This window comes from Pinus tabuliformis, chromosome 1_2 (genome assembly GCF_031772625.1).
Source record: "Pinus tabuliformis cultivar Carrire ecotype Pingquan chromosome 1_2, CPIR1, whole genome shotgun sequence".
Classification (NCBI taxonomy): Eukaryota; Viridiplantae; Streptophyta; class Pinopsida; order Pinales; family Pinaceae; genus Pinus; species Pinus tabuliformis.
In genome coordinates, this window is record NC_142298.1 from 541,096,701 (window position 1) to 541,385,058 (window position 288,358).

Below are 288,358 nucleotides of genomic sequence, written 5' to 3' on the forward strand. Positions count from 1 at the left end.
TGTACTTCCTGTTCTATTACCCCGTTCAAGAATATCGTCTTGACATCCATCTGATGAATCTCCCACCCCATTTGTGCTGCAAGAGATATCACGGTTCTAATAGAAGTATACCTGGCTACTGGGGCGAAAGTTTCTTCGTAGTCTATCATTTCCTTCTGAGCCTTACCCCATTAGCCACAAACCTGGCTTTGTATTTCTCCACACTATCGTCTGCAACATATTTGACCTTGTAGATCCATCTCGAACCTACCACTGATCTGTCATGAGGCCTAGGTACCACTTCCCAGACATCATTGGCCATGATAGAGTTGTATTCCTCCACCATAGCATCTACCCATACTTGATGTTGAACAACCTCCTAAAAACTAGAAAGGTTCCCCACTTGAGCTAGTAAGGCCTGGTATCTGCCTGGCTGTCTTCGCTCCCTTTTATTATTCTTAGGTGCACTAATGAAATCCTCTGCATCCGGTAGCATCTGTCGGAGTTCCTGGCTCGTTCTTCCACTGGTAGCAGGCACATCTATCAGCTCTTCCTCTTCCTGAGATTCCTCCTATTTTGAAGCTTTGTCTTTAGGAGAATTTCTGGTACTAGTTTCCGCTGGTCGAAGTGGTTTGACCAACGGCTCGTCTTTCGATTACTCCTCGGAAGGCATTTCTCGAGATTTCCTGAAAGCTCTGTCCTCCATGAACTTTATATCCTGCCGAACTACTACCTTCCTACTCCCTAGAAGATAGACTCTATATGTCTTAGCATTCTCGCTATATCCCACAAAATATCCTTTCTCAGCAGTTTGATCTAATTTCTTTCTCTTTTCTTCGGGTATACGGCAATATGATAAACTCTCAAATACCCTGAAATGACTGACTTCAGGTGTCTTCCCTATGAAGACCTTCTCCAAAGTGATTTTTCCCAATGCTCTATGTGGAGACCTGTTTTGGACATAAACTGTCGTGTTGCATGCTTCTGCCCACAGAAATTTAAGCATATGCTGATCATACAGCATTGCCCCAGCTACTTCACAATAGTCTTGTTTTTCCTTTCTACTACTTCATTCTGCTCCAAATTGTAGGGAGTTGTCCACTCTCTCCTGATGCCTTCCTTACCGCAAAAATCAGTGAAGTCCTTATCAACATACTCTCCACCATTGTCTGAGCGCAACACTTTTATCTTCTTTCCTGTCAGATTCTCCACTAGAGCCTTGAACTCTTTGAATCGACCAAAAACTTCATCCTTGGTTTTCATAAAGTAGATCCAAGTCTTTCTGGAATGGTCATCGATGAAGGTGACAAAGTATTCAGCACCACTAAGAGCTTTTGTGGACATCGGTCTGCAGATATCTGAGTGTATCAATCCTAACACACTCTTAGCCCTATTGTTACTTTTGGAAAATGCTACTTTGGCATTACCCAGAGCGCACCCTCTGCATACTATTAAATTTTCTAAGTCTATCCGTTAGAAAATTAATCTGTATTCTGCTGGTTTTTTCTTCTACTTGTAAATTCTGAACAAGTTATTTAAAAAATCTAAATACCAAAATAAACACAATACAATTGCAACATCTATAGATCATTAATTGAAAGAAAAAAAAGCACACAAGTGACATTGCTATTTTTGGACAAATGTCCCCGGAAAAACCCAATGCAAGAAAACCGGTGCAGCTATTTTGAGGGTTTATTATTATGCAGTATTTCCTTGAGTACAACTGGGTGCCTAACTGGCTCACCTGACAAAGAAAAATACACTTCGGAAATACCTCTATATTCGGAAACAGGTATTCAGAAAACACGTCCCACGAAACCCTCTCTGGCACAATTGAAGCTCAGTGTTGGCTCTTTTGGCCTCTGCGTCATCCCCAGGACCCTCTACGTCAGCCCTCTAAGGCACTGCGCAGCCTCCAGGACCCTCTGCATCACTCCAGCGGCCTCTGCGTGGATGACGCAGTCCCTCTGGCCTCTGCGCTCTCTCTGTTAGGCTCTGCATGGCCTGAACTGGCTGCGACTCTTGCTCTCCCTGCTTCTGCGCTAGTCTCTCAGTATTGTCTCTGCCTCTCTGTCCAATACTCACTGCCCCTCACTGCTGATCACTGATTTGCTTTTGGTTAGCAACCCCGCACTAGCAAAATGAATGATTGATCACTCTGGTGTGTTCTCCGACTGACTCTCAAGCCTCTTCTTATACTTTTCTCGTTGGTCCTTCAACGGTCGAGATTACATCTCTAATCAATGGCTAAGATTATATTTGGCTTGATCCATGTCTTTTGGAACCTTCTAACCCATTTTTATATTAATACCCATTAATATTTTATGTTTCCTAAGTTTAGACTTAGGAACTCCATTAAAAATATTAATTATTTTAATATCTCCAAAACCGGGTACAATCTGTCCAAACCGTTTCTGGGTCATGGAGATCCCATGTGTTGTAACCTCTCTACCAATTTTCATGGCTAGAGCACATCTAATGCTACCCCAAATCAACACATACATCATCTCGTTCGATACTTAGTTCAGGAACTCCTTACACTGTTTTCTTGAGAATTCTCAGAGCCCCATGATATAAGTGTCCCATCCTCCTGTGCCATAGTTCATTCAAATATTTGTCTCCATTACTTCCTATCAGTGCCATTGGTGGTTCTAGTTGCAATTTGTACAATCTGTTACTTCTGATTCCAATTTGGGCCTTCTTTTTACGACTCGAGTGTTTGACATATACTTCCTCCTTGATGAAGAAAATGTCATAGCCCTTGTTTTGAAGTTGAGATATGAAGAGTAAGTTCATCCCCAATCCTGGCACATGCAACACATTGGTTGCTCGAAACCGCTCTCCTGCTTCGATTTGAAAGACCACAATACCTCTTCTTACTGTAGTACACTTTGCCTTATTTCCCATTGTAAAGTTTTGTAGATGTTCTATGCTAAGAGCAATTTCACTTTTCTCACAGCAATCATACAAGTAGATAAGCAAAATGCAGATAGAACATATAAGCAGATCTTACAGAAGACAAATCAGAAACAAGAAAAATGTATGTGTTTGTTTCGGCGGTCAACAGGATGCTTCAACTAGCAAAGTCTCCTTTGGTCAGCCAGCCCAGCATGTGTCACAACAACCCTCCAACCAGTAGATGAGTCAACCCAAGTCAGTTCTACAAAAGTCAACGCTGTCCTGAAAAGTCAACGCAGGGGCAGCAAGCTAAAAGTCAACGCAGCAGCAAAACGGTCAACCCTTTGACCTCGATTTTTGTGCCAGGTAGTATGGCCTTCAAAAATCGAACCTCCCACAAGTTTTCAGCTTGTTTGGACCAAGCGTTGACCAAAGTCAACGCTGGTCAAACTTGTGCGAAACCCTAGTAGCAGAAACCCTAGCAGCAGAAAAATCCTCTTCGTCCTTCCCACGTGTGGCTGAAATTCGTCCTCCAGGTAGCTCGTACTTTTAAGGATGAGAGAGGAAGATGTGAGTTGTGTTGTGATCAAATTCTCTCCAACTTTTCCTATATATATATATCCATCAATGAGGGTGTGTGACACATCTGTTGGGCATGTGAGCCTACATTACAAAACTGGCTGACCTTTGCACATATAATTTATTAAGAATAATAAATTCAAAATATAAGTTCTGCTCATTGGATTAAGACTATTTTTATATGGATTTTACACCTCTCAGAAAGAGGAATCCAACAAAAATATTAGCCTCTTAATCTGAGCATCAGAACATGGAGTTTGGACCTAGTTGTCCAAATTTAACACTCCCTCTCAACTAGGGAGAACTCCATCTATTAGTGCAATTAACATCGTGAGTCATCCCGCCGAAACTTGCTTTGCTGGCTTCTTTATTTCAGAACAGAAGTGGGTCAGTCACAAAGACATCATTCCCCGACTGACATAATCAGTCCAGAGGTCCCAGACCTCACAAATCTTGATCCCAGATCAAGTGGTTGGACCATGCCATCCTAGATAGAGAGTACAGCAATCTCTGATGCGTCCATCAGTCTTTGCTAATAGTCTCTAGCTTTTCCACACCTCATTGGCCAAATGAGAGGTACTTCCCATGAGCCCTGAACTCAATGGGTAGGATGCATACGGGGCACAGATTAAATGAGTGGCGAACTAGCGCAATAATCACAAGGGTGGGGCAGAAGCATTATGAGTGTTTATAGCTCCGAGAAGCTATCCCCAAAGCCCCCCAGAGCTCCCAGAGCTCATTGTCCAACAGGACCCACATCATAGGGTCTTTCCACGACACCAAGACTCTCACGGAAGGTTAGGAACTTGACCTTCCCCAGGGGCTTAGTGAGAATATCCGCGACCTGCTCATCAGTTCCTATATGATCGAGCCTTACGGCGCCTCGCTGTACCATATCCCGGATAAAGTGGTACCTGATATCAATATGCTTGGATCGGTCGTGGAACACAGGATTCTCAGTCATACGAATCCCACTCTGATTATCACAGAGTATTACAGTGGTATCTAGCACATGTTGGAACAGCTCACTAAAGAGCTTCCTCAACCAAACTGCTTCACAACAGGCCATACTAGCAGCAATGTATTCGGCCTCCGCGGTGCTCAAAGCCACCGACTTCTGCTTCCTGCTCATCCATGAGATCGAAGCAGAGCCAAGATTGAAACAGCATCCAGATGTGCTCTTACGATCCACCACACTGCCAGCCCAATCGGCATCAGTATATCCCCGGAGTATCACACTCCCGGCAGTGTATCTCAGCCCATGGTTTATCGTGCCCCGAAGATATCTCAAAAGATTCTTGGCACCAACCCAGTGAAAATGATGAGGCTCAACCATCTGTTGACTCAAAGTATTCACTGCAAAACATATGTCCGGACGGGTGTTCACTAAGAACATCAAAGCTCCTATGAGTTGACGATACTCAGTAGGATTGGCCAAGATAGGCCCTGTAGCGCTGCCACTCAACTTCTTAAAGTTGAGTTCCATTGGTGTCGACACGGACTTACAGTCCACCATCCCAAATCTTTCCAGAAGCTTCACAATATACTTTCCTTAAGAAAGGAAAATCTCTCCAGGTCTCTGCCAGACCTCCAGGCCTAGGAAATAGTGCATCAATCCTAGGTCTTTCATCTCGAACTCAGCAGCAAGCTCCCTCTTACATTGATGAATGAGAGGGTCATCACCTGTCAGGAAGAGGTCGTCCACATACAGCACTAGAATGAGAGGCTTTCCTTCCTCAACCTTAAAGTAAAGGTTTGGATCAGCATTGCTTCGAGTGAAGCCCAGCTTCATCAAGTAACTATCCATCCTCTCATACCAAGCTCTGGGTGCTTGCTTTAACCCATAGAGGGCTTTCTTCAACCTGCAGACATAAGTGTCTCGATCTTGAACTTCAAATCCCAGAGGTTGTTCTACATACACCTCTTCCTTTATTGCACCATGCAGAAAAGCAGTCTTAACATCCATCTGATGAAGACTCCATCCTTGCGTAGCAGCAAGGGCTATGATGGATCGGATGGTGGTATATCGAGCCACAGGTGCAAATATATCATCATAGTCAATTCCTTCCTTTTGAGAGAAGCCACGGGCAACAAATCTTGCCTTAAACTTTTCAGCACTCCCATCAGATCCATGTTTAATCTTGTAGAGCCATTTAGCGGTGACAACAGATTTGTCCTTCGGTCTCGGGACCACATCCCAGACATCATTCTTCATAATAGCCTCATATTCTTCATGCATAGCATCCTTCCAGACTTGATGCTTGATGGCTTCTTCAAAAGATCCAGGTTCAGATTGTATAATAGTACTCATGGCAGCTAGATACCCTTGGTATCTACACGGCTTCTTGCTTTCTCGGAATGTTCCCCTTGGGGCATCATGACCCTCAGCATCTTCGAGGGTGTCCCTGAGCCATGATGGCCTCTTTCCTAGAGAAGGGGAAGGATCAATAGGGTCCATTGGCTCTTCAACATCAGGCATAGTCTCATCCTGGGGTTCTTCCAGATTTCCAGGTCTTTCTTCATGGTTTTCTTCAGATCTAGGAAGATCTACTACTTTCTTCAGGGAAGCATCTTCGTCAAAAGTGACATCATGGCTTATCTCTACTTCCCTTTGACCAGGTACATAGACTCTATATGCCTTAGAAGTCTCACTATAGCCCACAAACATTCCTTTCTTCCCAGTATCATCCAGCTTACTTCTCTTTTCTTTCGGCACATGAAAATAGACAGGACATCCAAAAATTCTAAAATGTGAGACATCAGGTTTCTTACCAGAGAAAACCTCTTCGGGAGTTTTGGAGTCCAAAGCGGAATGAGGGCATCGGTTTTGAATGTACACAGCAGTATTTGCAGCTTCTCCCCACAGAAACTTTGGAAGACCCTGGTCACATAGCATGGCACGGGCAGCTTCCACAATAGTCCTATTCTTGCGTTCAGTAACACCATTCTGCTCAGGAGTATATGCAGTGGTAGTCTCCCTCTTAATGCCAGCTTCTCTGCAAAAGTCTTTGAACTCATTTGACTCATATTCAGTGCCATTGTCAGTCCTCAAAATCTTGATCTTCTTTCCGGTCATATTTTCCACCAAGGCTTTGAAGGTACGGAACCACATGAAAGCCTCATCCTTCTTCTTCAAGAAGTATATCCAGGTATTGCGAGAGAAGTCATCAGTAAATGTCATATAGTAAGAACATCCCCCCAAGGATGTTATAGGCAACATACCGGAAAGATCAGAATGGACCAGTTGCAATATCTCAGATGTCTTTGTGACACTTGAGGGGAAAGGTCCCCTTGTATGTTTTCCTTCAGCACAACCCTTACATACACCTTTATGATTATTTCCAAAATCAGGCATCCCTGTCACCACCTTCCTTGCTTCGGGAAGAGCCTTGTAATGAAGGTGTCCAAATCTTCGGTGCCATAGTTCGGTTTGACGGATAGTATCACAAGTCATAGCTCCCAACGGACTCCCTCCAACCTGGTAGAGTGTACCAACTCTAAAACCAATTGAGATAGCTTCCTTGAAGCTCTTCTTCCACATGAGTACCTTTCCATCAGAGAAAGTTACATTGAATCCTTTGTCTTCCATGGCAGATACAGACACAAGGTTCTTCTTCAATTTGGGTACATAGAGTACATCTTGTAGATGGAGGACTTGTCCTTGAGACAAGTGGAGGGTCACAGTCCCGGTCCCTTTCACAGGATAAGTGGCATTATCCCCAAGGGTAATTTCTAGATTAGTATCCCTTTCAACCATGTCAGAAAGTGCTTCCTTGAATCCGGTGATGTGTCTTGAGGCACCACTATCGATTAGCCAGACATCCATAGTGTCGGGCGGAGATGCAGCTGAGAGAGTAGATATTAGAATATACTCATTTCTTTTATCAACAACATTAGACTCCTCATACCTGGTATTTCTGGTCCTTTTAGAAGGTGGATGGTTTCCTTCAAAGTGAGCCTTCCTCTTTCCTTTGGATTTGTCATTTCTTTGATTCCCATTCCTTCGGTTGTTGTTGTTGTCGTCACTATCGGGAGAATTCTTCTGGAAGGGGCATTCTCTAGCATAGTGTCCAGTCCTATGGCAGGTGAAACATTTTCCCTTCTTCTTTTGAGTCTTAGTCCTTCCTTTGTCCTTGGAACCACCAGAGTTCTTCTTTCGGGAATGAGCAACATAGGCAGCATTTCTTTCATTATCAAATTCCTTCATCCTTGTTTCTTCTTGCATACATCTAGACAGAAGCTCATCAAAGTTAGGGATGGTATTATTGTTGAGAATGGTAGTTGTGAATCCTTGCCATTCATATGGAAGTCCTCCAAGTGCGGTGAGAACCATCTCACGATCAGCTATTGTCTCCCCAATAGCTAGCAGATTGTTCCTGGTTTCGGTCAACTTCATAAAGAAAGTTTGAATAGACTCGTCTCGGCCCTTCTTCATATTCTTCAACTTGTTCTTGAGGAATAGCACTTGGTTCACATTGTTTACTCGGAACATAAGTATCAGTTTGTCATACATCTCCTTGGATGTGCCTAGTTCAGATATGTAGGCAACCAGACTCTTATTTATGGATTCCCTGATCAGCAGTTTTGCTCTGATTTCTCCCTTCTTATACTTGTGTTTAACAGCAGCAGAGGCATTTGATGGAGGTTCTTGAATCTTCCCTGTCACATGATCTAGGAGATCATGATCTTCTAATTTGAGATCTAATAACATCTTCCAGGCATGGAAGTCATCACTTCCAGTCAGCTTGTCATTCTCCCTGAATTCAAGCTTAGAGGAATCCATTTCCTTCGATGATGATTGCTATAGATAGAGTTTGTCTTCACCTCAGCTCCGATACCATGTAAAGTTTTGTAGATGTTCTATGCTAAGAGCAATTTCACTTTTCTCACAGCAATCATACAAGTAGATAAGCAAAATGCAGATAGAACATATAAGCAGATCTTACAGAAGACAAATCAGAAACAAGAAAAATGTATGTGTTTGTTTCGGCGGTCAACAGGATGCTTCAACCAGCAAAGTCTCCTTTGGTCAGCCAGCCCAGCATGTGTCACAACAACCCTCCAACCAGTAGATGAGTCAACCCAAGTCAGTTCTACAAAAGTCAACGCTGTCCTGAAAAGTCAACGCAGGGGCAGCAAGCTAAAATTCAACGCAGCAGCAAAACGGTCAACCCTTTGACCTCGATTTTTGTGCCAGGTAGTATGGCCTTCAAAAATCGAACCTCCCACAAGTTTTCAGCTTGTTTGGACCAAGCGTTGACCAAAGTCAACGCTGGTCAAACTTCTGCGAAACCCTAGCAGCAGAAAAATCCTCTTCGTCCTTCCCACGTGTGGCTGAAATTCGTCCTCCAGGTAGCTCGTACTTTTAAGGATGAGAGAGGAAGATGTGAGTTGTGTTGTGATCAAATTCTCTCCAACTTTTCCTATATATATATATCCATCAATGAGGGTGTGTGACACATCTGTTGGGCATGTGAGCCTACATTACAAAACTGGCTGACCTTTGCACATATAATTTATTAAGAATAATAAATTCAAAATATAAGTTCTGCTCATTGGATTAAGACTATTTTTATATGGATTTTACACCTCTCAGAAAGAGGAATCCAACAAAAATATTAGCCTCTTAATCTGAGCATCAGAACATGGAGTTTGGACCTAGTTGTCCAAATTTAACACCCATGGTGATCCGAAAATTCATTCTTTCTTCCTGATAATCTGAAAAACATTCTCGGATTCCTGTCATATGCCAAGAAGCTCCATTGTCTATATACTAAACCTCAGAGGAGGCAGAGCTTGCTAAGCAAGCGACTTCTTCCAATCTTGAAGCTAACATAGAATAATCATAATTCATGTCCCTTGTGCATGCTTCTAGAAATATGCGTGAGCCACCTTGAGTGGATGCCTCTCCATCATGCTCTTGACCCATGGTTGATTTCCCTCTCCTGTTGCCGGATCTCTCCTATGATACCATGTGAAAATTTCTAAACTGAAATTCTACTGCAGCAACTGATTTATTTCACCTACTTATTATTCACAATAAGTTATTTACAAAATCCCTTCAACAAATATTAAAATAAATTCTACTGTAGTTATCACAATTACCCAGAGAAAAATACATGCACAAGAACCAATCACATCAACACAATTGTTTTTGGACAATTATCCCTGGAAAAATCCAATGTTGGAAAATCGATGCAGCAGATGAGGGCTTTATTAATATTCAGTAGCAATTGCTTTTACAAGGAATGATTTTACAGAGAAACTAAAAGAAAATAGCTAAGACTTTCCCTTTGAGACTTTCTAACACCTTGGAGACCCTGCTCCCACTCCTGCGTCATTTTGCGTGGCTCATCGTGGCTTTAAGTGGCTCTGCATCCCTCTGCATCAGCTTGCGTGAGGGTTGCGTCTCTCTCTGCGTTGTCTCCCACTGTCCCTGTGTCACATGCTCCTTAGTCATTGCGTGCTGCTGATGCCCTCCTCTTCCTCCACCCTACGACTCTCGCTCTGAAATCGATCTCCTTTACTTGAGAATCAATTTTCCTAGAGATATTGAATATCTGCCAGTGTGTCCCAAAATAATCCTCAAGTATTCTCTTATACATGTTGACGAATCAACGGTCGAGATTAAGTCCCTAATCAATGGCTAAGATTAAAACAGACTTGATCCTCGTCTTTTAGAAGCTTCTCACACTTATCTTTATTAATACCCATTAATATTTTTATTTTCCTAAGTTTAGACTTAGGAACCCTTTAAAAATATTAATTATTTCAATAACTCCTCATCCGAGTGCAATTTATCAAAACGATTTCTAGGTCTTATAAATCTCATGTGCCTTAGCCTCTCCTCCAAATTTCAAGCCTAGACCACATCCGATGCTACCAAAAATCAACAATTTGAATTCTCAAATGTCATGATTCGTGAATCATAATAGGTATTCAAGCAATTATGGTTTTTAATTTATTGAAACATTGGCATTTGCAGGTTGTTGAGACTTGTTTTGCTTCATCATAGTCTTAACAAGGCTTATACAGGTGAAAGAAGCATTACAATCAATGGTATGCAGTTCTCTTTAGAACCAATGGAGGCAATCCCAATATGAAAGAGCAGAACCAATGAAAAGATTGGTTGTTGATGATGAATGGTGGGATAGGGTGAAGTACCTCTTGGCATTTACTAAACCAATTGTGGATTTGTTCTGCATATTTGACACATATGTCTAATTTGGGAGAGGTGTATGAGGGCATTGATTCCACGATAGAGAAGATAAAGGTGGTTATAAATGCCAAGGAGAAGGACTCAGATGAAGCCTTTTACAGAGAAGTACAAGATATATTGACCAAAAGGTGGAACAAGATGACCACCCCATTGCACCTTTTGGCATATGCAGTGAATCCAAAATATTATTCTGCAGAGTTGTTAGTGATCCAAAAATAACTACACCAAAACAAAGACCCAAAAGTTTCACAAGAATTTTAACAAGCTTTTAGAAAGCTTTTTGTAGATTCTAAATTGGGATTCGAAATCGTTCAAAGTTTGCTCACTTTGTGGGGGCAGAGTGTTTTGATGTTGATATTGATTGTATGCAGGACAAGACCAAATTAAGTCCAATTGGAACTACCATGGTGGGGAACTCCCACATATCCAAAAATTGGCCATCAAGATCTTCTCACAAGTTGCTAATCCCTCTTCAACAGAAAAAAATTGGAGTACATATGGCTTCATCCATTCGGTGAAGCAAAACAGATTGGGCTCCAAGAAGGTTGAGGAACTAGTGTATGTTCATTCAAACCTTCGCCCTCTGTCACACAAGAGTGACAAATACAAATTTGGGGCCACCAAACTATGGGATGTAGAACTAGAGTTTCCTGACTTGCATATGACATTAAATGTCAGGTATCATACGAATTTTTTTTATGAGAAAGCACCAATAGTTGGATCTTCAAGTAGACATGGCAGCAATGCTCCCATTCTTGGAGAGGATGTGGTTCTTAGTGACATGAATGAAGACATGTGTGATGATATGTAAATGTCATTTATGATGTTGTTTTAAACTTTTGAACAATGAACATTGAATACCATAATATGCCTTATGAATTATGAATAATGATAGTAGACTATCAGTCATAGTTCATTTTGTACTTTGTACTATCTAATGTGCATTATTAATTTTGGTGATGATGTTGTAACTTGTCATGTTGATGATTGAAATTTGAAACGCAAACTTGATGATATTTTGAATCATGAATATTATAATAATCATTAATGATGATGACAATGTTTATGTTGAATTGATGATGATGATAGATGATAATTGATTATGTATTTTTATATATAGAATCTAGATTCTAAGAGATGATTGGTAATATGAAATTCTTATTTTGCTTTCTTTATATGTGTGTGTCTGTGTGTCATTTCCTTGCCATATCGTATCCAAATATTTTGAAAATTTGCTGTATCTGTTTCAAACCCCATATCCATATTTGTTCTTGTATCTGTTTCAATGCAACTTAGGCCTAAACCTGAGCCCAAATCTTGTAACTTTACCTCTTTCACATTGCCTTGCTTTCTACTTGAAAATATTAAAAAATATACAGGTGCTTGGACTATGACTTAAAAATTCTTATGTTGAATCTCTTGCCTAATGAAGGTTAATAGATGACATCAAAACTTGGTTCTTATGAGTGATTCAGAAGAATAAAACTCACTGTTAGGCTAAGTTTAAATGTAATAATGAATAGTAATGGTCTTCGTTTTGTTAGCCTAACATAGATGTAAGTTCCTATTAATCTTAGAAAGGGACTCTCAGAGATATAGCATATGCTTACATGGAGGAACACATATAGAGATTAATATTGGCTTCGAATGCAAGCCAAAAGTTGGTTAAATCACACAAGCTTTTGTTTTGCATTTTCCAATCCAAGCACTTCCCAAATATCAGCTTCTTGTTATTAACACTGATATAACTATGAATGCAACCAAACCATATATCTTCCTTATCAACTTAGGAATCAGACACATCAATCCCAAGCAATTATTTGAAAATCTTGAGATTAAATCTATTAATATAAATGTAACTACCAAGCAATTTAATAAAGAATGAATAGCCTATACGCTTGTCAGTGCAAGCCTCAACATATATATACCTGACCAGTTTTCTGTATCCTTACTTGGCTCTAGCTACTACACTTCAATTTCAATTGGCGGAACACTGATTCAGATGTGCGCTCTAATTTTATGATACAAAGATTGATCCCAAATCAGGACCTTTCTGTTTCCTTGAGAATAATGTGTGTGGATTTGCACTTAATTTTAGCAATCATAAAGTATAAAGCGAGCTATTGTATCTAACCCAGCTTCCTTGTAGTAAGCTGCAAGTTGATCCTGGATGTCATGCCAGGATCCATCAAGAGAAGCTAAATCCATCAAAAATGCAGCCTGGTCAAGAGCCACCTGTGGAGTTTCATTAGACAGAGGAATCAGCAGCTCAGTTACAACATTTATGATGTGCATGAAATCCGGTTATACACAAAATCCATCTACCTGAGCAGGTGCCTTCCCCTTTTGAATATCCTCACGCCTTCCCTCATCTGTAACTCTTTCTCTCATGTATTCAATTTGTTCGTCTCCCCAGCCTGCAATTTTAGCAACTTCCTGCATACAGCCTTCAAAATCTTGTTAACTCTAATTGGTCTGCAGGGAAGGAGTCCACTTCTAAAGAACCTATTTTAAATAATGTACCTCATATCTGCAGCCTATTGTCCACCACGGTAATTTTAATGCTACTTTGGCAGCATCCTTAGCTTCAAGCTTACGACCAATTCTGCCATATAAAGTGTAGAATTATCACCATAGGAACATGATTATCTCTCTCTATATATATGTCTGTGTGTGCGCATGTGTGTGAGAGAGAGAGAGAGATGATTAAATGATTAAAAAGAATCTCAAAGTCGAATCCTATGGTATTCAAGCAATATTTGGCTGTGAATGATAGTGATAAACAAGTGCTCAGCCCTATTCTACTTACTTCAGAAAAAGCTCTGCATTAAACACGAATGGCCGACCAAATCCAGGAAAGTGCTTCCTATTCACGTACAACTCTCCTGTCACCAATGCAGAAACCTTCATACATAAACCATAAAAAGTTTTAACGGTTAATTTTGAAATATAATCTTATCCACAATCAACAAAATTAAAGTCTATTCATGTTTACCTGGTCGCCTCTTTCCAAATGACCCAATGCAATACGCTCAAATACATCTGGAAACAATGCAACCTGGAATAAAGCACATCATGTTTGAATTAAGTTTCTGAGATCTCATTGTAAAACATGAAGTTTACATAATGCTATCATAATAGCAGTCATGATCAAAGTTCAAGAAGTCTCCACACCATAACCCATAATTTAGGTCAAGTAACAAAAGCAAAAGGTCTATATGTTTTCAGAATTGAAGTAAAACAGAAGTTAGTGAGAGTCACTGTTCACATGTTATTCAAAGAGTAAGCATCACAATTAAAGTTAAGCTGGGATATTGTAAAGTTTTTAATGCCAAACCAGAGTGTTTTGGTGGGCCTTACTACAGAAAATATTGTGAAAATGTTATGATCCTCAAAGGTGCAATGATAAATGGATGTGCTCATACAATTTTAGACTCATAAAATGACCATTCATGGATTGGGGTAGACAGGCATTTATATAAAGGCACTCAAATCTCCATACATCTTTTAGACCCTTGACAATGTTATGGATTGGCACGATACTGGACAGGAATGAAACATGTTATGTTGCAGCCAATGCTATCAGAACTGGACCAGAACTGACAGAACCAGCCGATCCGACCAATTCCGAGGCCATATAGGTCTGATTGAGGGTTCCAAACCAGAAATGGCTGGTTCTGTATAGTTGTGGCTAGGAACTACTAAAAATCAAATTCAAAAAATAATAAATTGTTACCCACCAAAAGTAGGTAACCCATAGGAAAAAAAATTCTTCTCTTGACAGCCAACCAGCAGTCATATGATGATCCATAGATAGTTTTACTTCAGAGCTCTCCACCTATGCTACACGTAGTGCTCTCTCCCATCTAGCATACTTCTTGAAGGAAGGGGTCTGCTGAAAAATGTAACTAGTGTCGGTCTTCATAATTGTATTTGCCAAAAGAAAATTTATTGTAAAAGAAAAATATTATTGAAGAATGGGCTTCATGCTTTTTCATTTATTTTCTAGGTCATAGCCTCCATTGAAGGCTTATAGGTTTTGTCAAGAGTCAAAAAGAGCCATTGTCATATTTATTAGACCCTTCTTGGGCTTTTGTATCATGTAAAAAAAAAAAATTTTGAGTCAAAACTGTCATTTGTCACCTCCACACCAAGTCGGCCGTGTCCTCATGAAGTCGGCTTGTATTAGGGCTATTTGACCCAGTAGAAAGAGTATATATAGAAAGGCAGCTCGACTCATTTGGAGCACACACTCAACAAGTTCGATCTACAAGAAAAAGAGGTAGAAAAGAAGAGTGAAGTTGAGGAGAAAGAAGGAAGAAGTTGGGGAAGACAAGAACCGAGTTTTTGGGCATCTCTCTCTCACACGTGCAAAGTTACTGGACTGAAGTTGGGGCCAAAATTTCTGAATCAACTACAGGTCCAAAATTCTGAAGCTGGGGGCTGAAATTCTGGATTGAAGTTGCATCTGAGAAGCTGACACTTGAAGACTTTGGCAGGGATCATCTATTGGAAGGAAGGGATGACTTGGTGATTAGAGGAGGTCTTTGTCTAGGTCTAAAGGGTCTTGGATTATCTCATCTTGATTTGAATCTACTAGTGGAAGAATTGGACTGGGTTTTCCCCTTGGAGGGGTTTTGACTTGCCTGAGTGCCTATATATTGCGTCTCTTGTTCTTGTGGCCTTCATATACATTTAATTTGGTAATTGCTTGATGAAAGATAATATAACATAGAAGTAAAAGAAGCCAACATAAACCACAAGTAATTATCAAAGAGGAATCAAACCCTAATTCCTATAAGCATTGATTTCTCAATAGGGTCATCTATCAAAAATCTGCACTGACCAATTTTGTAATCATGTGCTTTCATTTAATGTTAAGGACATACTAATGTGGATCACAGGTCAATTTGGATGATTGATTGCCCTTGATTGTATCCTTGTTTCCACACTTCACTTGGGAGGTTATACTTTGCCCCGATTCTAGTGTGACCTCCCTTGCGACCCTTTCTTCCAGTATTCAGGAGGGGCAAGAATAGGAGGCATTGATTGATATAGCATGCCCAAGGTAACCCATACTTATCACTTTCCGTTTGTCCCTTATTTTCATTTCCATTCTTTGGGTTGATTGTCATTGATCATTGGGAAAGGCATCCTTTATCCACATCTCTAAGTCAAGGCTTGCAAACTTTGCCCTAAGAGGTTGATGCAGCTGAAAAAAAGATAAAAGCATATGTCAAGGCTTGCAAACTTTGCCCTAAGAGGTCGACGCAGCTGAAAAAAAGATAAAAGCATATGAAGCCACAAAGGAAAAGAAAAAAACGAAAAATGCAAAAGATGAATGGGACAAAACATAAGCACATGAGCAAAAGCCTAGCATGAGCTCTACCCCCTTCATTAGCCATCACCCAATCCCAAAGCATTCATGCTCTAACTAAATAAATGAATTTATGAATGTCAAAACCACAATGAACAATAAATTGCTACAACTTCAAGGGGTATTGGAAAAGCATAAAAGCAAGCTAGTTACCCAAGCTATACAAGAAAGAAAAGTAAAAGGCATACCATACAGGTGGAAAATTGTTAATTTTAGGTATATTCTATGCTAGAGCAATTTATTTCAATTTTCACAGTTAGCTCAATATCTTTTCCAGATTAGCAATCACATTAGCATTAAAGTAAACTACAAATAGAACATCAATATAAATCGCAAATGACAAGACAAGACAAGAGGACACAAGATGTGGCACCAGCCAATGACAAACCCCAATGTGGGGAAACCCTTGCTCAATTCTTCTTTTATGTTCTTCAATAGTTTAGCAGAGAAAGAGAGAGAGATAGTACATTTACAACAGAAGTCAACACTTTGACTTTCTATATCTATATGAGATCAGTTGAAGACATGTTGCTTCAACTGATTCTCCAAGGTGACTCCTTCACCTATCATAGTGTTGCATCTTGTCCACTTGTTGCACCTCTACGTACTGCACCATGCTGCACTAATCATGACCATGCTATGCACTTCATGTTGCTGCTCCTGTCACTGAGCTGCTCCAATCATTGAGCTGTTCTTTATCACGGATCTGTACCCAGTGTTGTACTCATTGCTGATCTGCACTCAATGTCTGCTATGTTGCATTTTATTATGGTTGCACCTGTCACTTGTTGTTACATCATGCAGCAATAAGTATATCAGCCTTAGCTGCTTGCTATGGCTTGCAGCCTAGCAAAGCAGCTAGGCTATAGTTCCTGATTCCTTCCAGCAGACCTTTAAGCCATTGCTGCCACATGTTATTGCTGCTGTCCCATTGTACCATAGCTGCCACATGTTATTGCAGCTGTCCCATTACTAGCACATTACAGCTCCTATGTGACAGTGTATAGAATCTCCTTATCAATGAAGAGACCTCTCCAATTAAACAAGCCAAAGCACAAGTTACCATACTTTGCACTTCTGTTTATGGGCAGTGTTTTGGTCACTGGTTAGGGCTCCCTCTGTAACCTACAGCAATCCAAGTCATGCCCAAAACAGACCTTTAATTTGTGCGGCCTCCTCTTCTTTTCAAGTTATGTGACCTCGCTGTTTGAGGAGGCACCTACAGCTCTTTGATTGATCCTCAAAACAGCACCTACAGGCCTGCAGCCTAGTCACAACGGAACAGTTCCTTACTCAGCCTGTTTTAGGAGGAATCCCTGCATTTACTAACCCAGAATAGTCCCTTACTATTGCAGCCCTCCAGCATGGTGCTTCAACCCTCCTTCGAGCACTTGGTTACCTGAAAATGTCCCTTCAAACTCGCTGGCCTGTTTTCCTAACTGCAGCTAGGGCACCCTTCTTAGGACTGTGGCTAGCTTTTGTCTCCTTTTCTTTGTCCCAAGCACAGTCTCCTTCGCATCAATTGTAGACCGAATGTGAGCCTTCTTCTTGCTGCGTGTAGACTTCTCCATGACAGCTTCTAGGGCTTCTTCCATGTAGGAATTTACAGGGTAAGTTCCACAGAAAGAATACCAAAAGGACACCGCTCACAACCAGATCTCAAATCAATACACCAGTATTTTTGACGTGGTTAAAACCCTCAGAGTGCAAGGAGGGAAACAGTCCACGGCCTGTCCCAACGTGGGTACTACAGGCAATTTATTAATCAAAGAATGAAAATTTACATAAGCTTCTCTCATGCACGGATTACCCGAACAATGACCCTCCATGCGCTTTAAATAGAACTCATGGACCAATCGGGTGTCAAGCCACGGATCAAGTGTCGGTAATACCGAGGTGAGAGTGAACCGTCGGATCACTACATATCGTGACCGTCGGATTGTAAGTTACAAAATGTACAACGGTAAAGAAACACACTTTACCTAACTCTAACCTAACTCTATACTAGACCAAGTTGAACTTAACTATATCCTATGTGTCGGAATATCCTAACATCCCCCCTTAAGAACAACTTGGGATAGGATTGAAGGATTTACAAATATGACACAATAGGAGAAGGAAGGAGGCACTAGAGCCTATCCCCCCTTAGTGACAACTTCCTGAACTCCAAGCATATATCGAAGTTTAGTGAACTTCGCCTCTGTGAGAGCCTTTGTGAAGATGTCTGCAACCTGATCATCTGTTGGACAATATTGCACTTCAAGAACATGGTCATGAATGAGCTTTCTGATGAAGTGCATGTGTAGTTCAATGTGTTTGCTGCGCTGATGCTGGACTGGATCTTTGCATAGCTGAATGGCACTTTGATTATCACACCAAAGTGTGGTTGAATGCTGCTGCTCAAAGCCAAACTCTGATAGGATCTGACGAAGCCACAAGGCTTCCTTACTAGCTTCCACGGCACCACGATACTCTGCTTCTGCTGACGAAAGAGAAATGGCAGCCTGTTTCTTACAAGCCCATGTAATAGGTCCTGAACCAAGAGTGAAGACATAACCGGCAGTAGACTTCCGATCATCAGGGTCACCAGCCCAATCAGAATCAGTGAAACCAACTAACAGAGGAGCTGCTTTGGCACTGTAATGAATCCCAAACTGTACTGTACCTCGAACATAACGAAGTATTCTTTTAGCTGCTTTCCAATGACTTTCACGGGGGTTTTGCATAAAACGAGCAACAAGGCCAACAGCAAAGGAAAGATCAGGACGAGTATGGGTTAAATACAAGAGTTTTCCGACAAGTTGACGGTATAAGGTAGCATCAACTTCAGGAGAAGTACAAGAGACTGAAAGTTTGACTCCAGACTGAAAGGGAGAAGGGGCTGGCTTACAGTCTTCCATGTGAAAATGACGAAGAATATCACAAGCATACTTGGACTGGGAAAGGAAAATACCCTCTTGGGATTGCAAGACTTGAAGACCGAGAAAATAGTGTAAGTGTCCTAAGTCTGTCATTTCAAATTTCTTTTTAAGGCTGGACTTCACATGGTTTATAAGGTTGGGATCACTACCAGTAAGAATAAGATCATCAACATAAAGAACAAGGATGATAAGAGAGTTGCCCACTTTCTTGGTGTAGACAGTATTGTCAGAATGACACCTAGAAAAGCCAGATTCTAAAAGAAAGCTATCCATTTTGGCATACCAAGCCCGAGGAGCTTGCTTGAGGCCATAAAGGGATTTCTTAAGTCGACAAACAAGGCTGGAGTCTGTTTGTATGAAGCCAATGGGTTGTTCCATATAGATTTCTTCCTGCAAGTCCCCATGCAAGAAGGCAGATTTAACATCCATCTGATGGACTTCCCATTTTAAAGAGGCAGCAAGGGAAAGAACAAGGCGGATAGAGTTCATTTTGGCAACAGGAGAAAAGGTTTCAGTGTAGTCAATGCCTTCAACCTGTGAAAAGCCCTTAGCAACGAGACGAGCTTTATGTTTATCAACTTTCCCATCTGGTCCATACTTGGTTCTGTAAACCCATTTACATCTAACAAGTTTGCGTCCCTTTGGTAGAGGAACAAGATCCCATGTATCATTTGTCATCAATGAATGATATTCTTCATTCATAGCTGCTTCCCAATGTGGATGGCCTGAAGCTTCTGCAAAAGTGTCAGGATCATGATTTACTGGAGCTTGAGCCAGTAAAGAAGAGGCTCTTTCAAACTGAGAACGTGTACGTCGCTGATCTGTAGGATCACCGGCAAGATCACCTGCTGCATCCCGAGTAGCACGGACCCATCTAGTTGAGGATCCTGAGAAGGTGGGGGAGGATTATCATCCTCGCTTTCATCATCTGAAGAAGAAATGTTTTCAAAGATAGAAGAGATAGGAAGAGGTGGCACATCCGCCGGACTAGGCTCGCAGGCCGATTTATTTTCATCAAATTTTACATCTCTTCTAATGATAACATTTTTGGACTTAAATGGAATAAGTCTATAACCTTTTACATCTTCAGAATATCCAACAAAAGTACATTTCTCACTCTTAGGTTCTAAAGCTTTATGCTTTTCATCTGGAATATGGGCCCATGCTTCACTTCCAAACACACGAAAGTGACTTACATCTGGTTTAATGGAACTCCAAGCTTCTTCTGGAGTGATATTCTCTAGAACCTTAGTAGGAGTGCGATTGATTATATAATTTGCACAATTAATTGCTTCGGCCCAAAAACTAAGACTGAGTCCTTTAGATTGCAGCATACAATTAGCCATTTCCTTTAAGGTGCGATTTTTCCTTTCAGCTACACCATTTTGTTGTGGAGTGTATGGAACAGTATGTTGCATTTGAATTCCATTTTCGGTGCAAAAGTTGATGAATGTGTTTTTAACATATTCTCCACCATTATCAGTTCTTAGCTTAAGAATTTGATGTCCAGATTGTTTTTCAACAAATGCTTTGAAGGCCAAAAAAGTGGTAAATACTTCGCTCTTGAGTTTTAAGAAGTATACCCAAGTGCGTCTGGAGAAATCATCAATGAAAGTTAAGAAGTACTTGCAGCCAGAGAATGAAGCAACAGGAAGAGGACCACATAAATCACTGTGCACAAGCTGTAAAGGGGCTGAGGCGTGCCAAGAGGCACGTTTGTCAAAACTGTCCCGATGATGTTTTCCGAGTACACATCCGGAACAAACACCATCTCTGCAAGATACCATAGGAAGACCTGTCACCATATTTTCTTTACATAGATGCTGAAGGGAGCGATAGTTTAAGTGACCAAATCGCTCATGCCAAAGTTTGCTCACTTCATCATTATGAGCAACAAATACTGAGGGAAGATTGGATGACCCAAAGTTGTGAAACTTATACAACCTTTTGGAATCATCAGCAAGACCAGTAGCTAGAATCTGTTTAGGATCTTTTAGATCCTTGATTACAACATCATGAGGTGAAAATTCAACAATTTTACCTTCACCTGAATGAGTTATCTGATAGACAGATAGAAGGTTGCAGGATAAGGTTGGAACACATAATACATCATTAAACTGACCATTGTCTAGATGAACAGTTCCAGTCCCTACAACATTAAGAGATCTATCATCACCAATATATATATTTTTGGTGTTACAATCATTTAAAGAAGAAAACATGGCTTGGTTTTTGGCCATGTGACAAGAGGCTCCAGAATCAATGAGCCACTCATGAGAATGAGAAGAAGAAGAAGATACATTTAATGCATAACCAGACTGAGATGATTGACAATGACATGCAGAAAGTGCCATTCCGGAAGTTGAAGTTGAAGTAGGCTCCACATGGATGTTATGTTTCTTCATTGCGGCTTCCAAGGCTTCCATCTTCTTAAAGCATTTAGATTCTAAGTGGCCATCTCGATTACAAAAGTTACAATGTCTATCAGTCTTCTTCCATTTGTTTTTATTGGTCTTATCATTTTGCTGAAATGATCTTTCATTTTGAGGCTGAAATGGTTTAGGACCATTCTTTTGAGGATATGACTTCTTAGGATTCTTTGAATTTGGTTGCTGCTGGGCGGCTAACGCTTTCGTGGAAGAGTTTCCAAGATTAAGAAGACCAAGGTGTAAGAGTTTTTCTTGTTCTCTTATTAAGGAATCACAAAAGGAGTCAAAGGAAGGGGCTTGTAGTCTTGTCCTTGACAAATGAAAGCTTCCCTTGTAGAATGGAAAGTGGAAACAAATACAGAGTAGGCTGGTCCCAACTTAGTAAGGATGGAATAAATAAGGTTACCATCTTCTTTCTTAACTTTAACACCTTCCAGAGATATCTAAGGTTCTTGAATTTGGACAAGAAATCTTCAATGCAAGAAAAATTATTAGGATCCAAAGTAAGCAGCTCATTTTCAAGTTGATGGGCTCTAATTTCATTTTTAATCCCAAAAACTTTAGCAAGTTTTTCTAATGCTTCATGAGGAGTCTCAAGTTCTGCAATGTGGAATCTAAGATCAGGAGAAATAGACATCCCTATCAAACCACGTGCTTGATCTTGTCTATTTTCCCATTTTGCCGCCTTGTCTTCATCTTTTGGTTTCTTCTCTTGGTCTGTGGCTATTCTGAAGAGACCTTTACTTCTAAGTAAATCTTCCATGTAGGCTACCCATTGGAAGTAGTTAGTGCTGTCAAGAATGACTTGGCATGGACTTTCCATTTTAAAAAAAACTGAAGCTGAAGATGCTGAAAGTAAGTGTTCCAATGGATAGATCTCGAAAAAATAGGCGGTTTTAAAAAAAACGGCTCTGAAAAAGGCTTCCGGATGAAGAAGTTATGGCTTTTTGAAAAATAATTGTTGAAGTTGCCGGCAAAGTGCGCGAATGTGCGGGAATGAAAAAATCCGCCCCCACAAAATGGAGACTTGAACCCAAGACCTCTACTCTCTTAAAATAGCTTTGAACCAATTGATCTATACAAAAAATTTGAGAGAGAGAGAGAGAGAGAGGGGGGGGGCCTCGGTTTGCGTGCTTGCCTTGAGAAAGCTCTTTTTCCCTACAAAACACAAAACACAAAACCCAACACGAATATGCAAAGAAAAACGAACCTTGCGGCTCGAAGTTAGCTTTAGCCAAAAAACTAGAAATTTAAAAAAAAATCTCAAAGTTAGCTTTAGCCGAAAAACTAAATATTTTTCTCAATGTTTCTGATTTTCCGAGATCACACTAAGGTGCAGGGAAAAGAGCATACGCATGAGAAAAATCCTTCCTTTCTGTTTCTGATTTGCCCAGATCGCACAGAGTCGCAGGGCAAAGAGCATACGCAGAAATGAAAGGTATAGATCCGGTTAAAAAAAAAGGCTAAATAAACTGAGACCGAAATAAGCAGAGAGAAAATAACAGTAAACTGCAAAAAAAAACACTGTATACCTCCCGATCTGAAAAATGACGCAGCTAGGGCTATCGGAAACCTTTTCGCGTGAAACGAAAGGGGTTCCTCACTGGAACAGATGCTCCGAACGCAACAGAGCAGTCCTCTCGGCCCGAAAGCAGTCAGAAACAGCAGATCTAGGAAACGACAGCCGCATGCAGTTCTACCGGCTTCAGATTTGGATCACCAACGGACGCGGCCCTCAAATAGCTCTGATACCATGTAGGAATTTACAGGGTAAGTTCCACAGAAAGAATACCAAAAGGACACCGCTCACAACCAGATCTCAAATCAATACACCAGTATTTTTGACGTGGTTAAAACCCTCAGAGTGCAAGGAGGGAAACAGTCCACGGCCTGTCCCAACGTGGGTACTACAGGCAATTTATTAATCAAAGAATGAAAATTTACATAAGCTTCTCTCATGCACGGATTACCCGAACAATGACCCTCCATGCGCTTTAAATAGAACTCATGGACCAATCGGGTGTCAAGCCACGGATCAAGTGTCGGTAATACCGAGGTGAGAGTGAACTGTCGGATCACTACATATCGTGACCGTCGGATTGTAAGTTACAAAATGTACAACGGTAAAGAAACACACTTTACCTAACTCTAACCTAACTCTATACTAGACCAAGTTGAACTTAACTATATCCTATGTGTCGGAATATCCTAACATTCCATAGCTGCATTTAGATCTAGGGCATCATTCTTACATAGGCCAGCATATACTCTTAGTGTCTCTCCTTCACCAAAACCCAAAGACATGGAGAGGAGGAGATCACATGAAGAGTATGTATGAGTGTATCAAATGACTTCAGGTCCTCTTCTATTTATACTAAAACGTAGAGATTGAATAGACGTGACTGTTGGGCTTTTGAGCCTGCATAAATTGTTGTCCGACTTGACAATTTGTCTTATAACACAAATAAATTCATAACTCCATGAATACTTATCGGAATCAGATGATCTTTAGATCAATCCTACACCTCTCGATGAGAGGGATCCAAGAAAAATATCAGCGACCATAAATAGGATAACCCACATGGATTTTGGCCCTAGTTGCCAATTTTAACACCCCCTCTCAACTAGGGAGAACTCCATCCGCTGATCCATATGTCCAACTGTACTATCTCTGCCATTAGTGCCCTGCACTGCTCTACTCAGCGCTGCCCTGCTCAGCTCTGCTCAACTCAGCTCTGCTCAGGTCAGCTCTGCTCAGCTCTTCTTTGCTCAACATTGCTCTACTCGACTCTGCTCAGCTCTGCTCTTCTTAGCTCTGCTCAGCTCAGCTCTGCTGAACCATGAAGAAGAAGAGTTGATCGAGAATGTCTCACACCATTCTCCACTGACCCAAAGTCAGTGTCAGAGTTTGTACCACTGGTCCCAGACCAGTCCTCTACTGACCCGAAGTCAATTTCTGAGTATGTACCACTCTCACTGGTCCCAGACCAATACCATTGATCCCAGATCAATGTAGGTCATCCTAACATAGGGAGTACGGTAGATACAACGATGCATCCATCGGTACTACTATGGTCCCTATCCTCATTTCCCTGCTCATTGATCAGATGAGAGGTACTTCCCATGAGTCCCAGACTGCATGGGTAGGATGCCTCGACAGGAGAACTAATCATCCTGTCCACAGGAGAACGAATCATCCTGTCCAGTGGATGCCACGAAGAACTAATCATCCTGGTCTACAGGAGAACGAATCATCCTGTTCCACAATCGCCACGGAGAACAAATCATCCTAGCCCACAGGAGAACTAATCATCCTGTTCCACAATTGCCACGGAGAATGAATCATCTTGGCCCACAAGAGAACTAATCATCCTGTTCCACAATTGCCACGGAGAACGAATCATCTTGGCCCACAAGAGAACTAATCATCCTGTTCCACAATCGCCACGGAGAACGAATCATCTTAGCCCACAGGAGAACTAATCATCCTGTTCAGCGCGCACCACCAGGGGAGGGTGAGTCACCCTGTGGTTGTATGTTGTTCCAGTAAGAACCCCAAGCCCCCAGAGCTCAATTTATGCAACATGCAGGACACTTTTACAAGGGTCTCTCGACAACTCCAAGTCGTTCGGGAAAATCACAGATTTGATCTTTCCCCAGGGCTTTGACAAAGTGTAGCGACCTGTACATCATCTCAATGTGATGGAGCCGCCTTGCTCATTGACTTACCATATCCTAGATAAGGCAGTATCTGATGTCTATCTGCTAGAACAATCATTGAATATGGGATTCCTTAATAACAGAATCACAGTGGTATTCATCATGTGTACAAACAACTCACTTAAGAGCTTCTGCAATGCAGCTTCACACGAGATCATACTCGTAGCTATGTATTCGGTCTCGGCGGTGCTTATAGCAACTGATTTCTGCTTCCTGCTCATCCATGATATCGAAGTAGAATCCAAAGAGAACCAGCATTGAGAAGTGTTGTAGTGATCCTCCACACTGCCTGCCCACTCAGCATTCAAATAATCATGCAGTTTCATATTTCCGACAGTGTATTACAATCCATGAGATTGTGCCCCGAAGATATCTCAGAAGATTCTTGGCACCAATCCGGTGAGGCTCAACCAAATATGAGCTCACCATGCTAACTGCAAAACATATGTCCGGACAGAAGTTCACCAAGAACATCAACGTAAATGAGTTTATGAAACTCAGAGGCATTTCCCAAATCTGGTCCGACATCACTACCATATAACTTCTGAAAGTTAATATCCTCAAGGTAGTCACAGGCTTGTTGTTTATCATTCCACATTCAATATCCAACTCCCTCTTGCTTCTGCAAATGAGAGGGTCTACACCTATCAGAAATAAGCCGTCCTCATAAGGTGCCGGTATGAGAGGTGTATCATCCACAACCTTCAGGTAATGGTTTGGATCGGTTTCACTCCTAGTGAATCTCAACTTCATCAGACAGCTATCAATCCTCTCATACTACACCCGGGGTGTTTTTGCTTCATGCCATAGAGGGCTTTCTTCCACCTGTATACATGAGATTCCTAATCATCAATCTCAAATCCCTTGGGTTGTTTCAAACCTGTGGACCTGCTACATGAGGGGAATGGTCCCCTTGTAAGATTTTCCTTCGGTACATCTCAAACATGTACTTTCATGCTCCTTTTGAATTCAGGCATCCTTGTCACCATCTAACTCACAGACCTTCAGTGCTATGTGTCAATGGACATGGTCCCCAGTGGACTTCCTGCAACTTGATACAACCCTGAACTCAAAAACATCTTTGAAAATTCTATTTTCAAACACGTACCTTTCCATCGATGACTGCCACCCTGAAACCTTTGACTTCCATTGCTAAAATGGACACCAGGTTCTTCTTGCGATCAGGTACATAAAAGAGATTATGTAAATGAATTGAGTTACTTTACACCCCTTCTGGGATAGGTGGCATTAGCTCCAAGTATAATCCCACAACTGTTCCCATCTCTACCAAATTAGAGAGTGCACCCATCTATCCGATGAAGTGCCTTGAAGCACTACAATCAATAAGCCAGATTCCCAAAGAATCTGAAGGAGAGGGCCAATACAAGATAACGCTTCTTTATCTTATCAGAAACAACATTTGATTCTTCATACCTGGGGTTCCTTGCTTTCTTTGAAGAGTCAACCATTTCCTTGATGACCTGCATTACCTGTCATTCCTTTGATCATTGAAGATGTCCCTGGAATGATTGTTATCTTCATCAAGAGATGTGTCTCTGCCATTCGGACACTCCTTCGCATAATGGCCGAACTTATTGCAACCAAGGCATCCGCCTTTCCTTCCACCCTTAGATCCGAACTTCCCAATGAAGTGATCTTTAGGTAGGCCATCAGAAACTTCCGCTGCGCCATTCTGATAATATTCTCTACTTCGACTTCACCCTCGGTGAATTTGAAGAGGGATGAGGAATCCACTGATCCTTTTGTCCTTTCCCAACTATCTTCGGTGATTGCTCTTTCACTCTTGCTTGGGCATTGTCTTCACCTCAGCTCTGATACCATGTTAATTTTAGGTATGTTCTATGCTAGAGCAATTTATTTCAATTTTCATAGTTAGCTCAATATCTTTTCCAGATTAGCAATCACATCAGCGTTAAAGTAAACTGCAGATAGAACATAAATATAAATCGCAGAAGACAAGACAAGACAAGAGGACACAAGATGTGGCGCCAGCCAAGGACAAACCCCAATGTGGGGAAACCCTTGATCAATTCTTCTTTTATGTTCTTCAATAGTTTAGCAGAGAAAGAGAGAGAGATAGTACATTTACGACAGAAGTCAACACTTTGACTTTCTATATTTATATGAGATCAGTTGAAGACATGTTGCTTCAACTGATTCTCCAAGGTGACTCCTTCACCTATCATAGTGCTGCAGCTTGTCCACTTGCTATACCTCTACGCACTGCACCATGCTGCACTAATCATGACCATGCTATACACTTCATGTTGCTGCTCCTGTCACTGAGCTGCTCCAATCATTGAGCTGTTCTTTATCACGGATCTGTACCCAGTGTTGAACTCATTGCTGATCTGCACTCAATGTCTGCTATGTTGCATTTTATTATGGTTGCACCTGTCACTTGTTGTTACATCATGCAGCAATAAGTATATCAGCCTTAGCTGCTTGCTATGGCTTGCAGCCTAGCAAAGCAGCTAGGCTATAGTTGCTGATTCCTTCTAGCAGACCTTTAAGCCATTGCTGCCACATGTTATTGCTGCTGTCCCATTGTACCATAGCTGCCACATGTTATTGCAGCTGTCCCATTACTAGCACATTGCAGCTCCTATGTGACAGTGTATAGAATCTCCTTATCAATGAAGAGACCTCTCCAATTAAACAAGTCAAAGTAGAAGTTACCATACTTTGCACTTCTGTTTATGGGCAGTGTTTTGGTCACTAGTTAGGGCTCCCTCTGTAACCTACAGCAATCCAAGTCATGCCCAAAACACACCTTTAATTTGTGCAGCCTCCTCTTCTTTTCAAGTTATGTGACCTCGCTGTTTGAGGAGGCACCTACAGCTCTTTGATTGATCCTCAAAACAGCACCTACAGGCCTGCGGCCTAGTCACAACAGAACAGTCCCTTACTCGGCCTGTTTTAGGAGGAATCCCTGCGTTTACTAACCCAGAATAGTCCCTTACTATTGCGGCCCTCCAGCATGGTGCTTCGGCCCTCCTTCCAGCACTTGGTTACCTGAAAACGTCCCTTCAAACTCGCTGGCCTGTTTTCCTAACTGCGGCTAGGGCACCCTTCTTAGGACTGCGGCTAGCTTTTGTCTCCTTTTCTTTGTCCCAAGCACAGTCTCCTTCGCATCAATTGTAGACCGAATGTGAGCCTTCTTCTTGCTGCGTATAGACTTCTCCATGACAGCTTCTAGGGCTTCTTCCATAGCTGCGTTTAGATCTAGGGCATCATTCTTACATAGGCCAGCATATACTCTTAGTGTCTCTCCTTCACCAAAACCCAAAGACGTGGAGAGGAGGAGATCACATGAAGAGTATGTATGAGTGTGTCAAATGACTTCAATTCCTTTTCTATTTATACTAAAACGTAGAGGTTGAATAGACATGATTGTTGGGCTTCTGAGCCTACATAAGTCGCTGGCCGACTTGACAATTTGTCTTATAACACAAATAAATTCATAACTCCATGAATACTTATCGGAATCGGATGATCTTTAGATCAATCCTACACCTCTCGATGAGAGGGATCCAAGAAAAATATCAGCTGCCATAAATAAGATGACCCACATGGAGTTTGGCCCTAGTTGCCAATTTTAACAAAAATGTAGGCCAAAGAAGGGGTAACTCATGCCTCCATGATTGCTCCCTCTTATCATCATTATACTTAAGATGTTGGACCTCCTTCAACTGGTACCATGGCTATGGCATCATCCTTGAAGTCTTTCCCATTCCATAAGCACATTTATCACATGCATATATGGATTGATAAACTTACCCAGGAACTATCTCTCCCCTTGGGGCTAGAAACACCTAATAGGGTTAATTGCATAATCATCCCTAACACATGGGTGGTAACTTGCTTACAAATCATCAGCTAGAAAAGAGATTTGAAGGCAAAGTTTGTGTGAAGTATTTTTGTGCCCCTAACATTGAATAGGGTCCACTATGATACTTGAATGGTTTCTTTACCTAAATATATTGACCTCACTCAATATTCAAGGTATGTTTCAAGTTTTTTAATTGCAAATACATTGGATTTCCCTTGGGAAATGACTTGACAACCTTTCAAGCACCTTGAGGAGGACATCTAGCCTAGCTATGAGAGCCCTGGTTGATCGCCTACATCTTGTGTCACTTGTCTCTTTATGGTTTATGCATTGGTAGTTGTTTGATGAAGAACAATACTATAATAACATAGGTAAAATAAGATCCTAATCTAAGAAGTAAAAAGCATTCACAAGCAGTTATCTAACATAGAGAAATCACCTAATTGATATGCCCTAGATTTCTCAACATACAACACCAACATTGCCCCTCTAGAGATCAAAATTAGGCCTTGAGGAGCCCCACATGGATGTATGACCTCCTTTTGCACCCCCAGATGTTGAAACACTAAGCTAAGAACCTAGGGTGTTAGTTTGATTGATGATGTACCCCAAAGGACCCAAGCACCCCCAAGATGGCCTTATACTTGTTTGATGGATGTTGCCTTGTTTCATAGCTGAAATGAGGATGTAGATCACTTGAGACACTTTAGGAGGGTTGGCATACTTCCTTTTGAGGCGAACATTTTTCCCTAGGGATGCCATGTCATTCATACATTCCCTAGGAGGGTGACATATGTTTTATTGAGGATGACATATTGGATGAAAAGGTGTTACTTGGAGATGCACCCATTCACTTTGATGATGTCGCTTGGAGGGAGGAGCTCCCTTGGACACATTTTGTGACTTTGCTTGATGGAGATGTCCATTTATGGAGGATGGCATCATCTTGTAGAGCATTTTCTTCTCCCACATGTATTGAGAATTTATGGCATTTTATTATGATTTATCATTTTATAAAGCTATCTTTAGGTCAACTTGTGACCTATTAGCCTTGTTGAATGCTTTAAGCAAACTTCTAGGGCTATTTCATGGTAAATTAAGGAAAATTGAATTGGCTACCCTCATATAAATAGAGGGAATTGGTTACCCTCATATAAATAGAGGGAATTGGTTACCCTTTGGATCATCACAAACACTCATTTTTCTTCTCTTGAGAGAGTGCACACTAGTATTTTCTTCTCTTCCTTTGGATGCAATGGCTGAGTGACAATTGTCTTGGGGAGGATATTTATTGCATGGAGAGGATATCTCATGGATTGATGAAATTATTCTTGCTTGAATGGTGTAGGTTTAATGCTATTTTCTTCCATTTTGCATGTAATTTCTAACGTTAGGGTTTATCATGTGCCATATTAAAAAGTGAAAAATCTTTTATGAACTCTTGTTTCTATATGTTTATGCAAAAGTTGTAATTCAAAAATCCATCAAAGGAACTTGTTTTCATGCCTCCTCGACCTTGAATCTCCTATGAAGAAAGTCACTAGGGTTTCTAAGAGAACCAAATTTGTCTTCCACCCTTCTTCATCCAAGGTCATCCTATCTTGACCTTGCCCTATTTGAACCCATTGCCCAATTGGATGAAGGCACTAGTCTTGTTGAGTAGATCCACATAAATTTCCTTCTTTTCTTCATTTCATAGTAGTTAGGGCTAAGGTTTGGTCTAAATCTACATTTAATAGCAAGCTTATATCTATATGTTATTATCCTTTAGGTAGGAATTGCATTTATTAATATTTGAAAAGAAAAATCTCTCATTTATTGCGTGCTTTACCATTAAATTTAGGTTTGATGTCGAGGTTTATGTTGTTGTTTTATGCATTTTCTGCCATTAAAAACTTATTGTTGACCTTTCTCTTGTTTTCCTCCTTAATACCCTTCAAGCCTTTGTTGATCTTATCCTTATAGGTTATTTCTTGGTTTTGATCTTATCCTTATAGGCTATTTCTTTGTTGTTACATGGTTTTGCATGTTGTAAATATGTGCATCATTGAAACCCTAACTTATAACAGCCATTTCATGGTTTATTGGGGTTGGTGGGAAGTGTACTCGAACATTTGTCAATCTTATCTTGGCCTCCAAGGCATTGCTGGTACCTTCTTTTGTAACCATTAAGCTCGTATCACCCTCAAACCTTCCTATATTTAAGATATTTCTAGGTGATATTGTATGCAAGATCCTTAGAATATCGTTTGTCTTAATAACCCTATGTCACCTATCCTCTAAGCCTTGCCAGGGAAGCCTCCATTGTGTGGATAACATCCGACTGCAAAACAACAGAAGAGAAGCCACTGAGATGACAGTGGTGGTTGATCTTTTTGCTACCATAAGATCTAGGTTGCCTAGTGAAGCTTTGCATTAGGCTGCTAGAATTTGTGGTCACAATAATAAAAGTGAAAACAGAAAACCTAATCCTAGTAAATAATTCTTAAATTAGATGGATGGAAAGCTAACATTATATCGTTTTACTTTAATTTTTAACATTACCATTAATTGGTTCAAGACATTTGAGAGTGGTTCCAAACTTATAGGATTTCGTATCGAGAAAGTAGAATCTTCGATACCATTCAAAATTTAGTAGAATTTATAGTTTTCAAAATTTCAAGATTGGCAGAACTACAATGTTTCCATACGATTCTATCATGTCTGAGGGTATGGAACTAGCATTTAATCAAAAGCACTAAACCCTTTATGTACCTCAAAGTTGGTTGCATTGATTGCTAAGCTCCTATGTCATGACCATAGTAAAAATGTACCCTTCACTCAAGCAAAATCATTGATTAGGCATGTTAAGCTGTTTCTATCATATTTTAATGCTTAGAGGGTGATATTGATGATGGGGACCCTAATACAGATAATGATTATGATGATATGTAGTTATTTATTGCAGCATGTTTTTTTCATACTCTAGAGGCCATTTAAAGCCTCTTTGTTGACAAATTTTGGTCCATAGATAGGTTTCAATCGGGGTTATTTTGGTTATATCCACCCTTGCTAAATACATGAGAAACTTTGTATATTTGTGAATAATGGTTTGCATTCATGTAAGTGCACAAATAATGGTTTGCATTCATGTAATTGCACACACACACACACACACACACACATATATATATATTCAAAATTTGAATATTTTATGTATTTTTTGGTTGACTAGTATTGTGGTCTAGTTTTTCTCCAATTCAGATTTTTGGGGTCGACCGATTTGATGACCAGTCTAGTTCTAATCACATTGGTTGCAGCTTGAGACTTGTTGTTAACCAAATATGCAAAAGGATTATTTTATTCTAGGGTGCACAATTCTGGAGAGTTATGGAGGTGCCATGAATTACCCTTGATCCATCTTGCATGCTCGTTTTAGCACATTTTACACATGTGCAGGCATACAATACACATACAGAAATCTAGGCTTGAGAAGGATCCAATTTGGTTGATGGCACATTTCTCAAGGCAACTGTCACATATATGGAGTTATTATTCACCTTTTGGAAAGGAGCACTAGACTTGATGAGGTGCCTATGGGGTGATACACATTGTTTGAGGTGTTGATTTGGGGTAGCATCGAATGTGCTCTAGCCATGAAAATTGATGGAGAGGCTAAAGCACATGAGATCTCCAAGACCCAGAAATGGTTTGGCCAGGTCATACCCGATTTGGGAGATATTAAAAATAATTAATATTTTTAATGGTGTTCCTAAGTCTAAACTTGGGAAAAATAAAATATTAATGGGTATTAATATAAAACTAGGTTAGAAGGTTCCAAAAGTCATGGATCAAACCAAATTTAATCTTAGTCGTTGATTAGAGATTTAATTTCGGTCGTTGAAAGACCAACAGGAAAATTATAAGAAGAGGCTTGAATGTCAGTTGGATAACACATTGAGGGAGACCAGTCAGTTCGATTTCTGGAGCAAGGTTAGCCGAGAAATTCGAACTAGTGGTCTGGAGAGCAGCAAGAGGCAGCGAGTACGGAATAGAGAGTCGGTAGCAACACCAGAAGACCAACGCAGAGGTTGGAGAGGCGGACGCAAAGGCAACAGACTGCGCAGTCACTTGAGGGCTTGCGTGGATGACGCAAAGAGGCCCAGTGTTGATATAGAGAGGCCTAGTGTTGACGTAGATGGTCTGGGAGCTGCATAGAGGCCAGCAAGCCTGACGTTGAGATTGAGAGAAGTGTCGAAGAATTTTTCTCTGTGGGATAAGACAATATGGTACCCAGTTGTACTGAAGAATTGCTGAATAATAAAATCCTCCTCTCCTCCACCGGTTTTCCCACATTGGGTTTTTCCGGGGACAATTGTCCAAAATATCTGCGTTGATGTGTAGATTCTTGTGCATGTGTTTGTTTTTGTATTATGGTGTGATATCTGCAACAAAATTTATTTTAATGTTTACTAAAGGGTTTTTCATAAATAACTTATTGAGAAATAAGTAGGTAAAATAAATCAGTTGTTGCAGTGGTAGAATTTTCACATGGTATCGGAGCAAGTAATTAGAGACAAGAAGGGAAAATAAATTATGGGTCGAGATCATGATATAAAGGCATCTATGTCAGGAGACTCGCACAGATTTTCAGAAAATTGCACAAGAGACAGTAATTTCGATTTCTCTATGTTGGCTTCCAGGTTGGAAGAAGAAGTGGCTTGTGTGACTAGCTCTGCATCATCAGAGGTATGGTATATAGACAGTGGAGCCTCTTGGCATATGACGGGAATCCGGGAATGTTTCTCAGATTATCAGGAGGAGAGGATGAACTTTCATATCACCATGGGGGACAAAGCAAAGTGTACTCCATTAGGGAGGGGTACCATAGTTTTTCAAACAGAAACGGGAGAGCGGTTCCATGCTACCAATGTGTTGCATGTACCAGGATTGGGAATGAACTTACTTTCCGTGTCGCAACTTCAAGGCAAAGGCTATGACATTTTTTTCATCAAGGAGAAAGTATACGTCAAACACCTGAGCTAAAAAAAGAAAGTGTTGATCGGGATCAAATGTAACAGGTTGTACAAACTACAACTAGAATCACCAATGGCACTAATAGGCAGTCATGGAGACAAGGATTTGAATGAACTATGGCACAGAAGAATGGGACATTTGCACCATGGGGCTCTGAGAATTCTCAGGAACACTGTAACAGGAGTTCTGAATCTTAGTACAGAACGAGATGATGTATGTAGAGGATGTGCTCTGGGAAAGTATGCTAAAGCAGCATTTCCTAGAAGTAAAAACAGGGCCAAGAGTGTACTAGGATTGATACACTCAGATATCTGCGGACCTATGTCCACTAAAGCTCTTAGTGGTGCTGAGTACTTCCTTACCTTCATTGATGATCACTCAAGGAAAACTTGGATTTATTTTCTGAAAACCAAGGACGAGGTTTTCTATCGATTCAAAGAGTTCAAGGCTCTGGTGGAGAATCTGACTAGGAAGAAAATAAAAGTTTTGCATTCAGATAATGGTGGAGAGTATGTCGATAAGGACTTCACTGATTTTTGCGCTAAGGAGGGCATCAGAAGAGAGTGGACAACTCCTTACAATCCGGAGCAGAATGGAGTAGCAGAAAGGAAGAACAGGACTATCGTAGAAGTAGTTAGGGCCATGATGTATGATCAGGATATGCCAAAATTCTTGTGGGCAGAAGCATGCAACACGGCAATCTATGTTCAGAATAGAACTCCTCATTGGGCATTGGGCAAGATTACTCCAGAGAAAGTCTTCACAGGGAAAACGCCTTAAGTTAGTCATTTCAAGATATTTAGGAACTTAGCATATTGTCGCATACCCGAGGAAAAGAGGAAGAAGTTGGATCAAACTGCAGAGAAAGGATATCTAGTGGTATATAGAGAGAATGCTAAGGTATACAGAATCTATCTTCTAGGGAGCAAGAAGGTAGTAGTTCAACGAGATGTGAAGTTCATGGGGGATGGGGCTTTCAGAAAATCTCGAGAAATGCCTTCTGAGGAGCAATCAAAAGAGGAGCCGTTGGTCAAACCTCTTCAACCAACGGAAGTAAAGAATTCTTCCTCGGATCAGGAAGAATCACAAGAGGAGGAGGAGTTAACAGAAGCACCTACTGGCAGAGAAAGAACAAGCAGGGACATCGTCAGATTCAGCGAGATGTCGAGGATTTCATCGGTGCACCAAGGAACAATAAGAGGGAGCAAAAACAACCAGATAGATATCAGGCATTAGTAGCTCAGGATGGGGAGCCTGCCAATTTTCAGGAGGCTTCTCAACATCAGGTTTGGTTGGATGCGATGGTAGAGGAGTACAACTCCATAATGGTGAACGATGTCTAGGAGGTAGTCCTAAGGCCTCAAGACAGATCAGTGGTAGGTTCGAGATGGATCTACAAGATTAAATATGCTGCAGATGACAGTGTTGAGAAATACAAAGCCAGGTTTGTGGCTAAAGGGTATGCTCTGAAGGAAGGAATTGACCATGAAGAGACTTTCGCCCCGGTAGCCAGGTATACATCTATTAGAACCGTGATATCTCTTGTAGCACAGATGGGGTGGGAGATTCATCATATGGATGTCAAAACGACATTTCTGAATGGGGTGATAGAAGAAGAGGTATGTATTGAACAACCAGAGGGCTTTGAGACACATGAGAAGAAGTCTCATGTATGCAGACTGAAGAAATCCTTGTATGGGTTGAAACAGACACCTAGAGCATGGTATGGTTGAATCGATGGCTACTTGCAGAAGATGGGATTTGTCAAGAGTGATGCAGATCCAAATTTCTACTATCTGGTTGTAGAGAATGAGCCTCTAATCTTAGTATTATACGTGGATGATCGCTTCCTGACAGGATCATCCAGGCTCATCGGGGACTGCAAGAAGAATCTAGCCACAGAATTTGACATTAAGGATCTGGGATGAATGCATTATTTCCTAGGGTTGGAAGTTTGGCAGCAAAAGGGGGAGATCTTCTTTGGGCAAGGGATGTTGATTTGGGGTAGCATCGGATGTGCTCTAGCCACGAAAATTGGTGGAGAGGCGAAAGCACATGAGATCTCCAATACCTAGAAATGGTGTGGGCAGATTCTAAACAGTTTGGGAGATATTAAAATAATTAATATTTTTAATGGAGTCCCTAAGTCTAATCTTAGGGAAAATAAAATATTAATGTGAATTAATATAAAATTGTGTTAGAAGAGTCCAAAAGTCATGTATCAAGCCAAAGTTAATCTTAGTCGTTGATTAGGGACTTAATCTCGGCCGTTGAATTGTCAACGAAAAAAGTATAAGAGGAGGCTTGAGGGTCAATTGGAGAACACACTGAGTTGATCAAGATTTCGATTTTCTGGGGCAGGGTTTGCTGAGAAAGTCGAAAGAGTGATCAGAATTGCAGCAGAGGGATAGTGAATACAGAAGCAGAGAGGCAGAGATAGTACCAGGAGGATCAGCACAGAAGCCAGGAGAGAGGGACACAGAGCCAGCCAGAGGTTCACGCAGAGCCAGCCAGGGCTCACGCAGAGGCAGCCAGGAGCTGCACAGTGCCTCAGAGAGCCAACGTGGGTGACGCAGAGGCTCTAAGGGTTGATGTAGTGCCTCCATAGGCTGACGCAGGGCAAGGCAGGGTGACATTGGGCAGACGCTGGGCCAGAAAGGGCTAACGCAATCCCTAGAGGCTGATGTTGGGGTTTTCGTGGGGCAGATTGGAGCTGGGAGCTGTCGGAGTGTTTATCTGAGGTTTCAGCCGGAATATCTTCTTCCAAGTAGAGAGGTAATACTGCTGAGATTATTCTCTGTTGGGTGTGTCGGTTTTGGCAACCAGATTGTATTCAGAAACTACATAATAATAAAACCCTCATATAGCTGCACCAATTTTTCTGTGTTGGATTTTTCCGAGGACATTGGTCCAAAAAAAACGTTGTCACTTGTGTGCTTGTTTTGTTTCCTTCAGTTGATGATCTGTAATGTGTTGAGCATGTACTTGAATTTATTTTCAGTATTTACATGGTAAATAACTTGTTAATTAATCAGAACAAGTAGGTAGAAATAAATCACAAAAGTACATGAGGGTTTCTAACGGGTTAGACTTAGAAATTCCAACATGGTATTAGAGCGTGGTTGCAAATCACAGGAGAATTGAGGGCATCAGCCGAGCAAAGTAGCAGCAGCAGAAACAGTTGTCCCGAGTGACAGAAGTTGTTCCTAGCGGAGAAGCAGCAAGGAAGGGATGAGGCAATGCCTGCGTCATCAAGTTTGAGCCGAGAGGAGGATCAACGTAGTGTCAGAAAGGAGCATACCTGACCTACGCAATGCCCGGTCATCCTTCTTAGTCAGCAAGGATTGACGCATGTGGCCAGGAGGTGCGGATTGTGGTGGTGCCAGGATTCCGCAAAGCCTAGAAGCTCTAACCTTCAGTTTGCTTAGGCATAGGAGGTTGTGGGTAAGTTGCGGAGTGAAGCTGGTGGGGTACTGTGGTCAGAACAGTACCTAACAGGGAAAGCCCAAGGAGGAGGGAGTTGTTGCAGAGGATTTCTAGCCAAGAAATCTGGATCAGTGGTGCAGCTGAACTAACGATAAGAGTGGGGGCATCTCGACATTGGCCGAGGGGTTTCCAAGAGGGAAATTGAGGGTCAAAGGGAGTCACACCAAGAACTTCCAGGAGGGAAGTAGAGTTGCAGCGAAATGGTAGTGAACGGGGTAAGAGACCAGGACAGACTGGACAGAGCCTCAAACTTCATAGTCTTGAAGGCCAGAATCTTGTCCGTTCTAGACAGAAATCGTCTCAAGCACTTCGCCTTGAAGATGATAGCGATCCTAGTTGACCTAGCTGAGAATGATAAGTACGAGGAGGCAATGGCGAGGGCCAAGAGCATCATCCTTGACGTGGTCAAGGACCATGTAGTACCACATACTGCCGAAAAGTACACGACAAATGCAATGTGGGAGGCCCTAACAAAATTGTATCAGCATACTTTCGTGCAGAGGAAAAGATGGGGATGATAAAGAATCCATTTCAGTATCAGAAATGGGGGTGATGTTGCAGTGCAATAGCAGTCAGCAGTAGCACAATGCAACATGGCGAGAAGAGATTGTAGCGCAAATGCAGTGTTGGGAAAAAGGACCAATAGTAGCACGGATGCAGAAGGAGTTGCAGTGCAGATGCAGTGTTGGGAGAAAGGACTAGCAGCAGCACAGATGTAGAGGGAGTTGTCGTACGGATGCAGTTGTGGCTGTGGTAGGGCCATGGGCAGCAGTACAAGATGCAGCAGTGCAGAGGATGTTGGGCAGGGAGGCCTAGCATCAACACAAGTACCGGTGCCGCATAATCGGAGTGATGCTCAGTAAGGAGTATTACTAGAGCACAGTCCTCGCTAAGAGGGAGTGTTGATTTTGGGTAGCATCGGATGTGCTCTAGCCATGAAAATTGATGGAGAGGCTAAAGCACATGAGATCTCCAAGACCTAGAAATGGTTTAGACAAATTGTACTCAATTTGGGAGATATTAAAATACTTAAATATTTTTAATGGAGTTAGACTTAGGAAAAAGAAAATATTAATGGGTATTAATATAAAACTGGGTTAGAAGGTTCCAAAAGTTATGGATCAAGCCAAATCTAATCTTAGCCATTGATTAGAGATTTAATCTCAGCCGTTGAAGGACCAATAGGAAAATTATAAGAAGAGGCTTGAGGGTCAGTTGGATAACACACTGAGGGAGACCAGTCAGTTCAATTTCTGAAACGGGGTTAGCTGAGAAATTTGAACTAGTGGTCTGGAGAGCAACAAGAGGCAGCGGGTACAGAACAGAGAGTCGGGAACAGCACCAGAAGACCAGCGCAGAGGTTGGAGAGGCAGACGCAGAGGCAGCAGACTGCGCAGTCACTAGAGGGCCTGTGTGGGTGATGCAGAGAGGCCCAGTGCTGACGTAGAGAGGCAAGAGCTGACACAGAGGGTCTGGGAGCTGCGCAGAGGCCAGCAAGCCTGACGCTGAGACTAAGAGAAGTGCTGGAGAATTTTTCTCTATTGGGTAAGCCAGTTTGGCACCCAGTTGTACTGAAGAATTGCTAAATAATAAAATCCTCCTCTGTTGCACCGGTTTTCCCACATTGGGTTTTTCCGGGGACAATTGTCCAAAATATTTGTGTTGATGTGTTGATTATTGTGCATGTGTTTGTTTCTGACATCTGTATTATGGTGTGATATCTGCAACTGAATTTATTTTGATGTTCACTGAAGGGGTTTTCATAAATAACCTATTGAGAAATAAGTAGGTAAAATAAATCAATTGTTGCAGTGATAGAATTTTCACATGAGGTAGGTTGTTACACATTTAGAGGTGTTTTTTCCTGGTAGCATCGGATGTGCTCTAAGCCTCAAAAGTTGCAGGGAGGCTAGGACACATGTATTTCAGAATACACAAAAATCGTTTTGGGAAATTCCACCCAGAGACAGTTTTAATAAAATAATTAATTATTTTTAATGGATGCCTATGTCTAAACTTCGGAAATTAAAATAATTAAAGGGCATTAATAAAACTGGGTGTGAATCTTCTTGAAGAAGATGGAGATCGAGTCAATATGATCTGAGCCATTGATTAGAATTTAATCTAGGTTGTTGATTACTCAACGAGAAGATTATAAGGACTTCGATGGGCATTTGGAAGACACATCAAGTGAGAGATCAGAGATCGATTTCTCAAGAGAGCAGCGCAGCAATTGCCAGAGAGGTCATCGAGGAGATTTCTTGTAGTGAGGGGCAGTGATAGTTTTCCAGTTGGAGAGTTTCCTGATCCATTGCAGAGGAGGCAGAGAGAGATCCAGAAGAGGCAATGTAGAGCCACGCTTTGGCAACGCAGAGCCCAAGAGGAGATTCGAAATTCGCTGGAGAGTCGAGTTCTAGAGCCAGTTGTCGGGGTGTGAGACCGAAAGAGCAGAATTGAAGTTCCAGAGGCAAATCGAATAGCAAGAAGGGTGACGTAGAGCCTAATAGTTGTGATGCTAAACTGCGTAGGCTGATGCAGAGGCAGTGTGGGGCTTGCCACCCAGAGCTTGGATCAGTATTAAATCTCCAGTTATAGTGTGAGGTATTTCTCACTAATTTCTATGCCAATTAGATTCTCTATATCAGATAGCCAGTAAGGCATCCAAAGATTGTATTCAGAAACTACTGCATAATAATACAAACCCTCAGTTGTTGCACCAATTTTCCCGCATTGGGTTTTTCCAGGGACATTTGTCCAAAAACAACGATGTCACTTGTGTGCATGTTATTTCTTCTTGCTCAATTCTTGTTTCTACATATAATTTAATTAGTGAAGGCTGCAGTTGTATTTACTTTGATATTTACAATGTAACACAGTAAATAACTTGCATGAATTAACAAGTAGGAGAAGTAATATCAGTTTGTTGCAGTAGGGGATTTAGGTCTCCAAATTTTCACATGGTATCGGAGCACAAATGAAGCAAGAGAGCATACCAGAAGAGCCCAGTGTTGAAGAGAAGGAGGGAGATCGAAGTGTTGTGTAGGTAGCAAATCGAATCCCCAAAGGGATTGGGCAGTCCAAGCCAGGAAGGCAAGATTCTCGAGGAAAATCTCTCCCTGAGTGAGTTGACAGAGAGGTAAGATTTCAAGTTCGTGATTTTTCAGTGGCAAAGGGAGCAGCGTTGAGCAGTCTTTAGGTGGGACAGTTTTCTGCAGCAATTGTTGGGGCGAAAAAAATGTCAGAAGAACGAAGAAGACACTTTGTGAGGGAATTTCTTCCTCAGTGAATTTTGAGCCAAGGAATTATATTTCTCAGTTGTTGAGCAGCAGTAGCGAGGAGCATATCTACTAAATCCAGCAGGGAGTGCGTAGGCCAACCTAGTAGCTACACAGAGGAGAGAGGGAGCAATTCGACTTTTTGTTGGCAAAGATGGCAGCTAATGGGCTGAGAGATCAAGATCGATTGGACGGAGCATCCAACTATGTGATCTGGAAGGCTAGGATCTCCTGCCTTCTAGATGAGCATGATCTCAAAGCCTATGTCGATAGTGTGGTAGCTGAACCTGTCGATGCAGATCCGCTCAAGAAGTACAAGGCTGAGATGGCGAAGGCCAAGCAGTTGATCCTCGACAGAGTGAGGGATCACATTGTATGTCACATTGTTGGCAAGAGATGGCCAAAGAAATGTGGGATGCCTTGGTTACGTTGTATCAACGATCTTCCGAGCAGCAGAAGATGTACTTGGAGGAGAAAATGAGATCCGCAGAAGGGGGAACACATTGATCCATTCCTATCGAAGCTTCAGGAAGTCCGAGATCAGTTGGCAACTATAGGATCATCACCTCAGCCTATAGAGATGGTGAGGTTGGCCCTGAATTCAGTCTCAGAAGAATGGCAAGTATTTGTCCAAAGTATCCTGGCAGAGAGAAATTGTTGGATTGGGAAGGGATGTGGGCCGCTCTTCAACAAGAAGAGATGAGGCGAGACTTAGTCAAGTGCAAACTTGATGGTAGCAACAGCAGTGGGACGAAGCCCAAGGAGGAGGAGGAGAATGCAACCCTTGCATCAAAGGGCAGGAGGAGCAGTGGAGGCGGAAGAAGGATGTCTCGAAGATCAAATGTTTCCGGTGTGGTGAATTTGGTCACTATGCTACACAGTGTCCTCTCAAGAAGAAGAACAAAGATGAGAAACATGATCCGCAGGTTGCAACTGCAAAGATCGAGGAGGAGGAGTTTGCCATGATTGCCCAGATACCTCCAAGGGAGAGGTGGGGTGATCTAGTACTGTAGTTCGAAAGAACTACAGATGGGCAGGATCCTTGAGGAGTCCACCTCTTGGATCAAGACCTTGCTACGGGAGCCCATAGTCAGCAGTAGCAGGATGGACCAGTGTCAGGTGGTGCAGTCAGGTGCCAGAGTGACAAATGTAGTGGCTAGTAGCAATCAGATACTGAGCAGCGCAGAGCTAGTGTTGGCAGCAGTGCAATTGGCACAAAGCAGAGTCAGCAGCAACGTAGAGACTTCAGTGATAGCACAGAGGCTAGCAACAGTTAGAACTTGGACAACGGATGCATCATACTGAACACAGTTGGTTCGGTATTTTGGATGGTTTTCCATTGCAGTTGTTGCAGAAGGCAGCAGCAGGAGTTGGAGCAGAGTTGCAGTGTGTTGTCGCGCAGATTGACACGACAACGCTCAGACTGGGGGCTGTCACTCTGATCCCCGATCCCTCCGTTTAAGCCTGTCTCCTGCGGCAAAGGGGGGTAGTCCCTGTGAGATGATGAGACCAACTGTCGACTAGTTGGTTGGGAGACACGAGATACGATATAAAAAGCACTCGATGGATTTGATTAATTTAGCAGACCAGTGCCTTAAGAGATTGTGGTTAAAACGATTACTTGTTAAATGATATAAAAATATGGACCATGAACAGTAATCATATATCATCAGCTAAATCACAATGCTCTTAGAATGACCAAAACGGTATCCAGTAATTGAGAATTTAGAAAAGATGAATGCTTTAAAACACCATGAGAACCATTAACCAGATATCAATTTCGCATCTCGGCTTGAAAATTTTAGATCTCAGCATGAAAGATATAACATGATGATTCCCGAAAATAACTGGATCTAAAAAAAGAAAATTTTCAATTTTTTTTTTTTTTTTTTAAGTCTAAAAATTTAAAAGTTAAAATCTATTCTAAAACTAAACCTAAATTAATTAAATAAAATCTTTTTTACTATTTTATATATATATATATATATATATATATATATATATATATTATATTTTTATAAAAAATAAAACAAAAATTAAAATCTAATTAAGTTAAATCTAAAACATTAAAATCTAAAAAAATAAAATCAACTTAACAAAGCCTAAGTCCATTTATTTTATATTTTTATTTTTCATATAAACAAAAACTAAATTAAAACCCAAATAAGATAAAACCTAAACTAAACTAAAAATTAAATTAAAATCTAACTATATTAAAAATAAAACTAAGCCTAAAAAACTAATTAAAACATAAACATTTTTTGTTTTATTTTTTATGAATCTATATTTTAAACTAACACACATAACCTACGCTAACCTATGAAAACTCATTAACATATCATTCCATGCCTAAAGAAGTAAAATCGAAACTATGATAAAACCTAAACCTAAAGAACTGAGGAAACAGAAAAGAAAAACGTGAAACGCAAATGGCTGAGCGTAAATACGATGAGTAATGCGATGGCAAATGAAGGACGTTGTAATGGCGTAAATCGAAATTGGGTAAACACATACGCAAACGCGATCACAAAAACAAAAACGCAAGACTCAATAATTGAATGCGTCCGATGCACAGTCGACAGCGGTCAAAATAAATCGATTTGAAATTCGCTGAAGACACAGAAATTACCTGGAGACAATCGACGCAGTGATCTGAGAAAGACTCGAATCGATCTTACCTGAGCTCACGCCAGAACTCGTGAATGCAGCCAAAAATCTTACAGCGATCCCTGCGGCGGAGTGAGAAACAGTTTACGCAGTCACGCCTTCACCCAAAATAGAAATCGGGACCTTAAATATTTGAATTTAAGTGCAGGTTGCTGGTGCTGTCGGCGGCTTGAGATCGATTTTAGAATAATCTTTCATACGTTTGGTGCATGGCCGCAAATGATAACCCACCGCACATAATCCAGGACCACAAGACTGATGCAAATCGATCTATTACTCCCACGCAAAATGCCCGCATATGCTTTACTGAAGACTCCTTCATGCTGGACGCAAAAGAAAACTCGTTTTCCTTGTTCACGAATGCACTTCGACGGACAGGCATACAGGCTTGATTTATAGCTTCCAAAAATGCTCAGTACAGCACACAAAATGTCTGCTGGCGTTTGCTGAATAAATGAACTGATTCACGTGAAACTTTGCTTGCTATCGTTTTGCATGGAGGAGTGCTATGATCCGGGCAAGTCTGATCTCTTTCTGAAAATCCTAAAAAAAAATTACTCCTGATGAAAAACAAACCTGTACAAGAAAAAACAGAACCCTAATGAGAACTGTGTAAAGCAAAATATGAAACCCTAGATCAGCTAATTTAATGTACAGATTCGGCCCCTTAACAGCGAGATTCAGCAGTAGGCATAGAAATATTTTAAAGAAATAAAGATTTTCAGATTTTCACTGTGAAGAACTTCAGAAAATCTCTCATGCAACTTAGAAAAATAAACCGAATGATGGACCCAGGATCAAATCCCACTGGGCTCAACAAAAAATGCTTGCGGGAGTTGGCTGGTTCAGCCGAGAACTTCCTCGAACGCCCACAAAATTCCTTCAGAAAATGTTTTCTGCACAGCTCAAAACAATCGTCAATAAAGAGGGAAAAAATGCTGCTAGATCTCAAACAGTAATGGAGATACCTGCCATTACTTCAGAAACCCTAACAGCACTCAAACCCTAGCAAGTGGACAAGATACCTGTGTCCACACTACTCTACAAAAAGCTATTATTAATGGCTGAAAAGAAAATATGCAGAAAATTAAACAATCTCACAGCATTTCCAGAGAGTAACACCAGCAAAGATATGGACCCCAAAGTCTTCTTTTATTAACCAGAAACAGATTTACAAGAGAGCTTCTTCAGTATCAGACTCACAGATCGAATGATCTGAAATGACCCCTAGCACCCTATTTAAAGGAAATGATCCCAACGGCTAGTTCGAGTGATCCATGTAGAAATGATCTCGACCGTTGATGAGGATCAAGACATCTCTTGATCTCATCCGTCGATTTATTCACTTAAAATATTATTATTTTATTAGTTAGGGTTTTTTCTTTATATTTTTTTTTATTTTTTTATTATTTTTTATTTATTTCATTTTTTATTTTATTATTTTATTATTTTTATTCATTTTTTAATTTCTTAATTTATTTTAAAATGGATCATCGAACTAAGCCTTCGGAAACATCACCTAGGACCTAGGACTTAGGACTCATGAGGGGATTTAAAACATTTCTCGACCCTCAGGACACATTATATCATGACTTTTACAATTTACATCTTAAGGGAAAAAACCCCTTTAACATAGACCCTCACAAATCACCCAGTTCTGCGACACAACTATAATCTAGCAGATCAACACACTAGGATTCTCCTAAAATTCCAATGACAAAATCCATCCCGGCTTTGGGGTCAGGTTTGAAGGAAAACTCTGTCGATCCATGGATCAGTGAGACGAAAAACCTTCCGGGACGTAGATTACCATTAGAAAGTTAGGTCCACCTAGGCAATTCACATACACGACTCAAGTCTGCTAAGATTATTTACAATTCATACATGCAGACTGGGTTTACAATCAAAATGATCAAGTTGCTGATGACTGCTAGATGGCACGGACACGCTGGTCAGGTGCTGCCCCTTTCTTGCAAAGAAAAAGGGGGTGTACTGCATGGGTAGTTGACCGGTAGAGGTCAAAATCTGGCTCTACTTGGGGACACGTTGCTGCTTGCAGGAATGTGAGAATCCAGAATCTGCATCCATACAACACAAAAATAAGTAGCGTCCATCCAAAAATCAGCATATACATTAAGCACAGAAAAGAAAAAAAAGTTCTTCATTTATTAACTATCTAAAGCAGAAATGAAAATGCGAAAAAACAAAGAGTAGGGTTAGAAATACGATACAAAAGATGCCCCATGGCATCATATGTGTTCAATAAAGTGCATACTGAGCATTTGCCTGCTTTCAGGCAAATCTGTTCGCTGTTTGTCGGATGTGCCATGTCCAATTTTGCATATGGTAGGACGTTTTCCTATCCAAAAATCAAGCTGCTCGCGGCCGTCTGATGAGTCAAATCTTCTTCTTATTTTCTTTCTCTTGCGCTTTTTCTTTCTGGCAAGTCGAATTACTGATGACCTGGAACTTTCTGTTTCGAAACTATCAGATGAAATGTGTAAGATATGCATGCTAAGTCTTTTTGTGTCTTGCATCTGATTTTTATCGTTTTTAAGCTTATTTGGATCATCTTCAATTAACCACCTAATGACCTCCTCATAATAAGATGGAACTTGTTGCGGCAAATGAGAAGGCTCTTGGTTTCTCTTATCATCTGACCATTGTTGAATCTTTTGAACTTGTATTCTAATGGCATCCATCTGACTAGAGCATTCATTCCTTATAGCACTGATTTGTATGGCATGGTGTTCTTGCATGTGTTTTATTACTTTATCATTCTTTTCCTTTATGTCCATCAAGCAATGCTGCATGAAATTTATTTCTTCTTTATGATTCGCTTGCATGTCAGCCAACTGATTGTTATGATTGAACGTCATAGAGTCAATTTCCCTATCATGATCAGCTTTCATGGTCACCATATTTTCCTCTAAGACTAACATCTTGCTTTGCATGCTTCTAATTTTTGTTTCATATTTAATTTTCATGGCCTCAATTTCCTTAGCATGCTGATTTTGTGTGACCTCCAACTCCCTATTACGTTTTTCCAGGTGGGTGCATAAAGTTTTAACATCATTGATAAGACTAGTTTGATTGTTTTCCATATTTCTTACCAGCATCATTAGATCTTGTATAATTTGCTTTTGTTCTTCCCTTTCACTATTATTTGTCCCTGATTTTCCACTATGATGATCTGCAATATTCCCGGTTGATGACACATTCTGATCTTGAAAACTTTCTTCAACAGCTGGATTTTTTACAAGATTACTTTCTTTCGTTTGCACAATTTTAGAGGTAGAAGGCAAGCTGTTTGGACTATCATATCTATCTTTAAAAGCATTGAGAATGTCTTGTAAAGAAGTGAAAAAATCATTAGGAAAATCATTAAACCAATTCAAGGCATCACCCTCTAAAGAACGGACAAATAAACGCATCTTGAAATCTTCATGATTATATTGAGGAAATCTACAATATAAGATCATTACACAAGTAAACATGTTTAAATGCTGTCTAACAGTGACCGAATCACCACCCGAGAACTTAAATAATTTAGAAATGGCCTCTTTCGGAAGATCATGGAGATTATCAGTAAAATGACATGGTTTACATGAATAATCCATGATGAACAGTAAGGGATCAAATGGATGATAGAAAGAGATTTCTGCTCAAGAAAATTAAGAGATGAAAGAAGTGGAGTCGCCACTTGAACAATGAATCTAATTCTAGGATCCAAAAAGTAACCACAAGCAGATATGAGGAAAGCTTCTTGTCTGGAAAAAATGAGAAAGTGGAGTCGCCACCCAAACAAGAAACAAACCCAAGAGGTGCTACTGATATGGGATGAAAAGATGCCAAAAATATTGAATCTGCCAGCTCAACTGAGAGATGAGAAGATGAATGTCGATGAAACTCCAGGAACAGAAAAACTCTGTCCCCGGCAACGGCGCCAAAAAATGTTGGCGTTGCCGGGCCAGATGAAAAGATAAAAATGAGAAGGAAGATTGTCGTTGAAACGCCGAGAAAACAATTTCCCCGGCAACGGCGCCAAAAAATGTTGTCGCGCGGATTGACACGACAACGCTCAGACCGGGGGCTGTCACTCTGATCCCCGATCCCTCCGTTTAAGCCTGTCTCCCGCGGCTAAGGGGGGTAGTCCCTGTGAGATGATGAGACCAACTGTCGACCAGTTGGTTGGGAGACACGAGATACGATATAAAAAGCACTCGATGGATTTGATTAATTTAGCAGACCAGTGCCTTAAGAGATTGTGGTTAAAACGATTACTTGTTAAATGATATAAAAATATGGACCATGAACAGTAATCATCTATCATCAGCTAAATCACAATGCTCTTAGAATGACCAAAACGATATCCAGCAATTGAGAATTTAGAAAAGATGAATGCTTTAAAACACCATGAGAACCATTAACCAGATATCAATTTCGCATCTCGGCTTGAAAATTTTAGATCTCAGCATGAAAGATATAACATGATGATTCCCGAAAATAACTGGATCTAAAAAAAGAAAATTTTAAATTTATTTTTTTTTTTTTAAGTCTAAAAATTTAAAATTTAAAATCTATTCTAAAACTAAACCTAAATTAATTAAATAAAATCTTTTTTACTATTTTATATATATATATATTTTTATAAAAAATAAAACAAAAATTAAAATCTAATTAAGTTAAATCTAAAACATTAAAATCTAAAAAAATAAAATCAACTTAACAAAGCCTAAGTCCATTTATTTTATATTTTTATTTTTCATATAAACAAAAACTAAATTAAAACCCAAATAAGATAAAACCTAAACTAAAATAAAAATTAAATTAAAATCTAAACTATATTAAAAATAAAACTAAGCCTAAAAACTAATTAAAACATAAACATTTTTTGTTTTATTTTTTATGAATCTATATTTTAAACTAACACACATAACCTACGCTAACCTATGAAAACTCATTAACATATCATTCCACGCCTAAAGAAGTAAAATCGAAACTATGATAAAACCCTAAACCTAAAGAACTGAGGAAACAGAAAAGAAAAACGTGAAACGCAAATGGCTGAGCGTAAATACGATGAGTAATGCGATGGCAAATGAAGGACGCTGTAATGGCGTAAATCGAAATTGGGTAAACACATACGCAAACGCGATCACAACAACAAAAACGCAAGACTCAATAACTGAATGCGTCCGATGCACAGTCGACAGCGGTCAAAATAAATCGATTTGAAATTCGCTGAAGACGCAGAAATTACCTGGAGACAATCGACGCAGTGATCTGAGAAAGACTCGAATCGATCTTACCTGAGCTCACGCCAGAACTCGTGAATGCAGCCAAAAATCTTACAGCGATCCCTGCGGCGGAGTGGGAAACAGTTTACGCAATCACACCTTCACCCAAAATAGAAACCGGGACCTTAAATATTTGAATTTAAGTGCAGGTTGTTGGTGCTGTCAGTGGCTTGAGATCGATTTTAGAATAATCTTTCATACGTTTGGTGCATGGCCGCAAATGATAACCCACCGCACATAATCCAGGACCACAAGACTGATGCAAATCGATCTATTACTCCCACGCAAAATGCCCGCATATGCTTTACTGAAGACTCCTTCACGCTGGACGCAAAAGAAAACTCGTTTTCCTTGTTCACGAATGCACTTCGACGGACAGGCATACAGGCTTGATTTATAGCTTCCAAAAATGCTCAGTACAGCACACAAAATGTCTGCTGGCGTTTGCTGAATAAATGAACTGATTCACGTGAAACTTTGCTTGCTATCGTTTTGCATGGAGGAGTGCTATGATCCGGGCAAGTCTGATCTCTTTCTGAAAATCCTAAAAAAAAATTACTCCTGATGAAAAACAAACCTGTACAAGAAAAAACAGAACCCTAATGAGAACTGTGTAAAGCAAAATATGAAACCCTAGATCAGCTAATTTAATGTACAGATTTGGCCCCTTAACAGCCAGATTCAGCAGTAGGCACAGAGATATTTTAAAGAAATAAAGATTTTCAGATTTTCACTGTGAAGAACTTCAGAAAATCTCTCATGCAACTTAGAAAAATAAACAGAATGATGGACCCAGGATCAAATCCAACTGGGCTCAACAAAAAATGCTTGCGGGAGTTGGCTGGTTCAGCCGAGAACTTCCCCGAACGCCCACAAAATTCCTTCAGAAAATGTTTTCTGCACAGCTCAAAACAACCGTCAATAAAGAGGGCAAAAATGCTGCTAGATCTCAAACAGTAATGGAGATACCTGCCATTACTTCAGAAACCCTAACAGCACTCAAACCCTAGCAAGTGGACAAGATACCTGTGCCCACACTACTCTACAAAAAGCTATTATTAATGACTGAAAACAAAATATGCAAAAAATTAAACAATCTCACAGCATTTCCAGAGAGTAACACCAGCAAAGATATGGACCCCAAAGTCTTCTTTTATTAACCAGAAACAGATTTACAAGAGAGCTTCTTCAGTATCAGACTCACAGATCGAATGATCTAAAATGACCCCTAGCACCCTATTTAAAGGAAATGATCCCAACGGCTAGTTCGAGTGATCCATGTAGAAATGATCTCGACCGTTGATGAGGATCAATACATCTCTTGATCTCATCCGTCGATTTATTCACTTAAAATATTATTATTTTATTAGTTAGGGTTTTTGCTTTATATTTTTTTTTATTTTTTTTTTATTTCATTTTTTATTTTATTATTTTATTATTTTTATTCATTTTTTAATTTCTTAATTTATTTTAAAATGGATCATCGAACTAAGCCTTCGGAAACATAACCTAGGACCTAGGACTTAGGACTCATGAGGGGATTTAAAACATTTCTCGACCCTCAGGACACATTACATCATGACTTTTACAATTTACATCTTAAGGGAGAAAACCCCTTTAACATAGACCCTCACAAATCACCCAGTTCTGCGACACAACTATAATCTAACAGATCAACACACTAGGATTCTCCTAAAATTCCAATGACAAAATCCATTCCGGCTTTGGGGTCAGGTTTGAAGGAAAACTCTGCCGATCCATGGATCGGTGAGACGAAAAACCTTCCGGGACGTAGATTACCATTAGAAAGTTAGGTCCACCTAGGCAATTCACATACACGACTCAAGTCTACTAAGATTATTTACAATTCATACATGCAGACTGGATTTACAATCAAAATGATCAAGTTGCTGATGACTGCTGGATGGCACGGACACGCTGGTCAGGTGCTGCCCCTTTCTTGCAAAGAAAAAGGGGCTGTACTGCATGGGTAGTTGACCGGTAGAGGTCAACACAGTGCAAATGCAGTTGGAAACAGCATGCAGAGTCAGTAACAGCACAGATGTAGCATTTGTGTAGTGGTTGGTGGGCAGTGATGTCAGACATCAGTAACGCAGCAGGAGATGTTACAGAGTCAGGTGATGCTTCAGCGGGTTGCATTACTAGAGCACATTCTTCGCTAAGAGGGAGTGTTGATTTCTGATAGCATCAGGTGTGCTCTTAGCCTCAAAATTTGCGGGGGGGCTAGGACACATGTATTCCAGAATACCCAGAAATCGTTTTGGGAAATTCCACCCAGGGATAGTTTTATTAAAATAATTAATTATTTTTAATGGATGCTTAAGTCTAAACTTAGGAAATTAAAATAATTAAAGGGTATTGATAAAATTGGGTATGAATCTTCTAGAAGAAGACGGAGATCAAGTCAATATGATCTGCGCCATTGATTAGAATTTAATCTGGGTCGTTGATTACTCAATGAGAAGATTATAAGGACTTCAATGGGCATTTAGAAGACACATCAAGTGAGAGATCAGATATTGTTTTCTCAAGAGAGCAATGCAGTTGTTGCCAGAGAGGTCATCGAGGAGATTTCTTGCAGTGAGGGGCAGGGATAGTTTTCCGGTTGGAGAGTTTCCTGATCCGGGGATACATTGCAAAGGAGGCAGAGAGAGATCCAGAAGAGGCAACGCAGAGCCACGCTAGGCAGTGTAGAGCCACGCTAAGGTAGCGCAGAGCCTGAGAGGAGATTCAAAATTTGTTGGAGAGTCGAGTTCTAGAGCCAGAAGTCGGGGTGTGAGACCAAAAGGGCAGAGAGTCGAAGTTCCAGAGGCAAATCAACCAGCAAGAAGGGTGACGCAAAGCCTAGTAGTTGTGACGCTGAACTGCACAGACTGACGCAAAGGCAGTGTGGGGCTTGCCATCCAGAGCCTAGATCAATATTGAATCTCCAGTGATAATGTGAGGTATTTCTCACTAATTTCTCTGCCAGTCAGATTCTCTGTATCAGATAGCTAGTAAGGCATCCAAAAATTGTATTCAGAAACTACTGCATAATAATGTGAAAATTCTATCACTGCAGCAACTGATTTACTTATCCTACTTATTTCATCATAAGTTATTCATGAAATCACTTCAACAAACATTAAAATAAATACTGCTGCAGATATCACACTGTAATACAGAAACAAACAAATGCACACATTGACATAGTTATTTTGGACTAATGTCCTAGGAAAAACCCAATGTGGGAAAACCGGTGCAACAAGGGAGGATTTTATTATTCAGCAATTTTCTAGTACAACAGGGTGCCAAACTGGCTTACCCACAAATAGACAAATTTCCAACAGTTCTTCTGATCCAACGTAGGCCCTACTGACCTCTGCGTCAGCCTAAAACCCTTTGCGTCAGCCTCAAACCCTCTGCGTCAACTTGAAACCCTTTGCGTCAGCCTACTGAGGCTCTGCACAACCTCTCTAGTCTTCTGCGTCACTCCTGCAGCCTCTGCGTGGATGACACAGGCTTTTCTGGCTCTGCACAGTTTCTGTTGCCTTTGCATGGCTTCCTCTGGCTCTGCTTCTACCTCTGCGCTGATCTCCCATCTCTCTGTTCCATACTTGCTGCCTCTTGACTACTCTCCAGACCACTAGTTCAATTTCTCAACAAACCCTACTCCAGAAATTGAACTGACTGGTCCCCCTCAGTGTGTTCTCCAAGTGCCCCTCAAGCCTCCTCTTATACTTTTCCTGTTGACATCTCAATGGCCGAGATTAAGTCCCTAATCAACGGCTAAGATTAGATCTGGCTTGATCCATGTCTTTTGTACCATTCTAACACAGATTCATATTAATACACAATAATATTTTATTTTCCCTAAGTTTAGACTCAGGGACTCCATTAAAATTATTAATTATTTTAATATTTCCTGATCTATTTAGAATTTGCCCAAACCCTTTCTGTGTTTTGGAGATCTTATGTGCCCCAACCTCTCCACCAAATTTCGTCGCTAGAGCACATTTGATGCTACCCCAAATCAACACTCCCTCTTAGCGAGGATTGTGCTCTAGCAATACTCCTCACTGAGTATTACTTTGATCATCTGCCATCGGCACCTGTGCTGATGCTAGGCCTTCCTGCCCAACATCCTCTGCACTGCTGCCCATGACTCTACTACTGCCATTGTTGCATCTGTACGACAGCTCCCTCTGCATCTGTGCTACTGCTGGTCCTTTCTCCCAGCGCTGCATCCGCACTGCAACTCCCTCTGCGTCTATGCTGCTAACACACTACTTCTGAAAGCAGTTCTTTACCACCCCCATCTTTTCCCTAAAGTAATCAAATTTTGACTTTCCAAGAGCCTTGGTGAGGACATCTGCCACTTGTTCCCCTATAGGAGTGTAGCTCAACTGTACAGCTCCTCGTTGGACACAATCTCTGACAAAGTGACACCGGATATCAATATGCTTCGACCTATCATGGAATACTGGATTCTCAGAGAGTTTTATACAACTTTAATTATCACACATGATCCTGGTCATCTCCATATTTCTTCTGAATAGGTTTACCAACAGTTTTCTAAGCCATATGGCTTCACACGAAGTTGTGCTTGCTGCCATATATTCAGCCTCAGATGAGCTCAGAGCCACAGACTTCTGTTTCCTACTGCACCAAGGGGTCATTCCTGATCCAATGTTGAAATAGTACCCAAAAGTACTTTCCAATCCACTGAACTTCCTGCCCAATTTGCATCAGTAAATCCACTAAACCTGATATCCTTCCCCTTGTTGTACAAGAGCCCATAATCAATTGTTCCCTGTAAATACCTGAGAACGTGCTTGGCTATTGCCCAGTGAGGCCTCTTTCGTTCCACAATGAATTGACTGAGGGTGTTGACAGCATAGCAAATATTTGGCTTGGTATTGACTAGATACATCAGGGACCCTATGAGCTATTGGTATAGGGTGGGATCGACATCCTTGTCTTCTGATGCATCAATCTTCTTCCAGTTGGTGATCATTGGCATAGCCATAGGTCTACAGTCTCCCATCCCAAACCTTTTCAGGATTTCTGTAGCATACCTTCCTTGCCCAAGGAAGATTTCTCCTTTCTGCTGCCAAACTTCCAACCCTAGGAAATAGTGCATTCGTCCCAGATCCTTCATATCGAACTCTGTGGCTAGATTCTTCTTGCAGTCTTCAATGAGTCTAGATGATCCTGTCAGGAAGAGATCATCCACATATAATACTAAGATAAGTGGCTCGCTCTCTACGACCAAATAGTAGAGATTCGGATCCGCGTCACTCTTGACAAACCCCATCTTCTGCAAGTAGCCATCTATTCGACCATACCATGCTCTTGGTGCCTGCTTCAGCCCATACAAGGCTTTCTTTAGTCTGCATACATGAGACTTCTTCTCATGAGTTTCAAAGCCCTCTGGTTGTTCAATGTATACTTCTTCTATTACCCCGTTCAGAAATGCCGTCTTGACATCTATCTGATGGATCTCCCATCCCACCTGGGTTGCAAGAGATATCACGGTCCTGATAGATGTATACCTGGCTACCGGGGTGAAGGTTTCCTCATAGTCAAACCCTTCCTTTTGAGCATACCCCTTAGCCACAAACCTGGCCTTGTATTTTTCAATACTGTCGTTCACAGCATATTTGATCTTGTAGATCCATCTTGAACCTACCATAGATCTGTCTTGAGGCCTTGACACCACCTCCCAAACATCGTTTACCAGTATGGAGTTATACTCCTCCACCATTGCATCTATCCAGACCTGATGCCACGCTGCCTCCTTGAAGTTGGCAGGCTCTCCATCTTGAGCTACTAACATCTGATACCTATCTGGTTGTTTTCGCTCCCTTTTACTATTCCTTCGCTCTCCGATGAAGTTCTTTGCATCACGCAGAATCTGACGAAGTTCCCTTCTGGTTCTTCCTCTACCAACAAGTTCTTTTGTTCACTCCTCTTCCTCATCCTAGGAATCTTCCTGATCTGAGGAAGGATTCTTCACTTCCGTTGGTTAAAGAGGCATGACCAACGGATCCTCTTTCGACTGCTCCTTGGAAGGCATTTCGCGAGATCTTCTGAAAGCTCTATCCTCCATGAACTTTACATCTCGTCATACTACTACCTTCCTGCTCCCTGGAAGATAGATCATGTATGCCTTAGCGTTCTCGCTATATCCTGCCAGATACCCCTTTTCTGTAGTCTGATCAAGCTTCTTCCTCTTTTCTTCGGGTATGCGACAATATGCCAAACTCCCAAATATCCTGAAATGACTGACTTCAGGTGTCTTCCCAGTGAAGACTTTCTCTGGAGTAATCTTGCCTAATGCCCGATGAGGAGTCCTGTTCTGAACGTAGACAGTTGTGTTTCATGCTTCTGCCCACAAGAATTTTGCCATATCCTGATCATACAGCATGGCCCTAGCTGCCTCTATAATAGTCCTATTTTTCCTTTCTGCCACTCCATTCTGCTCTGGATTGTAGGGAGTTGTCCACTCTCTTTTGATGCCCTCCTTAGCGCAATAATCGGTGAATTCCTTATCGACATACTCTCCACCATTATCTGAGCGTAAGACTTTTATTTTCTTACCTGTCAGATTCTCCACTAGAGCCTTGAACTCCTTGAATCAACAGAAAACCTCATCCTTGGTTTTCAGAAAATAGATCCAAGTTTTCCTCGAGTGGTCATCAATGAAGTAAGGAAATACTCGGCACCGTTGAGAGCTTTGACAGACATAGATCCGCAGATATCTGAGTGTGTCAATCCTAGTACACTCTTGGCCCTGTGTTTGCTCCTAGGAAATGTTGCCTTCGCATACTTTCGTAGAGCGCATCCCCTACAAACATCATCTCGTTCCGTACTCAGATATGGAACTCTTATTACAGTGCTCCTGAGAATTCTCAGATCTCCATGGTGCAAGTGACCCATCCTTCTATGCCATAGTTCATTCAGGTCTTTGTCCCCATGACTGCCTATTAGTGCCACTGGAGATTCTAGTTGTAGTTTATACAACCGATTACTTTTGATCTCGATCTGCACTTTCTTTTTCCAGCTTGGGTGTTTTACGTATACCTTTTCCTTGATGAAGTAGACGTCATAGCCCTTTCCTTGTAGTTGTGACACAGAAAGTAAGTTCATCCCCAATCCCGGTACATGCAGTACATTTCTGGCACGGAACCGCTCTCTCGATTCTGTTTGAAAAACTATGGTAGCCTTTCCTACTGGAGTACACTTTGCCTTGTTCCCCATGGTGATCTGAAAGTTCATCTTCTCTTCTCGATATTCTAAGAAACACTCCCTAGTTCCCATCATATGCCACGAGGCTCCACTGTCTATATACCATACTTCTGATGATGCAGCACTAGTCATGCACGCCACTTCTTCTTCCAACCTGGAAGCCAACATAGAGAAATCGAAATCTCTCTCTTGTGCAATCTTCTGAAAATCCACGAGAGTTCCCTGAGGTGGATGCCTCTGCATCATGGTCTCAACCCATAACTGAGTTTCCCTTTCTGTCTCTGATTACTTGCTCTGATACCATGTGAAAATTCTATCACTATAGCAACTGATTTACTTATCCTACTTATTTCATCATAAGCTATTCATGAAATTACTTCAACAAACATTAAAATAAATACTACTGCAGATATCACACTATAATATAGAAACAAACATATGCACACATTGACACAATTATTTTGGACTAATGTCCCCAGAAAAACCCAATGTGGGAAAACCGGTGCAGCAAAGGAGGATTTTATTATTCAGCAATTTTCTAGTACAACAGGGTTCCAAACTGGCTTACCCACAGATAGACAAATTTCCAGCAGTTCTTCTGATCCAACGTAGCCCCTACTGACCTCTGCGTCGGCCTAAAACCCTCTGTGTCAGCCTCAAACCCTCTGCGTCAGCCTGAAACCCTTTGTGTCAGCCTACTGAGGCTCTACGCAGCTTCTCTGGTCTTCTGTGTCACTCCTGCAGCCTCTGCATGGATAACGCAGGCCCTTCTGGCTCTGCACAGTCTCTACTGCCTCTGCATGGCTTCCTCTGGCTCTGCTTCTGCCTCTTCTGCCTCTGTGCTGATCTCTCGTCTCTCTATTCTGTACTTGCTTCCTCCTGACTGCTCTCCAGACCACTGGTTCAATTTCTCAGCAAACCTTGCTCCAGAAATTGAACTGACTAGTCTCCCTCAGTGTGTTCTCCAAGTGCCCCTCAAGCCTCCTCTTATACTTTTCCTGTTGACATCTCAACAGCCGAGATTAAGTCCCTAATCAATGGCTAAGATTAAATCTTGCTTGATCCATGTCTTTTGGACCATTCTAACACAGATTCATATTAATATACATTAATATTTTATTTTCCCTAAGTTTAGACTTAGGGACTCCATTAAAAATATTAATTATTTTAATATTTCCTGATCTATTTAGAATCTGCCCAAACCCTTTCTGGGTATTGGAGATCTTATGTGCCCCAACCTCTCCACCAAATTTCGTGGCTAGAGCACATTCGATGCTACCCCAAATCAACAAATAATACAAACCCTCAGCTATTGCATCAGTTTTCCCGAATTGGGTTTTTCTGGGGACATTTGTCCAAAAACAACTGTGTCACTTGTGTGTGTGTTATTTCTTCCTGCTCAGTTCTTGTTTCCGCATATAATTAGTGAAGGCTGCAGTCGTATTTACTTAGATATTTATAGTGTAACACAGTAAATTACTTGCATGAATTAACAAGTAGGAGAACCAATATCAGTTTGTTGCAGTAGGGGATTTGGGTCTCCAAATTTTCACAAGAGGAATATCTAGTTAGGGGATATCCCAAGACCACTTTTTACACTTTAGTCAAAGCAACAATACTAAGGAGGATAGTACTTATCTTAGGAGGTTAACAAGTAGTAGGATGGACCCTTTCAAACCTATAACCAATCAAAGACAACCTAGAAGGAGAGTACCTCTTTCTAAAATAAGATTTTAAGTAGAGGGTAGTTGAAAACTAAAGCTTTAAAAGGAGACCTAATGCTATTCGCAAGAGGAGGATTCAAGACGTGAATAATATCCCCAAAATATCAAATATTTTGTTGATCATTGCTAGAAAAGGGTTTTTATGACAAGTTGAAGGCATTCATTTATCATTGTTATTAGAACTAAATCAAAACCAATTAAACTAGCCAATCAAACCAATTTTGGGGGTTTCCTAGTGGAATTGGTCCTTCAAACCAAAGATGATCGATTTTGGTCTGAACCAATCAAAACCAATTGATTCAAGCCAAAATCAGTCAACATTGATCTGGTTGACCAATTTTGTACCAATGCACTGCCTTCACCAAAGTAAACAAAAATTTAGATGACTATGTAGTTTGGTTCTACTTTGTGGGATAGTGCCCCATTGCTTCGCTCTCAAAGTGTGTTCAAAGGGGAAGCAACACTAAATTGCATGTCTAAATCACTCTCCCCTAGGTGATTATATTGGCAGCACATTCCTAGGGGGTTTTAAGGAACTCCTTTCCCCCTTGAGGGGAGCACTGCCCTTGAGTGCTTTTAGAGCCAAATAGTACACTCCTTAAGCACTCCGTGTTAGAAACTCGGAAAGGCGGAAAGATTTTCTTATGTTGATAATTACTTGTGATATTCTTATAGTTTTATTATCTTCTCTTTATGTTCTTCTTTTACCTTAGTTTCATCAAGAAATAATTAAAACAAAACATGAAGATCAACGACACCAGATGTAAACACTCAGTCAGGGCTAAAACCCCTCTCTAGGGGAAAACCCAGCCAAACTCTTCCACTAATCAAATTGAGATAGACCAAGACCTTAGATCTAACCAAAAGACCTTCCTCCTCCACCAAATCAGTGTTCCAATACGATTCAACAAACTTGAGTAGTCTCTTCTTGTCCAAAAGCTACAGCCCAGCAACAACCCAGAATTTCAGCGCCTAACTATTAGAAAATCAAAAAGGCAAAAAGATTTTCTCTTGTTGATAATTACTTGTGATTTTCTTGAATTATTATTATTTTTTCTTGTGTTCTTCTTTTATCTTAGTTCATCAAGCAATTACCAAAACCAAAAAATGAAGATCAAGGACACCAGATGTAGGTACACAACCAAGGCAAAACCCCTATATAGGGGAAAACCCAGTCAAGAACTCTTCCTTCAGTAATTCAAATGAGATAGACCAAGACCCTAGACTAACAAACCTTCCTCCTCCACCAAGTCATCCTTCCAATAAGATACTGCAACCTTCAATAGTCTCTTCTTGTCCAGCAGCTACAACCCAGCATCAACCCAGAAATTTCGGCCCCAACTTCACCAGCAGCTTCAGAATTTCGGCCTTCCCAGCAACTACAGAATTTTGGCCCCTCTAGCAACTTCACACATGTGGGAAAGAGAGAAAATTTCGACTTCTTATGTTTGTGAGATACCTCCTTCTCCTTTGCTATCCTTCTTCTTCTTCTTCCTTGAAATTCACAATTTTTCTGGCCCCAGAAGTTGCAGATCAAACTTGTTGTGAGTGAGTGACAAATGAGGTCAAGTTGTTGCCTTTATATAGTGATTCTGCTACCCAGTTTTGGCTAACTTGTCCAGTTTGAGGCTGACTTGGTGGAGGAGGCCTAATTGACCTATTTTACAATAAAATAAATTTCTTCTTTGACAAATAAATCCCAAGAAGGGTTCTTTACAATATGACATGGACAAGGACACTTGACATAAACCCTAGAAGCCTTCAATGGAGGCTTTGACCTAAAAACAATTGACCCAAGCACAAAACTCATGCTTTAATAAGTCAATTTATTTAATAATAAAATTTCCTTTTCTTTCTTTTGATAAATACATTTTATTATGACCCAAGCACAATTATGAAGACCAACACTAGTTACATTCTTCAACACTCCCTATTAACTAGGGAGTTATTCATAATTACCTTTATCTATAGAGGTACATGGAAGATCCCCAAAATGAACTATGAATGTTCTAGCACACTCAATGTTGCGGACTAGATTCTTGATCAGGGTAATCTATACGGGCAGCACTAAGATGGACTAAAGCTTTCAACCAGTCTAGATACCATCAGGCTTACTAACTAACCATCAATCCATGAATCTAGGTTTGTATCCAAGGTCAGATCTCCAAGACCAACGCCAACCTCCCTCTTCGGGATCTAGACATCAGTGTAATGCCCTTGTTTCGAATTACAGCAAACATATGAATACTCATAAAATTTGAAAACAATAATGCATAAAACTGTAATCTGCACCTACCTGAACTGCTAACTGATTTCCGATTCTGCTACTGAACTGGCGATCCCGCTGTTGGTGATGCCGTGGCTGTTTTGTCCCAATTTCGAGATGGCCAATACCACCCAACCAGACAGAGCAACCTGGTTGCTCAATCCAGAAAAGCTCTCCACAGAGGCTCTCTGTCCCTCCGTGCCCAGAACTCAGATCACTTAAAGCTCTTCCACTGATAAGTCCCTTCTCCTGGTTTCCTGCTGATGAATCTATACTTCTCTGGTTTTTCCCCCCCCCCCCCGACTTCAGGTTCAGGCCTCCACTATTTATTCCCTGGCCTGGCGGTGGCCGCCCTCCCACTTGCAGCCACCGCCTCCCACGCATTGATGGCTCTCTGATCTTTCTTACTGTCCTCGGCGCTCTGTAATAAATATTTAGCTGGTTCCACCCACTTTATTAATGAACTGGTATACATATATAGATTCTTTTTAGGGTAGTTGATATTTACGATCATAACATTTCCTGTATATGTTATAACATTTTTATAACTGATACTTTTTATAACGTTTTCACTATAATGCTATAAAGTTTTATGTGATATACTTTATAACCTTTAAATTATATATGATATAAAGTTAAGTAATATATTTCATAACATTTAAATTATATATGATATAAAGTTAATTAATATATTTCATAACATTTAAATTATATATGATATAAAGTTAATTAATATATTTCATAACATTTAAATTATATATGATATAAAGTTAATTAATATATTTTATAAATTCATATTATAAGGTCTAACCATATACTTTATAAAATTTAATACATAGATATATATTTATAAAGTTTAAGGTCTAAAATTTTATTAATGGGTTGTTACATACATTCCCCCTTCTGAAAACTTCGTCCCGAAATTAGAGCTTTTAGGTTCAAGGATTTAATGGACACGACCTTTTCTATCCAGGTCCCCAAGCTATTCAAACTCATCCTATCCTCCCTAATCTCTTCTGCTCCCATCCTATCCGTCCTCTACTAGAGTATGCCATGGCGTCAATCTTACTGACCTAACCATTCATAACACGAAGGTAACAGCGTCGGCTATACCGACCTGATTCCCAGTAGGCATCCGGCAGTCATCATCACACGTCTAAGGGAGCGTGACTCGCACAGTCCTCCCATGACTCCAGGGTTCGGAGGATAAACGGTGGGTAACACCTCCACCCCTCCAGTAAAATTAGGGCTACTACCCTATCATAGAATCACTTTGAGCTTTAACTGATCTGAGGTTCTGTCATCACGTGGCCATCTCGAAAATTGGATCAATTATCTGCAATCATAGTCTATCTGCCTGTTTATCTACAATCTTACACTTACCCATGTATTTGTAAAATGTGCATCAGTATATTCGAAATAACTTATGTATTATTTACATATGATACTACAACATAACATAACTTTGTCATTTTCTATGCATGTATTCTGACTTTTCTTTAGGATGTATTCACTTCATATCTTCCATTTCAGTTGCTCATCTTTGACATGCATAAATAAAACAGATTTATATTGTTTTCAATTTCTACCAGAAGTAAAATCATTTAACGGCCTTAACTTTACTTCAACATTTATAATTTTAGTAAAATAATCACATATATTGTTTTGGTATCCATGTACCAGCAGGAATTTAAACACATATCATTTTGGTATCCACGTACCAGCAGGAATTTAAACATATATTATGCCACAAAGTTTCATGTTTATCACTAATCATTCAAATGTTTTTGGGTCTCTGACAGTGGTGAAGTAAATATACTAAACATAGTGTAAAGTTCTTCAAAATGGACATAAACTAGGGTATCTCTGACATATGTCTTCTGTATTCTCCCAAGTTGCTGATCCAGGACTATACTTGTCCCACTGGACCTTAACTTGGTCCACCAGGCGGTTCCTCAGCTGTCGAACTCTACGTTCCAGTATACGTAACGGTTCGACCGTTACGACTCCCTCGTCCGATACCTGCAATTCTTTCCACTGGATGTTATGAGATAGATCAGCTACATAATGTCTTAATACAGAAACATGAAATACATTATGAATTCTATGCAGGTGAGGTGGCAGGGCAAGACGATAGGCCACAGGTCCAACTCTTTCCACGACTTTAAACGGTCCTATAAATCGGGGTGACAGCTTTGTCCCTTTTCCGAATCGAATAGTACTTTTATTTGGCTTGATGCGGACGAAGACCTGGTCCCCCACTTCATACCTCCTATCAGATCGGTGAGCATCAGCATAACTCTTTTGTCTATCCTGTGCTTCCTTTAATCGCTGTCTAATCTGTCTGACCTGCGCTTCCATTTCATGGATTAATTCTGGTCCTATTATCACTCGATCTTCTAACCTGTCCCAACTTAACGGTGTTCTGCACGGTCTGCCATATAAAGCTTCAAATGGAGGCATCCCAATCGAACTGTGGTAACTGTTGTTGTATGCGAATTCAACCAAGGGTAAATACTTTTCCCAGTGGAATTGCTGATCCATTACATACATTCGCAACATGTCTTCAAGTACTTGATTTACTCTTTCAGTTTGCCCATCAGTCTCAGGATGGTAAGCTGTGCTTAAATTTAGCTGAGTACCTAAGGCTGTCTGCATGCACGTCCAGAATCTGGAAGTGAATCGCGAATCTCTATCGGATATAATCTTCTTAGGTACTCCATGAAATCTGATAATTTCGTTTATGAATACTCGAGCCACGTCAGCAACATCATAAGTATCTCTTACCGAAATAAAATGGGCGCTTTTTGTTAATTTATCCACCACTACCAGAATGGTATTGTGTCTTTGAGAAGTAAGAGGTAGTCCAGTGATGAAATCCATAGAAATGGTCTCCCATTTAGACATAGGAATGTCGTGGGGTTGTAAGAGGCCCGCTGGGTGACAATGATCTGCCTTTACTTGCTGACATTCCATACATTTTGCAACAAATTGAGCGATATCACGCTTCATGCCTGCCCAAAAGAAGAGTTTCTTGGTATCCGCATACATTTTCCCTACTCCAGGATGAGCACAATATACTGCTTTGTGAGCTTCCCTAAGGATGGTATCTCGGAGATCTTTATCATCAGGAATGTACATCCTTCCATGGAATCGTAAGATCCCATCGCTTTCTAATTCATAACCCTCAAACTTAGATTCTTTTGCTTTAATTCCCTCGAGACTTGCCCTCACCTTTAAATACCAGCTGTCTTTTATAAGACGATCCAGTACTCGTTGTCTTAAGTCCACTTTAATGGGTATGAGAGAAAATATCCGGGGTCTCCTGCTTAAGGCATCGGCTACTACATTTTCTTTTCCCTTAATATATGATATTCCGAAGTCATATTCACTTAGGAATTCACTCCATCGCCTTTGCCTGGCATTTAAGTCTCTTTGGGTGAACAAATATTGTAGACTTTGATGGTCGCTTTTAAGTGTAAAATTTCGTCCCACCAGATAGTGTCTCCAGATCTTTCAAGCTAGCATTACAGCGGCCAATTCCAAATCGTGAGTAGCATAGAGTTCTTCATGAGGTTTTAGCTTTCTGGAAGCATAAGCTATCACTCCCTTATCCTGCATCAATACTGCACCCAGCCCTTGCTTGGATGCATCAGTACATACTGTAAAGTCCTTGCCCATATCAGGGACTCTTAGGATTGGTGCACTGGTGAGTAGTCTTTTAAGTTCAGAGAATGCTTTATTACATTCCTCGGTCCACTCATACTTAACACCTTTACGCTGAAGGGTTGTGATTGGCTTCGCGATTTTGGAGAATCCCTCCACAAATCTCCAGTAATAACCTGCTAAGCCCATAAAGCTTCGTATCTCATGTGCATTTTTCGGTATTGGCCATTCCATGATCGCTTTTACCTTCTCAGGATCTACTGAAATCCCTTCACCTGATATGATGTGACCCAAATAATGAATCTTTTCCTGAAAGAAGGAACACTTGGACAGTTTTCCATATAACTGACGTTCTCTAAGGCAGGACAATACTAACCGCAAATGCTCTTTATGCTCTTCTTCATTCTTGGAATAGATGAGAATATCATCTAAAAAGACTTGTACAAATTTATCAAGATACTGACGGAAAACACTGTTCATAAGATTCATGAATACGGCTGGCGCATTTGTTAACCCAAATGGTACCACAGTAAATTCATAGTGCCCAAAACGTGTCCGGAATGCTCTCTTAGAGATATCACTTTCAGAAATCCTTAGCTGATGATACCCTGATCGAAGATCAATTTTTGAAAAGACTGAAGCTCCTTTCATTTGATCGAAAAGATCATCGATCCGCGGCATAGGGTATTGATTCTTTACTGTAGCTCGATTCAAGTCCCGATAGTCTATGCATAATCTTAAGGATCCATCTTTCTTCTTCACAAAAATTACAGGAGCGCCCCAAGGTGAGGTACTGGGCCGAATAAGCCCTATATCGAGTAGTTCCTTCAACTGGATTTGCAATTCCTGAAGTTCTGGAGCTGTCATTCTATAAGGCGTTTTAGAGATCGGTTGGGTACCTGGCTTTAATTCAATAGTGAGATCCAATTCTCTTACCGGGGGTAATCCAGGTAGTTCCTTTGGAAATACATCCGAGCACTCGGCTAACACCGGATATTGTTCTAAGGATGGTCCCTTTTCCTGGCTTACTTCATGAATTGCATAAGCCTGACAACCCTTTCTTAAACAACGCTTCACCTGCATTGCCGAAATGTAGCGCAAAGAAATTTCTCTCTTGATTCCTTGAATTTGGATTACTTCTCCCTCATCATTTAGGCCCAAAATCCTTTTTCCATAACAATCTACCCACGCTTGGTAAGCTTCCAGCCAGTCCATACCTATGATAAGATCATACGTCCCTAGGGCTGTGACATAGACTTTTAGTTTAGTCGAACAGACCCCTAGGTCAATTTTGCATTGATCCACACTCAAGCCCACGGTTTGGAGTTCTCCTGAGGCCATTTCCACTTGGTGGAAATCATTTTGTCTACGAGCTGCCAACCCACATTTGTTTAATGCATATGACGAAATGAAACTATCTGTGGCACCAGTATCAAATAAGATTTTGAGTTTCACACCATTGATAATACCTGAAGATTCCACTACAGTGGATTGATGGGCTGCTTGGTCGTGGTTGACTACTGCATGAATTCTATGATTACTTCGCTTGGCTGATACCGGCTCCCTCCCAGTGCTTTGCAATATGTCCGATGACGCTTCTGGGCAGTTACGCTGGAAATGCGGCCCCCCACATCCCCAACAATTGAGCTGCGCTAATCCTCTTGAATTGAGGTGTGAGTTTCTAGAGAACGAGCCGCGTCCTCCCATGTTGGTTCCTCTCGCACCCCTTCCTCTACCGGTAGTCCCTCGCGATGCCCATGGTCTGGTGTTGGACGATTCCGCAGCTATAGTGTTTACAGCCATGGGAACTCTTGTCCCCATACTTGGGGTAAACCTGTTACCGTAAGGTGGCCTCGAGCTACCTCCTCTGAAAAAGTTCTGGGGAGCCTTCCCTGGAAGTCCTGATTGTAAAGGCCCTGCTGGCCCTATATCCTTTTTGATTCCAAGGTGTTCTTCTGCATAACGGCTACATTCGACTGCCTCGGCTACCGATGATGGTTTCCACATACTTACCAAGGCTCTGATGCGAGGGTTTAACCCAAATATGAAGCGTTCAGCTTGACGTTCATCAGAGTCTAAGTAGGGAATGTATTTTACTAGCTCCATAAACCTTATTTCGTACTCTTCCACCGTTTTACTTCCCTGAATTAGTGTATGAAAGGCTCTGGCTTGCTGCTGTTGAAAGTATGGAGGTAAATACTTCGCGCGGAACCTTTCCTCAAACAGATCCCAAGGAACGTTGTCTGATGTAAGGTGTAGCTGCTTTTCCAGGTTTCCCCACCAAATCAGGGCACTTTCCTTTAGTTGAAACACGGCAATTTTTGTTTTTGCTGAAGGCGAATATTCTCTTAACCTAAAGCACCGGTTCATCCCTTCCAACCATGCCTCAGCGCGTTCACCAGCTCGACCTCTCGAAAATTCTGGGAGTCTAATTTTCTGAAGCTCTCTAGAGATGTCTTCTCTCGATCCTCTGGGCTCCAAATTATGTGGTTCCGTTGAACTGGTGGCTACATGCTGAAATTCCTCTTTGTTTTTAGCCTTAGATGATTCCTTTAATGTCTCCAATAAGGCCTCCAAAGAGTTCATTATCACAGTCAACTCTGGCGTTGGAGCGTTTGATGTTGACGGTTGCCTTGGCGGTGACGAGGGTGAGGGGGATGGCGATGGCGACGGTGGCGGCATTAATGGTGATGATGCTGCCTGGTCACGTCGTCGTCGCTCATACGTCTTTACCATAGTAATGGTCCCTGAACACAAATAAAATGTATATATATATAAAATAAAATAAAAATTTGAGGCGGATAACCGAATTTTAACACACCAATTTCTTTGCAACTTCACATTTAAAAATGGGTATAGTTTTGCTATTTTTACCCGCTAGGCGGATCTTACTGGTACCGAGGTAAAGGAGGGTGGTCACGCGACCTCCTTGTCCTAATGCAGGGTTTTCTAAAAATGAATAATGCAGAAGTGTATGGTTATTAGCCCCTAAGGTAAGACATCCAAAGTTTATTTACCTAATAACATCCCCAAAACGAAAATGTTAGCTTTTTCGTTTACAATGTACATCGGTAACATAACTGTCATACCTCAACCTGACTATAACATTTAAGGGGGTCATCTGTATCCATACCCCGAATAAATTACAAGGATATGGATTAAATCTTTAGCTTGAATGATTACCAGCATTGACAACTTTGGCAATAAATTGCAAGCAGTTTGCTATTGGTTCTAACATGTTGGTGCCTCCACTGATTGGAGCATGTATTAGCTAATTTGAAATTCCAAAAGTCAGAAGTAATCAACTCAGAAGTAGTTCTCCCTTCAGGTGATGGAAGTGTGCTAACTTATTGGTTTCCTGCCATGACAAAAACCTAAGGGCAGAATGTCACACCCTTATACAGGTGAGCACTGATTTTAATGCTTGCACAGATCAACACTACAGTTGCTCTGGGCAGAGGAATTTGAGGCACTTTTATAGCACATTAAAATATATATTATTTCACAACAGTTTGATATATTAATATTGAACACCTAATGTGTGATATGAGCTGGCCACGGATTAAAACATGAACCACTATTATAACATATAGTTTTTATCTTTTCTGAGAATAAAATGTACTGATGCATGCTTACATTAATGGCTACCATTATGCATACTCAATTTAATTGCTAAACTTAATTTATTTAAGTATATGGCATTCATCCAGAATGATAACCGTCTATTTTAAGATTCCTCTAAATTTAAATTGGCTAAAAGCAGGCTTAGAGATGAAATTTAGTTTTTCAAAGACTATTTTGGCCAAAATCGGCCTGAGTTGGCACCCACACATTGAAAAATCTCAGTCTTGAATCTTAATGTACTGTATATATATATTTTTTTTTACAATTACCACTGGAGAAATCTGCGGTTGGTGCTTTAGAACCAGCTATCAAAATGAAATGCTGAATACCATTAGTATTTATTTTACCGTTTGTTATTGTCTTTATTCTTATCGTTGCCTCCCTTGCTAATCAGGGATATCTCGACCCCTCTTGCAATTAATATTACTAACAATTTTTTTTTTTTTTTTTCAATCTGACTTTTCTATCTTCATGTAATAGCAGTTATTGTTTAACTGTGATTTAATATTACTACATATTTGCTATTTAATATATTTGGGCGAGGCTTCCAATATCGTGTTTGCTGTTGTCTACTGTGATTTCCCCTATAATTTTGTTGGGCACCCCATCATTGAGCCTCAGTACAGCATACTAAAACGGTAAAATGGCCTTTTGAAATACCCCTTTCAAAAGAAAACAATAAAGATAGTTGGAATGTAAACATTCTGCAATATGAAGGTTTCCTGTCAATACTAGTAGATTCAATTGACAACGAAAAACCTCTGAAGTACTGAGAGATTTTAAAGGTAAAGATGCCTGAAATGATGCTTTTGTATGCTTATTAGCTGACTGAGATTTATTAAAATGATGGTAGTGACAAAACTATATAGTAGAAACTACTACTAAACGGAGTCTAGGTTATGATGCAGAAATGTTAAAGCTTTAAGCTGCTTTAAATTGTAAAATCCCAAGTTAAAGAAAATCATATCTATCCATACGATTTGGGTCTGAATTTTCTGTTAAGTTTCAACTTATTTCCATATGTATGTTCCATATATAGTATATACACATTGCCAGTGTAGAGTAAATATAATACAGGAAAAAATCACTATAGGCGTGCAGAGAATTGCCAAAAGGCATCAGTCCTATAAAACTGACTAGCAAAACGGCACCTCCAGCAGAAATGAATATCCACCGTATCCTTCAAATATGCTTCGAACTGATAACTTATAAAACCATAAGTGCAGAGCCCAAGCAATCAGCACAAGTAAAAGCAAGTGCATGGTCATTCTGTTGAGATTTTAAGAAAATCCCGGCAGAGAAAAGGGGGGTATTTTGCTTGCGGTTGCACAATCCATCAGAAACAAAAGCTATTAATGAGAATGTCAAATATGTCATGTATAATATTTAGGGAGAACTAAGATGTCTGAACACTGCGTGCAAAAGAAACAAAGCTAGAAACATATTTAAAAAGAATCATATATCAATGCAATATTGTAAAGCTACCAAGAAGGAGAAATCAAATCATCAAAGAAGCTGGGATTACCGAGAGAAAATGGAAACAGATAGAAGAAATTCAATCGGCAATGAGGACAGAAATGAAAGACAAGAAAGAAAGTGAAAGAAATAAAGACCATATAACGAATAACAAGCCAATGCTCCGAGAAACGAGAATATTCATGGCCAAATATTTAACTGCAGATGATGTCCTACCAAAGCACAAGTCGAGACTCAAAACACTGACTGGAAATATATTTTTTTTTTGAATTTGAATCTCATTTTAGGCTTCTACTTTAGGGGACCGGGATATTCACTCTGATTTAGTAAAATCGACCCACTCGAAGTAAATATGCGGCCACAGCAAGGATATCGAATGTAACATAAACTCGAGCATGGCCAATATGACTGTAATCATAAGCCGTAACTCCGCAAACGCACATGCTCAGGCCAGAGGTTCTGAAAGAAAATGAGATCCAGAATGCGGTGGCCCTTGGTTTCCCGAAAATGAATGGAGGAAATGACGTATTATCGGTATGGATTTGACTCTCTTTATTGGGTGAGATGCTCCCAGATTCATTTCAACTGTATGTATATGTTGCGAGCCGCCTAAATAGGATGTGCACTAGGCATATAAGACGGAGCAAGGTGTTTCCGTGGGGACTCCGCCACTATCGGAAATCTCTGGCTTCCGCTGCGCGTAAATCCCCTGCGGCTTTTATCCACGTAGAGGATGAAATGCATTATCGTTCATTTAAATTGGTCTATCCCTATTTTTAAAATTTGGATTTTCATTGTCTTTCAATAACCAAGTGCAAAATTTCACCAAAATTCTCTACGTCTCATCGCGGAGATGTTCCTGGATTTAAATGTGATTGGAAAAGAGACCCTAGAGACCCGGTCAGGTTCGGTCTCGTTATTTACTTGCCGGCCTGGCTTTCGATCTCAGGGTAATTGCTTGAAGGTTCTCTGATTGTTTATTGAGGTAGACCGAACCTCTTGAGATAGTCGCAGGCCTTGAGGCAGAGTTAGAAGGGGATTCTTGAGCGACTAGAAGGCGGAATCAGCAGGTCCTGGGCAGAATTAAATCACAGCGTACAGGAGCGTAGGGTTGGGAGGTCCCGAAGGTTTGAACAGGGCTCTGATACCATGTGTAATGCCCTTGTTTCGAATTACAGCAAACATATGAATACTCACAAAATTTGAAAACAATAATGCATAAAACTGTAATCTGCACCTACCTGAACTGCTAACTGATTTCCGATTCTGCTACTGAACTGGCGATCCCGCTGCTGGTGATGCCGTGGCTGTTTTGTCCCAATTTTGAGATGGCCAATACCACCCAACCAGACAGAGCAACCTGGTTGCTCAATCCAGAAAAGCTCTCCACAGAGGCTCTCTGTCCCTCCGTGCCCAGAACTCAGATCACTTAAAGCTCTTCCACTGATAAGTCCCTTCTCCTGGTTTCCTGCTGATGAATCTATACTGCTCTGGTTTCCCCCCCCCCCCCCCCCCGACTTCAGGTTCAGGCCTCCACTATTTATTCCCGGGCATGGCGGTGGCCGCCCTCCCACTTGCAGCCACCGCCTCCCACGCATTGATGGCTCTCTCATCTTCTTACTGTCCTCGGCGCTCTGCAATAACTACTTAGCTGGTTCCACCCACTTTATTAAAGAACTGGTATACATATATAGATTCTTTTCTTAGGGTAGTTGATATTTACGCTCATGACATTTCCTTTATATGTTATAACATTTTATAACTGATACTTTTTATAACGTTATAACATTATAATGCTATAAAGTTTTATGTGATATACTTTATAACCTTTAAATTATATATGATATAAAGTCAATTAATATATTTCTTGACATTTAAATTATATAAGATATAAAGTTAATTAATATATTTCATAACATTTAAATTATATATGATATAAAGTTAATTAATATATTTCATAACATTTAAATTATATATGATATAAAGTTAATTAATATGTTTTATAAATTCATATTATAAGGTCTAACCATATACTTTATAAAATTTAATACATAGATATATATTTATAAAGTTTAAGGTCTAAAATTTTATTAATGGGTTGTTACAATCAACACATAGGTCGGCCAGATGTCCTCCCAAGCATTCGCCATTAAATGCTTCATCGCTCCCTAATAGACTAGATATATCCATTTGTGCAAGCATGCTTCTAGAGTGTTCAATCTTCTTATGGAGAGATTTTACCTGTACAAACACAAACCGCAATCAATAATAAACTTTCAAACATACACATAAGTAAGAACAAACCTTCGAGGTCCTCATTCATTCTAATACTACACAATTTGTCGGAGGCTTTCTTCTTCTTTCATTTCTTCAACAACACCAAATGTATCTTTATATCTTCTCAAGTATTTTTGCACCTTCATGAAACATGAAAATTTATCTGTCGTTATTTATTCTTCAAGGTATTCATCAAGACTATCATAATATGTCCTCCCTCTTAACTGGGGAGATGTACTCTTTTCTTCTTAACCATGCTCCCCCTTAATCTTGGGAAGATCAACCACTTCCTTCTTCTATGACATCAGAAATCCTTTCATGGATCCTTCATCTTGATATATTACATCCTTCATCGTGCTTATACGAACATCTTCATCATCTGAAGATTATGTACCTACAAATCTTAAATAGTAAGTACAACCAAATACAAACGTATAGAAGCCAAAATATATTGAAATCATGTTACTTTAAAGGAAGCATTTATACTTTAGACATCAAACACCTAAACCTAGATATAATCAGCAAGACACACATCTTTTTACATACACTTGACTTCTTGCTCTAGATCTCAACATCATGACTTAAAGCAACTCAATCAAGATATCAATCAAATCATAGCACTATCTAGGGTTTTACCAATTTTAGAATTTACATGTCAGGCTCTGCCATGATTTAATGCAAACACAAAGCCTTAAATATTAGCAATTCAATCAAATAACAATTCTACTAAACATGTTAAACTCTACTAGAGTTTGTTAAAACTAAATCATATCAGAAACAATATCATCATCTCTGAGAATATCAATTTCTATTAGGGCTTTGTTACAAACCCTAGAATTCACAAACTATGAGCATCAATAATTACGTCAGCATACTTGTAAATACATATCTAGGATATCATGCACTAGCAATTCACACCAATATCTACACAAACATCAATACATCAGAGATAGACATATAACAATTTTGATCAGGATAGGGTTTCGATCAAACAGACGAACATATACCTAGGGATTCATTCATAGGACCTTGATATAGATATTACACATGTTTAGTTCATAAACCCTAAATTACCTAAAGATCTAGGGTTTCAATACATGATTTAGATATTAACAGCAAACCCTAAAGGACTAGGGTTTCTATAACAATACCAAAACCCTAAACATAAAATGAATAGGTTTTCTAGATTTTATCAACAACCCTGAGTAGACTAGGGTTTCATAATCAATATTGACATACCCTTAGGTTAGGCTTTTATAGTGAACCTTTTTAGCGTTCCACAAGAATGATAATATAATGAAGGTAAATTCAATCTAATGATTAATCACCTTAACAAGAATCTTTGTGATTGAAAACCCTAGACATAACGATGTCAGTAATGTAAAGCAAATTTTCAAAGAAGAATGATAGTACCTTTGATATGAAGAGAACTTTATAACAAAGTTTATAGTCTAAGGCATAACTTTGAGTTGTTCCTTAAGAAACCTTGTAGGACATCAAATCTTGACGGGCTTCAATAGAACTTCTTTCATGCTTTAAATCTATTCTTTGAAGTCTCCTTCATAACCCTTGAGAAATCGGCAAACTTTTCTATCCAAGGAAATATAAAGAGAGAGGTTATTAGTATACAATACAAACAAGTCTTGATATAAGGAGGAAACCAAACATGAAAAGATGAAACCAAGAATAGAATACTTATCTTTTGGTAAAATGGTGGAGGCTCCCTCTTAACCCAATCCTTTTGAGGGATACCTAAAACCTTATCAAAATGAAAAATGTTCTAACAATACATGTTAGACCTATAAACTCTAGAAATCAAAACATAAGGAAAACAATTCAAAACAAAAATAAAAGACTAAGAGGGCTATGTGAGAGAGAGAGAGAGAGAGGACTTAGTAGTATAAGTCCTTGACTTCTGATTCTTCGGTCTTGTTCTTCTTAGGTGGATCTTCATTAGCAACATTCACATGTTCCCTCTCTCTCTTCTTATTTCTTGGATTCTCTAGACAATGGCTTTTGTAGTGACCCATCTTGTGACAGTTGTAACATTCAATCTTGGATAGGTCCACTTTCTTCTTTGGTCCTTTGAACTTCTTGAAGGTTCCCTTCTTCTTGTGATGAGCAGAATAGGCATTCGAGGTGTTTTCTTCTTCCTCCTTGTTGTTTACTAACAATATTTTGGCTTCTTCTTGACTACATGCATTCCACATTTGTTCAAATGTTGGAGTATCCTTCCAACTGTTAAGTCTTGATGCAAAGGCACTCCAAGATTTTGGTAGTCCTAGAAGGGTAGTAATTACAAGCTCCTTTTCTGGGACAACTTCATCTATTGCTTGGAGTTCATCTCTAATTCTAGATATCCTTATAAAATATGATGAAACGGTATCATCATTTGTCATCTTAACAGTTCTTAGTTCATTCTTGAGGCTTGCTATTTGACCAATGTTCTTGATTGTGAATAACTTGGAGAGAGCCTCATACATTTCTTGAGCGGAATTTATGTTGGATATGTATGGAATTAGGTTATCCTTAACTCCATCCACTATAAGGTTCATAGCCAAGATTTCAATTTCTCTAAAAATTGTTTTTTCTGCCTTACTTGATTCATCTGTAGGCTTCTTGATTTTTCTGTGAATGAGATCTATCCTCTTTTTCCAGACCCTGTAGTTGGAGGCTCCTTCTAATTTGTTTTCTCCCTTCATTGAGTTTGACATAGTTCCTGAAGATGGTAGACTTATCTCCTTATATGATCCTCTTTGATGACCCTTTCTTGATCCTTTTCTTCAATAGATCTTCAGCCTGCCTTTTTCTTCCTTTTTCACCTTAGCTTTGAAACCATGTTAGAAAATCAAAAAGGCAGGAAAATTTTCCCTTATTGATAATTACTTTTGATTTCCTTGAATTATTATTATATTTATTATGTTCATCTTTTATCTTAGTTCATCAAGCAATTACCAAAACCAAAACATGAAGATCAAGGACACCAGATGTAGGCGCACAGCCAGGGAAAAATCCCTATATAGGGGAAAACCCAATCATGAACTCTTCCTTTAGTAATTCAAATGATATAGACCAAGACCCTAGACTAACAAACCTTCCTCCTCCACCAAGTCAGCCTTCCAATGAGATATTGCAACCTTCAAGAGCCTCTTCTTGTCCAGCAGCTACAATCCAACATCAACCCAGAAATTTCAACCCCAGCTTCACCAGCAGCTTCAGAATTTCGGCCTTCCCAGCAACTATAGAATTTTGGCCCCTCCAGCAGCTTCACAGCCTCACACGTGTGGGAAAGAGAGAGAATTTCGACTTCTTATGTTTGTGGGAGACCTCCTTCTCCTTTATTATCCTTCTTCTTCTTCTTCCTTGAAATTCACACTTTTTCTAGCCCTAGAAGTTGCAGATCGAACTTGTTGTGAGTGAGTGATAAATGAGGTCGAGTTGCTGCCTTTATATAGTGATTTTGCTGCCCAGCTTTCGCTGATTTGTCCAGTTTGAGGCCAACTTGGTGGAGGAGGCCTAATTGACTTACTTTTACAATAAAATAAATTTCTTCTTTGACAAATAAATCCCAAGAAGGGTTATTTACAATATGACATGGATAAGGACACTTGACATATACCCTATAAGCCTTCAATGGAGGCTTTGACCTAAAAACAATTGACCCAAGCATGAAACCCATGCTTTAATTAGTCAATTTATTTAATAATAAATTTATTTTTCTTTGTTTTGATAAATACATTTTATTATGACTCAAGTACAATTATGAAGACCGACATTAGTTACATTCTTCAACACCAGCAACTCCAGAATTTCGGTCCAGCTACAGTACTGCAATTTCGGCCCTTCCAACAAATTCGCACTTGTGAGATAAAGAGAGAAAAACTCGACTTCTTATGCTTGACAAAGACCTCCTTCTTCTTCACTACGGTTTTCTTCCAATTAAACTAGCTAATCAAACCAATTTTGGGGGTTTCCTAGCCAAATTGGCCCTTCAAACCAAAGATGACCGATTTTGGTCTGAGCCAATCAAAACCAATTGTTTCAAGCCAAAATTAGTCAACACAGATCTAGTTGACCAATTTTGTACCAATGCACTTCCTTCACCAAAGAAAACAAAAATTTAGATGACTATGTAGTTTGGTTCTACTTTGTGGGGTACTGCCCCATTGCTTTGCTCTCGAAGTGTGTTCAAAGGGGACGCAACACTGAATTGCATGTCCAAATCACTCTCCCTTAGGAGATTTTATTGGCAGCACATTCCTGGGGGGGTTTAAGGAACTCCTTTTCCACTTAAGGGGAGCAATGCTCTCGAAGTACTTTTAGAGCCAAATAGTACACTCCGTGGACACCCCTACACATTGAGTAATTTTTTTCTGTGAGGGGGAGGGGGGTTGCTTGTGGGAACCAATGCAAGGTTCCAATGGGAAAAATAACTCATTGTTAGAGTTCTTGATGGATTAAAATACTCTTTCACTCCATTTTCTCTCATTCTATCACTCGTTTCACTCATTTTTGCTAAGGTTTTGAGAGGACTTCTTGCTACTTTCAAAGGAATAGATTTAGGAGAGATTGAAAGGGTGATTGAATGTTGCAAAAGTTAAATGCAACCACCATGGGAGAGATGAGGAGGTAGGCTCTAAACTCATTCTTGTGTTTTTTCCATGTGTTTTAAACTTGTATATTTTTATACGTAAAATACTTGAATGTTCTCTTCTCCTACTCCTCATTCCTCCCCCCTCATCCTGTTGTAGGAAGTAGGTTATTCTCAAAAAGCATGATGGGTATGTGGTTTATCTTTCTAGTACTAGATTTTATCATCATCATCTTGTTGGGAAACCGAACTACCAATTATGAGGAGGAAGAACTAGGTAGTGGCACACACTATGAAGAGGAGGAAGAAATAGAATGGGATGATGAAACTAACAATGAAGATAGAAAGAAACCCACAGAAATTTCAACACCCTTGTGGAAGTATGTTACAAGGTATAAGAGAGCGTAAGGGGGGAAATCACTAAATTTACATGCTTCCATTGTAGCACAACTTACACAGGTTCATATACCAATGTCAAAAAGTATCTCTATGGGATAATGCCATGTGATGAAATGGAGAGTATAGGAGTCAACTTACAATAAAGCGCTAGTGAAAGACAGAAAAAAAAAAAAAGAGGGAAGAGAAGGAAGCACATAACAAATCCAAAAAATCAAAGGTCAAATTTGAGACCTCAAGTTCACATGGAATGTTCATTGGTTAGTCTCAATACCCGCCATGCCAGTGGAATTGCCCATGCATTTGGGGTATAGAACACTATCAGATTTCCTTGACCAAGGTTGTAGAGAATTAGCGTGGATACAAAAGTGTCCAGGGTTCTCAATGCATGTGGCATACCATTCAATGTTCTTCACCCTATAGGCATAAAATGGTACAAACCATCAACAATGCCCCTAAAGGTATAGGAGCCTCATGTATGACAAATCCAAAACCATGGGATTTGACAAGGAAAAAAACCAAAATCCATAATGTTATAGGTCAATTAAATTAATTGGACCAAATTTGGGGCATCCATTTTATCCGATGGTTAGACGAAAGTTAAAGGCAAGCCATTGGTAAATATTCTTGGTTTGTTTGTGAGTGGTGTAGTCTTCATTTCAGAAATGACTACTAAACTCAGTACATGACTAGTGTTACTATTACAAAACCCTCAATTAAACCTTTCAACAGATTGGACCATTGAATGCTAAGTTCCACAATATGGGGAAATGAGCACATGTTTCTCATACAAAAACATGAACCCCCAAATATTTGGAAATAAGGAAACATGATATATATATATAGATATATATCATGTGTTCTTTTATATATAGCACATTATATTGAATCTTTGAAAGAAAGCATTATGAGTAAATGAGCAATAATAATTGAATGATAAGTAATGTTCCACCATTACTTATATTGGAATCCTAATCATTACTATCACCCTTTTCCTCCTTTCTAGCCTTTGCCTCTACCTCGATTCTCTAGGGACATCAGTCAACACCACAAAATTTTGATGAAACTACCTAATTAAAACCTTAAAATATGGTAAAAAAGCTTAACATGCCTAATCAATGATTTTAGCTTGAGTGAAGGGTACATTTTTGCTAAGGCCATCACAGAGGAGTTCAACAATCAATTGTAATGTACCTAACTAGGATATCCCAACTTTTCACTTATATTTTTGGGTTTTAACTATGTTCCTTCAGTGAGACATTTTGTCAAACAGATGGTGACTATACTGTTGTACGTGTGTTGTTCGTATTCTGAGTTTAAATATACATATGAAGCCAAAACTGCATATTCATGAAGGCATGACAAGCAATGTTATAACACCTCAACAGGCAATGTATCACAGATATTATTAATTATCAACAAAGAGCACATTCCTTCCATGCACAGTCATAAATTAAAGATCACTTCAGCCACTGAAATTCCTTGCTTTTACATAATAGACAACCCAGAAATTATGTGGACCAAATATATCAGCAATACACAGTTAACAAGTTAAAGACAACTTGAGGTAAAATCTGATTTTCAATTGAGAGCAATAATCAATGTTTACAATGCCAATGGAAGACAACACCTGGAACAAGCTCCATGCTGATAAGGAAGACAGATTTCAGTGGTGATTTCTCATTTGATGCACAGGGATCAATTCGGCCTCCTGGAGAATTAGCTTTGTCCTCCAAATGGTGAGCTCTACAGCACATCTTCCCAATAACCATTCAGCCTAGGCTGTGAGAGAAATGACTCGGCCTCACTGATAAATCTCTGATTTGGACTTGATAATAAATATGTGACAGCTGGCTCTTCTCCTTGGTGAAATGTGACCTGCTCAAGGAATGATGAGTTCAGTCTTTTGCACACGAAACTCAATTAGAATTAATGGAGAATTCAGCCCCTTTTGTTGGCATAGGAAACCTCTGAAAATGCACCACAAACTTTGAGAAAATCTGTCCAATAAACATACTCGGCCTCTGGAAAATTATAGTGCTGGATGTTTACAAGATTCATCCTCCTGTAGTAGATGAGTCGGTCTTGTTCACTGGCATACCCTGGTTACAAATACTGAAAATTTTGACCTCATCCTTGGCACTGCAATTCTGAAAGTGACTCCTATGATTAATTTGGCCCTTGGAGAAACTGATGAGCTTGGTACCAAAACAAGAAACAATTTGGCCCTCCTTGTGATCAATAATTCGGCCTCATACTTGGCATGGCAAACCACTGAAGATTCTCCTACAACTCGGCCTCCAATTGAGTGTAAATAATCAACTCAGCCTCCTTGAGAAAATTCGATTTCTTGGAACCAATAGATGATTTAAGCCTTTGTCCTCCTGCAAGAAACCAATTATGCCAAACTTGCAACAAGAATAGTAGTAAACCCAACAATGCAAAATATCCAACTAGGGTGGCAAGAGAGTCCATAGAAATTGGAAGAGACTAGCTAGGTTGACAAAGGATCCACTGAAACTAGGGTGAGGAATTTTGCTTGAAACCCTCGATCTCGAACTCACTTGACTTTCTCTTCAATAACTATGAGAAATGGTCAGATAGAATAGAATGCCTAGCAATGAGCTCCATCCTCCTTTATAGCTTTTCATTGTCTTTTCCAAGCTTCTAGATTCCCTTTTAATATTATTTTATTGGTGGGGGCCACTTTCCACTAAGTGACTTTTGCCACCCTTTCTAATAAAATAATATTTGCCCATCTTTTATTAATATCATCAAAATTGGGCAAACTCCCTAGTAACTTATGCACTCACAAAATCATGCATATTACATCAATACCACCAACATTGATATTCATAAAGGGCTTGGTGTTCTTGATTAAATGCCAATCCCATACCCTTATACATGCTAAAATCCATTGGGAATGTTGTAATTCTACCACAAGCTCCACCCACTACAAGTGGGAGAAGGAATCGCAAGGTGCTTCAAGTGTTAAGAGATGCACAGGAGTTTGTGGAAGCTCCTAGATTGAGCACTAGGGACAGGAGACCACCAGAGAGATATTGAGGGTACAAGGCGTTGATGAGTGAGCTCATTAACAGTGACTCAGTGAGCCTTCCAGTTATCAGGAGACTACACAACACCAAGTGTGCTAGGATGCAATAGTGGAGGAGTACAACTCCATCATGCTAAACGATGCTTGAGAGGTGGCGCCTAAACCGTTGGATAGGGTAGTGGTTGGTTCCCGAGATCAAGCATGCTATAGATGGCAGCATAGAAAAATTCAAGGCAAGGTTCATGGCCAAGGGGTTCTCCCAAAAGGAGGGAATATATTATGAGGAGACATTTACTCCCATGGCCAGGTATACTTCCATTATAGCCATGATCTCACTTGCAGCACAAATGGGATGGTAGAGCCATCAAATGGATGTCAGACGACGTTCCTGAATAGAGTTATAGAAGAGAAAGTGTACATTGAACAATTGGAGGGTTTTGAGATGCATGGGAGGGAGACCCATGTATGCAGGCTGAAGAGAGCGCTATACGAACTCAAGCAAGCTTCTAGAGCATGGTATGTTTGGATTGATAGCTACTTGCAGAAGATGGGCTTTGTGAAGAGTGAGGCAAATTCAAACCTCTAATATCTTATGGTTGGACGTGAACCACTTGTTGACCACTACGTTTCAACAACCCATAGCAGTACACCCCCTTTTTTCGCAAAAGAGATAACACATAATCGATGTGTCCATGCCATCTAACTACCATCATCAACCTGACTTCCAAGATGTGTAAACCCATTCTGCATGTGTATAATGTAAACAATCTCAACAGACCTGTGTCATGTATGTAACGACCTAGGTAAACCTGTCTTTCTAGTGACGATCTCCATTTTAGGAGGTTTTTCGTCTCACCGATCCATTTTCGAATAATCGGTAGAGTTTTTCCCTCTAGTCTTACCCCAAAGTTGGAATGGATTTTGTTGCTAGGATCTTAGGCAAGTCCTAGTGTTCTAGATGGAGTCTATGTAAAACTAATTTGGGAATAATCTTAACTATTTGGTTAGATCATTTCAGTGTTGAAAATATCGGTATCGGCAAAATATCGACGAGGGTCCAGAAAATATCTTATCGGCGAAAATATCGGCAAATATCGGCAAGCATAAAAAATAATTTTTTCAAATTTTTAAATATAGCCGATATTTTGCCGATATTTTCAAAATATCGCGATATTTTCCGATATTTGCCGATATTTTCTCGGCGATATATCGTTTTGCCGAAAATATCGCGATATTTCCGAATATCGCCGATATATCGCCGATATTATCAACAGTGGATCATTTTATTACAAATCGCTTGGTCTGTTGGATTTTACTTGTATCACAAAACTGGGTAGTCTATGAGGGTCTATTACAAATGGGTTTTCCCCCTTGCAATATAAAAAATATGTAAATCATGATATAAAATGTCTAGTGCATGGTCCCTCATAATTAGAAAACCATGGTTAAACATTTGAGAGTTGGAAAAATAATTTATCCCCTCATAGGTTAATTAATTAAATTTTTTGGCCCAAAATTAATTAAAATCATAAGCCAAAATTTTAATTAATTCTAAGTCCTAAGTAAATTTAAATTCTCCAAAGGCAAAATTCATCGGTCCTAAAAAATTAAATTTTTAGAGGTCCCGGGACTAAGGTAAATTAATTATTTTGATAAATTTTAAACCTTTGATCCCTAGGGGTTAAGTCAGAGTCAAATTTTTGGAGAAATTAACTCAAAAATTCTATTTTCGAGTTAATTAAACTGCATTTAAATGAAAAAATCGATTTTCCTCAAAAATAAAATATTTCAACGGATGAGATTAAAAGAAATTTTGATCCTTCATCAACGGTCGAGATTCTTTTGACAAGGATCACTCGAACTAGCCGTTGGAGGATTTATATTTAAATAGGAGGTCATTTGTTAGTCGATCTATTCGATCTCTGAGTCGTGTGCTTAGCAAGAAACTCTGGTGTAATCTTTTTCTGGATAATAAAGAAAGACTTTGAGGTTAAATTCTGCTGATGTTACTCTTCATAGCAATGATGTAAGTTGTTTTTTTATTTCATGCATAATTTTTTTCTAAAGCCATTGATGATAGCTTCTGAAGAGTGATTTGAGTACAACTATCTTGCTCAGTTGCTAGGGTTTGAATAATAATTTAAATTTTGAACGTAATAGTAGGTATCTCTATTGGTCTAAGTTTTATTATTATTTTCTCGCTCTACTTTTAATGGCTAGATTGGGTTTTGAAGGGAAATCTTGAGTTAGATCATCAGGTGTTAGGGGAAGTTTTCAATTGAACCAACCAACTCCCGATCTGTGTTTTCTAAAGAGCCTAGCTAAATAAGCTTTGGGTTTATCATAACATTTTCATTTGTGATACATGAGGGTTTTGAGCTAGCACCTCCTTTTAAAATTTAAAATTTTTTAACCTTTGTGTTGCATGATGATAAATCTAGCTAATTAGAGCCTTCAGTTTGTAATTATTGTAATTATATAACTGTGGTTTTTGGGTTTTTTCCGATTTTATCATTGTATATATCGTTTGGGTGTTTTCTTGTTGTCGTGCAGCTGCAGATCTGAAAGAAAACTTTTATGTAAAGCCAGATCTAGGCCATGGAGGGTAAGATCTGGGCTCAAAATCATTTTGCAAGAGAATTATTCCAAAAACAAATCAGTTTGATGGTTTTAAAAATTTCGATCTGCAAATTTTTGAGGACATATCTGAAACATAAGATATATCATTTTAATCAAAATTTCTAGGAAATTTTTTAAGGTTTTCTGGCTATCATTCTCTGTTGACTTTTTTCTCTCTCTGAAAAAATTCGAATTTTTTTTAAAAACCCTCTCTGCCATCCTCTATCTATTGTTGCATAATCCCTTATAGCTACTTGGCCTGTGCTCTCATACACTGCCATCTTACCTCTCCCTCAACCTGCAAGTCATGCACGCTATTCCTTTTTCCCTCTCGACCTACTGCCTTTCGTTTCTACTAGCCCGAGCTCCCTCTCTTACAGCGTCATTTCCTCCCGAACCCTCCTTCCAGCATCACTGCCTGAGTTTCTTCCTTTTGCGAGTTGCTTTTCTGTTCTGTTTGCTCCCTCCGCGTCAGTCCCTTCCCATCCACGTGATCCTCTTCTTGGCCCGCGTGAGCTCTCTCTCTGCCTACACGCACATCCCTCCTCGCAACCCTGCCATCCTGCTCGCAACTCCTTCATCGATCTCTCACCCTCGCTACATCTCCTTCCTCGTGCTCCCTTGTTGTTGCCGTCGACCCAAACCTGCATGCAGACTCAACATACGATTTCTCCTTTGCTTTGTATGTTTTAATGTTTTATTAGGGTTAGTCTTTTTCATACAATTCGAATTTTTTTTATTTGGTTCCTTTTTTCCAATTTGTTTTGTTTACATTTCATTTTTTTTGTTTTGATTTTTATTTAAACTCAAAAAAAAAAAAAAAATTATCTTAATTTTTAACTTTGATTTAGATTTCATTTCTTAGGTTGCCTTCACTTTAATTTTTGTTTTGATTTTTATCTTTTGATTTTAATTTTCTCATATGACTTTGGTTTTACTTGTATTTTGATTTATTTTTTTGACATTTTGATTTTGTTTAAAATAAAAACTAAAAAAAAAAAAAAAAATCATTTTTATGTGACTTTGAAATCTCTAAAGGAATTAAATCAAAAGAGGACTTGCACTTTCACATTAAAAAAAAAAAAAAAATTATGTGCCTATGGCCCATTAAAATTTCAATTTATTAACCTTTTTTATTTGTTTTACTTTTGTCACATTAAAAACTAAATTAATCATTTACCACATTAAATTTTCTCATAAAATTTAGCACGTTAAAAATTGCCTAAAGAATAATCAATTTTGTAATCTAAAGTTCATTCTTGTGTTTTTTTTATTTGTGTTAAGGGTTTTTGGACTTTAAAAATTTTGAAAGGAAAATTTTGTGGTATTAATTTCTCTATTGTCAAACACGCTTAAAATCATATCTAAAGATTGACTATAGGAAAATTAACAAATTTTCTAGATCTGGGTCATTAAAGAAAAATCATTTAAATTCTAGGATTGTGAATTGCTTAGCATTTGAATTTCATGGTTCTTCATGGTATTTAGATATTTGGGAATTTAAATTGCTATACTATTTTGCATGTTAAGGTTGTTGTTTATTCTGAATAGCTTGATTGTGTTTCTTCAAGTAGGTTCGTGGTTAATTGAACATCTAAGGCACTGGTCTAAAAAAAAATTGTATCTTGTGATTGTGTCTTATTCATCTCAGTTAATCAGAAATTGTTTCATTTTCATTAAACTATTCAGCCTTAAGTCTCCTAGAGCCTATGTTCCATAGGTTTCCTTCATTCAATTACCCCTAGGGACTAGCCCCCTTGACTTGTCTAGGAGAGCGACTAAACGAAGTGAGTAAGGATTAGAGTGACAACCCTTACTATGAGCATTATCGCGGTGCCTGGACACTTTGTGCGACAACATTTTTTGGCACCGTTGTCGGGGACCAATTTATTAGACTTTGGCTTTACGACATTCCACATTCATCTCATTCATTTTTCTCATCCTTTCGTCTCTTGCCAAGATAAGTTCCTTGCCCTTGGTTCCTTTTATTGACTTTCTTCCTTGCATTCGGGTTATTTGAAGTTAGATTTTTGTCCGAGTGGTGACTCTACTTCCTTTATCTTCTACAAGAGTGTGTACTAAAAGACATCCAAGTAGCTTGGTTGAGCCTGCTCCTGATCCTGAAAGGGCTCTCAGAGTACAATTACACAAGCTTTCTTCTCGTACCCTTCTTGTTAACCTCGGACAAGAATCTGTCTTTGATATCGATTTGCTTTTTCCTAACCCGATTGAGCACAACATCATGGACATGTTCACCCCTTGTAACTTTGCTAACATTCAAGGTTATCCCAATGACCTTCCAGACAACGGGATGGATAGGTTGCCTTCTTTTCAAGGCAATAATGCAATTAGTGTTAATGCTTATCTGAAAGCTTTTGGTTCTTGGCTAGGTAAGTATGTGAGGGTTGCTGATTATAATCATGAAGATGTAAAAATGAGCCTTTTTGTTCTTAACTTGGAGGGAGATGCTTTGGACTAGTTTATGGAAAAGACTGATAGTTCATTTGATTCTTTACGATCGATTATTGATTCTTTTAAGGAAAAATATGGAGATAAGAGAGAAGAGAGGCATCTCGTAAAAGCTATTAGTGTCATAAAAATGAGAGAAAATGAAACTGTAGAATAATTTAATAAGAGGTTTAATGATATTAATAAGGAATTACCTCAAGATTATAAACCTCCTGATAAATCTCTTTGGGACTTCTACATTGATGCTTTTAATGCTGATACCTCCTATGAATTAAGGCGTGCTAAGCTTCCTAATTATAAGGATTGTCAAGCTTTAGCAATAGAGCTTGAAAAAGATAAGAAGGCATATGGGAAGTCGAAAATCCCAGGTTTTGATAGATCTGTTACTAAATTAAAAGAACGTAAAGGAAAAGAAAAGGAATCTAAAGAAGAACCTATGCAAAAATTGATTAAGAAGTTAGAAAATATGGAGTTAAATCAAGTTAGGATGATGGCTGATCATGCTAAGGAGATAACTACATTACAATCTAGGTTGATTCAAATGGAAAGAGCTCAAATGCCAAATCTTCAACCTAGGGGTCAGAATAATAATAATAATCGAAATAATTGGTAGAAAAAAGGTCAAACCAGTGAGCAGAGGCCTCCCAATCCTCTTGAAACTAATAATCTTGTGGAGGATACCCCACCTTATTGTAGGGCCTATGATGAGCTTCATGAAGAAGCTACTTGTCCCGTTATCAAGAGAATCATGCATCATGGGATGCTTGGGACAAATAATCAGATAAATGTGGTTGGTAAAGAATATCATCTATCACAGGAAAATTGGGAAGAGGTCAAGGGAAATAGTCAACCCATCAGACCTTTTACATCTTCATATAGCATTAATAACTTTGGTCAAGAAACTGATGTATTGGTTAAAATTTTTAGTGAGGAGCCTCCTCCTGAGCGAGTTCTTGAAATCGCTAAGGACAAGGGGTTAACTTATCAGAGAAGAAGTCAAAATGATAATCAAGTTAATTCTCGAAGTCTTAACCCTGGATCAGCTTCTGGTATGAATATTGATTTAGGAGGTTGGTTTAATAATTCTAAAGTTTTGGTTCCTGTCACCGAAATAGTGAAGATCCCCTCCCAAAGGGCCAAGTTACTAAATGCTATTGGCAGTACCCAAGTGAATGCAACTCAAGAGGAAACTCCTGAGGCTTTCTACCAGGATGCTCTCGTGTATTTGCAAAGTATGGAATTTGATAACAAATGGCATTCTCCTTTTTTCATTACTTTGCTTGTTAATAATTATCGATTATATAACTGCATGCTTGACTCTGATGCTTCCGCTTGTGTGATGACTAAGAGAGTCATGGAACAGCTTAATTTAAGGACAGCTAGGCCTTACTACAACATATGTGCCATGGATTTGAAGAAAATTGAAGTTCATGGCTTAATTAAGGACATACAAGTCCATCTATCTGTGTACCCCAATATCATGATTGTTATGGACATTGTTGTTGTTGATGTGCCTGATGCTTGGGGTATGCTATTATCTAGAAAATGGGCCTCTGATCTAGGAGGGAGTATTCAGATGAATTGGTCATATGCTACGATTCCTTCTCCTAGAGGTGATGGGTTTGTAAGACTTAACAGAGAACCTGAAAGAAGATTCCATGTTGAAGATCCTAAGAGACCTCATAATGAGATAATTAAAGAACAATCTGACATTGGGAATTATGCTATTCTGTCTAATTCCATAGTTCTTCTCGATGATAAGGTTGATGAAAAGATTGGAGATATCAAGGATAAAGTATGGTACATGTATTTTGATGGTGCATCGTCTAGGCATGGTAAAGGTGCTGGAATAGTATTAAAATCTCCCCTTGGTCATGTTTTCAAATTTGCCTATCGTTTGGAATTTGAAGCAACCAACAACGTTGCTGAATATGAAGCTTTGTTGTTGGGTCTTGAGATGGCAAAAACTTTGAAAGTCAAATTGTTGAGTATCAAGGGTAATTCAAATTTAGTTATCATGCAAATCAAAAAAAAATTTACAAGTAAAACTCAAATATTAAGAAATTATAGAAATGTTGTGTGGGATACCAGGGAATATTTTGATGCCATCAATCTTGAAGCTATCCCAAGAGAGAAAAATATTTAGCTGATGAGTTAGCTGTTGTTGCTTCTACCATCCAGTTGTCTGATAAATTAATTGAAGATAAAACTAAGATGGATATCATTTTTAAGCCTTCTATCCCAGGTAAATCTGAACATGGGCAGGCCTTTGATAATGAAACACATGTTATTCACTTTCTAAATAATTTGGATAAGTTTCAGGGCTTTCAGAGTTAGTTTTTGGTAGCATCGGACATGCTCTAGCCATGAAAATTGGCGGAGAGGATAAGGCACATGAGAACCCAAAAACCGTTTGGTGGAATTCCACACGGATTGTATTTTATTAAAATAATTAATATTTTTAATGGTGTTCCTAAGTCTAAACTTAGGAAAATTAAAGTATTAATGGGTATTAATCAAAATATGGGTGAGAATGTTCTAGAAAGCGGATCAAGTCAAGTTTTAATCTTAGCCGTTGATTAGAGACTTAATCTTGGTCGTTGAAGTCTCAACAAGAAAAGTATAAGAAGGAGGCTTGGGGTTCATTTAGCAACACACACGGAGAGAATGAATTGATCTAGAGTTCAATTTCTGCCTACGAAGCTTAGAATTCGAACTGAGTGATCATTTTGGAGTAGAGGGGCAGGGATAGTTCGAGAATACTGGGCAGAGAGGCAGAGAGACACTAGTGGAGACAACGCAGCATCTAGAGGGACTGACGTTGGGCCAGTCTGGGCCCACACAAGCCTAACGCAGATCCAGAAGGGAAAGCGCAGAGCAGAAGTTGCCCTCATGCAAAAATCCGAAACTGTCGGAGAGCTACTGGAACAGTCGAGAGAGGTTGACACAGAAGTTCCAGAGGCAGAAGAGACAGCACAGGAGCTGACGCAGAGACTGTAAGGCTGACGCAGGGCCAGCGCAGAGATAGTCGGGGTTAGTCAGTTTTTTTGCCGAATCAGTGGGGATCTGGAGTTCGATTTCTGGCTAGGAAGCTGAGAATTCGAACTGAGTGATCATTCTACAGCAGAGGGGCAGGGATAGTTCGAGAATACTGGGCAGAGAGGCGGAGAGACACTAGTGGAGGCAGCGCAACATCTAGAGGGACTGACGCTGGGCCATTCTGGGCCCACGCAGGCCTAACGCAGAGCCAGAAGGGCCAGTGCAGAGCAGAAGTTGCCCTCATGCAGAAATCTGAAACTGTCGGGGAGTTGCCGGAACAATCTGGAGAGGTTGACGTAGAAGTTCCAGAGGCAGAAGAGACAGCACAAAAGCTGACGCAGAGCCTGTAAGGCTGACGTAGGGCAGCGCAGAGATAGTCGGGGTTAGCCAGTGTTGTTGCCGAATCAGTGGGAATCCGCCGGGTGAAGTGAGGTAAACTCACTCAGTTTTCCACCATTATATTTTCTCTGTCATTGGATTGCTAGGAGGGCATCTAGCATTGTATTCAGAATTACTGCCTAATTATAGAAAACCCTTAGAGTTGTTGCACCGGTTTTCCCGCATTGGGTTTTGCCGAGGACTATTTTGTCCAAAAATCACTGTGTGCTATGTATCTTGTTCTTTGCTCAGTTTTTCTGTTTCATGTAATCAAATTTAAAGTAGTGTAGGCCGCAGAAGTAATTTACTTCAGTACTCAAAAAATAACTTGATAATGTATATTAAAATCAAGTAGGAGAAGTATATTCAGTTTTGCTGCAGCAGGGATTCCTTGAGCATAGGAATTTTCATATTCAGGTAAATTCTGCGGAAGTCGGATCCAAACAGCTTAATTTTCAAAGAGGGAAAAGTCCTACCATATGCACGATTGAACATGGCACATCTAAAAAGCAACCTACAAATTTGCCTAAAAGCAGGCAAATGCTCAGCATGCACTACACTAAACGCATCTGATGCCATGGGGCATCCTTTGTATTCCTAACCCTACACCCTTTTATTTCAGTATTTTATTATGTTATAGTTAATAAATGAAGAGCTTATATCTTTTTTGTGCTTAATATTATATGATGATTTTTGGATCGACGCTACTTATGTTATCTTGTGTGTTGTGTGGATGCAGATTCTGGATTCTCACATTCCTCCAGTGCAGCAACATGTCCCCAAGTAGAACCCGATGTTGACCACTACGTGTCAACGACCCATAGCAGTACACCCCCTTATTTTCGCAAAAGGGATAGCACCTGATCGATGTGTCCATGTCGTCCAGCTATCATCATCAACCTGACTTCCAAGATGTTATGTAAACCCATTTTGCATGTGTATAATGTAAATAATCTCAACAGACCCGTGTCATGTATGTAACGACCTGGGTAAACCTACCTTTCTAGTGACGATCTCCATTCTAGGAGGTTTTTTGTCTCACCGATTCATTTTCGAATAATCGGCAAAGTTTTTCCCTCTAGTCTTATCCCAAAGTTGGAATGGATTTTGTTGCTAGAATCTTAAGCAAGTCCTAGTGTTCTAGATGGAATCTATGTAGAAGGGATTTGGGAATAATCCTAACTATTTGGTTAGATTATTTTATTACAAATCGTTTGGTCTGTTGAATTTTACTTGTGTCGCGGAATTGGGTAGTCTGTCAAGGTCTATTACAAATGGGTTTTCCCCCTTGCGATGTAAAAAATATGTAAATCATGATGTAAAATGTCTAGTGCATGGTCCCTCATAATTAGAAAACCATGGCTAAACATTTAAGGGTTGAAAAAATAATTTATCCCCTCATAGATTATTTAATTAAATTTTCTGGCCCAAAACTAATTAAAATCCTAAGCCAATAATTTAATTAATTCTAAGTCCTAAGTAAATTTAAATTTGCCAAAGGCAAAATTCGTCGGTCCTTAAAAATTAAATTTTAAGAGGTCCTAGGACTAAGGTAAATTAATTACTTTGATAAGTTTTAAACCTTTGATCCCTAGGGGTTAAGTCAAAGTCAATTTTTTGAGGAAATTAACTCAAAAATTCTATTTTTGAGGAAATTAACTCAAAAATTCTATTTTTGAGTTAATTAAAGTGCATTTAAATGAAAAATTCGATTTTCCTCAAAAATAAAATATTTCGACGAATGAGATTAAAAGAAATTTTGATCTTCATCAACGGTCGAGATTACTTTGACAAGGATCACTCAAACTAGCCGTTGGAGGATTTATCTTTAAATAGGAGGTCATTTGTCAGTCGATCTATCCGATCTCTGAGTCGTGTGCTTAGCAAGAAGCTCTGGTGTAATCTTTTTCTGGATAATAAAGAAAGACTTTGGGGTTAAATTCTGCTGGTGTTACTCTTCATGGGAATGCTGTAAGATGTTTTATTTCATGCATAATTTTTTTCTAAAGTCATTGATGATAGCTTCTAAAGAGTGATTTGAGTATAGGTATCCTACTCAGTTGCTGGGGTTTGAATAATCATTTAAATTTTGAACATAATAACAGGTATCTCTATTTGTCTAAGTTTATTATTATTTTCTCGCTCTATTTTTAATGGTTGGATCAAGTTTTGTAAGGAAATCTTGAGTTAGATCATCGAGCATTAGGGGAAGTTTTCAGTTGAACCAACCAACTTTCGATCTATGTTTTCTAAAGAGCCCAGCTAAATAAGCTCTAGGTTTATCATAAGATTTTCGTTTTGTGATACATGAGGGTTTCGAACGAGCACTTCCTTTTAGGACTTCACCTTGGATTCTAGTTCTGTGGGATCTCTTTTACTGAGCACCTAGTTTCAGGGATGGTATTTCATGGGAAACCCTGATTTTGGTTGCGTGGTCCCGCTCCCTTATCCGCTTATATTACCCTCTTTCCATTCATTATTACCCCATCCATCACTTCTCCCACTTGGGTCCACATTCCTCCATCAGGTCCACATAGGGTCAACTCACCGCTTCCCCTTGCCCACATCTTGGGTCATGGCCTAGAATGAAGCTCAGAGCTTGATGAAGCTAAAAAGAAAGTTAAAAGCATATATGGCCACATTCAACAGGGAAAGTACCACAAAACGCAAAAGATGGTCGGGACAAAAACATTTAGCACGTGGGAAAAGGCCATTACATGAAGCTCTACCTCATCATCACAGCTATCACCTTGGTTCCAAAAGGTTTTATGAACCTTCCTCATCATATAGGAACCCATGATTGTCCCAACCCTTGGAAGGTGATGAACTGGCTTACCTTAAAGGGGGGAATTCACTGTTATATCTTATACATCATGCTCTAACCCCTTGAGCCCCGAGCAGTTAATCAATGAAAATCATAAAAAGGCAAAAGGCATATAAGGAAGCGTGGAAAAATCAAGGTCGGGACACCTCATGTATCACAATTGCTCCCTCCTACACCTTATAAAACCAAGTGTGTGCTTCCCTCTTATTAGCTAGCCCTATGCGCCAGCATGTGACCCAGGGTTGTGTTGAAAAGTGTAACTAGGTTCGGTCTTCATAATGACATGTAATTATGATTTTATGTAATGAGATGTAAAGAAGAAAAATAAATTTATTGTATTGCTTTCTCCATGGGTTTCATGAGCAAGAGATTTTATTTTCGAGTCAACACTCCCATTGAAAGTCTTTAGGAATTATTTGTCATATAGTCATAAAATGATAGATCCATTGTCATGTAATGAAGTCATGTTACACTTTGTAAAAGGTCAATCTTGTCTATGTAAAGATCCTCCAAGACCTTGTCACTTATCGTCTTCAAGTCGACCTACAACGATGGAAGAACATGCTAGAAGAAGTCGGCCTCACTACTTGTCATCATGTCGGCCCAAGGGTCATGAGTTGATAAGTAACCTCATTCAGCCTCACTTGAAGGCAAGAAACTCGACAAGAAGAAGTGCGAAGAAGAGGTGAAGAAGTAGTGAGAAGAAGAGGCTAAAAGGAAAGTGTGAAGATAGGTTTCTTCTGGGCTAGTGAAGAAATATTCTTCTGGGTAATGAAGAAGGTTTCTTCTGGGGTAGTGAAGGAGGTTTCTTCTGGGGTAGTGGAGAAGGTTTCTTCTAGGGCAGCGTGTTGATTTCTGGTAGCATCAGATGTGCTTTAAGTCTCAAAATTTGCAAGGAGGCTTAGGCACATGCATTCTCCAATACCCAGAAATAGTTTTGGGAAATTCCACCCAGAGACAGTTTTAAAATAATTAATTATTTTTAATGGGACCCTAAGTCTAGACTCTAAACTTAGGAAATTAAAATAATTAATGGGTATTAATCTAAACTTGTTGAAAAAAAGTGTAACTAGGTTCAATATTTGTAAATGTAATTTTGATCTTTGTACTTGTCAAGAAAAAGAAATATTATTTTTATAAATTATTCGAATGAGTTTCTTGCTCATTCCATAGGTCTAAGAAAGTCAAAGAATCAAAGTCATGTTAAAGAGCTCTTCTTGAGCATGAATATGGGTCAACCTAGTGTCAAGTAGCCCTCCAAGACAAGCACCATCCTCCAAAGAAGAAGACTGCCAGCAAAGCGAGGTAAAAGACAGTCATGTCGGCCTAAAAGAATTAGATTCACTCATGTCAGCTCAAAGAAATAGACACAACTCTTCATGGATACACGTCAGCTTAATACGAAGGACTAACCACTATATATACCCAGTTAGGGTCAGCGTAAAAGTACTGAAATAATTCGGATTCTCTCTGTGATTTTCGGATGGTTTAGCAAGTGAAGGATCTCGGATATTGCAGATGGAGTACAGGGTACAAAATCTCGGACAAATCTCTGAAATCTCGGATGGGTGCAGGCAGACAGAATCTCGGATGTCTCTAAAGTTTCGGTGGTGATTACAATGAGTAATCACAGTCTTAAGATCTCACATTCCTCTCTGAAATCTCGGTTAAGTCAAGTGTTACAGGAATCTTGGATGGAGACATTATGACAGTATCTCGGTTGGAGGAAGGATCTATGGTTCTAGGATGAATGATATAGGAGTACACTCTCGGCATAAGTATTACAGTGATGTATGCACAGCATGACAATGACAAGGATGATCTCAGTGAAAAGAACACAGTCATATACTTGGTGAAGTTCTCAATGCAGTCCTGGTAACAAAGATGATCACAGTCTCAATGTAGAGAAAGGATCTCAACATACAAGTATCATCACAGTCATGAAAGATTATAATGAAGACCTCGGTGCAGTAGTGATCTCAATGAAGGAGTAGTCATGATGTAGTCATGATCTCAATGAAGGAGCAACCATGATGATGATCTCAACAATGACAAAGAAGAGGATTGGTGTCTTGGTCTTGGAGTGGCATAGCATGTCAAGGGTCATGGTCTTGGTGTTTGTCAATTGGAATCTCTATAATAAGAATTATGTGCGGGTTTTCCTCTCCAAGAGGGAGAGGTTTTGGCCTTGGCAGAATGCCAACATCTTGTGTTCTTATCTCTTTGTTTTGGTAGCTATTTGATGAAACAAGAAACACACACTCTAATAATGTCAAAGAGAAGATTGTGCTAATAAGAAAATTAAAATGCCTCACAAATAGTTATCAACCTAAGAAGAATCACATTAATCCTACTTGCCCTATATTCTTCAACAAAACTGTGGGTGTAACTTCTAGAAGAAAGCATAGATCAAGTCATAATGATCCTAGCCATTGATTAGAATCTAATCTAGGTCGTCGATTAATCAGCGACAGGATTATAAGAGAACGCTTGATGGGCACTTGGAGGACATACAAAGAGATTTCAGAAGATCGAATTTCTGAAGCAAAGCAACTACCGATGAGAAATTCAAACTGAGCTTTTGCAGTGGGGGCAAGGATAGTATCCGAAGGGAAATCTTTCTCGGTCGAAGAATACTAAGAAGAGAAGGCAGAGGGAGATCCAACAGTGGCAACACAGAGCTAGAGGGGCAGACATAGAGCTACGTAGGCCCACGCAGAGGCAGCGCAAAAGCCGAAAGTCAGTCCAAAAATTTGCTGAAGGAATCGATTTTAGAAGCTGAGAGCCAGGGTGTGAGGCCAGGAGGTAGAAATCGAAGTTCTTGGGTAGCAAATCGAACAGCTAGAGGAGTGACAATGTCCCCAGAGGGTTTGACGTTAGGATGACACAGACATTGCGCAGAGGCAATCAGAGACAATGAGGGGCACTGATTCAGGGGTTGGATCAACCAGAACTTCCAGTGATAGTGTGAGGTACTCTCACAAATATCTCTGTAGTGATATTCTATGTAACTATATTGTCGAAAGGCATCCAAAGGTTGTATTCAAAAATTACTACTGCATAATAATAAAACCCTTAGAGCTATTGCACCGGTTTTGTTAATTTTAGGTATGTTCTATGCTTAAAGCAATTTATTTCAATTTTCACAATTAGCCTAATATCTTATCCAGATTAGCAATCACATCAGCATTAAAGTAAATTGCAGATAGAACATAAACATAGATCGCAGAAGACAAGCCAAGACAAGAGGACACAAGATGTGGTGCTAGCTAGGGACAAACCCCAATGTGGGGAAAACCTTGATCAATTCTTCTTATATGTTCCTCAATAGTTCAGCAGAGAGAGAGAAAGAGAGATAATACATTTACAACAGAAGTCAACACTTTGACTTATCTTAAATAAAAGCATAGATCATCTCTAAGTAGATGATACATGAGGTAGCTTAACTCAGTTGAAGACATGTTGCTTCAACTGATTCTCCCAGGTGACTCCATCACCCATCATAATGTTGCACCTCATCATCATGTTGCACCTCACTGTGCTACATCGTGCTGCACCCAGCATCACTATGTTGGACCTCATTACCATGTTGCACACATCATATTGTTGCACCATGATTGCTTCCAGTCCCATGCAAGCACCATGTCCTTGTTGTCCCATCTACCATGCTCCACCATGATTGCATTTGTTGTTGTCCCACTATTTAGCATTGCTGTGTCATGTCCTAGCTTGTTGTCCCAAGTCCCAAGCTCCAACAAGCACAATGTCGATGTCCTGATGTCCATGTTGTTGTCCCTTGCAGCACCATGTTGTTGTCCCACTGTTTAGCAGTGCTACTGCTGCCCCAATGTGCTTTGGCTGCCACATGTCATTGTTGCTCCTATGATTGCTTGCTGTCCCATTTGTGTTTGTAGCACCGTGCTTGCTGTTGTCCCATTGTAACCTACAGCAACCCAACAATCATGCCCCAAAACATACCTTGAACAACCTTAATGAACTGCGGCCTAGTCAAGGTAGATGGTTGCCTCCTCATGTTGTTGTTCTGAGCATATGGCAGCCCCTAACACTTCCACACTGGCCTGTTTTGGAGTGGCTAGGCCTGTGGCCTACCACAGACCTCTGTTGCACACTAACAACCTTCCGAAACAGTCTTACCTTACCTTTTGTTGCCCTCAAACAATCCGTAATTCTCCTTTCCAAACTCGGCCTCCCTGCAAGTATGAACAGACCTCATTTAGAATAGCATATGGCAGTGAATGACTGCGTCTAGGGTATTCTAGGACAGCAGCATTAGGCCTGCATTTAGGCCTCTCCATACAACATTATGTTCCTCCTTTACTCAGCCTAGGAGCTTGCCCTCTCGGCCCTAGAACCTTGGCCCTCCATCCATCAATTCGGTCACTTGAAGTGGCCTGCGGCTAGGGCATCATGTAACCCTCCTTGACTGCGGCTAGGTATCCTTTTAGGACTGCGGCTAGGGCAGCTTGTTTAGCCTCCTTCATAGCTGCGTTAACACTCCTGCTATGACTGTGTTAATGGTAAGGACATCTTCTTTAGGTCAGCGTATAGGTCCCTTCCATAATTGCGGTTTGATCTCCATTAGGGCAGCGTAGATCAGCCTCCTCCCTCCTACGTTTAGGGCTTCTTCTCCTAGATTTCTCTTCCACTAAAACCCAAAGCGAGTGGAGAGAAATCAAGAGTGAAGTGCGTGTGAAATGACTCTCAAGTCATCTCCTTTTATACTAAAATGTTGAGCACATGTGGGGGTTATTTGGTTGTTGGCCGACCTTGACGAATTGTCTTATAACACAAATAAATTCATAACTCCATGAATACTTATCGGAATTGGATGATCTTTAGATCAACCTACACCTCTCTATGAGAGGAGTCCAGGAAAAATATCAGCTGACATAAATAAGATGACCCACATGGAGTTTGGCCCTAGTTGCCAATTTTAACACTCCCTCTCAACTAGGGAGAACTCCATCCGCTGATCCATCTACTAGACTGTACTATCTCTGCCATTAGTGCCCTGCACTGCTCTGCTTTGCTTTGCTCTGCTCCGCTGAACCATGAAGAAGAAGAATTGGTCAAGAATGTCTCATATCATTCTCTACTGACCCGAAGTCAGTTCCATATGAATAAAGTGTGTCATACCACTCTTACTAATCCCAGATCTGTTCCAAGAGAGTGAGTCATATCACTCTTACTGACCCGAAGTCAGTTTCATTGATCCCAGATGAATATCAAAAGAGAGTGTCTCAAACCACTCATACTGATCCCAAATCAATGGAAGTCATCCTAGCATAAGGAGTACAGTAGATACAATGATGCGTCCATCGATAGTACTACTATGGTCCCTAACCCCATTTCCCTACTCATTGGCCAGAGGAGAGGTGCTTCCCATGAATCCCAGACTGCATGGGTAGGATGCCTCAACAGGAGAACCACTCATCCTGTCCATAAGTCGCCACGGGGTATCACAAGGGAAGGCTGAACCATTCACCCTGTACACAACGCACCATTAGGGGAGGGTGAGTCGCCCTATGGTCACTTGTTGCTCCAAGAAGTACCCCAAGCCCCCCGAAGCTCCCAGAGCTCAATGCATGCATCATGCAGGACCCTCATAAGAGGGTCTCTCAATGACTCCAAGTCGTTCGGGAAAGTCACAAATTTGACCTTTCCCTAGGGCTTCAACAAAATGTTTGTGACCTGTACATCAGTCTCAATGCAATGGAGCCTTCTCGCTCATCGATGTACCATATCCCAGATAAGGTAGTATCTGATGTCTATATGCTGGAGCAATTATAGAATACGAGATTCCTCAATAGTCGAATCCCCCTCTGGTTGACACAGAAGATCACGGTGGTATCTATCATGTGTACAAACATCTCACTGAAGAGCTTCCGCAACCAGGCAGCTTCACATGAGGTCATACTCGTAGCTATGTATTCAATCTCAACGGTGCTCAAAGAAACCGTCTTCTGCTTCCTGCTCATCCAAGATATCGAGTAGAACCCAAAGAGAATTAGCACTCAAAAGTGCTCTTGAGATCCTCCACACTGCCTGCCCAGTCAGCATTCGAATAATCATGCAACTTCATATTTCCAACAGTGTATCTTAATCCATGAGAGATTGTGGCCTGAAGATATTTGAGAAGATTCTCGGCACCAATCTAATGAGGCTCAACCAAAATATGAGCCCAACATGCTAACTGCAAAACATGCATCTGGACGGAATTTCACCAAGAACATCAATGCGAATGAGTTTATGGAACTCAAAGGCATTTCCCAAATCTGGTCTGGCATCACTACCACATAATTTCTGAAAGTTAAGCTCCATCGAGGTAGTCACGGGCTTACAATTCACCATTCCAAATCCGGAATCCAACTCCCTCTTACTTTTGCAAATGAGAGGGTCTACACCTGTCAGAAAGAGGTCATCCTCATAAGGTGCCAGTATGAGAGGTCTATCATCCACAACCTTCAAGCAATGGTTTGGATCGGCTTCACTCCTAGTGAATCTCAGCTTCATCAGACAACTATCAATCCTCTCATATTAAGCCCGGGGTGTTAGCTTCAAGCCATAGAGGGCTTTCTTCCACCTGCATACATGAGATTCCCGATCTTGAATCTCAAACCCCTCGGGTTGTTCCAAACCTGTGGACCTACTACATGAGGGGAATGGTCCCCTTGTAAGATTTTCCTTCGGTACATCTCAGACATGTACCTTCATGCTCTTCTTGAATTCAGGCATCCTTGTCACCATCTGACTCACATCGGGTAGGGCCCCATAATAAGCAGACCTCCGGTGCTATAGATGAGATGTGTCAACTGACATGGTCACCAATGGACCATCCTGCAACTTGATACAAATTGCCAACCCTGAATCCATGAGTAAAAGCATCTTTGAAAATTCTATTTTCAAACACGTACCTTTCCATCGATAAATGCCACCCTGAAACCTTTGACTTCTATTGCCGAAATGGACACCAAGTTCTTCTTGCGATCAGGTACATAAAAGAGATTCTTGTAAATGAATCGAGTTACCCTCATTCAATTGAGGGGTAACATTCCCTACACCCTTTCCGGGATAGGTGACATCAATTCCAAGTATAATCCCATGATTGTTTCCACCTCTACCAAATTAGAGAGAGCACCTTTCTATCCGATGAAGTGCCTTGAAGCGCTATAATCAATAAGCCAGATTCCCAAAGAGTCTAGAGGAGAGGGCCAAGATAATGTTGCTTTATCTTACCAAAGACAACATTTGATTCTTCATACCTGAAGTTCCTTGATTTCTTTGAAGAGTCGGTCATTTCCTTGATGACCTGCATTACCTGTCATTCCTCTGATCATTGAAGATGTCCCTGGAATGATTGTTATCATCATCAAGTGATGTGTCCCTACCATTTGAACACTCCTTCGCATAATGGTTGAACTTATTACAAACAAGGCATCTGCCTTTCCTTCCACCCTTAGATCCAGACTTCCCATTGAAGTGATCTTTAGGTAGGCCATCAGAAGCTTCCGCTGTGCCATTTTGATAATGTTCTCTGCTTCGACTTCACCCTTGGTGAATTTGAAGAGGGATGAGGAATCCATTGATCCTTTTTTCCTTTCCCAACCATCTTCGGTGATTTCTCTTTCACTCTTGCTTGGGCTTTGTCTTCACCTCAACTCTGATTCCATGTTAATTTTAGGTATGTTCTATGCTTAGAGCAATTTATTTCAATTTTTACAGTTAACTCAATATCTTATCTAGATTAGCAATCACATCAACATTAAAGTAAATTGCAGATAGAACATAAACATAGATTGCAGAAGACAAGCCAAGACAAGAGGACACAAGATGTGGCGTTAGCAAGGGACAAACCCCAATGTGGAGAAACCCTTGATCAATTCTTCTTATATGTTGCTCAATAGTTTAGCAGAGAGAGAGAGAGAGAGTACATTTACAACAGAAATCAACACTTTGACTTATCTTAAATAAGAGCATAGATCATCTCTACATAGATGATACATGAGGTAGCTGGACTCAGTTGACGACATGTTGCTTCAACTGATTCTCCCAGGTGACACCATCACCCATCATAGTGTTGCACCTCGTCATCATGTTGCACCTCACTGTGCTACATCGTGTTGCACCCATCATCACTATGCTGGACCTCATTACCATGCTACACACATCATACTGTTGCACCATGATTGCTTGCAGCCCCATGCAAGCACCATGTCCTTGCTATCCCATCTACCATGCTCCACCATGATTGCATTTGTTGTTGTCCCATTGTTTAGCATTGTTGTGTCATGTCATAGCTTGTTGTCCCAAGTACCAAGCTCCAACAAGCACCATGTCTTGCTGTACCACTTACCATGTTGTTGTCCCTTGCAGCACCATGTTGCTGTCCCACTATTTAGCATTGCTACTGTTGTCCCAATGTGCTTTGGCTGCCACATGTAATTGTTGCTCCTATGATTGCTTGTTGTCCCATTTGTGTTTGCAGCACCATGCTTGCTGCTGTCCCATTGTAACCTACAGCAACCCAACAATCATGCCCCAAAACATACCTTGAACCACCTTAATGAACTGCGGCCTAGTCAAGGTAGATGGTTACCTCCTCATGTTGTTGTTCTAAGCATATGGCAGCCCTTAACACTTCCACGTTGGCCTGTTTTGGAGTGGCTAGGCCTGTGGCCTACCACAGACCTCTGTTGCGCACTAACAGCCTTCCGAAACAATCTTACCTTACCTTTTGTTGCCCTCAAACAATTTGTAATTCTCCTTTCCAAACTCAGCCTCCCTGTATGTATGAATAGACCTCATTTAAAATAGCGTATGGCAGTGAATGACTACGTTTAGCGTATTCTAGGACAGTAGCATTAGGCCTGCATTTAGGCCTCTCCATATAGTGTTATGTTCCTCCTTTACTCAACCTAGGAGCTTGCCCTCTCGGCCCTAGAACCTTGGCCCTCCATCCATCAATTCAGTCACTTGAAGTGGTCTACGGCTAGGGCATCATGGATCTACGGCTAGGGCATCATGTAACCTTCCTTGATTGCAGCTAGGTATCCTTACTACGGCTAGGTAGGCTTTTAGGACTGCAGCTAGGGCAGCTTGTTTAGCCTCCTTCATAGTTGCATTAACACTCCTTCCATGACTACGTTAATGGTAAGGACATCTTTAGGTTAGCGTATAGCTCCCTTCCTTAACTGCAGTTTGATCTCCATTAGGGCAGCGTAGATCAACATCCTTTCCTCCTGCGTTTAGGGCTTCTTCTCTGAGATTTCTCTTCCACTAAAACCCAAAGCGAGTGGAGAGAAATCAAGAGTGAAGTGTGTGTGAAATGACTTCCAAGTCATCTCCTTTTATACTAAAATGTTGAGCACATGTGGGGGTTATTTGGTTGTTGGCAGACCTTGACTGATTGTCTTATAACACAAATATATTCAAAACTCCATGAATACTTATCGGAATCAAATGATCTTTAGATCAATCCTACACCTCTCGATGAGAGGAGTCCAGGAAAAATGTCAACGGCCATAAATAAGATGACCCACTGGAGTTTGGCCCTAGTTGCCAATTTTAACAGGTTTTCCCGCATTGGGTTTTTCCAGGGACATTTGTCCAAAAATAACTGTGTAGATGTGTGTGCTTATTATTTCTCTCCTGTGTTGTATTTAGTTTCCGCGGTTTATTTTGGTGTACGCTGCAGTGTATGTATTTCAGTGTTTGTCGTAGAAAACTGCAAATAACTTGTTCAATTAATTTAACAAGTAGGTGAAATATAATCAATTTGCTGCAGTAGGAATCGGATAACCAATTTTTCACACAATGAAGGAGGTTTCTTCTAGGATACTTGATCTGAGTAACCGAGATAGAGCTCTAGAGACCGAGATTCTCTAAGAGGAAGCCAGTGAGATCATAAAGACCGAGTTTCTCTAAAGGAAGTCAAGAAGAAGCAATGTGAAGGATAGAGACCGAGTTTCTCTAGAAGGAGCCGAGGAGAACAGTTTGAGATTAAGAAGAAAGTCGAGAAAGGGAAGAGGCAGAGCATCATGGTTAGTGACAAGGTTCTTGGGAGGATATTAGAGTCAAGGATCTTTGTCATGGTCTTGGTACTCATCAATTGAAGACCAAAAAGAAGAATTTTGATCGAGTTTTCCTCTCAAGAGGTGAGAGGTTTTGGCCCTGGCTGATCAGCCTACATACTGTGTCACTTGTCTTTATTGTGCATATTGGTAATTGTCTTGATGAAAAGAACACAATAATAACATAATGAATAAAAGAATATAAGCTAAGAAGTAAAAGTATAGCACACGCAATTATCAAGCAGAGAAATATTTTAACTATTTGTGCCCCAGATTTCTCAACATGGGATCAGAGCTTAGGTGTTGAAGTCAAGAAGGGGCATTCAAAGAAAGTAGACACATGAGAATCGATCTTCAAAGAAGGATCAAAGAAAGTCAAAGAACACCAAGCAAGATATCAAGATCTACCAAAACCCTAGATCGAAGGAATATACTCTAGCAAGAGTCTTCAAATTATCTTCAAGAAGGAAGCAGGAAGAAGAACTGAAACCCTAGAAGCACTTCAGAGATCATTAATCATACGTCACCAAAGAAGTGAAAGCTCTTCAAATCTAAGGAAGGTTAGATCGAAAGGCAATCTTCTCTCTATTGAAGCAAGGATCTCATTTAAAAAAGATCATCCTAAAGAAGGCAATCTTCCCTCACCGAAGTAAGACCACCTTAATAGGATCATCTGAAGCAGCAAGTTTGTCATCAAGCTAAAGATTCTATCTTCACGAGTAAGTACCTTTTTATAATCTAATTTAGTAAAAATGATTTCAAGTTTCAAGGAGAACCATAAGTTGGTTGGGATATCAAACTTCCTTGCATGGAAAAGAAGGATAGACATAGTCCTTGAAATAGATGAAGTCATTGATCATGTCCATGGAAAGGTCTCCAAGCCATCCAAAGAACAAGCATTATCTGAATACATGGAAAGGGATCTCAAGGCTCAAAAGATTCTTAAGGAATTTATTAAAGATCCTCTCATTCCCTATGTAGCCGAGCTGGAGACATCTAAAGAAATATATGATAAATTGGTAGAACTTTTCTCTAAAAGCACGATAGAAAATATCATATCACTTAGATCTGATCTATATAAATTGAAGGTATCAAAGGATGAAGGGATATCATCATGCCTTTCAAAAGCATCTCAAATAAAAGGTCAATTGCAGGATCTAGGAGAGATGGTATCTGATAACGAAATGATCTTCGTTATTCTAAATGCATTGACTGATGAACAAGGTAACCTCATATCTACTAGGGAAGAGGAAGCTATCCCATTCATCAAATTATGGTCTCTCTGCAAGGCAAAAGAAGACAGGTTGAAGAAAGAAAGTAGTAAAAGATTCGATAGAAGGGATCAATTTGTAACAAGAAAAAAAGGGAATTTTGAAAAGCTTGGTCCTCCGAAGAAAAAGAAGAACATGGCTAAGGAAAGATGTTATGGTTGTCAAAAACTTGGGCACTATAGAAGAGATTGTCCTAAACGTAAGAGGGGCAGGGAAGAAGCCCATATTACTGAGGAAGTGAAAGAACCTGAGACAAAGAAGCTTAAGAAGGAAGAAGCAAAAGATCTCTACTATGACTGAGATGATCTTCTTCACTAGAAGGTACTTTCCACTTGTAATTTATAGATAGGAAGCAATGTAAATAAGATAGGATGCATCAGATTAGAAAATAGCATTCTGATAGAAGCATTAGAAGTAAGAGCTCGTGACATGGGAATCAAAAAGAATGTCTGGGATAAATTCTATTGTTTACAAAGAATAAAAGCTCTTGGAAACCTCATAATGATACTTATAGAAAGAAGTAGAGGTCATCATCGATTGGGATCATCATACCATAGTCAATAAGGAAACAACTGTCGAGTAAAGATATAAAAGATCCACAAGTTTCTATGATGGAATCCTTATCAAAGGATTCACCGATCTAGAAAGGAAGCAAGAGTTTCATTAGGAATTCCAACTCGTGGGATTCAAGGGATGATGGTATGATGACATAACAGGAAAGCAGGTCTAAAGGATAAAGTTCTTTCGTTCAAATGAAGCTGCTATAGGAAGTCTAGATGACCGAAAGGAAAGATGAGGTATGTATGCTTACATAGATTATTATGAAAGCCATGTCATATGGTTACAGGTAATACGGATCACTATTTCCATCTTGGGAAACATGATCAAAAGAAGAAAGGATCTCCTCCTCTAAAAGATTGCAGAAAAGCATAAGTCACAATAGATGAAATCAACATAATATGTTCCCATATGAATCATGAGGAAGCTACCTTCAATTGAGGAACTCTAATTGGAAGCTCTTAAGAATGAAGTGTGTGAAAAGAAAGGAAGAGATCGTAAAATCTGCAACAAAGGTAGAAGACATTCAACATCCGAGACCAAGAAGAATTGACTGGAATATCTCCCATAAATATATGAAGACTCTAATAAGAGTCAGAAAAAGATGGAGACCCTTGACAATGAATATCTTTGGGAAATGTGTCAATTTGCATGCAAGATGCTGATACCTACAAGAAGATGTCATGATGAAAGACCATCAAAAAGGTAATTTTGATTTAAGTGTTCATTTCTTATTTTTGAACTAATATCTGGATAGGCTTATGTAGGACTTCGAAAGGGAAGATCCGTGAATGACTTCCAGGTAAACCATATAGAAGGATGTAAGATCCTTCCGAAAAATATGGCATGAAGAAAGCAGCATGACATGAAGCAAAGCCAAATGGATCACTGATGGATCACTTTATGATGAAATGAGGACACGACTAACTCATGGATGAAAGTGATGGATGGTTTGTGCCCTATGAAGAAGTCCCCAAAAGATGAAGACTCCATGACGAAGAATAAATTCATGACTTCGAAGGAAGGAGCTCTTCAAGCAGTTGGTTTCTCCATGATCTCCATATGAGGAGTTGTTGTAGGTTCCTAGTTAAGAGGGAGCCTAAAAAGAAGTTTCTTACTTGGAAGGAACTTGGAAATTCCTAAGCCAAGAGGGAGTTTAGGTACATTCCTTTTGTAGGAATGGATACATTCCTTTTGTAGGAATGAGTACATTCCTTTATTGGAATATGTCCTCCCTACTTGAGAGGGAGAGATAGACATGTCATTTTGGTCTTCACCTAGGAAGACAGAATGGAGGATTGGGTCATCATTTGGCATCCGATACTCTTTGAGGATGAGATAGGGCATCCAATAGGAGAGTAGTCGTGGAGGACCGATATTCTTTGAGGGTTGGGGAATCCAAGATAAGAATAGTCCTCATGGAACACACCCAAGTACCCGGGTAGGGGATTTTCCGAGAGAGACAATGATGAGAGTGTCTATAAATCATTGGTCTCACCGGCATTGAGCTCAAATCTTGTGGAGAGATTGAACTGTTAGTCAAGGCCTTGCTATGTAACAATGTTGGTTGATATGATGCTATACAAATGAGTTACCAATCCGAATTCTTCTCATGAGAAATTCTTCAAATTGAGAAAGCCCAAGTACCATTATGAATACCTCCCTAGTTAAGAGGGAGTGTTGAAAAGTGTAACTAGGTTCGGTCTTCATAATGACATGTAATTATGATTTTATGTCATGAGATGTAAAGAAGAAAATAAGTTTATTGTATTACTTGCTTCATGGATTTCATAAGCAAGAGATTTTATTTTTGAGTCAAGACTCCCACTGAGAGTCTTTAGGAATTATTTGTCATCTAGTCAGAAAATGATAGAGTCATCATCATGTAATGAAGTCATGTTATACTTTGTAAAAGGTCCATCTTGTCTATGTAAAGTATCCTCCAAGACCTTGTCGCTTATACTCTTCAAGTTGGCCTAAAACGATGAAAGAACATGCTAGAAAAAGTCGACCTCACTACTTGTCATCATGTCGACCCGAGGGTCATGAGTTGATGTGTATAAGTAACCTCACTCGGCCTCACTTGAAGGCAAGAAACTTGACAAGCATCTTGACAAGAAGAAGTGCAAAGAAGAGGTGAAGAAGTAGTGCGAAGAAGGTTTCTTCTAGGATACTTGTTCTGAGTAACCGAGATAGGGATCTAGAGACTGAGATTCTCTAATAGGAAGCCAATGAGATCATAGAGACCGAGTTTCTCTAAAGGAAGTCGAGAAGAAGCAGTGTGAAGGATAGAGACCGAGTTTGTCTAGAAGGATCCGAGGAGAGCAGTTCGAGAATAAGAAGAAAGTTGAGAAAGGGAAGAGGCAGAGCATCAAGATTAGTGACAAGGTTCTTGGGAGGATACTAGAGTCAAGGGTCTTTGTCATGGTCTTGGTACTCATCAATTGAAGATCTAGAAGAAGAATTTTGAGTGGGTTTTCCTCTCAAAATGTGAGAGATATTGGCCTAGGCTGACAAGCCTACATACTGTGTCACTTGTCTTTTATTGTGCATATTGGTAATTGTCTTGATGAAAAGATGTTAAATTTGGACAACTAGGTCCAAACTCCATGTTCTGATGCTCAGATTAAGAGGCTAATATTTTTGTTGGATTCCTCTTTCTGAGAGGTGTAAAATCCATATAAAAATAGTCTTAATCCGATGAGCAGAACTTATATTTTGAATTTATTATTCTTAATAAATTATATGTGCAAAGGTCAGCCAGTTTTGTAATGTAGGCTCACATGCCCAACAGATGTGTCACACACCCTCATTGATGGATATATATATACAGGAAAAGTTGGAGAGAATGGGATCACAAAAACAACTCACATCTTCCTCTCTCATCCTAAAAGTACGAGCTACCTGGAGGACGAATTTCTGCCACACGTGGGAAGGACGAAGAGGATTTTTCTGCTGCTAGGGTTTCTGCTGCTAGGGTTTCGCAGAAGTTTGACCAGCGTTGACTTTGGTCAACGCTTGGTCCAAACAAGCTGAAAACTTGTGGGAGGTTCGATTTTTGAAGGCCATACTACCTGGCACAAAAATCGAGGTCAAAGGGTTGACCGTTTTGCTGTTGCGTTGACTTTTAGCTTGCTGCCCCTGCGTTGACTTTTCAGGACAGCGTTGACTTTTGTAGAACTGACTTGGGTTGACTCATCTACTGGTTGGAGGGTTGTTGTGACACATGCTGGGCTGGCTGACCAAAGGAGACTTTGCTGGTTGAAGCATCCTGTTGACCGCCGAAACAAACACATACATTTTTCTTGTTTCTGATTTGTCTTCTGTAAGATCTGCTTATATGTTCTATCTGCATTTTGCTTATCTACTTGTATGATTGCTGTGAGAAAAGTGAAATTGCTCTTAGCATAGAACATCTACAAAACTTTACATGGTATCAGAGCTGAGGTGAAGACAAACTCTATCTATAGCAATCAACATCGAAGGAAATGGATTCCTCTAAGCTTGAATTCAGGGAGAATGACAAGTTGACTGGAAGTGATGACTTCCATGCCTGGAAGATGTTATTAGATCTCAAATTAGAAGATCATGATCTCCTAGATCATGTGACAGGGAAGATTCAAGAACCTCCATCAAATGCCTCTGCTGCTGTTAAACACAAGTATAAGAAGGGAGAAATCAGAGCAAAACTGCTGATCAGGGAATCCATAAATAAGAGTCTGGTTGCCTACATATCTGAACTAGGCACATCCAAGGAGATGTATGACAAACTGATACTTATGTTCTGAGTAAACAATGTGAACCAAGTGCTATTCCTCAAGAACAAGTTGAAGAATATGAAGAAGGGCCGAGACGAGTCTATTCAAACTTTCTTTATGAAGTTCACCGAAACCAAGAACAATCTGCTAGCTATTGGGGAGACAATAGCTGATCGTGAGATGGTTCTCACCGCACTTGGAGGACTTCCATATGAATGGCAAGTATTCACAACTACCATTCTCAACAATAATACCATCCTTAACTTTGATGAGCTTCTGTCTAGATGTATGCAAGAAGAAACAAGGATGAAGGAATTTGATAATGAAAGAAATGCTGCCTATGTTGCTCATTCCCGAAAGAAGAACTCTGGTGGTTCCAAGGACAAAGGAAGGACTAAGACTCAAAAGAAGAAGGGTAAATGTTTCACCTGCCATAGGACTGGACACTATGCTAGAGAATGCCCCTTCCAGAAGAATTCTCCCGATAGTGACGACAACAACAACAACCGAAGGAATGGGAATCAAAGAAATGACAAATCTCAAGGAAAGAGGAAGGCTCACTTTGAAGGAAACCATCCACCTTCTAAAAGGACCAGAAATACCAGGTATGAGGAGTCTAATGTTGTTGATAAAAGAAATGAGTATATTCTAATATCTGCTCTCTCAGCTGCATCTCCGCCCGACACTATGGATGTCTGGCTAATCGATAGTGGTGCCTCAAGACACATCACCGGATTCAAGGAAGCACTTTCTGACATGGTTGAAAGGGATACTAATCTAGAAATTACCCTTGGGGATAATGCCACTTATCCTGTGAAAGGGACCGGGACTGTGACCCTCCACTTGTCTCAAGGACAAGTCCTCCATCTACAAGATGTACTCTATGTACCCAAATTGAAGAAGAACCCTGTGTCTGTATCTGCCATGGAAGACAAAGGATTCAATGTAACTTTCTCTGATGGAAAGGTACTCATGTGGAAGAAGAGCTTCAAGGAAGCTATCTCAATTGGTTTTAGAGTTGGTACACTCTACCAGGTTGGAGGGAGTCCGTTGGGAGCTATGACTTGTGATACTATCCGTCAAACCGAACTATGGCACCGAAGATTTGGACACCTTCATTACAAGGCTCTTCCCGAAGCAAGGAAGGTGGTGACAGGGATGCCTGATTTTGGAAATAATCATAAAGGTGTATGTAAGGGCTGTGCTGAAGGAAAACATACAAGGGGACCTTTCCCCTCAAGTGTCACAAAGACATCTGAGATATTGCAACTGGTCCATTCTGATCTTTCCGGTATGTTGCCTGTAACATCCCTGGGGGGATGTTCTTACTATATGACATTTACTGATGACTTCTCTCGCAAAACCTGGATATACTTCTTGAAGAAGAAGGATGAGGCTTTCATGTGGTTTCGTACCTTCAAAGCCTTGGTGGAAAATATGACCGGAAAGAAGATCAAGATTTTGAGGACTGACAATGGCACTGAATATGAGTCAAATGAGTTCAAAGACTTTTGCAGAGAAGCTGGCATTAAGAGGGAGACTACCACTGCATATACTCCTGAGCAGAATGGTGTTGCTGAACGCAAGAATAGGACTATTGTGGAAGCTGCCCGTGCCATGCTATGTGACCAGGGTCTTCCAAAGTTTCTGTGGGGAGAAGCTGCAAATACTGCTGTGTACATTCAAAACCGATGCCCTCATTCCGCTTTGGACTCCAAAACTCCTGAAGAGGTTTTCTCTGGTAAGAAACCTGATGTCTCACATTTTAGAATTTTTGGATGTCCTGTCTATTTTCATGTGCCGAAAGAAAAGAGAAGTAAGCTGGACGCTACTGGGAAGAAAGGAATGTTTGTGGGCTACAGTGAGACTTCTAAGCCATGAGTCTATGTACCTGGTCAAAGGGAAGTAGAGATAAGCCATGATGTCACTTTTGACGAAGATGCTTCCCTGAAGAAAGTAGTAGATCTTCCTAGATCTGAAGAAAACCATGAAAAAAGACCTGGAAATCTGGAAGAACCCCAGGATGAGACTATGCCTGATGTTGAAGAGCCAACGGACCCTATTGATCCTTCCCCTTCTCTAGGAAAGAGGCCATCATGGCTCAGGGACACCCTCGAAGATGCTGAGGGTCATGCTGCCCCAAGGGGAACATTCCGAGAAAGCAAGAAGCCGTGTAGATACCAAGGGTATCTAGCTGCCATGAGTACTATTATACAATCTGAACCTGGATCTTTTGAAGAAGCCATCAAGCATCAAGTCTGGAAGGATGCTATGCATGAAGAATATGAGGCTATTATGAAGAATGATGTCTGGGATGTGGTCCCGAGACCGAAGGACAAATCTGTTGTCACCGCTAAATGGCTCTACAAGATTAAACATGGATCTGATGGGAGTGCTGAAAAGTTTAAGGCAAGATTTGTTGCCCGTGGCTTCTCTCAAAAGGAAGGAATTGACTATGACGATATATTTGCACCTGTGGCTCGATATACCACCATCCGATCCATTATAGCCCTTGCTGCTACGCAAGGATGAAGTCTTCATCAGATGGATGTCAAGACTGCTTTTCTGCATGGTGCAATAAAGGAAGAGGTGTATGTAGAACAACCTCTGGGATTTGAAGTTCAAAATCGAGACACTTATGTCTGCAGGTTGAAGAAAGCCCTCTATGGGTTAAAGCAAGCACCCAGAGCTTGGTATGAGAGGATGGATAGTTACTTGATGAAGCTGGGCTTCACTCGAAGCAATGCTGATCCAAACCTTTACTTTAAGGTTGAGGAAGGAAAGCCTCTCATTCTAGTGCTGTATGTGGACGACCTCTTCCTGACAGGTGATGACCCTCTCATTCATCAATGTAAGAGGGAGCTTGCTGCTGAGTTCGAGATGAAAGACCTAGGACTGATGCACTATTTCCTAGGCCTGGAGGTCTGGCAGAGACCTGGAGAGATTTTCCTTTCTCAAGGAAAGTATATTGTGAAGCTTCTGGAAAGATTTGGGATGGTGGACTGTAAGTCCGTGTCGACACCAATGGAACTCAACTTTAAGAAGTTGAGTGGCAGCGCTGCAGGGCCTATCTTGGCCAATCCTACTGAGTATCGTCAACTCATAGGAGCTTTGATGTTCTTAGTGAACACCTGTCCGGACATATGTTTTGCAGTGAATACTTTGAGTCAACAGATGGTTGAGCCTCATCATTTTCACTGGGTTGGTGCCAAGAATCTTTTGAGATATCTTCGGGGCACGATAAACCATGGGCTGAGATACACTGCCGGGAGTGTGATACTCCGGGGATATACTGATGCCGATTGGACTGGCAGTGTGGTGGATCGTAAGAGCACATCTGGATGCTGTTTCAATCTTGGTTCTGCTTCGATCTCATGGATGAGCAGGAAGTAGAAGTCGGTGGCTTTGAGCACCGCGGAGGCCGAATACATTGCTGCTAGTATGGCCTGTTGTGAAGCAGTTTGGTTGAGGAAGCTCTTTAGTGAGCTGTTCCAACATGTGCTAGATACCACTGTAATACTCTGTGATAATTAGAGTGGGATTCGTATGACTGAGAATCCTGTGTTCCACGACCGATCCAAGCATATTGATATCAGGTACCACTTTATCCGGGATATGGTACAGCGAGGCGCCGTAAGGCTCGATCATATAGGAATTGATGAGCAGGTCGCGGATATTCTCACTAAGCCCCTGGGGAAGGTCAAGTTCCTAACCTTCCGTGAGAGTCTTGGTGTCGTGGAAAGACCCTATGATGTGGGTCCTGTTGGACAATGAGCTCTGGGAGCTCTGGGGGGCTTTGGGGATAGCTTCTCGGAGCTATAAGCACTCATAATGCTTCTGCCCCACCCTTGTGATTATTGAGCTGGTTCGCCACTCATTTAATCTGTGCCCCATATGCATCCTACCCATTGAGTTCAGGGCTCATGGGAAGTACCTCTCATTTGGCCAATGAGGTGTGGAAAAGCTAGAGACTATTAGCAAAGACTGATGGACGCATCAGAGATTGTCGTACTCTCTATCTAGGATGGCATGGTCCAACCACTTGATCTGGGATCAAGATTTGTGAGGTCTGGGACCTCTGGACTGATTATGTCAGTCGGGGAATGATGTCTTTGTGACTGACCTACTTCTGTTCTGAAATAAAGAAGCCAGCAAAGCAAGTTTCGGCGGGATGACTCACGATGTTAATTGCACTAATAGATGGAGTTCTCCCTAGTTGAGAGGGAGTGTTAAATTTGGACAACTAGGTCCAAACTCCATGTTTTGATGCTCAGATTAAGAGGCTAATATTTTTGTTGGATTCCTCTTTCTGAGAGGTGTAAAATCCATATAAAAATAGTCTTAATCCGATGAGCAGAACTTATATTTTGAATTTATTATTCTTAAATTCTTAATAAATTATATGTGCAAAGGTCAGCCAGTTTTGTAATGTAGGCTCACATGCCCAACAGATGTGTCACACACCCTCATTGATGGATATATATATACAGGAAAAGTTGGAGAGAATGGGATCACAAAAACAACTCACATCTTCCTCTCTCATCCTAAAAGTACGAGCTACCTGGAGGACGAATTTCAGCCACACGTGGGAAGGACGAAGAGGATTTTTCTGCTGCTAGGGTTTCTGCTGCTAGGGTTTCGCAGAAGTTTGACCAGCGTTGACTTTGGTCAACGCTTGGTCCAAACAAGTTGAAAACTTGTGGGAGGTTCGATTTTTGAAGGCCATACTACCTGGCACAAAAATCGAGGTCAAAGGGTTGACCGTTTTGCTGCTGCGTTGACTTTTAGCTTGCTGCCCCTGCGTTGACTTTTCAGGACAGCGTTGACTTTTGTAGAACTGACTTGGGTTGACTCATCTACTGGTTGGAGGGTTGTTGTGACACATGCTGGGCTGGCTGACCAAAGGAGACTTTGCTGGTTGAAGCATCCTGTTGACCGCCGAAACAAACACATACATTTTTCTTGTTTCTGATTTGTCTTCTGTAAGATCTGCTTATATGTTCTATCTGCATTTTGCTTATCTACTTGTATGATTGCTGTGAGAAAAGTGAAATTGCTCTTAGCATAGAACATCTACAAAACTTTACAAAAGAACACAATAATAACATAACGAAGAAAAGACTATAAGCTAAGAAGTAAAAGTATAGCACAAGCAATTATCAAGCAGAGAAATATTTTAACTATTTATGCCATTTTAGGCCTTCACCTTGGATTCTAGTCCCATGGGATCTCTTTTACTGACAACCTAGTTTCAGGAATGGTATTTCATGGGAAACCCCGACTTTGGTTGTGTGGTCTCGCTCCCTTATCCACTTATATTACCTCGTTTCCATTCATTATTACCCCCTCCATCACTTCTCCCACTTGGATCCACATTCCTCCATCGAGTCCACATAGGGTCAGCTCACCCCTTCCCCTTGCCCACACCTTGGGTCATGGCCTGGAATGAAGCCCGGAGGTTGATGCAGCTAAAAACAAAGTTAAAAGCATATATAGCCACATTCAACAGGAAAATATTAATTTTAGGCAACAACGGTATGTTCTATGCTTTAGAGCAATTTTACTTCAATTTCTTTATTAGCCCAGACTGCCCAGTATCAATATTCATATTAGCGATCACATCAACATGATAGTAAAATGCAGATAGAACATAAACATAAATAGTAGAAGACAAGCCAAGACAAGAAGAAACAAGATGTGGCACTAGCCAAGGACAAGCCCCAATGTGGGGAACCCTTGATCAAATCTTCTCTAAGTCTTCAATAGTTAAGTAGAGAGATAGTACAATTTACAAACTTGATAATTTATAACAACAAAAGAGCCCTAACCAAAAAAGTCAATGTTGGTCAACAGGGCAGATTTGACCCTCAACAAATTGGTCAACTTCAGTCAACTTCAGCCTCCAAACAGCAAGATAAAACAACCCTCAAAACAGTCAAATTCAACCCAGTCAAAGTTTGGTTAAACAGCCCACCTGCAGTCATCCCTAGCTGCAGTCAACAGTCAACGTTTAGCCTTGATTTTTGTGCCCAAAAATGTGGCCTGCCCAAATAGAGATAGCCCTCACAAAAATGTAGTCAAAGGAGGTCAACACAAGCTGGTCAACGCTTGGTCAAACTGTCCAGATATTTGGTCTCTTGAAATTTCAGCCTCCTGAAATTTCGCTCTTTTGAAATTTCGCTCTCCTGAAATTTCGGATGTGTGGAGAGAGAGAGGCCCAGAAATCTGTACCCAATCAATGAGAAGAGAGAGAGAGAAGTGTGAAGATGAGTGTGTCCAAATGAGGCTAAGTCACCTTCTATTTATATGCAACATTGAGGATGAATAGACGTGACCGTTGGGCTTCTGAACCTACATAAGTTCGTTGGCCGACCTTGACAATTTGACCATAATCAAAATAAATTCATAACTTCATTTGTACATGTCAGAATCAAATGATCTTTACATCAATCCTACACCTTTCGGAGAGAGGAATCCAAGAAAAATATCAGTTGTCATAAATAAGATGACCCGTGTGGAGTTTGGCCCTAGTTGCCAATTTTAATAGAAAAACACCACAAAATGCAAAAGATGGTCGGGACAAAAACATTTAGCACGTGGGCAAAGGCCATTACATGAAGCTCTACCCGATCATCATGGCCATCACCCTGGTTCCAAAAGGTTCTATGAACCTTCCTCATCATATAGAAACCCATGATTGTCCCAACCCCTGGAGGGTGATGAACCACCCTACCTTAAAGGGGGGAATTCACTGCTCTATCTTATACATCATGCTCTAACCCCTTGAGCCCCAAGCAATTAATCAAAGAAAATCATAAAAAAGGAAAAAGGAAAAGGCATATAAGGACTGGTGGAAAAATCAAGGTCGAGACACCCCATGTACCACAATTGCTCCTTCCTACACTTTATAAACCCAAGTGTGGACTTCCCTCTTATTAGCTACCCCTATGCGCCAGCATGTGACCCAGCGTTGCCCCCTTTCATTCCCTACATCATTCACCTATCTACCACATGCCACCACCTTTTGACGCATGTACCTTGACTATATTATCCCCTTTAGAAGCAGAAACCACATAATAGGGTACTTGGTTAACCCCATTGGGTGTTTAGGAGACATTGGCACACCCAAAGCCCTTGTGGAACGGCAGGCCATTATGAAGTCCCCACTTGTGGTCCATGATTAGGTAAGCTCATTTACTTGATTTCTTTAATGATTTGTTGTACTCGAAGAATATGGGACGCATTGGATCTTATGCGGGATTGCAGATTGTTTCCATTTGGGTTTTGGTCTCCCTATACGGGGTCCTAATCCTCCAGAGGGCTACATCGGCACATATAGGGTGAGCGTTGAAAGCCATGGGCCTCCACAGCAGTATATTGCACTTCATGGATCCCCACAGCCATTCAAAGATTGCTCGTGGTTCACTTATTAGACAAGGAGGATGCGCCTAATCCATCATGCCCAGTTGGCCCCAGATCTACACCACACACTTAGGAGATGATCCAAGACTTCTACAATGATGTGGCATCTCCCACATTATCATCCGAGCTCTTGAGGGCAACTTACAAGCATCTTTGACTTGTTTGGAGACCCATGAGGACACTTGTGTGCCCCCACAGTCATTTGGAGCACCACAGGTTATTATAAGGGGCTAACTCCTTATCCATTGCTTTTGAGATTCCTATTCTTCATTGTGGCACCCATAGACCTCATTAGGCCTCTTAGAGGGTCCTACAACATGGATAGAGTATAATTTGTCCTCTTGAGAGGCTTATCTTTTCGTTTGTGAGCTAGTTTGGTGGGCCTGTCACCAAAGTTAGGTCATTTGCACATTATTTTATTTTTAGGGGCTAATGTAGGCTCATTAGCTAAATCGAACTCCTAATTGGTGTATAAATAGGAGTTAGTTGGATTCATTTGTATCATCACTTGACTTGGGATCTCTCTATCTTTAGAGAATTTCGCACTTTTTCCTTGGAGGATTATTTTGGATGATGGATGAATTTTGATGTATGGATTTGGGCTATTTCTATCTTGGAGCTTCTTATTTGCAAATGTGATGCTGGTTGGATATACTCTCTAACATTGTAAGTGCAAATTTAACGCTATTTTTCTTGTTGCTGCATACATTTGAATTTTGCTATAATTAGGGCTAATTGTTGCATGTACGAAATGTGGAATTATGTGTCTATTTAGCTTATTCTTTGTATGGGCCATTATTAGATGAATGAAATATCATAGAGATCATGTTATCTTGATAAGCTTGCACCATTTGTATGAAGTATAAATGCTTGAAAGTCACTTTTCTTCTCTTTCCTCTAACATTGGACGAAGTTGACTTTTGGAGCCTCCTTGAACAAGAAACTAAATCCTTCTTCATTATTATCCTTGACTCCATATCCCCAAGTGAATTAGGCATTGGTCCCTCAAAAAGGGTGATCATTTTAACCCTCTTTTTACCCCTTTTCCCTTTTTTCCTAGGTCTAGCCTCATTAGGTCACCTAGGGCATCAATTTCCCGGGAAACTGGCCACAAGAAAACTTTGATCTCCTAGATACAACTGCACTGGTGGGTCCCCTTACTCTCCAAATTTGAAGCAATTCTGACAATGGAATCTCCGGATACCTCAAGCCCTAGCTCTAGGATCAAGTTTTTCCTAGGTGTTCCCAACGCTAGAGCCTAGTAGGATCAATTTGACATCTTTGGGAGAAAAATCTTGTTTGATCCTTTCCCCTCATCTTGGCTCTCCATCCCCTGCTACATATTACACATCATGCTTGTTGAGCATCAGATGTACTCTAACCATGAAAATTGGTGGAGAGGCTAAAGCACATGAGATGTCAAAGACCCATAAATGTTTGGACAGATTGTACCCGGTTTGGGAGATATTAAAATAATTAATATTTTTAATGGAGTTCCTAAGTCTAAACTTAGCAAAAATAAAATATTAATGGGTATTAATATAAAACTGGGTTAGAAAGTTCCAAAAGTCGTGGATCAAGCCAAATCTAATCTTAGCCGTTGATTAGAAATGTAATCACGGTCGTTGAAGAACCAACAGGAAAAGTATAAGAGGAGGCTTAAAGGTCAGTTGGAGAACACACCAGAGTGATCAGTGATTTGATTTGCTAGAGCGGGGTTGCTAAGCAAAGTCGAATCAGTGATTAGCAGCGAGGGGCAGTGAGTACTGGACAGAGAGGCAGAGACAGTGCCAAGAGACCAGCGCAAAGGCAAAGAGCGAGAAGCAGCAGCCAGAGTAGGCCACGCAGAGCCCAGCAGAGACAGCATAGAGGCCAGAGGGACTATGTCATCCACGCAGAGAGCAGGTAGAGTGATGCAGAGGGTCTCAGAGGCTGTGCAGTGCCTCAGAGGGCTGACGCAGAGGCCATAAGGGCAAGCGTAGTGCTTCAGAGTCATTGGAGAGGATTTCGTGGGACAGGTTTTCTGGATACCTGTTTCCGAATAGAGAGGTATTGTTGCCAGTTATTTTTCTCTATCGGGTGAGCCAGTTTGGCACCCAGACGTACTCATGGAAACACTACATAATAATAAACCCTCAAAATCGCTGCACCAATTTTCCTGCATTGGGTTTTTCCGGGGACATTTGTCTAAAAATAACGGTGTCACTTGTGTGTTTGTTTTCTTTCAGTTGATGATTTGTAGATGTTGAGACTGTATTGTGTTTATTTCGTTTATTTATATGTTTTAAATAACTTGTTCAGAATTTACAAGTAGAAGAAATAAACCAACAAAATACAAATTAATTTTCTAACGGATAGACTTAGAAAATTCAACATGCTATCGAAACATGGTTGCAGATCACAGGAGAGCTAAAGGCATCAGCTCAACAAAGCATTTGCAGCAAAATTAGTTGTCTTGAGTGATAGAAGTTGATCCTTGCAGAAGCGACAGAGGAAGGGTCGACACAGAGGGACTACGCCATCAGTCCGAGCTGGAGAGAGGCCAGCACAGAGGCTGAAGAGGGCAGAAAGAGGCTCACACAGAGACTAGGAGGGTTAACACAGTGGTTGAGGGGGTTGTTTTTCCAGTGTCAGGATTGAGCAGAGCCTAGAGGCTCATTCCTTTAGTTGTTGGGGCATTGGGAGTTGTGGGCAGTTTGGGGAAGCGATGTTGGTCGGGTACTGTGGGCAGAATAGTACCTAACAGGGCAAAACCAAGGTAGAGGGAGTTGCTACCGAGGCGGATTTCTAGCCAAGAAATCTGAATCAGTGTTGCAGGTGCACAGAAGATCAAAGAGGTGCAACTTGATGTTTGGCAGGAGGATTTTCATAAGGGAAATCAGGGCTCGAAGGGAGTCTAACAGAGAACTTCCAGGCGGGAAGTAGAAAGACTCAACAGGACTTCAAGAAAGAACTTCTAGAGGGAAGTAGAGAGACTCGGAGGACTCGAAAGGAAGAGCAGAGAGATGGCAACGGATGACAATTGTGCCATGAGTTCTCATGTACCTCTAGAGACGAGGTGGGGAGACATCGAGCTGTAGTCGGGAGGACTACAGGCGATGAGGGGCAGGATCCTTGAGGTACCCAACCTCTTGGATTATACCTTTCTATGGGAGCCCCGAAGAGAGAGTAGTAGGACTGGTGGATGTCGGTAGAGATGGATGCGGATGAAGTGGCGGAGAGTGCTACAATGCAGGAGTCTCTAGGCAGCGCGAGGCTAGCAAGTTGAAACAGCGCAAGAGGCATGGGAGTGTTGCAATGGTGCAGGATGGCACAGAGAGGGTTGCAACGGTGTGAGATGCAGGGAGTTGTTGCAGCAGCGCAAAGGTCAGTAGAGGGAGCACTTGTTAGCGACAGAGGGAGCTTCAGCATCGGGAGTGTTTCTAGCCTGACAGGGATGTCAGAAGTTGGGTGGATCAGTTACTTATTTCCCAGTAACTAAGTTGCAGTGCAATAGCAGTATGTAGTAGCACGATGCAACATGATGAGAGGGGATGCAGTGCAGATGTAGTTTTGGGAGGATGGACCAACAGCAGCAAGGATGCAGAGGGAGCTATCATACGGATGCAACAGTGGCAGTGGCAGGGCCATGGGCAGCAGTACAAGATGCAACTGTGTACAGGATGTTGGGCGGGGAGGCCTAGCATCCACACAAGTACTAGTCCCAGATAATCAGAGTGTTGCTCAGTGAGGAGTATTACTAGAGCACAGTCCTCGCTAAGAGGGAGTGTTGATTTGGGTTAGCGTCGGATGTGCTCTAACCATGAAAATTGGAGGAGAGGCTAAAGCAAATGAGATCTCCAAGACCCAGAAATGGTTTTGGACATATTCTACCTGGTTTGGGAGGTATTAAAATAATAAATATTTTTAATGGAGTTCCTAAGTCTAAACTTAGGAAAAATAAAATATTAATGGGTATTAATATAAAACTGGGTTAGAAGGTTCCAAAAGTCATGGATCAAGCAAAATCTAATCTTAGTCGTTGAATAGAGATTTAATCTCGGTCGTTAAATGTTGAAGTTTCTAATTTACTGAGTTAGAAACCCTCCATGCACTTTATCTGATTTATTCCTACCTACTTGTTATTTTACTTAACAAGTTATTTACGATGTAAATACTGAAAATAAACACTAGTGCATGCTCAACATATTACAGATCAGCAACTAAAAGAAACAAGAACAAACACACCATATGACACCATTATTTTTGGACTAATGTCCCCGGAAAAACCCAATGCGAGAAAACCAGTGCAGCGATCTGAGGGTTTTCTTATTAAGCAATATCATAGTACAATTTGGGCGTCGTAACTGGCCTACCCAACAGAGAATTTCCTTAGCAGTAATACCTCTCTGTTTCTGACAAATCTACTGGCTGAAACCTCGGATAATCCTTCTGGCAGCTACTCAGCACCAATCTGTCCCAGAAACCCCAGCATCTACCCAATCTGGACTGCATCAGCCTCTCCTAGCCCAGCGCTGGCACTACGTCAGCCTATCTTGGCCTGTGTCAGCCACAGGAGGCCCTACGTCAGCTCTCTGAGCCTCTACATCAGCTACGCTCGCCACTCTGGTGCTTTGCGCAATACTTAGCTACCTGTGCGTGGCCCTGCATGAGCACTGGCTGCTCCTGCGTCTCTCTCTTGCTGCTCTGCTGTTATCTCGACACTATCTCTACCTCTCTGTCTCTCTATACTCAATGCCCCTCATCTGTTCTCCCAATCATTGATTCTATCTCTCTTAGCAAACCCCGCCCTAGAGAATAGAATGACTGATCACTCTGGTGTATTCTCCAAGTGACCCTCAAGCCTTCTCTTATAGTTTTCTTGTTGACATATCAACGGCCAAGATTAAGTCCCTAATCAACGGTTAAGATTAGATCTGACTTGATCCATGTCTTTTGGACCATTTTAACACAGATTCATATTAATACCCATTAATAATTTATTTTCCCTAAGTTTAGACTTAGGGACTCCATTAAAAATATTAATTATTTTAATATCTCTTGATTTGTTTAGAATCTACCCAAACCCTTTCTGGGTATTGGAGATCTCATGTGCCCCAACCTCTCCACCAAATTTCGTGGCTAGGGCACATCCGATGCTATCCCAAATCAACACTCCCTCTTAGCAAGGACTGTGCTCTAGCAATACTCCTCACTGAGTATCACTGTGATCATCTGGCATCGGAACCTATGCTGATGCTAGGCCTTCCTGCCCAACATCCTCTGCACTGCTGCCTCTTGTACTGCTGCCCATGGTTCTGCCACTGCCTTTGCTGCATCTGTACGACAGCTCCCTCTGCATCTGTGCTGCTGTTGGTTCTTCCTCCCAGCACTGCATCTGCACTGCACCTCCTCTCATCATGTTGCATCATGCTGGCCACTACTGCACTGCAACTCAGTTACTGAGAAGTAAGTAACTGATCTCCCAACTGACCTCCCTGTTGGGCTAGAAACACCCACTGATGTTGAAGCTCCCTCTGTCACTGACAAGTGCTCCCTCTCTCTGACCTCTACGCTGCTACAACAACTCCCTGCATCTTGCACCATTGCACACCTCTTTGTGCCTTCCTGCACTGGTGCAACACTCCTGTGCCTCTTGCACTTCTGCAACCTTCTAGCTCTGCGTTGTCTCGGGACTACTGCACTGTAGCTCTCTGCTGTTCCATCCACATCCGTCTCTACCCACCCAGCGAGTCTTGCTACTCCTCGTCGGCCTTGCGCAGCAAGGTCTAATCCAAGAGGCTGGGTACCTCGAGGATCCTGCCCCTCATCGCCTGTAGTCCATCTGATTACAGCTCGATGTCTCCCCACTTCTGCTCAAGTGGTGCGTGTGCACTCATGGCACAGTGATCGTCTGTCAAAACTTCCTTCTCTGCCCATGCTGGCATGGCCTTAGTCTCGGAAGACTCTCCCTTACTCTTCTTCCTTGGACACTAGGTCACATAATGACCCAGCTCCCCACAGTGGAAGCACTTGATCTTGGAGAGATCTTTCTTCTTCCGCTTTTCCTGCTTTCCCTCAAATGCTAGGGCCACATCCTCCTCCTCCTGCTTGACCTTGATCCCTTTGCTGCTGCTACCTGTCTTCGACTGCCGTCTGATCTCTTCCTGGCGAAGAGCTGCCCACATCTCGTCCCAAGGTGGGAGAGTCCCTCTGCCTAGGATACTCTGGACAAATACTTCCCAATCTTCTGAGACAGCATTTAGGGTTGTCTTCACCATGAGCTCCTGATCCGGTGTCGCTCCTATAGCAGTCAACTAGTCTCGGATCTCATTCAGTCCTCCGAGGAAGGTGTCAATCAATTGACACTTCTTCATTTGATACGACCTCATCTAGTTCTTGAGCAGCATTCTTCTCTGCACAGAAGTATGTTGGTACAACTTCTTGAGAGCCTCCCACATCTCAAATGCCATTTCCTTCTCAGCTATATGTGGTACCACATGATCCTTGACCCTATCAAGGATAATGCACTTAGCCCTCGCCATCACCTCTTCGTACCTGTCATTATATTGGAGTCGACTAGGACAGCTATTACCTTCAAGGAGAAGTTCTTGACACAATTCTTGTCAAGCACTGATAAGATTCTGGCCTTCCAGACTGCGAAGTTCGATGCTCCATCCAGTGTATCCTGGTCTCTTACCCCGTGTAGTGCCATGATACTCCTCTACTTCCCTCGTGGAAGTTCTCTATTTGACTCCTCTGAGTCTCTACTTCCCGTCTAGAAGTTCTCTTCTGGACTCCCTCTGAGCCCTGATTTCCCTCCTGGAAATCCTTCTGTCGCTTGTCGAGATGCCCCCTACTCTGATCGACTTGTGCAGCTGCACTTCTGATCTGGGTTCCTCAGCTAGAAACCCTCGGTAACAACTCCTCTAGCCCTGCTCTGTCAGGTACTATTTTGACTACAGTACCTCACTAGCTCCACTCTGCAATATTCCTGCAGCCTTCTAGACCCCAGCAACTGCCTCTCTGTGAACTGTGTCAGCCACTCTGCCTCAACTTGGCTCTACGTCACCCCAGATGGGTCTGCGTCAGCCCTAGAATGCCCTGCGTCAGCCCTCTAGCCCTTTGCGTCAGCAACACTGGCCTTTCTGAGGCTCTGTGCAGCTCCTGGCTTCCTCTGTGTGGCCCTGGCTAGCTCTGTGTCGCACTCCTTGGCTTCTGCATTGCTAGAAACAGTTTCTGTCACCTCGGGACAGCTGTTTTCTGCTGCTATTGCTCTGCTCGGCTGATGTCTTTTAGTCCTAATCAACGGCTAAGATTACATCTGGCTTGATCCATGTCTTTTGGACCATTCTAACACAGATTCATATTAATACACATTAATATTTTATTTTCCCTAAGTTTAGACTTAGGGACTCCATTAAAGATATTAATTATTTTGATATCTCCTGATTTGTTTAGAATCTGCCCAAACCCTTTCTGGGTATTGGAGGTCTCATGTGCCCCAACCTCTCCACCAAATTTCGTGGCTAGGGCACATCCGATGCTACCCCAAATCAACATTAAAGCACTAACATGAAAAGTATAAGAAGAGGCTTGAGGGCCAGTTGGAGAACACACCAAAGTGATCAGTCATTCAATTTGCTAGAGCGGGGTTGCTAAGCAAAGTTGAGTCAGTGATCAGCAGCGAGGTGCAGTGAGTACTGGACAGAGTGTGCCAAGAGACTAGTGCAAAGGCAAACAGCGAGAAGCAGCAGCCAAAGCAGGCCACACAGAGCCCAACAGAGACAACGCAGAGGCCAGAGGGACTGTATCATCCACGCTGAGAGCAACTGGAGTGACGCAGAGGGTCCTAGAGGCTACGCAATGCCTTAAAGGGTTGATGCAAAAGCTAGAAGGGCCAGCGCAGTGCTTCAGAGTAGCTAGAGAGGGGTCGTGGAACAGGTTTTCTGAATACCTGTTTCCGAATAGAGAGGTATTGTTTCCAGTTATTTTTCTCTGTCGGGTGAGCTAGTTTGGCACCCAGTTGTACTCAAGGAAATACTGCATAATAATAAACCCTCAAAATAACTGCACCAGTTTTCCCGCATTGGGCTTTTCCGGGTACATTTGTCCAAAAATAATGGTGTCATTTGTGTGTTTGTATTCTTTCAGCTAATGATCTGTAGATGTTGAGACTGTATTGTGTTTATTTCGTTATTTATATGTTTTAAATAACTTGTTCAGAATTTGCAAGCAGAAGAAATAAACCAACAGAATACAGATTAATTTTCTAATGGATAGACTTAGAAAATTCAACATGGTATCGGAGCATGGTTGCAGATCACATGAGAGCTGAAGGCATCTGCTAAGCAGAGCATTTGCAGCAGAATCAGCTATCCCGAGTGACAGAAGTTGATCCTTGCAAAAGCGACAGAGGAAGGCTTGATGCAGAGGGACTGCGTCATCAATCCGAGCCAGAGACAGGCCAGAGTAGAGACTGAGGAGGGAAGAAAGAGGCTCACACAGAGACCAGGAGGGTTGACACAGTGGCTGAGGGAGTTGTTTTGCCAGTGTCAAGATTGCACAGAGCCTGGAGGCTCATTCCTTCAGTTGCTGGGGCATAGGGAGCTGTGGCAGTTTGCGGGAGCGAAGCTGGTGGGGTACTATGAGCAGAACAGTACCTAACAAGGCAAAACCAGGGTAGAGGGAGTTGCTACCAAGGCGGACTTCTACCCAAGAAATCCGGATCAATGTTGCAGGTGCAACAAAGATCAGAGAGGTGTAACTTGACGTTTGGCAGGAGGATTGCAGAAGGGAAATCAAGACTCAGAGGGAGTCTAGCAGAGAACTTCCAGGTGGGAAGTAGAGAGATTCAAGAGGAGTCGAAGAGAGAACTTCCAAAGGGAAGTAGAGAGACTCAGAGGAGTCAAAAGGAAGAGTAGAGAGATGGCAACGGATGACAATTGTGCCATGAGTGCTCATGTACCTCTAAAGAAACGGTGGGGAGACATCGAGCTGTAGTCGAGAGGACTACAGGTGATGAGGGGAAGGACCCTTGAGGTACCCAACCTCTTGGATTATACCTTGCTACGGAAGCCCCAAAGAGAGAGTGCTACAGTCGGTAAAGACGGATGCAAATGATGCAGCGGAGAGTGCTACAGTGCAGAGTCCCCGAGCAGCGTGAGGCTAGCAGGCTGCAACAGTGCGAGAGGCACGGGAGTGTTGCAACGGTGTAGGATGGCACACAGAGGATTGCAATGGTGCGAGATGCAGGGAGTTGTTGCAACAGTGCAGAGGGAGCTTCAACATCGAGAGTGTTTCTAGCTTGAGAGGGATGTCAGAAGTTGGGTGGATCAGTTACTTACTTCTCAGTAACTGAGTTGCATTGTCGTATGTCGATTTGGGGTAGCATCGAATGTGCTCTAGCCACGAAAATTGGTGGAGAGGCTAAAGCACATGAGATCTCCAAGACCCATAAATGGTTTGGGCAGAATCTAACCGGTTTGAGAGATATTAAAATAATTAATATTTTTAATGGAGTTCCTAAGTCTAAACTTAGGAAAAATAAAATATTAATGGGTATTAATATAAAATTGGGTTAGAAGAGTCCAAAAGTCATGGATCAAGCCAAATCTAATCTTAGTCATTGATTAGAGATTTAATCTTCGTCATTGATAGACCAACGAGAAAAGTATAAGTGGAGGCTTGAGGGTCAGTTGGAGAACACACCGAGAGAGATCAAGAATTCGATTTTCTGGGGCAAGGTTTGCTGAGGAAATTGAGTGAAGTGATCTGAGTTGCAGCTGAGGGGCAATGAATACATAGCAAAGAGGCAGAGTTAGTACTGGGATGATCAGTGCAGAAGTCAGGAGAGGTTGATGCAGAGCCAGCAAGAGGCCACACAGAGGCAGCGAAAGGCCATGCAAAGGCAACCAGGAGCTGCGCAGAACCAGAGAGGGCCAGCATGTGAGACGCAAAGGCTCCAGAGGCTGACACAGAGCCTCAAGAGGCTGATGTTGGGCTAGGGAGGCTGACGCAGGACCCTAGAGGCAGCGTTGGGAGATTTTCGTGGTATAGATTGGAGCTGGAGAGCTGGATAGGGTGACGCAGTCCCTATCAGAGTGATGAAGAGCAGCGAAAGCTGCATTGTTGCTGTGGGATCGTTCATCCGATGATTTCGCCGGAATATCTGTCTCTGACTAAGAGGTACTAATGCCGAGGGCATTCTCTGTTGGGTGAGCCATTTCTGGCACCCAGGTTGTGTTCTGAAAACTGCATAATAATAAAAACCTCTGAATAGCTGCACTGGTTTTCCCGCATTAGGTTTTTCCGGGGACATTAATCCAAAAACAATGGTGTCACCTGTGTGCTTGTTTCTTTCAGTTGATGATCTGTATGTGTTGATATTGTACTTGTATTTATTTTCAGTATTTACTGTAATATTTCTAATTAGCCATGGCTAATTGGAATATTCGATTTGCCCAATTTTTTCCTTCTATATTTATTTACAAATAAAAAAGTGAGGACGGGGGACATAACTCACTTCAAGAATAAAAAGTCACTTCCTAATAGCACAACCTTGTGACTTAAGGAGGAGCCAAGGGGGCCAAAGGGGACGCAGAAATGAGACCCACGCAGACACATGGAGGGACTGCACAGGAGGGAAGAACACATGGCAAGAGGGGAATCACGCAGGAGGAGGTGAGCCTAGGGATTGTGAGAGGCAGAGGCTATAAAATAGAGAGGAGCCCCCTCATTTTGGATCATTCAGTTATGTGCATTTTGAGCTAGTCGTTTCGACTTCTGAGCACGCTCGCTGTTTAGCTGGTCTGCAACACTGTTTAGTGCATTGAGTGTCTCCATTCAGAGATCTCACCCTTAGCCCCAGGGGACTTCAAGTGCCTGCTCGGGCAAGGTATTTCTATCGACATTTCAGCAGTAGTTTTATCAGCATTTCAGTAGCAGTTTCATCAGCATTTTGGAGGACTGTGCAGCACTTGGAGAGGGACGCAGTTCTTTTTGGTTGTAGTGCTGGATTGGGGTTTTGCAGGTGGAGTTATGCTGGGAGATTGAGCAGGGGTCCAGCTCTTGTCTCATTGGAGGATTTTTGGCAGGGTTTCAGGCAGTGTTTCAGGCAGAGTTTAGAGGGGTTTTCTTCAGTGGCAACGCAGGGCATTGAGGAACTGCGCAGAACCCCAAGAGGGTGTTTTTCGGGGGTCGGCCATTCCAAGAAAGCTTTCTGGGTTTTTCTGGGTTTCTTGAGTAGAGCTCGAATCCAGAGTTTCAGCTTTTTCTGAGGAGGGGAGCAGCCCCAAATCATCATTTGTTTTCCAGCAGCAACAACAGCACAGCAACAACATCCACGCAGAGAAGCCATTCTTGTCATTCTTAGAGTATTTCTTCACTTGCCTTGTGCAAGTCAAGGTGTCATCTGTCTAATCACCTCTTGTACTCATTTTATTGCTCAGTATAATAAAATGGCTTAGCATTTCTCACTGCATTTCTTGTACCTGCTTATATTTCCAGTTTACATTATTATATGTTGTTCCACTGTTATTTTATCACTTCTGGGTTATTATATCATTTGCACACATTTGGTTGGAGTTTTTGCTGGGGTTTGAGGAATATTCTGGGTTAGGAATATTTCAGTGGTATCAATGCATAGATCTGGCTCAACCTGTGGAGCTAGCAATCTATGACACCAGGGGAAAAACTCTACATTTGTTATAGAGGTAGGAGGTACAGAGACATTGGACGTAGGTTGGAGAATACCTACGGGGAGGGAGACTGTGTTCTTGTGGTGGACGCAGAACAGGTGGAGCCTGTGGTAGACGCAAAACAGAGAGAGCCAATAGTGGACATAGAACAGACGGTTGACGAGGACAGGAAGAGATTTGCGGATATGCTCCTCAAATCAATGCAAGATCTGTCGAGGCAAATTGAGGTGATGGGGCAGAGATTCACGGCAGTAGAGGCTAGACAGCGTGAGAGCCCACGAGTTTTTCAGATTGGTGAGGGATCAGGTGCATCCCATCACTTGCCAGAGCAGCGTGATACTGCGCAGCAGGTGGCCTCACATGCCCCTACACGCTCTACCATGCCCACTTTCTTAGGAGCAGACACGGGGGCCGTAGCCCTACAGGAGGCAGAGCTTGGACATATGGGCGATTATTTTGTAGAGTATTAGGCCTATGGGCAGGAGTTCAGGGAAGCCCTCTCATTCAGAGATTTTGTTTACCTCCAGCGGGATAGCAAACCCCACGACCATCACAGGGGGTACCGGCATTACCATGATGGCGACACCCACCGTGCAGCGAGTAGATTCCACTTGCCTACGTTTGATGGCTCATCAAACAATTCGGCAAAGTCTTGGGTGGAGAAGCTGGACATTTATTTCCAGCTTAACCAGATGTCGGAGGCAAAGGCCATCAAGGTGGCAACATTACATTTGGATGGCGAGGCCCAAAATTGGTGGTTTCATGGGATGGTTACACTCAGGCACTCTACAATGACGACATATGCTGAGTTTACCAGGAGATTGATGGAGCAATTTGACCGGAGGGATCCAGAGCAGCATTTTGTTGAGCTGACAAGGCTCAAACAGACAGGGAGCCCAGAGACCTACATTGCAGATTTCTTGAGGGTCTCCGTGATGGTGCCAGACCTATCCACGGCGCGGAGGGTCTATATGTATGTTGAGGGGTTAGCAGAGCCACTTCGGGGTTTAGTCCGATCCACTAAACCAGCCACACTCCAAGACGCTATCAGCAGGACCCGGGACTTACAGGATGTCTTACCCAGGACCTGGACACCTTACCCCCAGAGACAAACTTTTCAGTCTAAGGGGAAGGATGTGAGGATTCCTCCTCCAAAGGGGAATCCAGGACAAGTACAGCTTGACGATGATGCCAGGAGGGAGCTGAAGAAGAAGCGGTTGTGCTTCACCTATCAGGAGCCATGGGCACCAGGACATAGATGTGCTGCTGGCAAAGCACACTTTATTGAGGTCTTCTCCGAGAGCAGTGGAGAAGAGGATGACGAGGATGACGAGGAGGCAGGAGATAACCATGCCATACAGGGACCTTTACCACATCCACCACCAGTAGCAAGAGGTGCATCATTTGCACCTATCGGAGGGGCCCTTGCAGCATTGCGAGGAGTACCCAAATATCTGACGCTACGCGTACGAGGGACAGTACGTGGCCAGCGAGTATCAGTTTTGGTGGACAGTGGGGCGACCCACAACTTCATCGATGCCCAGATGGTTGAGCAGAGAGGTATATAGACAGAGAGTTTCAATGGGTTTTCAGTCTTGGTCCTAAGAGATCAGACCATGACGTGTGCTCGATATGTTCCAGAGCTTTCGGTGACGATGAGCACCTACACGATGACTGACCACTTTTTCGTGGTCGATATTCCGGACACCAACATGATACTGGGTGTTCAGTGGCTTATTACTCTAGGGAAGGTCACGACGGATTGGAAGACCCTAGAGATGGAGTGGGATGATGAGAAGACGGGGAGGCATGAGAAGATACGGGGACAGCACACATATCTACCTCAAACTATGTCGGCTCATCGGATGGAAGCAGTCTTCCAGAAGGGGGACATAGAGTGGGCAATGGAGCTGCGTGCATGAGAGGCAGGGACTACAGGGCACACGGTACATCCAGAGATCCAGTCCATCCTTGGGCGGTATGCCATAGTGTTTGGAGAGATTCCACCAGGACAGCCACCGGATCGGGGGTTTGAGCACACTACTGAGCTTGAGAAGGGCATCCAGGCAGTGATCACCACCCCCTATAATCACCCCAAGGCCTATCGGGATGACATTGAGCGGGCTATCCAGGAGTTGCTGGCTCTTGGGCACATTCGACCGAGCACGAGTCCTTTTGCTTCTTCTGTGGTGTTGGTGAAGAAGAAGGACGGTACGTTGAGGATGTACATTGACTACAGGGCCCTGAACAAGAAGACCCTGAACAACAAGTACCCCATACCCAGGATCGATGAGTTGATGGATGAGTTGAGAGGGGCACATTTCTTCTCAAAGATTGATTTGAGATCGGGGTATCATCAAATTCGCGTGAGGGAACAGGACATCCCAAGACCACCTTCAGGTGTCACTATGGGCACTTTGAGTTCTTGGTTATGCCTTTTGGGCTAACCAACGCCCCAGCTACATTTCAGTCCTGCATGAATCACATCTTCCGTAGTCACTTGAGGAAGTTTGTGTTGGTATTCTTCGATGATATTCTCATTTACAGCAAGACTTGGGAGGAGCATCTCCAGCACATTGAGACAATATCGCGTATCTTACAGGAGCAGCAGTTCTATGCCAAACTCTCCAAGTGTGAGTTTGGGTTGACGAAGATGTTGTATCTGGGACACATCATAGGAGTGGACGGAGTGAGAGTCCACAGGGAGAAGATCAGGGCCATTAGAGAATGGCCGGAGCCGAGAAATGTGACGGAACTTCGAGGATTCATTGGCATTTGTACTTACTACCGGAAGTTCGTCAAAGGTTTCTCACAGCTTGCTGCACCCCTGACAGATTTGACGAGGAAGGGGGCTTTTAGTTGGTCAGATACAGCGCAACGAGCCTTTGACAGGCTCAAGGAGGTTATGAGCAGCTGCCCAGTGCTTGCATTTCCAGATTTTACGCAGCCTTTTGTTTTGGAGTGTGATGCGTCGGGAGAGGGGATCGGCGCAGTGTTGATGCAGGGAGGTCACCCTATAGCCTTTGAGAGCCGAAAGCTCCTTTCGCACGAGAGGTTGTACTCTATATACGACAAGGAGATGCTGGCCATCATGCATGCATTGGCTAAGTACCGGCAGTATCTGGTGGGTAACAGGTTCAAGGTGAGGACTGATCACAACAGCCTCAAGTTCTTTTTGGAGCAGAAGCTGCTACAGGAGAGGCAGCAGAAGTGGATCAGCAAGATCCAAGCATATGACTTTGACATCGGGTATGTCAAGGGCAAGAACAATGTGGTAGCAGATGCCCTTTCACGTAGACCAGCCACATTGTCTCTTATGAGCTTGGATACAGACTGGAGGGCTCGACTCTTAGTAGAGTACTCCAAGGACAAGCTGCATATGAGTTGGAGCTGCCCCAAGGCAGAAAGATTCATAACGTTTTCCATGTATCATGCCTGAAAAAGGCATTGGGGCAGCAGGTGACAGTGACAGATGAGCTACCACCCATGGATGACGAGGGGCATTTGGTATTGCAGCCGAAGGCCATCATTGATACCAGGGAGAGGCAGCTGCGGAGTAGGACGGTCCGGGAATTCTTGGTGAGGTGGAAGAATTTGCCAGATGAGGATGCCACTTGGGAGAGTGAGAAGATTTTGCAGCATCCATCTTCAATTGCTTGAGGACAAGCAACATTTTGCCGGGGGAGGCTGTAATATTCCTAATTAGCCATGGCTAATTGGAATATTCGATTTGCCCAATTTTTGCCTTCTATAGTTATTTACAAATAAAAAAGTGAGTACGGGGGACATAACTCACTTTAAGAATAAAAAGTCACTTTCTAGTAGCACAACGTTGTGACTTAAGGAGGAGCCAAGGGGGCCAAAGGGGAACGCAGAAATGGGGCCAACGCAGACACATGGAGGGACTGCGTAGGAGGGAAGAACACATGGCAAGAGGGGAATCACGCAGGAGGAGGTGAGCCTAGGGATTGTGAGAGGCAGAGAGGAGCCCCCTTATTTTGGATCATTCAGTTATGTGCATTTTGAGCTAGTCGTTTCGACTTCTGAGCACGCTGGCTGTTTAGCTGGTCTGCAGCACTGTTTAGTGCATTGAGTGTCTCCGTTCGAAGATCTCACCCTTAGCCCCGGGGGACTTCAAGTGCTTTCTCGGGCAAGGTATTTCTATTGGCATTTCAGCAGTAGTTTTATCAGCATTTCAGTAGCAGTTTCATCAGCATTTTGGAGGACTGCGCAGCACTTGGAGAGGGGCGCAGTTCTTTTTGGTTGTAGTGTTGGATTGGGGTTTTGCAGGTGGAGTTATGCTGGGAGATTGAGCAGGGGTCCAGCTCTTGTCTCATTGGAGGATTTTTGGCAGGGTTTTAGGCAGTGTTTCAGGCAGAGTTTAGAGGGGTTTTCTTCAGTGGCAGCGCAGGGCATTGAGGAACTGCACAAAACCCCAAGAGAGTGGAGGGTGTTTCTCTGGGGTCGGCCATTCCAGGAAAGCTTTCTGGGTTTTTCTAGGTTTCTTGAGTAGAGCCTGAATCTAGAGTTTCAGCTTTTTCTGAGGAGGGGAGCAGCCCCAAATCATCATTTGTTTTCTAGCAGCAGCAACAGCATCCACGCAGAGAGGCCATTCTTGTCATTCTGAGAGTATTTCTTCACTTGCCTTGTGCAAGTCGAGGTTCCATCTGTCTAATCACCTCTTGTACTCATTTTATTGCTCAGTATAATAAAATGGCTTAGCATTTCTCGCTGCATTTCTTGTACTTGCTTATATTTCCAGTTTACATTATTATATGTTGTTCCACTGTTATTTTATCACTTCTTGGTTATTATATCATTTGCACACATTTGGTTGGAGTTTTTGCTAGGGTTTGAGGATTATTCTGGGTTAGGAATATTACATTTACATGGTAAATAACTTGTTAAGTAACTAAACAAGTAGGAAGAAATAAATCAGATAGTACAAGAAGAATTTCTAACAGGTTAAACTTAGAAATTCCAACATAGTATCAAAGGGTGGTTGCAGACCACAGGATAACTGAAGGCATCAGATGAGCAGAGCAGCAGCGGCAGAAACAACTGTCCTGAATGACAAAAGTTGTTCCTAGCAAAAAGCAGCAAGAAAGGGGTGACACAGAGAGCCCGCATCATCAATTCGAGCCAGGAGGAGGATCAGCGCAGAGGTAGAGAGGAGCAGACTTGACCTATGCAATGCTTGGTCATCTTTCTCAGTCAGGAAGGATTGACGTTGTGGCCAGGAGGTGCAGATTGTGCCAATGTCGGGATTACGCAAAGCCTAGAGGCTCTAACCTTCATATTGTTGGGGCATAGGAGACTGTGGGTAAGTTGCAGAGCGAAGCTGGTGGGGTATTGTGGTCAGAACAGTACCTAACAGGGCAAGACCAAGGAGGAGGGAGTTGCTGCCGAGGATTTCTAGCCAAGAAATCTGGATCAGTGGTGCAGCTGCACAAACGATCAAAGTGGGGCATCTCGACATTGGCAGAGGGATTTCCAGAAGGGAAATCGAGGCTCAGAGGGAGTCAAACCGAGAACTTCCAGACAGGAAGTTGAGAGACTTAGCAGGAGTCGATCAAAGGACTTCCAGGAGGGAAGTAGAGAGACTCGAAAGAGTCGAAAGAGGAGCAGCGAAATGGCAGTGAATGGGCTAAGAGATCAGGATAGACTGGACAGAGCTTCGAACTTCGTAGTCTGGAAGGCTAGGATCTTGTCCATTCTAGACAGGTATCGCATCAAACACTTCGCCTTGAAAACGATAGCGATCCTAGTTGACCCGGCTGAAAATGAGAAGTACGAGGAGGCAATGGCCAGGGCTAAGTGCATCATTCTTGACGGGGTCAAGGATCATGTGGTACCACATATTGCCGAGAAGGGCACGGCAAATGAGATGTGGGATGCCCTAAAGAAGTTGTATCAGCATACTTCCGTGCAGAGGAAGATGCTTCTAGAAAATCAGCTGCGATCATACCAGATGTAGAGGGGAGAGAAGATAGATATCTTCCTCGGGCGATTGACAAAGATCCGGGACCAGCTGACTTCCATAGGGGCCACGCCGGATGAGGAGATGTTGGTGAGGACTGCATTAAACGCAGTCTCAGAGGATTGGGAGGTATTTGTCCAGAGCTTACTGGGCAGGTCGAGCCTTCCGGATTGGGAGGAACTGTGGGCGGCTCTTCATCAAGAAGAGATCAAACGGCTGACCAAGGCGGGAAGCAGCGACAAGGGGGTCAGAATCAAGGAGGAAGAGGAGGATGTTGCCCTAGCATCTGTGGGAAAGCAAGAGAAACGGAAGAAGAAGGACCTCTCCAAGGTCAAATGCTTCCACTGTGGGGAACTGGGTCACTATGCGAACCAGTGTCCGAGGAAGAAGAGAAAGGGAGAGGCTTCTGAGACCAAGGCAGCACTAGCAAGGGCGGAGAAAGAAGTGGAGACAGATGACGACTATGCCATGAGTTCTCATGCGCCACTTGAGAGGAAGTGGGGAGACATCGAGCTATAGTCAGACGGACTACAGGCGATGAGGGGCAAGATCCTCGAGGTACCCAACCTCTTGGATTATACCTTGCTACGAGAGCCCCGAAGAAGAGTTGCAAGACAGTCAGATGTCGGTAGAGACAGATGCGGATGGAGCAACAGAGAGTGCTACAGTGCAAGAGTTCCGGGAGAGGTCAGTAGAGGGAGCACTTGTTAGCAATAGAGGGAACTTGAGCATCGGGAGTGTTTCTATCCTGACAGAGATGTCAGAGTTGGGAGGATTAGTTACTTACTTCTCAGTAACTGAGTGGCAGTGCTATGGACAGCACGATGCAGCATCGTGAGAGGGGATGCAGTGCAGATGCAGCAGTGGCAGTGGCAGGGCCATGGGTAGCAGCACAGATGCAGAGGGATTTGTCGTACAGATGCAGCTGTAATATCCCGTTTCCGGGATATCCCTCAACAAACAAGTAAACTCCAACCAAACACGTCCAAATGATATAGTGACCGGGAAACTCAAAGAGATAAAATAACAGTGGTACAACATATAATAATGTGAACACGGAATATAAGCAGATACTTAAGAAATGCAGAGAAATGCCAAGCCATTTTATTATACTGAGTAATGGAATGAGTATAGGAGGTGATCAGAAAGATGGCACCTCGACTTGCACAAGGCAAGTGAAGAGATACACTTAGAATAGCAAAGCAATGGCCTCTCTCTGAACTGCGTCTAAGATGCTGGAGAACTATCGTGCTGTTACTACTTCTGAAATTCAAATGAGGATTCGCGGTTGTTCCCCTCCTCAGAAAATGTTGAAACTCTGGAATCAAACTCTACTCAAGAAACCTAGAAAAACCCAGAAAGCTTTTATGAAATATCCGACCCCCGAAAATCACCCCCTTGGGGATCTACGCTATCCCTCAAAGCTCTGCGCTGCCACTAAATAGAATCCACCAAAACTCAGCCCGAAACTCTGCCAAAATGCTCCAATATGCAAGGGCAGATCCCCTTGCTCAATCTCCCAGCTCTAATCATCCACAAACCCCCAATCCGGAACTCCCACCAAAAGAACTGTGTCCCTCTCTCTCAAGACTGCGCAGTCCTCAAGTGCTCAGCTCCTCCACAACGCCAAAGATCAATCCTACTGCAAAAGACTGCTGAAAACTACCTTGCCCAAGTAGGCACTTGAATTCCCCTGAGGATAAGGGTGAGATCTCCGAACGGAGACACTCAATGCACTAAACAGTGCTGCAGACTAGCTAAACAGCCAACGTGCTCTAAGTCGAAGTGACTAGCTCAAATGCACATAATCAAATGACAAAATGAGGAGGCTCCCCTCTCCTTTATAGTGTTGGCCTCTCTCAATCCCAAGGCCCACCTCCTCCAACGCAGTCCCTTTCTTGCCACGTGTTCCTTTCCATCTGCGCAGTCCCTCCAAGTGTCTACGTGGGCCCCATCTCTGCGTGGTCCTTTGGCCCCCTTGGCTCCCCTTTAAGTCACAACGTTGTGCTACTAAGAAGTGACTTTATTCTAAAGATGAGTTATGTCCCCCTTTTCCTCACCTTTTTATTTATAAATAACTATAGAAGGCAAAATTTAGCAAAATCGAATATTCCAATTAGCCATGGCTAATTAGGAATATTACAGCAGCAGTGGCAGTGGCAGGGCCATGGGCAACAGTACAGGATGCAGCAGTGCAAAGGATGTTGGGCATGGAGGCCTAGCATCAGCACAGCAACCAATGCTGGATGATCAGGGTGATACTTAGTGAGGAGTATTACTAAAGCACAGTCCTCGCTAAGAGGGAGTGTTGATTTGGGGTAGCATCGGATGTGCTTTAGCCACGAAAATTGGTGGAGAGGCTAAAGCACATGAGATCTCCAAGACCCAGAAATGGTTTGGGCAGAATCTAACTGGTTTTGGAGATATTAAAATAACTAATATTTTTAATGGAGTTCCTAAGTCTAAACTTAGGAAAAATAAAATATTAATGGGTATTGATATAAAACTGGGTTAGAAGGGTCCAAAGTCATGGATCAAACCAAATCTAATCTTAGCCATTGATTAGAGATTTAATCTCAGTCGTTGATGGACCAACAAGAAAAGTATAAGAGGAGGCTTGAGGGTCAGTTGGAGAACACACCAAGAGAGATCAAGAACTCGATTTTCTGGGACAGGGTTTGCTGAGGAAATTGAGTGAAATGATCTGAGTTGCAGCTGAGGGGCAGTGAATACATAGCAGAGAGGCAAAGTTAGTACCGAGATTATCAGCGCAAAAGCCGGGAGAGGTTGACACAGAGCCAGCTAGAGGACACGCAGAGGCAGCCAAGAGTTGCGCAGAGCCAGAGAGGGTCAGCATGTAAGACGCAGAGGCTCCAGAGGCTGACGTTGGGCCAGAGAGGCTGATGCAGACCCTAGAGGCAACGCTGGGAGATTTTTGTGGGACAGATTGGAGCTGGAGAGCTAGATAGGGTGACGCAGTCCCTATCAAAGTGACGAAGAGTAGCAGAAGTTGCATTGTTGTTGTGGGATCGTTCATCTAGTGATTTAGCCGAAATATCTGTCTCCGACTAAGAGGTACTACTGCCAAGGGCATTCTCTGTTGGGTGAGCTATTTCTGGCACCCCGGTTGTATTCTGAAAACTGCATAATAATAAAACCCTCTGAATAGCTGCACCAGTTTTCTTGCATTGGGATTTTTAGGGGACATTAGTCCAAAAACAACGGTGTCACTTGTGTGCTTGTTTCTTTCAGTTGATGATCTGTATGTGTTGATAATGTACTTGTATTTATTTTCAATATTTACATGGTAAATAACTTGTTAAGTAACTGAACAAGTAGGGAGAAATAAATCAGATAGTACAGGAAGAATTTCTAACGGTTAAACTTAGAAATTCCAACACAGTAGCAGTATGCAGTAGCACGATGCAGCATGATGAGAGGGGATGTAGTGCATATGCAGTGTTGGGAGGATGGACTAGCAGCAACATGGATGCAGAGGGAGTTGTCGTACGGATGCAACAGTGACAGTGGCAGGGCCATGGACAACAGTGCAGGATGCAGCAGTGCAGAGGATGTCAGGCGAGGAGGCCTAGCATCAGCATAGGTATCGGTGCCAGATAATCAGAGTGATGCTCAGTGAGGATTATTACTAGAGCACAGTCCTTGCTAAGAGGGAGTGTTGACTTGGGGTAGCATTGAAAGTGCTCTAGCCATGAAAATTGGTGGAGAGGCTAAAGCACATGAGACCTCCAAGACCCAGAAATGGTTTGGACTGATTGTACCCAGTTTGGGAGATATTAAAATAATTAATATTTTTAATGGAGTTCCATAGTCTAAACTTAGGAAAGATAAAATATTAATGGGTATTAATATAAAACTGGGTTAGAAGGTTCCAAAAGTCATGGATCAAGCCAAATATAATCTTAGTCGTTGATTAGAGATTTAATCTCAGCCGTTGAAGGACCAACAAGAAAAGTATAAGAGGAGGCTTGAGAGTCAGTTCGAGAACACACCAGAGTGATCAGTCATTCGATTTGCTAGAGCAGGGTTGCTAAGCAAAGTCGAGTCAGTGATTAGCAGCGAGGGGCAATGAGTACTGGACATAGAGGCAGAGACAGTGCCAAGTGTCCAACGCAGAGGCAGAGAGCGAGAAGCAACAGCCAGAGTAGGCCATGCAAAGCCCAGCAGAGACAGCGCAGAGGCCAGAGGGACTGCGTCATCCACGCAGAGAGTAGCTAGAGTGACGAGCTTGCTGGCTTGCTCATTACCCACTAAATCAGAGCCATAGCGGGTGTGAAACCCGGTCCCGCTGGCAGATGTGGAAGGAAGTAAAGAAGGAGGAGCCCTATGAAGAGGAACACCGGAACTGGAAACTGGGTATATATTCCCCTGCGAGCCAGCCCGTTGGGTGCTGAACCCGAGCGCGTCAAGCCAGCCTGTGTGTTCTTTTAATGACTCTTACCTTGCTAGTCTGTCTGGGAAGTCAATCCCCAGGTCATAATGGGAAAGAACCCAGTGGGATGTACCTGGAGTTCTAAGTGCGGCCTTGGCCTCCCCACCTTCTCCTGTGGGAGCCTTCCGACTCATTAGATACCTGTGAAAGCATAAAGCCGGCATAGGGGTAATCCCTCCCATTCAGGCCTTTTGATTTATTCCCCTCAAAGCGCAGGTGTTATCATACTAAGGGCAAGGAAATTGGCTATTGGCAGGCATAGAAGTAAGGATCGTGGCAGGGTTCCTTTTGAAATACCCTTCTGACCCAATCAGTGTGGGAGTGACTGTGAAAGCCAGAGGGTCGCAAAGGTTGTGCAGTGCCTCAAAGGGTTGACGCAAAGGGGTTTGGGGCTGACATAGAGGCCAGAAGGGCCAGCACAGTGCTTCAGAGTCACTGGAGAGGGTTTTGTGGGACAGGTTTTCTGAATACCTGTTTCCGATAGGGAGGTATTACTACCAGTTATTTTTCTCTGTCAAGTGAGCCAGTTTGGCACCCAGTTGTACTCAAGGAAATACTGCATAATAATAAACCCTCAAAATAGCTGCATCGGTTTTCCCACATTGGGTTTTTCCGAGGACATTTGTCCAAAAATAACGATGTCACTTGTGTGTTTGTTTTCTTTCAGTTGATGATCTATAGATGTTGAGACTGTATTTTGTTTATTTCATTATTTATATGTTTTAAATAACTTGTTCAGAATGTACAAGTAGAAGAAATAAACCAGCAAAATACAGATTAATTTTCTAATGGATAGACTTAGCAAATTCAACAATGCTCTCCATCCCCTGGAGCCCCGAGCAATTATGAAGAAAAATCAATCAAAGGAAAAAGGCATATGAAGAAGGGTGGAAAAACAAAGGCTAGGGTAACTCATGTACCACGATTTGCTCCCTCCTACACTCATATACCCAGGAGTGGGCTTCCCTTGTTATAGCTACCCAATGTACCTTGACATGTGGTCTGTGAAAATTTGGAGACCCAAATCACTACTGCAGCAAACTGATATTACTTCTCCTACTTGTTAATTCATGCAAGTTGTTTACTATGTTACACTGTAAATATCGAAGTAAATACGACTGCAACCTTCACTATTTAAATTATATTCAGAAACAAGAATTGAGAAAGAAGAAATAGCACACACACAAGTGACAGTTGTTTTTGGACAAATGTCCCCAGAAAAACCCAATGCGGGAAAACTGGTGCAGCAGCTGAGGGTTTGTATTATTATGCAGTAGTTTCTAAGTACAATCTTTGGATGCCTCACTGGTTATCTGATACAGAGAATTTGATTGGCAGAGAAATTAATGAGAAAAATCTCACGTTGTCACTGGAGATTCAATACTGATCCAGGCTCTAGATGGCAAGCCCCACACTGCCTTTATGTCAGCCTACGTAGTTCAACATCACATCTACTAGACTCTGTGTAACCCTTCTTGTTGGTCGATTTGCCTCTGAAACTTCGATTCTCTGCCCTTCCAGTCTGACACCCCAGCTTCTGGATCTAAAACTCGAATCTCCAGCAAATTTTGAATCTCCTCTTAGGCTCTGCGCTGCCTCAGCGTGGCTCTATGCTGCCCAACGTGGCTCTACGCTGCCTCTTCTAGATCTCTCTCTGCCTCCTCTGCAATGTATCCCCGGATCAGGAAACTCTCCAACTGGAAAACTATCCCTGCCCCTCACTGCAAGAAATCTCCTTGATGACCTCTCCGACAACTGCTACACTGCTCTCTTGAGAAAATCGATCTCTGATCTCTCACTCGATGTGTCTTCCAAATGCCCATCGAAGTCCTTCTTATAATCTTCTCGTTGAGTAATCAACGGCCCAAATTAAATTCTAATCAATGGCTCAAATCATATTGACTCGATCTTTGTCTTCTTCTAGAAGATTTACACCTAGTTTTATTAATACCGTTTAATTATTTTAATTTCCTAAGTTTATACTCAGGCATCCATTAAAAATAATTTATTATTTTAACAAAACGGTCTTCGGGTGGAATTTCCCAAAACGATTTATGGGTATTCTGGAATAAATGTGTCCTAGCCTCCCTGCAAATTTTGAGGCTTAGAGCATATCCAATGCTACTAGAAATCAACATGATCTGGATGGTTCCTCTTATCCCCACTCCATCCCATCATTATATCATTTGCCACCTACCTCTTAAAGGATGTACTATGGAAATTCCACCCCCTTTAGAGGTTGAAACCACCTAATAGGGTCTTTGGTTAACCCCCTTTTGAGCTTGGAGACACTTGTACTTGCCAAAGCCCACTATGGAAGGGCATGCCACTATGAAGTGCCCCATTGATCCCATAACCTGTAAGCATTATTTCTTGATTATTCTAATGATGTGTTGTATTGGAGGGCAAGGGGAAGCATTGGATCTTATGCAAGATTGTAGGTAGGTCTTCATTTAGGGCTTGGTCTCCATATACGGGATCCTAGCCCTCAAGAGGGCCACATTGGCACTTGTAGGGTGAGTGTTGAGAGCCACGTGTCTCTACCATAGCAGATATCTCTTCATGGATCCCTAGCAATGTTCATTGATTTCTCATGTTCCACCTTTTGGATGAGGATGATGCACCTGGTCCACCATGCCCAATCGGCTAGACAGTTGCACCATACACTTGGCAGATGCTACAAGATGCCTCCCGCTGTAGATGGATGGTTTATCTCATTAGGAGACCCATGAGAATGTCTTTGTACCCCCACACCCACTTAGGAGCACCACATGTTCTTGATTGGATAACACATGGCCACTCCCTTGTCCACTATGTTTGGAGTCCTTTTCTTTATCATGGCACCCGTTGGACTTCATCGGGCCTCCTCAAAGGCCCAACGAATTCACTTTGTTGATCATTCGACCCTCTTGAGAGGCTTATCTTTACATTATTGAGCTAATTGGTGGGCTTGTCACCAAAACTTTGTTATTATGCACATTATTTTCTTTTAGGGGCTAAATTATGCCTAATTAGCTAAATTGAATTCACTAGGAAGTGTATAAATAGAAGTGTGATGGAATCATTTGATCATCATCACTTGGATTAGATCATTCTCTCTTGTGAGATTTTCGCTATTCTTTTTGGAGGACGAAATTGGATGGATGGATGAATTTTGATGTTTGGATCTCTTCATTTTTGTCTTGGAGCTTCTATATTGGCATATGATGATGATTGGATATACTTGTTCTCACATGTAAGTGCTCTTTTAATGCTATTTTGTCTTTTTCTTATGTCACATGCATGTTGCTGGGGAATTTCGCTATACTAGGCTGAAATTCGCTGCTTTTCTTGTGTGAAATGGTGCAAATTTGTCTTTTTATAGTGTTGCATCATGTCATGGGCCATGTTTGAATAAGTGAATGTTCCTAGAGATATTTTGTTAAAATTTTATCTCGATAAGTCATCACATATTGCATATCGAAGTATAAAGACCTTGAAGCAATTGTCCCATGCCCTAATTACCATGTGAAATTGTCCTAGAGACCTACTTGACCAAGTGAAATCCTCCCAAGCATTGGAATCATCTTGACTTCATTTCTCCCAAAGGATTAAAAACTGGTCCTCCATAGGTGATCACCAAAAGCATAACCTTTATCACCTCTCCCTCTTTCTTCTAGGCCTAGCCTCCATAGGGGACCTAGGGCATCACATTTCTCACAAGTTACCCATCAAAAAAATTCAATCTCCTAGCCTCTACTGCATTGTTGTGTCTCCTAGGAGCCCTCCAAATTTGAAGCCATTCTGACAGTGGGATCTCGAGATACTTCAAGCCCTAGCTCTGAGATTGTTTCTTACCCTTTAATTCCCTTGATTGGTAACCTCATTGGGATCATTGTATTAAGATTGTTGGAAAATCTTCCTGTGATTCCCTTCTTCCCCTCAATTAGGTCAAGCATACCCTTGATTGATCAACTCCACCCCCTTGACCTAATTTTGGGTCCACTTGGTCCCATGTGGTCCCACAACCTTTTGAAGATAATTTCACAAAGACCACTTGGAATCCAAGTTTTCACAAGGATCTCTTGGACTAGGTCCCTCCTTTACAAGTCTTATTTGCAAACCCTAGCCCTTGAAATCTCCTTGGCCCTTCTTAGAGAGCTTTACACCTTGCTTTTCAAGCAAGCAAACCACAAAATTGAGTCTCTCTTGTGAATAGGCCCTTAGGAATCACTCTTTATCCCTTCATTGACTTATTCATCTAGTGATTCCTTTCATACCGGGTTTCCTCCCATTGGTGAAAGTCTGTAAAGAGCAGGGAGTTTTAGCTCAGGTGACAGTGGGCTATTGCTCCATTGTTGCCCTTAATCTAGTAGTTGTCCCTTTAGGATCCCCTCCTAGGACCCCTGCTAGTTTGAGCGGTAACAATGCCTATCTGTAGGGGGTCAAAAGGAATTACTAGATGGGGGAGCCCATGTACTCTAGGGTTAAGCTCTCGATATCAGTAATGACGTTCCTCATTCAATTTTGCTCACATCACAGCTTCAACTGCAATAAGTGGACTGTTCACTTTTCTGGACCACTTCAACCCAAAAATTAAGTTTCCACTGCTGGATTTATGTCTCCTGTTTAAGAAGGGCCTGTTGTGATCTCATCTCATCTTGCATATTTTTGATGTTCGAGATCATTGTTTGGAATGTGGGAAGTTTCCTGGGATATATATTACAAATAAATATAGAAGCTATGTGGGCATATTGATGGCTGTAATCAATTTGTTATAAATAAGTAATTTTCAGGTCTGTTTTGTGTTGGGATTTTCACCCAAGGGTTGGAAAAATATTACCTTGAAGTACAGTGGTTTGATGTATATTTTCTTGGGTTGCCTTGTGTACTAGGTCAGATAGAAGTGAGATGTATACTGCTGTAATTTATATATCAAATTCATCCCTATGGCTGAAATATCATAGAAAATAGATCCAGGGAATCACAAAAAAAAGATGCAGATTCCAGGGAATCTCAAGGTTGATGTGAAATTTCTGAAATTGCATTGAGAGGAAATTTTTCGAAATTTCAACAAGGTGACCCACAAAGCCAAATGATGATGACACTCCACCTTCTGCGGCAGTCGCAGCTCCAAGCTCATAAATATGTAGTGCTTGTATTAATGATGATGATGAGGCTCACCCTCCATGGCCTTAAATTGTAAATTTCAAGATTTTGTATGGATGTATTGTTTTGTGGTACAAATGCCAATTTTGATATGACATCAACTAGATATACGCAGTTAGCTTGCATGTACTGCTTCTATTGTGACATTATGGTGGTGACCCACTTGGCACCCATCTGTTTGCAATTTGTTGTAATTATTTTATAATTAATAGATCATTAGAAGAATAAATGAGAAAAAGAGAAGAAAAACCATTTCACCAAAAATTGAAGGATAAACTCATCTTTTTAAATTCCGTCCACTAGAATGATGTTACCTGAGTTTTTTAAGTGTAGGTGGTTTGATTAGTTATGAATGGAGATTTACCCTTCAAGCTTGTCAAACTTGGACGGGAACTGACTGACTCAGCAGCTATGAAAACTGGGCACCGGAATTGGTAATAACTCAGCCAATAACTTGGAATGATTCAACAAATAACTCAGCACCAGACTCAATAACCGAGTCATGTTCAAATCTGGCAGGTTAGCCTACTTGGCACCAAACTCAGCTAGTCATATAACTCGTGAGACTTGTAAGTCAATCAGGCTGACTTTGAGAGTATGAGAACCTTCGTACTTGTCTGTAAAACAGAGTAGTGATTACAACCAATTAAATATATATTAATTGAGGGACACACCTTTTTTTCTAAAACAGATAAAATCTGGATTTAAGCCATCCCAACAAAAAACTTATAAGGATAGAATGTTGTAGATGTGACCCTACTAAGGACAGTGAAGGAGCTGGAACAAGCAAACGGTGCATGGCAAAGACAGTGAAGAATTCTACATTTTTGCATATAGTTAATATCTCATTTAAAACACTTCAGCATGGATATTCTCATTAATTTTATGACATCAGTGTCAAACCTGTCGAGCAGGGATAAGCAGTTTCTAAGACCTAAAAGTGTCTTATTCATTAAAAATCAGGAAACGGATATCCTTCGTTATCCTGTTACTGTCATCAGCATGAGTGAACCAGGTGCTTTAATTAAAAAATCATGTCAATTATAATCACCAAAGCATTCAAAAGGAAATGGTGCAAACCTTCTTTGTCAAATAAACATCAAGATTTTCAATTTTAGATTCAGCTACATCCCCTTGTTTATACAATTTCTTGCCAGCATCTCCTGAAGCAGCATAGAGGCTATTTGCTGCGTCCTCATAGCCATTCCAATCTTCTTCTACCAGAATCCTATGAATATATTGATCCACCTGCAAATTATCCATCACCATGATCAATCCTTAAAGCAGCCTCAAATAATATTACTGGACTGTCTACAAGGGCCTTGAGCTTAGGGCAAAATCAAATCACAATGTATCAACTCACATGCAAGACTTCAAGAGCTTCATTTTCAATTTGAAATCAGTGGCTTACAGTCTTAGCTAAAAGTGACACACCATACTTCTGAACTCGTACAACGGGCATCTCCATGCTGCAAATGGGAACAAGCCTTGTCTTCATTAATACACAATAAAGTGACAATACATCATAAAACTTATGAAGATTTTATGCAAAATGGGATAGGTAATACTTGCTTTAATTAAATTTCATGTTCAATTAAAATAAATGGTAAATTACTAAACTCATATGGACATACAATAAAATAATATCGAAAATAAACCTAAGGTAAAAACATAATAAGTCATGATGGTATATTGTTCACCTATGTCAGTGTGAACATAATGAAATATCTCTAACAAATGATTTTCAGTGTTGATAAGATGATGCACAGAAAAATAAAAGATGACACTGTAAATTTATATATTGTACCCTTCTGGACTGGTTGGCCATCTTAGAAGAGCTGTGAAAGCACCTGACGAAACCAGTGTAATAACGAAATGAAGAAAAATGAGACAAACAAAAACAAACCAAGAAATAAGTACTGCATTTTAAAAATAAAAGAGAACGAACTTGCTCATGAAAACCTGATTGGTCTTCCGACAGTGGTATTGCAAGAGGAATTATACCCCGTCTAGCATAAGGAGGGACAAGTTTTTCACCTGTAAAATGGAATAAGGGAATTAAAAACAGTTTGAAAGACAACTCTGCAAATAAAAACCATCTCTATACAACTGTAAATAGCAAGAAACTGAGTGGCTCTCAAGCCATGAAGTAAAATGTTACCAAATAGAAGGAATATCATTTCATTCTTACTCCTGAATTTGTAAATTAAAACATCTTTGCTGCTCTCTGTTATAGGGAAGAATGACCTCAAACATTTTTGTTTGTTTAAGGGTTTTTTTTTCTTTTTATTTTTTGGTGGAAGCAGAGATCCATTCTGGGATGGCATCCTATGTTGAGTATGGTATAGTTCCTACTTGTCTTATGAGCTTATATGCGATACTCATGGTCGAGTGGCTCAATCACATGATGCAGTATTTTCATGGTTGTTGGTTATCGTTTCATATATAGTGTGCTTCTACATGAATAATCTTCATTTCATGTTTTAGAAGCTTGTTGGATCTTAGCCAGATGAGAGTTTCTCCCCAACAAGATTTGATCTTGTTACCTATGATGATGCATGTGCATGATTGAGCACATTCTATCACACATAGCAAATGATATTGACATATGATTGATTGGATCTAGTGGCATTTTATGGACACGCACTTCTCCCAACATTGCCCTTATGGCTTGCACTGACTAAGTGCTTCAATGATTAGGTTATTAGTCTTGAGAGTGTATTGTGCATAGTTACTGGTTTATGCCCCTGGAGCTTAGCAGGATGTCCAGTTGTCATGTATTCAACATTGTGATGGTACTTGTTACCCACCACTTTGTGGGTGATATCCCTAGGAGAAATTTTTCCAAGATGGTCCTCAATCGGCAGGCAGCAGCCCCTTGCAACCACCAGATAGTTCGTTGTGACATTTTCTCTGCCACCCGAGCCAGCCTTGTGGTCCCTCGCCCATCTATTATGATCGTATGTTTGAAGGTGGGCCTCCCGACCCCAAAGGTATGACTTTTCATTGGTTTAGTTGAGTAATTTTGTTTACTTATCATGGACACTTTTGGGCATGGATTGGTGGGGGGATTCAGCAGAAAGAGTGGGATAGGTTTGTACTCTTGTCTCCTCTACCCGATTTGGCAGTTAGCCCTGTATCCTAGTCCCATGGGATCACCTTTACTAGCCATTAGCTTTAGGATTGGAACTACATGGGAAATCTTGATTTTGGTTGTGTTGTCCAGCTTCTCGACACCATATGGCATATACATCACTTCCCTCCACTCATTTTAACCCCATTCATCACTTTTCCCCTTCAGGTCCACATAGGGTTAGCTTCCCCCTCCTCTTGTCCACACTTTGGTTGGGCCTAGAACGATGCCCAGAGGTTGATGCAACTAAAAAGAAAGGAAAAAGCATAATTTGGCCACTTACAACAGGAAATGTACCACAAAATGCAAAAGATGGTCGAGACATACAAATTTAGCATGTGGGCAAAAGCCAAACATGAGCTCTACCCCTCATTCATGGCCATCGCCCTAGTTCCTATGGGCCCTAAATGAGCCCCCTCCACATTAAGGAACCCATGATTGTCCCAACCCCTGGTGGGCAATGAACTACCCCACCTTAAAAAGGGGTATCTACTGCTATATTCTACACATCATGCTCTCATCCCCTAGAGCCCCGAGCAATTGTGAAGAAAAATCAATCAAAGGCAAAAGGCATATGAAGAAGGGTGGAAAAATAAATGCCATGGTAACTCATGTACCATGATTTGCTCCCTCCTACACTCATATACCCAAGTGTGGGTTTACCTCATCATAGCTACCCTTGTACCATGACTTGTGGCTTGGAGCCTTACCCTAATTCCCACTTTGTCCCATCATTATATTACATGCCACCTACCAATTGATGGATGTACCATGGACATGTCACCCTCCTTTAAAGGCTAAAATCACCTAATAGGGTCCTTGGTGTTGGAATTTCTAAGTTTAACCCGTTAGAAATTGTTCCTGTACTATTTGATTTATTTCTTCCTATTTGCTCAATTACTTAACAAGTTATTTACCATGTAAATACTGAAAATAAATACAAGTACAGCATCAACACATACAAACCATCAACTGAAAGTAAACAAGCACACAAGTGACACCATTGTTTTTGGACTAATGTCCCCGGAAAAACCCAATGCGGGAAAACTGTTGCAGCTGTTCAGAGGGTTTTATTATTATGCAGTTTCAAAATACAACTTGGGTGCCAAAAATGGCTCACCCAACAGAAAATAACCTAAGCAATAGTACCTCTCAGCCGGAGACGGATATTTCGGCTAAATCACCGGATGAATGATCCCACAGCAACAATGCAGCTTTTGTTGCTCTACGTCACCCTATCCAGCTCTCCAGCTCTCAGTCTGTCCCACGAAATTCCCCAGTGCTGCTTCTAGGCCCTACATCAGCCTCTTTGGCCCTGCGTCAACCTCTCTAGGCTCTGCGTCAGCTTCTGGAGCCTCTGCATCAGCCCCTAGACCCTCTGTGTCTCACACGCTAGCCCTCTGTGGCTCTGCGCAGCTCCTAGCTGCCTTTGCATGGCCACTGGCTGGCTCTACGTAGCCTCTAATTGGCTTTGCGTCAACCTCTCCTGGCTCTGCGATGATCCTCCTAGGACTAACTCTGCCTCTCTGCTATGTATTCATTGCCCCTCAGCTGCAACTCATATCACTCACTCGATTTCCTCAGCAAACCCGGCCCCAGAAAATTGAATTCTTGATCTCTCTTGGTGTGTTCTCCAACTGACCCTCAAGCCTCCTCTTATACTTTTCTCGTTGGTCCATCAACGGCCGAGATTAAATCTTTAATCAACAGCTAAGATTAGATTTGGCTTGATCCATGATTTTTGAACCATTCTAACCCAGTTTCATATTAATACCCATTAATATTTTATTTTTCCTAACTTTAGACTTAGGAATTCCATTAAAAATATTAATTATTTTAATATCTCCGAAACCAAATAGAACTGCCCAAACCATTTATGGGTCTTCGAGATCTCATGAGCTTTAGCCTCTCGACCAATTTCATAGCTAGAACACATCCGATGCTACCCCAAATCAACACTCCCTCTTAGCTAGGATTGTGCTCTAGTAATACTCCTCGAGTCCTCACTGAGCATTACTCTGATTATCTAGCATCGGTACCTGTTATGATGCTAGGTCTCTGTTAGGCCCCTATACTAACTAGTGTAACCCCTTATTGTTATTAGTACAACCCACTTATTATATTGATGTACCCATGTAGTGCCCATATTGATAGTATTGTGCCCCATAGAAGCCCACTATTGTTATTATTGTGCCCTTACATTATTATTGATAGGTCGGCTCTAATTATGTTATGACCCCTTAGACTCCTATATATAGAAAGGAGGTCTTTTCATTTGTATCATCCAAGAATTGTTCATTTATGTAATGTAAAGGAGGTTGCCCCATCGAAAAGGCTCAATTCTAAGGCGTTGATCTATCTTTTCTTGAGCTGGTTTCATAACATTTGGTATCAGAGCTTTGGATTCTAGGGTTTCGCTGCTCCAAACAGGTCATCGTGGCATTTTCGCTATAACTTTTTTTCTGCGACGTTTCAGAAGTTGCAAAAAAACCCATTTGAGAAGAAATCACGCTGAACCTCGGGTCCGAATTTCAGAGCTTTTCGCACTATATTTGCGGAGATATGATCTAAGGAAATTGGTCTTTTTGCAGACTCCTGAATTACATTCCAAACAGGTGACCTGGGGAAAATCTTCATAACTTTCTCTCTAAGGATCGGATTGAAATTTCGTAAGAAGGTACAGAAAGAGGACGGACTGTAGTTTCCTGTATATGTTTTTCACAGCCAAAGGTCGAAACAGTGACACGTTGCACGTCGTACAAGTTCGCTCTACTGAACTAGTCTATAATCAGGTCACTGTGGGAGATTTCGCATAACTCTTCCTTGGAGAATCCAATTTGGGTCAGACTTGTGGCATTGGAAAGAGGACACAGAGGGCTACTGCAGGTCATAATTTCAAAAATTAAAGATCTAAAAGTACAGAGTTACAGTCGTTTCAAGATCAAGCTCCTAAAATCAAGAAAAAGCAAGATGAGGAAGTTTGATGGCAAGGATCCGGTAAATTGGATACTTCAGATGGAGCAATATTTTGATCTACATGGTGTACCACTGTTACAAAAGGTATGTATTGCATCTTCATATTTAGAACCAGATCAATTTTTATGGTATAAAGGGCTTTGTTCTCGTAAACAACTTGTTACGTGGTCAATTTTCACGGAGGAAATGATAGCACATTATGAGGATACAAAGAGCAACACCTTCTTTAGAGCAACACCACAACAATCGAAACTAGTAAAAGGGCTTTGTTACATAATGGAAAGTAAAATTATGGAAACAAGGAAGTCTACCCCTCACAACTATAAAGATGGAAGTGTTGCTTCTCCTAGCCTTCCACAACCTACAAGGGTTACACCACAACAATTGGAAGAAAAAAGAGAAAAAGGGCTTTGTTACAATTGTGATAGCAAATGCACTAAAGGTCATAAGTGTACTGAGAAGAAATTATTTTACATAGAGTATGAAGAGGAGGAAGAAAAGCATCAAGAAACATCAAAAGAAGAGGATATACACCAGGACCCAACCCCAGAGAAAGAAGAAATGAACCAGGCCATATCTTGTAAAGCATTGGCAAGAATTACCACCCCTCAAACTATCAAGATAAAAGGACATATCAAGAAGAAAAATGTTCAAGAAGTGAAAGATCACATCGACCATCACGCAATGAATCTGACCATATCTTGTAAAGGATTGGAAGAAATTACCACTCCTCAAACTCTAGAGATAGAAGGACATATCAAGAAGAAAAAGGTTCAAGTAGTGAAAGATCACATCGAGCATCAACAACAAGTTCTCCAACTTTTAAAGGATAACGCCACTTCGGTGCAAAATCAAACGAAACAACAGGTAGATCAACATCATGGTGAAAAATGTTTTGATTGGGTATTTTTACTGCTACATCTCAAGCAAGCTATTTATGAGAAGGAAATGTTGGCAATACTACATGCACTTAAAAAATGGCAACCTTACTGAATGGGAAGACTCTTCAAGGATGAGGATGTGGAAGAATTGTTTTGTGCTATTTCTATTATCCAACCAGATTGGATAAATGAAGCAAGGGATGAATGGAAGAAGGACGAAGAAGTATGGCCACTTATTCAAAAGTTGCAAAAGATCCCAATTCAAACAATATTGCCAGAAATTGAAGAGGAAGGAAAAATCATATTGGAACCTGGAGCAGTCACAGAAACAAGAACCCGACAGCTACGAAATTGATCAATTTCAGAGTATCTCATCAAGTGGAAGAACTTACCCGCTGAAGATTCCATAAGGGAGGACAAGAATTTTATACAGAAGCATCAAGAACTACTTAAGCGTTGAGGACAACGCTTTTTGAAGGAGAGGGGCATGTTAGGCCCCTATACTACTAGTGTAACCCCTTATTATTATTAGTACAACCCACTTGTTATATTGATGTACCCATGTAGTGCCCATATTGTTAGTATTGTGCCCCATAGAAGCCCACTATTGTTATTATTATGCCCTTACATTATTATTGTTAGGTCGGCTCTGATTATGTTATGACCCCTTAGACTCCTATATATAGAAAGGAGGTCATTTCATTTGTATCATCCAAGAATTGTTCATTTATGTAATGTAAAGGAGGTTGCCCCCTCGAAGAGGCTGAATTCTAAGGCGTTGATCTATCTTTTCTATATTTTCTTGAGCTGGTTTCATAACAATCTCCCCGCCCACAGCCTCTACACTATTGCATCCTGTACTGCTGCCCATGGCCCTGCCACTATCACTGCTGCATCTGTACAGCAGCTCCCTTTGCATCTGTACTACTGCCCATGGCCCTGCCACTGCCACTGTTGCATCTGTACGACAGCTCCCTCTGCATCCGTGCTGTTGCCCATGGCCCTGTCACTGCCACTGCCACTGTTGCATCTGCACTGCATCCCCTTCTCCTCATGCTGCATCGTGTTGCCCATAGCACTGCCACTGCTAACTGCTGCACTGCAACCCAGTTACTGAGAAGGAAGTAACTGATCCACCCAACTTTGACATCCCTATCAGGCTAGAGACTCTCCCAATGCTGAATCTCCCTTTGCCAGTAACAAGTGCTCCCTCTAGTAACCTCTGCACTGCTGCAATAACTCCATGCATCTCACACGGTTGCACACCTTTCTGTGCCATCCTGCACTAGTGAAATATTCCTGTGCTTCTCTTATTGTTGCATCCTGCTAGCCTTTGCGCTGACCCGGGACTCCTACACTATAGCACTCTCTGCCACTCCATCCGCATCCATCTCTACTGACATCTGCCAGTCCTGCTTCTCCTCTTTGGGGCTCCCATAGCAAGGTATAATCCAAGAGGTTGGGTACCTCAAGGATCCTACCCCTCATCGCCTGTAGCCCGTCTGACTACAGCTCGATGTCTCCCCACTTTCTCTCAAGTGGCACATGAGCACTCATGGCACAACCGTCATCAATCTCAACTTCTTTCTCCGCCCTCATTGGCGCTACCTTGGTCTCGGAAGCCTATCCCTTGCTCTTCTTCCTAGGACACTCGTTTGCATAGTGACCCAGTTCCCCACAATGGAAGTACTTGACCTTGGAGAGGTCCTTGTTCTTCCTCTTCTCCTGCTTTCCCGCAGATGCGAGAACCGCATCTTCTTCTTCCTCCTTCTTGATTCTGACCCCTTTTCCACTACTCCCCACCTTGGTCACCCATCTAATCTCTTCTTGACGAAGAACCGCCCACAGTTCCTCCCAATCTGGAAGGCTAGATCTGCCCAGTATGCTCTGGACAAATACCTCCCAATCCTCTGAGACTGCATTCAATGCGGTCCTCACCATCAGTGCCTGATCCGGCGTGGCCCATATGGAAGTTAGTTGATCACAAATCTCCTTCAATCCACCAAGGAAGACATTTATCTATTCTCCCTTCTGCATCTGGTATGACCGCAACTGATTTTCAAGTAACATCTTCCTCTGCACGAAAGTATGCTAGTACAATTTCTTCAGGGCTTCCCACATCTCATTTGCAATGTACTTCTCGGCAATATGCGGCACCACATGATCCTTGACCCCTTCAAGGATGATGCACTTTGCCCTGGCCATTGCCTCCTCGTACTTCTCATTTTCAGCTGGGTCAACTGGGATCGCTATCATTTTCAAGGCGAAGTGCTTGATGTGATACCTGTCTAGAATGGACAAGACCCTGGCCTTCCAGAATACAAAGTTGGAAGCTTCGTCCAGTCTATCCTGATCTCTCAACACATTCACTGTCATCTTGCTACTCTTCTTCCAACTCCTCTGAGTCTCTTTACTTCCCTCCTGGAAGTCCTCGGTTCGACTCCCTCTGAGTCTCGATTTCCTTTCTGGAAATCCCTCCTCCTTGGTCTTGCCCTGTTAGGTACTGTTCTGACCACAGTACCCCACCAGCTTCGCTCCGCAAATTATCTGCAACCTCCTATACCTCAGCAACTTGAAGGACTGAGCCTCTAGGCTCTGCGCAATCCCGGCCGGCAAAATCTGCACCTCCTGGCCACAGCGTCGATCCTTCCTGACTGAGAAAGATGACCAGGCACTACGTAGGTCAGGTATTCTCCTCTCTGCCTCTGCGCTGATCCTCCTCCTGGCTCGAACTGATGACGCGACCCTTTGCGTCACTCCTTCCTTGCTGCTTTCTGCTAGGAACAGCTTTTGTCACTCAAGATAGTTGTTTCTGCTACTACTGCTCTGCTCGGATGATGCCTTCAGTTATCCTATGATCTGCAACCACACTCTGATACCATGTTGGAATTTCTAAGTTTAACCCGTTAGAAATTTTTCCTGTACTATCTGATTTATTTCTTCCTACTTGTTCAATTACTTAACAAGTTATTTACCATGTAAATACTGAAAATAAATAAAAGTCCAGTATCAACACATACAGACCATCAACTGAAAGTAAACAAGCACACAAGTGACATCATTGTTTTTGGACTAATGTCCCCGGAAAAACCCAATGCGGGAAAACCGGTGCAGCTATTCAAAGGGTTTTATTATTATGCAGTTTCAGAATACAACCTAGGTGCCAGAAATGGCTCACCCAACAGAGAATGCCCTCGACAATAGTACCTCTCAGTCGGAGACAGATATTCCGGCTAAATCACCAGATGAACAATTCCACAACAACAATGCAACTTCTGCTACTCTGCGTCACTCTGATAGGGACTGCGTCACCCTATCCAGCTCTCCAGCTCTCATTCTGTCCCACGAAATTCTCCCAACGCTGCCTCTAGGCCCTGCGTCAACCTCTCTGGCCCTGCATCAGCTTCTCTAGCCCTGCGTCAGTCTCACTGGGCTCTGCATCAGCTTTTGGAGCCTCTGCATCAGCCCCTAGACCCTCTGTGTCTCACACGCTGGCCCTCTCTGACTCTGCGCAACTCCTAGCTGCCTCTGCGTAACCTCTAGCAAGCTCTGCGTCAACCTCTCCCGGCTCTGCGCTGATCCTCCTGGTACTAACTCGGCCTCTCTGCTATGTATTCACTACCCCTCAGCTGTGTTGACCACTACATGTCAACTACCCATAGCAATACACCCCATCTTTTCGCAAAAAGGGACAATGCTGGATCGACGTGTCCATGCCATTCGACTGTCATCATCAACCCGATCATGTTGTAAACCCAGACTGCATGTGTAAATTGTAAATAATCTTAGCAGATCTGAGTCATGTATGTAAATTGCCTAGGCAAACCTAATTTTCTAGTGATAATCTACGTTTTAGAAGGTTTTTTGTCTCACCGATCTATGATCGCCAGAGTTTTCCTTCAGCCTAACCCCAAAGCCAGAATGGATTTTGTCATTAGAATCTTAGGGGAATCCTAGTGTGCTTCAAGTCTATGTAAAAGTAATTTGGAAATAATTCTAACTATTTGGTTAGGTTATTACAAATTGCTTGATCTACAAGATTATAGTTGTGTCGCAGAACTGGGTGGTCTATGAGGGTCTATGTCAAATGGGTTTTCCCCCTTGAGATGTAAAATTGTAAAAGTCATGATGTAAAGTGTCTTGAGGGTTAAAAAATGTTTTAATCCCCTCATAAGTCCTAAGTCCTAGGTCCTAGGTAATTTTTCCAAATGGCGAAGTTCGAGGATCCAAAAAAAAAAAAAAATCGATTTTGTTTATATTTTATGCTATTAGGTGTTAGTTCTTTTTAGTTAGATTCTTTTTGTTATTTACTTTTATTTAGTTTAGGTTCTAGTCTTAGAAATGGGTATTTTTAAGTTTAGTTTTGTTTTGATTTTGATTTTAAAATAAATCATAAAATCATAAAAAATAAAAAATAAAAATACCAAAAGCATAATTCTTAGGTTTTTTTTGTTAGTCTTGTTTTATTTAGACTTTAGTTTTGTTTTATTTAAAATATAAAAATATTTAAAAATTAAAAAATTTTGAAAAAGGCTAATTAAAAAATTGGAAATTCTTTTTTAAAGTCTTTTCTCTGTTGCGATAAAGTTAAATGTGCTTAAAATGTTTATATCTGGAGATTAACTATTTGAAATCTGGTCAGCATTTAAATTTCGTGGTTGTTTAAAGCATTCATTCTTTAGAAATTTAATTGCTGGGAAATTGTAAGGCATTGTACATTTATTGATTATCTCGCATCTGGCACAATAAATCTTTGCTTGGGTTATTTGATGATAAATGATTGTTAATCATGGAATTATAAAGTTCATGTTTCTGCAGCTTTCGGTAAACAATTATTTAATCATTAACTCCATAAGGCACTGGTACATTAATTTCTAAATCAATCAGGTGCTAATTTGCCTTGCTGGGTCTCCAACCCAATTGGTCCACAGTTGGTCTTCATTCATCCCATAGGGTCTACCCACCTTAGCCTCGGGAAACGGCTTAAACGGAGAGATTGGGGATCAGGGTGACAGCCCCCAGTCTGAGTGTTGTTGTGACAATCTGTGCGACAACAAGCTGCAACTCAGATCACTCACTCGATTTCCTTAACAAACCTAGCCCCAGAAAATTGAATTCTTGATCTCTCTTGGTGTGTTCTCCAACTGACCCTCAAGCCTCCTCTTATTCTTTTCTCGTTTGTCCATCAACAGTCAAGATTAAATCTCTAATCAACGGCTAAGATTAGATTTGGCTTGATCCATGACTTTTGGACCATTCTAACCCAGTTTTATATTAATACCCATTAATATTTTATTTTTCCTAAGTTTAGACTTAGGAACTCCATTAAAAGTATTAATTATTTTAATATCTCCCAAACCTGTTAGAATCTGCCCAAACCATTTCTGGGTCTTGGAGATCTCATGTGCTTTAGCCTCTCCACCAATTTTCATGGCTAGAGCACATCTAATGCTACCCCAAATCAACACTTGGTTAACACCCTTATTGAGCTTGGAGACACCTGCACATGCCAAAGCCCACTATGGAAGGGCATGCCACCATGAATTGCCCACTTGATTCCATAATTTGTAAGTTATTTTATTTGATTACTCTAATGATTTGTTGTATTGGAGGGCAAGGGGATGCATTGAATCTTATGCAAAATTGCAAGTGGTCTCCATTTTGGGGTTTGGTCTCCGTATACGGGGTCCAAGCCCTCCAGAGGGCCACATTGGCACTTGTAGGGTGAACGTTGAGAACCATGGGCCTCCACCATAGCAAAGATTACTTCATGGATCCCCAGCACCATTCAAGGATTGCTCATGTTCCACCTTTTGGATGAGGATGATGCACCTGGATCACCATGCCCAACCAGCTCCACACATGTACCACACACTTGGTAGATGTTCCAGGGTCCAGATGAGGATGTGTCTCACTACAAGAGACAAAGGGAGGGCTTATGTCATCATCCTAGCCCTTACAAATGGTTTACAAGCATTATCGATCCACTTGGAGACCCATGAGGATGTCATTGTGCCCCCCACACCCACTTGAGAGCACCACATGCGACTTGCTTGGAAAACAAGGGGCCAACCCCTTGTCCACTATGTTTGGAGCATTTTCACTCAACTTGGCACATTTGGACTCCATTAGGCCTCCTCAATGGCCCAACGACTCATCATATTCATTATTTTGCCCACTTGAGAGGTTATTCTTTGTATTATTGAGCTATCTTGGTGGGCTTGTCACCAAGTCATGTCATTATTATGTATTATTTTATTATTTGGGGCTAAATTAGGCCAATTAGGCAAATCGAATCCCCTTTAGAGTTGTATAAATATGAGAGAGGCTCATTCTAACCTCTCATCATCACTTGGATTGAAATAGTATCTCTTAAGAGATTTTTTGCACTTTTTTCTAGGGTAAACTTTTTGGAGTTTCTTGATGCACTATGATGTTTGGATTTTTGCTATCGTCTTTGGAGCTTCTTTCTAATGCGAAATTGATGCTTCTTTCTAATGCGAAATTGATCAATGGATATACTCTCTCTCGCATGTAAGTCGAGATTTTGATGCTATTCTTGTTATCTTACTTGTCAAATGCATGTATTATTTATCATTATTCTTGTATGAGTTAATGTAATGTGAAATTCCTCTAGGACCTTGAATAATTGATTAAATGCATGCGTTGAGCTTTGAGAGATTAGGTAAATGTTCCTACAGGAACCTCTAAGGTTGAACACTCTCCTTTGAAAATTTGAAGTATAAATCCCTATTTACCTAGTCGATGTACTTGGAGAGGCGAAGATCAATTAGGGCTCCTTAGCTCACGAAAATTCTCAATCTATGTGTATCTTGACTCCATTAAGCCAAAGCAATAAGGCACTGATCTCTGAGCCCATGCGATACCATCTCACCCAAACTGTCGAATTGACTCTAATCACTGCTCAACACCGGTCTGTTGCCCAGCAAGTGAAAAATTTGAACTTTTGGCGAGAAAAGTCCTCTGAGGAGAAAATTCCCCTTCTATGTGTCTTCGCTCTTTTCCAACAGATTTTTGACCTGACAGAAACTACGTCCTTCAAGCACTGCACTGAGGCTCTGCATCACTCCCTCTACTTCTGCAAGCACATGAACCGGAAATCGTACCTCTCTGTCGACTCTCTTAGAGAGAGATTTCCTCGGAATCACTGCTTTCTCAGCAAGGACTACGCAATCCCTTCAAGGGGATTCGAATTGCTGCCAAATGCAACTATTGGCTTCTCTACTCAGCACTAGATCTACTCTTCCTATTTCAAAATCAATGCTCTGATACCATGTGAAAATTTCTAGGCTCAAAGAACCCCTGCTGCAGCAAAACTGAATTTACTTCTCCTACTTGATTTTAATATACATTATCAAGTTGTTTTCTGAATACTTAAGTAAATTACTTCTGCATCCTACACTACTTTAAATTTGATTACATGAAATAGAAAACTGAGCAAAGAACAGGATACATAGGACACAGTTACTTTTGGACAAAATAGTCCCTGGAAAAACCCAATGCGGGAAAATCAGTGCAGTAGCTCTGAGGGTTTATATTATTAAGCAATAGCTCTGAATACAATGTTGGTTGCCCTCCCGGCAAACCAGTGACAGAGAAAAAATATAATGGTGGAAAACCAAGTGAGATTACCTCACTTCACCCGGTAACTTCCGGCTGATCCGACAGCAAAACTGGCTAACCCCTGCTATCTTTGTGCTGGCCCTGCGTCAGCCTTACAAGCTTTGCGTCATCTCTGTGTTGTCTCTTCTGCTTTCTGCGTCATCTATGCGTTGTCTCTTCTGCCTTTTGCGTCAGCCCTCCCAGCTGTTTCGGCAATTTTTGGCTTTCTGTGTGAGGGCAGCTTCACTTCTACATTGGCCCTTATGGCTCTGCGTCAGGCCTGCGTGGGCCCAGATTGGCCCAACGTCAGTCCTTCTAGTTGTTGTGCTGCCTCCACTAGTGGCTCTCCGCCTCTCTACTCAGTATTCCCGAACTATCCCTGCCCCTCTACTTCAGAATGATCACTTAGTGCAAATTCTCAACTTCCTAGCCCCAAAAATCGAACTCCAGATCAATTCGTTCTCTCTATGTGTGTTTCTAAATGAACCCCAAGCCTCCTTCTTATACTTTTCTCGTTGAGACTTCAACGGCCGAGATTAAGTCTTTAATCAACAGCTAAGATTAAAAACTTTACTTGATCCGCTTTCTAGAACATTCTCACCTATATTTTCATTAATACCCATTAATACTTTAATTTTCCTAAGTTTAGACTTAGGAACCCCATTAAAAATATTAATTATTTTAATAAAATACAATCTGGGTGGAATTTCACCAAATGATTTCTGGGTTCTTTAGAACTCATGTGCCTTAGCCTCTCCACCAATTTTCATGGCTAGAGCACATCCGATGCTACCAAAAACAAACAAATCCAGCTATTGAAGATATGTTGGTGCGACTGGCACATTACCAACAAAGTCCCAAACCCCTTGTTCCTCCATCACCATTGTTATCCTTTCACGCCACAAACAAAAATTGGATGAGCCATCGAAACTGTCTTCAAATTTGAAACCCTGATATGACATACTACGAAATTGAACTATTAAATACAAATCGCACTGCTCAAAACCCTAACAACCAAATCGATCTGATAACTTGCTCCCTCTGAATCATAGAAACTTCTCTAAAGATAAATTTTGTGTTTGTTCTTCAATCACAAAATTAGCTCTGATGCCATGTTAGATTTCCTTAAATCACAGTAAACTTATTCATAATTTTCTAAGTGTAAAAACCTAGAAATATAAACAATTGATATTTTGAAAACTTAAATCACAAACACACTGAGTTTTCTAACATGCATAGCGAAAAATAAATCAGAAGACAAACACATCAACCATAAAACATAAGATATACCCAAGAAACCCCAACTCCAGGGAAAACATGAAACACTATGTGTTTTTATTATTCTTCTACAGCGAAATATTTTCTTCTAAGAATTACAACGAAGAAACTTCCCTTTTATCACAAAAATGTAACTGACCAATCTGCCAAGATAAATCAATCTAATCACTGCTCACTCGATTTGCCAAAAGGCCATGAGAATTTTCCTATCTACTTGCAGGTGCAAGCGCAAATACTCTCCGCCAGAACACTCGTGCGAATTGGAGCTATGCAACTAATCTCGGGGCTAAGGCAATTCAACCTTCACTTGATTTGAATCTCTCTTGGAAGTTGAACCTCTGCGAACTGCTAAACACTTCGCTCTTCCTCCGTTGTGCTCTCACACTTTCTTGTGCTCAACTGACTTGCCACCAACTCGCTCTATCTCCTCTTATAATTTCGACCTCAACCCTAATCTCCTTCTCAACGACTGAGATTAAATCATGATCAATGGTTGAGGTTAAATCATAAGTTGACTTAGGAACTTTTACTTTTTCCCAAGTCTAACTTCAAGAATTAGTTAAATAAATTAATATTCTACTAAAGTGGCAGTCTTTTGTGTTCTTCTACTAGTCTGAGCACTTAGACAAGTTGAACACTTCTTCTCTACTCCAATCAACATACATGCTTTGGAGTTAACATCGCTGCAATTTATTTATTAATGGTTGAATGTATCTTGGATAACCTTAATTAAATCGTAGTACCTAATTTAGTTTAACTTAGCTTAAGTCAAACCTTAGTCTTTTTGTCTCTTAGGGTCCACCCCCCTTGGTTGTTGATTTGGGGGTAGCATCGAATGTGCTCTAGCCATGAAAATTGGTGGAGAGGCTAAAGGACATGAGATCTCCAAGACCCGGAAATGGTTTGGGGAGATTCCACCCAGTTAGAGAGATATTAAAATAATTAATATTTTTAATGGAGTTCCTAAGTCTAAACTTAGGAAAATTAAAATATTAATGGGTATAATATAAAATTGGGTGAGAATGTTCTAAATGACATGGATCAAGCCAAATCTAATCTTACCATTGATTAGAGACTTAATCTCAGTCGTTGAAGACTCAACAGGAAAAGTATAAGAGTAGGCTTGAGGGTCAGTTGGAGATACACCAATATTGGTCAGTTAGTTTGATTTTTTGGAGCGGGATTTGCTAAGGAAATTCGAACAAAGTGATCTGAGTTGTAGCGAGGGGCAATGAGTACATAGCAGAGAAGCAGAGATAGTGCCAGAGGGTCAGTGCAGTGATTGAGGAGGCTACACAGAGGCAACAGGAGCCACGCAGAGGCAACTAGAGACTGCGCAGAGGCTGAGGGGCTTGTGTGGGTGACGCAGAAGGCCAGAGAGTTGACGCAGAGAGGCAGAAGGCTGACACAGAGGGTTCCAGAGCTACGCAGAGGCTAGCAGGGCTGACGCAGAGCCTTGGAGAAGCGTCAAAAGGATTTTCATGGGGCAAACTAGTGCTGAGAAGCTAAATATCTGCTTCCGAGAAGAGGTATTACTGCCGTGTAGAAATCTTTGTTGGGTGAGCCAATTTGGCACCCTAGTTGTACTCAAGAAAGTTGCTTAATAATAAAACCCTCAAAACTGCTACACCGGTTTTCCCGCATTGGGTTTTTCCAGGGACGATTGTCCAAAAATAACGGTGTCCCTTGTGTGTTTGTCTATTATTTCAGTTGATGATCTGTATATGAGTTGAGACTACATTTGTGTCTATTTTCAGTATTTTTATGGATAAATAACTTGTTAAGGAATATACAAGTAGGTGAAATAAACCAGATAATGCAGTAGGAATTTCAGACGTGTCTGACTTAGAAATTTCAACATTAGCTTCTCTAGGAGTTGGCCTAGACGAAGGAGTTGAGAATTGAGTGATCGCTACTCAACTCGAGACTTGCCCCTAAGGCCACACCAAGTGGAGTGAAGGATTTTCTCCACGTTAACCCAACTGTGGATTTAGGTGGCAACATTTGTGGTGTTGTTGCTGGGGATAAATCCTTTTAGACCCGAAATACAACTTGTTTCTTGAATTTATTTCTGCTTTGTTTTATGTATATTTGGTCATTAGAAATTGGCTTGTGTCCAAGTGGCGACTCCAGTCATTAAAAAATTTGCATGATATTCTACTAGAAGAAACTCAAGTAGTCTGCTTAATCCCATTCCTAAACCTGAAAGGTTTTATAGAAGGAGATTAAACAAATTCTCTTCTCATAGACTCCTTGCAAGTCTTGGACAAGAATCAGTCCCTGATCTCCACCTTTTTGAAGCAAATAATAGTCAAGTGGAAGAAATGGATGATCTATTTGCTTGAAGTGGATTTTCTAACATTAACGGATATCCTCATCAAATTCCTGACAAAGCTATAGAGAAATTGCACTCTTTTCAAGGTAATAATGCAATAAGTGTCAAAACGCACATAAAGAACTTCAATCTTTGCATTAATAAATGGTGCAACAACACAAATTATGAGGATGTAAAGATGAAGTTATTTGTATTTTCATTGGAGGAGGATGCTTTAGATTGGTTTACAGAACAAAATGCTAACTCCTTTGCAAATTTAAAGCAAACCATTGATGCTTTCAATAATAAGTGGGGAGATAAAAAAGAAGATCATCACCTATTGGCTCTTGTGAGCAGAATTAGGAAGAATGAGAATGAGAACATGGAAGAATATAACAAAAGGTTCAATGATATAGTTAAGAGTCTTCCTCAAGACATTAAACCTCCAGAGAAGTCTATTCTCATATATTATATTGATGCATTCAATATGGATACATCATATGAGTTGAGGGGAAAAGAACCTGCAACTTTGAAGGATGCCCAAAGCTTGGTTAAGAAGATAGAGAAATATAGGAAAGCTTGAGGAAAGTTGGATCTTCCTGGTTTTACAAGAGGAAATCCTTCAAAGAATAAATCAGAATTTAAGCGGCAAATGACCCCCATCAAGGAGCTAACCCAATTCATAAAGACTATGGAGATAAACCATGCGAACAAAATGAATGTTATACAAAATAGGTGGCAGAAGAAGTGTCCTACTCAGGATCATAGGCCACCTAACCCATTGGAATCTATCAATTTGTTGGATCAAGCTTCTACTTATTGTAGGCCTTGTGATGAATTTCATGATGAGTCCACTTGTCCCATCTATTGTCAAATTACTAAAGGTGGCATAGTAGGAACCAGTGAGCAGATTAAATTGGGTTGGAAAAAGCAAAATATTTCCATGGAAAATTGGATGGAGGTTGTGGAGAAGAGACAGAAAGCGTGTAATGTGTCTACTGCTTATAGTGTAAATAATATATTTGATAAATATGATAAGGTCACCCAACTTTTTGGTGAAAGTCCTACACCTGATCAAATTCTTGAAATAGCTAGGCACAAAGGTGTGACCTATAAAAGGAGTAAGGATCAAGGAAAAATGCAACAAATTACTCCTAAAATATTTTCCCCTCCCACATCAGATTTGAATGTTGACTTGGATGGATGGATCAATACTAAATAGTGCTAAAATCTGAGTCCTAGTAACGGAACTTCTCAAGATCGCATCTCAAAAATCCAAATTGTTAAAATCTATTGAAGTTCCTCAAGAGAAGAGTATTGAAAAGGTTCCTAGGGATAAGAATGAGGATGCTCTAGTGGCATTACAAAGTATGGACAGGGGAATGGGCAATGAGCAACATCAAACATTTTTCATTACTTTGTTGGTAAATGGCTATCTCTTGCACAATTGTATGTTAGATTCAAGTGCATCTTCCAATGCAATGACTAAGAAAGTCATGGAGCAACTAAATTTACGGATCATACCACAACATTTGTGCAGTGGACTCTAAGAAAATTGAGGTATATGGATTAATTAAAGATTTACAAGTTCATTTATCAACATACTGAGACATAATGATCATTATGGATATTGTGGTAATTGATGTGCCTGATGCATGGGGCATTCTCCTATCTAGGAAATGGATTGTTAACTTAGGTGGTAGCATCCAAATGGATTTGTCATGCATCACCTGTTAGATTTTGTAGCTTGGACAAGTGCTCTAGTCTTGAGGTGTCATTAAGGCTAAGAACGCGGGGAAATTAATTATCTCCAAGCCCATGTCATTTTTCCTACGTGAAATATCTTAATTATGTCAAATAGTGATTTTTTTAATTATTTCCTAATTCTAACTTAGGGAAAGTGGAAAATTGATTGACAATAGTTGTGATAAGATCGATTTGCCTCTAGAAGCTTGTAGAAAGTTTATAAGATGACCTTAGCTATCGATTAGATCAAGTGAAATTCTAATTATGGCCATTCATTTGTGAATGAGAGATTATAAAGGGAATTGATGGGTAGCATTGGAGATCATTCCAGTGGGTGATTTTCAGAAGACATCAGAGGGTTTCAATAGCAATGATTGAGAGATATTTTTGGGGTTCTTCATCAGATTGATTTCCAGTTTTTGAGTTCCAAAGGGAGTTTATCAGGGCCAAATTATTTCTGCGAGAGGAGGTCAAGTTTGGCAGTGTGAGTTTCCAGTGCACCAGTGCGAGTTACCAGAGGTCTAGATCAAGTTGCCAATTGCCAATGTGAATTGTTGGAGGTAGTGCGAGTGGCATATGCGAGTTGTTGGAGGCAGTAAAACTTGATAGACCAATTTCATAGAGGCAGTGTGGATTGTCAAGAAGGCCAATGCGGGTTCCTAGTTAGCCAATGCAATTGCAGGAAGGGAGTGCAAATTGCAGCAAAGGGTTGAGTTTATCTGCAGAGGAGACAGTGAAGTTTTCCAGTTTGATTTGAGTAGCAGAAGGGAAGACAAAATATTATCGGAGCTTTGCCAATGTCAGGCAAGCAGTTATATTTCTCAATAGCAGTTTTCGCTAAAGATATTAATAAAAGCCCTCAAATTTGAAAACTGGTTTTCCCCACATTGGGTTTTTCCAGGGACGTTTTTTCCAAAAATATTGGTGTAAATTGTGTGATTGATTTCTTGTGTATTTAGATGTAATTTATTTTGAGATTAGTGTTGATAGTGTTTTTTATTCATTACTTCCAGTAAACGAATTAATTTGTTGTGAACAAGTAATAGGAAATAATTAACTGGGTTAACAACACCTTCTAGGTAGCTAGAAATTCCACACCACCATCCCAAGCATTGACAACACCATGGGCAGATTAGATAGGGAGCTTGAAAGAAAATTGCATGTCAAAAACCCTAAGGAACCCAATAATGAAATTGTGTACGAATCAGATGAAATTGGGAGTTATGCAGCGTTGTCAAATTTCATAATACCCGTGGAAGATAAAGATAAGAAGACAAAGCTAGCAAATTTTGGTACATGCATTTTGATGGAGCTTGCTCAAAATTTGGGGAAGGCGCTAGGGTGGGTTTTACTTCTCCTTCAAGAAAGAATTTCTACTTTTCTTACAAACTTGAGTTTGAAGCAACAAACAACATAGCAGAATATGAGGCACTTCTTTTGGGGTTAGAATTGGCCAAAGACATGAGAATCAAATTGTTAAACATTAAAAGGAATTATGACTTGATTACTCTCCAAGTCAAAAACAAAAAACAAAATTGCATGTAAGAGTGAAAGGTTAAAAAGATACGGGAATGTTATATGGGATACTATGACCAACAAATGACCACTGAAGTAGGTCAATGGGACTATTAGGTACAATGATCTCTATACAAATCGGAGCACTAAAGCGGTTCCTATATAAAATCAAAACACGGCAAGTAAAATCAAATGAAGTCTAATATAAAACCTAGAAAGCTAATTCGAAGTCTAATCTAAAACCTAGAAAGCTAATTCCAAAGATGGAGAAGCAATCCAGGACAGAGATGTACAAAATAAGTGGATCTAGGGTCTATGGCGCTAGTGGTACAAGGATACCCTAGTCCATTATAACCCTCTCTCCTAACATCCAAGGCTGAATGGAGAAAACTCAAAATAGATGTTTTTTTAGAAGAAGAATCAGAAGAGGAGTTGGAATGAGTATTGTGTTGCTATCTATAAGGAAGAACCCATTGTTGTGGTATAGAAGATATCATCTGGTGACTGGTCTATTTGCTGATATGAAGTCTAGTTTGGCAACTCCATTAGGGTCTCATGGAGGTAGAAATAATGCCCTGTGTCCTCACTAATTGAGGGTCATCTCTATACAGTTGTCATTTGGTGCCCCTAGTATGGAGCACAATAAAAGAAGGAAATGATGTTTGGTGGAGTTGGTCTAAGATGTACATGTGGCTGGAGGATGGAAGAGCAAAGATAAGGGCCTCCTACATGTATAAGGCTAGACATCTCTCATTTGGGTGCCTAAAGAAACTGCCAAGCATATGTAGCTCTCTGAAAAGACGATGGAATCATCATGGGATCTCATAGAAACTTGAGCAATAGAAGATGAAGTGCTCCTCCATCTCAACCTCTGAGAGATGACATAGCTAGGAAACCTTGTCTAATCATTCAATCCAATGTTCAGACTCAATCCGCAACTTATGAGAGCCATCTCTAAACTGGCCCATGGGAATCTGAAGAGCAATGATGAAGTGTATAATGTGGTTGAACATTGAATCCATCCCTCATAACCATGAATTGTTTAGCATGGAAGGCCATCTTCAGACATAACCCACCCTGACAGCTTATCCAAGTGACCAGTACAAGCCTCCCATAGATATCTTCTCTAATGAAGAAAGCCTCTCTTGTGTCAGAGGAGAGTCCTCAGTCAACCTAAAGTGAGGGAGATTCTAATCAAATGACAATGGATGGAACTTCCAAAAGTTTCCCTAGGGTTTGTGCCTTGGACAATTAAACTTATTTTCTATGCAACTCTAGGAGGTGGTGCCTAGAATTGGAGCAGCTTCAATACCATGTTGAAAAGTTGGAGACAAGCAAGAAAGTCAATGCAAATATCATAGTACACATTTAGCATCGATCAAATAGAGATTTGAGAAAAATACATATTACTATGCAGGAACCAACTTAGATAGTCGACATAAAACAAGTGGTGGTGGGAAATTGATATACATTAGAATTTTACCACTTCCTATAAAATTGACACAAAATCTAAGGTCTAAAATACCAATATCTTGCAAAATTAGGCATCTTAATCACATTATAATGTATACGCATCTTAAACATGGCAGTGTAATTGTTCTTTAGTTTCTTCTTAAAGAACTCTCTAAACTTCAGTCATTTGGATTTCAGATTTTGTTCGCTAGCTATCATAAAAGCTACTAAAAACCAAATAGGATGTCTACATAAGGCCAAAGGATGAGTCTATGAAAGAAAAAACCCGACTAAATTCAAGCTAGAAAATTAAAATTGACAAGCAAGATAGTCATGGCTAGCTTCTTTATTGATCAAAAGTATTTGACATAATATGTCTTATAAAGTTATAAATATACATTTATTATGCATTTGAGCTCACTAAAAGAAATTTACCTTTGGCCTGCAAGATGTTTAAAAGATAGTTGAGATGCATAGGAGGCTGAACCACAGCAACCTCCTTAATGAATGTTGCATGATCTACATTATATGAAGTAAAATATTAGTCTTTATACTTAACAAACCATATGATAATTGTCCATCTGTAGCAAAGAATAACTAGCCATTAGCTCTCGAAAAGAATACATTTGGTAAAATTTTAAAAAGAAGAGAATGGGAGAAAAATAAGAAGATAAATGCTTAAGCAAATTCTAGACAACTATATTTAAGAAAACAAAACAAGCATCAACAAGGAATTGTTTGGTTGTTAAAGCAGGGTGTTTTTATTACTCCTACCAAGGTTCAAACCCCCAAGAGACATGTTCAACCCTAATGGGTTGGCATGCCTACATAAGCAGGCAGTTCATTGCAGATGGGTCCTTGTACAAGACAAAGGTGAGTTTGGAAAAATAGTTACCCTGCAATCATGATTACACATTGAAGGATAGCTTATGTGAGTTGCAAGATGTATCTCCATTAATATCCTATATAGGATGGTGCCACTTACACATGTTGAGCTAAAGCATTCACCAAGAAAAAACAATGTGTGTTGCATGAATGAATATTCCTTGAATTTAGGAACAAGCTACATTTGCAAACGTAACAAATAAACATATTACTTGAGAGGAACTATATGTTGGATTGCATGAATAACAAGCCAAAATAAAACACTCAGAATAAGAAGAAAAGGAAAAATAGTAATAGTGGATATTGGCCCAAACACCTTTTTTAATACCCAAAAAGTAGGCCACAAATAACAGCCTCCATGAGCAAAAGAACTTAGGATCTATCAACTACCTCCGTGATAAGCATTGGAAGTTGAATTGCAATTACATCCTTAATGAATGTTGCATGAACTACCTTATATGAAGTAAAATATAGTCTTTACGCTCCCCTAACCACTTGATTAATGTCCATTTATAGCAAATAATAACTAACCATTAGCCCTCAAAAAGAATGTTGGTAAAACCTACAAGGAAGAGCATGGGGAAAAAACTAACAAGATTTACCTTCAAGGGGAAAATAGTAAAGCAACTTCTAGACTATTTTAAGAAAACAAAACAAAAAGTGTCAACAGTAGCTTATTTTCCATTTGGTTATTAAAACAAAGGTGTTGTTAGTTCCCCAAGCAAGGTTCAAATCCAAACAAAGACATTTTCAGCCCTTGTGGGTTGGCATGCCCACATAAGCAAGCAGTTTATCAAAACTGATCCTAGGTGTAAGACTTGAGCAACTTTGGAAAAATAGATACCCCCAATGACGATTGCTTAGCTTAAGAATACTTTCTATGAGTTGTGAGACCTATCTACTTCATTAAAATCCTGTATAGGATGGCACCATTGGCACAAGTCGATCAGAAGCATTCATAAAGAGAAAGCAATGTATATTGAATAAATGAATTTCCCTAAAAATTAATGAACAAGCTTCATTTTCATACATAACAAATAAACACATTACATTATAGGAGCTACATGGTTAGATTGCAGGACTAATACGCCAAAATAAAGTCCTTTGAATAAGGAAAAATTGGAAAAATAGCTATAGTGACTGTTGGCCTAAACCTTTTCTAAATAAAATCCTTCCTTTAAGCTATTAATATAAATGATATGTACATGGCATTTTACAACTAAAAAATATGCCACAAACAACAATTTCCACAAGAAAAAGTACCTAGCATCTATCAATTGCCACAAGGACTACATCAAAAATTGGAAAAAGCCATTCCCTAAGCTCTTAATCAAAACAAGTGAAATTGCTAGCACCTAGGCTAGAAACCAAGAACAAAATAAACTGAATAGCTGACCAACTAGCCATAATAAAGATAGACATCAAGCAGCAGCACATATAGCCCCTGTGTCTAGTGGAGGATCTCTATCATTAGGATTTGGGCCCCACCCATTATATATTGGCTCATTGAACAATGGCCTAGGGTCACATTCATCATTGTATTGTTGCTCAAGGCACTTCTCCATAGAATTTGCCAACTCCAACTGAGGAGATTTATAATTTTTAGGCCAAGAAGGGTATTCTTGCTATGCCTTTCCCTGTTATGGCACTCACCACATTCACTCACTAGTTCACCTACCCTATGACATTGTCTGAAAGATCTATGAGAATGGACCAAACCAATTCAAGAATGAACCTATGCAGAGATGCAGATCGTTGTCTAGGGAGCCACCTCCTAGTGTTCCTAAAGCTCCAAAGATGTGTCAACTTGAGGTTCATCTTACTAACTTGCACCTAAATCTACAAGTGGAGGTTGGCACAAGTTAAGTCCCATCAAACCAGGTGAACTTGCAGCAATGAATATTTTTAAATACACGTTCATTTATTTTTTCCGTATAAAAACAAGAGCTTTGTTCTAACAAGTTGCCATGCAACATAAAACTTGATGATCCATGGGAGTTGTCCAAGAAGGGCAAAGTTCCAAGAGATGGAGGCAGACGAAAGCTACACACAAAGATTTGATGCCCATTCCCAGGTTAACATAGCAAAAGGACAAACCAATGTAACAACTTTACACTTTCATCCTTGTGACAAAAAGGGCATTTAGGTTGCACAACTCCTAGATACTTCAAGTGTTGAACAAGATGAACACCGCCCAAAATAAAGCACCAAGCAAAAAATGTTTTCTTCAATTCAGTATATGGCCTCCAAACATTCTAGAGTCTAGACATCCAACTAGTTTGTTTCGAATGAATCATCCATACTTTATTTAGCTAACATTTAAATTATAAAACTAGTTTAGAACTAAACCAGCAATAAGCATCAGCTAGCCTGTATTTCTTGAACCATTTAAAGCAATTCCACCAAGTGAATGGGGAAGGTAGGATAGACTTGAGCAACAAAACATTTGTGATATGTTCATTAACTCACTTAATGATGAACATGTATGTGGCATTAAATTGAAACTTTGATCTCAAATCCAGCCATTGTTTGTAGTCTTAAGTATGGACATTAAAAAGATCCTCAATCCTTTTTGTGAGAAGACGCTTGGCCAAACAAATAGGTGATTTCTAAATGTTTGCGATCATATTGCATGAGAAGTGACCATCAAATGCAATACTCATTAAAGGATATGGCAATTCACAAGCAGTTACCTTTCTAGGTAAGATGATGCTTGATGGCCTCCCAACCTTTCCATATACTTTGTACCACAAATATTCCTTAGTTTTTAACCTTGGAAAGTGTTAAAAGGAGAGTTTGAAGGTTTCAATGAATTTTAACATGTTTTCTCCAATGTAATTATTCATGGCATGATATGGTGAATTTGTAGGGCCAAAGCTTTGTCTAGGGACTTATAACAAACATTCAAAAGGGTTCTTGATCATTAGTTGGTAATAAGCTTTGGATAGCTTACTTTAGGAATGACTTTAATTAAGCCTTTGTTGATATGTGCACCCAAAAACTTCTTGCAAACATATTTTTTGTTCACATTGAAAAGGTCAAGCCCAACAAATTCCCATGTAGCCTTGAAGAACTCACATAGATACCCACAAAGTTCAAGCGACTTATTGTCAGTGATCATAATCAATGTCTCTATCAATTCTAGCAAAGTCAAAACCTGGTCACATAATCTTTCTTTCTCAATGGACAATAGTCTAGGGATAAGGTTGATGCAAATATGGATGGCTATGAAAAATAGGTTACCCGATTCCTACTATAGCAAACTGATTATATTTCACCTACTTGTTAAATTAATTGAACAAGTTACTCGCAGTTTTCTACGGCAAATATTGAAATACATACACTGCAACCTACACCAAATAAAACTGCGGAAACTAAATAGAGCGCAGGAGAGAAATAAACATCACACACATCTACATAGTTATTTTTTGGACAAATGTCCCCAGAAAAACCCAATGCTGGAAAACCAGTGCAGCCGCTGAGGGTTTTATTATTATGCAGTAGTAATTTTGAGTGTAATTTGTTGGATTCCCAACTCGCTATCCGATACAGAGAGAAATTGGACAAAATGAAACAGTGAGAAGATCTCACGCTGTCACTGGAAGATCCAACTCTGATCTGCTGGAAGTGAGCCTCTGCATCCCTTTTGCGTCAGCCTCTGCGCAGAACTGTGTCAACCCCACGCAATCTCTACATCACCTCTGCTGGGGACTATGCTTCTCTTCCTTCTGACCCTCTGCTGGCTGGAAACTTCAGCTCTTAGCCTACTGGTCTCACACCCTGGCTCCCAGCTTCTGAATCTCGATTTCCTCAGCACGAATTTGATCTCCCTTAAAGCTCTGCGCCGCTACTACGCCAACTCTGTGTGGCCCAGCGTCAGCCTCACTGGACATCATTATGCCCTCTCTGCCTTGTACTGTCCGGCCCAGGAAAACTCCCCACCAGATACTATCCCTGCCCCTCACTGCAAAAGATCACTTCGAATTTCTCTCCCAGCAACTGTTGTGCTTCAGAAATTCGATATTCTGATCTCCACTCAATGTGTCTTCCAAATGCCCATCAAGCCTCCTTGTTGAAAACCAACAACCCAAATTAGATTCTAATCAATGGCTTGGATTATTTTGGCTTGAACCTTGTCTTCTTGTAGAAGTTTCATCCTCAGTTAGATTAATACCCTTTAATTATTCTAATTCCCTAAGTTTAGACTTAGGCCTCCATAAAAAATAATTAATTATTTTAATAAAACTGATTCTGGGTGGAATTTCCCAAAATGATTTTTGAGTATTGTCGAATACATGTGTCCAAGCCTCACTGCAAATTTTGAGGCTTAGATCACATCCGATGCTACCAGAAATCAACACTCCCTCTTAGCAAGGAATGTGCTCTTAGTAATGCAACCTACTGAGGCATCACTCTGATTCTGTGACATCTCCCTCTATGTTGTTGATGTTTGACACCATTATCCATCTACTACTGCACAAATGATGCATCTGTACTGTTGCTGACACTGCCACTGCCAACACTGTATCCGTACTGCAACTCCCTCTCAAATTTTGCATCTGTGCTACTGCTGGCCCTGCCACTACCAACATTGCATCTGCACTGCAACCTTCTCCAATTGTTGTTGCTACTACATCAACAACATAAAAGCATCCAAAATTACTGAATTGGTGTTCAACATGATGCATCTGTTGTTGGAGTTCTGGCTATTGCTAGTCTCTGCGTTGACCCTCTAAAGCCTCTACACTGCGGCTAACTCTGCTCTATGCCAACTACACTACTGCCAACTCTAGCTCTTTGGCACTCCTAGCCACTGCAATTGTCACTCTGACACTCCTCTGCACCAACTGACACTAGTCCATCCTGCTACTTCTAATCTGGGCTCCCGTAGCAAGGTATTGATCCAAGAGGTGGACTTCCTCAAGGATCCTGACCAACTGCAATTCTTTTGAACTACAGTTCTATATCACCCCACCTCTAGGCGATCATGGCAAACTCCTCCTCCTCAATTTGTGTGGATGCAGCCTTATGATCATGCTTCTCGTCCTTGTCCATCTTCATGAGAGGACACTGTGTAGCATAGTGATCAAGTTCACCACACTGGAAGCACTTGATCTTCAAAATATCTTTCTTCTTCTTCCGTTGCTCTTGCTGCCCCTTAGATGTGAGAGATGCATTCTCATCCTTATCCTTGGGCTTCGTCCCAGTGCTATTGCTGCTGCTACTGTCAAATTTGCACTTCACTAAGTCTCTCCTCATCTCTTCCTGCTAAAGAGCAGCCCACATTCCTTCCCAATCTGGAAATCTTTCTCTACCCAGGATGCTCTAGATAAACACTTGCCATTCTTCTGAGACTGAATTTAGAGCCAGCCTCACCATCTCGGTAGGCTGAGGTGTTGACCCCACAGCTGCCAACTCGTCACGGGTCTCTTGAAGCTTTGCAAGGAACAGATCAATGCGTTCCCCCTTCTGCATCTGCGTGGATCTCATCTTCTGCTCCAAGTACATCTTTCGTTGCTCGGAAGATCCCTGATATAGCGTGGACAAGGCATCCCACATCTCCTTGGAAATCCCTTTGCCTGAGATGTGACATACTACATGATCCTTCACTCCGTCGAGGATCATCTGCTTGGCCTTCGCCATCTCTCCCTTGTACTTTTTGAGTGGATCTGGATCCGCAGGCTCAGCTACCACATTGTCGACGTAGATCTTGAGAAAATGTTCATCCAGAAGGCATGACATCCTCGCCTTCCAGATCACATAGTTGGATGCACCATCCAACCGATCTTGATCTCGTAATCCACTAGCTGCCATCTCTGCCAATGAAAAAGTCGAATTGCCTCCTCTCTCCTCTGCGCAGCACTGGGCTGGCCTACGCACTCCCTGTTAGAGTAGTAGAGTTGTTGCTCCCTGTTGTTGCTCAGCTAATGAGAAATCAGACTTCTTGGTTGGAAGTCCTCTGAGGAAGAATTCCCTCTAGTGTGTCTCCTTCTCTCCCACTGACGCTATTCTGCCAGCAACTGCTGCAAAATATTTGCATCCCAGCTGAAGATCTGCTTTGCAAGCAAAAGTACGCTCCTCACTTCGGCCTCTAGAAAGCTTTGATCTGGACTCTGGAGATCGAATTTCTCTGTCGACTCACTCAGAGAAATCAAATTCTCCTCAAAACTTCAACCTCCTTGGCCCACAAACTGTGTTGCCTCTGGGGTTTCGAATTCTTGCCTCTGCAATAATTTCGCACTGCTCTTCCTTTCTGCTTCTAAGCTCTTCTGCTCACAATTTGTGCTTTGATACCATGTGAAAAATCAGTTACTTGATTCCTACTGCAACAAACTGATTATATTTCACCTACTTGTTAAATTAATTGAACAAGTTACTTGCAGTTTTCTACGGCAAATACTGAAATACATACACTGCAACCTACACCAAATAAAACTGCGGAAACTAAATACAGCACAGGAGAGAAATAAACATCACACACATCTACACAGTTATTTTTTGGACAAATGTCCCTGGAAAACCCAATGTTGGAAAATCGGTGCAGCAACTGAGGGTTTTATTATTATGCAATAGTAATTCTGAGTACAATTTGTTGGATGCCCAACTAACTATCCGATACAGAGAGAAACTGGACAAAATGAAATAGTGAGATGATCTCACCCTGTCACTGGAAGATCCAACTCTGATCTGTTGGAAGTGAGCCTCTGTGTCCCTTCTGCGTCAGCCTCTGCGCAGAACTACGTCAACCCCACGCAGTCCCTACGTCACTTCTGCTGGAGACTGCGTTGCTCTGACCCTCTGCTGGTTAGAAACTTCAACTCTGAGCCTCCCGATCTCACACCCCGGCTTCCAGCTTCTGAATCTCAATTTCCTCAGCACGAATTCTATCTCCCTTCAGGCTCTGTGCTGCCACTGCGTCAGCTCTGCGTGGCCCAGTGTTAGCCTCACTGGACGTCGTTCTGCCCTCTCTACCTTGTACTCTCCAGCCTAGGAAAACTCCCCACTGGATATTATCCCTACCACTCACTGCAAAAGATCACTTTGAATTTCTCTCCCGGCAGCTAATATGCTTCAGAAATTCGATCTCCTGATCTCCACTCGATGTGTTTTTCAAATGCCCATCAAGCCTCCTCTTATAATCCTTCTATTGAGAACCAACGGCCCAAATTAGATTCTAATCCATGGATCAAATTATTTTGACTTTATCCTCGTCTTCTTCTAGAAGTTTCACCCTCAATTAGATTAATACCCTTTAATTATTCTAATTCCCTAAGTTTAGACTTAGGCCTCCATTAAAAATAATTAATTATTTTAATAAAACTGATTCCAGGTGGAACTTCCCAAAACGATTTATGGGTATTGTGGAATACATGTGTCCAAGCCTCCTTGCAAATTTTGAGGCTTAGAGCACATTCGGTGCTACTAGAAATCAACAATGGGCACCTTATGTTCTTGTTACCCACCTAGTGTTACTTGGGAGCGGGAGCGAAAGCGGGGAGTGGGAGTGAAAACGGGTGCGGGAGCGACATTTTCAAAAACTCCCGGTTTGGGAGCGAATCCCGGAGCGTTTTATATATATATATTTTATATTTTTATATTTTGATACATATATGTCAACAAAAACATGTAGAATGACGAATTAGATATAAAAAACATAAAAAAAAAAAAACATAGATTGAACCATATAACAACAATCATCTAGAAGTTATAATCTTCATCAACCATGTCCACAAGTTAGTAACATAGTAACATACAACATATCGAGTCATGATTCATCAATCTTAAAGTTTCAAGCTTTCAAAATTCAATATATAACACTTATCATCATTGATCACCAAAGTTGTACTTGTAAGCTAAGTGTAAACATTACAACAAATAATATCTAACATGAGATGAAATGTTATAAAATAAAATGAAACAACTTTCAACTTTCATGAAGCATCATATTCATAATTCATTACTACTGAGTTATAATTGCCAACTTCAAACTTAAATTGTCATATATTGTTTGAAAAAATATCATAATAAATATGAAAGAGTCAATAGTTATAAAAACTACTAGAAACAAGAAAAGACAAGTAAATCTATTATCTATTGCTTATGCTTGGGCCTCTTGCGACAACCAGAAATGTCTAATTTTTTAGTCTTGTTGGAAAATCAGGATCTTTATCATTAATATCACCCTCTAAGCATTAATATCCAGAGGTATCTTTGTCATTACCTCTGTATCTGTATAGGGATCTCTGTCATTAATATCACCCTCTAAGCATTAACATAAGATAGAAAAAGCATAGCATGTCAAGTCAAGATTTTGTTTGAGTGATGCGAACATTTTTAGGAGGGTCATGATAGAGGAGTTCGACAACCAATGTCACTAACATCAAGGTACATAGAGGGATTGGTGCTCTTGATTAAATACGAGTTCCATACCCTAATACGTGACAAAATTCAATGGAAACAATGCAATCCTGAAATCCTGAAAAACTGATAAGTCTGCTGGATTTTGAATGAAATCTAAAATTCTACTTTTTGCATATGAAAGCCAATAAGGTCGGAACCACTCTCAAACATCCTGAGTCATTTCATGGTAATGTTAAAAATTTAAGTGAAAGGATGAAAATGAAGGTTAAAGAGAATGTCACTTTTACTTTAAGAATTTATCATTACCAAGAATCGCATATCAATACTAGGGCCATAGACTTGATCATTAAGTTGCCCCACTAAAAAGTTATTTGTTTCTTTGAAAAACAATTTCATTTGGAACATCATTGCAAAAAAAAAATTGCAAAAAAGGCAAAACGCTCCCAAAAAGGCAGGGAGCGATTTTTTTTTAGGGAGCGCGCTCCCGACCCACTCCCGAGTCGCTCCCGCCCGGAGCGCGGATTGGGAGCGGGATCAAGGGGGGGTAGGCGCTCCCCCGCAACTATGTACCCACCAAATTGGGTAATCCCATAGGAGAACTTTTCTCCTACATTTGACAACCAGTCAACCACCAAGCCCTAACATTCACTTCTCGATGATGATATGCCATGTGCCTCAGCCATCTGCATTAGCCATGCACCTCTCACCATCCAGCATTCCTCTTAAATGAAGGAGGGTAGCTACTCAAAAGGTACTTTAATCATTTTACAATCAAGTGCTTATAATTGAATGCTTTGGCATTTTGTATGGATAAAGGGGTGACCCAAAATATTGACTTATCTTGACTGCAAATTTGTTCTCTCACCTTACGTAGGGGGGTTAATCTTTAGCCCTAGTCCAGTGGGACCTCCCTTGAGGCCTTAGGGTTATAAGAGGGACACTACTTGGAAAACCTGGATTGAAATAGTGTGCTCATTATCCTTTATACCATACTTGACACTTTCATGTCATATTATGAACCCCTCATATACCATCTCCATTCTTCAGGTCCAAATTGCCATTGGTTCATTGGGATTTGGCACTCTCTTATCCACATCGTTGAGTAGGGCCAAGAAACATTGCCCTGAAGGTTGATGCAGCTAAAAGAATGGAAAAGCATAAGATGGCCACCATAAAAGAAAAAGAAATCCGAAATGCAAAAGATGGTTGGGATATTAATTAGCGCGTGGGCAACAGCCTAGCATGAGCTCTAGCCTCCTCATTAGCCATCACCTGATTCCTAAGCACTTGAAGCTCCTTTTCAGGGAACCCTTGCATGTTCCAACCCTGATGAGTGATAAACTGTGTCATCTTAAGGGGTAAAATTAAATGCCATATCATAAAGGGTTGGTGGCACAAAAGACAAGTCGGTTGGCTTAGAAGTATGCCCTCAAGGAGTGCGTTGAAGCCCAAGGAGAATCATATAAATAAGAGAGGATTGGAGGCTTGTTAGACACATCCAAAGTGTGAAAACATCATAAGACACCTCTCTGAAATAGGTTTCAGCTCTAAGAAGCCAAGCAAAGGAGGAAAGGGATTGTTTGGGCATATCTTCCAAGACAGTTTAAGCCATATGAGAAGCAGAAGCAGCCAATGAAGGAGGTGAGCCGAGTAGGGTGGTTTTGTGCCAAGGTTGGAGGAGTTTCCCACCAAAAGAATCAGGGGTGAACTTCTGAGAGGCCCTAGTTGCAGGCCACATCCCTATAGCAGACTTTTGGAGGGACCGAAAGTTAAACAAGGGGGTTGTAAGGCTTGTAAGGGACAGCGAGTTAGGAGGCATGTTTGGAGAGAACAATCCGCAAACTTAGGTAGCATAGATGGCCAAGAGGAGGGGTTGTAACAGTGTTTATAGTTAGCCATAACCAGAGGGCAAATATTGCAAAGCAAGGACAAAACTACAGGACAAGAAGGACAACAGATTGTAAAGGTATGGTTGTTCTCTTGTTGTGATGTTTCACTAGAGGATGAGGTCCTAGTTCAAGACAGATTTGAAGGACATCTTGAATGTCTATTGGAGGGCAGCAGTAAGGTATTTTTGCAGCCCTAGATCATCTTGCCAAGAAGGACATTGACAGTTGTAAGAAGGGTGGAGTTGAAGGAGCCTAAGGGTTTGTCTCTTGAAGGACTAAGGGCAACCAAGTAGGCTTACGAATTAGCCCTAATTCACTGACAAAGGAGGACATTTGCAGTGTGTAGAAGGGCATCCCTCCATGCCCTAAGTTTGTCTTCATCAAGAAGCACAGGAATGCAACAATGGGAAGAAAGTCCCTAAGAGTTGTGTCCTTGAAGGACTAAGGAGCAGTTAGTGGACAAGAAGTTCCAAACGTATTGACTTCTTGAAGGACTTGTTGCACCCATTTTTTCAACATTCCGAGGAAGTAGGATCCAGAAGCTTAAAGGAACTTTTTCAAAATTTAGAATCATCAACTAGTAGTCTGCCATGTCATTGTAAACCCATTCTGCAAATTTGTAATTTAAATGATGCTAGTACGATCATTTAATTATGTAATAACCTAGGTAAGCCTATGATTTTTGCGACGAATTTCATCCTAGGAGGTTTTTCGTCTCACTAATTATCTGTGTTTCTAAACACGGATAATTGGTAGAGTTTTTCCCTCCAACCTAAACCCCAAAGCTAAGGGAAATATATTGTCGAAGTCTTAGGTCAGTCCTAGTGTTTTGGTCGAGTCTATTGTAAAAGTGATTTGGGAATAATTTAAGCTAATTGGCTACATTATTTTATTACAAATCACTTGGTCTACTAGATCATGTTGTATCATAGATTTGGGTAAAGATTTGTGGGTCTATAACGAACGGGTATTCCCCCTTTGAGGGTTGAATTTGTAAAATCTTATGTAAAAAATATTTTAGTGCATGGTCCCTCATATTTAGACACCATGGCTAAAATATTTGAGGGTGGAAAAATAATTAATCCCCTCATGAGTCAATTAATTAATTTTTCTGGCAAAAATAAAATTAAATCCTAAGCCAGAAAATTAATTAATTTAGAATCAAAATTAAAATGTTAGAGAAATTAATTTTTCCAAGTGGAAAAATTTGTGGGTCTAAAAGAAGTTAATTTATGGAGGTCCCTCACCAAGGGAATATTGGGAATTTCAAAAAAAATTGGACCCTTGGACTTGATGGTGGACTTGGTGGTTATGTCAAAGTCAAATTTTTGAGGAAATTAGTTCAAAATAATTATTTTTGAACTAATAAAAAATGATTTTAAGGAGAAATTAGAAAATTCTTCAAAAGTAAGTTTTTTCGACGGCAAAGATTAAAAGTTGATAAAGTATTTATCAATGGTCGAGATTATTTTGACGGGGATCAAGCCAACTAGCCATTATTTTCCACTTGGAGGAATTTCTCTATCAATATAAGGCTATTGAACTTCTATTGATCAATGATGATCTTTGGTCTGACGTAATTTTGTAAATGCTTGTGCGAAGCCACTATTCCGTTGGGAACGTTTGAATCTCATAATAAAAGACATTGGGGTACAGTTCATGGTGTCTTTATCTCATTGATATGTGGTATGTGTTGGGTATGTGTTTTCCTATATTGTGTTTCAATTTTATTTGAATCGTTACTTCATTTGTAGATGATAGGAACATTTTATTGGTAAGTTTTGGGTTTATCTTAGGTGATCTGATTCATTGTATGTTCTAACGATTTTTCTTAAGAAAATATATAGAGTTTGCAAGCTCCCCTGCCCTTGCACTCCAAGTTCACAAACTATGGGCACAAGCTGACCTTGTTTGGACTAAAAATATTTTATGTGATTTTCTTACTTCGCTAAGGTTGTGGTTGAATATCTATCTTTCGAAATACATCTAGTCATTGTCATTGTTATAAAAATTATTCTTCAAAAAAAATTTCAAGCATTATATACTTGTATATTTTGTAAATAGATATTGTACAATAATTTTTGTAAATAGATTTTATTTTTCTAACCCTTGTTTTGCAGTTGGGGTTTGGGGTTTGAAATTTTTGTATATATTGGGGTTTTGGGCATTTGTATTTTCATTTGTGCAGATGATTCAAGGAGATTTGTTGGGGTTAGAGCTAGATCTAGGCCCTTGAGAGTAAGATCTAGTCTCTAGAATTTTTGCAAAGCCAGCAATTGAAGATTTTGTAGTGATTTGGGAAAATACAGAAGATCTGAAGAAAATTTTAATTTATGGCGAGGGTTTCACTTTTTTAGGCCTTCCAGGTCCAGTGTCTTCCTATCTAGCCCCAGCATGGCCCTTTTAGGGTTGTTGTCAACATTTTAGGCCCCTTGGGCCTTAGCCGCAGGCGTCAGCCTACCTTCCTTGGCCTGGCTGTGAGGCCTAAGGCCTTCGGTGTCCCTCCTAACCCTCTCAGCCTCTTCCATTAGGCCTGTCGCAAGCCTATTAGGGCCTTTCCAACCCTCCGCTCTCTTTTTCTCCCTCTCCTTATCCCTCCGTTTTCCCTTGGCCTGCCTCCTATCATCTTGTCGTGGCCTTAAAGGGCCTCTCCTCATCCACGGCAGCCCTTTGTGGGCTCTTTCCCTTAGTTTCTTCCCTTATGGGGCCTATGGTAGCCCTTTGTGGGCTTTTCTCCCTCAATGTAGGCCCTTGTTGGCCTTTGCTCCCTTGCCGTAAGGCCTTCCAGCCCTCCCTTGAGCCTAATGCTAGCCCTCTGGGCTAGCATTGCCCTAATTTGGCCCTCTCTTGCCCTCATTTCATCTCTTTTTTTAGCATTTCATTTTTTGAGTTGAATATTGGTGTATTTTGCAGAGGTATTTGGCACAATTTTTGTTGTTTGCAAGTGTTCCAGCCATTGGAAAATATTGGGCAAGTTGGGCTAGCTTCTTCTAGGCCTAGGGCCTAAGGGTTTAATCCTACAGCAAGAATATAACTCATAACAGTGGTAAAAATCAGTGTTGATAATATCGCCAAAATATTGCGATATTTTCGCTCCCCGAAAATATCGCGATATTTTCTGGAAAGAAAATATCACGATATTTCCAAGAAATCATTGATATCTCACGAAAATATTGCGCAACAATGTGAAATATCGTCAGGCTGGATGGGCTGTGTTGATTTTTGGTAGCATCGGATGTGCTTTAGCCTTGAAATTTGGAGGAAAGGCTAAGGCACATGAGATCTCCAAGACCCATAAATCGTTTTGAGAAATTCCGCCCAAATGAGGAGTTGTTAAAATAATTAATATTTTTAATGGGTTCCTAAGTCAAAACTTGGGAAAATAAAAATATTAATGGGTATTAACAAAGATAAGGGTGAGAAGCTTCTAGGAGACGAGGATCAAATCTATTTTAATCTTAGCCATTGATTAGAGACTTAATCTCGGCCATTGATTCATCAACAGGAAAAGTATAAGAGAAGACTTGAGGATCATTTGGAGACACACCGGCAGATACTTAGTATCTCTAGGAAAATCGATTCTCAAGTAAAGGAGATTGATTTCAGAGGGAGAGTTGCAGGGTGGAGGAAGAGGAGGGCATCAGCACTAGGCAGTGACTAAGGAGGAGGTAACGCAAGGACAGTGGGAGACAGCGCAGAGAGAGACGCAATCCAGAGGAGAGATGCAGCCCTCACGCAGGCTGACGCAGAGGGACACAGAGCCACTCAGAGCCACGCAGAGCGACACAGAGGTGACGCAGGAATGGGAGAAGGGTCTCCAAAGTGTCAGAAAGCCTAAAAGGGAAAGTCTCATGTGTTTTCTTTCAATTTCTCTGTAAAATCATTCCTTGTAAAAGGAATTGTTGTTGAAGATTAATAAAGCCCTCATCTGCTGCACGTGTTTTCCCACATTGGGTTTTTCAGGGACAATTGTCCAAAAACAACTATGTTGGTGTGATTGGTTCTTGTGCATGTATTTTTCTCTAGGTAATTGTGTGATAACTGCAATACAATTTATTTTAATATTTGCTGAAGGGATTTCGTAAATAACTTATTGTGAATAATAAGCAGGTGAAATAAATCAATTGATGCAGTAGAATTTCAGTTTAGAAATTTTCACATGGTATCAAAGCAGATATCCAGCAACAGGAGAGGGAAATCAACTATGGGTCAAGAGCATAATGCAGAGGCATCCACTCAAGGGGACTTGTGCAGATTTCCAGAAGAATGCACAAGCGACATGAATTACGAGTATTCAATGTTAGCTTCTACATTGGAAGAAGAAGTTGCTTGCTTAGCAAGCTCTCCCTCCTCTGAGGTTTGGTATATAGACAGTGGAGCTTCCAGATATATGACAGGAATCCGAGAATGTTTTTCAAACTATCAGGAAGAAAGAATGAATTTTCAGATCACCATGGGAAATAAGGCAAAGTGTACTCCAGTAAGAAGAGGTATTGTGGTCTTTCAAACCAAAGCAAGAGAACGGCTTTGAGCAACCAATGCGCTGCATGTGCCAGGATTGGGGATGAACTTACTCTCCGTATTTCAACTTCAAAACAAGAGCTATTACGTTTTCTTCATTAAGGAGAAAGTATATGTCAAACACCCAAGTTGGAAAAAGAAGGCCCATATTGGAATCAGAAGTAACAGGTTGTACAGGTTCCAGCTAGAATCACCAATGGCACTGATAGGCAATAATGGAGACAAAGATTTGAATGAACTATGGCACAAGAGGATGGGAAATTTACACCATGGAGCTCTGACAATTCTTAGGAAAACAGTATCACGAGTTCCAGAACTAAGTACCAAACGAGATGATGTATGCAGAGGGTGCGATCTGGGCAAGTATGCCAAAGCAGTGTTTTCCAAAAGTAACAATAGGGCTAAGAGTGTCTTAGGATTGACACACTCAGATATCTGCAGACTGATGTCCACAAAAGCTCTTAGTGGTGCCGAATACTTCGTCACCTTCATCGATCACCATTCCAGAAAGACTTGAATCTACTTTCTGAAAATCAAGGATGAGGTTTTTGGTCGATTCAAAGAGTTCAAGGCTCTAGTGGAGAATCTGGCAGGAAAGAAGATAAAAGTGTTGCGCTCAGACAATGGTGGAGAGTATGTTGACAAGGACTTCATTTATTTTTGCGCTAAGGAAGGCATCAGAAGAGAGTGGACAGCTCCCTACAATCCGAAGCAGAATGGAGTAGCAGAAAGGAAAAACAATACTATTGTGGAAGCAGCTAGGGCAATGCTATATGATCAGGATATGCCTAAATATTTGTGGGCAGAAGCATGCAGCATGGCAGTGTATGTCCAGAACAGGACTCCACACAGGGCATTGGGCAAAATCACTCTGGAGAAGGTCTTCACAGGGAAGACACCTGAAGTCAGTCATTTCAGGATATTTGGGAGTTTAGCGTATTGTCGTATACCCGAAGAAAAGAGAAAGAAATTAGATCAAACTGCTGAGAAAGGATATCTTGTGGGATATAGCGAGAATGCTAAGGCATATAGAGTCTATCTTCCAAGGAGTAGGAAGGTAGTAGTTCGGTGGGATGTAAAGTTCATGGAGGACAGAGCTTTCAGGAAATCCCGAGAAATGCCTTCCAAGGAGCAGTTGAAAGACGAGCCATTGGTCAAACCACTTCGACCAGCAGAAACTAGTACCAGAAACTCTCCTGAAGACAAAGCTTCAGAACAGGAGGAATCTTAGGAAGAGGAAGAGCTGATAGATGTGCCTACTACCAGTGGAAGAACGAGCCGAGAACTCCGACAGATTCTACAAGATGCAGAGGACTTCATTGGTGCACCCAAGAATAATAAAAGGGAGCAAAGACAACCAGACAGATACCAGGCCTTAGTAGCTCAAGTTGGGGAACCTTCTAGTTTTCAGGAGGTCATTCAGCATCAAGTATGGGTAGATGTTATGGTGGAGGAATACAGCTTTATAATGGTCAATGATGTCTGGGAAGTGGGACCTAGGCCTCAGGACAGATTTGTGAAAGGTTCGAGATGGATCTACTAGGTCAAATGTGTTGCAGACCGAAGTGTGGAGAAATACAAAGCCAAGTTTGTGGCTAAGGGGTATGCTCAGAAGGAAGGGATAGACTACGAAGAAACCTTTGCCCCAGTAGCCAGGTATACTTCTATTAGAACCGTGATATCTCTTGCAGCACAGATGGGGTGGGAGATTCATCAGATGGATGTCAAGATGACATTCTTGAACGGGGTAATAGAAGAGGAAGTATACATTGAACAGCCAGAAGGTTTTGAGACACATGAGAAGAAATCTCATGTATGCAAATTAAAGAAAGCGTTGTATGAGCTTAAACAGGCGCCTAGAGCTTGGTACAGTCGAATTGATGGCTACTTGCAGAAGATGGGGTTCGTCAAGAGTGACACAGACCCTAATCTCTACTATCATGTTGTAGATAATGAGCCTCTAATCCTAGTGTTATATGTGGATGATATCTTCCTGACAGGATCATTCAGGCTCATTAAAGACTGCAAGAAGAACCTAACCACAGAATTCGACATGAAGGATTGGGACAGATGCATTATTTCCTGGGGTTGGAAGTTTGGCAGCAAAAGGGTGAGATCTTCCTTGGACAAGGGAGATATACTACAGAAATCTTGAAGAGATTCAGGACGCAGGATTGTAGACCTATGGCTACTCCAATGATCACCAATTGGAAGAAGATTGATGCATCAAAAGATAAAGATGTTGATCCCACCTTGTACAGCCAGCTTATAGGGTCCCTGATGTATCTGGTCAATCCCAGGCCAAACATTTGTTACGTTGTCAACACCCTCAGTCAATTCATGGTGGAACATAAGAGGGCGCACTGGGCAGCAACCAAACATGTTCTCAGGTATATACAAGGAACAGTCGAGCATGGACTATTGTACACCAGAGGCAATGACATCAAGCTGAGTGGGTTCACTGATGCAGATTGGGCTGGAAGTTCAGTAGATCGGAAAAGTACAACTGGGTATTGTTTCAACATTGGATCAAGAATGACCTCCTGGTGTAGTAGGAAACAAAAATTCGTGGCTCTGAGCTCAACTGAAGCAGAATATATGGCAGCTAGCACAGCTTCGTGCGAAGCCATATGGCTTAGGAAATTGCTTGTGAATCTATTCAAGAGAAGGATGGAAGCGACCAAGATCATGTGTGATAATCAGAGTTGCATCAAGCTCTCTGAGAATCCAGTATTTCATGATCGGTCGAAGCACATTGATATCAGGTGTCACTTTGTCAGAGATTGTGTCCAATGAGGAGCAGTACAGTTGAGGTACACTCCTATAGGAGAACAGGTGGCAAACATCCTCACCAAGGCTCTAGGAAGAACAAAGTTTGTTTATTTCAGAGAGAAGACGGGGATGGTAAAGAATCCATTTCAATAGTAGAAATGGATAAGTGTCAGGAGTTGCAATGTTAGGAGTTGCAGTGCAGCAGTTAGCAGTGGCAATGCTACGCGCAACATGATGCAGCATGTTGAGAGGGAGCTACAGTACAGATGCAGCAGTGTCATGGGCAGCAATGCAAAGGATGTGAGGCAGCAAGCCAAGCATCAGAACAGGTACTGATGCAGAAGATCAATGTGATAGTGAAGCATTGCTACAGCACATTCCTCGCTAAGAGGGAGTGTTGATTTTTGGTAGCATCGGATGTGCTCTAGCCTTGAAATTTGGAGGAGAGGCTAAGGCACATGAGATCTCCAAGACCCAGAAATCGTTTTGAGAAATTCCACCCAGATGAGGAGTTATTAAAATAATTAATATTTTTAATGGGTTCCTAAGTCTAAACTTAGGAAAATAAAAATATTAATGGGTATTAATAAAGATAAGGGTGAGAAGCTTCTAAGAGATGAGGATCAAGTCTGTTTTAATCTTAACCGTTGATTAGAGACTTAATCTCGGTCATTGATTCATCAATAGGAAAAGTATAAGAGAATACTTGAGGATCATTTGGAGACACACCGACAGATACTTAGTATCTCTAGGAAAATCGATTCTCAAGTAAAGGAGATCGATTTCAGAGGGAGAGTTGCAAGGTGGAGGAAGAGGAGGGCATCAGTAGCAGGCAGTGACTGAGGAGGAGGTGACGCAGGGACAGTGGGAGACAGCGCAGAGAGAGACGCAGTCTAGAGGAGAGACACAGCCCTCACGCAGGCTAACGCAGAGGGACGCAGAGCCACTCAGAGCCACGCAGAGTGACGCAGAGGTGACACAAGAGTGGGAGCAAGGTCTCCAAAGTGTCAGAAAGTCTAAAAGGGAAAGTCTCAGGTGTTTTCTTTTAGTTTCTCTATAAAATCATTCCTTGTAAAAGAAATTGTTGCTGAAGATTAATAAAGCCCTCATTTGCTGCATCGGTTTTCCCACAGGGTTTTTCTGGGGACAATTGTCCAAAAACAATTGTGTTGGTGAGATTGGTTCTTGTGCATGTATTTTTCTCTGGGTAATTGTGTAATAACTGTAGTAGAATTTATTTTAATATTTGTTGAAGGGATTTTGTAAATAACTTATTGTGAATAATAAGTAGGTGAAACAAATCAGTTGCTGCAGTAGAATTTCAATTTATAAATTTTCAGAGGTCGCGGCTAGAAAAGGCAAAAATCGATTTTTTTTTGCTCATTTTTGTTTTCGAAGTGTTGGAGAAGGAAGGGGAGAGCATTATAGTTGTTGTCAAGGAGGAATTGAGGATTGAAGAGCCATTATCACCACCAACAACGAATTTCTTGTTGATCAAAGATTGAAGAACAGTGAAACAATCATCATTTCTTCCGTTAACAGGTATGTTCTAAAAACCCCAATGTTAATGAGTTTTTTTGATAGATTTAGGATTAAATTCAATTATGTAACTTTTATTTGAAAGTTTAATTATGTTTTAAGTTTTTTATTTTTTTATTTCTTTATTTTTTTGTAGATATTTGGTGGCGAAGCTATGGTGCAAAGGCACCAAATTTGCAAAAATTGGCCATAAAAATCCTAAGTCAAACATGTATCTCTTCAGGGTGTGAGCGCAATTGGAGTGTATTTGAGAAAATACACACAAAAAAAGCAATGGGTATAGCTTTAAGCTTCAGCCTTCAATTGAGCAATTAAATTTATTGTAATTTTTAATTTTTAATTTATGACCCTCAAGTGTCAAGAGTCAAGACTCAAGACACATTAGTTTTTTTTACACTCTTACAGGTTGGAGTTCACACGCCTCAATGATTTAGTGTATGTGCATTACAATATCCGACTTCGAGTGAAGCAAATAGAAGCACCAATGGATCCAGATGCCATTTCCTTAGACAATATTAATGTATTATCAGTGGAGGGTGGAGTCTGAGGTGCCCATCTTGGAGGAGTCACCTTCATGGTTAGAGCCAGATGATCCATTAGAACAGGGGCAACAAGAGGAGGAGTAACACGAGGAGAAGCAGGAGGCAGAGGAGGAAGAGGAGGAGACTGTGGGAGCATCAGCCTCAACACCATCTGCTATAGATATAAGAGAGCACAGCTCCATACCTAGCACTCATTATTTGACATTAGGTGCAGGGCCAGGGCCAGGGCCTTCTACTGCTAGGGGCAAGCTTGGTAAACAACCCATCACATTTTCCCGTAAACGGGGGAGAGGGCACTGATTTCATATAGATAGTTGCTAGTTTTATTTGTTTTGCTACATATAACTCATGATGATGAGATACTTTTATATATGTGATGTTATTTTGTATTAGTTCTCCACATTTGAGTCCTTGATTGCACAATTATCAGGGATCAGAAGGATTTGGTATCGCCTTTGATGTATCATTTCTATTTGACATCATATATATCAGTGCTTTCTTCATATTTATGTGCCAATGTGTTAATTTCATGTTGTTATTGCTTTATATGTTTGAAAATCTGGAAAAAAAAATGAATATATTATGCATTTTTTTGCTTGTCGATATTTGTTGATACTTTGCCAATATTTTTGCCGATATTGCTGATAAGATGTTTTCTGGACCCTCGCTGATATTTTGCCGATACCAATATTATCAACACTGGTAAAAATTTCATTCAAGGTGTTCTAGAATCAACTCATAGTTTGCTTGACACACTAAGGAATTAATCGCATAAGTTGGGCAAATTTTGTTTGGGTAGAATTTACACATTTCATCTCTGCCATTTCTGCATACTAAGGTCTGATATAATAGTGATATTTGCATCATTAAAAGGCTAATCCATCTAAATTAGTAAGTTGGCAAAGTTGATTTGATAGTTGGGTTTCTATTTCTCACATTGGACAAGTATATGCACCTTGCATTTGGCATCTAAAGTGAATTTACTCATTGCTGTCACAAGTAACTTACTGCTGTCCTATTGCTCACTAAATATCATTAAGTCATAAGTAACTTGAAGTGTTTTCAATAGTTCATTCTTAGTTGTAAGAAGAATTTTGTTTTCATTATCTAATGTGCTTATTGACATTGATATAATTGCATAAGAGGACTAACACTTGTGGTCCATTGCAAGTTTTCAATGTTTCCAAATTTCACATCTAAGTCACTCTCTAAAAGCACTTTAATCTCAAGTTGCATTGTGTTGAATGGTTTAAGCTACTAAGAACATTTATAACATTGTTGACTCATTGGACAATCGTTCTAAGTGGATAAGTAATCTTGCTCTCTTTTAACATCATTGGTTTATGGTTGTTGTGAATCCTTCGCATATTGGCAATCTTTTAGAGCATATATCTTGTGATTGTATCATGAGCAATTTGATCTCTTGTTGGCACTTATTAAATTGGCACTTTTCTTGTGGTTGAGATTACCTTTCTAAGCATTGTTAAGTACTTGATATCTTGACTTGAAGCAAATCATAACTAAGTACTTCAAGAACATTTAAGTAATCTCACCTTAAGAATCACTCATTCACCTTGCATCTCATTTTAAGCTAGTCTTGCATTTAATAAATTACCTCCAAGCATAAGCTTGGTTGATAGAAATAATAGGACCACATTTCTCAATTTAGCTTGAGGAACTCAGCACCTCTTTAGTGGTTAACACGGTGACCTTGCAGTCGTTGGAGCCAGAGTCTCTACAACGCCAGAGGCATCGGATCGTTAGAACATAGGGGGAGGTATCGTTAATCAAGCTTCTTATTGATTCCCGTTGGCTTCTATCCCACAACCTCCTCTAGAGAATAGTTCCAAAATAGTTAGGAGAAAGGAATTATCTAGAATAGGGATATAATTCAAAGTAACCAAGATTCTTGCATTGCACCTAAGTCTTAAGATTTGCATAGCATATAGGTTAGTCAAGCATTTAAGCAGTGGTTGTTCATCTGGTTACTTGGTCTTTAATTGATCTAAAAGCAAGTTAGTTGACTCCATAAGGCACTTGTCTCATTAATAATTCAATCTAATCTAATAACTTGCTAAAATCAACCAAGTGGCTAGGTCATTCAACTGTGTCTCCTGGACTTGTTGGTTACCAACTTGTCCTTCATCTTCACTTTCCATAGGGACTACCCCCCATAGCCTGTTGTTGGGAGCCAGTTAGAATGGAGAGGTCGAGGATCAAAGTGACAACCCCCGACCTGAGTCGTTGTGGCAGTGTCTATACAATCTGAGCGACAACAAGACTAAGGAGTAGCTAATCAGCAAGAAGTCCTAAAGGTGTTGACTTCTTGAAGGAAAAAGGAGCAACAAGTGGGAAGATGAGAAGATCTGATGTGTTCAGTCATTGATGGACGAATGATCAACTAGAGGGTAGACTGGAGTTGTGTTCAGTGACCTAAAGGAGTTGTTTCATTGATAGAGGCAGGTTGGAGTTGCTGCAAATCAGGAGCCAAAGGACCGGGTAGTTGTGTTCAAGGCATGACCTAAGAGAGCTAAGAGAGCGCGCTACATCAACTACACGGTCAATGTATCTTGTTCAGGGTAGATTGGTTGCCGAAGGATAAACACCGAACCCTACTTGTATATCTTTGTATCAAAGGATGTATGAGGGCCCTTATCCCTAGTACAAGAACCCTAGATAGTTGTATTACAGTTTGTTAATATAACGAAGTTGGGTTATTGAAAATTGTAATAAGTTGTATATTTGTGCACGTGTTGATTTACTATTGTTTATATTTCGTTGTGCAAAGTAGTTTGTTGTGGTATTTGGATTGGTAATATCAATTATTCTAAGACCCTAACCTTGATCTCAGTACCATGGAAAAACAACATATTGAGGAAGGCTTGTTGCACTTGATGGATCCATAACACTAGAGAGGAGGAGCACTATGTTGACCATTGGAGACAATGTGTGGGCACCTCAACATGATTCAAGACCCCTGGAGCTGCTTTGACGATGGATTTGAGGATTACTTCTCAAATTATGGATGATCATGATGCGTGGAAACACTTTCAACCTTCCTCTCACCATGACATGGCATTTGGAACCCAAAAAGGGCATGATGTCATCATTTAGAGACTTACGGCTCACACGTGTGGGTCTATTTTGGCATAATTACATGTTGAGCTACTAGCTTGGCTTGTAACCCAAAGTTTAATTGTGTCTATTCATTGTCAAACTTGTTTTAAGGACCTCTTAGCTAAAATTAGGTAAGGCAGAACTCATATATAAGGGTCACCTCACACTTTCATTTCATCGTCATTTCTAAACTATTTCGGCCTTCTTAGAGTTTTTGACCTAGCTCTTGTAGATTGCTACTCTTGTGGCGATGTAATCGTTGAGGATATTTTTGCTATTGGAGACCAGTCCTTATGGAGATGTCACTTTGGGATAATAAAGGATTGTTCATGGATATCTTGTGAGTATTTTTGTTGTTGAATATCTTTTATGGTTATTGAATGCAATATATTTTTTCTAGGGTTTCTATATTCCTTGTCTAATTGCATTTCTTTATATGGAATTTTGGTGAAATGTAGTATGTTTTAATTAAAGAAACTTGAAAATCCCTTGAGAACCTCCTAGAGATCTTTTTCTTTTGCTTCTATCCTAGTATTGAGTGATAGCTAGGGTTTTGAAAGTGAAATCTTAGGGTTTCTCCATCTTACTCCCTTATAGGGTTTGATATCTCTATAGTAATTTTCCCTTAGACTCCATCACCCAAGTAGTTAGTAAGCATTGGCTTCGACATAAATGGTCAAAAATACTAAAGCTTCATCTTTTTTCTCTCTCCTAATCAATTTCGGCCCTTCAAGGCAAGTCGTTAGGGCTAGAGCATAGGGCCAAATTCAAGTAGGGTTATGGCGTTGGCTAATATTGAGGCTATTCTTGCTTATTGGACCTTGTAACATCAAAATCTTCCTTTTCTGCATGGCTGGAAAAGCTTCCTTAGGGTTGATGTCACAAACCCTAGGTAACTTTGCCCTAAGAAACCAAAATCTAGCATTAATGCTTCAACTTACAGTTTGTAGAAGGCTTATGGCTTCCTTATTGTTGATCATACCTATCTTACAAAACTTTTCTTGGTTTTATATGTCTAAGACTCTAAGTGTGCCACTTTTGTAGCATATTACTTAAACCCTAGGCTATAAGTACTCTTGGTATGTTCCTTGGAGGGCACGATATTTCTTGCCATATTGAATTCAACCTTCTTCTTAGTCTTAGTGCCCTCCCTAAGCCTATCAAAGTTGTCACCATTTAGCTATTGCCTTAGAGTATCTATTAGGTGACTTATACTGGGAAGCCTCCCTTGTGGTGAAACTCCACTAAAGAGCAGGGGGTGGAGTGTTGAGGTGACATTGGCCTCCAACTCATTGTTGTATCTTAGACCAGCTAGATTTTGAGGCAGTAGTTCTTTTATCAACCCTTGGGACTAGAAATTGATGCAACTAAGGCACATGAATATTTGCCCCATATTGTCTTGTTAAATTACTCACCCATCAAAAGTCTTAAAGGCCCTGTTACCAAACAATCTAGTAGGACCCTAAGGAGGGAAACATATGGGACAACTACTAGACTAAGTGACAACAATGGGACAATGACCCACTATCACCTCAATCAATGTCCCCTACTCTTTACAGACTCACTGATGGGAGGAATCCCAATAGGAAGGAAATCACTTGAAATGGACATGACAATAACTAGGTATGAAGTGATTTCACAAAGCCTATTCAAGGAGAAAGAAAATAAAGGCTCAATGCTTCAAAGAAGCTAGCACGCTCTCCAAGAAAGACCTTAGGGTGAGAATATCAAGACCTAGGATTTGAGATATGCAATGGTAATATGTATTCCTAAGGTCAAGACTCTAGGAAATGAGGTAGAACCTCTCAAATGTCGAGAAATCTAGGGCCAACAAATGTAGGTGATTTCTCTTCTTTCATAATTGTTTGTGATGTATTTTTACTTTTCTTGTTTAGCTTCTTTTACTTGATTATTAATATTATCTTCTTCATCAAACAGCTACGAAACCATAAAGAACAATAAGACAAAGGACACAAGAAATAGGCGATCAGCCTGGGCCAAAACCTCTCCAATTTTCAGAGGAAAACCCACAAGAATTCTTCTTCTTATAGAATCTCAATTGACAAATTCCAAGACTTAGACCCTTCACCAAAACTCTTCCAAGACCAAGTCAAACCTTGTCCTTTACTTGTCAATTCAAACAATCTCAACCTTGACTTCAAGCTATTGCAACTTCTTCTTCTTCTTGACTTCGGCCTTGCAATACTGGGCAACTTCACTTCCTGCAATTTTTGGCCTACTGAAGCTCCTTCTACTTTTCACACTTGTGAGGTAATTTGGGCAATTTCAACACTTCTTTTCCTTTGCTTGACTCAGCTTCTTCTCTTCAAGGCTTCGATCTTTGATATGGATTGTTTTGGCACTGATATCGGCTTCTTTTGGGATGATTGTAATTTGATCTCCTTTCTGCAGTTGATGCCCTAGCCAGCCAGCACGTGTGAAGGTTTTAGCACAAAAATAGTCTTGGAAATATGCATTTTCCTCTGCACTTGTCATCCTCTTCCCTTCGCTGATTTCAATGCTCTTTATCGAGTTTCTTATGTGTGATACTTCTCCTCCAAAGGTGGTCAACTAGTCTTCTTTATATAGTCTTATGGTCCCTTCAAACTAGGCCGACCTGTCCTAACTTCTAGGCCGACTTGTTGCATGCATTTTGACTTGGTCTTGGAGGGTTCCTTGTGTGAAAATTCCTTAACCAAAATTCCTACTATAGCAAACTGGTGTTACTTCTCCTACTTGTTAATCCATACAAGCTATTTATTGTGTTCTACGGTAAATATTGAAGTAAATACACTACAATCTTCACTTAATTAAATATTATGCAGAAACAACAGACTGCAAGAAGGAAAATACATCACAAATGACATCGTTATTTTTGGACAAATGTCCCCGGAAAAGCCCAATGTGGGAAAACCGGTGCAGCAGATCTGAGGGTTTATTATTATTAAGCAGTAGCAAATTATGAATACATCTCTGAATACCTCTCGGGTTATTCAGTTACAGAGAGAAATACTGGCAGAAAGATTTGTGAGATTACCTCACACAATCACTGAGAAAAATCCCAGTTGATCCAGACACTGATGAAGTGCCTTTGCGCTACCTCTGCGCAGTCCCTGCGTCAACCCCTCTAGGCACTAGGTCACCCAGCCAGCTGATCGATTTGTTTCCCGGAGTCACTGCTCTCAGCCTCCCGACCTCACACCCCAACTCCCTTCTTCTGAAACTGACTCTACTGCAAAATTTCAGACTCTCTCTCACCCTCTGCGCTACCTTTGCGTGGCCCTGCGTGAGAGTTGCTAAATCACTCTCTACCTCTCTCTGTTGATGATTCTCTGACTAAGAAAATCTCTCTCTCTCCGGATGCTATTCCTGCCCCTCAACTACAAGAAATCTCCTCAATCAGAATTTCCCTCTAAGAACTTCTCACTTCAAAAATTCAATCTCTTGATCTCTCGGTGTTTTTTCCAAATGACCCTCAAGCTCCCCTAAATAATCTTCTCGTTGACATTCAACGGCCCAAATTAAAAGCTAATCAATGGCCAAGATCATTTTAGCTTGATCCTCATCTTCTTCTAGATGTTACACCCACAATTAAATTAATACCCATTAATATTTTTTATTTCCTAAGTTTAGACTTAGGATCCCATTAAAAAAAACTTAATTATTTTAATAAAATCGTTTCTGGGTGGAATTTCCCAAAACGCTTTCTAGGTTCTTTGGAATACATGTGCCCAAGCCTCCCTACAAAATTTGAGGCCTAGAGCACATCCAATGCTACCCCAAATCAACACTCCCTCTTAGCGAGGAATGTGCTCTAGCAATATACGTTGTTGCATACTACTCTAACTCTAAAGCATCGTCCTCTGCGCTGCTGATGTCTGACATGCTGTCCACCAACTACTGCGCTGTTGCTGCAACTATACTGTTGTTGACACTGCCACTGTCAACACTGCATCCGTACTACAGCTCCCTCTCAAGTGTTGCATCTGTGTTGCTGCTAGCACTGCCACTACCAATTGCTATTGCACTGCAAACTGTTGTTGCTACTCTATCAGCAACGAAAAAACATCCAAAATTACTGAACTAACTGTGTTCAGTATGATACCACGTGAATGTTGAAGCCTGACTACTGCTAGTCTCTGTGTTGACCCTCTGAATCTACTGCGCTGCTGCTAACCTCTGCTTTGTGCCATCTGCACTATTGCCAACTCTGCTCTGTGTTGTTCAGTCTTTGGCGCTCCTAGCCACTGCAATTGTCTCCCCGACACTCCTCGGCACCATCCGACACTAGTCCATCCTGCTACCACAAAACTGGGCTCCCGTAGCAAGGTATTGATCCAAGAGGTGGACTCCTCAAGGATCCTACCCATCTGTAGCTCTTTTGAACTACAGTTCTAAATCAGCCCACCTCCCTCCTAGAGGTATCTAGGTTGTCATGGCGAACTCCTCCTCTTTGATCTTCGCGGGCGCAGCCTTCGGATCGTGCTTCTCATCCTTGTCCTTCTTCTTGAGAGGACACTAAGTAGCGTAGTGACCCATCTCACCACACCTGAAACACTTGATCTTTGAGACGTCCTTCTTACGTCTTCGTTGCTCCTGTTGTCCCTTCGATGCAAGGGCTGCATTATCCTCCTCCTCCTTGGGCTTCGACCCACTGCTGTTGCTTTCGTCAATTTTAACCTTGACTAAGTCTCTCCTCATCTCCTCTTGTTTTAGAGTTGCCCACATCTCATCCCAATTCGACAATGTTGCTCTGCCTAGGATACTCTGGACAAAGACTTACCACTCATCTGAGACAGAATTGAGGGCCAGTCTAACCAACTCTGAATCCTGAGGTGTATGCCCCATAGCAGACAATTCATCACGAGCCTCCTTAAGCATCGTGAGGAATGTATCCACATGCTCTCCCTTCTACATCTGAGCAGATATCAGCTTCTGCTCCAAGTACATCTTTCATTTCTTGAAAGATCCTTGATATAGCGCTGCCAACGCATCCCACATCTCCTTGGCAGTTCCTCTGCTAGCGACATGACACACTACGTGATCCTTTACTCCATCAAGGAGCATGCTCTTGGCCTTTGCCATTTCTGATCTATACTTCTTCAATGGATCTGCATCTGCAGGTACAGCCACCACGCTATCGACATGTCTTGAGCGCATGCTCATCTAGAAAGAACAACTTTCTTGCCTTCTAGATGACGTAGTTGGATGCCCCGTCCAACCTGTCCTGATCCCTCAAGCCATTGGTTGCCATTTCTGCCACAAATGTCGAAAATCTCCTCTCTCTCCTCTGTGTTGTTGTTGGGCTAGCCTACCCACAACCTGCTGGAGCTAGTAAAACTGTTGCCCCTTACTATTGCTCAGCTCTAGAGAATTAGAATTCCTTGGCTAGGAATTCTCTGAGGAAGAAATTCCCTCAGCCGTGCTTCTCCTCTCTTTTCTGATGATTTTCTACCCAACAAACCACTTACAGAAAAATTTGCATCCCACCAGCTTCTCCTCATGTTGAGACTTCAGCGTTGCTCCCTCTGCCCCGACAAAAATTCGAACTAGGAGTCCTCTCCATCGACTCACTCGGAGAGAGACTGCCTCGAAATTTCAGCCCTCCGGCTAAGAACTGCGCAAACCCTCTAGGGTTTCAAACTGTTGCCTCCTGCAGCTTTTCAATCTCCCTCTTCTGCTCAGCGTTGGGTTTTCTGGCACTGCTCTTCTTGTTCCACCTGCAGCTCTGATACCATGTGAAAATTCCTCAACCAGAATTCCTACTGCAGCAAACTGATGTTACTTCTCCTACTTGTTAATCCATACAAGTTATTTACTGTGTTCTACGGTAAATATTGAAGTAAATACACTATAGTCTTCACTTAATTAAATATTATGCAGAAACAAGAGACTGAGCAAGAAAGAAAATACAACACAAATGACACCGTTATTTTTGGACAAATGTCCCCGAAAAAACCCAATGTGGGAAAACCGGTGCAGCATATCTGAGGGTTTATTATTATTAAGCAGTAGAAAATTATGAATACATCTCTGAATACCTCTCGAGTTATTCAGTTACAGAGAGAGAAATACTGGCAGAAAGATTTGTGAGATTACCTCACATAATCACTGAGAAAAATCCCAGTTGATCCAGACACTGGATGAAGTGCCTCTGCGCTGCCTCTGTGTAGTACTCACGCAGTCCCTGCGTCAACCCCTCTAGGCACTACGTCACCCAGCCAGCTGATCGATTTGCTGCCCGGAGTCACTGCTCTCAGCCTCCCAGCGTCTGAAACTGACTCTACTGCAAAATTTCAGACTCTCTCTCACCTTCTGCGCTGCCAGTGCGTGGCCCTGTGTGAGAGTTGCTAGATCACTCTCTACCTCTCTCTGCTGATGATTCTCCGGCTGAGAAAATCCAAAAAATCCCCTCGATTAGAATTTCCTCCTGAGAACTTCTCACTTCAAAAATTCAATCTCTTGATCTCTCGGTGTCTTTTCCAAATGACCCTCAAGCTCCCTTAAATAATCCTCTCGTTGACATTCAACGGCCCAGATTAAAAGCTAATCAATGGCTAATATCATTTTAGCTTGATCCTCGTCTTCTTCTAGAAATTACACCCACAATTATATTAATACTCATTAATATTTTTAATTTCCTAAGTTTAGACTTAGGGTCCCATTAAAAAAATATTAATTATTTTAATAAAATCGTTTCTTGGTGCCATTTCCCAAAACGCTTTCTAGGTTCCTTGGAATACATGTGCCCAAGCCTCCCTGCAAAATTTGAGGCCTAGAGCACATCCGATGCTATACCAAATCAACACCTTGACTATATTTTGACTCAAATAAATTTCTTTTGCAATATATAACTTGCCTAATGGGTCTTTCATACAAGACAATGACTCATAATCCCTAGAAACTCTCAATGGAGCTTGAACTATAAAATAAATTCCTCTTGAGCATGAAACCTGTTGACCTCTACTGGTCAACTACCCATGCAGTGCATCCCGTTTTTCTTGACAGAAAGAAGCAGCACCTGATCAGCATGTCCGTGCCATCCTGCCATCATCAGCGACTTGATCATTTTTTATTTTTTATTTTTTTGTAAACCCAGTCTGCATGTATAAGTTGTAAATAATCTAAGCAGATCAGAGTCATGTATGTAAAGTTGCCTAGGTGGACCTAACTTTCTAATGATGATCTGCGTCCCGGGAGGTTTTTCGTCTCACCGATCCACGGATCGGCAGAGTTTTCCTTCAAACCTGACCCCAAAGCCGGGATGGATTTCGTCATCAGAACTTTAGGAGAGTCTTATATGTTGATCTGCTAGATTATCGTGGTGTCGCAGAGCTGGGTGTTCTATGAGGGTCTGTATTAAGTGGGTTCATCCCTTTGAGATGTAAATTGTAAAAATCATGATGAAATGTGTCTTGAGGGTTGAAAATGTTGTAAATCCCCTCATGAGTCCTAAGTCCTAGGTCCTAGGTGATGATCCAAACGGCTTAGTTTGATGATCCATCTTAAAATAAAAATAATAAAATTAAAAAATTAAAAAGCAAAAACCCTAAGCAATAAAATAATAATATTTTAAGTTAATAAATCGACGGATGAGATCAAGAGATGTCTTGATCCTCATCAACGGTCGAGATCAGTTCTACATGGATCACCCAAAACTAGCCGTTGGGATCATTTCCTTTATATAGGGTCTTAGGGGGTCATTTCAGATCATCTGATCTGTGAGTCTGTACTGAAAGCTCTCTTGTAATCTGATTTCTGATTAATAAAGAAGACTTTGGGGTCCAAATCGTGTTGGTGTTGCTCTCTGGAATTGCTGTGAGATCTTTAATTTTCTGCATATTTCAGTTTTCAGCCATTAATCATAGCTAGTTTTTTTTAGAGTAGTGTGAGCACAGGTATCTTGTTCACCTGCTAGGGTTTGAGGGCTGCTAGGGTTTCTGAAATAATGGCAGGTATCTCCATTATTTCCTGAGATCTAGCAGCTTTCTCTCTCTCTTTGCTGATGGTTGCTTGAGATGTGCAGGAAAACATTTTTTTGAAGGAAATTTTGTGGGCGTTCGGGGAAGTTCTCGGCTGAACCAGCCAACTCCCGCAAGCACTTTCTGTGCAGAGCCCAGCTGATTGTGTCCTGGGTTAATCTTTTAAGTTTTATTTCACGTTTTACATTGAGAGATTTTTCTTTCTGTTCACAGTGAAGTTCAAAATTTCTGATATTCTGAAAACATTACTGCAATTATTGTTAAATCTGGCATTTCAGGGGCCAAATCTGTAAATTACTAAGCTGTCTTAGGGTTTCATTTTTTCATTTTTTTTAGGGTTTTTCAGTTTTGGTTTTATGTACATGTTACTTGTGGGGTGATCTGGTCTATTTCAAGTTGCAGGGTTTCTCAAGCATCCAAGGTTTCATCAGAGCTGTCTGCCGCTCAGGGAATCAAGCTTCCTGCAAAATTTTGCTGCCTGGGGACTTATGTTTCAGGACAAACGCCGGACGCATCGCAGAAAGGAGACAAAACTATGTATAATGTGTAAAGACGCAGCGTGAAACCGTTCGTTTCAATTCTTGCTCAGTCAACAGAAGGCAATAATATGATCGTCTCTATATCAGATCTGAGTACCCAGGTTTTCAAGACCATATCCCATCAGCAACACACGCTCATCACTCATACAAAGGTTCTTCACTCCTCAGCGTGAATGAATGCCAGGATTTGTGGTGCATTCTGAAACGCAGGGCATCATGTTAAACCAGCAAGAGGAGCCACGGCCCAGCTCATCAAAAAATCGATTTGCAGACCCATCACCTGCGTATTCAAGCCGTCGTCCAGGTAATGCTTGCGTTTTTTATTTTTGTTTAGCTTCGGTAAGTCAGCTCTCGGCTCAGGTAAGTTTCTCTCATAAAATTGATTGCATAAAATTTGTTTGCCGTCTGTCTGCTCCATTTCGCCATTCGGGAATCCGCAAGTAGTATTGTTTCGTTTCTGTTGCCGCCGTATGATATCAAAGCCGTCCAGCTTAAATCGAATTTTTTTAGGGCTATGGTTCTGCCACCTTCCGCCATTCAAATGAGCAAATGCGTGTTGGTATAATGGTGACGCGTTTCTTGTCTTCCGACGGCTAGGGTTCCTTTGCTCCCTTTCCGATCAGCTGCGTCGTCTTCCTTTTTCTGTCTGCGTGAGTTATACGTGCAGACCAGTGAACTCAAATTTTTGGGTTTGTGCTTTGGTTATTCGATATATGCGTAGGATATATGTTTCGTTTTTTTTTATATTTTTTTTGGATTCGGATTTGGCTTGGTTAGTCATAGTTAGTGTAGATTTATTTGTATTAGATTTTAATTTATTAAATTTTGGTTTAGATTTATTTGAATAAAATTTCATATAGTTTTAGATTTTGGCATTATTTTAAGTTTTTGTTATAAAAAATAAAATAAAAAATGTTTTGTTAGATTTTTTTTATGTATTAAATCTTGGTTTAGTCTAGTTTTAGTTTAAAATTAGAATTTTAGATTTTAGATTTTAAATTTTTCTTTAGTATAGAAATTTTCTTTTTTCTTTTTTTTAAAAAAAATATATATATATATATATATATATATATATATAAATAATAATAAATTTTGAAAAGATTTAAAAAAAAAAAAAAAAAAATTTGGGAAATTATTTTTGCCAGATTTCAGTTACTTTCACGTTATATCTTTATTGCTGAGATCTAAAGTTTTTTCAAGCTGAGATGCGAAATTGATATCTGGTTGATGGTTTATGATTCTCATGGTGATTTAAAGCATTCATCTTTTCTAATTTTTAGCTGCTGGATATCGTGTTTGTCATTCTAAGAGCATTGTGTTTTTTTTAGGCTGATGATAGATGGTTGCTTTTCATGGTCCATGTTTCTATATCATTTAAAAAGTAATCGTTTCAACATTAACTCCACAAGGCACTGGTCTGCTAACTTAACCAAATCATCGCGTGCTTTTTTACATCGTGTCTCGTGTCTCCCAACCAACTGGTCGACAGTTGGTCTCATCATATCAGAGGGTCTACCCCCCTTAGCCGCGGGAGACAGGCTTAAACGGAGGGATCGGGGATCAGAGTGACAGCCCCCGGTCCGAGCGTTGTCGTGTCAATCCGCGCGACAACAAAACCCATGCAATTTATTTTTCTCATTACATTAAATACATAGAATCATGATTACATATGTCATTATGAAGACCAAACCTAGTGACATATTTCAACACTCCCTCCTAACTAGGGAGGTATTCATAATCCATACAAGGTACTTGGACATTCTCAATCTAAACAATTCTCATAAGAAGAGTTGGATTGGTAACCCATCTGTACAACAACATATCAACCAGCATTGTCACATAGCAAGGCCTTGACTAACAACTATATCTCTCCATAAGATCAGAGCACAATGTTGGTGAGACCAATGATTTATAGACACCATCATCATTGTCTCTCAAGGAACATACATTACCCGAGTGTTTGTGAAAACTTCACCATTGAAATCCTATTGCAGCAACTGGAAATTGTTCTTCTAATTTTAATTAATTTAACAATTTATTTGCTACAGCAAATACTGAATAAATCACACTACAACCTTCACAAATAAAACTGTGGTAGAAAATAACGTTGGAAACTAAGAAAATTCTAGCACACACATAAAAATTAACACAGTTTTTTTTGGACAAATGTCCCCGAAAAAACCCAGCTTGGGAAAATTGATGCAGCAACTGAGAGTTTTATATTATTATGCAGCAGTGAAATATAAGTACAATCTATTGATGCCCAACTGGAAATCCAGGCAAAGAAAAATACTGGCATAAATACTGTGAGGAATTTTCCTCACCCCCATAGGCAATCCTGGCTCAATCAAGCCAATCACGCTGGCTTCTCAACTACCTCTGTGTGGGCCCCGTTGACCACTACGTGTCAACCACCCATAGTAGTACACCCCCTTTTTTCGCAAAAGGGCTAGCGCATGATCGATGTGTCCCTGCCATCCAGCTATCATCATCAGCCTGAGGATCATCTTATAATGTAAACCTAGTCTGCATGTGTATAATGTAAATAATCTCAGTAGATCTGTGTCATGTATGTAATCACCTAGGTAAACCTACTTTTCTGGTGACGATCTACATTCCGAGAGGTTTTTTGTCTCACCAATCCATTCTCGGATGGTCAGCAGAGTTTTCCTTCAGCCTTACCCCAAAGCCGGAATGGATTTTGTCACTGGGATCTTAGGGGAGTCCTAGTGTTCTAGATCGAGTCTATGTAAAAGTGATTTGGGAATAATCCTAACTATTTGGTTAGGTTATTTTATTACAAATTGTTTGATCTACTAGATTATATTTGTGTCGCGGAACTGGGTAGTCTGTGATGGTCTTTTGCGAATGGGTTTTCTCCCTTTGAGATGTAAAAAATGTAAAAAATCATGATGTAAAGTGTCTTGAGGGTTAGAAAAACAATTTGTCCCCTCGTAGGTTAATTAATTAAATTTTCTGGCCAAAATTAATTAAAATACTAAGCTAGAAATTTTATTAATTCTAGGTCCTAAGTAAATTTAAATTCTCCAAAAGCAAAATTTGTTGATCCTTAAAAAATTAAAGTTGAAGAGGTCCAAGGACTAAAGTAAATTAATTATTTTGCTAAATTTTAAGCCTTTGGTCCCTGGGGTTAAGTCAAAGTCAAAATTTTGAGGAAATTAATTAAAATTCATTTAATTGAGAATTTCGAATTTCCTCAATAATTTAAAATTTCGACGAATGAGATTAAAAGGAATTTTAATCCTCATCAATAGTCGAGATTGCTTTGACGAGGATCACTCGAACTAGCTGTTGGAGGATTTATCTTTAAATAGGAAATTGTTTGTCAGTCAGTTCATCCAATCTCTGGATCGTGTACTAAGTGAAAACCTCTCTTGTAATATTTTTTATGAGCAATAAAGAAAGACTTTGGGGTTAAGTTCTGTTGGTGTTACTCTTCGTGGAATGATTGTAAGATGTTTCATTTTCATGCATAGATTTCTTTTTAGCCATTGATGATAGCTTTCTGAAGAGCGATTTGAGTACAGGTATCTTGCTCAATCACTGGGGTTTGAATGATAATTTAAGTTTTGAATATAATAGCAGATATCTCTATTAAATCTGAATTTTATTATCGTTTTCTCGCTCTATGTCGATAGCTGAATTGAGTTTTGCAGGAACTTCTTGATTTTTAGATCATCGCGCGTTTGGGGAAGTTCTCAGTTGAACCAGCCAACTCCCGATCCATTTTTTCTGAAGAGCCCAGCTTAAATTTGATCCTAGGCTTATCATAAGATATTTTTTATGGGTGATGCATGAAAGGTTTTGAGCTCAGTATCTCCTCTAAAATTCAAAAAATTTAATTTTTCTATGCTAAATCATTAGATCTGGCAGTTGAGAGCCTCAGATCATCATATCTGGGAGCGGAGTCGGATTCACACTACCTAGATCTGATAGATCTGCCATTTATGTACATAGATCTGTAAAAAAAAAAAAATCAGTTTTCTAACTTGGGTTTTCTGGGTTTTAGTTTTTTGGGTCATTGTATATATCGTTTGGGTGTTTCTTGTTGTCCTGTAGCTGCAAATCTAAAGTAGAAAGCTGTGCAGAGTCTAGATCTAGGACCTGGAGGGTAAGATCTGGATCTCTGGGGATCCACCAGCATCGTTTTCCAGGGATATAATTCAAAATTTTTTTTGTGCAGTCCAAGGATTTGAATTTAAATTTTTATTTTTAGACCTGGAAATTTAGTGAGGGCTTCGCTGAAAAATATTAAGCAGGAATATATCGTTTTAATCAAAATTTTCCAGGAAATCTAAAGCAGGGCTACCATTTTCTGTTGCATTCTTCGTTCTCTAGAAAAATTTGAAATTTTTTTTAAAGCCCTCACTGCCATATATCAAATCTGAGCGTCCTTGCATCCCTCCATCTTCCTCACGTCCCTCTCTCCATTTTCTACCCACATCCAAACCTTCATGCAGGCCTCCCTGCAACCCCATTTTCCTCCAAGCTGCTCATTTATATTCATTCCTTGCCTGCTGCATGCATTTCATACCACCTACTCATCTTCAAAAAAGGCACCAAACTGCGTCCCTCAAACGCTGTCTGATATCCGCCTCTCCCTCATCAGTCCATCCTCGAAACCCCTGCATCAGAAATAGATCTCCATCCTCATCTCCTCACGCTGCCAGCCACCTGCATTTTAATTTTTTTTAGGCTCCAAGGCAGCCTTTCGAAACCCTTCTTCCCTCTTGCACGTTCCCATTCCTCTCGTTCCCTATCCATAGCTGCCATACCTTCCATCACTCCGCTGCAATTGTCCTTCACGCAGTTCTCACCTGCACTCTTCTTCCATTTTCGTTGCTATAACATGTGCTATTCCTCTAATCCCCTCCTCCACTTCCGTCGTGAGTCCCTCTATCCCTGTCCGTTGCTGCTCAGCCTTCATCGTTGCTGTCTGCCAGCTCCTCCGCAGCATTCACCTACACACGCGCACAACAACAAAACATTTCGACTTTTCTTAGTTTTCTATGGGTTTGGTTAAGGTTTAACGTATTCACATATTTCTTTTTTTTGGGGTCTCATTTAACTTTCGAATTAGGGTTGGTCTCCTTTTTATTTTGGTTTTAGTTTTCATTATTTTTTGACTTTGATTTTATTTGTTTTATTAAATTTAAAAACAATCTAAAAATTTTAAAATCTCAAAAAAAAAAAAATTTAAAATTAAAATTTTCAAAACATACAAAGTCATAAAAATTTAAAAATTTAAAAAGCTCTTAAAATTCTAAAACATTTAAAAAATCTTTAAAAAATTTAAAATTTTCAAAATATAAAAAATCTAAAAACTTTTAAAATCCTAAACATTTAAAAATCTTTAAAAATTTCTAAAAATTTTAAATTTGTGACTAAGGATTTAAAATGAAACAAATTAAGGGGTTTTTCGCTTAAACATTGAAATTTTTCATGTGGCCTATGGCCCATTAAAAATTTAGATTTTTAAACCCGTTGATTTGTTTTACTTCATTAATGTTTATTGCCTAAATTAAAGTTCGTTGGTGTTTCTGATGTTAAATGCTAAATCTTAAGTTTTATGATTCTTTTATGGTCAAGGCGCAATAAATCATATTTACTTTTGGAAAGGGTTAATTAATTCTAGATCTTGGTCATTAACGATAATCGTCCTAAATCTGGAATATCTTGTGTGATACAGTCTTGGGCGTTCATATTGATTATTCATGATTGTCATTATTCATCACATATTGAAGATTGTTTTGGATAACATGTTTTATTTAGTTGATGGTTAATTCAAAAAAAAGGCATTGGTCTATAATCGTTTCTATTTTGTTGTCGTGTCTTGTTTACGTTGGCGTTTAATCTATTCATCTGATTTAATCGAGATTCATTTACATTCGTCAAGTTTTCCATCTTTAAGTCTCCTAGATCATGTGTTCCATAGGCTTTCTCATCCATTTACCTCAGGGACTACCCCCCTTGACTTGCCTAGGAAAGAGTCTAAACGGAGTGAGTAAGGATCAAGAGTGACAGCCCTTACTCTGAGCGTTGTCGCGGTGCCTAGACACTTTGTACGACAACATTTTTGGCGCCGTTGCCGTGGATATTTTATTCTCGGTATTTCAACGACATTCATTTTTCGTCTTTCATCTTTCTCATCTCTTCATTAACCGGTCAAGCGACATAGCATTTCCTGGCGTCATTTGATCTTTTCATCTGCACCTTTAGCACCTAGACGTTTCGGTTCATTTCTTGTTTGGGTGGCGACTCCACTTCTTCCATTTATTATTTCTCAGACAAGAAGCACTCCCTTATTTTCAGTTGTTTGCTGCCTTTTGGATCCTAGAGTTAGATTCATGTTCAAGTGGTGACTCCACTTCTTTCATTTCTTACAAGAATTTCTACTAGAAGCTCACTTCTAGTGGATCTCTTGATTTTCTTGAGCAGAGGTCTCTCTCTAGCATCCATTTGGTCCCTCATTATTCCTTCAGGCAAGTCATCATGGATGATTCATTTACCCCGTGTCATTTTACTGATGTTCTCCATGATATTCCGAAAGTGGCCATTCATAAATTGTCTTTGTTCTCGGGTGGTGATTCAGTCGTTGTTAGAAAGCATCTATGCAGGTTTACTCATACAATACTCAGATATTGTAGTTCTCCCTAGTATGATCATGAAGATGTCAAAATGCGTCTATTTGCCTTTTCTTTAGAGGGTGATGCTTTGAATTGGTTTAATAATTGTCCTGAAGATTCTTTCGCTTCTTTACAAGACATCGTCAATGCTTTTATAGATAGATATGGTTATCAAGGTAGCTCGCCTTGTGCCCCTAAAATTATGCAACAGAATGAAAGTGATCTTGTGAAGGATCCAGCTGTCAATGAAAGATTTCAAGACAATTCTCCATATCAGAATGTGCCATCCACTTGTACCGTTGCAAGTCAAATCCATGACAGTGGAAAAACAGGGACAAGTTGTCAAATCAGTGTCGACAATGAAAGGGAAAATGATAAGCAAATTATAGAGAAACTGCAGCAATTGGTTAAAGACATGCGATTCAGTCAAACGCAACTGGTAAAAAATATGGAGCTTAATCAAGAGAAATTTGTAACTGATTACGTCAAGGATATGAGAACTTTATACACTCAACTGGAAAAACGTGATGAGGAGATGGAAATCATGAAAATTAAACACTCTGATCACGTAACCTCCATAGTAGAAAAGTGTGCTCAGAATATGGAGGATATGAGGACCGACATGCAGAAGGAAATGGAAACCATGAAAGCTAATCATGGCAGAGAAAATAATTCTATGCAAATCAAGTTATTAGCCCTAGAGGAAAATATGATGATCATGGAATTTAATCATTCAAATCACATGATTGCCATGGAAACAAGTTATCAAGAAGAAATAAGTTCGATTCAGAACAAATTGTCAACTATGGATGAAGAAATGACCATCATGAGATTCGATTATAATAATCAGTTAGCTATCATACAAGCAAATCATGAGAAAGAGATAAACTCTATGCAACATTGCTTGATGACCATAAAAGCAGATAATGACAAAGTAATAAAAGATATGGAAGCTAGTCAGATATGTCTTCAGAATAAGTTATTGAGCATGGAGGAAGACCATGCCAAGGAAGTCAGTGCTATGAAGGTTGAACACTCTAACCAAATGGATGCCATAACAATACAGGGACAGAAACTTCAGCGTCAGTCAAAGGATGAAAGAAACAACGAAACGTCAACACTTCATAAGCCTCCCTATCTGCTGCAACAAGCTCCATCTTATTATGAGGTCCTTTGTTCCATTGAAAAGTGACTAATTGAAGGTGACTTGGATAAAATGGAAATTAATAATCAAGTTGATGCTCACACGGTTAATCCACCAGTCATAGAAGATCAAGTTATAACTCATGACACATGTGAGACTAATCCATCATTCTTGACAAAGCAGATGCAGAATGAAGAAGGACATGTCATGCATATCTTACATACTTCATCTGAGAGTTTTGAAAAATAATGTTCCACATCGTTGGTGATACAACCTACCACAAAGAAAAAGCGCAAGAGAAAGAGAACGAGAAAATCCTAAACATTTAAAAATCTTTAAAAAAATCCAAAAATTTCTAAAAATTTTAAATTTATGACTAAGGATTTAAAATGAAACAAATTAAGGGGTTTTTCGCTTAAACATTAAAACTTTTAATGTGGCCTATGGCCCATTAAAAATTTCAATTTTTAAACCCGTTGATTTGTTTTACTTCATTAATGTTTATTGCCTAAATTAAAGTCCTTTGGTGTTTCTAATGTTAAATGCTAAATCTTAAATTTTATGATTCTTCTATGGTCAAGGTGCGATAAATCATATTGACTTTTGGAAAGGGTTAATTAATTCTAGATCTTGGTCATTAACGATAATCGTCTTAAATCTGGAATATCTTGTGGCATACAATCTTGGGCGTTCATATTGATTATTTGTGATTGTCATTATTCGTCACATATTGAAGATTGTTCTGGATAACTTGTTTTATTTAGTTGATGGTTAATTCAAATTAAAGGCACTGGTCTATAATTGTTTCTATCTTGTGGTCGTGTCTTGTTTACGTTGGCATTTAATCTATTCATCTGATTTAATCGAGATTCGTTTACATTTGTCAAGTTTTCCATCTATAAGTCTCCTAGAGCTTATGTTCCATAGGCTTTCTCATCCATTTACCTTAGGGACTACTCGCCTTGACTTGCCTAGGAGAGAGTCTAAACAGAGTGAGTAAGGATCAAGAGTAACAACTCTTACTCTGGGCGTTGTCGCGGTGCCTAGACACTTTGTGCGACAACAAGGCCTACGTCAACCTATGTGTTGGCCTGAAATACACTAACTAGGAACTGCCTCTAATCTGCTTCTAACTGACTGTCTTTGGTCTAGAGTCCTCTGGCTTGGCTCTCTGGAAACTCTTTCAGCCACTAGCTCCTGAAATGACCCTTCCTCCAGCTAGATCGAAATTCCCTCTAGAGACTTATGCGCAGCCCCTATGTCAGCCTCACTGTGGCTCATTCTGCCTCTCTGCAATACTTCACCGGATCTGGAGAACTTCCGCCGGCCTCACTATCTCTGCCCCTCACTATTTTTGCTCCCTTCTGAGGCTTTCCAGCAATTGTTGTTTCTTTCTGGAAATCAAACTCCAAGGAAATCAAACCTCACAAGTTTGTTCTCCATCTACCCATCGACTTATTCTTATAATCCTCTGTTGGACATCCAACGGCCAAGATTAAAACTTAATCAAGGGCCCAGATTAATTCCCTGTCGTAGATGATTCACACCTTATCTCAATTAATTCTGATTAATTAACCCCTTTTCTAAGTTTAGACTTAGGAAATAATTAAAAAATAGGCTAATAATCTAATTGAGACACTTCTAGGTGGAATTTCCAGAAACAATTTATGGGTTATGGAGAACTTGTGTTTTAGTCTCTCCACAAAGTTTCGAAACTAGAACACCTCTGATGCTACAAAAACTAACTCTCCCTCTTAGCGAGGAAGGTGTTCTCTCTAGTGCTGCACATTATTTCACAACATGTTGTCTTTGTAGCACCCCTCTGTCACGTTGATGATGTTTGGCTACTGCCCACCAACCACTTCGCCACTCTGATGGTGCATTAGTGTTGTTGTTGACACTGCTATACTACTGCCAACTCTGCATCTACGCTGCAAGTTCCTCATTTATTGTTGTTGCAACTGCAACTGAGAAGCATCCAAAATACTAAATTGATTGTCTGTTGCATCTGTCTCCTGAGTCCTAACTGCTACTAGCCTTTGCACTGTCCACTTAAGAATTTGCGTTGTCGCTGACTTTGCTACTAAGCCTCCTGCTCTGCTGTCAACACTGCTTTGCGCTCTTCAACACCTTACTGCAACTTGTCTGCAACTGTCACTTTGGAATCTGACCGCATCTCTGACATTGATCCATCCTGTTACTAAATGTTGTGGGCCCCCGTAGCAAGGTAATGATCCATGAAGTGGATACCTCAATGGACCCTGCACATATCTACAACTCTCAAGGACTATAACTCCATATAGCCCCACCTCTCTCCTAGAGGTAGCTGCAAACATTGCAAACTCTTCCTCCAACCTGGAGGACAACTTGTCTATCTCGGCAAACGTTGTCACCTAGTCCTGCTTCTCCTACTTGTCCTTCTTCCTGAGAGAACAATGGATATTGTAGTTGGCCAAGCTCACCACATTTGAAGCACTTAACCTTGGACAAGTCCTTCTTCTTCTCCCCCTGCCCCTGATTGGGACCCTTGGAAGCTATGGCCACATTCTCCTCTTCCTTATCACTCTTCACACCCTTATTGTTGCCTACGCTGATGGTGCTCTTTATTAGAGCTCGCCTCAACTCCTCCTACTGCAGATCAGCCCACATCATGTCCCAACCATGCAAAGTGTCTGCCCAAAATACTTTGGAAAAACACTTGCCATTTCTCTGAGACACTGTTCAGTGCCAATCATACAAGCTCTGTGGGTTGGGGCGCCTCCCCAAAGAATGCTAGTTGATCTCGGACTTCCTAAATCCTAGTGAGGAAGGGATCTATGCCTTCACCCTTTTGCATCCTTATGCTTCTCCGCTTGTCATGGAGAAACATCTTCCGCCGCTCGGAAGAACTTTGATATAGCATGGAGAGAGCATCCCACATCTCCTTGGTCATACCTTTGCCAGCTACATGTGAGACTATATGATCTCGAACTCCATCCAAGATCATCTTCTTCACCTTCACCATTTCTTTTCTGTACTCCTTCAATTGATCCGCATCTTGGGGTACTACTACCACATCCACTGCATAGGTCTTCAAACCATGCGCATCAAGGAGAAAGGACATTTTTCCAAATGACATAGTTGGAGGCATCGTCCATTCTCTCTTGATCTTTGAGCCTAGCTATGGCCATCTTGAATCTGGTTGAAAACCTCCCCCTTTCACGTTGCTGGATTGTTGAATCTGCTATTCGCACTCCCTTTTGGAGTGAGAAATTCTGCTCATAGCTTGTGCCAATCTGCAACTGGAAAATCGGATTTTTGAAACTCGAAACCCCCTGAGTGAAATTATATCTCTGTGCGTGCCTTTCTCTTCCACCCGGCGCTGATTTTGCTCTTGCAAAACCCTCTGCACCCAAAAAATGGATCTACTCAGTAAAAATCTGAGCTACTGTTGCTCCCTCTCCCTACTGGAATCACTGAATTTGGCAAGCCGAATTTGTTTGCCTATCCTGCACTGAAATATCAAACTTCCCCAAGCAATTCGATCTGCCTGGTTTAGGCTCTGCACAGCCTCCAGAAATTTGTCCTACTATCCCTTCTGAGAAGCGAATTTTTGCTTCTGCTTTTGAGCTTCCCAGTCTGATCAATCACGCTCTGATACCATGTGAAAATTTCACCATTGGAATCCTATTGCAGCAACTGGAAATTGTTCTTCTAATTTTAATTAATTTAACAATTTATTTGCTACAGCAAATACTGAATAAATCACACTACAACCTTCACAAATAAAACTGCTGTAGAAAATAGCTTTGGAAACTAAGAAAATTCTAGCACCCACACATAAAAATTAACACAGTTATTTTTGGACAAATGTCCCCAAAAAAACCCAACTTGGGAAAACCGATGCAGCCGCTGAGGGTTTTATATTATTATGCAGCAGTGAAATCTAAGTACAATCTATGGATGCCCAACTGGCAATCCAAACAAAGAAAACACTGGCAAAAATATTGTGAGGAATTTTCCTCACCCCCATAGGCAATCCTGGCTCAATCAAGCCAATCGAACTGGCTTCCCAACTGCCTCTGCGTGGGCCCTGCGTCAACTTCTATGCAGGTTTGAAATACGTTGGCTAGGAACTGCCTATGATCTGCTTTTCATTGACTATCGCTAGTCTGGATTCCTCTAGCTTGGCTCTCAAGAAACTCTTCCAGCCACTAGCTCCTAAAACGACCCTCTAGAGAATTCTGCGCAGCCCCTGCGTCAGTCTCACTATGGCTCTTTTTGCCTCTCTGCAATGTACTTCACCGGATCTGGAGAACTTCCTCCGGCCTCACTATCTCTGCCCCTTGTTGATTTGGGGTAGCATCGGATGTGCTCTAGCCATGAAAATTGGTGGAGAGGCTAAAGCACATGAGATATTTAAGACCCAGAAATGGTTTGGGTGGATTCTAACCGGTTTGGGAGATATTAAAATAATTAATATTTTTAATGGAGTTCCTGAGTCTAAACTTAGGAAAAAGAAAATATTAATGGGTATTAATATAAAACTGAGTTAGAAGGTTCCAAAAGTCATGGATCAAGCCAAATCTAATCCTAGTCATTGATTAGAGATTTAATCTCAGCCGTTGAAGGACCAACAGGAAAAGTATAAGAAGAGGCTTAAGGGTCAGTTGGAGAACACACTAAGGGAGACCAGTCAGTTCGATTTCTGGAGCGGGGTTAGCTGAGAAATTCAAACTAGTGGTCTGGAGAGCAGCAGGAGGTAGCAAGTATGGAACAGAGAGTCAGGATCAGCACCAGAAGACCAGCACAGAGGCAGAAGAGGCAGACGCAGAGGCAGCAGCAGATTGCGTAGTCACTAGAGGGCCTGCGTGGGTGACGCAGAGAGGCCCAGGGCTGACACAAACAAGCAGGGGCTGACACAGAGTGTCGGAGAGCTACGCAGAGGTCAACCAGGATGATGCTAGGATTGGGAGAAGTGCAAGAGAATTTTTCTCTTTGTTGGGTAAGCCAGTTTGGCACCCTGTTGTACGAAAGAATTGTTGAATAATAAAATCCTCCCTTGTTGCACCGGTTTTCCCACATTGGGTTTTTCCGGGGACTATTGTCCAAAATAACTGTGTCGATGTGTTGATTCTTGTGCATGTGTTTGTTTCTGAATTATGGTGTGATATCTGCAGCAAAATTTATTTTAATGTTTATTGAAGGAATTTCATAAATAACTTATTGGAAATAAGTAGGCAAAGTAAATCAGATGTTGCAGTGATAGAATTTTCACATGGTATCAGAGCAAGTAATCAGAGACAGGAAGGGAAAATCAGTTATGGGTCGAGACCATGATGCGGAGGCATCCACGTCAGGAGACTCACATAGATTTTCAGAAATCTGCACAAGAGAAAGTGATTTCGATTTCTCTATGTTGGCTTCCAGGCTGGAAGAAGAAGTGGCTTGTATGACTAGTTCTGCATCATCAGAAGTATGGTATATAGACAATGGAGCCTCTTGGCATATGATGGGAATCAGGGAATGTTTCTCAAATTATCGAGAAGAGAAGATGAACTTTCAGATCACCATGGGGAACAAGGCAAAGTGTACTCCAGTAGGGAGGGGTACCATAGTTTTTCAAACAGAATCGGGAGAACAGTTCCATGCTACCAATGTGTTGCATGTACCAGGATTGGGGATGAACTTACTTTCCGTGTCGCAACTTCAAGGCAAGGGCTATGATGTCTTCTTCATCAAGGAGAAAGTATATGTCAAACACCCAAGCTGGAAAAAGAAAGCGCAGATCGAGATCAACAGTAACAGGTTGTACAGATTACAACTAGAATCACCAATGGCACTAATAGGCAATCATGGAGACAAGGACTTGAACGAACTATGGCATAGAAGAATGGGACATTTGCACCATGGGGCTCTGAGAATTCTCAAGAGCACTGTAACAGGAGTTCTGGATCTCAATACGGAATGAGATGATGTATGCAAAGGATGTGCTCTAGGAAAGTATGCCAAGGCAGCATTTCCTAGAAGTAAACACAGGGCCAAGAGTGTACTAGGATTGATACACTCAAATATCTGCGGATCTATGTCCACTAAAGCTTTGAGTGGTGTCGAGTACTTCCTTACCTTCATTGATGATCACTCAAGGAAAACTTGGATTTATTTTCTGAAAACCAAGGACGCGGTTTTTTGTCGATTCAAAGAGTTCAAGGCTCTGCTGTAGAATCTGACTGAGAAGAAAATAAAAATTTTGTGCTCAGATAATGGTGGAGAGTATATCGATAAGGACTTCACTATTTTTTATGCTAAGGAGGGCATTAGAAGAGAGTGGACAACTCCTTACAATCCGAAGCAAAATGGAGTAGCAGAAAGGAAGAACAGGACTATTGCAGAAGCAGCTAGGGCCATGATGTATGATTAGGATATGCCAAAATTCCTATGGGCAGAAGCATGCAACACAACAGTCTATGTTTAGAATAGGACTCCTCATCAGGCGTTGGGCAAGATTACTCCAGAGAAAGTTTTCACATGGAAGACACCTGAAGTCAGTCATTTCAGGATATTTGGGAGCTTAGCATATTGCCACATACCTGAGGAAAAGAGGAAAAAGTTGGATCAAACTGTGGAAAAAAGATATCTAGTGGGATATAGCGAGAACGCTAAGGCATACAGAATCTATCTTCCAGGGAGCAGGAAGGTAGTGGTTCGACGAGATGTGAAGTTCATGGAGGACAGGGCTTTCAGAAAATCTCGTGAGATGCCTTCCGAGGAGCAATCAAAAGAGGAGCCGTTGGTTAAACCTCTTCAACCAACGAAAGTAAAGAATTCTTCCTCGGATCAAGAAGATTCACAGGATGAGGAGGAGCTAACAGAAGCACCTGCTGGCAGAGGAAGAACTAGCAGGGAACTTCGTCAGATTCTGCGAGATGCAGAGGACTTCATCGATGCGCCAAGAAACAATAAGAGGGAGCGAAAACAACCAGATAGATATCAAGCATTAGTAGCTCAAGATGGGGAGCCTGCCAGTTTGCGGGAGGTAGCTCAACATTAGGTTTGGCTAGATGCGATGGTAGAGGAGTACAACTCCATAATGGTGAACGATGTCTAGGAGGTAGTGCCAAGGCCTCAAGACAGATCAGTGGTAGGTTCGAGATGGATCTACAAGATCAAATACGCTGCAGACGACAGTGTTGAGAAATATAAGGCCAGGTTTGTGGCTAAGGGGTATGCTCAAAAGGAAGGAATTGACTCGAGGAAACCTTCGCCCCGGTAGCCAGGTATACATCTATTAGGACCGTGATATCTCTTGCAGCACAGATGGGGTGGGAGATTCATCAAATGGATGTCAAAACGGCTTTTCTGAACGAGGTAATAGAAGAAGAGGTATACATTGAACAACCAGAGGGCTTTGAGACACATGAGAAGAAGTCTCATGTATGCAGGTTGAAGAAAGCCCTGTATGGGCTGAAACAGGCACCTAGAGCATGGTATGGTCGAATCAATGGCTACTTTCAGAAGATGGTGTTGTCGCACAAATTGTCTGGGCAGCGTGACAACGCTCAGACCGGGGCTGTCACCCTGATCCTCGATCTCTCCATTTAAGCCATCTCCCGAGGCTAAGGGGGGTAGACCCTATGGGATAAAGGAAGACCAACTATGGACCAGTTGGGTTGGGAGACACAGCAAGGCAATTTAGCACCTAATTGATTTTAGTAATTAATGTACCAGTGCCTTATGGAGTTAATAATTAAATGATTATTTATTATATGTTGCAGAAATATGAACCTTGTAAAACAATCATTTATCATCAAATATCCCAAGCAATACAAGCTATTCAATAAACTCACAACGCTTTAATAATGATCCAGCAATTAAATTTCTAAAGATTGAATGCTTTAAACAACCATACAATTTAAATGCTAACTAGCTTACAAAATGATTCACCACTTTTCAATAGCTAATCTTTAAATAAACATTTAAGTGCATTTAACGATAGAGAAATAAAACATAGATACCACAAAAGACACCAAAAAGAATCTTCAATTTTAGTTAAGCTTTTTCAAAAAAAAAAAATTATATATTTTTATATTTTTTAAATAAAACAAAACTAAACTAAGCAAAAACTAAAGTAAATGAAACTTAAAATTATTAAAACTAAACTAAACTAAATGAAATTTAAAATTATTAAAACTAAATCCTAAAATCAAATAAAACTAAAAAAATCAAAGCAAAATATGAACCCATTAAAATCTAAAATTTAAAACTTTTTATGATTTTTTAAATTTTTTATTTTTTTATGATTTTAAAATTCTAAATAGAAAAACTAAAATCAATGTATCTAAAACTAAAGAAAAAACTATTAAAAAATTTTAATTCTAAAAACCTAATAAAGATTATAAAAATCTACCCTAAGATCTAATACATATGAGAAGTGAAATTTATGGAATCTAAAATCTAAATAAATGAATATATGCAAAATCAAACGCATAATACTTAACACATTAAACCTAAAAATGTCTAAACTAAAACCTAAGGCTAAAAAGCTAAGCTAAAAACAAAATAAAAGAACTAACACCTGATCTATAACAAAAATGAAAATTTATTAAATCTAAATCCTAATTAAATGAAACTCAGATTTAAATCTAAAAATCAAATAAAAATCTAAACTAGCCTAAAACTAAAATAATCCAAAGCCAAACCTAAATAAATAAATAAATAATCTAAATTAACTAAGCTAACACTAAGTCCTAACTACGATAGCACACATCCAACACATATGACTAGATACAACCCTAAGCTAAACTAAATAACAAAATCAAACTTGTGTAAATGAAAGTCGAATTATCGTATTTGTCTTTGTAGGACGGTGGCTACGTGAAGAACAACGGATAGTAGCAGATTGATGGTTAGAGCATCACGTAGGAGGACGAGATGGGATGGCGTGGATGGAAGACAAGGGCAGCTCGATGGCTTTTTGGCAGAACGTTGGGTATGCAGGTCGACGGAGATGAATCGCGGGGACGCGGAAATGAATGATTGTGTAAGGGTTGGCAGTGAGCAGCGAGGGGAGAAGGATATACAGCTCGACAGGAAAGGCTAAAGTTGCAGCATGGGAATAGATGCCGACAAGAGGATTTCGATGGGAACTGTGGGGAAGGGCTGCGGGTGGAGGAGAGTGATCTGAGGGTAGGGCAAATGAAGAAATGGAGCAGAATAGCAGTGAAAACGCAGAGAAAGATGAGATAATACGCAGGATGGAAGATTTTCGGTGAGGAAACTGCATAGAAGAGGAGTTTTGAATGGCGGCTGATCTGAGGGCGTGGAGAGCAGATGAGAGCCACGGTTTAGCATTGAAAAACGTAGCAGCGTGAGGAGCTTTACCCAACCTACTTAAAAAAATTTCTAAAATTTTTCCTGCAATAAAAATGAAGCCTCGAGCAGCATAGAAACTGAAACCATAGTCTAGAAACTTAATTTAAAATTTTAAACCCTTCCTGCTTCAAATTGCCTGATGGAAAACCCTGAAGAATTTTCAAAATCTGTACCTGCAATGATAAAAGCAAAATGCCCAGAAACAAAATAGTAATGAAATGTTAAAAAACCCTAGCTAAATAATTACAATATTCACAATTTAAAGGCTCTAAATAGCCAGATTTATCATTATGCCATAGAAATATTTTCAGAATTTTAAACTTAATGTGAGGTGCTTCAGAAAACCCTTCGTGCATTCACCAGAAAATTTCAAATGATAAGCCCGGGATCAAAACTGGCTGGGCTCTTCAGAAAATGCAATCCAGGAGTTGGCTGGTTCAGCCGAGAACTTCCCCGAACGCCCAGTAATCTCAAAAAAAGGATTTCCTGCATAGCTTAAATCAACCATTAATGAAGAAGGAGAAAACGATACTAAAATCCAAATGTAATGGAGATACCTGCCATCATATCCAGAAATTTAACTACCATTCAAACCCTAGCGACTAAACAAGATACCTGTGTTTAAAATCACTCTTCATCAAGCTATCATCAATGGCTGAAAATAAATTTATGCATAAAAATAAAACATCTTACAGAAATTCTAGAAGAATAACACCAGCAAGATTTCAACCCCAAAGTATTTCTTTATTGCACAAAAAATGACTACAAGAAGCCTTTCTTTAGCACACGACTCTAAGATCGAATGATCTGAAATGACCCCTGACACCCTATTTAAAGGAAAAAATTCCCAACAGCTAGTTCGAGCGATCCATGTCAAAATGATCTCGACCGTCGATGAGGATCAAAATCCCTTTTAATCTCATCCGTCGAAATTTTTAAATGCATTTTAATATATTAAAAATTTAAATTTTGCATTTATTTCCTCAAAACTTTTGACTTATTATTATTTTATTATTTTATTTTATTTTTCAAATTTTTTATTTATTTTTTAATTTATTTTTTTAATTTTATTTTATTTTATTTTATTTTATTATTTTTTAATTTTATTTTTTATTATTACTGAACCCTCGAACTTAGCCTTTGGAAAAAACACCTAGGACCTAGGACTTATGAGGGGATAAAACATTTTCTAACCCTCAAGACACTTTACATCATGACTTGTACAATTTTACATCTCAAGGGGGAAAACCCATTTGACATAGACCCTCATAAACTACCCAGTTCTGCGACACAAATATAATCTAGCAGATCAAGCAATTTGTAATAACCTAACCAAATAGTTGGGATTATTTCCAAATTACTTTTACATAGACTCGAAGAAGTACACTAGGAGTCCCCTAAGATTCTAATGACAAAATCCATTCTGGCTTTGGGGTTAGGCTGAAGGAAAACTTTGCCGATCATGGATCGGTGAGACAAAAAACCTTCCGGAACGTAGATTATCACTAAAAAATTAGGTTTGCCTAGGCAATTTACATACATGACTCATATCCAAGATTATTTACAATTTACACATGCAGACTGGGTTTACAACATAACATGATCGGGCTGATGATGATAGTCGAATGGCACGGACACGTCGATCAAGCGCTATCCCTTTTGCGAAAAAAGGGGGTGTACTGCTATGGGTAGTTGACACGTAGTGGTCAACAGATGGGATTTTTCAAGAGTGACACGGATCCAAATCTCTACTCTCTGGTTGTAGAGAATGAGCCGCTAATCTTAGTATTGTATGTGGATGATCTCTTTCTGACAGGATCATCCAGGCTCATTAGGGACTGCAAAAAGAATCTAGCCACAAAATTCAATATGAAGGATTTGGGACGAATGCATTATTTTCTAACGTTGGAAGTTTGGCAGCAGAAGGGAGAGATCTTCCTTGGGCAAGAGAGGTATGCTACAGAAATCCTAAAAAGATTCAGGATGGAGGACTGTAGACCCATGGCTACTCCAATGATCACCAACTGGAAGAAGATTGATGCATCAGAAGACAAGGATGTTGATCCCACCTTATACAGGCAGCTCATAGGGTCCCTGATGTATCTGGTCAATACCAGGCCAGACATTTTCTATGTTGTCAACACCCTCAGTCAGTTCATGGTGGAACCAAAGAGGGCGCACTGGGCAGCAGCCAAACATGTTCTCAAGTATTTACAGGGAACAGTCGATTATGGACTCTTGTACACCAGGGGTAAGGATATCAAATTGAGTGGATTTACTGATGCAGATTGGGCAAGAAGTTTAGTGAATCGGAAAAGTACCTCTGGGTACTATTTCAACATTGAATCAGGGATGACTTCCTGGTGTAGTAGGAAACAGAATTCTGTGGCTCTGAGCTCATCTGACGCAGAATATATGGCTGCAAGCACAGCTTCATGTGAGGCCATATGGCTTAGAAAACTACTTGTGAACTTATTCAAAAGAAAAATGGAGGCGACCAGGATCATGTGCAATAATCAAAGTTGCATCAAGCTCTCTGAGAATCCAGTGTTTCACGATCGGTCAAAGCATATTGATATCCAGTGTCACTTTGTCAAAGACTGTGTCCAACAAAGAGTTGTACAGTTGAGCTACACTCCTACAGGAGAACAGGTGGCAGACATCCTTACCAAGGCCCTTGGAAGAACCAAGTTTGATTATTTCAGGGAGAAGATGGGGATAATAAAGAATCCATTTCAGTAGCAGAAATGGGTATGATGTTGCAGTGCAATAGCAGTCAGCAGTAGCATGATGCAACATGATGAGTAGGAGTTTGCAATGCAGATGCAGTGTTGGGAAAAAGGATCAACAACAGCATGGATGCAGAGGGAGTTGCAGTGCAGATGCAGTGTTGGGAAGATGGACCAGTAGCAGCATGGATGCAGAGGGAGTTGCAGTACAGATGCAGTGGTAGTGATAGAGCCATGGGCAGTTGTACAGGATGCAGCAGTGCAGAGAATGTTGGGCAGGAATGGCTTAGCATTAGCACAGGTACCGATGTCATATGATCAGAGTAATGCTCAGTGTGGACTCTGGAGTATTACTAGAGCACAGTCCTCGCTAATAGGGAGTGTTGATTTGGGGTAGCATCGGATGTGCTCTAGCCATGAAAATTTCTGGAGAGGCTAAAGCACGTGAGATCTCCAAGACCTAGAAATAGTTTGGGCAGATTCTAACCGGTTTGGGAGATATTAAAATAATTAATATTTTTAATGGAGTTCCTAGAGCACAGTCCTCGCTAATAGGGAGTGTTGATTTGGGGTAGCATCGGATGTGCTCTAGCCATGAAAATTGATGGAGAGGCTAAAGCACGTGAGATCTCCAATACCCAGAAATAGTTTGGGCAGATTCTAACCGGTTTAGGAGATATTAAAATAATTAATATTTTTAATGGAGTTCCTAAGTTTAGACTTAGGAAAAATAAAATATTAATAGGTATTAATATAAAACTGGGTTAGAAGGTTCCAAAAGTCATGGATCAAGCCAAATCTAATCTTAGTCATTGATAAGAGATTTAATCTCAGTCGTTGAAGGACCAACAGGAAAAGTATAAGAAGAGGCTTAAAGGTCAGTTGGAGAACACACTAAGGGAGACCAGTCAGTTCGATTTCTGGAGCGGGGTTAGCTAAGAAATTCGAACTAGTGGTTTAGAGAGAAGCAAGAGGCAGCAAGTACGGAACAGAGAGTCGGGATCAACACCAAAAGACCAGCACAGACGCAGAGCCTCTCAGGCAGACGCAGAGGCAGCAGCAGATTACGCAGTCACTAGAGGGCCTGTGTGGGTGACGCAGAGAGGCCCAAGGCTAACGCAGAGTGTCGGAGAGCTACGCAAAGGTCAGCCAGGATGACGTTGGGACTGGGAGAAGTGCTAGAGAATTTTTCTCTTTGTTGGGTAAGCCAGTTTGGCACCCTGTTGTATGAAAGAATTGTTGAATAACAAAATCCTCCCTTGGTGCACCGATTTTTCCACATTGGCTTTTTCTGAAGACCGTTGTCCAAAATAACTGTGTCGATGTGTTGATTCTTGTGCATGTGTTTGTTTCTGAATTATGGTGTGATATCTGCAACAGAATTTATTTTAATGTTTATTGAAGAAATTTCATAAATAACTTATTGGAAATAAGTAGGCAAAGTAAATCAGATGTTGCAGTGATAGAATTTTCACATGGTATCAGAGCAAGTAATTAGAGACAGGAAGGGAAAATCAGATATGGAACATGAAATCAAAAATTAACTTTTGTGATGGCCCTTCATCATGTCATTTGCTTATTGCAACATCAACAACTTGCATACATATTGACACATCTCCAAGATATTCAATGTCAAGGGTCTTATTTATCAAAGTCTTGATACCTTTCCTATGGAGATATCATGGTCAATTCTTCTAGTCATTGGATGTTGATTTACTTTTCTACGTGACCGTAGTTGCATCTTTCACAATCTATTCTTTCTTTCTTCACATATTTCTACTCAGGAACTCCCATTCATAATTTTTTCATTTTTGCCAAACACCTCATATTCCATATGAGGACATATTATGTTGATTTCATCTAGTCAATATGTGAATTGTGCCTTCATGCATTCTTTTAATGAAAGAGATCCCTTTCCTTTCATCATACTCATGAGGTAGAGTATTCTCCCATGCTATCTGCAATTATATGATGACATGACTTAATCTATCAACCATATACCTACATACCTCTTTTTCTCTTTTTGGTCATCTAAACTTCCTTCAGCAGCTTCCTTTCCTTGATTGAGAGTACTTCAACCATCTTGACATGTTGCATTCCTTTGTCATCATACTATCATTCTTTCAAATAGTGAATCCCATCCAAGGTGTAGTTCTTAGCGAGACACATGCTTCTTCAGAGAGATGAACCTTCTAATGAAGATTCCAACGGAGGATCATGATTATCCTCATCCTGCAAATGTTCCTTTATAATGATATATGATGAGTTTTACACTAGATGACTTTCTACTACCCATAAGTACTACTTATGCTTCTAATGAAGTTTCCAAGAACCCCTTTTTCCTCTGATGACTGCTACAAGTATGTAGACTTTTACTTCGCTATCTTTCAAGCTTCTTGTATTGATGACATGAGCTCTTGCTTCGATCACATGCTTATTAGGATGCCATTCTTAATATGATGCATCCTATCATTCTTTAACCATGGCGGAGGTCTTCCATCTTCTACTTCTTGTTATCCATCTACATCATGAATAGTGCCTAAGGGTCTGTATAGTTCCCTTCTTCCATCATGCTTCTCAAAGGATCAACCCATCCATCTTTACTTCTTGACATGTTACATTCCTTTGTCATCATACTATAATTCTTTCAAATAGTGAATCCCATCCAAAGTGGAGTTCTTAGTGAGACACTTGCTGCTTCCGAGAGATGAACCTTCTAATGAAGATTCCAATGGAGGATCAAGATTATCCTCATCCTACAAATGTTCCTTCCTAATAATATATGATGAGTTGTACACTAGATGACTTTCTACTACCCATAAGTACTACTTATGCTTCTAATGAGGTTTCCAAGAGCCCCTTTCCCATGGTGACTGCTACAAGTATGTAGACTTTTACTTCAACTATCTTTCAAGCTTCTTGTATTGATGACATGAGCTCTTGCTTCAATCGCATGGCTATTATGATGTCATTCTTAATATGATGCATCCTATCATTCTTTAACCATGGCAGAGGTCTTCCATCTACTTCTTGCTATCCATCTACATCATGAATAGTGTCTAAGGGTCTATGTAGTTCCCTTCTTCCATCATGCTTCTCAAAGGATCAACCCATCCATCTTTACTTCTTGTACCTGCAATATTAATTAACAAGTACCCCAAGCAAAGAATACAATACCAAAACATGATGTCAAGTTATCTTTCTAGGGTTTCTATGCAATCAAGAGGTCATCCTAGGGTTTCTTAAGTTCAAACCCTAGATCATATTACGTCACACTAGGGTTATCCCATGCCCTAGAATCCTAACAAACCCTAGAAGTCAAATCATAGGGAACAAGTACCTTAAGATTAGGGTTTCTAAATACTAGGGTTTCTTATGAGCCATCTATAGTTCAAAATACAACCCTAGAGCCATAACTTCAACCCTACAACATCTTATGATGGACCCTTAAAAATAATAATAAAATATCATACATACCTCATGAATACCTACCTGTGATGCCATGGTTCCTTCACAAAGGTATCTTTGTTGTCCTTTTGCTATCTTTCAGACTTTATTTTATTGCTCTTCTGATGGGGACCTGCTTCTCCACGAGTTCCTTTAAGACATGGAATGATTGTAGCTCTTTTCTGCTACCTTGATGGCTACAAGATTTTTGTGATACAAAACTTCATAATTTGCACTTATTTTCTGCCTATAGCTCCTTGGTTTGACTGCTTACTAAAGATGTATAGATGATTATCAACCATTTTGAATGACTAGTCATGCTACAGAGAACAAGTATGAGTGTATGATTGGTGCCAGTACTTTTTAGTGCCACAGAGATTTGATTCTCCATAAATTCGGGTTATGCAATCAATGATAGAAATGAGATTGTTGATCTTCTTGAGGAGCTCGATCCTTCTAAGAATGCCCAGAAATCCAGTTCTATAGTTGTTGTTTCTTGAGGTGATGTAAACAATCCTTTTCTTCAAGGCCCAAAGGTTCGCTTTTTTTGCCAAAGAACTCAGATTGCTTTGGATATTTAAGTTAAGGCTTCGGCGTCTTGAGACAGGGATATAGTGTTCTTCAAAAATTATTCCTTTATGCACATAGTGAGGAGGTCTACTTTGTACAAAGCTAATATTGTAGCCCGAAACTTTCCTTATCCTTGGAGAGAGTTTGGATTCTGTCAATATCTTAGGACAAAGATATAGTTCAATGTAATTCCTTCACTATTTTGAGGTTAGAACTTGAGAATCCAGAATTTTGATCAAACCCTCTTATGACTTCGTTCTTGATGTTTCCCAAATGATCTTCTTCAATCCTTGAGTGTCCTCCTTTAAGCTTCCCTTCCTTGAATTGACACCTTAGCTCTGAAACCATGTTGAGAAATCTAGGGGCAGCAAATGTAGGTGATTTCTCTTCTTTCATAGTTGTTTGTGATGTATTTTTATTTTTCTTGTTTAGCTTCTTCTTTTACTTGATTATTATTATTATCTTCTGCATCAAACAGCTACCAAACCATAAAGAACAATGAGACAAAGGACACAAGATATAGGTGATCACCCAGGGCCAAAACCTCTCCAATCTTGAGAGGAAAACCCACACGAATTCTTCTTATAGAATCTTCAATTGACGAATTCCAAGACTTAGACCCTTGACCAAAACTCCTCCAAGACCAAGTCAAACCTTGCCCTTTACTTGTCAATTCAAACAATCTCAACCTTAACTTCAAGCTATTGCAACTTCTTCTTCTTGACTTCAGCCTTCGAATATTGTTCAACTTCACTTCCTGCAATTTTCGGCCTCCTATAGCTCCTTGTACTTTTCGCACATGTGAGGTAATTTGGGCAATTTCAGCCCATTCTTTTCCTTTGCTTGACTCTGCTTCATCTCTTCAAGACTTCGGGCTTTGATATGGACTGTTTTGGCACTAACCTCGACTTCTGTTGGGATGACTGTAATTTGATCTCCTTTCTGCATTTGATGCCCTAACTACAGCCCGCATGTGTGAAGGTTTTAACCCAAAAACAGTCTTGGAAATATGCCTTTACCTCTTCGCTTGTCCTTCTCTTCCTTTTGCTGATTTCAATGCTCTTTGTCAAGTTTCTTATGTGTGATACTTCTCCTCCAAAGGTGGTCAACTAGTCTTCTTTATATAATCTTCTAGTCCCTTCAAAATAGGCCGACTTGTTGCATGCATTTTGACTTGGTCTTGGAGGGTTCCTTGACTCTATTTTGACTCAAATAATTTTCTTTTACAATATGTAACTTGCCCAAATGGATCTTTCATACATGCCAAGGACTCATAATCCCTGAAAGCTCTCAATGGGAGCTTGACCTATAAAACAAATTCCTCTTGAGCATGAAACCCATGCCTCAAGAAAACAGTAATAAATTTATTTTTTTCATTACATTAAATACATAGAATCATGATTACATATGTCATTATGAAGACCAAACCGGTTACATATTTTAACATCAAAGGAGCTCTATATGATGATTTGACACTTCCAAAAGGCCTTTCGCTCTCTTTGAGAGACCTAACAAAGACTTGCACAAGACCTAGGATTTTATGAATGATAGTGGGAAGAAATGCTTCCAAGGTATTCACTAGGTCAAGGCAAGGGAGGAGAAAGGGTCTCTTGTGATTTATTCCATTGAATACAACACTCATACAACCCTCAAGAAAGCCACCTATCCAAGGAGAAACAAGCTAGGTTTCCCTTCTAGGGCAGACCTAAAGCACAACAATTTATGGACGAATAACCATGACAAAACCACCAAAATTGGAGATCCTCAAGGGAAGACCTTAAGGAAGAGTCATGTCCAAACGGAATCCAAAAATTCCCTCTCGAAGAGATTTCGCTTGATGCCCTAACTAGTCGTCCTAGGAAAGAGGGGCCAAAAATTTAAATAGGAGAAAAGATGGAGAAGAGAAGGGTTGATCACCAAACGACTTAGGTCAGTGCCTTCCCTCATGGGTTAATGCGTTAGATTAGCCAAATTTGTCCTCAAGGAGGTTAAAAGATCATGCCCTAGCTACCACCTTTCAACAATTACCTACTATTAGAACATGGAGTTTCATGAAGAAAAATAACATTTCATCCCCAGGAACATTCATTGCATTCCACGCCATGAATAACATATGCAAGAGCCAACCAAATAGCTTTCAAAATTATCTTCAACAAAATTAGGGCACAATAGCATTTACTCTAGTTGCAGCAATTACATACATTAGACAATTTGCAAAAAAAGATTTCATCAACAAGAGAACCTACAAAATAGCCATGCAATATATCCATTCACATTCAAGAAGTAGCTCTAAGAAAAGAGCAAAAATCAGCTCCAAATATCATAGTGCATCCAAGATACTCCAAAAAGATTCAAGAGAAAAAGTGCGAATTTGCCTAAGAAGGCCGAAAATCCCAAGTGATGATGATGAGTTCTCACAAATGAGACTCACTGCTATTTATATGAAATGAGCTAAATCGAAATAGCCTAATGAGCCCCCAAAATTATAAAATAATGTGTTAAGAACAAGTCTTGGTCACAAGCCGACCAAATAGCTAACACAAGTTATGAATTAGCCATCCATATGAAACTGAGTTGATGACGCCATGATGATGTAGGGTCATTGGAGGGCCAGGTTGAGTCCTCTAAGTGCCATGATGAGAGAGAGGGCTCGAATAAAGATGAATTAGGGGATGGCCCCTAATTTTCCATGCAAGTCATCACATGAGACCCCCAAGTGGGTTTGGGGCACAGTTGTTGGTCTCTCGGGTCTCCAAATGAAAGAAAAGCCTATATAATGCTCCAAATGGGGGCTCTGATGATGGTGCCTGCCCTCCCATGTCTCAAGGGTGAAACAAACCTCGTCTAGGCCTTGGATCAACTTCCATGATCATGCTAAGCCGACCAGGGCACACTGATCCAAGTGCATCATCTTGCAAATAATGTGGGGAAATGAACAAATTGTTGAAGCGTTGAGGGTGCCCATGGCATGGAATGACGCTCAAACACATGATGGAGTCACATGGATTTCAAAGCATCCCCTACGAGTGTCAATATGATCTTCTGGTGGGCTTGGGCCCCAGTGAAGTTGCCCAACCCATGATGAAACCACCTAACAATTACATATAAGATCCAATGTGCTTCCTCACCATTAGGTACAAAAATTCATTAATGCATCTAAGTGAACCAAGCTTGTTAATCAAGGGCACAAATGAGACTTCATAATGAGCTTCCCTTCCAAATTTGGGGCTTTAAGCTTGTAATAGTGTTATCTCCCTAGGTAGAAGTGGCTAATAAACAACCCAATTAGGTGTTCCCATCCCCTAAGGGGAAAGACAAGTCCAGTGTATGTCCTTCAATTGATAGGGGCCATGTGAATAATGATGAGATGGAAAGGGACACAGGGGTCTCAAAGCCAAATGCCATGGGTTCAAGGATGGTAATGATGAGGGATGTCCACATATTTAGGTGTATAGATGTAGGAGGGAGCAATCATGGATACATGAGTTACCCCAACCTTTGTTTTTCCACCCTTCTTCATTAGCCTTTTGCCTTTTCTTGATTTTTCTTTGTATTACTGCTCGAGACTTCAAGAGATGAGAGCATGTTGTGTGTGATATAAGCAGTTATTACCCCCTTAAGGTGGGGCAGTTCATCACCCACGAGAGGTTGGGACATGCAAGGGTTCCTTAATGATGTGGAGGCACTCATGGGGGCCCTACGAACTAGGGTGATGGCCATAATGAAGGGGTAGAGATCATGTTTGCCTTTTGCCCACGTGCTATTTTAGTGCCCCGACCATCTTTTGCATTTTATAATTTTCTTTTCATTTGTTTCTTGCTTGTAGCCATGATATGTTTTTAATGTTTTTTTAGTTGCATCAACCTCTGGGGCAACATTTCCATGCCCGACCCAAACATGTGGACAAAGGGGGGGGGTACTAGAGCCTTGTGGACCCAGAGAGGGAAGATGATGAAATAGGACTTGTAATGTGTGGAGGGGAGTGAAAAATGTGAAAATGGAAAAACATAACTAGGCTACCAAAATCAAGGTTTCCCAAATAGTGCCCTTCCAGCAGCTATAAGCCAATAGGGGAGATCCCACGAAACTAGGATTGAGGATTAACCCCCCATTTAAGGTGAGGGAACAAAACTACAGTCAAAACCCCTCCTTCCTAATCACCCAATAATCCATGCCCAAAGTGCCCAAGGAAAATCAAGCAAAGCACCTGATGTTGAATGGAGTTGTCATTGTTGCCAATGTCCATTAATGAACGCTCTTAATATTTGTTTGGATTACATTAGTTGGAAGCTCCAATGGAAGGATGGTTGGAAACCCTAGCCCTAGGGTTTGGATTCCCTGGACAATGGACATACCCTGCACTTGTTGGAGGTTTTTGAAGAAGCAAATCACTAAATTTTCCTTGGAGATCCTCACCATTGGATTCTCCTCGTCACATTGATCATATTGATATGTGGAGCATATCGTAGGCCTTCACGGTTTGAAAGATATGTCTGTCGGAAGTTCAAAAACCCCAAATATTGATAAGGTGGCAGCTCTATTTTGGCTTCAACCATAAGGATAAAATATAAAATTTAATATAGCAACCTATCATTTGCTAACCCTATTGCGAAGTTAAAAGGTCTCCTTAACGAATAAAATAAATAAAAGAATTTGTGGCTAAGTTGAGGGTGTCAAGATTTAACTTAAAAGTACTTGCAGAGGGCATCAAGATTTAAATACTATCGAAGTTCTCATCTTCTTCAAACATAATCCTCTAACTTAAGTTTCCTTAATAAAATAACTTAAAAAATATTTTGTGCTTGGTTTAAAATTTAAATTAAATAGGATCCCTCCGAGGTACAAGTTGTTTCAAAAATAATGGACAAAGATTAAATTTTAAATTGATTTCATGGGTCAGCTTTGTCCTCACTTAAAGTCGGTTTCCCTAACTCAAGCCCTCTAATCACTATATATATTGATTACATTGTTCTCCAAAAACATATCAAAGATAAAAATGCTAATCTAATGTAACAATGTTTTGAAATAATTACGACCCTGTGGAGCAGAGACAAATCAGGCGAGAAGGACAAATTTTGAGAAGTGTTGAAGGTTTCTATTTAACTGTTTTGAGACCATAGGATTCATTCTTGTTGGACAGGTCGAAATCTGAAGCTCTTCCATCATATTTTTGCCCTCGTTGATCAAGGATTCTCTGTCGTTCTTCTTCTACGCCCTTGTCACATCTTTGCATGGGATTTGTTTGGATTTTTGAACAGGCAGAAGGGTTATACTCCATTACTGAGTCTCAACCCTCTTAGGGCAGTACGTCTAAGCATTTTATGGATAGATATGTCTCCTTTTTTTGGCCTAACATTGAAGTCTGAATCTGCTTGGAGCTCCTAAAGCACCTATGGCCTGTGTATTAGGGCAACTTCTGACATCTTATACTAATCTTAGTCTTGAGGCACAGCAATAAGGTTTTTGTTTGTTGAGACATCATGAGCACCCCAAGACAGTGGGTTAGGGCAGTTTTATGCAGTCTCACAAAATCAGTGAAGAAATTTGTGCACACAAGAAATTTGCTTTGGTTGCTTGGGAACATCTTCTGGACTGATTTCAAAAGCCTAACCATACATATATGTGTGGCCCTTTCATTGATGAGCCCTAATCAGTAAGCTACCTAGGTACCCCTGTAAATACTCTTCTCTGCAACAAATTGACTAAGGTTTGTGAACAACTGTAGACTATGGACAGAATGATGTTTGCTTTACTACAATGCATTGCTTAAGATTTGCTGCTACATTCCTCCAAAAGATCATGTGTTACTTTGTGAGCCCTACTGTCACTAATTCGTCTCAGAGATAGATTTCCAGTGCCTGTCAGTGTTGAATAAAAACATTCAAAAGTGAGTACTTGAGATAGCAAAGAAACTATAAGTCTGTAGGCCTTGTCATTGAAGAAGTACTCTCCAGTTTTAAATGTCTGAAGTGGTCACTGAAGATTAATTCCTAAGTGCTAAATTAGCTATAGGATTGACTGCTTATCTCATGATGCTATCACTACTGGACAGACTTGCATTCCTCCTAACTATGACATAAATATACAATGTGTAGAACTGACCTCTGTCCCTGTTGCTTCAAATCTTGAAGCAGCAATACAGATCTCCGGTATCCTGGTCTGAGACAAAAGGAGCAATCTAACACAGTGCATCTTTAACAGTGATCGTTTAAAAGTAAGCTTGTCGACAGTAACTTATATGACAATGAGATTGCAAGGAAGTGATCTACAAAACAGTGAGACTGTGACTTCTGTGATAGTGTCTTGGAAGCATGATTATGATCTATATGTCCATGACCTTGTTGCACATGAGTAACCTTGATATATAACTATGGTTTAGACATTGACAATAACCTTATTATATGATAGTGATTTGATTACACTCTGATGTATTGTAGTGTTTCCATAAAAGTGACCTTCAGTGATCCTTGATCTGACAGCTACAGAAATGAGGATGTGTGTGGTTATATGACAGTGAGGCGTAAATGAGCTTGACCAGGTTATACATATATAACTGCGATATGATGATTGTGACCTTGTATGACAAAGAACTTTATGTATTGTTGCATCTCCTTGACAGTGATGTTGTATCTCTTTGGCAGTGATGTGTGTGTAACAATATAGTATGGCATATGACAATTGACAGATGTGACAGCATATATGATGGTGATACCTACAGTGATAATTGGCAGCATTGTATACCAGTGACATTAATGACAATAGTGACATTGATGATGACATTAATGTCATTCTCTTGATGACAGTAAGAGAGACCTTGTAGTGGCAGTGTCTTTGATTTGTGTGAAAATTTCCAAATACGAAATTCTACTGCAGCAACTGATTTATTTCACCTACTTATCTCTCACAATAACTTATTTACGAAATCCCTTCAGTAAATATTAAAGTAAACTCTACTGCAGTTATCACATAATTACATAGAGAAAATAACAGTGATATACAAACACAAGAACCAATCACATCAACACAGTTGTTTTTGGACAATTGTCCCCGGAAAAACCCAATGTGGAAAAACTGGTGCAACATATGAGGGTTTTATAAATCTTCAGCAACAATCGCATTACAAGGAAGAATTTTACATAGAAACTGAGACACTACTGAGAGAAAACACCTGAGGCAAAGTTCATCCCTTTCCTGGAAACTTCCTGACACCCTGGAGACCTTTCTCCCAATTCTGCGTCACCTTTCTGTCACTCTGCGTCACTCTGATTCCCTCTGCGTCAACCTGCGTGAGGACTGCATCTTCCCTTTGCGTTCTCTGATATCCCTACGTCACCTCCTCCTCAGTCACTCCCTGCTGTTGATGCCCTCCTCTTCCTCCATCCTGCAACTCTCCCTCTGAAACTGATCTTCTCTTTGAGAATCAATTTTCCTTGGGATACTAAGTATCTGCTAGTATTTCTCCAAATGATCCTCAAGTCTTCTCTTATACTTTTTTTGTTGACGAATCAACAGTCGAGATTAAGTCTCTAACCAACGGCTAAGATTAAAGCAGACTTGATCCTCGTCTCTTAGAAGCTTCTCACCCTTATCTTTATTAATACCCATTAATATTTTTATTTTCCTAAGTTTAGACTTAGGAACCCATTAAAAATATCAATTATTTTAATAACTCCTCATCCAGGTAGAATTTCTCCAAACGATTTCTGGGTCTTGGAGATCTCATGTATTCTAGCCCCCTCCACAAAACTTTGGAGCTAGAGCACATCCGATGCCACACAAAATCAACACTCCCTCTTAGCGAGGAATGTGCTCTAGCAGTGCTTCCCAATAGAAACACCACACTGATCCATGGCATCTGTCTTCTACCCCTCATCTACTGCGCTACTGCAACCTGTACTCTTGCACATGACACTGCAGTTGTCACTACAACATCTTTACTGCAACTCCCTCTGAATATGCTGCATCATGTTGCCCATAGCACTGCCATTGCTAACTACTGCACTGCAACTCCCTATACTATCCATTTCTGCTACTGAAACAAATTCTTCACCATACCCATCTTCTCCCTAAAATAAACAAACTTTGTTCTTCCTAGAGCCTTGGTGAGGATCTCTACCACCTATTCTCTTATTGGAGTGTACCTCAATTGTACTGCCCCTCGTTGGACACAGTCCCTGACAAAGTGACACATGATATCAATGTGTTTCGATCGATGATGAAATACTGGATTCTCAGAGAACTTGATGCAACTCTGATTATCACATAAAATCTTGGTCGCTTCCATCCTTCTCCTGATAGATTCACAAGGAATTTCCCAAGCCATATGGCTTCGCACAAAGTTGTGCTAACTGCCATATATTCTGTTTCAGCTGAGATCAGAGCCACATATTTCTGTTTTCTACTACACCAGGAGGTCATTCCTGATCCAATGTTGAAACATTACCCAGTTGTACTTTTTCGATCTACTGAACTTCCAGCCCAATCTATGTCAGTGAACCCACTCACCCTGATGTCATTGCCTCTGGTGTACAATAGTCCATGCTCGACTATTCCTTGTATATACCTGAGGTCTACTTATAGCACTGACTGCTCACGAGGAGAAAGGGTCTATGCCCTTTGACTTTTAATTAAACTAATTAACTTGTTATTATTGCTAAGGTTATAATATCCCCATTCTCAAGGTATTTGGTTTTATTGTTGTGGCTGAATATCCCTTGATGGTGGTAGCTCCCATCAAGTCGAGCATTTATGTCCTGGGTAGATATTCAAGCATCTTGGGTTGAATCTACTAGAATACATGACTTATGGGAGCCTTAACCTATTTTATTTGCAATGTAAAGGTGATTGCACTTTGTAAGGGTTGTCACACCCATGGTTTAGCACACCTATTTATCCCACATGGACCCCTTGTTTCTTATGTATGTACCACACTTTGGTCGTGAGACCTTGGAGGTGATTATACTCATGATAATCCAATTTCACATTTCCCTATGCAGTCTCACAATTCTCAAGGCATATCACGGATATTGAGGCATCAGTCACATTCTTCGAGGCACAATTGGGTTGTTTGCACCCACATGGACACCCTTTATACAAGCGACATGGAAGATGCTGAGATTTCTCATTATTTTACACTTTTGAGCTGACTTTTTTGTCACTAATGAGGGACAACCCACATGTGTGGGCATTTATGACAATCGTGGGGTTCATTTTGAGCTTATTTGGACTTGGAGGCGCCACTGAAGTGATGTGTCACCTTGACATTATGACATGGCAATCACTTAAGGCCACTTTGATGATGTGGAGACAACTTATAACCATGATTTGAAGACTTAATAGCCCAAATAAAGGAGCCATCCACATTTAGAAGCCTTTTGTTGACTTTTGAAGAGGTTGTTTCACGTATTTGAGGTAGACGTTAGAGGAAGGGACAAGGATCATTGCTTGCCTTATTTTGAGGCCTCTTGAAGGCATTTTAAATGGAACATTACACACTCAAGGCAAATCGACTCTCCTCTAAGGGTCGCATCACCTCTCTAAGAGGGTTTTACAATATGAAAGCATCATTTTTTTTTGTATTTTGACTTGGTCTCCAAGTTGTGTGGATGACAAGTCATTTTTGTGTGATTCCTTAGGCTAAAAATAAGGAATAAAGAATGAGGAGCATTTGTGAGTGTCTTGTATAAATATAGGCCCTCCTCTCATTCCAGATGGCTGTAAATTATTGGAGATCATTCTCATAAGCCATTAATAGAAGATCTTTACTTGGTGTTTCAGTGTCAACTCCTTGGAGCTCTCTCTTTCTTGCCTACTTTTCTTGGTTCATTGAAGATATATTTGTGAATGATCAAGACTTCCACTAACTAGCAAGATCGATTCATTAGAGGGCAAACTTTTGTCACTTGGAAGGAGGACATCCAGCCTTTGTATCTCTTCCATTCTCCTTAGTTGAATTGTAAGTGTTCAATCTCTTGCTTGTTTTAGCTTCATGATCCTTGACAAGGGTTTTAAGTATTATTTTCTATTTTGTTGTTGATCTTGTCGATGAAAGTTATTCCCTTTGAGGAAACCCTTTTTGTCGAGCCTTGGTTTTCATAACTTGCCATGAGTAGACAATGGATCACTTGGTCACTAGACCCTAGTCTTTTATTCTAATCCATAAGCATTGAATATCCAATTCTAAAAGGGGCATCTTACTTGACCCCATAAGCCCTAAGTGGAGACAAGGCACTAAGCTTAACTCCCAACAACCAACCAAAAAACCTTAAAAACATAAATAATTTTAATTTTTGTCTTGTAAAAGATAAAAATACAAAAAAATATAAAAAAATAAATTGCACAAAAAGATTTAGTCATTGTCTAGTGTAAACTTAACAATTGAATTTTACTTTCTAGACACTTTTTATCCAAGGGTTTATACTTAATTGTTTATTTCTAACCCTAATTAGGAAAAATGGCCCCATAGATTTGTGCACCAAGGTATTATCTAACTATTTGTGGACTACTTTAAGGCATTTACTAATTCTGGAAATTAATTACGGCAAGAAAAATTATAATTGGTGAAACCCTAAAATGTGCATTCTAATCCTACTCTAGCTTATTTTTCATTCTTAGATTGTTTATTAGGCTTATTTAATGCATTCTAATGATGAAATTCATCTCCTAAGTGCTTTATTGCATTTATATTTCATTTTGGAGATTTTTGGTGAAACCCTAGGGGGATTCACCAACTAGTTTTACAAGTTTGTACTAATTTCATGATTATTGTTCATTAAGACATGTAATTAATCATTGTTGGGCTGTTTCTCAATATTATATTCATTTCCCTATCCAACACATCCAAGATTTAGCATTTAAAGTGCTTTTAGGTGCTTGGGTGGCTTTTCCTTACCCGAAATCTACATTTTCTGTGTTTTTATCAGATCTTGGAATTTGTGGACAGCGGCAAGCTTGTCCAATTTATAGCATATTGTCAAGAGGTAACTCAAGTATATCATTTGTCCTTGATTTGTGCAAACATAACTCACTCCTGTGTGATAAAAGATACTTACTCTCTAGCTTAAAGAGTGATATCATAAGTGTTGATTTGTATTTCTGCTGTTTTTTATCTTCTATTTCAGATTTAAGCATTCATTAATTAACTCCTCACCCTCATTACATCATGGTGTTTAATGCCCTACCTTCTTATGAAATATTCTTAAGGCATCTTACAATTTGATTGGTGTTGGTCTCTTTAACTATGTATTGAGGTGTGTGTTGTTTGAAGTGAATTGCATTCTGCATACAACTATATACTTTACAGGGTCATTTCCATAGATGGGATACCCCCCATGGCATCAAGGAGTTGACCCAGAGTGAAGGGGAGATTGCCCTGAGGTGATAATTGTTGATTTTTGGTAGCATCGGATGTGCTCTAGCCTTGAAATTTGGAGGAGAGGCTAAGGCACATGAGATCTCCAAGACCCAAAAATCGTTTTGAGAAATTCCATCCGGATGAGGAGTTATTAAAATAATTAATATTTTTAATGGGTTCCTAAGTCTAAACTTAGGAAAATAAAAATATTAATGGGTATTAATAAAGATAAGGATGAGAAGCTTCTAAGAGACGAGGATCAAGTTTGTTTTAATCTTAGCCATTGATTAGGGACTTAATCTCGGTCGTTGATTCATCAACAGGAAAAGTATAAGAGAAGACTTGAGGGTCATTTGGAGACACACCAACAGATACTCAGTATCTCAAGGAAATTTGATTCTCAAGGAAGAGGAGATCGATTTCAGAGGGAATTGCAGGGTGGAGGAAGAGGAGGGCTTCAACAGCAAGTAGTGATCAAGGAGGAGGTGACGCAGGGGCAGTGGAAGACAGCGCAGAAAGAGAGATGCAATCCAGAGGAGAGACATAGGGCCTACACAGGCTGACACAGAGGGACACAGAGCCACTCAGAGCCATGCTGGGTCAATCAGAGTGATGCGGGGGTGACGCAGAAGTGGGAGCAGGGTCTCCAAAGTGTCAGATGGTCTCAAAGGGAAAGTCTCAGGTGTTTTCTTTCAGTTTTTCTATAAAATCATTCCTTGTAAAAGAAATTTTTGTTGAAGATTAATAAAGCCCTCATCTGCTGCACCGTTCTCCCACATTGGGATTTTCTGGGGACAATTGTCCAAAAATAACTATGTCGATGTGATTGATTCTTGTGCATGTATTTTTTCTCTGGGTAATTGTGTGATAACTGCAGTAGAATTTATTTTAATATTTAATGAAGGAATTTCGTAAACAACTTATTAAGAATAATAAGTAGGTGAAATAACTCAGTTGCTGCAGTGATAGAATTTCAATTTAGAAATTTTCACATGGTATCAGAGGAGAGATCCAACAACAGGAAAGAAAAATCAATTATGGGTCAAGAGTATGTTGCAGAGGCATCCACTCGAGGGGACTCGTGCAGATTTCCAGAAGAATGCACAAGGGACGAATATTCGATGTTAGCTTCCAGATTGGAAGAAGAAGTCGCTTGCCTTGCAAGCTCTGTCTCCTCGGAGGTTTGGTATATAGAAAGTGGAGCTTCCTGGCATATGACAGGAATCCGAGAATGTTTTTACAGATTATCAGGAAAAAAGAATGAATTTTCAGATCACCATGGGGAATAAGGCAAAGTGTACCGAAGCAGGAGAACAACTTCGAGCAACCAATGTGCTACATGTGCCGGGATTGGGGATGAACTTACTTTTCATATCTCAACTTCAAAACAAGGGCTATGACATTTTCTTCATTAAGGAGAAGTATATGTCAAACACCCAAGTTGGAAAATGAAGGCTCGGATTGGAATCAGAATTAACAGGTTGTACAGGTTACAGCTAGAATCAACAATAGCACTGATAGGCAATATTGGAGACAAAGACTTGAATGAGCTATGGCACAGGAGGATGGGACACTTACACCATGGGGCTCTAAGAATTCTCAAGAAAACAGTATCAGGAGTTCCAGAACTAAGTACTGAACAGGATGACGTATGTAGAGGGTATGCTCTGGGCAAGTATGCCAAAGCTGCGTTTTCCAGAAGTAACAATAGCGCGAAGAGTGTGCTAGGATTGATACACTCAGACATCTGCGAACCGATGTCCACAAAATCTCTTAGTGGTGCCGAATACTTCATCACTTTCATCGATGACCATTCCATGAAGACTTGGATCTACTTTCTGAAAACCAAGGATGAAGTTTTCGGTTGATTCAAATAGTCCAATGCTCTAGTGGAGAATATGACACGAAAGAAGATAAAAGTGTTGCGCTCGAACAATGGTGGAGAGTATGTTGACAAGGACTTCACCGATTTTTGCGCAAAGGAAGGCATCAGAAGAGAGTTGACAACTCCCTACAATCCAGAGCAGATTGGAGTAGCAGAAAGGAAAAGCGGGACTATTGTGGAAGCAGCTAGGGCAATGTTGTATGATCAGGATATGCCTAAATTCTTGTGGGCAGAAGCATGCAGCACGGCAGTTTATGTCCAGAATAGGACTCGTCACAAGGCATTGGACAAAATCACTCTGGAGAAGGTCTTCATTGGGAAGACACATGAAGTCAGTCATTTCAAGATATTTGGGAGTTTGGCATATTGTCGTATACCTGAAGAGACGAGAAAGAAATTAGATCAAACTACTGAGAAAGGATATCTTGTGGGATAGCGAGAATGCTAAGGCATATAGAGTCTATCTTCCAGGGAGTAGGAAGGTAGTAGCTCGGCGGGATGTAAAGTTCATGGAGGATAGAGCTTTCAGAAAATCCTGAGAAATGCCTTCCGAGGAGCAATCGAAAGACGATTCATTGGTCATACCACTTCAACCAGTGGAAACTGGTACCAGAAATCCTCCTGAAGACAAGGCTTCAGAACAGGAGGAATCTCGGGAAGAAGAGGAGTTGATAGATGTACCTACTACCAGTGGAAGAAAGAGCCTGGAAGTCCGACAAATTCTACGGGATGCAGAAGACTTCATTGGTGCACCCAGGAATAGTAAAAGGGAGAGAAGACAGCCAGACATATACCAGGCCTTAATAGCTCAAGTTGGGGAACCTTCTAGTTTTTAGGAGGCCGTTCAACATCAAGTAGGGTAGATGTTATGTTGGAGGAATAGAGATCTATAATGGTCAATGATGTCTAGGAAGTGGTACCTAGGCCTCAGGACAGATCAGTGGTAGGTTCGAGATGGATCTACAAGGTCAAATATGTTGCAGACAGCAGTGTGGAGAAATACAAAGCCAAGTTCGTGGCTAAGGGATATGCTCAGAAGGAAGGGATAGACTACGAAAGAAACCTCCGCACCAATAGCCAGGTATACTTCTATTAGGACCGTGAAATCTCTTGCAACGCAGATGGGGTGGGAGATTCATCATATGGATGTCAAGATGGCATTCTTGAACGGGGTAATAGAAGAGGAACTATACATCGAACAGCCAGAAGGTTTTGAAACACATGAGAAGAAATCTCATGTATGCAGATTAAAGAAAGCCTTGTATGGGCTGAAGCAAACACCTAGGGCATGGTACAGTTGAATTGATGGCTACTTGCAGAAGATGGGGTTCGTCAAGAGTGATGCAGACCCTAATCTCTACTATCTGGTTGTAGAGAATGAGCCTCTAATTCTAGTGTTATATGTGGATGATCTCTTCCTGACAGGATCATCCAGGCTCATCAAAGACTAAAAGAAGAACCTAGCCATAGAATTCGACATGAAGGATTTGGGACAGATGCACTATTTTCTGGGGTTGGAAGTTTGGCAACAGAAGGGTGAGATCTTCCTGGGACAAGGGAGATATGCTACAAAAATCTTGAAGAGATTCAGGATGCAGGACTGTAGACCTATGGCTACTCCAATGATCACCAACTAGAAGAAGATTGATGCATCAGAAGATAAAGATGTTGATCCCACCTTGTATAGGCAACTCATAGGGTCCCTGATGTATTTGGTCAATACTAGACCAGACATTTGTTACGCTCCTCGATCAATTCATGGTAGAACCTAAGAGGGCGCATTGGGCAGCAGCCAAACATGTTCTCAGGTATATACAAGGAACAGTCGAGCATGGACTATTGTATACCAGAGGCAATGACATCAGGCTGATTGGGTTCACTGACATAGATTGGGCTGGAAGTTCAGCGGATCAGAAAAGTACAACTGGGTACTGTTTTAACATTGGGTCAAGAATGACCTCCTGGTGCAGTAGGAAACAGAAATTTGTGGCTCTGAGCTTAGCTGAAGCATAATATATGGCAGCTAGCACAGCGTCGTGCGAAGCCATATGGCTTAGGAAATTGCTAGTGAATCTATTCAGGAGAAGGATGGAAGCAACTAAAATCATGTGTGATAATTAGAGTTGCATCAAGCTCTCTCAGAATCTAGTATTTCATGATCGGTCGAAGCACATCAATATCAGGTGTCACTTTGTCAGAGTCTGAGTCCAACGTGCGGCAGTACAGTTGAGGTACACTCCTACAGGAGAACAGGTGGCAGACATCCTCACCAAGGATCTAGGAAGAACAAAGTTTGTTCATTTCAGGGAGAAGATGGGGATGGTAAAGAATTCATTTCAATAATGGATAAGTATCAAAAGTTGCAGTGCAGCAATTAGCAGTCACAGTGCTATGAGCAGCATGATGTAGCAGGTTGAGAGGGAGCTGCAGTACAACAACAGCAATGGCAGTGGCAGAGTCATGGGCAGCAGTACAGGAAGCAGCAATGCATGGGATGTGAGGTAGCAAGCCAAGCATCAGCACAGGTACCGATGTGGAAGATCAGTGTGATGTTTCTATACTGAAACATCGCTAGAGCACATTCCTCGCTAATAGGGAGTGTTGATTTTTGATAGCATCGGATGTGCTCTAGCCTTGAAATTTGAAGAAGCGGCTAAGGCACATGAGATCTCCAAGACCCAGAAATCGTTTTGAGAAATTCCATCTGAATGAGGAGTTCTTAAAATAATTAATATTTTTAATGGGTTCCTAAGTTTAAACTTAGGAAAATAAAAATATTAATGGGTATTAATAAAGATAAAGATGAGAAGCTTCTAAGAGACGAGGATCAAGTCTATTTTAATCTTAGCCGTTGATTAGGGTCTTAATCTCGGTCGTTGATTCATCAACGGGAAAAGTATAAGAGAAGACTTGAGGATCATTTGGAGACATAACAGCAGATACTCAGTATCTCAAGGAAGAGGAGATCGATTTCAAAGGGAGTTACAGGTTGGAGGAAGATGAGGGCTTTAGCAGCAGGCAGTGATCGAGGAGGAGGTGACGTAGGGGCAGTGGAAGACAGCGTAGAAAGAGAGACGCAGGGCCTACGCAGGCTGACGCAGAGCCACTCAGAGCCACGCTGGGTCAATCAGAGTGACGCAGGGGTGACACAGAAGTGGGAGCAGGGTCTCCAAAGTGTCAGATGGTCTTAGAGGGAAAGTCTCAGGTGTTTTCTTTCAGTTTCTCTATAAAATCATTCCTTGTAAAAGCAATTGTTGCTGAAGATTAATAAAGCCCTCATCTGTTGCACCGGTTTTCCCACATTGGGTTTTTCCGAGGACAATTGTCCAAAAATAACTGTGTCGATGTGATTGATTCTTGTGCATGTATTTTTTCTTTGGGTAATTGTGTGATAACTACAATAGAATTTATTTTAATATTTGCTAAAGGAATTTCGTAAATAACTTATTGAGATAATAAGTAGGTGAAATAAAATAGTTGCTGCAGTGATAGAATTTCAGTTTAGAAATTTTCACAATAATGGTGTGTTTCCCAAATGTGCTTACCCTTGTAGCACTGCAGTTGATACTTTCATAAGGGTGCTAATTTGTGCAATAGCAGTGCCCATTGACAAAATAAGATGACACTCAAGTTAGATTTTGAAGAAATCCAATCTGGGTGCTAACACCATCTATTGACTTCTCTACACCAGCATCAAACCTAAATTTGAAATCAAGCCACTTGAAAATTAGATAGTGAAACTTCAATAAATATTGGAAAACTTCATACTAGTTCTTTTCCATCCACCACCACAGAGAATCCTCCTTGACTTGTTTCCCCATGAACCACTCTATCAAGGACTTTTCCATTAAGAATCTAACTTCTTCCATTCCCATGTACTTTCTCAAAACTGTATTTACCTTCTCCTCCCATGGTCCAATAAGCTTTATCTTCCTTTTACTTTCCAAAAAGCCCAAATTTACTTCCTTTTCCTTCTTCCTAGTATCTTTCTCCCCTCCTACCAATTCATCCCGAGCTAAATCTCCAAAACTCGCTTAGATTTAACTCCTTGCTCACAATTAAGCCCATGAGCAGAAGTCTGAAACTCTTCATAGATATAGGAAGTTTCTTCCCCTCCTTATACCAACAACGGAAATGTCAACTACACCTTGAAAATGGCAGTATTTGCATTCCTTTTATCAACTTGATCTCCAACTTCTGCAAGAGTTAAGGTTTGTACTCTCCCAACATGACCTAAGTATTGATGCCTTAACTTTTTGTCCCTTTCGCATTGAAGGGTCGATACTTGTCCTCCTTTGGAAATCTCCACCAAATAGGGGGCTTTCCTAATATTCTAAGTAGGTATAAATCATACCTTTGTCCATTGTTGATCTCCTCATCGTAGGCCCTGGAATCTTCCCAATTTCTATTATCTCTCCCTTGAATTAAATATGGACTTTAGGAGAACCTCCTCTCCCTCCTCATAGTACACAAACTCTTATAATTCTTCTCTCTTTTATTCATGCATTTAAGTCTCTAAATCCACTTTTGACCAATTTTTTAAGAGCCATTTGAACCAAAACTAGCCAACCCAATCGATTTAACCCTAATGTTAAACTGACTACCCCTTGAACCATTTTGGCCCGAACACGAATGTGGCAAAAGATGGAGAAAAAAAACAACAACAAAAAAAATGAGTAAACCACCCCTCGCACTCGACACCATTTTATGATTTATCATTTCACCCTTACATGATAAGTACGCAAGAAAACTTTGGATATTTGGTGTTTAATGGTTTGGATTTACATTGACATAGATGAATGTATATTTTTTTAATTAAATTTTTCATATCTTAACTATTTTTAGTAAATTGGTTCATCAGCAGGTTCAAACCAGTTTCCAATTGAACCCTCAGCCAGTTTTGAGGATGCCTTGAAAATACACACAAAAGTGTCTTTGTAACTTCAAACTGCCTTGGAGAACTTTCAGAGATAGCTTTATGTCTTTTACTCAGGGAGGATAATATGAGATACTTAGATAGATGCCCAAAGATATTATCCTCCCTAATTACATTACAAGAATGTTGAGAAACTGCTTTTAAGGGCCGTGGTCTACAATCCTTTTTTTTCTTCTTTTTCTTTTCTTTTTCTTTTTTTTTTCCAAAGTGATGTTTAATTTCCACTTAATAACCCCCGGCAAGCCCACCCAAAGGAGCCACACACCAGCCGGCCCAAACTGCGAGGCCTAACCCTGACGCAAGCAAGGAGAATTGAACCCACGCCTCATGACAAAGGGGGACCTCAACCAACTGGGCTACCCATCCGGGCTACACCATATATCTTTCATATTGTTTATTAAAAATATGACACTGCCTTTAAGGGCCCAGGTCTACAATCCTACACAACGTATCTTTCATATTGCTTATTAGAAATATGACTTGAAGGCATAGGCAGAGGACCAGACTTACATGAAAAAAAAATTCAGGATGCCCACTGGATTTTGACCGAAAGCTCAGCACTCCCAATTTGGGCCTAGTCTTAGAATGATTAGTTGTTTTCATAGGTCTAAGCAGGACAATAAATTATAAATGCCCATCTTAAGCTTAATTCAACGTTGTGATATATTATGGTGAGTAAAAGATGCTGACTCTTACTTCCACGATACAAAACAATATACATGCTTTGCCCTGCTAGGCTTATATAAAATCTCACATTATAACCATAATGGGAAGCACTGCAAGTCACTTCCCTTCCAGAAAGGAGACAGCGCCCTGCTAAATCCAAAAACCTTATTCTTTGATGCAGTTGCAATTAAATGATAAGCTTGTGGATACACTATTAACTTAGTAACATCTTCTCCACAATACCCAATGCGACTTCAGTGAAATGGTACTCATATTGATATACTATTAACTTATTAAAGCTTCTCTAAGATACTCAAATGGGATTTAGATAAGCTAAACTGAGATCTAAGTACAGCTATAACAATTAAGGAAAAATGGATATTGTTTGATACAGTACCAGTCTTGACGTAATAATGCCCGTATTGGATTCCATACCATAAACTAGATTTATATTCTCTAGTTCTGATAAGTTAATCTACGACACTGAAAGTCATAATGTTTAATATGAGTGTAGATTAATTACCAGCAGAGCTGCTGCTGAATCTAACAATCCCTCTCTTGTGGAATTTGGGCAGTGCTGCCACACTTGGCCCTTTTATTATTCCAACAACGAAACTCATTATATTATGTGTTAGACTCCTCTTTCCTTTGCACTACAATTGCTCTGTCCTGAGCTTATAGCCTTTCTTTGTCAATGTCTGCTCGTTTTAAAAGCCTGTTTTTTTTTGGTTGTTATTATATTTGAACTCATAAAGGTTCAAAGGTTCTCTTATCCGGATTCCGCTGTAAACGACAACAAGAGAACGAAAGCCAGAGATTGAAACACGCCTTCATCCTACTCATGCGACCATGCGGCCACACATGAGGCATGTAAAAATAAAACGAAGGGGGCATGCGTTTTTAGTACTGCACCAAAAAATAAAAAATAAAGGTTTTATCTCGCGTATTTGCTAAACATGATATGGGTTATATTGTTTTTTTATTTGGTCAAAGTGTATTAAAGTTTTGATTAAAAATAAATATTAAATTGAATATTTTGAGAATTAAAAAATAAATTTAAATTTTTTAAAATATAAATGTGTTGATGACCATTTGAATGCGGTTTTAAATAAAATTGTTAAATATAAAAGGTATATTAAAAAATAAAAAAATCTAAAAAAAAATTCAATCTTATTTATTCAGCCTTAGATGTTAGGAGAGATGGATCTGATCCTTAGACCTATTAGCCCTTGGATCTTCTTCGCTAGGGTCAGATGTTGATTTACTTCATGCATTGTATCTTTTATAGGAGACCATTTGGTTTTCCCACTTTGTATATACATCAATGTACTCAACAATCCCTTTGACCTACTTTGTGGTTATTAGTTGGACATAAATATAATTATCTTATCTTATCTTATCTATACACCAAGAGTTATAATAATTTAGGCTTTGTTAACCCGAAGATGTCGAAAGTCGTGCATGACCTCCCCCTAGACTCTCCATGTGAATGGCAAGCAAGTGGGCTGCATGGCAAGGCATCCAGCAACAAACCCGTGTGAAACCCTTCATCGATGCTCGAGCACATTTATGCGGAGGTAGGTGGGAGATGGGTCTCATATGGCGATTGATGGATACCGTAATGTTATTATGACGATGGCAGTTAAGGGTATGCGTTTCAAACTAGTGCCTTAAGCCAAACTCATGGCTCATTGATGAGTATTGGAGATTTGAAGGGGTGACCTGCCATACCTCGGATTGTGACAGGGGTGGCACACGTTTGCAGAAGGGAGCCTTTGGCCCCTCGACTTTTTATTTATTCATGTATTCTTGGTGGCGTCCTCTAGACCGGGTGAGCTTTCGAATCCCAAATTGTCGATGGCTCTCACCTGGCAATTTACATGAATTGTGGTTCATTGCAGGGTTTATTCCTAGAAACGTTGATGGAGTTAGGCAGAGTATCAGTGGAGATTGGGGAGGCATCTACCCCAATTGCCTCTTGTTGCATTGGGTTTGTGTTATATTGTGGCCCTTCAACCCATTAGTGCAGGGCTGTGTGGCCCTCGAAGGGTATTTGTCTGTGGGCATCTTAGCCTCTTCTTTTGGTGGTGCACTCTGTTGGGGTCGAACCAGTGTCGAGTGGCCAGAATTGGGAATGAAAGGGGCTTGGCATTGAAGCACATTGTGCTCGGTGGAGGGAATTTGTTACAGTTGTGGTTGAGTTTAGGGAGGGAGTTAGACCCACTGGCAAAGTTGGCAGGTGTCAAGGTGCTTTTGGTGGTCTAGCAGAGGACTGCACGCAAAACAAGAAGCAGGTGTGCATCGAGGTGTGTAGTGCATTGGGCATAGTGTGGGGTATGTTGTTGGAGTGATTACCTTGGAAGTTCTCAAGCATGGCACTGCGTAGAAGCTCCCGTTTGGAGGGTCGTGGCAATGGTATGGCTATGGAACCCAGACCTCGGCGTCGATGCCAAAAAAAGGAAGATGTTGGGTAGTGTTATAGACATTTTTGTGCCTAACAGCATGAAGCATGAAATGTCAATAATCTAAGGGATCCAAAGTCCCTAAACATGTTGTTCCTACCCCTAGAGGAACAAGGTCAGCAAACCACAGCACTGAAAATCAGTTCTCCACCTGAAAACACTCAAAAACAAGCTAATTCTGGATCATGTCAGCTGCTCCACTGAGCATCTGCGCTGAATGTCAACTGCTCCACTCTGTACCTGCGCTGAATGTCAAAATCAATGAAGGCTACCTGCGCTGGGCGAGATTGGCCAAGTGGCACAGTCATTCTGCAAGGTGTCAAATGCCCAGGAAGCTTCCAAAATGACACTTGGATCAAGGAATTCGCCTTGTGATGAGTAAGAGGATCTAGATCTCCAAGTGGAAGCAAGAAACTCCAAGTGGACTCAAGAACTGAAGTATAACTGAAGTGGGAGAGGACACTAGTCAGCTTCATGCCAAGCTCAAGCTGACTCATCCTTTCTCCAAATCTCCTATATATAGAGCTCTCTCATGAGGTCTATGGAGGCTGGAATTTTGTGCAAGTAAGGAAGTGCTGTTGGTTTGAGTATAGAACTATTGGGTGATTGCTTTGAAGGAGGTGAAGAGGAGATTTCTTTCTGCTGGGAGGTGTTGCTGGATTGGGCCTATTGTGGTTGTAACACTCTCAGAACTTTACTTCTTCTATTAATAAAGTATTTGAGGTTCTTCTATATGCATGTGTCTCTATGGCGAATTGATGCTTGTATATTTGATTTATTCTAATCCTTGAATCAGTTATGGATGTATGCTTCTTGTAGTTTCCTTTCTTTGTGCTTTTACAGGATCTTTGTGTAGCTGGGCCGGTGAAAGAGCAAGGAGCTAGGAGCAAGCAGCAAGGAGTGAGGATTGGATCGACTATTAGCGCAAGATAACGGTTAGTAGATCATCCTTCTTTTCTCTCTCTCATCTCATAAAGAAGTAATCTTGAATAGCTTTGCATTCAGTTGTTGCTGAGGTACTATCACCCTTAGAGTGGGATAGGGTCATTCCGTATTGGATACTTTTCCCAACAACAAATTGGCGACTCCGCTGGAGAGCGTATCTTGTTGGTTGTTTGTGTTTTTGCTATTCATTTCATAAACAAAGGGAGTACCGAATCGAACTGTGTTTGAATCTTTCAAATACAAAGTAGAGGGCAGCTACTCTAGCTCAGTTTCTGGGCAAGTTTATGATTTGAAGAGCTGATTCACAAGGACTCTAATAAGCTCTTAGTGATAGCTTTTCATCCTCCTTGTCATCCCTTAGTGTGTCCTTGACTGATAGCTTCTGATTTGAGCAAAAACTGTGAATTTTTTAGCAATCTGTGACCCGGAAACCACCAGAAACGAAAGTTTCGTTCTTCAGTGCAGGTTGTACAAAGGCTGTTTGCATTTCAGCGCAGTTCCCGAAGGGACTACCTGCGCTGAAGGTCAAACAGGCAGTGTTCCACCTACGCTGGACCAGTCCTGCCTTGTGCTGCTGGGTTTTCCTGCTGTGTCTTGCCCTGTTTTCATTCTTGTTTTTGCTGTTGGTTACCAGTCAGTAGGCCTATCTGAAACCAACTTTCCTTGTCACTATTCCGCCTCAGTTGTATAAAGAAACTGTGTTTGTTCTTTGTGTATTTCTTGTACATTTACAGTTTCCCATAACGAAAGTGAACTAGTCTTGCTGTGGCCTCTTAGATCTAGACCTGTGATAAAGTGTCGTTTTGATCTTAAGAGTTAGTTTATTTGTTGTTCATGGCTGATTGAGCTTTTGCTTTCGTCATTTGGTTTGAGTTTATATATTTCTAGTGTCGAAACAAGTAAATCTTAAGGTGTCGTTTGATTTTGGACAAACTTGTTTGCTTTCACTTGAAATTGAATTCAAAATTATATAACAGCTTTCTTTTTGCATTTCGCCAACATTAAGAAAGAGAAAAGAAATACTTGCATTGTGCATGTGCATTATGACAGCTTGCATGTTGATTTAGGAAAAAGTGCATTAGTGTGTGTTCTATGATCTGTGTGAAAAGGTGTTATCTTTCTTTTCCCTCAGTAGTTAAGGTTTTCAAAGTTGAAAGATTGAAAAGCTTGCTTATCATCTTAGACTGCATTTAGGAGTGTTATCATACATCTCGTGGTGATCCATAAAGGCAAACTTCTAAACAAGATCAACCTTAAAATAAATTGAATTTACATAACAACGCATTGAAACATAACGCAAACATCTAGAGGTCTAAGCTAGAGACGTGTTCCGGCGTCGTTAAACGTGATATCTTAGCGTTGAGTGGTTGGGTGATTCCTCCACGGTGAAGCGATAAGTATCAATACGGACTTGTGCTCCCACGTACCGTCGCGTATATATTGGGAGACCCCTATAGGAATAAAGCCTTTATCCAATAGGAAACCGTGTCGGCCGCCCTACTGATCGCAATGCAGTGAACACAGCATTCACGAAGATCGACCACTCGTACCGTAAAACGTATTCTGTGGTTTTGCGAAAAGTTTGGCACACCCTCTGCCTAGAACTCCAGAGCAGTTTCTTTTGGCCTTTTTCAAACTCTATAACTGAAAAAGTCCATCCGAGCATTTGTCACTTCGGGCTCGTTAAAACATCGAAGGAGACTAGAGTCATCTTTAGCTTTTTCTCGACTCTTAAAAAGTGAAAAAGCAAGTTGTGTCTAAGCGTCGTTATAAAATTTATTTTAAACGGAACATAATCACCTCCTATTCCCGCGTTGATCTTAAGTTGAGAACATGGAATGCCCCAACCAAGGAACTCCACATGATGGAAATCCTAGTCCATTCTCCTCTTGGGGAGAAGTTGGTGCGCCCCACATGGCCACATTGTCGCTTCCAGGACTGACAATTGGCCTGCCTATTTGGCTTTTCTCAACTAATGTAGTTCAGACCACCATGGTTCCTGATCAGTCGAGTCAACAGTTAGATCAGTCTAGAGCTGCCCACCAGCCTTCCACTTCTTATAACTCTTCCTCTAATCCTCCATCTTCGCAAGGTGAGGCTGGCAAAAGCCAAGCTCCCAAGGAGAAGAAGGAAAAGAAGAAGAAAGAGAAGAGGAAGAAGGAGCCTAAGGCGACTGGGGGCAAGCAAAAGACATCTGACAAAAACCCACACACAGCACAGACCGGGCCTAAATCGCCATGTGTCATATGTAGAGGAGACCACTTCCATAGAGATTGTCCCTGTATTCCCCGGATACTAAGGGACTGGTCCCCTCGGTTGCACAATTCGGGAGCATCAACCTCTGATAGCCATGTTGATTGCTTACCGTCAACCAGCGAAAGTGAAGGTTCAAGACGAAGAGGGGGATCAAGATCTCCCTGCAGACTGTGTGAAGGCGGTCACGCCATCCACCGTTGTCCCTTCTTAGACGAAGCGAAGAGAGTTTTGGAAGATCGTCCGGTTTCACCGGTAATACTTCCTCCTGGATACAAAAAACTCGTGCCAAGTCCTTCGTTGGTTGAAAATACAGCTGGCCCGCTCAAGTGGTCAGCTGAAACGTCAGTCATTGAAAATGAACCTACTGAATCCAGACCAGACGAGAGTCTAAAGGTCGATACGGCAGTTGACCCGGTTCTTCCTTCAGAGGTTTCATCCTCAAATGACACCGTCACTAAAGATTCATCTTCAAGTGACACCCTCACTGAAGAGAAAAAGGATGGCACCATCCAGATTCTTTTCATCAACACAGATTCTGATGAGCATCAGGGCAATGCGCCCATTCCTTTATCGCAGGAAGGAACATCATCAGGATCATTTCCAGCCGTGTATTCGGTCCCACCACCAAGCAACCTGGTCGTATCCTTTGATTGGAACCAACTAGGCAGACCCCGGTTACCAGCCAATATACCGTTCAGAATCATAGTCCAAATCTACAGAATGGTAATGGCTGGAACTATCATTGATGAAGGGGCATCTGTGAGTATCCTTTCCTCTATTGCTTGGAAAGCACTGGGTTCCCCGGCGCTTTTGCCTGAGATAAGAAATCTCTCGGGTTTTGATAAAGGAACCAGTCGACCATTAGGGATCCTCCCCAATGTACCTGTTACATTGAAAGGGAAGACCGTTCAATTGAACGTGATGGTCGTTCAAGGACCCTTGGATTATAACCTACTCCTTGGACGAGACTATATATATTGCATGGGAGCTATAGTCTCCTCACTCTTTAGAGTACTGTGTTTTCCACACGAAGGAAGAATGGTCAAGCTCGTAGACCAACTTTCATTTCCGGGATCACGCATCGCAAATAGTCAAATACCAACCCTGAATGGTCTATTCACCCAAGAAATGTCTCCACCCCCAGTCCTCCTTCCCAATGAGTGCGAGTGATTCGGAAAGATAGGGCTGGAACCCAGGGGGCATGCATCCTGGTCTGCTTCGGGCAGAGGAAACCTTGGGTATAAGGTAGAATTTCCGCGAAAAAGTATGACTAGTCCGTACCCCGTCCGTGGATGGAAGAGGGGTTGTTCTAGAACAGGACTCTTTTGTCAAAGTTATGTGTTTGATGATTTTAGTCATTCACCTTTGTCTAAACAAGTAGGCTACCAAGGAAAGAGATTTTATTGCGGCAGCAAATGGTAACCATCTTTGGGTAAAAGGCAAGCCTCACCCATTAAAACTAATGTTTTAGAGGATAAGTAGGGGCAGCCTCCAAAGAAAGGGATTCCTTTGCTGCAACAAGTAGTAACCATCTTTGGATAACCTAATGATAGACATCGCCAAAGAAAGAGTTTCATTTGCGGCAGCAAATAAAACCATTTGTTGGATAACCTGAAAGAGGCAAGCCTCACCCATCAAAACAAATGTTTTGGAGGATAAGTAGGGGCAGCCTTGAAATTGTACCTTATACCTGGGGGCATGCAAACCTTTTGGAGTGTAAGCAAAGAGCGGTCATTGATCGTTTCCTAACTTACATAAAGAAAGGATGGGGGGCAAAGGTCAAAAATTGCCAAATTTAGAGCATAGCTTATGTGAGGTGCAAGCTCTATAAAAATTGGAATCTTGCAGGAAGACATTTCTTATCCTATGACTGGTATATCGAGCAGTTTTACCGCGGAATTTATGCTCGTTAAAAAATAGAAAAGCGAGATCCGAGCAGTTTTAGCGTCATAGTTCATGCTCGTTAAAAAATAAACATAAGCTTTTGAGCAAAGAGTTTCCTCCAGAGTTCAAGCTCATTAAAAAATGAACCTATTCCGGTAAATAACCATTGTGATCGTAAATTTATTAGCCACAAAAGCCTTGGTCGTGTTTTGCACCTGCCACCTCCATTTCATTTGGCCAATCGTTCACCTCCATATGATTGTTTACCCATTTTGAGGAACAGCTGCGAAGAGTGATTTCACTTAGCCATCCTTGTGACACTGCCGTGATTGGAAAATTCCAACCTGTACCTGGAATCTGCTGCTATCCCTGTTTATCACTCGTTCCTCAAAAGATGAGTCTTCTTTGAGCTCTTTTCTCCTGACTCGTAAAATATGAAAAGTTTGCCGAGTTTTGGCCTTCCAGCTCGTTAAAGTGACCGGAAGAGCTATCCCTCCTCTAGATTTTAATCTTTTTGGACCTGAGGGATTATTACACAAAAAGGTCGAGCGCTTGTTTTATTCGGCTCGTTAAAGTTATCGAAAATTCATCCCTTCTGTATTGTTTTATACTTTTTCGGACTTAAGGGATTAGATGACGAAAAAGGAATTTTGGAGTTAACTTTCTGTACCTTTTCAGACTCTCTAAAATTCAAAAGGACCGAGTTTTCCTTGTCGTTAGACTCGTTAAAATGATTAAATAGCGACAAACTTGTCTTTAGACGAGAACGAGTTTCCCTATCGCTTGGCTCGTTAAAACATAGCGATGGGCTTGCCCGAAGGGCAGGTTATAGAACAAGCATATGTTATCCTCCTCAAGCTTGATAAAAATAAAGAGGTACTGGTCAGAAATGACTGGGGAAAAATTGGGAGAACCTCAAAGCTTTAATGGTAGCAAGTCGCTCTTGAACATGACACTTTGTCCTCCGTATCACATTGGGTTGGGTTGTTTCATTCACCGGTCTCATCACCATGGTCCTCGCCAAACCATCCACATTTGGGGTAATGCTACCGATCCATCACATCAGTGTCGTTATATGTTCAAGAGATGTTGTTCAAAAAGAGTCAACCGTGTCCCATCCACTGCCATACATTATCCTTCATCCACCCATGATCGCCACCCTGAATCATATTTCACAGATTGTTTTCACCTCCACTAAAATCATTAGCTCCGTTCCATGTCACTGATGTGGGATTCATTAAGGCCCTCCTTTGACAGATTGCTTCTTGTCGACTTCAGCTCATTATCCAAGAAGTTGATCTAGGAACAACCCCCCCAGTACTTTGAAGCTTGCATGCCTCAATGGCAAGTTTCTCACTTCCGGCGACAGGTATACATTAATGACCTTCGACCAGAAGATTTTGCGTGGTGTTCGACACCAAGTCCTTTATTCACACCACGTGAATTGTACTGCAGTACCTTGAGGGTCATTGTCATTATTGGTGATTCCTCTCGCGCTTGTTAACGGTTTACATTATTGACCGGTAATCAAGCGATGTCTTTCCATGTTCGACTTCAGCGCAATTCTCACATGGATCGACTTGTACTTAGAGTGAAGATCGAACGAGTTTGAAGACCCCAGATCTAGTTTCATCCATCCGGGCTGCGATATATATTCAGGATATAAAGACATTTGTTATGTACATCATTGCAGCAGATGATCATCCTACTCAAAGGATGATAATTTCAGCAGAGAATTATCAGTCTACCATCAGACGATAGTCTGTTCTATGTACCAAAATGAATTTATAAAGCTGAGCATGGGAATGCCCGCCTCAGCTAGATCATGAAAGCAGAATGAAAAATAATGTATTGTATTGTATTTTATTACAGGGCACCTCTCAACGATTGAATGAACTTCGGATCCTCCTGATAAAGCATTTCACCCGATAAACGACCTCATACTTTAGGGGACAACTGTTATAGACATTTTTGTGCCTAACAGCATGAAGCATGAAATGTCAATAATCTAAGGGATCCAAAGTCCCTAAACATGTTGTTCCTACCCCTAGAGGAACAAGGTCAGCAAACCACAGCACTGAAAATCAGTTCTCCACCTGAAAACACTAAAAAACAAGCTAATTCTGGATCATGTCAGCTGCTCCACTGAGCGTCTGCGCTGAATGTCAACTGCTCCACTCTGTACCTGCGCTGAATGTCAAAATCAATGAAGGCTACCTGCGCTGGGCGAGATTGGCCAAGTGGCACAGTCATTCTGCAAGGTGTCAAATGCCCAGGAAGCTTCCAAAATGACACTTGGATCAAGGAATTCGCCTTGTGATGAGTAAGAGGATCTAGATCTCCAAGTGGAAGCAAGAAACTCCAAGTGGACTCAAGAACTGAAGTGGGAGAGGACACTAGTCAGCTTCATGCCAAGCTCAAGCTGACTCATCCTTTCTCCAAATCTCCTATATATAGAGCTCTCTCATGAGGTCTATGGAGGCTGGAATTTTGTGCAAGTAAGGAAGTGCTGTTGGTTTGAGTATAGAACTATTGGGTGATTGCTTTGAAGGAGGTGAAGAGGAGATTTCTTTCTGCTGGGAGGTGTTGCTGGATTGGGCCTATTATGGTTGTAACACTCTCAGAACTTTACTTCTTCTATTAATAAAGTATTTGAGGTTCTTCTATATGCATGTGTCTCTATGGCGAATTGATGCTTGTATATTTGATTTATTTTAATCCTTGAATCAGTTATGGATGTATGCTTCTTGTAGTTTCCTTTCTTTGTGCTTTTACAGGATCTTTGTGTAGCTGGGCCGGTGAAAGAACAAGGAGCTAGGAGCAAGCAGCAAGGAGTGAGGATTGGATCGACTATTAGCGCAAGATAACAGTTAGTAGATCATCCTTCTTTTCTCTCTCTCATCTCATAAAGAAGTAATCTTAAATAGCTTTGCATTCAGTTGTTGCTGAGGTACTATCACCCTTAGAGTGGGATAGGGTCATTCCGTATTGGATACTTTTCCCAACAACAGGTAGAGCAAGGTTGCAAGGTGAGTTTCTTCAGGCCCCTATCGATGTCATCGACCAGCACAGAGGAAGAAAGGAAACTCCTCTTGCTCAGCCACTACCCCATCGAGGCAGTCAATGAAAATGCAGATTGATGCCTATGAGAAAAATCCTCATGAGGAACACGAGGCGGTAATGGTGACCTTGGCCCAACTTCAATATTTCTAGTGTCAATTACGAGAATGAGTGGTGGTGGTGGTCTTGCATGGGCATATGTGCATTTTGGACAAGATAGAGCAGTTGGAGGCTTGGTTGGCTCACCTGGAGGAACACATCAGTTGCCCTTTCCTCCCTCCCCCTCCACCAAGGATGGGACCAAACAACCCAGCCTCTATCAAATCTAATGATTGAGTATGTCTTTTGGTGTTTTGCTTATTTTGTCAATCTTTTGGCATTTTTTCCCTTACGGTTATGGTCGGCTAGCCTTTGTCTTTTTTGGGATGTTTATTTTGGACTAGTGGCAATGGTCAACAAACCTGATCGGGGTGATACCAACAGAATCTTAAGAAACAACCCTGTAAATATTTGCACTTACAGTTAATCTAAAGCTCTGACTTCAAAAAAAAAAACTAAGCATTCTTACAATACCATGCTTCATTGCCAATACCACAAGCTCAAAGACCATAACTTATTTCAAATTCAAAATATTTTATAAATATTTTATTGTAATTTTATTTTATAACATTTTTAAAATTAAAACTTAATACTTACAATATAACTAGATTCTTATCCATGGATATTTACCACTTGCATAAAAACCATAACTTATTTCAAAATCAAAATGGGCCAGTACCATGACTTATCAATACCACTTGCCCAAAAGCCATAACTTATTTCAAAATCAAAATATTTTATTTTTATTTTATTTTATAACATTTTACTTTTAATTAGTTTTGAAATTTTTAAAGAGGTTTTGTGAAGTTTATTAAGTGCATATATATATATATATATATATATATATATATGTATGTATGTATGTATGTATGTATGTATGTATGTATGTATGTATGTATGTGTATGTATATTACTTTTTGTATATGAGGCGGGTACTAAACAGTGATGTTGCATTTAACACTTATTTCCTTTTGATTTTTTAGAATTGTAAGTTTGAATTGTGTAATTTGCAAAATCAAAGTGTTTTGAAATTTTTTAAGGAGTTGAATTCATGTATACATTGAAGCACATTTTAAACAACAAGAACCATAACCGTGTCCAAAATTGAATATATATATATATATATTACCTTTTGCATATAAGGCAGGTACTTGAATGATCAGATTCCATGAAAAATATAAGAATGTCTAATAGTTACATTGTGCTATTTTTCTATTAAGAATTGTTCATTAATGTCCATAATGACATGTTTCTATAATAAAAGTAATATGAGAAAACCTATAACCTAGAGAAATAAAATTAATAAACATGTTAGTTTATGTGTTTTGAAAAAGTGAAGATCCCCTTAAAATGAAGTTTTATCATGAAAATGTTGAAATAATCTACTCTAAGGATAATAGAAGAATAACATTATGGGTGGGAACAAGGTTTTATGACTATGTTTGCAATGTAAATTTACTTGAGAAATAACATTAGTGATGTTTTAATTAAGGGGTGGTCTTATTTATTTGTTATATAAATATGTTTTGGCAAGGTTGAAGTGAAAGAATAACATTATGGGTGTAAACAAAGCTTTAACTATGTTCAAAATATAAAAGTTTGCTTGAGAAAATAGACTTGGTGATGTCTTAATCATGAGGTGGTCTTTCTTATTGTTATATAAATATGTTTTGTTGTGTTCAAGTGGATTGTTACAACAAATATGGGCTTATCAAAAAGCAAGAGAAACCTTACTTTTAAACGTCTAAAGAGCTATTGGATAAGGTAGAGGATAGCTTGAGATTTGAAATAATGGATGATTGGTTGTATATAAGGAAGTGTTTTGGTGAGTGTTAGAGAATTCACTTAGAATGTTTATACCATGTTGAACAATGGTCTTTTGAACCTTGATGATCTATCACCTTGTGTTATAATAGGAATTTTTTTGCTTTATTTAGCAATAAAAGGGTAGAGGATAATTTGAAGTTGGAGATCACCTCCTTAAAGGCTGGAGCAGAGAGTCAATATATGAAAGGTCATGTTGTAATATGTTGTTTCTCAAGTTAGTGACCCTAATACTAGACATCATCTCAATAGATGACAAGGAAATGGGAAGCTAAGGATTTCATGGACATTACACAAAGTGTGGAAGGCTTTTAATTGTTGTAGTTTGGTATTTAAAGCATGAAGACATCATTTTTAAAACAAATCCTAGAAACCCATGGAGACAATATGATAGAGAATTTTTATTTAGAATTTTCCAACTAAATATGACTTAGATCTCCTATAATATCTACTAAGGGACAAGCTTAGGGAACTTCAATACAAGTTCAAGAGAAAAAGAAAAAAAGAAAAAATAGAAATAAGGCCTCCTAAAGTCATAGAAGAACCCACCTAAATCCTTAGGCCTTAGAGCTCCTCTTAAGATAAAAAATCTCAACCCAAATGGTAACAAAAAAAAACATCAATAAATTCCCAAAATAAAACATTGATAACTTATATTCTCTACCAAGATCTACACACTCCATGAGGTTTAACTATTGAGTAGTCATGGAATTATAAAATGAAGATACTATCTTGGAATGTGAGGGGACTCAATGCAGTGGGAAAGGGGATACTACTAAAAAGGAAAAACCTTTTATAAATACTTGAAATATTCTTCATCTATGAAACAAAATGTAACCAAGAAGACATAGAAAGAAAGTATCATAAAATTTGGAGTTGTGAATCATTGACCAATAATTTTAGGGGGATTTTAGGAGGAATTGTTATTTAATGGTCCTTTGAAAAATAGGTTGGAGTATGGGAAAAGTGGGAGATGATGGCTCTCGTACATCTTCCTATCCATTTCACAAGGACTTGAGAATGAGATTACAAACTTAAATGCATCTATAAATCTTAAAAAAAAAACTTTGGTGCTAAAAATATCGTGTTAGATGCACATTGGGTAATCAGAGTTAGCCTTGCATTCTCAAGGGGACTTTAATATTATTACAAATCTATGAGAAAAGAGAGGTGGCACTACTAGTAGTATGATTTTTACAAAGTTGATTTTCAAAGTTTATTGTTGTAGAGGCTTTTTACTAAACGGTTTTTTTTTGGCAATGACAAATAGAGGTTCTTATTGAAAATAGTCTTTGGTGCACAAATTTGATGTAGAATGCACCAATTGAGACATGTGTAATGGAGATCCATGATTCAATCAATGCACACAAAAGGAAGAATGACATAATAATGAATTTTTTGTACAATGGTATGCTTAGTGGCTCACATCACATTTGCAAGGATGTTTGCTTTTCAAAAATAATGAGTGGTGCATGGACTTTTTAAAGAACACATCATGAATGGTGTTCCACATCACTTAGAGTGTAGTGATTCCATTTTTTCTATTTTTCACTGAATATTGGATGCATGTTGACGTGTAGTAAAATGCACCTATTATTTTATGATGAATTCTAATACTTTTTAAACATGATATACCCTTATTGGTACATCATTTTTCTATAAGTGCATCATGGATGGTGCAATTATAAGTATTGGATGCACCAGAATTGAGGCAACTTAAGAAGGCATGGTACATTGTCATTTCTTAAGAAAAGGGTGCATTAGTGCTTTAAGATTTATGGTGTTATTTTTTAATTTCATTTTTCATGTAACAAGTAGTCCTAATCATAGATTGTATTGTTTCATGGTTCATTTAATATGGAGAATCTTAATTTGTCCAAAACTTTGGAAATACAATAAATTTTCCTTGATTTTGTCGATTGGTGTAATGTTTCCCTTGAAAGTTGTGCATGTGATATAAAACTAGCTAACACATGCATGCACCCCCTTGATTTGGTCAATGTCAACCAAGGAAAGATCCAAAGTTGATTTAGTCCACTTTAGTCACAGTTGGTGTGTTCAAAGCATGAACATCTTAGGATCATTTTAGAATGTGGACCTATACTTCATGCAAAACCCCAAGAAAAACCAAAAGGCTATCAAAAGGCCTCCTTCACATGGGGCTAAAGATTTTGGTTTGGTTAATATGCCCTTGGCTAGACTTTATTCTTTTTATAGAAAGTAACCCCCCAATTCTCGCCTTATTATCCACTTTTCCAATTTACCATGGTAGAAGCATTGAAATCCTATAAAACAAAGCATGTCATGAAGAAGAATGAAACCATAGATAAAGGATTAGAGCCATATCACCACTTGAAGATATGGACCCATGGAAGTAATATTTCTACTTTTGAGAGAATCTACTTTATTTCCCCCTATATTTGTTTGTCCTTGGTTTAGTGTAATTTACTTAAATGCTTGATTTTCATTTATTAAACTAAATCAAGTAGATATATAAGGTTTTATATTTTCCATATAAGTTATATCTAAGGTTTCCTATTGTAGAGTAAGGAAGGTGTTTTCTAATTGTCTTTTGTATAAGATACTTGGACTTAGACCTCTACTATTTGCTTTTCCATTTTTTATTTGGACAATCCATCAAGGAGGGAAAATTATAAGTCCTTATAGTCTTATTTCTCTTCAAACCCTAATTAGTTTTATTTTTGCTTAGTAAAGAAATACATAATTTATTATTATCTATCACTAGATTTCTAATCAATAGTTGAGATAGTAATACACATATCATTTGAAAATTCTCTTCACCAGAATGGCAACCATACTGGGGATGACCTTATTTCCAATTCCAATCTCCTCTTTGGATTGTCTTTAGGTATTTCTCATAAAAATTTCTCTCTAATTTTCTATTTATAACCTCTATTTATGTGATATCCATGGAATCCCAATGTTGTCATTGGGTTCCCTATACCGATATCTCTAGGTGCATATCTATATTCTCCTTTTCTGCACCATAAGCACAAAAATATTTGGAAACAAACAAAACAAAACAAAAATTGCTCAACCCATTTTTAGGGTGAAAAAAAAATAAAAATAAAAAATAAAAAAGGATTTTGTCTATTTTATGGAGTGGATTTGTGGCCTACTTCTTATGTTACCCATTGTCTTTTTATTTCTAAAAATCATGGAAAATAAAGTAAGAGAAAAGAGCTCCCAATCGGGATGAAAGAGGGTGTCAGAGGTGACAAGCCCTGAGGTGACATGGTTAGTACAGTTGTGATTATTACAGTCGCCCCCCACATGCTCAAGGCAGGGAGTGCGGTGTCCTTAGCCTTGAATGCATGGGAGGTGGGCTGGCAAGGTGGCAGAGGGAGGAATAAGGAAGGGTGGCGGAGATGGGAAGGGTATTCGACGTGCTGGGCAAGTGAATTTTGCAGTGGAGATGGAAGGCAGTGCAGAGTGGAAGAGAGGTGGAGAAACTACGTCTGCGGGCTAGCGATGGCTCTCTGGTATGTAGTCTGGTCTCGCCCTTGTTTAATTCATATGTTCTAGTCGGGTTCTTGTGGTAATTCCATGCGCTGGTGGGGGTTCCACTGGGGGGGAAGGGAGAGGCAAGAGGCCACCCCAATGGGGCTTAGCTCAGCTAGGGAGAAACCAGGGGAGGCAAGGGGGGGCCATGGCTCGGCTCTGTGTCATATTTATATTGCTTTCAAGCAAAAGTTTTGGCACTGGCATGAACAATACTGAGCTGAGCCAAGATACAGGACCCTACCTGTATGCTTAGACTGGGGGTATTGGGGCTAAAGGGCAAGTCACACCGGGGGGGGACGAGTGTAGCCGAGCGAGGCAAGGAAGAGCTGCAGGCAGGGGGACGGGACATTAGCAGTGTGGGAAATTTGCTAAGCGAACCCTGGCATTTGGATATGCATGGTAGTGAGAATGTAGTTAGGGACCCCGGGTGGCATGAGTGGCAGAGGGGCGAGCACAACTTGGGCAGGATATTGCTGGCAGAGGGAGGGGCATGCGGGTATGACAACACTTGCAACGCTTGGATCCAGATGGGTCTGAAGGCTTGGCTACGGCTGCAAGGGGATGACCAACAATTACACCTTGGTAAGGGGGAGATTCATGATGAAAATCTAGGTGAACCTCGCTCGGAACCCAATTCCCCTGGCCACTTGTGGGCACAGGAATACCTTAACCTGTCGCAGGCCAGGCAGGGAAAAGAAGCAAGGCATGCGCAGTCGCGTCGGGATGAGGTGAATGGAATGATGAAACTAATGATGTTGGAATGTCTACAGGGCACAAAGGAACAGGGCATGGCTCCAACAAAATGTGGCCGTGGCAGCAAGGGCCCGGACCCTCGAGCAACTAAAAGACCAAGCACAACGAAAGGCCGCAGGGGCTGCAAGCCTGTTGAGCACCTCATAGCATAGGTAGCCGCAGCATATAGGGATGAAACAGATGAAGGTATCCGTAAGCTGATTGATGACTGGGAAGATTAGATAAAACACGAAATGGAACCGGGTGATGAGATAAAAGTCTGGAGGACGATGGTTCTTGACCCAGGGGCTACACGAGGTAGAATTACACAATTCAAACACACCCTGTATCTGTATTTCCTGATGAAAAGTTTGCTTGGTAAAGAAATGTAGCAAATTTCTATGCAGATGGCAGTTATAATGTAGGGCCTACCCAATTACAAAAAAAAACATGGAGAAAATCCGATTTCAGTTGCACAAACAGGACATCAGAATGGACCGTATTAACCGTCACATCCCTTGCATCGTGGAGCTATATTGAATTCCAGAGGCAACTGTTGAAGATCCTACCCCTATAGCCTCAGACTCTGAGGAGCAAAATGTCAAGAAAGATTAGTTTCCCTTTGCTTAGTTTTGTTTATGCGGATAGAATTTAAATTTCCAGTTGTTTATGTCAGTTGTCATAGTTATATAGTATTTGGACATGAGACTAAAACTTAACTAGCCTTGCTAGGAAGATTGAAGCAGTTTTGTTTTTGGATGGCGTATAATGATGACCAGTGGCCAATAGACTCAATTTCCCCTTGGGGCGAGTTGAGGCCACCTGGTAAAATTATGTGGTGTAAATTTGCCCTATACATATAATAGAAAATGGATGGTCCTTCCTGTTAGAGTCGGTCTAGTAGCCCTCCACCGGAGACCAAAGCTCTTTGCATTTCATGATTAGGTGTCCCATCAGTGTGATCATGTTGCATTCCGTTAGGCATGCCATAATCCTAGTGGAGGGGGTTTGTGTCTTTATTCCCCTCTTGTTTGGCACTGCTGGTTCAGGTTTGTTCAAGTAAATAAAGTCCTTAAAGGGTCATTCATCTTGTTTTAAGTTTTAAGGTCTTAGGTCTAGGGTTGAGTCCATTTTTGTCTTGAGAGGTCATAAAGGACCAGCAGGCCAGAGGGATGTTCTTCCTTAAATATTTTTTCAAAGATTCCTATCATTGTACAGCTAAATTTTCACTTTGTTCTCAAAAACTCTGTTTTTGAAAACAAAGGTCATTATCTCATTTTGTAAAAATTCTCAAAATTTCAAATTCTTCAAATGTCGAAGTGCAGCCTTGGTCTCCTTTGCCAGAGCATCCTGGAAGCTATCCCTGCAAAAATTTTCAAGAGAAATCATCATTTCAACCAATTTATTTTGAAAAAAGGAAACCAGAAGTCAGCAGCAATTAATTCAAAAAAGTGTCATTTCAAAAACATTATAAAGTGGGTTTTGGGCAAATTAAATTCAAAAGTGAGCCTATAAAAGCCCCTCCCTCCTCATTGGTAACTCATTTGCCTCTCAACACTTCAAGAGAATACTTGTCAAGTCGATTTCAAGGTTCATTGGGCGAATTGGGCAATTACAGCGGCGCGCTACGCATCAGAGGAGGCGCGCTACGCGTTGGGGGCGCGCTACGCATCAGCGCGCATTTTCCAGTGCAAATTAACTCAGGCGCTACGCGTTGGAGGCGCGCTACGCGTAGGGTTTCTTGCTCAGGAAATCGCCAGCAAGCCACCAAAACTACTTCTCTCTCAAAATCTTTTCAGGTAGGCCTCTAATCCATGGTGATTTTGGTTTGGCTAAGATGGATGAGCAATGAACATGCAAAAAAAAAAAATGCCATGCTAATATGGAGTAAAAACCCTACCTTGCTGTGTCAAAATTTAAAAATGTAAATGTGTTAGGGTTTCATTGAAATTTGCTGCCCAAGGTTACCCATTTTCCATTCCTCTTTCCCCATATTTTCATCACCATTTTCCTTGACATTTTTTCATGCAATCATATAATTTCCCTATCAAAAATCATTAAAATCCCTAAACCCTACTAATTCCTAAAACCCTATGTAAATTTCCTAAACCCTACTTCCCATTAAAATCCCACAAATTATGATTGTATATGTTCCATGTTCCTTTCCTAAAATTTCCTTTCACATTTGTTTTCCCTAATCCCCTCAATGTTCCCTTTTCCCTAACATTTCCCATGTGTGTTTGTCCCCTTGGTAACAGCATTTAAACAAGTCAAAACAACAGTTCATTGGGCGCACAGTCAGCATTATTTTTCAGTCACTTGCCTCCTAAACCATGTCAGAAACCGAAACAGATTATGAGCAAAGTGATGACCGTGAATCAACACCAGAGGTAGAGGTGCCAAGGAGGCATCACAGGGGTGGTAAAGGTGGTCAGCATGTCAGGGAGGAGCCCACCTCTTTGGCTTATCTACAAGCTTGTCCACTTGCAGTGACATGTTTCCGATACCAATCATGTTATGAATATTGCGAGAGAATCTCCCAAATTCAACACCACAGGGAATTGGTCCGCTTGTTTGTCCTACATTTGCACAATGGGCATGTGAATCTTGCAGGAGTGGACTTCACATTGTCACCCGAGATTGTTGCTCAAGCAACAGGGATACTCAATATTGGAGAAGAGTGGAACAAGCGCCAGCAGTTGGACAGATTTCATTATGAACCATATATCAAACTTGTATATATGAGGCACCTAACTGTTGTTTTTCCATTCAGATTCTTAAGAGACGAGTATGCACCTTTGATGAGGATCATCATTCGCTATTTCACTTGCGAGGGCAGATTTTCACATTTATATTCGTACCATATCCGTTTGTTGATGCATTTCACACGAGTACGAATGATGAACATTCCATTCTTCATGTGCCGAAATAGAGAGGATGGTGCCCTTGGTGCAAAGAAAGAGCCCAGCACAGCAACACAAGAGCATCTATCATTATGCACTGATCAAGATTGTGGTCATGCATCAGTTGGCACAACAGGGTATTCCATGGGAGGATTTCATTTCTCGTGACTTGTTCACAGTGCCACAGCCACCTCCTGAGGTTGTCCGTGATGAGGGAGGGCCTTCACATCAGTTTGACATTCCAGAGCCCGAGCATGTTAGCTCCCCTCCATTTGTTACATATCAGAGAGGCCACAGGGCCTTATTTGCATCTGCACGGCGAGTATTATCTTCACACCAGGTGAAAGGGGTCTCGCCTTCTTCATCAGCACAGCGAGTGTTATCTCCAACTCATGTGGAAGGGGCCTCGCTTTCAACAACAGCACAGTAACCGGAGAGAGGAAAGCAGCCCATGATTGAGGAGGGACTGTCAGGTGATCCAGACATTGACATTATTGACCTTGACATTAGTTCTCTTAGCTCGGAGCTAAAGGAGATCATTCAGCAACAAAAGGCTGAAAATCGCTTGTTGCAGCAGAAGTTGGAAATGGAAAATTGGACAATCACCTACTTAGAGCAGCGCAACAAGCAACTAGAGGATGAGCACACTCTTGATGAGTTGCAGAGGATCCATGAAGACCGCAACTTGGCTCGCAAGAGACCCGGTGATTTGACACCCATTGAGCGAGAGGCTATGCTCATCCGGGTCAATACTCATTTGGAGAAGTTGCTGGCCAAGGAAAACAGGGAAAAGGACATGCTCCGACACATGAAGAATCACTATTGGGCTCGAATGCATGTGTGTAAAGCAAGAATGAAGGTACTCAAAGGACGGTTGGCCAAGGCACTAAAACGGAGAAAAAGGCTCGATCCCCTTCATATTTTGGCTGAGGCTTCCTTGAAGGAGCATGGCACTAAATGACACACCTTCAGCTCAAATTTCAGAGAGTTTGGAGCAATTTTGGTCCTTTTTTGAATTTTTTTGGTCAAAAAACAGGTTTTTGCCCTCAACGCGTAGCACGCCGCGCGCTACCCTGAAGATGGGCAAGTCCATTTCTCAAAAACTTAGCATTTTTGGATTTGTCATGACAAATTACACTTTCTCAGCAATTTCCAAGACATTTCATTAGGTTTTGAGCCCTCAGAAGGTCAAAAAACAAGCAAAAAATGACTTTCTGCCACTTTTTGGACACACAGGAAGCAGTCATGGGAGATTGCAATTTTGGAGGGGAAAATGGACACCAAATTGAGAAATTCCACTTGGGTTGGAAAGTAGACATCCAAAACTTTCCAACAAGCCTACTTTTGCCTCATTTGGATGCCGGGAAGTGCCTCAAAAGTTGGCTCAAAGGCGCGCTACACATCAGGGAAATTTGCCAAATTTTCACCTACAACTCAGCAAAACGCAGATTTGACTAGTTTTGAATTTTTGGAGTGATTTTTCATCCTCCTTGATGTAATTGATGTAATTTTATGTTGGCATGACACTTTTTAACCTATTCTAGAAGATTCATTCATAAAATGGAAAAAAATTAATGAATGAATTGGTTTCCTAGCTTATAGAGGCAAGTTGTTTTGACTGCCTAGATTGTAGTGCTCAGTTTAGAATTGGTTGAAACAGCTCCTAGGATGATGAGCTCGACCCCTAGAGGCAAGGAAGTGTGTTAGCTTGCCTATATTATGTAATTTCTTAGTCATTTTCATGGTTGGACTTGTTAGCGCTTGAAATTTCACCTCAGGCTGAGAAAGGCAAACTCCAAGGCAACATCAAACCACTTAGCCTCGTAGCTAGCCCTACGGGGCAGGAGAGGGCTCTCTCCAGTATATCTCGACAAAGATCTTCAAAGGGCGGAGATAACCAATAAAGAACACTGATTTTAGGCTAGTAAACTGATAAAAGGTTTGATTTGAGATTTTTGGGATTTTGGTGGAAAATCGGGGAAAGGCAATTTTGGGTGCGGGGATTGGACACAGTTTTTGCAGGGGGTTCTTTGGGGCAAGGTAGGAGACTGTATTGATGCCTTTGAAAGAGTCAGATGGTCAAGAATGACTGGTGAGGAGCTAAGGAGAGCAAGTAAACACCTTGAGTTCTCCTTAAACAGATGAAAACATTGATATTAAGCAAACTTAAAAGCAGAGCATGGCAATCATGAATTCTACTTTAACACTTCATTTGCCTAATTTGCAGAAGGAAAAGTAAGAAGATGATTCACATAACAAACTTACAAGTACAAAGAGAAACACACCATCAATACATGTAACCACAGGAATCCCAAAAAGGACTGCAAAACCCTGGTCTTTCTTCCTTTGCCAAAATTGCAGAGATACAATGAGTAATACAATGGAAGCTTTCTCCCTCAAGAGTCCAACCATGAAAATGACCAAGAAAGTACATAATATAGGCAATCTAACATCTTTCCTTGCCTCGAGGGGTCGAGCTCACTATCCTAGGAGCTGTTTCAACCAATTCTAAACTGAGCACTGAAAACTAGGCAGTCAAAACAACTTGCCTCTATAAGCTAGGAAACCAATTCATTCATTAAATTTTTGCCTATCTCATGAATGAATCTTCTAGAAGAGATAAATAAGTGTCAAAATATCATAAAATTACATCATTTACAACAAGGAAGATCAAAATCTACTCCAAAAAGTCAAATCCAGTCAAAACTGCGTTTTGCTGAGCTGTAGGTGAATTTCTGTGAAAACTGCCCAACACGTCACGCCCTGATCCTGAACACGTCGCGTGCCTTTGGAGCTGATTTTGAGGCACTTCCAGGTGTCCAAATGAGGCAAAAGTGGGCTTGTTGGAAAGGTCTGGATGTCTACTTTCCAACCCAAGTGGAATTTCTGAATTTGGTGGCCATTTGCCCCTCCAAAATTGCAATCTCCCAAGACTACTTCCTGTGTGTCAAAAAGGTGGCAGAAAGTCATTTTTTGCTTGTTTTTTGACTTTCTGGAGGCCCAAAACTTGGTGAAATTTCTTGGCAATTGCTGAGCAAGTGTATCTTTGCATGAAAAATCCAAAAATGCTGAGTTTTCTTGAAAAGGAGTTGCCCATCGAAAGGGTCGCGCGCGGCGCGCGACGTGTTGGTGGAGAAAACCTGTTTTTTGCCCAAAAATTCACAAGTGACCAAAAATGCTCAAATTTTTTTGAAATTTGTGCTGGAGTTAAGTCATTTAGCATCATGCTCCTTCAAGGAAGCCTCAGCCAAGATGTGGAGGGGATCGGGCCTTTTCCTTCGTTTTAGTGCTTTGGCCAACCGTCTTTGGAGCACCTTCATTCCTTCCTTGCATACGTGCATTCGGGCCCAATAGTGATTCTTCATGTTCCGGAGCAGGTCCTTACCTTGGTTGGCCTTGGCCAACAACCTCTCCAAATGAGCATTGACCCGGAGAAGCATAGCCTCTCGCTCAACGGGTACCAAATCACCGGGTCTCTTGCGAGCCAAGTTGCGGTCCTCATGAATCCTCCACAACTCATCAAGAGTGTGCTCATCTTCCAATTGCTTGTTGCGCTGCTCCAAATATGTAGTTGTTCGTTGTGCCATCTCTAACTTTTGCTGCAATAAGCAGTTCTTAGTTTCCTTTTGCTGAATGATCTCGTGAAGCTCCGTGCTAGGAGAATGGATGTCAAGATCAATGATGTCGATATCTGGATCACCTGACGGTCCCTCCTCAATCATGGGCTGCTTGCCCCTCTCTGATACCTGTGCTGCTGTCGGAAGCGAGGCCCCTTCCACCTGATGTGGAGATAACACTCGCTGAGCTGATGAAGAAGGCAAGACCCCTTCCACCTGATGTGGAGAAAATACTCGCCGAGCTAATGCAAATAAGGCCCTGTTGCCTCTCTGATATGTGACCAATGGAGGAGAGCTGACATGTCTGGTCTCAAGGATATCATACTGCTGTGATGGTCCTCCCTCCTCATGAACACCTCAGGAGGTGGTGGTGGCGCTGTGAAAAAATCACGAGAGATAAAATCCTCCCATGGGATACCCTGCTGAGCCAACTGATGTATGACCACAAGCTGGATCAAACCATAATGATAGATGCTCCTATGTTGCTGTGTTGGGCTCTTTCTCTGCATCAAGGGCACCATCTTCTCAATATTCTGGCACATGAAAAATGGTATGTTCACCATCCGTACCCGTGTGAAATGCATCAACAAGCGAATATGGTACGAATACAAACATGAAAATCTGCCCTCACAGGTGAAATAGCGCATGATAAGCCTCATCAAGGGAGCATACTCATCCCTAAAAAATCTGAAAGGAAATACACCAGTCATGTGCCTCATATATACAGGTTTAATGTAGGGCTCATACTGAAATTTGTCCAATAGTTTGCACTTGTTTCACTCTTCTCCAACATTAGGTATCCCTGTTGCTTGATCAACCATCTCAGGTGTCAATGTAAAATCCACCCTTGCACGGTTCACATGCCCGTCATGCAAATGCAAAACAAACAAGCGGACCAATTCCCTGTGATGCTGAATTTGAGAGATCCTCTCGCAAAACTCATAACATGACAGGTGGCGAAAACATGTGACTGCAAGTGGACAAGCCTGCAAATAGGTCAAAGAGGTGGGCTCCTCTCTCACATGGTGACCACTCTTACCACCCCTGTGAGGCCTCCTTTGTACCTCAACCTCTAGTATTGACTCACGGTCATCACTTTGCTCATAGTCGGTTTCGGTTTCTGACATGGTTTCAAGAGCAAAGTGGCTGAAATGTACCGCTGCTTCTGCCCAAAAATCTGTTGTTTTAATTGTTGAAATGCTGTTTCAAGGGGACAAATAACACAAGGGAGATGTTAGGGAGGGGAGACTTTTAAGGGAAATTAGGGAAAATATATGAAATAGGGAATTAAGGGAATGAATCATGACATATACACCGTCACACAATTATAATTTGCAAGGGTTTTATGGGAGGTAGGGTTTAGGGTTATATTATTGATTTTTAGGAATAGGGGTAGGGTTTTAGGGCTTTTGGTATTTTTGGTAGGGAGATTAGGTAGAAATGATATGGGAGGTGGTAAAGGGATGTGGGGAAAAAGTGGGGGTGAAAAGGATGACCTTGAAAACAGCAAAACAAACCCTAGCTTTACTAGCACTTTGACATTCTTAAGCAAATACACATGGACTCCTCATTTGAAAATAATGGCTTTTAAATACATTCTCATGCTCTTTCAAGCTTTAGCAAACAATACATTTTGATGATTGGAGGCCTACCTGCAACCTTGAAGAAATTTGGGGTCGTTTTGCAGTTTACAGGCAATTTTCTGTGGATGAATCCCCAACATGTAGCGCGCGGGTCTGGATGGGTCGCGCGCGCCCAACGCGTCACGCCAGTGCTTTTTTCCAACTGCGATGACTCCCTTGACGCGTCGCGCCTGCCCAACACGTCGCGTGCAGGTCTGAACGGGTCGCGCGCGGGCTCTGTCTGCAATTTCGCCCAGTTTCTCTTCAAATCGCCTTTCACTCTTGCTTTGAGGCAAATGATGACCAAATGGAGGGAGAGAGGGGCTTTATAAGCTTGATTTAAATTAATTTCCCCTCAAACCCTCTTTCTAATGTTTATAACATGACACTTTTTCAAAATTTAAATGCTGCTGACTTTATGGTTTCCTTTTGTCCTGAAATTGGTTGAACTGATGCTTTTTCTTGAAAAATTTTGCAGGGATAGCTTCTGAGGAATCTTGGCAAAGGGGACCAGGGCTGCATGCTGACTTTCGAAGAATTTTGAATTTTTACAACTTTTTACAAAAATGAGAAAATGACCTTGTCTTTAAAAACAGGGTTTTTAAATCCAAGGTAAAAATTAGCTGTACAAGATGAAATCTTTTGAAGAAATATTTTGATAGTCATCCTCTGGCCTGCTGGGCATTTATTGACTTTTAAAGACATGACCTCAAAGACAAATTGGACCTAAACCCTAGACCTAGGACTTTTGACCTCAAGACAAGACAAGTAACCTTGAAAGAGTTTATTGACTGAAATAACTTGATCCAGCAGTGCCAAGAGGGGAATAAAGACACCAGCTCCTCCATCAGGGTTATGGCATGCCTAACGGAATGCAATGAGATGACACTGATGAGACACCTACTTATGCAAATGCAAAGAGCTTTGATCGCTGATGGAGGGCTACTAGACCGACTCTAACAGGACTCTTAAGGGATAAGCTTAGACTGTTTTATACTTTGTATCTCTGCAATTTTGGCAAAGGAAAGACCAGGGTTTTGCAGCACTATTTGGGATTCCTGTGGTTATTTGTGTTGATGGTGTGCTTCTCTCATGTACTTGTAAGTGTGTTATGTGTATCATTTTCCTACTTCTCTTTTCTGCACATTAAGTAAATGAAGTGTTAAGGTAGAATTCATAATTTATATGCTCTGCCTTTAAGTTTGCTTAATATCTATGTTTTCCTCTGTCTAAAGAGAACTCTCGAAGGTTTCTTGCTCTCTTTAGCTCCTCACCGGTCATTCCTATCCATTCACTTAAATCAAAGGCATCAAGACAATCTCCTACCTTGCCCCAAAAAGACCTCTGCAAAAACTGTGTCTCATCCCCGCACCCAAAATTGTTGTGCTCAGTTTTCCAACAAAACTCTAAAAAATTTAAAATCAAACTTTCCCTATCAGTTTACTAGCCTAAAATCAGTGTTCTTTATTGGTCATCTCCGCCCTTTGAAGACCTTTTGCCGAGATAGACCCGGAGAGAGCCCTCTCCTGCCCCGTAGGGCTAGCTACGAGGCTAAGTGGTTTGATGTTGCCTTGGATTTTGTCTTTTTCAGCCTGAGGCCAAATTCAAGCGCTAACACTTCCAAGCATTACAAAAAAAAGTAAGAGAAAAGAGAAGCAAGTTTCAATTTTTAAACACTTTTATTTTATGCTTTCATTTGGAGGATTTTTTTTTCTAAACACACATTGTACACCTTGTTGGGTAACAAATTCTCAATATTTATTTGTTCATGATGCCATGTAATATTCATTAAGTGATGGAGCTTAAATATAACCTTAATAAAACTAACTTAGACTATCTTATTTTGTTACAAAACATCAAGACCAGATTAGACTTTGCCTTCGGGTTATTGACATGTCTTCTTAATACATGATTGTGTGTGGACATAGTTTTTTTTTTTTGCATAAAATCATCCTTTATATTATTAGGAACCATGAGAATAACGATTAATCAATTCACTGACCATTGCTTTCAATTACTTGTGTGGCATATTGCTTTCATCTTCTCCTAGTTAGTTTTCTTGATTCTTAAACTTGATCACCACCACTTGTTTATTTCCCCCCTTGGTAGGCACCTTTGTAGCAACTTCTCATAGTGTGGCATGGTTAGTAGTCTAATGAATATCGACATTTCACCATCTATAGGTGTTGGTACACCTCCCATGGCTACCCTTAAGCTCCAAAACGTGACCATGAAACTTTTCATTTGGGTGGTTTCTACTCTAGATCAAACCATACCCATGCATCACCTTTGCGTCATGTTAATTTGATCTTATCTCCTTCTTCAAAATCTAGAAAAAACTAACCCAAAAGGAAGAAGAGAAAATCCAAGAAACACACTAGTAGAAATAAAGGTTAGTGGGCCAATTTCAATGCCAACTAGGGCCAAACACAACCTAAACAAGTGCATGTACTTAAACACACTTGTGTTGTCTATGGGTATAATAACTATGCTACTTTATGCCCTAATATTACAAAAAAAATTACTATTGAGGGCCCATTATCCTAATCAAATAATCCAAAAATAGTCAATACATTGGAGCAACCCTTCCCTACATGTGAACCCACTTACTCTTTTATTGAAGATCCACTTGTTTCACCACTCTGATTTCCCACTAAATGAGTAATCAGTCCCCCAAATTTATCTAACTTGTTACTAAGTTGGAATCATGTTAAAGAAGGCAAGATCCCCTTCTACCTCTAGTGGGTCATTACCCACTAGACATTCTCATTATAAGGAAAACAGGAGTCCGCACCCTTTAGCTTCTAAGATCATTACCTATAACTTGGTTTGCCTTTGAAATTCATGTCTTCTGCATCCAACACTTCCAAGATTAGGGCCTTGGTTGAGAATTGGGGTTCATTGGTCATCGATGCACAATGGATGGCAAATCCCGTTTGTAACACCTCCTCCCAAATTTACTCGCTTTTACCAACTCTCCAGGGTAAACATGAGCTGAGAGTTACTATGACATGAACCAACCTCCAAGTTCTAGCTATGGAAGTGGGGCCTACTAACCAAAACTCGTACTGCCACCCATCAAGGACACCAGATCACTCAGGAGTCTGAAAACCACCCTTGGTGATCAATCCTTGAGCTGGAACTTATTTTCACAAACTTTACCTCCCAACTGCACCCTTAACACATTGTGCATGTAATTGGAAGGCTCCAACCACACCCACAACCTTCATGCATGCGGTTATGACCAAAATCTTCCATTTTTGTGCATGTGGTGGCAATATATATGCCACTTTTTCAAGTTTGGCCTACAATCCACTACCCAAAATTGCCCAAAAATTTCCAAAGTCAAGTCTCAGGTGATAACAAATCTAAACAACCAATACTCAAGCAAGATCTTGACCAAGACATGCCTAATACATGATACATATTTTGTCAAACAAATAGTAAACATAGAAGCTACAGGTCATGAATGCATATTTGATCATAAACTTTTGAACTTCATTAGATAATTATCAAGAAGGTCCAATTCCCTCTCAAGGTAGTTGCAACAACACTTGTTATCCTATGCATTCATCAACCATTCAATCACTTATCAAATCATGAACAAGATCCATGGCAAGAGCACATCATATAACCAACGTAGAATCCATGACAATTCATCCATAAAATCAACATAATAACTAATACATATGCTCGTAGATCACAATAGGAAAATAACTCATATTAACATATGCAAAATCCAACCAAGTTAGGGACTTCCACGTACCACCCGACCATAGATTGGGCTGAACCAAATCTCTCTTTCAGCCAATCACCCCCATGCCATATTCCAAGCATGAATGTGGGATCATATGGGTTAAACCAAAATAGAACTAACCAGGGCTTCCAGAGGCCAAACCACCTCAACCCTCAACCATAGTGATTTCACCTAAATCGGTCCAGAAATCACTAACACCAAACAAGCTTGGATGCCTTTAACTTCCTTCGCCCACCAACTCTATAGGAATTTCCTATCTCTACCCGTTTTTCAAGAGTTCCAAAAGAAAACCCATCTCCACCCTTGACCCTTGGGAATTTTCCCGAGACCACCTCAACCAAGATCCAAGTCTACCGGCCATCCAAAGCTTAAACCAAAACAAGGAACCCATAACACCATGGTTATCCAAGAAATGGCAAGGCAAGGCTGAAACCACTGTCAATCCAAGAAAATCCCATGCCAATAACAATAAACATAAACAAATAACCAATGCATGCACCATGCATTCGAATCCCAACATGCTAAATCTCACACGCACATTATTACTAGTCATCCAAAACTAATTTTTATCCTACTTGTTTTTGTCCAAACTTCCTCTTGTGCACCCTTGCTTTCCTTGCTTCCTTGTCCAAGTACTTGCTCCTTATCCTTTTTTGAAAATTGATCCAAAGCTGATAAAAAAATGTCAATTGTTTCTCAAGTGCCTTCTTATCATTGATGTCTAGCCTCCTCCTTTATTTTTTCCTTTTTTCTTCATTTTCTTCTAATTTCTCTCTAATTTCCTTTCCATTCATATTTGTGCCTCTTAATCTTCCTTTTCTCCTATTTTTGTATATTTCCTTAATTAAATGCCATTTATTGCCTCTTTGCCTTTGTCAATTTCCATAGCAATTAATAAACCACTAGTGATGCACACTTTAATGTTTTTCCCTCCATTCAGCTTGGAATACGTGTCTCATGAGCTTGGTTTTATTTTATGTACATGGGAAACCAACCAAGGGTTGCTACAAACCCCTCTCCCTTGGGGGAACACCGCCTTCAGTGTTCTATGACACTTATGACCAACAAAACATAATGCATATGGAGCTTATAAGCACGGCTCGATGCAATATCTATACTAACAAACTGTTGAAACATGATAAACATACCGCTTATTGGAGCTTTATAACACAACTCGATGCAGTATTTACAATGACAACACAAATATAATTATATGGATTTACTTCAACTAGCAAATAAACATATTGTTTATGGAGCTTTATAATCACAACTTAACACAATATTTATAATAATATACATACATATACATATGCACATTTTCTTTAACCATCAAATAAAAGGATACAATACTTGCATCAACAACAAGGGAATCCAGAGGCTCACACCTCAACCCTCAAAGTAGTACTAGGATTCACCTCCTTCCCAGGAAGTCTAGAATCCACTGCTAAGATTAAAGCCTGCCTGCAATGTCCAACACTACAATCCTTGTGCTACTAGTACTCTCAGTGAACAATTATAGACTCATTGTTCTAGGGCACACTCCCAATGTGCTTTGGATTCCATCTGGAAATGCTAATGACCAAAAAAAAATGATTCCCTGACCTTCCCTTCTTTGCTTCCCAGCCCCTCGGGAAATCTAGTCACCCCCTTTTATGGATCCACTCACCTTCCAAGTTCCCCCACATCCCCTTCCTTGCTTTTGAGTCCCTTGGGTGATCCATCCCTTGGAAAGGTGTCTTCGCATTGAAAGGTCTAAAACTAAGGCATAACCCTGCCTCAAAACCATCATATTGGTCATAGCATGCTTGTGGAAATTAATGGACATTATTGGGTACTAGTGTTCCACAATGACCCTGCTCCTGAATGCCTTACTAGCACATTGTTTCATGTTACAATTCATTTTGTTGTTGTTGATAATACTCTTGCAGTCAGTTCCAACCACCCAAACCGAGCATTTCCATGGTTTCCTGCACCAAGCACATAATTTCCAGTAGACTCAAAAGGAATTGTAATAAATTCAAATCATACTTCATTGGTAGCTCATCAATAAAGTACACTTACAATTTTGTTTACTTCCTACCACATCAGGTCAAATTAGCTCCTTGATCGAATCATCATATATAAACATATCACATCTGGTTAGCTCAAAACTCAAGCATCATAAATCAAAATCTTAGACCATGTGCATAATTAAAAACTAAAATAAAATATTGATACTTATCTTCAAGTTGTTCTTTGCTTCTACCTTTGGTCTTTATCCTTTTCATACACACACCAGATCAGTTACCAAACTCGGCAAGCATCAAGTGTCTTCTCTTCTTTTTTACCACGTGCACACACTGTATCGGTTACCAACCTGGCAATCACCCAGTGCCTTCTCTTCTCGTATCGTCCAAATCAACAAGGGAATCTAAAGACTATACCGCCTCCTCCCTCAATATCAACAACTCAAGATTGGTCTCTTCCCAAGCTATCCAAGGATCCAGGGAATACTATCTCAAACCATAGCCTCTAGGGAACCCAAGTTGTTACAGGGCTCTAACCCACAGCCTCCAAGGAACCCAAGTTGTTACAGGGCTCCAAGGACCACTATGTTAACCCATAACCTCTAGGGAACCCAAGTTGTTACATGGCTCCAAACCACAACCTCCAGGGAACCCAAGTTGTTATAGGGCTCTAAAGGTCTTGTACCAATCCACAGCCTCTAGGGATCCCGAGAACCAATCCCTTTCACAACACATACACATACATAGTGTACAACACAACACATATATGTACACATAGTACAACACAACAAATACACATGTCACAATACAACGGTTACACAATGCTTAAGACACAGTAAAACATGTACACAACACAACATGTAAAACATGTACACAGTAGCAGTGCTTCACATCCAAAGACCACACCGTCTTCACCAGGCAACCTTGCCTCTAGTGTCTTTCCCATGCATTATTGCGTGCATCCACAACCCAAGTCCCGGGTCTGTGACTCTTTCCACTATCCATGCTTGTCCTAACATGTCGTAGATCACACTGCTTTCATTCTGCTAGTATATTCTTCAACATTTCCCACCATAACATAAACATAGGCATAGTTATAAGCACATAATTTCAAAATCATATCCACATGATACTAACCTCATGGATCTTCTAGGGCTATGATGCCAACTTGATTCCTCATAAACTAAGAACCTTTCATGCCATTCACTTGCATAAAGCAATTCATTCTTCCACAAGAATGATCCATGACGACCTTGACATACATACATACATACATACATACCTACATACATACATACATACATACATACATACATACATATATACATATATATATATATATAAAATCATGATCACAACATAATTACTAATGTTCATAAGGTCAAGGTTAAGAGAACTCCCTTATCCATGCAGTGCATGCACAACATTGAGAACAATAGTTTCCAACATAGCCAAGGCATTTGATACCTCAAGCCCATTTACTTTACCTTTTTTTACCTTTCTCATGACTATCCTGCCATTGTCCATTTACCCTAATGGACCCAACCAGCCCAACTAGTTGTCATATTCTTACCTTTAGTTGCCCTTTACTTATGCATTGGCTTCATTTGAGTCTTACATTACCTATTGGGTTCCACTCATCTCTCCCCGAGCTCCATTAAATTTCCTCTTTCCCCCAACCAATTCCCAAGACCCTCAAAACATAAAAGGCAAGAACAAGAAGGAAAGATAAAGAAAACAAGGAAAACCAAACAATAATACAACACCACAAACAAAGTGGCATGTCCATGCACCAGACACAATCAAAATTGCAAATCAAGCACAAAAAAATCACAAAACATTGAAAGCACAAAACTTTCAACACACACCATGACTTAACCCCCATGGTTCCCAATGCTTCTCAGGAAAATCTCAAACTGAGCCTTCTTCAACATCTATAGTAGTCTCTTTTGCCTTACAATTCCCTACATCATACTACCATAAACACACAAATGTCATTCCATTATTAAATATAACAATATACTAGTTACCTTGTGTTGGTGTACTCAACACACTACCCTACAACTAAACACCTGCACATATCATCTCTTAAGGGATTCCAATCCCATTGACGAATCCAACTATAACTGGAAATTGATTGTTAAACTCGCATCTGGTCAACCATCTTCCAAGTAGCTTCCTCAGCCCCAAAGTGCTTCCACACACTTTAACTTTCCCTTTTTCTCAGTCCCGAAGCATGAGCTTATTCCATTGCAAAATGCATTGAGGCTCTACCTGGAACTCTCCCTCTGGTTCCACCTTCCATCTTAATGATGGATGTATGATGATTTTCATGTTGGTTATCCATTGCTGCATATATACAACGAATACTTTGACCAACATCCCCAACTCTCTGTGCCTCTTAAGCACTGTAAATTTGAGGCTTGCCACCCTAATGTGATAGGCAATCTCTCCTGTGATTCTCTCCACCATAAGTCCAACACCTCAAAGGCTTCTTGCCATCACCCTTGTTTTGCTCCTCAGGCTAAGACCCCATGTCCTCTCTCAACTATATTGAACTCATTATAAGGTGCTACATTTTCCTTATCACCTGCATCATGAGATCTTCCTCACTTATTAGGTCATTTTCCTTTTGTCTTCTCATTAACTTTTCAGTCATGCTTAAACTCAAGCTTGTCCTTTCACTGCTCATAACAATGCTTCAACTTTCTGATGGCTTCTTCCAGTGACTGAGGCTCATCAAACTCAATCCGGACTTTGAATGCTACTGGAAACCCACTAATGAACCTTTGAATATTTTATTTATCATCCTTAAGATAAGGCACATACCTCAGCAACTCCAAAAATCTCCTTATGTACTCATCATCTGTCATGGAACCCATCTTCAGTTCATAGAATTCCTTAACCCTTTCATCATAGTATCTTTCAGACAGGTACTTCTTCTTGAAGAGTCTCTCAAACTAATCCCAAATCTTCTCCTCTTATTTAATGCCTCTGACATGCTTCACATCTTCGCATGAGATATTTGTTTTTCCTTTATACTGAAGGTATTTATCTTGGCTTTCATGTTCTTGGAATACTCATGCATTTTTAAGAATATCTTCATACCAAGCAGTCATGCTTTTGCATCTTTTGATTTCTTCATCTCTCCATCAAATGTAGGAGGCTTGGCTTTCTTGAACTCATCTAGCAAGTGCCCCCTCTCACTTCTCTTGTAAGGATGTTGGCTGTGATAGTGATGATATCTCTCAAAACCGAAGCTAGAATAAAATCCATGAGTGCTATCCCTCCTGTCAGGTGTATCCAAAGATTTGCAACCTCTCATTGTATCATCTTTGTCCATCACGTGTCTTCTCTGAGACCTACTACCATAGGCTCTGAAGAATCACTGCATTAACCTTTTTCTTACGCTCTAGCAAGTCTCTCTTGTGCTTCAATCAACCTGTTATTATCTTCCTTTCAACTTTTAATCTCTGCTCTCAGACTCATCAATGTATCTGTGAGATCAGGAGAATAATCTTCTCCTTGCTACCCAACTGACCTTTTCTATTCCATAGAATTCACATCAAACCAATAAGGGGAGTCATGTGAACTATAGTCCACCATTTTGCTCTTGATATTTGATCTTCTATTTCCTGTAACCATGCCATGTTAGATATTAAACCAAATAGAAGACATAATCAAAATCCAACCTTAGTGTATCTCAAGGGAGGTTATCACATCTGCACAATTCAGTTTAGATTAGTACGACACAATATCACCAGTATATCAACTCATACATGGATATCATAACCATAACGATAACAATGCATGCATAGTAAACACATAGACAACTAACATGCATGCATAATAATATGCATTTACCCTGAGGTCTAGTGTTGAAACCTCACTTTGATACCACTCAGTAACACCTCCTCACACATTTACCCGCTTTTACTAGTTCTCCATGGTAAACATGAGCTGAGAGTTTCTATGACATGACCCAACCTCCAAGTTCTAGTTATGTAAGTGAGGCCTACTAACCAAAACTCTTATTGCCACCCATCAAGGACACTAGATCACTCAGGAATCTGACAACCACTGCTAGTGATCAATCCCTGAGCTGGAACTTCTTTTCACAAACTTTACCTCTCAACCACACCCTTGATACATTGTGCATGTGGTTGGAAGTCTCCAACCGCACCCACAAGCCTTTTTGCATGCAGTTATAACCGAAATCTTCCAATTTTGTGCATGCGATGTTGAGATCTGTGCCACTTTTTTAAGGATGACCTACAGGCCACTACCCAAAATTTCCCAGAACTTTCTAAAGTTAAGTCTCAAGTGATAAAAAGTCTAAACAACCAATAATCAAGCAATATATTGACCAAGACATGCCTAATACATGATACACATTTCGTCAAACAGATAGTAAACATAGAAGCTACAGGTCATGAATGCATATATGATCATAAACTTCTGAACTTCATTAGAGAATTATCAAGAAGTTCCAATTCCCTCTCAAGGTAGCTACAACAACACTTGTTAGCCTATGCATTGATCAATCATTCAATCACTTATGGAATCATAAACAAGATACATAGCAAGAGCACATCATATAACCATGCATATAACTAACATAGCATCCATGAAAATTCAACCATAAAATAAACATAATAACCAATACATATGCTCATAGATCACAATAGGAAAATAACTCATATTAACATATGCAAAATCCAACCATGTCAAGGACTTCCACATACCACCCGACCATAGATTGGGCTTAACCAAATCTCTCTTTCAACCAATCACCCATGTTCCATATTCCAAGCATGAATGTGGGATCATAAGAGTTAAACCAAAATAGAACCAACCAAGACTTGCAGAGGCCAAACCACCTCAACCCTCAACCTCATTGATTTCACCTAAACTGGTCCAGAAATCATTATCACCAAACAAGATTGGATGCCTTTGACTTCCTTCACCAACTGCATAGGAATTTTCCTGTCTCCACCCATCCATCAAGAGTTCCAAGAGAAATCCCATCTCCATCGTTGAACCTTGTGAATTTTCCCGATACCACCTCAACCATGATCTAAGTCTACTGGCCATCCAAAGCTTAAACCAAAACAAGGAACCTGGAACACCATGGTTATCCAAGAAATGGCAAAGCAAGGGTGAAACCATTGTCAATCTAGGTAAATCCCATGCCAATGACAACAAACATAAACGAATAACCAATGCATGCATCATGCATTCAAATCTCAGCATGCTAAATCTCACACGCACATTGTTACCTGCCATCCACAACTAAGTTTTTTCATACTTGTATTTATCGAAACTTCTTCTTGTGCACTTTTTCTTTCCTTGCTTACTTGTCCAAGTACATTCTCCTTTCAAATTTTTGAAAACTAATCCAATGTTGAGAAAAAACTGTCAATTGTTTCTCAGGTGCCTTTTTATCTTTGATATCTAGCCTCTTCCTTTCCTTTTTCCTTTTTCTTTATTTTCCTCCAATTTATCTCTAATTTCCCTTGCATGCATATTTGTGTCTCGTCATCTTCATGTTCTCCTATTTTCCTTTATTTCATTAATTAAATGCCATTTATTTCCTCTTTTCCTTTGCCAATGTCTTTTCCAATTTCCATAGCCATTAATAAACCACAAGTGATGCCCACTTTAATGTTTTCCCCTCTGTTCAACTTGGAATACGTGTCCCATGACCTTGGTTTTATTTTATTTACATGGAAAATCAACCAGGGGTTGTTACACCATTCCTCTATTATGACCTTGTTTACTTGGCGGTTTCTAACTTCCCTCTAGCTTGTCCCATCAACAAATAAGTTATGATACTTCATCGATAGTCTAGGAAAATATATAGGAATTATCCCTAATCCCTTTATAGAGTTAGATGGTGAATATGTTCTAGTAGATGTAACAATTATGTAACTTAATGGAATTTAACTTGCTACTCGTTCATGATTATGTGTATTCCATAATAGCCATTTTCACATGAAGGACACATCATCATAATTGATCAAATCGTGTATTGTAATACTCAAACACATATGACCTAGAGCAATATCTTGCATGTAGTTTCTCATATTGAGTCTTTTCTTACCATTTAGTTGGAAAACCCTCCTTTCTAGATGAATTATACAATGAATTCCACCATTTATGTGACTAAGTATGAACTTTTGAATCTTATGAATGACTTGAGATTTGAGATTGATGAGGTGCCTTGTGACTTTCCCTTTCATGTAATGGAGATAATTCCCACACCCCCACCCTTTGTGTGAATGTGGCTTTGCCTCTTCAACCACAATATTCTTAGACAACAAAGAGTTCTTAGAGACCATGCCATTGTTGGATAGTTCTCAAGGTTACCTTGACCTTAGTTCTCCTATTGACACCCTCCTAAGGCTAACTGTTGTAGTTTGTGGATATTTAGACACCATTATACTATGTATGGCTAATTAATTTGATTCTTCCCTAGAAGCCTAATATTCGCTTAATAAGAATACCTTGGTCCAATTCATGATAACGGAGACCAATGTATTACCTTGGAATGGGATGTTTTCAACTCATTTAAATTTATGAACATGTACATGGTTTTATAACATATCATACTTGTCATGTATTTTTTTGTGGGAATGGGACCTTGAACTATATATTTTGGTATCTTTGGATCATTCTCTCAACCATGAATGGCTTAGTAAGGTTTCTTCCTTAACTAGTATATAGGATCAAGATTTCCCTTTGTAATATTGAAACTAAGCTTCTTGCCACCAAAATTTACTATAGGATGACCCCCACTACACATTAGTGTGTAAGAACAGCTCACTTCTTCATCTATACACACATCCTAAGACAAAGTCTTCCTATGTTAGGTTTCCTTGGAGTAGAAACACTCTATGCACACCCATTTTATGAATTTTTTTCGATGGGATTGGGATAACTTGTAGATTGAGTTTGTATTGTGAGCCTTTCTCCTTTATCATATCCTTATGGCCTTTCACATAAGGTTTACCACCCTTTTATTCAATTGTTTTTTATGGTGCATTAATTTTCGTTGATTTCTTATTTTTTTTACCATGCTATTTGCATGAAAGGCACCATCATTTGAGAGGAGGTATCACTTGAATGCTCAATTTTTATTGTTTGTTTGTCATTTTTATTGATTTTTGATATACCATATCTAACATACTTTAGACTTGTTTTACCTACAACATGAGCACTTATCTCCTCTCTTGATTCTCTCATTGTTTATATAATGGATAATATCACACACACACACACAGAGGAAGGAACTATTGTGAGTTTAGGGCTTCTCTTCTTAGTTGTTAAGTTGCTACGAGTCTTATTTAGGTAGTGATTGTGTCTCCCTTAACTAAAGCATATGTATAGACGCCCCTTCGTCTCCTCTGATGTGGTTATCATAATCACTAAATTTTATTGTATTCCAATTTTCTATCCAAATGATTTTCTATTTTCCCAATTTCCTATTGTTATTCCCCCATTCTTGTAAAGAAATGCACCATTCAAACCCTTGGTTGAATTACTTTCTCCTTGTGGTTTCCTTTAAAGTGTTTGTTATATGTGTTGGTATTTTCCCATTTTCTCCATCTAAAGGGATGCATCACATCAACCTTCTAATCCATCAACCATCACGGATATTCCACTAAATAGTTATTCACAACAAAAATGATAAAAATAGACTAAAATTTATACTATGAGTGTTGATTTCCCTAGATTCCATATTAATTAGTTATTGTTTTATACTTATGCATGTAATAAATAAAATTCATAAAATAGAGAATGGTAAAGTACAATCGCACACCAACCATAATTGAAATAATATATGCTTTTGGAAAACCTTAGGGAGAAAACCCAACTAGAAAGTGAGGTTGTTATGCTCTCTTTTGACTGGAATGGAAATAATCCAAGTAGAAAGGAGAAGGCACTCTCTACGGAGTTATCTAATATTTATGGCTTGATAAGATACTGCAGAAACCAAACCCACTCTTTTATGCTTTCTGACTCCTACTCCTAGTCATTCTACTATGTTGTGGAACAAGATACAATCAATTAGAATAAAAATCCCCTTTCCTCCTAGTCATTCGACTACAACATAGTCAATATACAACTAAGGGTTAGGTTTGACTACTTCAACTCTCAACTAGACTTACACACCCTTCTAGAGTCTTCTTCAAAGTCCTAATATGGATAGCCCATTTTGCATGATTAATGGGGGTTGATGTGGCATCCACTTAAACCATGGTAGTCAATCACATAAGTCAACTTTCGACAGGCATAAATTTTGCATACAAACTCTGATTGACATGATTCCTACACCGTTGGAAAACTCTTCGAGCATAGAACAGTGTCATGGTGCTGACAATTAAGTGGGAAAATATTCAACCTAAAAATCATCATTTAAGGCCTCAAAATGACCTTAAAGGTTTCATACCCCAATTCTCCAAACTAGGTCCCATTAATAAAACTACTCCTACAAGTTGATTCCTTCACTTTTTCCACTTTGAAAGAATTAATATGGATGAAAAACAATATAATGATCCAATCCATATCACACCTCCCCATTTTGATAGGATTTTGGTCCCCAAAAGATTTAAATGAATGAGGTGAGGATATTTTTCCTCTACCTTCTCCTTAGAGTACCATTTTGATTTCCCTAGAAGTTGTCCTTTTAACCCAATGTTCCAAAGGTCATGCTACCCCTATCTTGTAGTTTTTGACCTCTTCTGCAAGATTGTATCCTCTGTTAACCTTTTTTGGGAATATGGAGCTAAATCCTCCATGGAAGTCAGGACCTGATTCTCTTCTTAATCCAACATGAAGGATTATAAAGTTTGAGATTCTCTACATACATTACTGAGTAAATGTGCATATATGGGTGTAGATAGAGTATGTAGGAACTATCTCCCATCTTTTCTAGTATCTTGAAAGGACCATATCATAGAGCCTTGATTTACTTACAAAGACCCTATAACCTCTCCTTGTTTAATTGTGACCATACTCTGTCTACTATTGTGAATTAATTCTATGTTATGTGTTGATCATGTCTTGCCTTTTATTTTTCTTATGACTTCTTCAACATATCTTGTACTTGTATATGGATCTACCTTAATTTTATTGGTTTTAAAGCATTTATTGTGAGAACCTAACTCACTCCTCCTTGCTACCCATGTACAACATCTAAGGATGAAGGAGGAAAAAACCAAAACAAGTTTCAAATGGAGACATACTAGTAGAAGTGTTGGTTACTCTATTATAAGAGTGTTGTATATAGACCAAATTTTCATCCCAAGTCTTTGGATGCTTTTGATTGAAACCCCTCAAAGGCTACACCAATGTCCTATTGACTCCTTTCATTTGTCCATCTATTTATGGATGGAATTTTGTATACCTCTTCAACTTTGTGTCCATCTTCTCCCACATTATATTCCAAAATGCACTAAGAAACCCATTCTTCGTATCTGAAAGGAAGCTCCTTGGTATCCCAAAGTGCATTAAAACCTATTCAAAGAACAAGTTTATTTCTCTTTTCTCTCGAATGATGTTTTTATGAGGCATAACAATGCACGTCTTGTTGAACCTTTCAACTACTATGAACAAGTGGTCATGTCCCTTCTTGGTTGTTGGTAAACCTCCATAAAGTCCATGGAGATTTTTTCCTAAGGAAAAGTGGGTACAAGTAAGGGATGATATAAACCTTGTTACTTGTTACTATGGTTGTTGGTACAACAAAGTATACATCCTCTAATGAGCCTAGATTCATCTTGCATTCTAGGCCAATACACATACCTCTGTAAGTTTGCCATTGTCTTCCCTACATCGAAATTCCTTTCAACCTTAGACATGTGAGAATCGTTGATTATCTATAGTCACTCACCTTTAGCAGCAAAAATATTTTCCAACTTGTAGAGTAACCCATTGTGGAGATGATAATCAATTGTGTTATCAATCACATGCATGAATCTGGCTATACAATTGTTAAAACACCTCTTTGAAGTCTTCATCCTCTATATATGCCTCTATGTGTGCATCATGGGAGAAAAGCTCCACGTACATCAAAATTCCAAAAAATGTAATTTTTTATTTGGATGGCCTCAAAAGATTTTCAACCAACTTGTTTGGGTTTCCCTCCTTATACTTATTCACTAAATGAAATTGTTGTAAGAACTTGATCCATTTCTAGTGTCTAGTTTGTTGTAGGTTACTCTGAGCCTACAAGCATTATAATGGTTGGTGGTTTGTGTGGATGATGGTCTTCTTTCCCATCATATAATGTTTCCACTTTTTGATAGTGTGTACCAAGGCATAAAGCTCCTTTTTGTAGTTAGGGTTGTTGAGAACCACCCCATGAAATACTTCAAAATGGTAGCATACACATCTTACTCCTTGCATCAAGATCACACCCATGGCATACCCACTTTGAATGTCTGTTGCAAGTTTGGCAATGAAAGAATTAGTGCTTCACTTCTTCTTTTTTCAACTCTTCAAAGGACTTTTGCTAACCCTTATCGCACTAGAAACTCTTACCACTCACTATTGTGCCATGGTGTAGTGCATTTACTACTCAAATTGAAGCTATGAATTTCCTCAATTATTATGCTACCCTAACGAAATTCTTGACTTCAAAGGCATATGTAGGAACTAACCACTTCATGATGGCCTCCATCTTTACAGGCTCTATCTTGATATCCCCTCCACTAATCACATAGCCTATATGCACCAACCACTGTTATTTAAACTCACATTTCTTGAGATTTTCTAGTAGCTAATGCTTCTTCAAAGTCTCTAACACTTGCAACAAGTGTGAGATGTGCTCCTCCTAGTTAGCATTGTAAACCAATATATCATCCAAATAAATAATAACAAATTAATCTAAATAAGGTTATCATGTATCATTTACCAAACTCATCAATGTAGTTGAGCATTACATAGACCAAATGGCTTGACTAAGCACTCATACAAGCATTGTTTAGTTTTGAAGGTAGTCTTCCAGGTCTCTTCTTCTTTGACTTGAATCTAGTGATACCCTTATTTTAAATCTAAATTGGTGAAATATTTCACTTGCTATAATGATCCAACAAATCACCAATTTTGGGTTGGAGGTACGTGTTCTTGTGCATAATATTGTTTAATGCTTTGTAATTGATGCACAACCTCCAAGTCCAATCCTTATTTAGCCTAATTATGATGGGTGACCCAAATTGAGGCACTTGGTAGAATTAGGCCCTGCTCCAACAAGTTTTGCAACTATTTCTTCACTTCTATTGATTCTACGATAAATTATCTATACATTCCAAATGGAGATTTCAAAAATATATTGGATTTCGAGATCCACTTCCCTCTTGGGTGGTATCCCTTTAGGATTATAAAACAATCCCATGTATGCTTATAGAAACCCTTCCATTTTATGTATATTTTCTTTAGTACACCTATTCGGGGATGCCTTTACCCTTATTGACTCCTCACGAGACTGATTTTTTATTAAAAATAGTAAAACATATTTCTTTTTAGGATTGTTGGCTTGGTTGGCACTCCCTAGTGAAATATCATACTTTCGTTTGTGCATGTTGGTGATGAATTATTTCCCATCCTTAATAAGGTGGTATTGTTTGGCTCTTACCATGAATATTACATCTCTCATATACATGTAGTGACTCCCAGACATGACCCCATATATAATAAGTGGAAATAAACCAAATTCTACTTCATGAGTAAGATCATCACTGATAGCAAATTTTATCCTATATTTTTTTGTTACCTTAATTTCTAAATCCTTATTCAGCCATCCCAATGGATATGAGCTACAATGATCTCAAACATCCAGTCCAAGTTTGTTAACCAGATCCACTGCTATGATATTATTTTGTGAACCTGAGTTGAAAAGGGCATCAATCTTGGTCTTCTTAATTGATATCTTAATGTGGAAGAGCTTGGTCATCTCCTTCTCTTCCTGATGATGAAGGCTACTCAGATTCACCTCCTTCTACACTGATGTGCAAATAATATTCTTGTCCATTTCAAAGCTACTTTCCACATGGTTCCTTGAATCTATTATTATAAGATTATTTTTCTTCTCGTCCTTCTTTCAATTCTTCGAATTAAGCTGTGGATGCAATTTCCAACACTTTTCCTCTATGTGGCCATAAATGTTGCAATGATTTTAACAATTGTTAATATCATTGCACTGGTGTGTTTTGGTTATTTCCTTCTTATGCTTGCCTCGTTTCCACTTCTTCTTCCCTTCCTTGGAAGCTTCTTGGTGTTCTTTTTGCTTCAAATCACTTGACTACCCTTTCTTTTTGCCTTTGTTTTCTAAGTATTTTACTATACACAAGACTCTTCCATTTCTCTTGGTATGAACAACATCACTTGCTTTCATAAATGGCTATGTATACCATCCAAATATTTGAGCAATACATTTGAGCTCTTGGGATATATACCCAACATTATAGTTATCTTCCTATATATATAGTGGTGTAACCTTGTATGCTTTGACCTACCTCTGCTTGAATTAGTGCCACTAGATCCATTGGTCATCTACACACCCAATTGAGTAGATTGGGACTTTATGAGGGTTTTTAAGTCCTCCCAGTTAGTTATTGGGGTATCACCCTCTAGCCTAAGTGTCTTTGTATGGATTTCCTACCAAGTTAGAGCATGGACCTCTAACTTAAACATAGAAAATGATATTTTCTACTCCTCATCTATGTGGTGAATGTTAAAATATACTTCTAATTATTGTAATAAGTGATTCAATTTTAAGGCATCTACCTCACCTTGATATGGATTGATGTTGACCTTCACTTCCATCTTGAAAAGGGAGTATGAATTGTTGATGAAACTTTAACTCGACTACTCTTTTTTGAGTTCTTTCCTTGAATACTTTTCTAGGTCTTCATGTTCTCTAATTTTCCTTTTGATTAGACCTATGAGTTGGAACCTCCATTTTCTATGATTCCAAGCTTGTTTGCTAGATCCATCATAAGGAGGTTCATATTACGGTCAATATTCATGACTTGCACTTCCAACATCGAGAGTCTCTGCTCTGCCATATCTCGAGGCTTCTTATGAATAGATTATTTGGCCATGGTTATGGTTCTACAACTTATTGTTTACACCACTTCTTGGATCCCTTGCAACTTCCAAGGAGATACTTTATATAAACTTGCTCTAATACCAATAATATCTATACACTATTGTGGATATTCAATTGGATAGTTCATCACAACATATCTAATAAAAATAGATTGAAATCTATACTACGAGGATCAACTTCCTATTGTAGTTACAACAAAAACCCTCCTCAATTCCTCTAAACTCTTATGCTTGGAGGGAATTGATGGGCCCACTTATTCAATCAATATAGAGATCACCTTGTGAATCCTATCTAGCACTTGTGAGATATGATAGTACCACCTATAAGGTCCTACCTTACCAACCATCAATAATATAGAGAAGTAGAGGTCACATTAATCACTAATACTCATTTTTTTTTGTAACATTACTAACTTATTTATTATGTAATCATGTTCCTTCATCTATTTCAATATAAGAATATCACATAAGAAGTCAAAGATAACTTTCCCTTAAAATCAATTCCAAAACACATTTCCTCTCAAGTTTAAAAGATGATAACATGTGCTCTTTTCATATTGATACATGAGCTCTAAGTAAGACTAGGAATAAATTCCACCATAACGCCATGTGTGAACATTAAGCTAGATCAACCTATTTGATTTCCTAAATAAGCTCCACTTATTGACTCTTGATATCATAACCACAAAAATGTCATGCTTCTATTACAAAAATCACATATAAGTGTATGAGTATTAACCTACCTATAGCAAGGTAACTGAGGGAAGAATATGTCTATCTTCATTAATAAATCTAATAAATATGATATGTTTATGAAATGGAATTACAAAATATATTGACCCAACAGCATTTCTAAATTCGTCATTTAAAAATTCTCAATCCTAATTATTAAGGCAATGCTTCAATCATGAGAATTGTATAATGAATGTTGCAGTAAGAACTACTATAGTTACCAATTCAGAAGGATATTATTCTTCAAAAAGTGTCAAGTAAAACAATGGACCTACATAAATTTGGCACAAATACTTGTTTTCTATAGCCATTGAAGCATAAGATTACACCCATGGATACATGCAACTTGGCCAAACTTATTATGCCCACTTGCACAAGTAATTAAATCCCACAGAATTGGTCACTATAAAATTGTTTCCAACGACAACCCCTTTTTTCATGATAGTTTTAGATGATAAAAGAAACAATTTTCCTATTGAAATTTTCTCTATTTACACTTCAACATCATTATTAAATTCGTTTTTCACATTCATACAAAAATTTGCAGCCATAGGAAGCTATATCTATTGAAATTTATAGTGCATAAAAGCTACAATCATTAAGACATTTAATCTAACAATTTATGTGCATAAAAGCTACACGCATTGGGGCCTTTTGAAAAACTCTTTACAAACATGCAATCTACAACCATTGAGGGCTTTTGACAAACACTTTGCAAGCATGCAATCAATAGCCATTGAGGCATTTTGTCAAACACTTTGCAAGTATGCAATCAACAACCATTGAGGCATTTTGTCAAACACTTGGAAACAATGAATTTGAGATTATTCTTCAAACTATTTATCTCATAAAATTCATAAATTGAAGCTTCAAATGTTAGCATCTTAAAATAGGGAGTAAATAATCTTAGTCTTTCACCAAAAACTCGACAACATGCAAACCTAGTTGGCATCAACAATCTGCAAAATCACGCATATTCATGATTTAGGTTTTGAAACATGTTTTTTTGGAATCAAATTGGGGGTTACAGGCCCATTTACTGATCCGGATTTAAACAGGAACGCAACAAATTACAGAGATAACCATATACACAAAGATGCAGCGGAAATAATACTTCATTTCATTAATGGAAAATACTGAAATATGCTTACAAACAGAAATGGCAATAAACTAGCTAGGGCGATGGTAGCTTATCTCTGAGAAGAGATGTGATGGCTACATGCCTCTGAACTGTGTTACAATGAGGCTCGAAGGCCTATTTATTGTTGAGAAACAATGGACAACCCTTAACATTCCAAAACCTAACCCTAGGAGATGAAACGCCAAACTGTGGGCCCCGTTTGGGTAAATTGGTACATCAACTTCCCGGGGTCGTAACTTTGGCATACGATCTCTGTTTGACGCGTACAATAGCTCGTTAGAAAGATCTATCCGAGCACTACCACTTTGGGAAGGGCAACATTGGTCCATGGACCCATGTTGCCCCCAGATTTCCCAAAAAACGTCGTTTAGGGCCTCAAAACGGCTCCGGAAGTTCAGGACCCGAAAAACTGCTAAAAATAGTAAGTTGTGCTACAATTAAGGAAACTGAAAATGCTGAGAAAGACAATGGTGGGGGTCCAGGTGGACTTGGCAGGTGGCCACCAATATCCACCTGGATCATTCCTCCCCCCTTAGGAAGCAATGGTCCCCATTGCGTTGAGCTCCTCCATGAGATGAGGAAACTTCTGCTGAACTTGTTCCCTGGTGAGCCACTTGCCCTGCTGAAGGAGTTGGCCCGCTTTGACAACTCGATACAGTTGGATCTTCTGTTGGCGAGTGTTCTTGATCTGTGTGTCCATGATCCGATCAGTTGCAGCTTGTTCCATGCAATCTGGATTTAATTCTGTGGGTTTGAGCTGTTCTGCAATGTCGGATGTGTCTAACAATGGTGGAAAGTATGGCCGAAGGCGGTCCACATTAAATACTGGGTGCAGGCCAAGGAATGGGGGAATGCTGAGCTCAAATGCATTGTCTCCCATAGCCTTAGTAATGGTGTAAGGACCATATCGGAGTGGTCTCAATTTTCGATAGGCTCCAGTAAGGCGTTCCTTTTGCAAATGTAACCAGACTTTGTCGCCCACCTGAAACTTGTGTGGCACCCGATGTTGATCATGTCGCTGCTTGTACTTGGCATTTGATTTCTCAAGAATGTCATGGACCTGCTGGCGAATATGTTGGATTCGCTCAATGAAGCTGGTGGCCTTATCTGTTTCGGACTGGACATGAGCTGAATTCATGTGAGTAGCTGCAAGTGGCATGGCCACATCAATGGGGCATAGTGGCTGGAATCCCAAACCCACCTGAAAAGGGCTATGGCCAGTGGAGCTGTGAAGAGCTCGGTTGTAGCTGTGCTGAACGTAGGGGAGGCTCTCGTCCCATGTGCGTGGATGCTTTGAGTTATACATGCGCAGAATGTGCACAATCATCCTATTGACAACCTCCGTCTGGCCATCAGTTTGAGGATGGAAGGCTGTGGACTTCGTGAGTTTGGTGTCCAGCATTGACCAGAGACTGGACCAAAAGGTGCCGAGGAACCGACTGTCCCGATCTGAGATGATAGACTGTGGGATCCCAAAGTGCACCCACACTCGTTCAAAGAAGAGTTTAGCAGTGGCTTCTGCTGTGATATTCTTCTTGCAGGCCATCATAATGGCCATCTTTGAGAACCTGTCGACGACCACAAAAACACAGTCATTTCCATGCTTAGTGGAAGGAAGGCCTGACATGTAATCCATGGAGATGGATTCCCAAGGTCGACTAGGGGTAGGCAACGGGGTATAGAGGCCTTGCTTCTTAATGGTCGGTTTGGCAATGGCACATGCAGTACATGATCGGATGTACTTCCCAACATCCTGTCGAAGATTCGGCCAATAGAAATAGTTTTGCAGTACTGCCACTGTTTTCTCGACCCCGAAATGCCCAGCAGCCCGACTGTAGTGTGCTTCCCAAATCATCTTGGCACGCTCGCTTGAAGGAACACAGAGGTGACCGAGGTGGCATAATAGGGCATCCTGGAGGTGAAAATCTGCAACTTGCCGACCCTCCAAGAGTGTCTGGTATGTGTGGCCGAATTCTGGGTCGCTTTTGTAGAGAAGTGGCCAATCAGAAGTCTCGTGCCCGCAAGAGTTGAGCACGGTGGTTAGCGCCATGATCGGTGGTCGACTGAGGCAATCTGCAACATTATTGGTGCTGCCCTTTTTATACTTGATATTCAAGTGAAACTGTTGCAGGTATGTAGACCACTTCTGATGGCGATCATTCTGCAATTTCCCTTGGGTCTGTATGAACTGCAGAGGTCGGTGGTCTGTGTGGATGACCGTTTCCTTCCCCAAAATGTAATGCTTCCATTGTCGACAGGCCTGTACAATGGAATACATCTCTTTATCATAAGTGGGGTACTTCCGGACTGTGTCTGAAAGTGTTTCACTGTGATATGCCACTGGATGTCCATGTTGAGTAAGGACTGCCCCAACAGCATAGTCAGAGGCATCTGTCTCGACCTCAAATGGTTGTTGTAAATCTGGTAACGCGAGCACTGGTGCCGTGCAGAGGCGATCCTTCAACTCCCTGAATGACTTCTGTTGAGATTCAGACCAAAAGAATTTTGCTTTCGCCCCGCCCTTGGTGACTTGACTCAAGGGCCAAGAAATATGAGAAAATCCCAACACAAACCTGCGGTAGAAGTTGGCAAGACCTAGAAAGCTGCGGAGCTCTGTTAGAGTGGTTGGAGAGGGCCAATCCCGAATGACTTGGACCTTGGCTGGATCGACATGCACCCCCTGTTCATCAATGATGTATCCCAGATACTGAACCTCGGTCATGCCAAAAGTGCATTTCTCCAAATTGGCACATAGCTTGTGTTGCCGCAGTGTTTGGAGAACCTGTCGGATGTGGTGGAGGTGCTCTTCCCAACTCTGGCTGAAGATCAGAATGTCATCCAAGTATACTACTACAAAGGAGTTGGTGAATGGCCGCAAGATGTCATCCATTAGCCTCATAAAGGTTGCAGGAGCATTCGTCAATCCGAAAGGCATGACCAACCATTCGAAGAGGCCCTCCTTGGATTTGAAGGCAGTCTTCCACACATCTGAGGGTTCAATTGGTACCTGGTGATATCCTGACTTCAGATCGATCTTGCTGAAATATTTCGCCCCCTTTAGTTGGTCTAGGAGGTCATCAATCCGCGGGATCGGGTACCTATTACGGACAGTGATCTTGTTCAGTGCCCGATAGTCAATACAGAGTCTCCACGTCCCATCCTTCTTCTGTACCAACACTATCGGGCTACCACAGGGCGAAGAACTCGGACGGATGTGACCTTTCTGCAGGAGCTCCTGAATCTGTCTCTTGATTTCATTGTTCTCCAGAACGGAGCGCCGATAAATTGGTCCATTGGGTAGCGGCGCACCTGGGGTCAGATCGATGGAGTGCTTGACTTGACAGTGCAGAGGAACCCCTGCCGGGGAGGTGAAAATGTCTTCGTACTCCTCCACAATCTTGTCCATCTGTAGCTGCCGTGCAGAGGAACCCCGTTTGGAGGCCGTGGCCACTGTCTTCTTCTTCCCTTGAGGGCGTATCATCAGGAAAACAAATTTCCTGGTTTTGGAAATGATCTTACTGCATTGTTTTGCAGTAATCAAAGAGATGGCGGCAGGTGGTGCTACCTCTGGTATCCTGAACAACTTATTTCCCAATGTAATAATAACAGCACGGGGCCTTGATTCATACACAGCATGTCGCTTCCACAAGTATGGTTGTCCTAGTAATACATCACAAACTTCAAGGGGAGCAATGTCACACAATACCTCATCCGTGAAGGGCTTGATGTTGTATGGAAGGCGACACTGCTGGCTCACGCGAAGATCTCGCCCTTGGTGAAGCCACCCAATGGTGTATGGTTGTGGATGTGCTGTGGTCGGTAAGCCCAACCGCTTCACGACCTCTGCCGAAATGAGGTTCTTTTGACTCCCGCTATCAACAATGAACTGTATCGGGGAGCCCTTTACCCACATCTGGGAGTGGAAGAGACGCTCCTCCTCCTCTGGATCTTCGGGTTCATTTTTCTGGATCTTTGCGGTAGCAACAGTGGCGCTGGGATCCGCATCAATGATATGCTTCCCTTTTTCATACCCCTTATCGGGTTCTGACTCAGAGTCGGAACATGCATCTGATTCTGAAACCTTTAGCTCAGCCACCAGTGACTGCTTGGCCCGACACTCACTTGTGTTGTGAGTGGAGCTCTTATGGAACTCG

At 40.5% G+C, this 288,358-nt stretch overlaps 1 protein-coding gene across 5 annotated transcripts; it reads right to left on the reverse strand.

Annotated features, from left to right (window-relative positions):
• Positions 1–12,491: 12,491 nt before the first annotated feature.
• On the reverse strand, positions 12,492–239,406 carry LOC149206731 (protein IN CHLOROPLAST ATPASE BIOGENESIS, chloroplastic-like). Of its 5 annotated transcripts, none has more exons than XM_089395543.1 (11): positions 239,050–239,403; positions 164,087–164,170; positions 142,696–142,770; positions 142,541–142,571; positions 142,145–142,202; positions 141,814–141,981; positions 13,671–13,733; positions 13,485–13,579; positions 13,199–13,280; positions 13,001–13,111; positions 12,492–12,910 (listed from the first exon to the last, which is right to left on the reverse strand). In XM_089395543.1, the coding sequence occupies exons 1-11, from the start codon at positions 239,144–239,146 to the stop codon at positions 12,770–12,772; spliced, it is 1,005 nt and encodes a 334-aa protein (XP_089251669.1). In that variant the 5' UTR covers positions 239,147–239,403; the 3' UTR covers positions 12,492–12,769. The 5 variants fall into 5 exon arrangements, 4 of the variants coding, with proteins under 4 accessions (XP_089251669.1, XP_089251668.1, XP_089251672.1 ...); XM_089395542.1 differs by having other exon boundaries at positions 142,541–142,583; positions 239,050–239,402; XR_016252586.1 differs by having other exon boundaries at positions 12,773–12,910; positions 13,001–13,122; positions 142,541–142,583; positions 239,050–239,404.
• Positions 239,407–288,358: the final 48,952 nt, after the last annotated feature.

Bases quoted from the DNA above. Each gene is read 5' to 3' on its own strand.
- LOC149206731 (XM_089395542.1), bottom strand. From the start codon at position 239,146: ATGAGTTTCGTTGTTGGAATAATAAAAGGGCCAAGTGTGGCAGCACTG. The intron at 142,584-142,695 runs GTTTTCATGAGC...TGGTTTCGTCAG, and splicing joins ACTGTCGGAAGACCAATCAG to GTGCTTTCACAGCTCTTCTA. The intron at 141,982-142,144 runs GTAAGCCACTGA...GATAATTTGCAG, and splicing joins TGTCACTTTTAGCTAAGACT to GTGGATCAATATATTCATAG.